The sequence below is a fragment of the Heptranchias perlo genome, chromosome 11 (assembly GCF_035084215.1).
Source record: "Heptranchias perlo isolate sHepPer1 chromosome 11, sHepPer1.hap1, whole genome shotgun sequence".
Taxonomy (NCBI): Eukaryota; Metazoa; Chordata; class Chondrichthyes; order Hexanchiformes; family Hexanchidae; genus Heptranchias; species Heptranchias perlo.
This window is the reverse complement of record NC_090335.1, coordinates 12,523,819-12,795,767: the sequence shown is the minus strand read 5'-3', so window position 1 is coordinate 12,795,767 and position 271,949 is coordinate 12,523,819. Positions and strand designations below refer to the sequence as shown.

Genomic DNA, 271,949 nt, shown 5'->3' with positions numbered 1-271,949 from the left:
TTCTTGTGCTTTATTATAATTAAAAAATGAAGTCAATTTTGATTGCAGAAAATGGATGTAGAATTTAACCAGCAAAGTAGGAATCATGTCTAACTGACAGCTTAAACTTTCTTCTAAACTATTGGGGCTGATACCTATTTGATTTTGGTGATGTGATATTTCCTAATCAGCAGTAGGGCAGAGGTTTTTATTTTCCATTTTAAATTAATGAAAAGAAGTATTTTACTCAAGATATATGATACAGAGTGTTGAGGAAGTGGTTAGAATCTAAGAGGGTACGTATAGCATGAAGCCTTTTTGGAGAGTGGAAATGAGTGAAGACTGAAAACTGGCGGTAAGTTGGTTCATGCAATAACAGTATCTACGGTTGAATTGCCATATAAAGACAAATTTTGCACTCTTGGGGATCACATGTCACTTACTGACACTCAAGTCACTTCCTTCCTCTTAATGCAAGAAGTTGACAGACTGCTTATGTTCTCTTCTTTGAGAAGAAAGTCTGGACTCCTTTAAGACAATCACAGAGTTAGAAAAATTCACTCTGCTTCACTAAGGTAATAGTGGGAGATGGGCTGTTTGCATTTTGCTGTAAGAAATTCTTCTTTCTATGCAAAAAAACCAAAGTAGGGCTTTGCTGCACTAGATTTAATCTGTCGACACGAGTTGAACACGATCAGTGCTGTAAGTATGTGATTATTGCTTTAATCAAAAGCGCAGGAAGCCTGTGGTTAGACTGTGTACCAGGCAGACATATTGATAGGCAGGCTGTGCGTATATAATTGCCCCACCTTCAACTGTCACTTTGAAATTTTTGAAAGGGAATCATTAAGCATTTGTTGAATAGATTGCTCTTTCTGTAGTATGCGTTTGGCATGGTTATGGTAAATGGAGCACCTCTGTTAATATTCGTCAAGGTTACTCGGCATGACATTGGGTCACAGAATACAACGTGTTATTAGTACAGAGCCGGTTTCTGTTAATGCACCTTCTTCTTTCTATCTCGGGACGTAATAGATTTAAAAATGTTACTTTCTGATTTAAAATAGTATTGCTATTTTAAAGGCACTGTCTTGTGTTTGTTTTAGGCCCAGGGTGCCTAATGCATCAGGAGTCTGATTGAAGGTTCCTTAACATATTGCTGTATTTCAATGGAAATCAAAAATGTTATACAAAACCTTCAAATGATTCAGTTGCAGAATGTGATGGTCTGTTTATTTTTGTGATTTAAAAAAATATATAATTTTAATTCATATTTGAAAGGTTGCATATAAGAAAGTGTACATACAATTTTTTTTTATTTGTCCTCAAATCTGTTAAATACTGCATCAAAATTATGCTATGAAGTCACTATTATAAAGCAATAAACACTTGTAATTTATTCTTGGACTTGTGTCAGTGGATGAACCAAGGATGGAGTATTTGAACTTAATGGGTCAACCTTCCTTCACATTTCTAAAATTTGCTTAGAAGTCTCAGTTTGATGCAGCTTGTTTTTTCAAAAAGTTACCTATTTTAATCCAATTAATAACTCATGGTGCAAGCAGTGAAATCACAGAAACACTGGAATCTGCGCATTGCACAGGCAAGTCAAATTAGGTACTTTATTAACCACCCACATATAACATGTTAGAGTTACATAGTGCAGCATTACCGAGAACTGATCGAACAAGCAGAAGTGATGCTCTCCTAGGGGAAATTGTAAAACCGAATATTAAGGAACTAAAAGTTACATTTTGCAAAAGCACGGTACACTACTCATTTACAGTTCGTTACTGGGGAACGAGAATTTTATCTTCCAGTTTCGTTGAACCCCATTATAGTTGACAAATATGGGGGTGGTGCCAGAGGACTGGAGAACTGCAAATGTAACACCCTTGTTCAAAAAAGGATGTAAGGATAAACCCAGCAACTACAGGCCAGTCAGTTTAATCTTGGTGGCGGGGAAGCTTTTAGAAATGATAATCCAGGACAAAATTAATAGTAACTTGGACAAGTGTGGATTAATAAAGACAAATCATGTTTAACTAACTTGGTTGAGTTTTTTGAGGTAACAGAGAGGATTGATGAGGGCAGTGTGGTTGATGTTGTGTATATGGACTTTCAAAAGGCATTTGATAAAGTGCCACATAATAGACTTGTCAGCAAAATTGAAGCCCATGGAATAAAAGGGGCAGTGGCAGCATGGATATGAAATTAACTAAGTGACAGGAAACAGAGTAGTGGTGAATGGTTGTTTTTCGGACTGAAGGAAGGTATACAGTGATGTTCCCCAGGGGGTGGTATTAGGACAGCTGCTTTTTTAACATATATTAATGACTTGGTCTTGAGTGTACAGGGCACAATTTCAAAATTTGCAGATGACACAAAACTTGGAAGTGTAGTAAACAGTGAGGAGGATAGTGATAGACTTCAAGAGGACATAGACAGGCTGGTGGAATGGGTGGACATGTGGCAGATGAAATTTAATGCAAAGAAGTGCGAAGTGATACATTTTGGCAGGATGAATGAGAAGAGGCAATGTAAACTAAATGGTACAATTCTAAAGGGGGTGCAGGAACAGAGAGACCTGGGGGTATATGTGCACAAATCTTTGAAGGTGGCAGGGCAGGTTGAGAAAGCAGTTAAAAAAGCTTATTGGATCCTGGGCTTTATAAATAGAGGCATAGAGTACAAAAGCAAGGAAGTTATGTTGAATCTTTATAAAACACTGGTTTGGCCACAACTGGAGTATTGTGTCCAATTCTGGGCACCGCACTTTAAGAAGGACATGAAGGCCTTAAAGAGGGTGCAGAAAAGATTTACTAGAATGGTTCCAGGGTTGAGGGACTTCAGTTACGTGGATAGACTGGAGAAGCTGGGGTTGTTCTCCTTAGAGCAGGGAAGATTGAGAGGAGATTTGATAGAAATGTTCAAAATCATGATGGTTTTAGATAAAGTAAATAAAGAGAAACTGTTCCCATTGGCAGAAGGGTCAAGAATCATAGGACACAGATTTAAGGGATTGGCAAAAGAACCAAAGGCAATGTGAGGAAAAACTTTTTTATGCAGCGAATAGTTATGATCTTGAATGCGCTGCCTGAAAGGGTGATGGAGGCAGATTCAATCATGGCTTTCAAAAAGGAAATGGATAAATATTTGAAGAGAAAAAATTTGCAGGGCTATGGGGAAAGAGGGAGGGAATGTGACTTAATGGATTGCTCTTACAAAGAGCCAGCACAGGCTCGATGGGCCAAATGGCCTCCTTGTGTGCTGTAACGATTATATGATTCTATGAAATGTATAGAATGTGACTCAAGTGTGTAGCTGCTGATTCACTTAATCATAGATAGTGCTGCTAACAATAAGCTGCTTAGATAGGAAATAGTGAAATAAAAAGTATATATAAAATACAGAGAACCTGTTTAAAATATAAGTTGGTTTAAGTAGCTATATAGATCAGATAATAGAGAGCATTTTGTGAACTATTTTCTTGCTTTCTCTCCAAAATCTTCTGAAGTGAATTGTTTTTTATTAATGTTTCTGAAGATCTGTTCCTAGGCCTCTGCTTATAATGCCCTATAAACAGCCAGTGGGTGATGCCCTATAACTGGTCACAGACTGTTCCTCGGATAGTCCTCAACACCCTCAGCTTCTGCTTGGCATCTCCCCTCAGTGGCATCACTGAGATCAGAAAGTTACCATATGGGTACAAACCCACATCCTAGCTCTGAGTGCTCAAACAGGTTGTGCCACTGCGCTGTTTTTATAACTACTACTTGCATTTGTATAGTGCTGCTGGCATTGGACGACATCTCAAAGTGCTTTAAATGGAGGAAGACAAAACAATGGATTGCTGAGCAAGATCAGAAAGGGGACAATTGGATAGGGCAGTGAATCAAAGGCATAGTCAAAGATTAGGGTTTTGGGAAGGTTTTTGAAAGAGGGAGGTAGAAAAAGCTCATGTTAGGAGCATGGTGGCTAAGTGGGTACAACCAGAAGCCTGGGATTACGGGACGGGAAGGTACATATGGGGATGTAAGGCAGGAGAATCGCTGAGATAGGGTGTGGAGATAGGGTGTGGCCATGGAGGAAATTGAAAGTGAGGACAATAACTTTGAAGTCAACTTGCTGGGTCATGGGGAGCTAGTGGAGCTTGGAAACAACAGGCATGATGGGAGTGCTTTACTTAGTGTGGTCTCAGTGTTGTGGGTGGGGTGGAAGCCAGATTGAAAGGTCCTGAGCGAAAAGTAGTGAGACAGATGGGAGCTTAGTTGTGAAGCCAAAATGCATTCCAGTGCTTTAGAAAGAAAGGGAAGGCTTAGATGGACGGTAGTTGGGGAAATTGGAGAGTTGAAGGTGGGTTTCTTGAGAAGGGGACTGATAAAGATGGTCTTGCAGGAGGTAGAGACAGTGCTGGAGGATAGAGACAGATTAATAATGTCAGCGCACATGAGGTTGAGGAAATGAAATTAGTTGGCTTGGAGCTGCGATGGGAGAGGATCAGGTGAGAGGCTTCATTCATGAAATGAATGTGCAAAGGGTTGAGGGGAAGAAATAGGTTAGATGTGGGAAAAATGGCAAAGAGTGGGATGCGCGTAGGCTCAGTTGGGTGGATAGCTAGGAGTTGAAAGGAAAGTTGAGGAATAGTCAAATATGGATGCTCGATTTTGGATATGAGCTCCATGAGTCCCTTGCATTTAGAGTCTGAGATGAGGATAAGGGTGGGGATATGATGGATGGAGGGCTGAGTCAGGGGGTTGTGGTGAAGATGAGTTTGGAGATGTTCCTGCTCTCCAGGATGGCCTTGGGAGTAGTCAGCAGTTTTAACCAAGGTGAAAGAGCGACAGTACCATCAAGGTGGTCCAGCCAACCCGATGATTAGCAGCCAGGCTGGTTGAAAACCAAGGGATTCAAGCATACGGCCTACGAACCTGAGGCTGCAGAAATGGCTTTTAGACTATTTTGCACACAAAACTAACTATTGATGACTATCATTTATTTTCCAGGATAAAAACTTAGTTCTATCTCGATAAATGTATCATTTTATTCTTGTAAATGCTCACACAAAAATAATTCATTTTTAAGCACAGACTGGCAGCTGTAGCAAAATTCCAGTCTCCTTATTTAATCTTTTAATTTGGCCCAGCAAATGGGAGTGAAATCTACTAAAAATGTAATTCTCGTTTGGCAATATTAACAGCCTCAAATTATTTCCAAATTAGTTCCAAGTCAGTGAAACCCACCGAGAAGAGATGACCTGGAGGCCTGGTCAGTGTAAACGGGTAGACGGTCTCCACTGGCTAACTCTCAGTGCCCCAAATAGCAGGGCCACAATTGCCCTCTCAGTATGACTTCTCTCCTGCAACTGGCTCGTTTTCCCCTAATTCCCATTGGTTGAATTTAAATTTAAAAAGTGGGGAAAATATTTTTTCCAGACCTTTGTATGTGCCTACACACGAAGTGCATGTTCAGATCTCTTTTAAAAAGCATTTTAGTTTAAATTTGGCACTTGCAGAGCAGAAGCAGTGATTTGGGTAAGTTGTGGAGAGAACTACTATGAAAGAAATGAGGACAGTTCTGAGATTAGGAGCAGTGGATCGCCAGGTTTTTATGCCTATCCTAGTTTGTGAACCACTCTATAGCACACATGACCCAGCTGGGAGGTGGGAGAGGATCTGAGTCCACAATCCATTTCAGGGCATAATGTTGCAAAATATGTCAGATTTTATCATTAAGAATGTCTTATTGCTATTGTTTATTATTCATGCTATGGTTAACTATTGGAAGATTGGCAAAAGTTACGTAGCAAAATTCAAATGTAAAATGTTGAAACACAAAAGCCTTGCCAGTGTTTAATAATGCATCTGTACAATTCTGCTGTATTTGCTGTACACAGGGGTTGAATCAGTATGATACTAGGGATGGGGGTACCTATAGCTACACTGAGCAACTTGAGATACTGGGACTCTTGTCACTGGAGCAGCACATGCTAAAACAGTACTTAATGGAGGGTTTTAAAATTATGAAGGGTTTTGATAGAGTGAATAGGGAAAGACTATTTCCACTAGTTGGGGAGTCAATGAAAGACGAATCCTCAATTTAAAATCGCCACTAATAGTGAGAAGAGAGGTTAAGATAAATCTCTTTACACAGAAGGTTGGTTTGTGAAGCATAGCTTGCTTTGTCACACGGAGTAATTGAGGCAGGGATCTTTTAAGGAAGAAAGAGGTAAACATTTTGAAGCGGAGGAAGATGCAGGGTTACAAAGAGAGAGCAAGGCAGTGGGATTAATTTTGGATTGCTGTAGCAAAGACGCAACGGGCCAAGTGGCCGCCTTCTCTGCTCTAAACTTCAATGGCTGTATAGATCAGTAGCTATAGTTTGTATCCTATCGACAAAGGAAATTGTATGGTTCTTATTAGACAAAATACTTTGTGTTAAATATTGAACTTTTATTACCTTTTTATTATTTCTGAGTTTGGCACAGATTCAGTTAATACAATCTTCCCCATGTTGTTAAAGCCACTTTATATTCTTTAGCCCAGCTTGTTTATACCTGGTTTGCTTTCAGCTACAGTGTAGGTTTGGAAACTCCGTCTTGCCCAAGGCCTGCATGATTTCACTTCACAAAAAGTGAGACTCGTATTGCAGTATGTGCTTTATTCCAGGATGCTAGGCTCTAAATTAGTGCGATAAGGACCGTGCCATGTTATCTTGTTCTCTAAGATTCATTCCGCGATATTCAGTATATGACAGGATACTACACAAAATGGAACCTGCTGTATTCGTGGTTTCCTGTTTCTGGTTTGCCTTGGGCGCTGTATTGAGGGCACACATTTGTTACTCGTCAATCGAGATTTCAACCAATAAATTATGTACAGTTCGAGTTAAGTCAAATTTTAGAACTGTTTATTGTAATGTATCTTCATAAATACATTTCAGCAACAAAAACACACCTGAAAGGAAATGCCCCACGTTGGAGACAACAAAACGACTTTACATTTAATATGGAACAGTGGGGCTGATTTCCATCTTGGTACTGCCTGGATTTTAGGCATAAATGGGGCAGTAGCAGGACAAACATTTTTTTTAAAGTAATTGCCACCGCTGCTTCCTTAACCCACCCACAAACCATGGACTGTACAGGTCTGGCACTGATTTCTTTTTTTCTGAATTTCTTTTTGGGAATTTTGAGCCTTTAAAGGCTTCCTTAAGGCCATTTCCTTGCTGCTGTGAGTGCATAGAAAGTTTCCCTGCCACTTAAATCTGCTGTTCCATTGACCCCACCTCCCCTGCCTTAATCTCTTCAGCCCTCCCCTTTAAGGTGTTGCTGCAAGTCCATCATCAGCGACTGCCCTGTTGCGGATTTTCCAATCAGCCAAACAACGAGCTGCCTCGAAGCAGCTTGCCCGTTTTATTTAAATGAGACCCAACCACGTCAACCGATCGGGCGTCCTGCCGCCATAAACCGAACAGGCGTCCCACCGACGTCAACCAATCAGGCGTCCCGCCAGCGTCATCAGGCGGACCATACGTCCAATATGCACCCAACAGAAAAATTGACCCCATTAGGTTGTTCATTGGCCCAGTTGGAGTTTAACAATTTGAACCATGTATGGTAGTTTCATTAGAGTGCATTTGTACATTCATCTTTATTGATAAGTTTGAGAAATTTGCAACCATGTTGTTTGTACATTTTGGTAAAGCCTTATTTTGGTCAGCCATGGCTCAGTTGGTAGCACTCTCGCCTGTGAGTTCAAGTCCCACTCCAGAGACTTGAGCACAAAATCTAGACTGACACTGCAGTGCAGTACTGACAGAGCATTGCACTGTTGGAGGTGCTGTCTTTCAGGTGAGACCTTAGGGCAAACAAGGTCTTGGTTTATCAGGTGGAGGTAAAAGATCTCATGCCACTATTTCGAATATTTATCCCTCAACCAAGATCATTAAAAAAACCAAATTATCTGGTCACTACCTCCTTGCTGTTTGTGGGAGCTTGCTGTGTGCAAATTGGCTGCCGCATTTCCTACATTACAACAGTGACGACACTTCAAAAGTACTTAAGTGGTTGTAAATTATCTGGTCATTGCCTCATTGCTGTTTGTGGGACGCTTTGGGATGTTCTGAGGTTGTGAAACATGCTGTATAACGCAAGTCTTTATTGGTTCGTTGTCTTTACTCCAAAGTCATTTTTTTTGCTTTTAAAAAAATTAATTATTCAGTGGTTTGAATTGAGCAATTTTAATAAAACAGCATGAGGGGGTTGTGGTTGTTATAAAATTTCAACATGATTTAAGAGGTCATTTAAATTAAACTACTTTGAATTGACAGGAGTGGACTGTATTACCTACATCGTACCAGGATCCATGCAACCAAACAACGTTTATTCTGCAAGTGTTGCGGAGTTTTAATCATTTCTGTTCTTTGCCAACCTAGTCATTGTGTACCCTTTAAAAAGCATTTTTTGTTCATGAGATTGTTTTTTTACAGACGAATAGATAGATATATTTGAATTTATAGATGTGTGCTGCAAATTCAATCATATCCATTTGGATCCATATTTTGTGCCGTGCAGTCTGTAAGATGATCTGTTTCATTTTTATTAATTCACTTTAGAATTTGACAGTGAACAGCTAGAATAAATAACTGTTGACATCAATCTCACAAAATCTCTGTGCCGTGGAGTTGTCCACTTAATCTTGCGAAAGGACTTGTATTGGCTCAGAATTGCAACAAAATGTGAAGGAGATATTGCTTATGAATTGGCTCAGGGTAAAACTTGGCCGAATCTCCTTTGTACGTTTGGATATGAGATTGAACGGTGTGCTTTATAATCCATTATGTGCTCAAATTTGTCATTGAAAATAAAGATAGATTTTCTCAAACCCACAAATATTTTAGGTTTAAGAAATAATTTGTTTGCCATCTAACCAGTTCTCTGACCACAGGGGGCGATTTTAAACCTCAAGAATGGGTGGGTTGGGGGTGGGTGGGAGTTGAAAATAGTTGTTTTTTCCGGTCGCGACCGCAAAATTTTCGGACTTTGCATTCCCAGTGGGAAGCCTGTACTTTTCCATGCCAACGTTAAACCTGGAAATAAAGCCGGGTTGTGGTCGCGACCCAAAAAACAACTATTTTCAACTCCCATCCGCTCTCAACCCACCCATTCTTGGGGTTTAAAATCATCCCTGTGTGTTTGATGGTGGGGGGGATTGCAAAAGGATAAATAAAAGTGGATTAAAAAAGGAGACGGAGAGAATTTCTTGAATCTGTTAAATCGGCCAGTTGGGAAACCAAAAGTCAAATACAAACATCACAGGGACCAAAATATAGAGTGAAAGTAAAACTCCTAAAATTAGATAACATAAAGTATCATGCAATGGTTACACTGGTGCAACATTGTTATTGCAGGCAATTAGCAAATTATACTGCTGCATAGCTTTCAACCCAGGTTCATTAGTTATAAAAAACAAAGAAAGACTTGCATTTATATAGTGCCTTTCACAACCTCAAAATTTCCCAAAGCACTTCATAGCCAATTTTTGAAGTGTACTTTTGAAGTATAGCCATTGTTGTAATGTGGGAAATGCGGCAGCCAATTTGCACATAACAAGGTCCCACAAACGGCAATGTGATAATGACCAGATAATCTGTTTCAGTGATGTTGGTTAAGGGATAAATATTGGCCAGGACACCAGGGAGAACTCCCCTGCACTTTTTTGAAATAGTGTTGTGGGATCTTTTACATTCAACTGAGAGGGCAGGCGTGGCCTCGGGTTTAACGTCTCATCCTAAAGGCGGCACCTCCCGACAGTGCAGCACTCCCTCAGTACTGCGTTGGTGTGCCAGCTTGGATTATGTGCTCCAGTCTTGTCAAGAAAAACCTGCCTTGCTGTGATCTACGCACAGGCTTTACAGTATGAGCCAAATGTTTCTGAGCAATATTAATTTTGGGCTATTTAAAAAGTACAGATTTAGTTTTTAAAAAAACAAAAAGGGGCTTTTGTAACAAGTTATGATCAAATCTGTAGTTCACACCCCAAATAAATTTGTCACCAGATATCTGGCAAGCAACCAACTGATTGGTCTGGAAACTAAACCACCTCAACTGTGAGTCACTGACCACTGTTTGGGAATGAAGCTTGTCCTGCGCAGGACAAGGCAATGATGGGCTGAGTCCCAACAATATTTTCAGTGAGAGGTTTTGAAATGTTTTCAAAAGTGTGATTTTTCACACAAGAGACATCTGTTTAAACAATGCGGAAACTGTTCTTGAAAAGACTGGCTCAGATTCATATTGAACATTGACTTTGCTATTGGTAAATGTTATTGTCTCACCACCCTCTTCCCTGGAAGCAAGACAGACTCTCCTCTTTCTTTTATCAACCAAAGGAACTGTTTTTTTTAATCATTTGTCGGTCTACTATCGCTGCTAATATTACATCAGAAACATAAGCGGAAGCTTATTGAAAGTAAACAATTTAGCCGATAGTTTTTTTTTCTCTCCATCCACTCCACTTGGGCCAAGTTTGGAAATATAGGTCTAGCCCAAAGAAGAGAAACTATAGTGAAGTCTGCAGAAAGCACTGGTGAAACTGTAATCTTTTTTAGGTATCTATCACCACTAGATCACACAGCATTATAGTTCAATTTGCAGCTTCTTTTGCAGGTCATGATAAATGCATTTTTTTTTTAGGCACAAAGAGGAAGTCAAACTACTTTTAGAATTATTCCCAAACTATGTGAACTCTCCAACACAAATTAAAATTGCATCCTAACGCACAGCCAAGCTTACAAAGCTATTCTCTTTCTATGGAATAACTGTAATGCAGACAGCTTCCTTTGTGGCTTTTTCTGAAATACACTAGTCAATCTCTCGTGGCATGTCCACACAGCGAGTCAAGATCAAGTGTAGTCTTTAGGTGAAGTGGGGTTAGATAATTGTACCAGAGTATACAGATTTAATTCAATTTCCATTTTAAAGCCATGCATCCTGTGATTTTTATATATTTCCATTCTAAATTCCTATGTCCAGATTTATAATGGAAACTACCTATGTAAACATGTCACGCTGTAATTACACCTTGCCAGTAGTGGCACTACAGTGCTTCTATTGGAAGGGGAGGATGTAAATACAGCGTGAGAAGTTTACAAAGGCAGCTCCCATTATAAATCGGGACATAATTTATATGGATACAATTGGCAGGAAGTGCGTGCAGATGCAGGCACTTGTAATAGATTATAGATTGTGATTCCCAGTTTGGAGAAAGTGTTCTCTTGTATTTAGATTGTGGGTGCTAAGGATCCTAAGTATATTAAGGTATTTTATTCTGAGCCTTTATTCCTTGATGCAAAATGTGGATAATTCTTTCATTGAACACCTCTTTTTAATATTGAAGTTGCCGCACTCCAGCATTGCGTGCCGAGGGTGACTGGTTTCTCTACATAGAATACACGTGTTTCAAGTATATGATGCCTATTTCTGCAGACTTTGAATTCTGAACATGTTTCAAGGGGCCTCGCAATGTTCTGTCCGTTGCCATGCTCGATTAGAAATGTAGATGTTTAGGAAGTTAAAACAGCTGCAAGCTATTTTCTCACACACCTGCAGCTCGTGGATTGAGAAGATTCTTAAAATAGGAGGCGAGATAGGAAACGTAGTTTTTGTGACACACCTCTGCATTTGTGATAGAGTACGTATGACTTAATTTTCCCCGAGTCCACAAGTGTTTGCACCTAACCAAAAATGAGATGTCACAAGTCTGTGCAAGAAGAACTTGTTTCCAAATTGGAGATCACAATCACACTCGCAGAAGCTTTGAAACTGCACCTCCAAATGTTTCCTGATTGGTGATGCTGTTTCCATTGACCTGAAAGGTACATTCCACTACTATTCATCCACTAAGCACCAGAATGTAAACACTTGACAACTGGATAATAATTTCACTGAAATTGTGCCAATCCATTAAATTACATAACAGCTGATATGGGACATGCAGTTTCAGTTACATCTGAGTTCACTAAATGTTGGTTCCACTCTAATACATGCAATGCATCTAAAGTGGCATGGGAGCCTTTAATCCCTTAAGTATTTTGCTTGAGCACCTATAGACCAATAAAAAAGGATTATTACACCTCAATTATTGATAGTATTTGGATGCTTATTTATCACCTGAATGTTTCACAAATCCTCAAAAATGAAGTGTTAGTACTTTATTTTACTGCAATTTATTCATTTTTTAAATTCATTCTCGGGATGTGGGCATCACAGACAAGACCGAACTTATTGCCCACCTCTAGTTGCCCTTGAGAAGGTGGTGGTGAGCTGTCTTCTTGAACCGCTGCAGTCCTTGTGGTGAAGGTTCTCCCACAGTGCTGTTAGGTAGGGAGTTCCAGGACTTTGACACAGCAACGATGAAGGAACGGCGATATATTTCCAAGTCAGGATGGTGTGTGACTTGAAGGTGGTGGTGTTCTTGTGCAACTGATGCCTTTGTCCTTCTCGGTGGTAGAAGTTGCGGGTTTGGGAAATGTTGTCAAAGAAGCCTTGGCGAGTTGCTACAGTGCATCCTGTAGATAGTACACACAGTAGCGACGGTAAGCCAATGGTGGAGGGATTGGATGTTTAAGCCAGTGGATAAGATGCCAATCAAGCGGGATGCTTTGTCCTGGATGGTGTCAGGCTTCTTGAGTGTTGTAGGAGCTGCACCCATCCAGGCAAGTGGAGAGTATTCCATCACACTCCTGACTTGTGCCTTGTAGGTGGTAGAGAGGCTTTGGGGAGTCAGGAGGTGAGCCACTCGTGGAAGAATACTCGGCCTCTAGAAGCCACGGCATTTATGTGGCTGGTTCAGTTAAGTTTCTGGTCAGTGTTGACCCCCAGGATGTTATTGGTGGAGGATTTGGTGATGGTAATGCTATTGAATGTCAAGGGGAGGTGGTTAGACTCTCTCTTGTTGGAAATGGTCAATGCCTGGCACTTGTATGGCACGAATGTTACTTGCCACTTATCAGCCCAAGCCTGGATGTTGTCCAGGTCTTGCTATATGCGGGCACGGACTGCTTCATTCTCTGAGGAATTCAACTGAACACTGTGCAATCATCAGCAAACATCTCCACTTCTGACCATGGTCAATGATGAAGCTATTTGGGCCTCGGACGCTGCCCTGAGGAACTCCTGTAGCGATGTTCTAGGGCTAAATGATGTCCTACAACCACAACCATCTTTCTTTATGCCAGGTATGACTCCAGCCACTGGAGAGTTTCCCCCCTGATCCCCATTGATTTCAGTTTTACTAGGGCTCCTTGGTGTCACATTTAATCAAAAGCTGCCTTGATGTCAAAGGCTATCATTCTCCCCTCACCTCTGGAATTCAGCTCTTGTGTCCATATTTTATTTAGGATATAATATTATTTTATACAATTTATGTACAACCTACAAACAGAAATAAAACTGATTCAGGAGTTAAAGGTACTTTTTCAGCCAACTTCTCAAATGTGGAAGTGATGAAACCTTGTGGACAGATGGATTGATCGTATTATTTACTGATTACAGACCCTTTTGAGGGAGAGAGAAAGAGAGAGACTCTATTCCAGTGGGTGAGAAAGAGGGAGAGAAACCCTGTAGCAGTCAGCTGTAAGGCTGAAAGAGGGGCTCTGTTACCTGTGTGCACTTGATAGTGTCTGTGTCTATTATTTAAGCCGAAGAAAAGAACAGTCAGATGGACATTAAACCAGCATGTTCAGATACCAATCAGAGTAATTTGGATAAATCACTCATTTAGTAAAGGGCATTAATGTGGAGACTAGCAAAAATCTAAAATGTACTGAAAATAACACCGAGCACATCTGCTTCTATCTACTTCAATGTTGATCTGTGCAGGACAGCAGACAGTGATTGTATTACACAAGGAGCTCGGATGACAGCTTTCCTTTTTCAAGTATTTCCATTGTATAGCCACTGGAATTTGAATCGCATATATATATTAGCTCATTTGGTAGCATGCTCGCCTCTGGGTCAGAAGGTCATGGGTTTAAGCCCCACTCTGCGACTTTGAGCACACATTCTAGGCTGACACTTCAATACAGTACTGAGTGAGTGCTGCACTGTTGGAGGTGCCTTCTTTGGATAAGATGTAAAACTGAGGCCTCATCTGCCTATTCAGGTGGATGTAAAAGATCCCTTTTCAAAATAGAACAGCGGAGTTATCCGGATGTCCTGGTCAATATTTATACCTTAACCAACACCAGCAAAAACTTATTAACTAATCATTTATCTCATAGCTGTTTGTGGGATCTTGCTGTGTGCAAATTGGCTGTGAAGTGCCTTGGGATGAAGAGGATATGAAAAGTGCTGTACAAATGCAAGGTCTTTGTTTCTGTTACCAGTGCTGATTTTTTTGCTGCTGCTGTTATGTGCACCAGGTTTTGTTTTGTGGCTTCAAATCAGAGGACAGAAAGAGAGGATTATAAGGTTGTGACCCAAGATCAGGCTTATAGTAGCATCAGCTGATTGAAAGAAAAATAATGCATTTGCTTTCTTGAGTTAACATATTTCTGGATATATTTAAATATATCAAATAGTAGAAATGTGGGCTGTTGAGAGAAATTAGTTTTTTTGACTATGTATATGAAGGTAATAAGCCAAGTGTTATAATTTTGTTCTCAGATTCGTTTGCGAATATCAGAGATATTAGAGGAATATGGCAGAAACACCACAGATCTCCACTGAAGAGCTGGAAGAGCTCCAAGATGCATTTTCAAAAATTGGTGAGTATCCTAATTATATACCTAGCAATAGTAACCTGGGGCAGGACAACTGAGATTAACTGAACTGAAGGTGCATTGATTGCATCTCAAGTTAAGTCACATTGTGAGAACATGTCATTGGTTTTCCATTACTCTCAGTTTGAAGATGTGCCCATTGATCTCTGTAACTACCACTCTCTTTGCTGACCTTGCCAACCTCCCTACAGCTTGTGGAAGATCTAGCTGCTCCATGCTTTATGAATGCTTCTGCGCTGGTGACTCACCAGGTCGTGTACATTCAGCTGGCTTTGTGTGGTGCCTGCCTGTCCTGTAACCCCCCCCAAAACAGACTGAAAATAAAGTTGAGGGAGACTGCAGGAGAGTGGGTCAAGGATTTGGCTGCACATACAATGCCAGACCAGCAGGGAAATTGCTTATGCCTTAAGAGACGCTATGGGAAAAAAAAAATTGGAAGTCACCCCTACTTGGACAGATGCCAGGTCATGGGCATAGGGGTAGATTTTTTTCCAATTGGGAACGCCCAATTCATGGGACAAAATGACCATTTTGCATCTGTTACAATTATTCAGTCAGGAATTGAATTTGTGCAGGAAACACTTGAAAGTTTATGGATGGGCGCATGTATATTAGTGAATAATGATGTAATTACATGATTTTTGCATGATTTTCAATAATTTCCACTCATTTAATGCTGTTTCTTTTACCTACCCATTTAAACTAAGTGCTGAGTTCCTTACAGAAATCGTGTAAAGAAACCAGAAGAGATTGTTGAAGTTCTTGTCTTTTTTCCCCTGTAAGAATACAAGAAATAGCAGCAGGAGTAGGCCATACGGCCCCTCAAGTCTGCTCCGCCATTCAATAAGATCATGGCTGATCTTCTACCTCAACTACACTTTCTGCCCGATCCCCGTATCCCTCGATTCCCTTAGAGTCGAAAAGGACGTTAAGGTCTATAATTGGACTTCCTTTTCCTTTTCAGATACCGATCGTTCTGGATACATTGACAGCAATGAACTCCAGAACCTCTTTAAAGAAGCCAACCTACCATTACCAGGCTACAAAGTGCGAGAAATAAAAGAAAACCTAATGGCCTCTGGAAATCAGAATAACCAGATCAGTTTTGAAGACTTTATTGCAGTAAGTTGCTTTCTGCGTCCTTTTGGGTTTATTTTTGACTGAAAAGACTGCGTTACTTGAACATTACTGTTTAAACGCCATAACTATTAAGGAATCTAAAGAAAAAAAGAAAGAAAGAAAGAATCTGCATTTTCATGACCTCAGGACATCCCAACTCACTCTACAGCCAATGAAGTACTTTTGAAGTGCAGTCACTGCTGTAATGTAGAAAACGCGGCAGCCAATTTGCGCACAGCAAGGTCCCCAAACAGCAATGAGATAATGACCAGACAACCTGTTTTTTAATGTTGTTGGTTGAGGGCTAAACATTAGTCAGGATACTGGGGAGAACTCCCCTGCTCTTCTTCGAATAGTGCCATGGGATTTTTAACGTCCAACTGAGAGGGCAGACGGGGCCTCGGTTTAAAGTCTCATCTGAAAAACGGATGTAGTTTTGATATAAGCAAGAAAGTAATTTTTAATTTAACCTTTGCCACAATATAAATGATGTCTGGATTTAGCATGAGATTTATGTTTGCCATACATCACTTAAGAACGGGCAATACTGAATTTCCTAAATGTTAAAATTAACTTCGTATTGAATCGAAAACAGATGAAATATTAAATGTGATACAATTCATGAACTCTTAAGTGATATTCTCCAAAACCTGTTTTCCACTTTGCTTGTATTTATATTGAATTACTGACAATGAAAGAGGTGTGGATGTTGTGCAGAGTGGGAGAGTAATATGTGACAGGGAATATGGAAAGTACAGTAATAAGGCAGGAAAAAAGGGTTGTAGAACCTGAAATGAGTTTGATGTCCAGAGAAATGGGCTTACATAGAAATACACAGAAGTTACAAAATGGAAACAGGCCATTCGGCTTAACCAGTCCATGTGGTGTTTACCCTAATTGCATTTATCAACCCTGTTCCCATATTTCTTATCCACCTACCCAATTTAATCTTGAATGTTGACATAGTTTCTGAATCAACCACTAATCCTGGAAGTGAATTCCACAGTCTTACACCCTTGTAAAGAAGTTTCGTCCTCTGTTCTAACTCTCTTACATTTAATCATGTACCTATGGCCCCTCGTTCGTGACCCCCTCAACTACTGAAAACATTCTGCTTCTATCTACGCTGTCCTATTCTTTCATCATTTTGAATGTTTGATTCAAACTGGAGCTGAGGATGAAATGAAGATAGAATCTTACAGCACAGAAGGAGGCCATTCGGCCCCTCGTGCCTGTGCTGGCTCTTTGAATGAGCTGTCCAATTTAGTCCCACACCCCAACTTTTTCCCCAAAACCCTGCAAATTATTCCTTTTCAAGTGCATGTCCAGTTGCCTTTTGAAAGTTCCTGTGGAATCTGCTTCCTCCACCCTTTCAGGCAGTGCATTCCAGATCTTAACAACTCTCTGTGTGAAAATATTTCTCCTCATTTCCCCTCTGTTCTTTTGCCAATTATTTTAAATCTATGATCTCCGGTTACCGACCCATTTGCCAGAGGAAACAGTTTCTCCCTACTTGCTCCAGCAAAACCCCTCATTATTTTGAATACCTCTTTTCAATCTCTCCTTAACCTTCTCTGCTTTAAGGAGAACAATCCCAGCTTCTCCAATCCCTCCACATAACTGAAGCCCATCACTCTGGTAAACCTCCTCTGCACCCTCTCCCAGGCCTTGACATCCTTCCCAAAATGTTGTGCCCAGAATTGTACACAATACTCCATCGGAGGCCTAACCATTGATTTGTAAAGGTTTAACATGACTTCTTTGTTTTTGTATTCAATGCCCCGATTTACAAGGCATGTATCCCATGCACTTTCTTAACTGCCTTATCAACTTGCTGTGCCACCACAGATAGTATTGTAAATCAGGAACATTTATTTTAAAGATCAATGGGGTGAAATCGCACTGTGAGATATTAACATACAAAGGCGTTAATCAGTTTGTATGAAATTCCTTTGCTGTTTGATGGAAGTGTCGACCCATTTATTTTAATCTGCAATTGAACGGCACAATTTCACTCCAAAAGAGAAAAGATTCAAGAATGTAAATTAAGCACAAAGAGATCAAAAAATATAGTATTGTTGAGAATTGGAATAATCTCTTTGAATACCATGCGTGCTTCTGTGGACTGTGGTTGGAATGAGGTACCTGCATTATATGTTTACAGAGGACATAGGCTCACTGCATTGCTGCAGCTCCGCACTCCCTGGAAGGAAATATGACCCAAAGTGCCTAGTCCTGTTTGGGATTTATGGGGATTGATTGTTCTTCGACTTGGATCAGAAAGTCTAGAGGGTTTTACAGCTTTTGCACAGAAAATATCCAGCAATAGGAATCGAGCGGCAACGGTTTCATCGGACATGTCATTAGGATGACTTTACTAACATCTCTGTCCTATACTTCTCTTGTACTCCCACATCCAAGAGTGGTTAATATACATATGAGGGCCGTTAATGTGTGTATAACATGAAAGGATCTTCACTGGCAGAAGCTAGTAAGGAAAAAGATTTGAGAGCGATCCTTGATTATGTCTTGAAAACATATAGGCAGTTTGAAGCAGTTATCAAAGGCAGATTGAGTACTAGAATGCCCCTGGAAGCACTAAATTCCAAGCCAGAACCAGTCATACCAACACTGTACAGATCAATGGTGAGGCCAATGTGGAGTATGATCTGCAGTTTCGGCTAGAGATATATTAGAAAGGACTCAGAGAAGGAAGCAAAATAATTCTAGGCCTTGGGGCCTTTGAAGAATAGTTGAAGGGAATAGATTTGTTTTTGTTAAAACAAAGACTGAAGGAAGACATGACACGGATCTGTAAAAAATAACGAAAGGTTGAAGATTGAAGTGAACTAATTACTTTGGAGAAAGAGCATAGTATTAGAGGACACAAGTATAAAATTCACAATCCTCAAGCAAGATTAGAGATTAGAAGAAACGTGTTTTCCCACAGGACAGTCAACATGTGGAGTAGACTCCCACGGAGGGTAGTTGATTTTGGATTAATTTATACTTTTAGTGATATATGTTGAGAAGGGAGATTAAGAAGAGGCGTTAACAGCAGTGCTTGATTTCTTTTAAAGAAAAGGGAAGAAATTCCGTGGCAGAGTAACTATAAATGGACTCTGGATGGAACAAGCTTGACAGGCTGAATGGCCTTTTCGAACTCCTGACTTTCTTGTGCCTTGTATCTAATACTAGAAGATAGTGGAGTAAAAGATCTTTCTGCCTCTGTGGAGTTTAAATCAATCTTGCTGCACTTTATTTTCCAAATAGCTCCCACCTCTCCTCTGAATAAGTAAAACTAGATTTTCACAACCATCCCTCCGTGCCCCTTTTCTCTCTCTCTCTCAAATTCGTGCGCGCACACACACACACTCACACACACATACACACACACACACACACACACATACACACACACACATACTTTTCAGGCTGAAAGTGTTCTCAAGGAATCTATTCAAAAATTATGTTCCATGTTCCACGTTACCACCTACAAATTCCTTAAATAAATAAGAGATTTCTTCTAAAATACTGAATACGTATTGCTCAAAATGAATACATGTCTTCATTTTCGATAGATACATAAATCAATAACAAAATCAGCCAATAAATATCCACAAGCAAATACTTCCCCTCTTAGATAAACTGCAATTAACTGGACCTACTACAGCAGCAGGAAGCTTAGTAAAATCTTTCTTGCTTCTTTTTCTCACCATCTTTCTCTGCCTGTTTCTCCCTTTCTCCTGTACCTTGATGTTGACTCTTTACTGCCTCATGGATCCATGGACACCAGGCGCACTCCAGAATCTTGCCCAAATGGCCATTGTTCAAATTTGAGCCTTGACAGTAGACACAGATAGGCTATTCTACCGCAGGAGGATCACAGTTGAGTCTGTTCCTATTCTCATCCAATGCATGTGGAAGTCACTGGATAATAATCAGGAATGGCTGCCTGGCCAGTTTTTCCTTGCATAACCTAGAGGTGCTGAGACCAATTTGAGCACCTCTAGGCTGAGATCAACTAACTCAGAACAGTACTAGAGATCATACTTGTGGAAGGCTTGTTTACCCACTGAACAAAAGCACCGAGCCTCGGTGTTAATCTGGGGCCTGCTGCAACATGGCCGTCCCCGCTTAAATCTGGCCTTGCTGTGAATTTGAACAAGGGAGTACGTGTATTTGGGTGGATTAGACCTGTAACTCCATTCTGGAACCATGATTGGAACCCAGGTAAAATCTCCACTCCATTTAAGTGCAGGTTATTTCTGTTACAGGGGTCACTAACAGGTGCTTAAACGAGGTACTGCTGCTAAAATATTATTATACCTTTAAGGTAATAGATTGGACTTCTTCCATTTCCAGGGCTTGATTTACACAACTATTTAGGCAGTATTCCTTTCAAATGATCAAGATTAGGAATAAAATACTCATCTTAAAAACTTTAACCAAAATGTTCATCATAAGAACATAAGAAATAGGAGCAGGAGTAGGCCAATCGGCCCCTCGAGCCTGCTCCGCCATTCAATAAGATCATGGCTGATCTGATCCTAACCTCAAATCTAAATTCATGTCCAATTTCCTGCCCGCTCCCCGTAACCCCTAATTCCCTTTACTTCTAGGAAACTGTCTATTTCTGTTTTAAATTTATTTAATGATGTAGCTTCCACAGCTTCCTGGGGCAGCAAATTCCACAGACCTACTACCCTCTGAGTGAAGAAGTTTCTCCTCATCTCAGTTTTGAAAGAGCAGCCCCTTATTCTAAGATTATGCCCCCTAGTTCTAGTTTCACCCATCCTTGGGAACATCCTGACCGCATCCACCCGATCAAGCCCCTTCACAATCTTATATGTTTCAATAAGATCGCCTCTCAATCTTCTGAACTCCAATGAGTAGAGTCCCAATCTACTCAACCTCTCCTCATATGTCCGCCCCCTCATCCCCGGGATTAACCAAGTGAATCTTCTTTGTACTGCCTCAAGAGCAAGTATGTCTTTTCTTAAGTATAGAGACCAAAACTGTATGCAGTATTCCAGGTGCGGTCTCACCAATACCTTATATAACTGCAGCAATACCTCCCTGTTTTTATATTCTATCCCCCTAGCAATAAAAGCCAACATTCCGTTGGCCTTCTTGATAACCTGCTGCACCTGCATACTAACTTTTTGATTTTCTTGTACTAGGACCCCCAGATCCCTTTGTACTGCAGTACTTTCCAGTTTCTCGCCATTAAGATAATAACTTGCTCGAGTTCAGAAGAATGAGAGGCGATCTTATTGAAACATATAAGATTGTGAAGGGGCTTGATCGGGTGGATGCGATCATGTAAGAGAAATAAAGTTGTCTAGGTAGACTCTTGTGGATTAAGACGAGCAACATCATTATCTGGTCATTATCACGCTGTTTTGGGAGCTTGCTGTGTGCAAATTGGCTGCCGTGTTTCCCACATTACAACAGTGACTGCACTTCAAAAGTACTTCATTGGCTGTGAAGCGCTTTGGGATGTCCTGAGGTCATGAAAGGCGTGATATAAATATAAGTTCTTTCTTTAATGTATTTCTGTTTATGGAAGGGAGGAAAAAGGGCAGTGTTCTTAAAGTAAGAATCCTCAGGTAAATAAGTTGAATTTTAATCCAGAATTATCCAGGGAATTTTTTTTCTAAAATCAGACCTTTTGAACCTTGCGACGGCTGAAAGAGGAGAGAAGTTACAGTTATTAGGAGAGACTTGAGGACTTTTTTCAATAGAGTTGGGGAGGTTAAGGGGTGACCTGATAGAAATCTTCAAGGTTATGGAATGTTATGATAAGGTTATAGATTGTTCTCACTCAGTTGGTGATAATGGTAACAAGAGGGCACAAAATAAAGAGAGGAAGAATAAGGGGGCCACATACTGCTTGGATAATAATCTAAATGGGGTAGAGGAGCAGAGGGATCTGGGGGTACAGATTCACAACTCACTAAAAGTAATGGTGCAGGTTAATAAGGCTATAAAAAAGCAAACAAAGCACTGGGGTTCATTTCTAGAGGGATAGAATTGAAAAGCAGGGAAATTATATTAAACTAGTATAGAACTTTAGTTAGACATCACTTGGAGTACTGTGAACAGTTCTGGTCTCCACATGATAAAAGGATATAGAGGCACTGAAGAAGGTGCAAAAAAGATTTACTAGGATGATACCAGAACTGAGAGGTTATACCTATCAGGAAAGACTAAACAGGCTGGGGCTCTTTTCTCCAGAGAAGAGTAGACTGAGAGGTGACCTGATAGAGGTCTTTAAGGTTATGAAAGGGTTTGATAGGGGGCCATAAATATAAGATAATCACTAATAAATCCAATATGGAATTCAGAAGAAACATCTTTACCAGAGATTGGTGAGAATGTGGAACTTGCTACCACAAGGAGTAATTGAGGCGACTAATATAGATGTATTTAGGGGGAAGCTAAATAAACACATGAGGGAGAAAGGAATAGAAGGATATGCTGTTAGGGTTAGATGAAATAGGGAGGGAGGAGGCTCGTGTGGAGCATACACCGCATGGACTTGTTGGGCCAATTGGCCTGATTCTGTGCTATACTATGCTACGCTAAAAAAAAAATCACAAAAACAATTAAAGGGGCGGTTAGAAAAGAATTCTTTACATGGAGGCTTATTAGAATGTGTAATTCTTTGTCAGAAATAGTTGTTGAATTAGAGTTCATAAATGCTTTTAAAAGTGAACGACATGGTTGATGGAATAAGAGAAATAGTGATGGGTATGGGGAGCAAGCAGGAGAGTGGGATTAGACTCAGCAGTTTATGGAGAAAAACAGACTTGGTTGGCCAAATGGCTTGTTTCAGTGCTGGAACTTTGTATGATTCTGTCTTGACCTCCCTAATCCATTGTGACAACTGTAGCTGCAGTAAACCAACTTCTGCCTTCTCTCAAAGCACCCTCTTGGTTATTTTTTGCACTATATGCTAGTTTTTAGTGGACACTTGACCAATGACACTCATTGGGAAAAAGCACAAACACAGCTCTGTAGGAGTAATTTCACACTGGCAGTGGCACCTTATGATCTTAATCGCTCAGATGCATAAATAGATTTGTCATCTGTGTCCGTCTTGCTGATTTTTATAAACCTCACTTCCAAAATTCCCTTGATGTTGACAGTTCTTAGTCCTCCGTTGACATGTGAGAATGGCAGTGGATAAATACTCATCTCTTGCATTTTCACAGCTTTTCTATGGCTTAAAGAGCAGTGACGTTGCTAAAACCTTCAGAAAGCAACTCTTGAAGAAGGAGGGAATCTGCGCTGTTCATGGAACTGAAAAATCCAGTGAAGGAACTCAGCACTCGTACTCAGGTACTTCAGGGTGACTCGTTCATCACCTGTAGTTGGAGTTAAATCACACTCTAGTTTGATGCTACCAAGTGGATTTGAATGCTTTTGATGAACGCCTACTGTATTTTTAAAGTAAGGGTTCAGAGTGCAGGTGTACAGGTACTGCACTATTAGTAGTGGTAGAGTAGTCTAAATGCAGCCTCAGAAAAATACATCCCACTATAATGATCTTTGGTCCTGGGGCACAAGAACAACATTCTATTTAGTGCCATGAGTTAAATAACTAAAGTTTAATTACTTTCCATAACAGTGAACTAGGTTTTAGCCTGAAGAGAATGTAGAGAAATTGTACAAGCTGGGACCAGTTTGGCAAATTGCACAAATGTATCAAAGACCTCTGGTCCCTTCTGGTTGGGGGGGGGGCGTCTGTTCATGCCTGGAATGTATACATACGTGAGTGTTTCTTTTCAGACTAAGGTTTTTGAGCCTGGATACTAGAACAAGGCAACATAGGTTAAAATTGGCGAAAGAGTAATTGAGGACGGGTGTCAGGAAGAACTCCTCACATAAAGAGTGATTAACATTTGGAATGGTCTTCTGGACCAGGGCAGTGGAGGTGAAAACCTTGCATTCATTTAAGAGACAGCTAGGTGGTGGTGGTGGTGGGGTTGGGAGGGAGGGAGGGTTGTGGCTGTAGATTTTTAAAATTCTGGATGAATGAGGTAAGTTGAGCTGAAGGGCCTCCTTCACCTGTATTTATCTTCTGACATGCACAAATTTACTAGTTTGATATCTCTCATTAATGGGGCTTATATTAAGCATTTAAAAAAATAAATAATTTGATCCCACTTTAATTTAATAGATTCACTCCTCCATACTGAATATTTTACCTTTTGCAGTTACAACTTTTTAAACCTGACTCAATATCATTTTTATAAACACATGTATTTCTGGTAGGTGAATATAATTTAATAACCTACAGCGCACTTTATAGTCGCAGTTAAAATAAATTCAGTGTGAAGTGAATATTACAGCTGTCTACTGTAAGGTTTCAAATTCATCTCATTTTGTTTTAATTTAATTATATATTTATAATTACATATTCATATACGTATACTTGTAGGTAATTTTATTTACAGCTAACTCATTTACATAATTCATTTTTGCAGTTCATACTGCAAACAATTACAACATGCTATTAACTTTTATAGTCTTCTGTAATTCAAGGGGTGACACAATTGCCAGTTGGGAAACTGCTTCCATTTTTGTAATTTTGCAAGATATTGCACATCTTGATGTTGCTAGCAAGGATTAGCAAATTTCTGAGAATAGGTTAAGTGATTAAGCTATTTTTTTAATGCAATAGGAATTGATGATTCAAGTGGATTGCAGTGACCAGTATTCCACACACTGACCTGTCTTCCATGCATGCAGGGCCTCCTAGCTGAATCGGGATTTCCCAACTCATCATTGAGTCATTTAACAGGAGAATTATACACTCCACAAATAGGTTAATGAAAGTAGGGCTCATTACCTGCTCAAGTGTGAAGGACCCTGATTGCAAATACATTGTTATTGGCTGACATTTCTTTGTTACTGCTATTCTTTTTGCAGGAACTAGTGTGTTGTGATAAGCATCCAAAAGTCAATTTTGGGAATAGGAATTTTGTGTCCTCCATTATTAATACGGTGTTGCGATATACTGTAGATTGCATGTTGGACTCTATATAATGTACAGGGGGAGGGGAAAAGCAAAATAGGTATTATTGTGAAAATGCTGAACATATTGATTGGTCTGGAAGTCTCCAGCGCTCTGCACCACTCTGCTATTTTTTTCAAGCAACAAATTATCATTCAAGTCTCATCTTATTGCTTGTAGAGGAAGAAAGATATGCCTTTGTTAATTGGATCAACAAGGCTTTGGAGAAGGATCCAGACTGTCAGCAACTGGTTCCAATGGATGCCAACAGTGACACTGAACTTTTTGCTGCTGTTGGGAATGGCATTATCCTTTGGTAAGTATCTCAGCTTTTCCTCACATATACCCACCAGGGTCACTGTGGTCTAAACCAGTCTATCGGTCCTTGCCCCCTATTGCACCAAGTGGAGGGGGAATATAAGAACTTTGTCACATAACTGATGCAATCTTACTCTGATTTGGCTGTCTGCAGTAAAACCACCTTTACCCTGATTTTGGCAGCTGTGTTGCCCTTGGCACGGGGAACCACCAGAGGCAGCAGAGTCGGTGGCAGCAAATCGTCGGCAGTGTCACCACTGCATTGTATGGCTGCACTTGACAGAAGTCTAAACTGTTATAAAAGAAAAGTTCCAGTCCAGGGAACTATAGATCAATTAGCTTAACGCGGTGGTAGGAAAGATAATGGAACCCTTACTCAAAGATGTAATAGAAAAACATCTAGAAACCGGAAATATAATAAGGAATAGTCAGCACAGATTTCAAAAGGGAAGGTCATGCTTGACCAACCTTATTGAATTCTCTGAAAAAGTAACAGAAAGGGTAGACAAGGGTAATGTGGTAGATGTAATATATTGGGATTTTCAAAAGGCCTTCGATAATGTACCGCATAGTAGACTCGTGACTAAGGTCAGAGCATGTGGAGTCAGGAGACAAGGAACAGAATGGATAGCAAGCTGGTTACAAAACAGAAAACAGAGAGTAGAGGTTAAAGGTAATTACTCAGACTGGCAAAAGGTGGGAAGTGGTGTTCCACAAGAATCGGTGCTGGGACCAGTGTTGTTCACCATTTACATAAATGATTCGGACTCAGGAATCAGAAGTACAATTTCAAAATTTGTGGACGACACCAAATTGGGAGCTATAGTTAATACTGAGGAGGACTGCGACAAAATACAGGAAAACAATAATAAACTTGAAGAATGGGCGTGTAATTGGCAAATTAATTTTAATATAGATAAGTGTGAGGTGGTGCATTTTGGTAGGAGGAGTAAGGAGGCCACATACTCCTTGGAAAATAAATCTAAATGGAGTAGAGGAGCAAAGGGATCCAGGGGTACACATTCACAAATCATTAAAAGTAGCGATGCAAGTTAACAAGGCTGTATATGTATACTTTATGGCTCGGTCTTTAATCAAAAAGGCTGCGAGTGAGTCTTGTGCCAAGCATAAAGTTTTATTAAGAGTTTCAATACAAGTTAAGTAGTAAAGATGATGAAGTGCAATATAAAGTTATAGCACACTACGTAAGATGTTGCAATTATGAGTTACAATACAATATTAAGTTATAAGTACAATTATTAAGACCTTACAATACAACCTGGCAAAGGATTTACAGCGACAAGGCCCCCTAGGTGATCAAACCCAAATGACCCTGCGGTAAGATATATCGAGCTGTCCAGTCGCTCCAAGAATATTCTAACAAATACATGTTATGCTCTTACCTATGTACCCACAATCACACAGTAAAATCTGCTGATCCCAAACCTCCTTGATGTTCACAGGTCAATCAATTACTCTATAGGCCAAACACCATCTACTGATGCCTCACATTCCCTAACAAAATAGTATCTCATCCCATGCCACCATGTTTATAAATATCGAAAGTGAGACAATCTTGAATACATCCAACAAATCTCTAACAAAGACCTTCATGGAAAACTACTGGTACTAACAAAGGCCATAAAAGATGCAAACACAGCTCACTGGTTCATTTCTAGAGGAATAGAATTGAAAAGCAGGGAAGTTATGTTAAACTTGTATAGAACCTTGGTTAGACCTCACTTGGAGTACTGTGAACAGTTCTGGTCTCCATATTATAAAAAGGATATAGAGGCACTGAGAAGGTGCAAAAAAGATTCACAAGGATGATACCTGAACTGAGAGGTTATAACTATCAGGAAAGATTGAACAGGCTGGGGCTCTTTCCTCTAGAAAAGAGATGGCTGAGGAATGACCTGATAGAGGACTTTAAAATTAAGAAAGGGTTTGATAGGGTAGACATAAAGAACATTATTCCACTTGTGGGGAAGTCCAAAACTAGGGGCCATAAATATAAATCAAAAGCAAAATACTACGGATGCTGAAAATCTGAAATAAAAACAGAAAATGCTGGAAATACTCAGCAAGTCAGGCAGCATCTGAGAAAGAAACAGAGTTAATGTTTCAGGTCAATGACTTGCTGAGTATTTCCAGCATTTTCTGTTCTTAGGCCATAAATATTAGCTAGTCACTAATAAATCCAATAAAGAATTCAGGAGAAACTTCTTTACCTAGAGAGTGGTTAGAATGTGGAACTTTCTACCACTTGGAGTGGTTGAGGCTAATAGCATAAATGCCTTTAAGGGGAAGCTAGATAAGTACATGAGGGAGAAAGGAATAGAAGGATATGCTGAAAGCATTAGATGAAGTAAGGTGGGAGGGGGCTCGTGTGGAGCATAAACACTGGCATAGACCAGTTGGCTCAAATGGCCTGTTTCTGAGCTATACATTCTATATAATTCTATGTAATATTAGTGTTGTTTAACGATGTATTTTTGTGTGAGTTGTTGAGCTGCTGCCTGACCACCACCTCGGTTCTGGCAGTAAGGAGAAAGGGACACAACCTTTACCCCCCAACAACTTTGTACTAGGTACCTTGATGCCTGACCTTGGTGGTATCAACTCCTACTGACCTGAAAAGAATCCCTCTCCTCTCCACGATCCACTCTACAAGTTCAGACAGAGGTCCGTCCTTGAACAGAGTTTCCCTTGCCCATGGTGGAGACTCAAGAAGTCCGCTCTTTTTGGCTGGGTTATTGGGCTAGATTTTGCTGTCAAAATAATGGTGAGGCTAATGGCGCTCACTGTTATTTATGATAAATGGTACAGCAACTTCAGGTGATGAGCAGATACGCGATTTAATGCAGATGTCCAAAAGTTGCTGTCCAAGCTTCGAGTAAACGGCATTTCGCTCTTTGCCTCACCATCGACATGCATTGATTGGCGTGAAGTTGCTGTATTTACTTACGAACTAAACCCGCCGCAGATATTTAGAGTTAGTATTTACAAGCGTTAGTACCCTTTTAACGATGTGATAAGTGTTAATGACTGCCAGTCAACCTCTCTGACACTGATAATTAACCATTACAAGTGTGCAGTCTTATTCTTTCAGATTTTGAATTTTTCATGGAGATTTAAAAAATATCAAATTTTAAATCTAAATTTTTTTTTCCTTACGTTTTCTTTCTGTTTTTTCCCCCCTCTCTTAATCCAATCTTTCTTTCCCTCACTTTATTTCTCTTTCTGTACCTGATTTGACGTTGAATTCATCCCTTTAAATTCACTCGCGTTCTCAGTCCTCCCTGTGTTTATTTCCCAATCCATAAATCTCATTGGTTAAGGAGATACCCTGTTGCTCCCCCTGTTCACTCAGGTGCCAGATGCCCTGCTTCCCTCGACTGCACTGTTACCAGCTCGCACTCTCAGCAACTTCATGAGCAAAACTTTTTTGAGCTGAAGGGTGCAGGGGGAAGTCTAACTAATGGCAGATGTCTTTCGATGCCCTGCTACAGCAAAAGCTGGACCAATATCACCGGGTGCTACACCTACAAAGCAAGTGTGAAACCAGCATTGTTGGAGGTAAACTGGGACTGGCCAGATTTCTGATGACTAATGCTAAAGGTCCTAGTGGAAAATGAAAGAACCTTAATGATAAACATGACAGATAGAGATATCAATGCTTCTAGATCCAGAAACAGGGAAACATAGCCAACTGATTCTGATAGAGACATAAGAGCAAGTCACTCGTTTCCTGTCATAACTGGAGAATTCTTCACATTTCAGTGGGATCTAGGAGGCAAGAATGTGTAACATAATGCTAATGTGTATCCTGTTTAATACCTGCTTTTTATTTTTTTAAAAATCGTCCCTTGTTCTTAGCTGCCTCTAAAAGGTAACCTATTGAGGGGTATGTTCATTTCATATTTTTTGGATTGCAACTTACAGGGTCTTTGATATCGTGGAAATTAATCATTTTGTATAATCCTGTTTAACTTCTGTTTTGATATAGTAAAATGATTAATTTGTCAGTGCCTGACACCATCGATGAGAGGACAATCAACAAAAAGAAGCTCACCCCCTTCACTATACAGGTACCGAGAACAACTTGCATAGGTTGAATTAATGAAAACATATGCACCATTTTAACACTATGTCGGTATGCTTGTCATTGACACAATATAATTTGCTTTGTCCTAAATATTGTATGTTCTGATGTTTAGCATTGTTTCCAACCTTCTACATTTTTACAGGAAAACTTGAATCTGGCTTTGAATTCTGCCTCAGCAATTGGGTGCCATGTTGTTAATATCGGTGCTGAGGATCTAAAAGAGGGGAAAGCTTACCTTGTGTTGGGCCTTTTGTGGCAGATTATCAAAATTGGCCTGTTCGCGGACATCGAACTGAGCAGAAATGAAGGTAGGTGTCACTTAATGGGCAGCTGTCAGACCTCCAGCTATTTTAGGTTTTAGAATTGATTAAGGCTGAAGACATAAAGAGTAAGGATTGCTCAGCTCACAATTGTAAACACGTCTTTTAGAGAGTGTCTACGTAGGAACGTAGGAACAGGAGTGGGCCATTCAGCCCCTTGAGCCTCTTCCGCCAATTAAATCATGGCTGATCTGTATGTTAACTCCATTTACCTGCCCTGGTTCCGTAACCCTTAATACCCTTGCCTAACAAAATCTATCAATCTCAGTTTTGAAATTTTCAATTGACCCCCAGCCTCAAAAGCTTTTTCGGGATGAGAGTTCCAGATTTCCACTACCCTTTGTGTGAAGATGTGTTTCCTGACTTCACCCTTGAATGGCCTAGCTCTAATTGCAAGGTTATGCCCCCTTGTTCTGGACTCCCCCACCAGAGGAAATAGTTTCTCTCTACACTATCAAATCCTTTAAACATCTTAAATATCTCAATTAGGTTACTCTTTAATCTTCTAAACTCGAGGGAATATAAGCCTAGACTATGCAGCCTGTCCTCATAATTTAACCCTTTTAGCCCCAGTCTCATTCTGGTGAATCTGCGTTGCACCCCTCCATCTGTCTCGAATGGCAGATTCTAGTAACTGCCCCTCAACAGACGTTAGACTACTATGCCTGGATGAGTGCAGCTCCAACAACACTAAGAAGCACGACACCGTCCAGGACAAAGCAGCCCGCTTGATTGGCAACCCATCCACCACCCTAAACATTCACTCCCTTCACCACCAGCGCACCGTGGCTGCAGTGTGTACCATCCACAGGATGCACTGCAGCAACTCCCCAAGGCTTCTTCGACAGCACCTCCCAAACCCACGACCTCTACCACCTAGAAGGACAAGGGCAGCAGGCACATGGGAACAACACCACCTGCACGTTCCCCTCCAAGTCACACACCATCCCGACTTGGAAATATATCGCCGTTCCTTCATCTTCGCTGGGTCAAAATTCTGGAACTTCCTACCCAACAGCACTGTGGGAGAACCTTCACCACACAGACTGCAGCGGTTCAAGAAGGCGGCTCACCACCATCTTCTCAAGGCAATTAGGGATGGGCAATAAATGCTGGCCTTGCCAGCGACGCCCATATCCCATGAATGAATAAGAAAAAAAGGTATATTATTTCCTGGTCTACGATCCCATTGGAAATACCAAACACAGGCAATCATTGCAGACATCTTTATGAGATTGCTTGCCATATACGGATTCTCACCCGGTTAGTCGAGTGTTTAATTGGTTACAAAGAACAGCTGGAAGTTTTGAAAGCTGGACCTGATTAATATATGGCCTCCCTCATACACAGCTTAAAGGACACACTATGTAGTCAATTTGACTCTCTGTTCAATTGTTTGAGACTGTCACCATAATGGTTAATAGACATTTAACTTTATTTAACACAAGCAAGAATCAATGCATTACAGTATTTAAGTAGTGGTTTACAAAGCACAAATGAGAATTATATTACCCTGTTGTCCTTTGGTTGGAAGCCATGACCTCGTTCTCTGTTCCTTCATTCTCGTACTCTCGTTCTTGTTTACCCGCCTGGTACTTTCTTTTCTGTCCTCTACCCTAAGTCTGAGTTCGGGCTGGCTACTTATACAGAGTTAAACCCTAACCCCCCTTTTCACTGCAGCAAATTTAACCCACTTATAGATGGTTCCCTTATCAGCACTTTTAGGAGCCCACCAATCGTTCTTCCTTGATTCTGGAATGAAGTTGCTTAGCGACATGTTCGGGCATACAGGCCCATCCTTTGTTTCACTGTTTTTGCCTCAGGCAGCATGATTGTATGTTTTTAACCACGAGTATTACTGCACTAAAGCTGGTTCCTGGTGTTTCTCACCCATAACCCCGTTAAGTCTAACCCTTTGAATTCCTCATACAATTCTGTGAAAACTATATTCCTTTACAACTATCTAAGTAAGTACTGAAGTAAAACATAAAATGGAATTATTTACTCATTACAGCCCATTTTCATTTCTTCAATTTGGGTTTTACTGCTTATTTCTGCCTATGAGCAAAGCCCAATTGGGGAAATGAAAATGTTAGCAGGCTCCAGTAATGGTGTTCCTGAAAACGTTCAGAGTCACTTCTCAAAAGCTGTTCAGAATCATAATGAATGTGAACATGACAATGGATTTGCAAAAACTGTCAGCATTTCCAATAACCCAGAATTACCAGGAGTGCAGTCTACAGTGGAACCTTAAATGGCTCCGTGTGGACTCCCCACAATCCATCCTACTGTAGGTGCAGCATAAGTTTTTTCTGAAGGTACTTTCTGCACGATTACACCCAGGGGCCTGTAAGGTGGCAGACACTTATTGTGACTCCGAGTTTAATATTTGCTGTTCCCGAATTAACAGGTAAATCATTTGAGTGAAAGCGTTTAATCGTATTAGCTCCAATTTCTTTTTAACTAGCTGCATATCATCTAGTTTCACTCGCATCACCTATATTAACATAAAGAAAGATGCCTGTACAAACTGTGATCAAATGAAGATTTTTTTTTAAAGTAATGATGCAACTATACTTAAAAATAAGTAAGGAATGGGGTGAGAGTTGGCTGCAGAAATTATTGAGCTGGACTAGCCACACAAATGCCATGGCTACTACAACAGATCAGAGACCAGGTATTCTGCAGTGAGTGGCTCGCCCCCTGACTCCCCAAAGCCTCTCCATCACCTGCAAGGCGCAAGTCAGGAGTGTGATGGAATACTCTCCACTTGCCTGGATGAGTGCAGCTGCAACAACACTCAAGAAGCTCAACACCATCCAGGACAAAGCAGCCCGCTTGATCGGCACCCCATCTACCACCCTAAACATCCACTCCCTCCACCACCGGCGTACCGTGGCTGTAGTGTGTACTATCTACAGAACGCACTGCAGCAACTCGCCAAGGCTTCTTCAACAGGACGTCCCAAACCTGCAACCTCCACCACCTAGAAGGACAAGGACAGCAGGTGTATGGGAACGCCACCAAGTTCCCCTTCAAGTCACACACCATCCTGACTTGGACATATATCACCGTCTTTCATTAGCTTCTGCCCCCATCTTGGAGCTGGCAGTCAGTGCCATGCAATTATTATTCATTATGGAAATGTGCCATTTGTTACCCCCTTTTTCATTTTGTTTTCTGTATCAAGTCGCCACTACAGGATGCTGACCATCCTTAATCAGTTGTTACTAATAGGGAGGAGCCATTGTTATTTACACAAGGCCTTTGTTTGCAGCACTGATCGCCCTGCTCCGAGAGGGTGAAGATCTGGAGGACCTGATGAAACTGTCCCCCGAGGAGCTGCTGCTACGATGGGCTAATTACCATCTGGAAGGTGCCGGATGCGAAAAAGTTAACAACTTCAGCGCTGATATCAAGGTACAAATGACACGTTAAGAAGAAAATTGTTTAGTGTTTTGCAGCCTCACACACTGTGTCGCATTATTGAGAGAAGTTGATGGAATATGGAGTTTAGGCTCTGGGCGTTTATTGCCCATCTCTAGTTTCCCTGAGGAGATGATGATGGATCTTCATCTTGAACCTCTGCAGTCCTTGTGGTGATGGTGGTCCCACATTGCTATTCGGTAGGGAATTCAGTACATGGGCAGTCTTAACTTGTAGAAGCCCTCAGGATGGCTGGTGTAGGACAATTACCATAGGGGTACTTTGCTTATTCTTCCATTCGTTAGTATTAAGTCACGTCGTTGGGAAGAATAGGATAGCTTTGACTTTGCACTTAGCCCATGCTATACCAGACCTTTTGAACAATTGGTGCTGCCATTGGTTGCAAACGGCAGAGCTGTAGTGTTTTGACAATCCCCCTCATGAACATTTGTAATGGTAATTTAGCAGTTCTTAAAAAGAAACCATCCGATTGCTCCCTGCTTTTATAAATTATTTTCTCCTAAATCCTTTGGAAAAGATAGAACTTGCATTTATATAGCAGCTTTCACGTCCTCAAGTTGTCCCAAGCATTTACAGCCAATGAAGTACTTTATAATGTAGGTAAACATGATAGTCAATTTGCACATAGCAAGGTCCCACAAACATCAATGAGACAGATGACCAGTTAATTTGTTTTAGTGATGTTGGTTCACATATGGCATTTAGCATTCTCCATCCAAGATGACCTGTCACCACCTCCTGAGATGGTTCAGCTGAGGTCTGAATGCCTATGGGAGAGAGAATTGCCTCCCCACCCCCCCACCCCCACTCCATTCTGTGGTACACAACGGTGGTGCATCGGAACACTGCATCAGTACCAATTCATGAAGGGACTTTTCTGAAGTAGATAATGTTTGTAAAAGTAACAATTTTCCTATTTTTTTTAAAAAATAGTCTTCAATAGAAGAAACTCAAGTAAGTCCAATCACCGTAAATAATACTGCCTGCAGTTCCCTAATATCTTCTCCCTAAATGTTGTATGAAAGTGTTCAAGGTGTATATGTAACCATTCCTGGTTCAGGTACCAGGAGGACTGGTCAATCTGGCTAGTGCAATTGTGCCATTCCTGGTTCAGGTACCAGGACTGGGTAAGTTCCTCCCTCTCTGCCCAGTGCTGTTCCTAATATTCTGGCTTACACTGCAGTTCAACATGCAAAGGGGCACCAGAGACTGGTACTTGAGCCTGGGTGTCCTAGTCTTTGGCACGGTGGATCTAATGAGCCTCTCATTCCCCATGGTTAGACCTACCTCTAGATAGAAATATGCAAAAAAAAATTTACCATTATATACAGTCTTATTCACTCAATCAGTAATATTAAAGTTATTTTTTTTAATTGATAACACATATATGAAAGAAAAGAGGAACGGTCTTGCATTCATGCAGTGACTTTAATGTCCACGGGATGTCCCAAAGTGCTTCACAGAAAATGAATTACTTTTGTGGGCAAACGCAGCCATCTTGTGTACAGCATGCTCCCACAAACACTAACCCAATGAGGCGAATGGCCAGTTAATCTGTTTTTGGTGGTGATGGTTGAGGGAGAAGTGTTGGCCAGGATACCGGGAGAACTCCTTGCTGCTCTTCAAATAGTGCTATGGGATCTCTTACAACCAGCTGAACTCTGTTTAATGCGTTATCTGAAAGATGGCATTTCTGCCGGTGCAGCGTTCCCTCAGTACTGAAGTGTCCGTCTGGAATACCTGCTTAAGTCTCGCAGTGGAGCTTGAACCAACAGCCTTCTGACTCGATGCAAGAGTGCTACAACCAAGCCAAGTTGACCCTAGGCCAATCTGTTGATTCTTTTTTTTTTACACATCCAATTAAAACAGATGCAGGGAGAAAAACAAAAAATATAAAGGAGAGTTGTACAAAGAAGAGGAGGGCTGTTAACGTCTTTTATTGCCATAAATGAAACAAATTAAAGCTTTTTTTTCCTATTCATTCCCGGGATGCGAGCGTTGCTGGCAAGGCCGGCATTTATTGCCCATCCCTAGTTGTCCTGAGAAGGTGTGGTGGGCCGCCTTCTCGAACTACTGGTAGTGGTTTGATGCAACTGAGTGGCTTGCTAGACCACTTCACAGGGCAGTTAAGAGTCAACCATATTGGTGTGGGACTGGAGTCACATATAGGCCAGACCGGGTAAGGAGGGCAGGTTTCCTTCCCTGAAGGACATTAGTGAACTAATTAGGTTTTTACCACTATCCGACAGCTTCATGGTCACTTTAACTGATACCAGCTTTTTATTTCCAGATTTTTAAAACTGAATTAAAATTCTCAAACTGCCATGGTGGGATTTGAAATCAAGTTGTCTGGATTATTAATCCAGTAACATAATCACGACTCCACTGTACCCTGTGAAGCTTCATCAAAGTATAACTTTTGTGCATTGCCAAGTAATATCTATTAGAGGAGGCGATTGTAACATGACTGGAAGTATATTCACAGACTCTTTACTGTTGTGCTGCAGCTAGCAGTAGTGGTCCCTTGAATGTTTTACCCTAGCTGTGTCTCCCTTGAATGCTAAATCCTCTCCAGTTATTACTTTCCTCTACTCTTTGTTTGTTTGAACTCTTAATGCTGCCCCTTGGATGTCTCGTGTTTCTGGACTGTTGATTCATGTGGGTGAACTCAAAAGCTGACTGACTTCTGTAACCTGATGAAGGTATCTGTTCAAACCATTTTTAACGTATTGGATTACGGTGGGTTTAATGTGCCTAGAGATAATGTATTTGATCAACTGAATTAGCTTTTGGTTATTCCTATTTTTCCTGTATCTGGCATGCAGGATTTAGTCTTACTTTCAGAATCAATGCGAAGTATGTAGTAATAGCACCATTTTTTCAGTGTGCTGTACCTGTTTTTGTAATGAATGTGCCAGTTTCTAAGTCTTCTCATTAATCCCACAGGATTCAAAAGCTTACTTCCACCTTCTCAAACAAATTGCACCAAAAGGCGATGAAGAGGGACAAGCTCCAATTCCGGTTGATATGTCTGGTATTAATGTAGGTACTAAAACTTACAGCCTTCCTGTGACCTGTTTGTGCAATGCATCTTTTCATGTTACACTTCTCCAAAAAAAATTACCCTCAGTAAAAAATAACATTCAGTTTGATCAAAAATTGATTCTGACCTATAAAAAGAGGAACACTTAAAGGTTAACAGGAATTTAATTCCTCTGTGTAACACACTGGTTAACGGGTTTAAGTTCCCTTGTGTAATACACTGGTTAACGGGTTTAACTTCCCTTGTGTAATACACTGGTTAACGGGTTTAACTTCCCTTGTGTAATACACTGGTTAACGGGTTTAACTTCCCTTGTGTAATACACTGGTTAACGGGTTTAACTTCCCTTGTGTAATACACTGGCTAACGGGTTTAACTTCCCTTGTGTAATACACTTGTTAACGGGTTTAACTTCCCTTGTGTAATACACTGGTTAATGGATTTAACTTCTCTTGTGTAACGCACCAGTTCTCCTGGTTGTCAGCCGAACTTCAGTGGAAGATCTGTGGAAACCCCGGAGAATTCGCAAAGTGATGGTGAACAATCAGGAGAACCCCCCACAAAAATTCAAGTCCAATGTGTTTAAGAGTATCACCACCATGCTTTATAATTCAAGACAGTTGCTAACTGGGGAGGGGGGGGGATGGGGGGATGACAGGATTTGGGTGATATTGAGTATACAAGAGTGTTAAAGGATTTTGGCCTGGCTATTTTTCATTTAGCCAAGTTGGATGGTAAATCACAAAGGCTTCAATTACTTGTACAGGAAAAGGATGATCTGAAACGAGCAGAATCTATGCTTCAGCAGGCCGAGAGGCTTGGCTGCAGACAGTTTGTCACAGCAACAGATGTCGTCCGTGGAAACCCCAAGCTGAACTTGGCATTTGTTGCTAATCTGTTCAACAAATATCCAGCTCTTCACAAGCCCGAGAACCAGGACATAGACTGGAGCCTCCTGGAGGGTAAGCTTTTGAGAAAATTACAAAGCTTCTGACCGTATAAAATCCTCTGCCTGTGAACAGTGGGGTTATTTCGGTCTGAGATCCCAATGATAGCTGCCTGCTCCTCCTCTAGTATTAGTTAGCTAGTACTAGAGGAGGAGCAACTAGCCCCTTGTTGTCGGACAAACTTACCGATTCTGCGTTCCCAGCAGTGAGCTTCAGTCAAAGGGTGTATGGGTCAGAGAATCAGCGCTTCAAACTGTAGCCAGGTCGCTGACCTGTCCTCCCTTTGAGTGGGGGCTTCCCACTCTAAGTATGCGGATCGGTGAATTTACTCTCGTGTTAGCCTGGCTTTTTGGCCACTGAGTTTTCAGTGGAAATGTAGAAACGGTATTACTGTCACAGAGCCAGTTAGCATAAAGGAGTGCAATTTTTCAAAATGGTTTCTTAATTTGTTCTATTGAATTAACGTAAATATTGCCAACAAAAATGAAAGCTAATATCGTATCTGGGTTGCCATTGGAATATTGTGCAGTTTCGGGCACCCTATTATAGGAAGAATATAAAAGCCATGGGAAAGGTACAGGGTAGATTCAGTAGGATGTTACCAGGGATGGGGGTTACAGTTATGAAGACAGATTTGAGAAATTAGGGCTTTTTTCACTCGAGCTTAGAAGGTTAAGTGGTGACCTGACTCCATCTGCCATAGTTTTGCCCACTCACTTAGTTTGTCTGTGTCCTTTTATAAATTCCTACTCCCATCAACACAACTTATTGTGCCTCCTAACTTAGTGTCAACTGGAAATTTGAATATACAACTCTATTTCTTCATCCAAGTCGTTAATATTTATGGTAAAAAGCTGAGGCCGCAGTACAGATCCCTGGGGAGCACCACTTGTCACATCCCGCCAGTCAGAGTGGAATCCTTACTCTCTGTCTCCTACCTCCCAACCAATTACCAACCCATGTCACAAGGTTACCTCCAATTTTGTGCGTTTTAACTTTTGCTAATAATCTCTTGTGCGGAACCTTATCAAATGCCTGCTGGAAGTCCATATAGGCAGTATCCATAGACACTCCCTTATCTGCCGTTCTTCCTATCTGTTTCAATAACTTAGTGAATCTTCAGGCAAATTATCTTTTTTTAAACTTGCAGGTGAAACAAGAGAGGAAAGGACATTCAGGAACTGGATGAACTCACTTGGTGTGACTCCTCGTGTGAACCATTTGTACAGGTGAGGGAAACTGGTAATTCTGAAGAATAAACCCAGGGTTATGCGCTGGTTGTACTTTAAAGAAGCATCTTAAAGGAGGAGAGGTAGAGAGGCGGAGAGGTTTAGGGAGGGAATTCCAGAGCTTAGGGCCTAGGCAGCTGAAGGCACGGCCGCCAGTGGTGGCCCAATTAAAATCAGGGATGTGCAAGAGGCCAGAATTGGAGGAGCGCAGAGATCTTGGAGGGTTGTAGGGCTGGAGGAGGTTACAGAGATAGGGAGGGGTGAGGCCATGGAGGGATTTGAACACAAGGATGAGAATTTTAAAATCGAGGCGTTGCCGGTCTGGGAGTCAAGGGAGCACAGGGGGGATGGGTACAGCACATTAAGTAAATTACATTTAAAGTTAATACTGTTTGAAACTTCCTGAAGAATTAAAGCTTCCTGAAGCATTAATAAATCGAAATATTCACGTGACTACTGTTTGCAATTCAGCTGGAAGCATAAATTAATTAATAAGTGCTTTGTGTTATGGTACTTTAATCCTGCAGTGTTTCAATTCTACCATTAGATGGTGCCAGCGTGCTGTTTGAATCAAATTCGCCCCAACCCTCACAATTACAATTGTTTTATATTTGCAATCGGGATGAATCAGGCATCCTAAACCTTACAGAGCCAGTTGTAAAACATACTTCAGCAAATGCCTGCTTCCCGGAAGGTAGAGTCCAAACTATTAATCCAAAAACTATTAAATGAAAGCTAGATAAGTACATGAAGGAGAAAGGAATGGAAGGATATGCTGATAGGATGAGACGAAGTAGGGAGGAGGCTTGTGTGGAGCATAAACACCGATAGAGACCTGTTGGGCTGAATGGCCTGTTTCTATGGTGTAAATACTATAAACTAGAAATTAAATCCCACTTCTGACAGTGCTTACTTTTTTTTTTACCCGGGGATGAGGGGGCGGACATATGAGGAGAGGTTGAGTAGATTGGGACTCTACTCATTGGAGTTCAGAAGAATGAGAGGCGATCTTATTGAAACATATAAGATTGTGAAGGGTCTTGATCGGGTGGATGCAGTAAGGATGTTCCCAAAGATGGGTGAAACTAGAACTAGGGGGCATAATCTTAGAATAAGGGGCTGCTCTTTCAAAACTGAGATGAGGAGAAACTTCTTCACTCAGAGGGTGGTAGGTCTGTGGAATTTGCTGCCCCAGGAAGCTGTGGAAGCTACATCATTAGATAAATTTAAAACAGAAATAGACAGTTTCCTAGAAGTAAAGGGAATTAGGGGTTATGGGGAGCGGGCAGGAAATTGGACATGAAGCTGAGTTCGGATCGGTCAATGCCCTGTGGGTGGCGGAGAGGGCCCAGGGGCTATGTGGCCGGGTCCTGCTCCGACTTCTTGTGTTCTTTAGATTTGTGGTTGGGATCAGATCAGCCATGATCTTATTGAATGGCGGAGCAGGCTCGAGGGGCCGATTGGCCGACTCCTGCTCCAATTTCTTATGTTCTTATGTTCTAATACTGGTGCAGTTAATGAGCAAATGCCAAGAATGACATATGACATTCTCCTGTCTGCTAAATCCATTTAAAATGAAGCGGGTTTAGACCATTAAAATTTTGATTGAGGAATAGATTGTACAAAGACGTTCAGCGTCAATCCACCAATACAGTCAGTATGTTTGTAAATGCAAAAAGTCATCAGTGTGTTTTGAGAGCTGCATATTTGTTTTTGCTCTCAGATTCACTATTTAAAAAATAAATCATTTTAATCATTGGCAGTTCATTTACATGTGTTGAATTATGGGAACAACCTTGTGCTGTGGACTGGTGCCTTTATAGTCTCGACTATCAAAGTTCCTACGTCAGGTTAATGCGTCTTTTCCCCTTTCGGATGCCAGTCAACCTGCTGTGAATTTCAAAAGTTTTCTGCTTTAAAACACGCACCAGTCTCTGGGTCTGAATATACAGTTACAGACTCTGGGTCTGAATATACAGTTACAGTCTCTGGGTCTCAATATACAGTTACAGACTCTGGGTCTAATATACAGTTACAGACTCTGGGACTGAATATACAGTTACAGACTCTGGGTCTGAATATACAGTTACAGACTCTGGGTCTGAATATACAGTTACAGACTCTGGGTCTGAATATACAGTTACAGACTCTGGGTCTCAATATACAGTTACAGACTCTGGGTCTGAATATACGGACACCGACTCTGGGTCTGAATATACAGTTACAGACTCTGGGTCTGAATATACAGTTACAGACTCTGGGTCTCAATATACAGTTACAGACTCTGGGTCTGAATATACAGACACCGACTCTGGGTCTGAATATACAGTTACAGACTCTGGGTCTCAATATACAGTTACAGACTCTGGGTCTGAATATACAGTTACAGACTCTGGGTCTGAATATACAGTTACAGACTCTGGGTCTAATATACAGTTACAGACTCTGGGTCTCAATATACAGTTACAGACTCTGGGTCTCAATATACAGTTACAGACTCTGGGTCTGAATATACAGTTACAGACTCTGGGTCTCAATATACAGTTACAGACTCTGGGTCTGAATATACAGACACCGACTCTGGGTCTGAATATACAGTTACAGACTCTGGGTCTCAATATACAGTTACAGACTCTGGGTCTGAATATACAGTTACAGACTCTGGGTCTAATATACAGTTACAGACTCTGGGTCTCAATATACAGTTACAGACTCTGGGTCTCAATATACAGTTACAGACTCTGGGTCTGAATATACAGTTACAGACTCTGGGTCTGAATATACAGTTACAGACTCTGGGTCTGAATATACAGTTACAGACTCTGGGTCTAATATACAGTTACAGACTCTGGGTCTCAATATACAGTTACAGACTCTGGGTCTGAATATACAGTTACAGACTCTGGGTCTGAATATACAGTGACAGACTCTGGGTCTGAATATACAGTTACAGACTCTGGGTTTGAATATACAGTTACAGACTCTGGGTCTGAATATACAGTTACAGACTCTGGGTCTGAATATACAGTTACAGTCTCTGGGTCTGAATATACAGTTACAGACTCTGGGTCTGAATATACAGTTACAGTCTCTGGGTCTGAATATACAGTTACAGACTCTGGGTCTGAATATACAGTTACAGACTCTGGGTCTGAATATACAGACACCGACTCTGGGTCTGAATATACAGTTACAGACTCTGGGTCTGAATATACGGACACCGACTCTGGGTCTGAATATACAGTTACAGACTCTGGGTCTGAATATACAGTTACAGACTCTGGGTCTCAATATACAGTTACAGACTCTGGGTCTGAATATACAGACACCGACTCTGGGTCTGAATATACAGTTACAGACTCTGGGTCTCAATATACAGTTACAGACTCTGGGTCTGAATATACAGTTACAGACTCTGGGTCTGAATATACAGTTACAGACTCTGGGTCTAATATACAGTTACAGACTCTGGGTCTCAATATACAGTTACAGACTCTGGGTCTCAATATACAGTTACAGACTCTGGGTCTGAATATACAGTTACAGACTCTGGGTCTCAATATACAGTTACAGACTCTGGGTCTGAATATACAGACACCGACTCTGGGTCTGAATATACAGTTACAGACTCTGGGTCTCAATATACAGTTACAGACTCTGGGTCTGAATATACAGTTACAGACTCTGGGTCTGAATATACAGTTACAGACTCTGGGTCTAATATACAGTTACAGACTCTGGGTCTCAATATACAGTTACAGACTCTGGGTCTCAATATACAGTTACAGACTCTGGGTCTCAATATACAGTTACAGACTCTGGGTCTGAATATACAGTTACAGACTCTGGGTCTCAATATACAGTTACAGACTCTGGGTCTAATATACAGTTACAGACTCTGGGTCTCAATATACAGTTACAGACTCTGGGTCTGAATATACAGTTACAGACTCTGGGTCTGAATATACAGTTACAGACTCTGGGTCTGAATATACAGTTACAGACTCTGGGTTTGAATATACAGTTACAGACTCTGGGTCTGAATATACAGTTACAGTCTCTGGGTCTGAATATACAGTTACAGACTCTGGGTCTGAATATACAGTTACAGTCTCTGGGTCTGAATATACAGTTACAGACTCTGGGTCTGAATATACAGTTACAGACTCTGGGTCTAATATACAGATACCGACTCTGGGTCTGAATATACAGTTACAGACTCTGGGTCTGAATATACAGTTACAGACTCTGGGTCTGAATATACAGACACCGACTCTGGGTCTGAATATACAGTTACAGACTCTGGGTCTGAATATACAGTTACAGACTCTGGGTCTGAATATACAGTTACAGACTCTGGGTCTCAATATACAGTTACAGACTCTGGGTCTCAATATACAGTTACAGACTCTGGGTCTGAATATACAGTTACAGACTCTGGGTCTCAATATACAGTTACAGACTCTGGGTCTCAATATACAGTTACAGACTCTGGGTCTGAATATACAGTTACAGACTCTGGGTCTCAATATACAGTTACAGACTCTGGGTCTGAATACACAGTTACAGTCTCTGGGTCTGAATATACAGTTACAGACTCTGGGTCTGAATATACAGTTACAGACTCTGGGTCTCAATATACAGTTACAGACTCTGGGTCTCAATATACAGTTACAGTCTCTGGGTCTGAATATACAGTTACAGACTCTGGGTCTCAATATACAGTTACAGTCTCTGGGTCTGAATATACAGTTACAGACTCTGGGTCTGAATATACAGTTACAGACTCTGGGTCTGAATATACAGTTACAGACTCTGGGTCTGAATATACAGTTACAGACTCTGGGTCTCAATATACAGTTACAGACTCTGGGTCTGAATATACAGTTACAGACTCTGGGTCTCAATATACAGTTACAGACTCTGGGTCTGAATATACAGTTACAGACTCTGGGTCTGAATATACAGTTACAGACTCTGGGTCTAATATACAGTTACAGACTATGGGTCTGAATATACAGTTACAGACTCTGGGTCCAATATACAGTTACAGACTCTGGGTCTGAATATACAGTTACAGACTCTGGGTCTGAATATACAGTTACAGACTCTGGGTCTGAATATGCAGTTACAGACTCTGGGTCTGAATATACAGTTACAGACTCTGGGTCTCAATATACAGTTACAGACTCTGGGTCTCAATATACAGACACCGACTCTGGGTCTCAATATACAGTTACAGACTCTGGGTCTCAATATACAGTTACAGACTCTGGGTCTCAATATACAGTTACAGACTCTGGGTCTGAATATACAGTTACAGACTCTGGGTCTGAATATACAGTTACAGTCTCTGGGTCTGAATATACAGTTACAGACTCTGGGTCTGAATATACAGTTACAGTCTCTGGGTCTGAATATACAGTTACAGTCTCTGGGTCTGAATATACAGTTACAGACTCTGGGTCTCAATATACAGTTACAGACTCTGGGTCTCAATATACAGTTACAGACTCTGGGTCTGAATATACAGTTACAGAGTCTGGGTCTGAATATACAGTTACAGACTCTGGGTCTAATATACAGTTACAGACTCTGGGTCTGAATATACAGTTACAGACTCTGGGTCCAATATACTGTTACAGACTCTGGGTCTGAATATACAGTTACAGACTCTGGGTCTGAATATACAGTTACAGACTCTGGGTCTGAATATACAGTTACAGACTCTGGGTCTCAATATACAGTTACAGACTCTGGGTCTCAATATACAGTTACAGTCTCTGGGTCTGAATATACAGTTACAGACTCTGGGTCTCAATATACAGTTACAGTCTCTGGGTCTGAATATACAGTTACAGACTCTGGGTCTGAATATACAGTTACAGACTCTGGGTCTCAATATACAGTTGCAGTCTCTGGGTCTGAATATACAGTTACAGACTCTGGGTCTCAATATACAGTTACAGACTCTGGGTCTCAATATACAGTTACAGACTCTGGGTCTGAATATACAGTTACAGACTCTGGGTCTGAATATACAGTTACAGACTCTGGGTCTAATATACAGTTACAGTCTCTGGGTCTGAATATACAGTTACAGACTCTGGGTCTGAATATACAGTTACAGACTCTGGGTCTGAATATACAGTTACAGACTCTGGGTCTGAATATACAGTTACAGACTCTGGGTCTAATATACAGTTACAGACTCTGGGTCTGAATATACAGTTACAGACTCTGGGTCTAATATACAGTTACAGACTCTGGGTCTCAATATACAGTTACAGACTCTGGGTCTCAATATACAGTTGCAGACTCTGGGTCTAATATACAGTTACAGACTCTGGGTCTGAATATACAGTTACAGACTCTGGGTCTCAATATACAGTTACAGACTCTGGGTCTAATATACAGTTACAGACTCTGGGTCTAATATACAGATACCGACTCTGGGTCTGAATATACAGTTACAGACTCTGGGTCTGAATATACAGTTACAGACTCTGGGTCTCAATATACAGTTACAGATGCAGGGTCTGAATATACAGTTACAGACTCTGGGTCTGAATATACAGTTACAGACTCTGTGTCTAATATACAGTTACAGACTCTGGGTCTAATATACAGTTACAGACTCTGGGTCTAATATACAGTTACCGACTCTGGGTCTGAATGTACAGTTGCAGACTCTGGGTCTAATATACAGATACCGACTCTCGGTCTGAATATACAGTTACAGACTCTGGGTCTCAATGTACAGTTACAGACTCTGGGTCTCAATATACAGTTACAGACTCTGGGTCTGAATATACAGTTACAGACTCTGGGTCTGAATATACAGTTACAGATTCTGGGTCTGAATATACAGTTACAGACTCTGGGTCTCATATACAGTTACAGACTCTGGGTCTAATATACAGTTACAGACTCTGGGTCTGAATATACAGTTACAGACTCTGGGTCTGAATATGCAGTTACAGTCTCTGGGTCTGAATATACAGTTACAGTCTCTGGTTCTGAATATACAGTTACAGACTCTGGGTCTCAATATACAGTTACAGACTCTGGGTCTCAATATACAGTTACAGACTCTGGGTCTAATATACAGTTACAGACTCTGGGTCTCAATATACAGTTACAGACTCTGGGTCTCAATATACAGACACCGACTCTGGGTCTGAGTATACAGTTACAGACTCTGGGTCTCAATATACAGTTACAGACTCTGGGTCTGAATATACAGTTACAGACTCTGGGTCTGACTATACAGTTACAGACTCTGGGTCTAATATACAGTTACAGACTCTGGGTCTCAATATACAGTTACAGACTCTGGGTCTGAATATACAGTTACAGACTCTGGGTCTAACATACAGTTACAGACTCTGGGTCTGAATATACAGTTACAGACTCTGGGTCTGAATATACAGTTACAGACTCTGGGTCTCAATATACAGTTACAGACTCTGGGTCTCAATATACAGTTACAGACGCTGGGTCTCAATATACAGTTGCAGACTCTGGGTCTAATATACAGTTACAGACTCTGGGTCTGAATATACAGTTACAGACTCTGGGTCTAATATACAGTTACAGACTCTGGGTCTCAATATACAGTTACAGACTCTGGGTCTAATATACAGTTACAGACTCTGGGTCTCAATATACAGTTACAGACTCTAGGTCTCAATTTTCAGTTGCAGACTCTGGGTCTAATATACAGTTACAGACTCTGGGTCTCAATATACAGTTACAGACTCTAGGTCTCAATATACAGTTACAGACTCTAGGTCTCAATATACAGTTACAGACTCTGGGTCTAATATACAGTTACAGACTCTGGGTCTGAATATACAGACACCGACTCTGTGTCTGAATATACAGTTACAGACTCTGGGTCTAATATACAGTTACAGACTCTGGGTCTCAATATACAGTTACAGACTCTGGGTCTGAATATACAGTTACAGACTCTGGGTCTGAATATACAGTTACAGACTCTGGGTCTCAATATACAGTTACAGACTCTGGGTCTCAATATACAGTTACAGACTCTGGGTCTGAATATACAGTTACAGACTCTGGGTCTAATATACCGTTACAGACTCTGGGTCTGAATATACAGTTACAGACTCTGGGTCTGAATATACAGTTACAGACTCTGGGTCTGAATATACAGTTACAGTCTCTGGGTCTCAATATACAATATACTCTGACAGGATCCATATCCTTAATTCCACCCCCTGCTGTGAGCTGTTCTGATTACACATTTCAATGAGCAATTCATACTTTTCCCATAACACAAAAGACTCGCCCAAGAATAAGCCACTTACCATTATATGTTCTTTCACGGTTCAAAAGCGATAAATCATTTGTTACCATGGAAACGTTTTAATTCTCTGCAAACCACTTTGTTCCAGTGACCTGGAGGATGCCTTGGTGATTCTGCAGCTCTATGAAAAAATTAAGGTTCCAGTGGACTGGAGTCGGGTGAACAAACCGCCTTATCCTAAACTGGGTGCTAACATGAAGAAAGTAAGTTGTCAATGAAAGATCCTAATCTCTGGCTGGATACCATCAGAGCTTTGTGAAGACCTATTGCAATCATGTCAATGAAATACTGAGACTTTGGATATTTCACAATTTGCTCTGTAACTGTGGTCACCTGAGATCCCCATGCCTCTGTCCCTGCCCCCCTTTGTAGTGCTGAGATTCCACCACATTTATCAGAAAAGAAACAGGTTTTAGATATTTGGTTTTTTTTAAATATAAAAATGAGAGTATTTTAGATTATCAGAAATATCTTTAACAATTAGACAAGTATCATAAATGTCTGCCATTAAAATTAATTACCAGTTGTGGAGGAATTACCAACAGCTAAGATCAAGCTGGAAAAACTGCACTAATGAAGAATCGGTGAGGAAAAATCATGGCCTGAAATAGTAAACCACACACAGAATTTTTGTGAAAATATCAGTTTAAAACCACAGAACAGAACGGACAAAACAATTCTCCATGGAGGATAGCCCCTCCCTATCTCTGTAACCTCCTCCAACCCTATAACCCGCAGAGATCTCTGCGCTCCTCCATTTCTGGCCTCTTGCGCATTCCTGATTTTCTTTGCTCCACCATTGGCGGTTGTGCCTTCAGCTGCCTGGGCCCTGGGCCCTCGCTCTGGAATTCCCTCCCTAAACCTCTCCACCTCTCTACTCCTCCTTTAAGTCGCTCCTTAAAACCTATCTCTTTGACCAAGCTTTTGGTCACCTGTCTTAATATTTCCTTATGTGGCTCGGAGTCAATTTTTATCTGATTACGCTCCTGTGTAGTGCCTTGGGATGTTTTACTACGTTAAAAATGCGATATAAATGCAACTTGTTCTTGTTGAGAGAGACAGCAGAGCACTTCTGGGAACTGGAGAAAGATCTGCAGGGGGTAGCTCAGTATCTGGCTGTATATGTACCTTAAGGTTAGTTAGTTAGGTTAAAATTGCTCCTTGGTTTTGCCTGGTGAATGATGGCCAGACTTGCTGTCGCCCAGTCCCACTCCTTTAGCTGAATATTGAATTAAAATGCAGAATACTTGACTGCCAATCTAGGGATTGCACTGTCAGCTGGTCTCCATGACCCAGAATCTAAGGCAGCAGTCTCTTGGTTCATTGGTTCTAGGTGCATGAGTTCTGGATGAACTTCCTAGCCATCCACAAAAGTGTGCACTTGTGAGCTGACTGATATCTTAATTGGTGCCCCATGCCTTAGTTGAAGTGGAAAGTATTTTCACAGTACTCTAATTGATTTCTTGAACAAAGCACGGCAGTGGTAGGAAAGATATTGGAATCTTTGCTCAAAGATGTAATAGAAAAACATCTTGAAAACGAAAATATAATAAAGAATAGTCAGCACGGATTTCAGGAGGGAAAGTCGTGCTTGACCAACCTTATTGAATTCTTTGAAAAAGTAACGGAAAGAGTAGACAAGGGTAACGTAGTAGATGTAATATATTTGGATTTTCATAAGGCCTTCGATAAGGTATCGCATTGTAGACTCATGATGAAGGTCAGAGCATGTGGAGTCAGGAGACAAGTAACAGAATGGATAGCAAGCTGGCTAAAAACAGAAAACAGAGTAGGAGTTAAGGGTAGCTGCTCAGACTGGCAAAAGGTGGAAAGTGGTGTTCCACAGGGATTGGTGCTGGGACTGCTGTTGTTCACAATTTACATAAACGATTTGGACTCGGGATTCGGAAATACAATTTCAAAATTTGCCGACCACATCAAATTGGGTCGTGTAGTTAATACAAAGGAAGAATGTGTAAAAATGCAAGAGAACATTAATAAACTTGCAGAATGGGCGTCTAATTGGCAAATGAATTTTAATATAGATAAATGTGAGGTGGTGCATTTTGGTAGGAAAAATAGGGAGACTGCTTGGATAATAAGAGTCTAAATGGAGTAGAGGAGCAAAGGGATCTCAGGGTACAGATGGACAAATCAGGTTAATAAGGTCATAAAAAAGGCAAATCAAGCACTGGGGTTCATTTCTAGACGGATAGAATGGAAAAGCAGGGAATTATGTTAAACTAGTATAGAACCTTGGTTAGACCGCACTTGGAGTACTGTGAACAGTTCTGGTCTCCATATTATAAAAAAGATATAGAGGCATTGGAGAAGGTGCAAAAAAGATTCACAAGAATGATACCAGAACTGAAAGGATATAATTATCAGGAAAGGCTGAACAGACTGGGGCTCTTTTCTCTAGAAAAGAGAAGACTGAGGGTGATCTGATAGAGGTCTTTAAGATAATGAAAGGGTTTAATAGGGTAGACATAGGGAATATGTTTTCACTTGTGGGGGAGTCCAAAACAAGAGGTCATAAATATAAGATAGTCACTAATAAATTCAATAGGGAATTCAGGAGAAACTTCTTTACCCAAAGAGTGGTAAGAGTGTGGAACAGGCCACCACAAGGAGTAGTTGAGGGAAACAACATTGATGCATTAAAGGGGAAGCTAGATAAGCACATGGTGGAGAAAGGGATAGAAGAGAATGTTGATAGGGTTAGATGAAGTAAGGTGGGAGGAGGCCCGTGTGGAGTATAAAGGATGGCATTGACCAGTTGGGCCGAATAGCCTGTTTCTGTGCTGTCGACTCGATGTAAGATATTCACTGTTCCTATCACCTCCTCTCTCACCAAGAATTTTAGGAAAAACTCTCCCAAAATTCCCTCTGAAGCTTAACTTTCCCTCGAAATTTGGGGGGAGTTCTCTCCCTAAAAACCTAACAATCATGATAATCATTAGGGCATAAGAAGTAGGTGAGAAAGTGTTTTCTTCCCCCTACACAAAACCATGTTGACTAATTTTTGTCGAATGTCACAGCACAGAAACAGACCATTCGGCCCATCAAGTCTGCACTCGTTCCTTTTCCCCACTTGAATCACCTATTCTAATCCCACTCTCGTGCTTGCTGCCCATTTTTTATAATATTCCCTCGTTCTCAAGCAACTATCTAGTTCCCTTTTAAAAGGTCTGACGAACTCTGCTCTAACAAGTCTGTGGCAGAGAATTCCACATTCTAACCACCCTCTGTGTAAAGAAATTTTTTCTAACATCTCGTTTAATTCTTTAAAACAAAATTAATATGTTTATTAAATAATGTTGAAATAATAGACACCTCATGTCAGAAAGCAGGTGAATTTCTTTGATCCGAATTAAACCCAGATGACTATATATTTGAATGGGGCTCCAGCGCTGCCTGCTATATAGTTAAATGGAGCACCATTTGTGGAGCCTTCCAGTATGATGCATCTTCCCCAGCCAAGGAAACAGGCGGGAGACCTCTTTGTCTACCAGTGCTGTTATATATGGCCGACAGTAGATGTGTGTGACTGGTGGACGACTTCTCCCCCCCCATCCCCGGCCCTCCCCATACTAGGTTCTATCTGGCATATCCTCAGCACCTCCCCGCAGCCATAGTCAAATCAGGAAATCCCTCTGTGGTGAAACCTGCACCCCAGAACTGTACAGCACAGAATGCTGGCGCTCAGCCCAGAGTGTCTGGGGTGGGGGGAGGTGGTGAGGGAGAGATGTCGGGGATTAAGTTCAAGGCTGTAAATCAGTCTCTTGGTTCTTGATATTCATAGCTTTTGTTCTGGTAATTTATGACTTAAGCAGAAGTATTCCATATGGATGGTGTGCCAAACCAGGAGCTAGTGAGACATGCTCATTGAGTTGAAATGAGCACAAATGACAGGTAAGATTAAGATTGAAACCCAGGCCTTATGAAGCTCTATCAATACAGCCAACAGGCCTGTGCATTTGATTCATTTTTGGTTAAAACTAAACGACTGTTAAGGAAACGAGGACTGCATTTATTGATGATGAACCAAACCAGAGAGTTTTTAACATGTAGATTTTATTACCCACCAGCTGGAAAACTGTAACTACGCAGTTGATCTGGGAAAGAACAAAGCCAAGTTTTCACTCGTTGGAATTGCAGGTCAAGATCTGAATGAAGGCAAACACATGCCAACTTTAGCCTTGATGTGGCAGTTAATGAGGAGGTGGGTATATTCTAACGTGCAAGATTGACACAAGCTAGGTAATGACGGCACCAAAATGAGCTCTAACTGATGTATGTTGGGAATATGGATAGTTTGGTACAAACTTGCTGCTTGGTTCTGCCTTGTAGATTTGGACAAAGTAGTTTAGATTTTCCATGTTTTGTGTGGTTTAGACCCAAATTGCTATTGGTGGGTTTTAGATAGGCTAAGACGGGAGTGTGCTGCTTGCTTCCAATGACGTTGGTCCCGGCCTCCCAGGAACTATTTTGGGGCGCGAAGATCCAGCAGGACGGAACTCCCGCTCATTTTCCGCTACCGGATGCCCATTTTTACGCCACAACAAAAGATTATAAATAGTCCATAATCCTAGGAACACAGGAAGAGAGGAACAGGAGTCGGCCATTCACCCCTCGTGCCTGCTCCGCCATTTGATAAGATCATGGCTGATTTGTGATCTAACTCCATATACCTGCCTTTGGCCCATATCCCTTAATACCTTTGGTTGCCAAAAAGCTATCTATCTATCCTACATGATCTGTTCTGCTTTTGCCATCTTCATCACACTGAAATGCCAATATATGGTATGTAATTTAGGACTTTTTACAATCCGAGTTAGGTAAAGGCATGTGTCATTTGTCTCCCATTCACAAAGCTTTGTTGATCAGCTAAAATCTGTTGTTGCCATCACACTAGTGTTCCTGAAGATTTTCTTTTATTTACAAAAGAAGCTGAGCTTGTGGAAATCTTTGGAGAAATTGTAGGAAATTGTGATTGAGATGAGAAAATCTCTCTGAGTGAGACAGTTTTTGAAATATTTTCTCTACGCCCTGCCTTTGTACTTTGGTTGCATGATGCCTATGGGTAAGGAAGGCCTTTCAGCCCATCTTAACACATCCGTCCAGAAAGACCCCACATCACAGCATCCAATTGTTTCCTCAGTGATTCCAGGGTTTTCACCCCCACTACTCTATCTGGGAGTCCATTCCGTGTGGTGATCACTCTGTGTGTGCAAAAAAACTTCCTGTGCCAGGCCTAAATTTGCCGTTTATTATTGTGAACCTGTGTCTCCTTATCATACTATCATAGAATCATTGTGCACAGGAGGAGGCCATTCAGCCCATCGTGACTGTGCCGGCTCTTTGAAAGAGCTACCAATTAGCCTCATTCCCCTGCTCTTTCCCCATAGACCTGCAAATTTCTCCTTTTCAAGTATATATCCAATTCCCTTTTGAAAGTTACTATTGAATCTGCTTCCACCACCCGTTCAAGCAGTGCATTCCAGATCATAGCAACTCGCTGTTTTACATTGTTTAGTTTGAAGGAATTTTCATCGAATGGATTTATTATTAAAAGTATTTCCAACCATACTACAATCTAGGCACAATCCTTTAATTCCTATTACAACATAGATGGCAGTGATAACGTCTCTTTTCACGGACAATACAGATAAACTAATGCTATTTTCTTTGCTCCTAGGTATACATTGAACATGCTGGAGGAGATTGGTGATGGAGAAAAGGTCAATGATGACATCATTGTAAGCTGGGTGAATCAGAAATTATCTGAATCAGGAAAAAGCTCCTGTATTTCAAGCTTTAAGGTAATCTGTTCCTCTAATATTGTACTCGCGGATCCCCTGTGGCATTGATCAAGGATAGACTTATTTTTTAAACTGAGTACAGAAATAAATAGGGTTCCCCTCACCCACTGCAAGCAAATAGATTATAGTTCTAACTGAAATACATGAATGAGAAACATACTGGTTCACTAGATTGATTCCTGGGATGAGAGAGTTGTCCTATGAGGAGAGATTGAGTAGAATTGGCCTATATTCTCAGGAGTTTAGAAGAATGAGAGATGATCTTATAGAAACATATAAAATTCTGAGAGGGCTTGACAGGGTAGATGTTGAGAGGCTGTTTCCTCTGGCTGGAGAGTTTAGAATGAGTCATAGTCTCAAGATAAGGGGTCGGCCATTTAGGTCCGAGATGAGGAAAAATTTCTTTACTCAGAGGGTTGTGAATCTTTGGAATTCTCTCCCCCAGAGGACTGTGGATGCTCAGTCATTGAGTATATTCAAGACTGAGATCGATAGATTTTTGGATGTTAAGGGAATCAAGGGATACAGGGATCAGGCGGGAAAGTGGAGTTGAGGTAGATGATCAGCCATGATCTTATTGAATGGCGGAGCAGGCTCAAGGGGCCGTATGTCCTACTTCTGCTTCTAGATCTTATGTTGAATATACAAATGTGTTACATGTATAAAAATATATATTTACGTGTATACTGGAATGTACATCTCTGTCAGCCCCTATACCTACTTAAGTCTCCCAACTGCTCTTCACACACTCGTATAGTAACAGCACTGACTTACCCCACTCTTACACGGGTCAGCTTTACTTTCACAGCCAGCTCCCACCCCAATTTACTCAAAGGGTTTTCTTTTACGGAGTGAGTATTGACGCCTCTGTGTCGGCCAATGAGTTGGAGGCAGGACTTACAGCAAACAGTCTATTTTACAGCAAACAAAGTCTATTTACTCAGCAAACAGTGTCTGTTTGAACAGAGACTCTAAGCACTATAGCAAACAGAACTCATGACTGAAACTACAGCAGACTCTCCTGATAAAAGCAGGATTATTTCTCCAGCAAAATGCAGTGAGTGGAGGAGAATTACATAATACAAATTATGTGCAAAAATCAATCCCAGTCTCTTACAGCAGTGCAGTCTCCAGGTGTGCTTGACGGGGGAATTACCCAATCATCTCCAATCTGGCTTTGAACAGTAGTGTCACTATATGCAGCCTTTTTCTTATTTTGTTCCCTCACCCCTGAACACACGCTGGTCTGATTGAATAAAATCACTGTTTCCCTTTCAGAAGTGACTAAAAATCAAATTAAGTAGAACAAATGATTGTAGTGATTTCTTATAAATAAACAGTTTGATGACCATCTTGGTATTATTTGACGCTGACATTGTGGGAGCTGCACTTGCATGTGGTAGAGTGTGTGCTGCCCATGGTGTCCGCATCTGAAGCCCCTGAACCCCCTGTGTGCAGTGGCCCCTCTCCTCTCTCCTAGTTGCAGGTTCTGGTGCCAGCTGTGTCTGTTGGAGATGGTGGAAATTACAGTTCAAATGGCTGGGACTGTTGCTGATGACTTGTGCAAGGCCACCAGTCCTGTAAAAGCGTCCGGTCTGTATTGGGTTTTTCTGATGTATGTCATCCAATATGTTACTCGATATACAGGACAAAGAAATTAGCACAAGTATACCAGTACTGGATCTGATCGATGCTATCCAGCCTGCATCAGTCAGATATGACCTTGTGAAGACTGGCGACCTGACCGATGAAGAGAAACTTCAAAATGCCAAGTGAGTAGCATCTATGTGCTATCAGTATGGTTGGGTAATGCTGGAATAAGTTTCTGTTCCTTACACAATTTGGTTAATCAGATGGAACTCCAGGATATAATTGTAAAATAAATTGTAGCTCACTTTAGGCTGTTGTACTGCTTGAGGTTAGCTTCAAGCTTGTCTATATTGTATGTTTTTAGTCACCTGTAAGAGTGGCCCTCTGGCTTTGTGAAGCAGAGAACAAAGTTAGTCATCCCTCAATCTGCAGTCGTGTAGAATACTGCAGAGATCCACTGCACCTGCTACTCAAACTGACTGTAGACTGGGCCTGACTGGAGTACTCCCGATGCCACGTACTGGAGCAGACAGGGAGAGAAACATGAGGATTGTCAACATGTGGCAAGAAGGTGATGTAGAAGAGAGGGTTTCAGATTCCGGGAACACTGGGACCACTTTTGGGACCATTGGAGGCTATACAGATGGGATGGCCCCATCATCTAATTGGCAGGATGTGACAAGTGGTGTTCCCCAGGTATCTGTACTGGGGCCACAGCTTTTCACCATACACAACAATGAAGTAATAGAGAGTTGTATATCCAAATTTGCAGATAACACTCAGTTAGCAGGTACAGTAAGTTATGTGGATGGGAGCAGGAAGTTACAAAGGGACTTAAACAGACAAAGTGAGCACTAGAATTCAAAAGTGAGGAAGAGATGCTTTAGTTGTACTGAGCCTTGATCAGACCCCATCTGGAGTAATGCATATCAAGGTAAGGGTATCAAGAGATATGGAACTAGCGCAGGTAATGGAGTTGAGGTACAGATCAGCCATGATCTAATTGGATGGTGGAACAGGCTCAAGGGGCTGAATGGCCTACTCCTGTTCCTATGTTTTTAAATTAATGGGATTGACTGACTGACTGTAGGCTGGACCAAACCGAGTAAAATTAATGGGATAAGACAGGTAAATGCACGGCTGGAGAAATGGTGCAGGAGGGAGGCCTTCAGATTCCATGGGCATTGGGACCAGTTCTGGGGCAGGAGGGATCTGTTCAAGATGGACGGGTTGCACCTCAATAGAGCTGGGACCATTGTCCTCGCAGGGAGGTTAACTAGTGCTGTGGGGGAGGGTTTAAATTAATTTGGCTGGGGGATGGGCACCAGGATGAAACATTAGAGAGGAGAAACAAGGTTCACAGAGGACAGGGAGGGACAAATAGCACTAGAGTAACGATGAGTTCAGAAATAGGAGGAATCAGACAGGGCGCAAATGCGAGGCAGTCTAAGGTGAGTTTGGAGTGCATGTGTGTAAATGCATGTAGTGTGGTAAATAAGGTTGGTGAGCTGCAGGCTCAATTCACCAAATGGGACTATGATATGATGGCAATAACAGAGACCTGGCACAAAGAAGGGGAGGATTGGATATTGAATATTCCTGGCTACAAGGTATTCAGGAAGGATAGGGAAGGAAAGAAAGGAGGTGGTGGGGGGGCGGTGGCAGAATTGATCAAAGAAACTATTATAGCACTGGAAAGGGATGATGTGGTTGAGGGGTCAAAGAAGGAATCTATTTGGTTAGAATTAAGGAACAATAGAGGAGCTGTTATGCGACTGGGTGTACTATAGGCCACCAAATAGTGGGAAGGAGATAGAGGAGCAAATTTGCAGGCAATTTGCAGAAAGATGCAAGAACTATGTAGTGATAATGGGGGACTTCAATTATCCCAATATAGACTGTGGCAGTAACAGTGTACAGGGCAAAGAGGGGGAGGAATTCCTGAAATGTGCACAGGAGAACTTTCTGGAACAGTGTACTTCCAGCCCAACGAGGAAGGAAACAGTGCTGGATCTAGTTCTGGGGAATGAAGTGGGGCAGGTGGAGCATGTTTCAGTGGGGGAGCATTTGGGGAACAGTGATCATAATATCATCAGGTTTAGAATAGTTATGGAAAAGGACAAGGAAAAATCAAATTTGAAAATACTTAACTGGAGGAGGACAAATTTGAGTGAGTTAAAAAGGGATCGTGCCCAGGTGGATTGGAATCAAATATTGGTAGAAAAAATAGTAATTGAACAATGGGAGGCCTTTAAGTAGGAGTTGGTTCGGGTACAGAGTAGACACATTCCCACAAGGGGGAACAGAAGGGCATCCATAGCTAGAGCTCTCTGGATGACTAAAGATATAGAGATTAAAATGAAACTGAAAAAGGAGGCTTGTGACGAATGTAAGGTTAATAATACAGCAGAGAACCAAGCTGAATACAGAAAGTACAGAGGAGATCTAAAAAAGGATTAAGAGGGGCAGAGAAAGAGTATGAGAATAGATTAGCGACTAATATAAAAGGGAACCCATAGGTCTTTTATAAACATATAAATAGTAAAAATGCAGTCAAAGGAAAGGTGGGACTGATCAGGGACAAAAAAGAGGATCTTCTTGTGGAGGCAAAGGGCATAGCAAGGCACTAATTGAATACTTGACATCGGTCTTCACTAGAGAAGAGGATGCTGCCATTGTAGCAGTAATGGAGGAGGTAGTAGCGATATTGGATAGGATAAAAATAAAGAGGAGGTACTTAAAAGATTGGCAGTACTCAAAGTAGAAAAGTCAGCCAGTCCAGATGGGATGCATCCTAGGTTACTGAGGGAAGTAAGGGTGGAAATTGCGAAGGGTCTGGCCACAATCTTCCAATCCTCCTGAGATCTGGGGACGGTGCTAGAGGATTGCAAATGTCACATCCCTGTTCAAAAAAGGTGAAGGGGTGACAAACCCGGCAATTACAGGCCAATCAACCTAACCACGGTGGTGGGGAAACTTTTAGAGACAATAATCCAGGACAAAATTAATTGCCACTTGGAAAACTATGGGCTAATAAATGAAAGTCAGCACGGATTTGTTAAAGGAAAATCATGTTTGACTAACTTGATTGAGTTCTTTGATGAAGTAATGGAAAGGGTTGATGAGGGTAGTGCAGTTGATGTGTATATGGGCTTTCAAAAGGCATTTGATAATGTACCATGTAATAGACTTGTTAGCAAAACTAAAGCCCATGGAATTAAAGGGACAGTGGCAGCATGGATACAAAATTGGCTGAGAAACAAATAGTAATGGTGAACAGTTGTTTTTCAGGGAAGTATACAATGGCGTTCCCCAGGGACCAGTATTAGGACCACTACTCTTTTTGATATATATTAATGTCTTGGACTTTGGTATATAGTGATTAATTTCAAAGTTTGCAGATGATATGAAACTCAGAAATGTAGTCAACAAGGTGCAGGATAGTAACAGACCTCAGGGGGACATAGACAGATTGTGGGTAGACACATGACAGATGAAATTTAAAGCAGAGAAGTGTGAAGTGATACATTTTGATAGGAAGAATGAGGAGTGCAATATAAACTAAATGGTACAATTTTAAAGGGAGTGCAGGAACTGAGAGACCTGGGGGTGCACAGACACAAATCTTTGAAGGTGGCAGTACAAGTTGAGAAGGCTGTTTAAAAAAACATATGGGATCCTGGGCTTTATCAATAGAGGCTTAGAGTACAAAAGCAAGGAAGTTATGCTAAACCTTTATAAAACACTGGTTAGGCCTCAGCTGGAGTATTGTGTTCAATCCTGGGCACCACACTTTAGGAAGGATGTCAAGGCCTTAGAGAGGGTGCAGAAGAGATTTATTAGAATGGTACCAGGGATAAGGGACTTCAGTTATGTGGAGAGATGGGAGAAGCTGGGGTTGTTCTCCTTAGAATAGAAAATGTTATGGGGAGATTTGATAGAGGTGTTCAAAATCATGAACAGTTTTGTCAGAGTAAATAAGGAGAAACTGTTTCCAGTGGCAGAAGGATCAGTAGCCAGAGGACACAGATTTAAGGTGATCAGCAAAAGAACCACAGGCGACATGAGGAAATATTTTTTACACAGCGAGTTTTAATGATCTGGAATGCACTGCCTGAAAGAGTGGTGGAAGCAGATTCAATAGTAACTTTCAAAAGGGAATTGAATAAATAATTCAAGGGAAAAAATTTACAGGGCTACGGGGAAAGAGCAGGGGAATGGGACTAATTTGGATAGCTCTTTCAAAGAGCCAGCACAGGCACAATGGGGCAAATGGTCTCCTCTTGTGCTGTAACTACTATGATACTATGACTGACTGACTGTATACAGCACAAAACTCAACTGAAATTATTACATTTTAGCACTGGGAAAACTGTATATGTAAGAATACAATTTTGGGGATCATTGAGCCCAGCAAGCGTGTCCTTTCTTTTTTTGAAGGCTCTCAAGCCCCTAGCTGCCTTCTTGCCATAACTCTCAATCCCTTCTCTCTCCAGAAACACATACGACGAACCCATTTCCATTATTTGCTTTCCTTTTAACTTAGCGCAGAAGTCACAAGAAGTGGAATCAGCTGCACTTAAACCGCTTTAAAACATGTGGGTGTTCTCATCCTAAATATCCCAAAAGATCTGGCCTCTTGTGCATCCCCCAGTTCTTTCACCACACCATTGGCGGCCGTGCCTTCAGCTGTCTAGACCCTAAGCTCTGTAATTCCCTCCATAAACCTTTCCACCTCTCTCTCCTCCTTTAAGACCCTCCTTAAAACCTACGTCTTTGACAAAGCTTTTGGTCACCTGTCCTAATATCTCTTTATGTGGCTCGGTGTCAATTTTAGTCCGATTACACTCCTGTGAAGCGCCTTGGGATATTTTACTACGTTAATGGCGCTATATAAATGCAAGGTGTTGTTGTTTGATGCCTGAGGGCGTGATCATACCAAAGATAGGAAGTCAGAAAGCAAATAAACAAAATAGTCAGAAGTCTACGATTCCTTTATTTGCTTGCGCCTCTAATTTAATAGATGTATTTATTCTGATACCTCACAATGTACCATACCATTGGTAATGTGTTCCGACAATAACACAACTTGCCTTTTTAATTCAGTACTTAAGTTTCTGTAGCCTTCCCGAATTACCATACAGGCCATAAGAACTGTTGCAAATCTACCAGCGATATTGAAGTTTGCGTAGTTACGGAGCATGTGTGGGGTGGGGAGTGTATATATTGTGATACACAAGGTATTACAATTGTGGGACATGTGGATGGAGCAGAGGGTCTTTTCCTGTCCGTCATTGTTTGTATGTTCATATAACTGAACTATGAGGCTGGCCTTATAAAAACTTGTGGTTGACGCAAATACATTTTATTTTGTTGCTTTTATCCAGGTACGCCATTTCGATGGCAAGAAAAATTGGAACTCGAGTCTATGCCCTTCCAGAAGATCTAGTTGAAGTAAAACCGAAAATGGTCATGACTGTCTTTGCATGCCTGATGGGAAAGGGAATGAAGAAGGTCTGAAGGATCTGACCCAAGTTAAACTGATCTATTTTCTCCTCACCTGTTCCTAGCCTGGGTGCAACTTTCAAATGCAGGACATTTGCTCAGATATGCTCCTGTTTTATCACAACCATTTTGACTGGCTTTGCTACTGCTGAAAAAATAATGATGGATTGAAGTTCCATGTTCTCCAGCCATCGTAAAAAAAAGAAACCTTCTAGCAGGGTGCTTACTAGAATGCATGCTGAATGACAGAAGAACTGCTAAATAACACAATCAGAATATTTACCCAGTGCCCAAAGCATTTACCTATTTTGACAAATGCCACTTTAACAGCATCAAAAAGAAAGTATTTCGGGGGCAACTTTCCTCAGGGCTTGTCCCACTGCGCTTTGGGAAATATCTTTACACCCGCACAGTGGAAGAGGCTCTGAGGATGTTAGCCCCTCTGTGTACAATGGCCCAGATTTTCCTGTAGCTGGGCATCTCGCGGCTTGCCTTGTTAGTTAGACTTGTTCGTGCACGTTTAGGTTTTAAAATTTGTTGCCCACAGAATTGCTGGAGGTGCAAGCTGATAACGGGGCAGCGAGGGCAACCGGGCATCTGGGACCCTGGTGAACAATGGGACAAACAGTATATCTCCTTAATCAATGAGATTTAAGGATTGATAAGGAGGGTGAATTTGAGTGTATGAATTCTATGTCAAATCAGGTACAGAAAGAGAAATAAAGAGAGGGAAAGAAAGATTGGATTAAGAGAAAGAGAAAAAAGAGACAGAAAGGAAAAGTAAGAAAAAAAATGTAATTTTAAATTTGAGATTTTAAAAATCTCCTAAAACAATTCACAACCTGAAGGAATGAGACTCCAAACTTATAATTATTCACTTTTTGGGCAAGAGAGGTTGATTGGCAGTCATTAACAATTATCACATTGTTAAAAGGGTACTTATGCTGTTAAGTACGAGACTTAACTTTCTGTGGTGCGTTTAATGGGCAATTAATGTGCAACTTCATGAAAATCATGGGAAAGTTAAGTGCGAGATGCCTTTTTGCGAAGCTAACGGCGGAGTGGCGCAAATTGGCCAGCAAATTGTGATGATTCGCAATTCACGGGGTATCTCTTCCTCGCCACAAGTTCCTTGCCGATTTGTTCAGTAGTAACGGTGTGTGTCGTTCACATGCCGTTATTTTTTCTGCAAAATCTGGCCCATTATATTTTATCAGGTCAACAGCATTTCGAATCGCAGGTTGATGTAATAAACCAGCATTTTCTGGTACAGCTAGATTCAGGCCTAAGATTGCAGCTAACCTGTGGTGCAACATGCACATTGCCTCAGTAATAATCTTTACATTTAGCAGCTAGAATGTGCTTTACTGCTTCAAGGAGGTCAAAGCAGATATTTACTCATAGTTTGTGTAGTCACTGCACGTTAGCCCAGAAATCACTGATGGCGATAATAGAGAATAAACACTTAACCCATTCCCACAACGTTCCTTTGTCCATTGTAACATGGTGTTGCTCAGATTATTTTCAGTAGGTTAATACCTCTGCTACAACAGCAGACAGAAGTATCTCCTACAAACATGTTGAACATTTGTCCATTAACCCTGTTAATGGACAAATGGTGCGTCCTCGGTAACATCCTCTAAATAAATACTGGATATTGGCCCTACTTTATAAACGATTGAGCTTGCAATTGTGCATTCAGAATTGTTTCTCTGATCATTCCTTCTCATAATTCCTGAAATGATTGAACAATATTGAATGTAAACTAACCAAAAGAGCCCTTAATGTGATGTCTCATTTACTGCAAAGGTACAATGCTAGAGAATCTAAATAACTGCACTTAATTTTCTTAACTAACTTTTCTACCCAAAAAGAGTGTGTTTTTATATTTTGGATTTGTAAAATTCCTGTTGAAATACTAGCTTTAGGCATAAAATGCTGTTAATTTAAGGTACTTGCAAATCAGAAATTCCACCTTCATATAAATATGCTGATGAAATAAAAATAAAAATGATTTGACATCTTGCAAATAAAGGAAGAGAAAATTGTATATCTACATCTTTTGGCTTTTTTTTCTGTTTCTCTCCCTGGCTGATTTTTTTTTGTTCCTCTCCGGTATCAGCAAACTGAACACAGAGAATTACTGTGTCAGCCTTGACTTAGTGGTAAAGGTTGTAGGTGCAAGTCCCACTCCAGAGACTTGAGATAATCTAGCCTGATACTTCAGTGCTGTACTGTCAGAGGTGTGGCTTTTTGGATGAGACGTTAAACCCATTGAGGAGAACATAAAAGATCACATGGCACTCACTATTCAAAGAGCAGGGGGGTTGCTCTCCCTCAACTAATACCATCAAAAATAGATTCACTGGTTGTTTATCTGATTTGCTGTTTGTGGGACCTTGCTGTGTGAAAACTGGCTACCACATAACAGTGCCTAGATTCCAAAAGTAGTTCATTGCTTGTGAAGTGCTCTGGGATGTCCTTCTTACTGAAAGTTCTTTACAAACCTCACTAAACCTGTGAGCTTCCTCATCTCGAGGGCAATTAGGGATGGGCAATAAATGCCGGCCTTGCCAGCGACGCCCACATCCCGTGAACGAATAAAAATTTAAAAAATCTGTATGGCTCAGTAGCATACTGCGCAGATTGTCTTTGTCAAAGCTAATTTAGCTACATAGCTTTCAGGTTCTGTCTATAAAACATTTACCGTAGGTATTTATTCCAACTCCGTGCACAATACATATTGGTGATGAAAGGCCTGGATCTTTCAACATCCCTGTTAGGACCTTTATGAGATAAATATGTGGGTGTATCATTTTGCACAACATATAGTCTCGTTCTTTTGACTTGGCAGGAGTACTTTTACATAGAATTTTACAGCATAGAAACAGGCCATTCGGCCCAACAGGTCTGTGCCGGTGTTTATGCTTCACATGAGCCTCCTTGCACCCTATTTCATCTCACTTTTGTTTACATTTATTGCCTCACCATGTGTACCTGCAGTCAACCCAAAAAGACAAACTGAAAACAGCTTGATATGCCTTGGTGTGAACATTCTGTGGTTCAGGGACAGACTGACGTATTTCTGGACAGGTAAGGAACATTGTGCGGCCATGACATATCAGGCAGTCAGGGACCGATGATAGGGTGGAGATTCACTGTCATCAGATTGCCACCATTTCTGTGATCAACTGGCTGTCCTTTTAGTGAAGGAAATTCATTTAAATATTAGGACACATTGAAATGATGCATTGTATGATTGTTTGTCTGTTTCAGGCAGAATTATGTTGGGTACTTTTTGCCCACCTGGACTGAGCCTAAGGGAAGCTCCAAGTGTGATGTTGCTCTTAAGGGGCCCAGGGATTTTTAGATACTTTTAATGGCCAGATTTACAGTGAGTTTTTTTTGTGCCATTTTTATAATTTTTTTTTCAATCAATTTATTTATTTTTTGTTAGAACAGTAGGCAACATTTATGTGGAACCCAAAATAGCTGAATATTGTCTGTTAACTCACTGGAAAGCTGGCTGTAATTGACGCATTTCAAAGGCTGCAGCAGAACAGGAAGTGCTAAAAAAAAAAGGAGCTCTTACAATATAAGCTAACAGAGAGCAGCCTGTTCAAGGCAGAGTTCCGCGGCGGTCGACAAGTCAAGTCAACGATTGATGTTGGTTTTGAAGCAGTCCCAACATGATATTTCGTGGCTGAGTGGTACAAGATAACAGAAGGTGTGCCATTGAGATCAGCAGGCATCAGAGCTGGACTGCCCACAGTTGCATCTATGGGCACCAGCACACCGACCTGGCAAGGACTGTCTCTGCAGTCCCTAGATTAGCAGGGAACCAGTTGCAGAACTGTGCCATCTGCTTCAAAGTAACAGGCACTGCCAGGGACAATAACGGTCACCTTTCTGCTTCCGGCTTCTTCTAGCCAAGAACTGCATCATCAGCCCACATGCTACGCACATGTGTATCAAACATGGGACTGGTGCATTGGGTTAGAACGGCCAACCATTTCCCCTTCTTTCCCACCAAATAGTTACATAAATATGACACAGCTGCCCAATTTCATCGTATTGCTGCATTTCCCCAATTACAGTTAACCACACAGAGTACAGTGCATAGCTTTGATCTCCATATTCCAAAAAGGATATAGAGGCACTGCAGAAGTGCAAAAAAGGTTTACAAGGATGACACCAGAACTGAGAGGTTATAACTATCAGGAAACACTGAACAGGCTGGGGCTCTTTTCTCTAGAAAAGAGAAAGCTGAGGGGTGACCTGATGGAGGGGTTTGATAGGGTAGACACAGAGAAGATGTTTCCACTTGTGGGGGAGTCCAAAACTAGGGGCCATAAATATAAGATAGTCACTAATTAAGTAGTCACTATTAAGGAATTCAGGAGAAACATCTTTACCCGGAGAATGGTGAGAATGTGGAACTCGCTACCATAAGGAGTAGTTGAGGCAACTAGCATGGATGCATTTAAGGGGAAGCTAGATAAACACATGAAGGAGAAAGGAATCGAAGGATATGCTGATAGGGTTAGATGAAGTAGGGTGGGAGGAGGCTCATGTGCAGCATAAACACTGACATAGACCTGTTGGGCCAAATGGCCTGTTTCTGTGCTGCAAATTCTATGAAAGACAGGGGATCACTGATTGTAGCCATGTGGTCATCAAGGCAGAGGATTCCTGCTCCTCTTAATAAGAACATGAGAAATAGGAGCAGGAGTACGTTATGCGGCCCCTCGAGCCTGCTCTGCCATTCAATAAGATCATGGCTGATCTTCGACCTCAACTCCACATTCCCGCCCGATCCCCATATCCCTTGATTCCCTTAGAGTCCAAAAATCTATCGATCTTAATCTTGAATATATTCAATGACTGAGCATCCACAGTCCTCTGGGGTAGAGAATTCCAAAGATTCACAACCCTCTGAGTGAAGAAATGCCTCCTCATCTCAGTCCTAAAACACCGACCCTCATCTTGCAACTATCCCCCCTAGTTCTAAACTCTCTAGCCAAGGGAAACAGCCTCTCAGCATTTACCCTGTCAAGACCTCTAAAATTTTAAACGTTTCAATGAGATCACCTCTCATTTTTCTAAACTCCAGAGAATATAGGCCCGGTTTACTCAATCTCTCCTCATAGGACAACCCTCTCATCCCAGGAATCATTCTAGTGAACCTCTTCTTCCATCGCCACGTGCTCCTTCTCACCTGCGCACTGCGACTCGACCTGTGCTCCTTCCTCAGACTAACTGCATCCTCTGGGATGTGTGTAGCTGAACTGGTGCTTGCCAACGTTGCTGAGAGGCATGGAGAGTGCTGTGAGGTGCTGCCTTGTTCCGGGCCTACAACCAGAGAAAAGGAACAAATGGAACAAAAGGAACAAAAGCATGCTGGCTGCAAGACACACCTTTCAATAGAAGATGCAGTACACGGTACTGGAGCCTAGATTTCCTGATTGGGCATTAGCTGGACTGGACTTTTAGTGGTGTGTGAATGGATGTTGGAGGGTTCAGCAGTACTCCCTAATGACGAGGCTTAAGGGTGCATCAACTCTAGTTGGCTCAATGTCTCCTTGTGAGGAGTGTAGTAATATAAGACCTTGGGTACATTTTAATTTTCCTTGCTCCTGGTGCCCAAATTCTCAATATTCTTTCCTGCTGCAGAGGCTGGTAGTGTCCAAATTCTTGACATTTGCTCTCGGCACAGAGCCCGGCAATGCCCAAATTCCCAAAATGTACTCCCAGCCTTGTATGTGTTGGGAGTACTGAAGACAAAAATATGGCCTCACAATTATCAAGATCAATGTTGAAAAGGGGCTTACTGTCCCCACTTCCTGCTTGTTCGCAACTGCAGCATCCTGTTTGACCCCAAGCTGAGCTTCCAACCCCATATCTTCTCCAACATGAAGACTAGCCATTTCCACATCTGTAACATCGCCCACCTCCACCTCTGCCTCAGCCCTTCTGCTGCTGCAACCCTCATTTATGCCTTGGTCACCTCCAGGCTCGATCAATCCAATACACTCGTGGCCAACCTCCCATCCTCCACTCTTTGTAAACCAGCTCATCCAAAGCCCTGCTGCCCTTCCAATTTCACATCAAGTCATACTTGCCCATCATTCCTGTGCTTGCTCACATACATTGGCTCCTGGTCCCAAATGTGTCAAATTGAAAATTGTCATTCCCGTGTTTAAATCCTTCCATGGCCTGACCCCTTCTCATCTTTGTAACCTCCTCTAGCACCACAATCCCTCTCGAACTCTCCATTCCTCTGACTCTGACCTCTTGAACATCCATCCTTTCATTGATGGCTGTGCCTTCAGCCATCCAGCCCCACATTCAGGACTTCCTTCCCTAAACTCCTCCATCTCTCCAGCTCCCTGTCCTCCTTTACGACCCTCCTTAAAACTCACCACTTTGACATAGCTTTTGGTCAACCCTCCTAATCATCTTTGGCTCAGCATCCGTTTTTTCCTTATGCCTTGAGAACTTTTTTTATGTTAAAGATGCTGTATAAATGCAAGTTTGTTTGTTGTTGGATATTTAATTCTGACTGATGCAGTTTCGCATCTTTTGTTGTCCTTATATCATTCCTGCCGTAAGTTAAGAAGCACCAGATGAGGAAAAGCAGTGATACTGGCTGCACTTACCACCAGACTGCTATATAAGGGGTTGAAATCAGGCTATTAATGAATGCATTGAAGGCCTTTATTTTAAAATAGCCAGAGGAATTTCACACAAAAGTGTCAATGTATTCACTGTCTTATTGCTCAGCATGATCCACAGTTCAACAACGTAATAGTGCCCAAAATGTTTTATATCTAATTTAATGACAATCCTCGGTTAACAACCCTCGGTACTGCAAGCTAAAAATTAATTCTCTTTGAACTCTTGGTTCATTTTGACCTTAGATTCTGGCCCCTAGTTTGCTCTCCTTAGCACATTGTTTTTATCAAATCTGTCAAAGCCTGCAGTTAGTCATCTGCAGGTACATTTTCTGTGTGTCTAACTGCGTAATTTAATTTAATTTCCATCATGGTGTTGTATCTCTAGTCAATTAAAATGGCAGGTGAGATTTTCTTGAGGTGGGAGGCAGAAAGGCTGCATGGATGGATTTTTGACTGGACTGGGGAGAAAAGGAATTATCCCCTCTCCCATTCTCAACACAAAAAAATCCCACATGCAGCTGTAAAATAAGACGTTCAGTCAGAATTCACCTGTACAAAGCAAACTGAATGGGCTGAACTGCCTGAAATGAAGCACTGGATCAATAGAGCCAATTTGTTTTCCTCTCCTGCACAAGTGACAAACAGCATCTCTTGTAGACACGAGGGGACTCATTTCCTGACATGCGCTGCCAGTGGGCAAAGTTCTCTACTGGCATCTGGTGCGAATCAAAAGCCTTGTTGAAAATATTTGTCAGTGTGTTAAAATCATACGGAAAAGGACCAGGAAAAGATCCACTGGTCCATCAAGCCTATTCCATCCTAAATGGTACAACCTTCTCACACTCCCCCATTACCATTCCCTCCCTCAGCAAAATTTCTCTCCATAAGCAATTGAACAAGCTCCAGGAGATTACAGCGACCAATACCACGATCCCTGTCAACCCATCTACCATCTAGAACTAAAGATGTCTTCCACTTACAGGAACTTAACCTGCTCTCTTTTTGAACACCATAGGACCATAAAAGATAGGAGCAGGAGTAGGCCATTCGGCCCCTCAAGCCTGCTCCACCATTTAATGAGATCATGGCTGATTTTTACCTCAACTCCACTTTTCTGCCCTTTCCCCATATCCTTTGACTTCCTTGCTGATCAAAAATTTGTCTAACTCAGCCTTGAATGTATTCAATGACTCAGCCTCCACAGCTTTTTGGGGTAAAGAATTCCAAAGATTCATGACCCTCTGGGAGAAGAAATTCCTCCTCATATCCGTCTTAAACAGGCGACCCCTTATTCTGAGACTATGCCCCCTAGTTTTAGATTCCCCCATGAGGGGTAACATCCTCTCAGCATCTACCCTATTGAGTCTCTTCAGAATCTTGTATGTTTCAATAAGATCTCCTCTCATTCTTCTAAACTCCAATGAGTATAAACCTAACCTGTTCAATCTTTCCTCATAAGACAACCCTTCCATACCCAGAATCAACCTAGTAAACCTTCTCTGAACTACCTCCAATGCAAGTATGTCTTTCCTTAAATAAGGGCTCCAGAACTGTACGCAGTACTCCAGGTGTAGTCTCACCAGCACCCTATACAGTTGTAGCATGACTTCCCTGCTTTTATACTCCATCCCCCTAGAAATAAAGGCCAATATTCCGTTTGCCTTCCAGATTACCTGCTGCACCTGTATGTTGACTTTTTGTGTTTCCTGTACCGCAGCATTTTGTAGTATTTCTCCATTCAAATAATATTTTGCTTTTTTATTTTTCCTCCCAAAGTGGATGACTTCACATTTTCCCACATTATATTCCATCTGCTAATTTTTTGCCCATTCGCTTAACCTGTTAATATCCCTTTGCAGACACTGTGTCCTCCTCGCAACTTGCTTTTCCACCTATCTTTGTATCATCAGCAAATTTGGCCCCAAGACACTCTGTTCCTTCATCCAAGTCATTGATATATATTGTAAATAGTTGAGGCCCCAGCACTGAGCCCTGCGACACCCAACTAGTTACAGATTGCCATTTTGAAAATGACCCTTTTATCCCGACTCTTTGTTTTCTGTTAGTTAGCCAATCCTCTATCCATGCCAATATATTACCCCCAACACCATGAGCTCTTATCTTGTGCAGTAATCCTTTATGTGGCACCTTATCAAATGCCTTTTGAAAATCCAAATGTACTGCATCCATTGGTTCCCCTTTATCCACCCTGCCCGTTACTTCCTCAAAGAACTCTAATAAATTTGTAGACACTTGAAGTGAAGCCACACTCACTGCACGTAGTGGCAACTTATTCACAGGTCGATGATTCGCTGCGAAAAGAACTACTTCCGGCCATCTAACCTCCCTCTCTGTTTTCATAACAGAATCTGATGTAAAGCCCAATCATATCCTCTCAAAGTCTATGCTTTTCCGAGATAAAAAGTTCCTGCTCTCTAAGCCTGTCTTGATAACTATGGGCCCTTAAATTAGGTATCTATGGAGTGGCTCCTTTCTGAATCTACTCCAAGGGAATAATGCCAACGTTTGTTTCTGGCCACACAATCTCAACCAACAACAGCTGAAACCCACCAAAGGGGCTTGCAGGAATTTAGCAAAGTACCTAAAGTCAGCAGAAGCCCAGAAGACAACAGGCAGCCTATCAATGTCATCACGTAAGTAGGCACAAAAATGAGAAAAAACGAGTCGATTTCCCACGTCATTACACATGGGGAGTTAAGATTAAGTGTAGTCTTCAGGTGAAGGAGAGGGAGATGGCCTGGGTGAACAGACATAATTAAGTCACCATTTTAAAGTCATGCATTCTGCCCTAACTTTGATATTTCCACTGTAAAATTCTATGTCCACATTTATAATGGAAACTACCTATATAAACTTGTCACGCTGTAATTACACCCTCTTGCCAGTGGTGAGGCTGCGGGCATAAGATTTATAATATATTACTGATTGCTGTAGGCAAAGTTGAAGGAGGCCAAACTTCCCTCAAGAGGGATGCAAAGAGGCTTCAAGGCAATTTAGACAAGTTGAGTGAGTGGGCAAATACATGGCAGTTGCAGTATAATGTGGATAAATGTGAAGTTATCCACTTCAGAAGGAAAAACAGAAAGGCAGAGTATTATTTAAATGGTGATAGATTGGGAAATGTTGATGTACAAAGGGACCTGGGTGTCCTTGTACACCAGTCACTGAAAGCAAAAATGCAGGTGCAGCAAGCAGTTAGGAAGGCAAATGGTATGTTGGCCTTCATTGCAAGAGGATTTGAGTACAGGAGCAAGGATGTCTTACTGCAGTTATACAGGGCCTTGGTGAGACCACATCTGGAGTATTGTATGCAGTTTTGGTCTCCTTACCTAAGAAAGGATATACTTACCATAGAGGGAGTGCAGCAAAGGTTCACAGAATGATTCCTGGGATGGCAGGACTGTCGTATGAGGAGAGATTGGGTCGACTTGGCCTGTATTCACTCGAGTTTAGAAGAATGAGAGGGGATATCATTGAAACATATAAAATTCTGACAGGGCTAGACAGATTGGATGCAGGGAGGATGTTTCCCCTGGCTGGGGGGTCCAGAACGAGGGGTCACAGTCTCAGGATACGGGGTAGGACATTTAGGACTGAGATGAGGAGAAATTTCTTCACTCAGCGAGTGGTGAACCTGTGGAATTCTCTGCCACAGAAGGCTATGGAAGCCAAGTCACTGAATATATTTAATTGTAAACAATTTTACAACACCAAGTTATAGTCCAGCAATTTTATTTTAAATTCACAAGCTTTCGGAGATTTTCTCCTTCCTCAGGCAAATGTTTCAAGATCTCCTTGAAGCCTACGCATTTATACATATTGAACAATACATGGTGTTTACAGACTGCCCCTGCAACTGCCCGTTGCCAAGGCAATCACCGTGTTCAGACAGAGAGGTGTTACCTGCAGAACCCCCGAATACACATTCAACAAAAAAACAAACAGGGAAAAAAAACAGAGAAAAAAAAACACAGAGAGAGGCAGAAACATCCGGAAGGCAGAGAGAGCCAGCAAATGACCCATTATATTAAAAACAGATAACATTTGTTCGCTGGTGGGGTAACGTGTAGCGTGACATGAACCCAAGATCCCGGTTGAGGCCGTCCTCATGGGTGCGGAACTTGGCTATCAATTTCTGCTCGACGATTTTGCGTTGTCGTGTGTCTCCAAGGCCGCCTTGGAGTACGCTTACCCGAAGGTCGGTGGATGAATGTCCATGACTGCTGAAGTGTTCTCCGACTGGGAGGGAACCCTCCTGCCACGGTAACCTCTGCAAGACATGCCAGATCATCGACACAGATACCACCATCACACGAGATGACACCACCCACCAGGTGCATGGTTCATACTCCTGTGACTCAGCCAACGTTGTCTACCTCATACGTTGCAGGAAAGGATGCCCCAGAGCATGGTACATTGGCGAGACCATGCAGACAACGGATGAACGGACACCGCGCAACAATCGCCAAACAGGAGGGTTCCCTCCCAGTCGGGGAACACTTCAGCAGTCATGGACATTCATCCACCGACCTTCGGGTAAGCGTACTCCAAGGCGGCCTTGGAGACACACGACAACGCAAAATCGTCGAGCAGAAATTGATAGCCAAGTTCCGCACCCATGAGGACGGCCTCAACCGGGATCTTGGGTTCATGTCACGCTACACGTTACCCCACCAGCGAACAAATGTTATCTGTTTTTAATATAATGGGTCATTTGCTGGCTCTCTCTGCCTTCCGGATGTTTCTGCCTCTCTCTGTGTTTTTTTTTTCTCTGTTTTTTTTCCCTGTTTGTTTTTTTGTTGAATGTGTATTCGGGGGTTCTGCAGGTAACACCTCTCTGTCTGAACACGGTGATTGCCTTGGCAACGGGCAGTTGCAGGGGCAGTCTGTAAACACCATGTATTGTTCAATATGTATAAATGCGTAGGCTTCAAGGAGATCTTGAAACATTTGCCTGAGGAAGGAGAAAATCTCCGAAAGCTTGTGAATTTAAAATAAAATTGCTGGACTATAACTTGGTGTTGTAAAATTGTTTACAATTGTCAACCCCAGTCCATCACCGGCATCTCCACATCATGAATATATTTAAGAAGGAGCTAGATAGATTTCTAGACACAAAAGGCATCAAGGTGTATGGGGAGAGAGCGGGAATATGGTATTGAAATAGAGGATCAGCCGTGATCATATTGAATGGCGGAGCAGGCTTGAAGGGCCGAATGGCCTACTCCTGCTCCTATTTTCTATGTTTCTATGTTTCCATTTTGTGAAACATAGACACGGCCCATATCTTTTGAATACACTGATTCTCACAAATTTGACAATTTTTTTAACTCCACTTCTAATACTTCACATATCAGCTTCAGCTATTAACATCAGATACCATACATAGCAGTGATATATCAAGCGACTCCTTTCTGTAAACGTCCCTGCTCCTTACTCAGCTGCTCCCAACACTTTTTCTCGCTGTTAAATGACTCACTTCATTTGCATGGCTCAAGTTATGGACAACATTTTCTTCAAAGTTCTGAGGGTGTTGAGAGTTACTTTTCAATTGTTGTGAAAAGATAACAGATATTTCACAATATGTTCCTGTCTTTCTGGTCAGTGTGTGTTATGCAGATTGCATTTTAAAATCTACATTTCAGATGGACAACAAAGAGATAACTACTATTTTTGTGAGTGTGCTAAAGAACTTGCATTCATATAGCACTTTTCACCACCTCAGGATGTCCCGTAACATTTCATAACCAATGAAGTACTTTTGAAGTGTAGTCACTGTTGTAATGTGGGGAAAAATGGCAGCCAATTTGTGCACAGCAAGATCCCACAAACAGAAATGAAATGAATCTGTTTTGCTGCTTTTGGTTGAGAAGGGAATGCTGGCCATGACACCAGGACAACTGGTCTTCGTTGTAAAAGTGCCATTTGATCTTTTGCATCCACCTGAACAGGGCCTAGGTTTAATGTCTCTTCTGAAAGATGGCAGCTTTGACAAAGCAACAATCCCTCAGTACTGCACTGTTCTGTCAGCCTAGATTATGTGCTCAAGTGCTGGATTGGGGCTTGAGCCCATAGCCTTCTGAGTCAGAAGCTAGAGTGGTACCACTGAACCAACCTGACAATTAGATAAAAGCAATATGTGATGTAATACATGGCACTAACTTGTTTTAGCTACATCAAACGGATTAGAGCTCATTGCAACAGAAGTGCCGCAAATGTTCTGTTATCCCAAATCTGTGCCCATCTTTCCTGCAACTCCGTTTAACTCTCTCCAATTAGGTTTCCGTCCCTGCCACAGCACTGAAAGAGCCCTAACCAAAGTCACAAATGGTGCCTTCTGTGACTGTGATCTCGGTGCATTATGCTTCCTTGACCTCTCTATAGCCTTTGACACAGTCGCCCGCAACAACCGGTCCTCCAGCACCTCTCCTCCATTGTCCAGCTCAGTGAGACTGCCCTCACTTGGTTCCACTCTTATCTATCTGATCGGAGCCAGAGCATCTACAGCAATGGCTTCTCTTTCCGGCCCCGCATCATTACCTCCATAGTCCCCCAAGGATCTAGCCTTGGCCCCCTCCTCTTCCTCATCTATATGCTGCCCCTCGGCGACATCATCTGCAGACATGGGTCAGCTTCCAGATGTACTCTGACAACATCACCTCTCTCAACCCTTCCACTGTCTCTGCACAGTTAGACTGCTTGTTTGATATCTATTCTTAGATGACCAAATTTCCTCTACTCAAACATTGGGAAGATTGAAACCATCGTTTTCGATCCCCGGCTCAAACTCTGTACCCTCCCCACTGATTCCATTCCCCTCCACGACCATTGACTCAGGCTCAATTAGATTATTTGCAATCTCGCTGCCCTGAGCTGAGCTTCTGACCCCATATACTCTCCATCACAAAGGCCACCTACTTCCACCTCTGTAACATTTCTTGCTTCCACCCTTGCCTCAGTTCGTTTGTCGCTGAAACCAAAATTCATGCTTTTCTCACCTCCAGATTCAATTATCACAACGCTCTCCTGGCCAGCCTCACATTCTCCACCCTCCATAATCTTGACCTTATCCAAAACTCTGCTGCCCGTATCCTATCCGACACCAAGTCCCGCTCACCCTTGTGCTCACATACCTACATTGGCTCCTGGTCCCTCAATGCCTCAAATTTAAAACTCTCATCCTTGTGTTTAAATCCCTTCATGGCCTCACCCCTCCCTATCTCTGTAATCTTCCTCCAGCCTTACAAGGCCCCATCACCACCCTCCCCCCACCACCCCCCCACCCAACTACTCCACAGAACTCTCCATTCCACTAACTCTGGCCTCTTGTGCCTCACCCTCTCTTCGCCCCACCATTGGCGGATGTGTTTTCAGCTGTCGAGGCGCCACACTCTGAAATTCCCTCCTTAAACTCCTCTGCCTCTCTCCTCCTTTAAGAACCTCCTTAAAACCAACCTCTTTGACCAGGCTTTTTGTCACCCTTCCTAGTATCACCTTCTTTGGCTCGGTGTCTATTATTGTTTGATTACGCCTCGGTGAAGCGTCTTGGAATATTTTTCTACATTAAAAGTGCTGTAATAAATGCAAGTTTTATTCAACTATTTATTGTTAACTATCTATATATAAAAAAAGTCCTCCTATTTCAGGTCTCCCTGCACTTGCTGAGAGGACAGGCAGTCACCCTGCTCCAAGGCATCTGTCAATGTCTCTCTTGATCTGAGCACCATTGGTCAGGACTGACAAATGCCAACTGCACCTCAGTGGGGATGCCTAGTCTCCATTTGATGAACACCCACTCAACATTACTGACATTTAATCAAGATTGGGAATTGGCCTATTAGCAGTCTCTTTGGAAAACAAATTTAGACTCAAAATTTATATTGGTTTATTAATTATTGTAAAATTGGAGATTTACAATAAATGTAAGAATTCCAAAGCTGTATAAAACAGCAGTGAGACCTATAAACACACTCCTCCAGGCAGAGGAGAGCTGGAACCTTTTTGTAAATTAGTGGTTTCAAACCAAATGTCATAATATTATAAGAGAAACCAGTCTTACAAACTTGTGAAAAAATCCCCACCACAAAAATGTAAAATACAATTAGTTAATCCAAGAAGGCATCCCAGGAGATTGCCAGAAAATGCATGCGCCATCTATAAACACTGAGAGGCTTGGAGGACTTCAGAGATTTGACTAAGAGTGCACAGGTCAAGACTGCCTTCTCTCTTTTCAAATGCTGATGGTGATCTGTGCATTTGCAGCATTTTCTGCTTCATTGCAGATTTTGAGCAGTTATAGTTTTACTTCTTTTTAAATCTTTTTTATTTCCCTGATTTGTATCCAGCTTTCAAAGTAACTCTGCAAGCAGTATCCAGTCCTGTGTGTCCCAAAACATCCAGCGGTTAACAATTAAAATATTATTTATTGCATGTATTTGCCCAATCACTAAAGTACAACAATAACTTCTAGAATGTTTGTTGGGCCGCTAACTGGGAGTTAATTGCCTCAGAATGGAAGCGTTTGCACCATTATAATGGATTTGCATGTTAAATCTTATTGGTCTGTGCAAAATTTTGTGGAAAATTTCATAAAATTGGTGGATCACTGTGGTGTTGTTCAGGGTGGATCAAAGCAAATGAAAATTTCTAGCTTTGAACATTTATTGTGAGGTTTGGAGGCATAGGCTTTCAGAAATAAAATAGAAAAAAAAGATGAACTCACTGAATCTCCCCCTGACTGTTGTGCATCTGCTTTAACCCTCTGCAATGATTACACGAGTAAGTACCATGTTTTGTGAGCTTGCATCATGTCTTTGACAAATCTCTTCATCAGAGGGAGGGCTGCAAATCGAGGGCCCAGTTGGTGCTCCTTTAATCAGACATGCTGCAATGGGAAACTGTGAGTGTTTAACTAGAACGAGTAGAAGCAGATGGTGAGTGTTAGCCAGTGTGTATGTACTAGTGAAGGAGGTTGGGGAAGGAAGGCCTTTTGGGGTGAAATTAGTCGTTCTACACCACGCCCGATTTTCTTTTCCATCGATGTCACACTCTTCTAAGATCTTAATTGGACCTGTGTTGCCTGTATATTCATTGGACTTGTGTTGCCTGTATATTGGTTGCATCTGTGTTGCCTGTATATTCATTGGACCTGTGTTGCTGAATATCCATTGGACCTGTGATGCCTGTATATTTATTGGACCTACGTTGCCTTTATATTCATTGGAGTTATGTGGCCTGTATATTTATTGGTCTTGTGTTGCCTGTATATTCATTGGACCTGTGTTGCCGGTATGTCCATTGGACCTGTGATGCCTGTATATTCATTGGACCCACATTGCCTGTATATCCATTGGACCTGTTTTGCCTGTGTATCCATTGGACCTGTGTTGCCTATATATTTATTGGAGGGGTTAATAACTTTTCCTTGATAAATCCTGCCTCACTCTCCTTTTCTCCATAATAATGGCATACAAAGGTATGCCCATAGGGAATGCCATACCTGTTCCTGAGATGCCTTCATTGCGTGTGTGTGGGGGAGGGGGGGGGGCGGTGGTGACAATAAATCCCAGTAGTCTCACACTGTTATAGACAATCAGAAGCAAGTCCGAGACTGTCTAGGCTTAAAACAAAAAAAAATTGCTCCAGTATTCCAGTATTCCCAGGTGCAGTAATCACTACTCAAACTTTTAGCAGTCTTCACACTCCAAAACTCCTCACTTCTGCCAATCCTGGCAACGGCTGTGCCTTTCATTTCCCAATCTAACTTAAACCTAGGTGCATTGTAAGTGTAAAACCAGGAACTCTCAGGGCTGCAGCTCTACTGGGCCCTCATTTAAATATATTAAAATCAGTTCTATGGGGACATGGCAGGCAGATTCTAGGAAGGGTCAAATCGTATGAGAAAATTTGGCGGTGGGGGGGGGGGGGGGGGGAGGGGGATTGCTTTGGGCCGGAAATAGTTTCTGACCCAATTTCCTGGTCAGGATGCTTTGAATTCAGGCCCAGAAATGTCATAAACGACTTGGCATTCCAGGGCCTTGGATAGATGGATGGGTAGTGTTTTCATACCAAGCATCACGCTCTGAGCAGAAATAGCAGAACAATTTCTGAATTAGACCAGTATCTAAAGCAGGAGAAAACAGGGCTCAGTGTTGTAAACCTTGTGCCTGCTCCCCCCACAACCCTGATCCCCCCCACAACCCTGATCCATCTCCACCTGCTGCTGGCAACAACTTTGTTTGTAAGCTGGATTCCCAGTCTGTGTAAACTTTAACTACAGTACAAATACTATGAGTCCTGTGAATCAATAGTCCAGGCCAAGTGAGGAACACACAAAATCTTTCGACATTGTGTATTTCTGGCACCACCCAAGATGGCATTTTATATTTTAGCGTGTTTATTATGTACCTTTACTGACGCAGTAGTTGCATCTTCATCAACAAGGAATGTAAGGTAACTGTGGGGGTCTTACTCAAACTTCAAATCATATTAGAGTAATTTGCCTGTTATTGTTTGCGGAGATGATAGTAATCAAACATCCTATCAATCATACTGGAATGGCAGTCACAAAGCTGGGATTGATTCTTGCTCGTTGCTCTTACACAGGAGAAATTAAAACAACTTGCATCAATCTGCTTTGGTTTCAGTCATACTCCTGCACTTTCAACCCATAGACATTGTTTATGTGGATCAATTAAATCTTTATAGGATTTGATCAATATTCATCTTAGAATATGAAGTGAGTGTGTGAAATCATCCATTTATAAATGGTTCGTAAATTATCTTCAGAAGACATCATTAATGCACCTTATATTGTTTGTTTTTTAGAGACCAGGTTTTGTCTATTACGCCTCAATCAGATGAAGAGATTCAATTTATCAAAAAAATATCCAACCAATATAAGGTAAAGCTTTACTTTTTTTTGGCATTAGTCAATGTTGTCTTACAGTTCATTAATTTTAGCTTTTGCTGAACAATTTGCTTTATTTAAAACTACAGTACCCTTATGCAATTTGCTTTGTCAAGCTACAGTACCCTTATACAATTTGCTTTATTTAAAGCTACAGCACCCCGATACAATTGCTTTAGTTAAAGCTACTGTACCCTAAGACAATTTGCTTTAGCATTCCACGTAACGTGTTTGAGCAGCATTCAAACATAACAATTCAGACTAATTAATCATCTGCTTTCCTTTTGGCCAAGATCCAGTGCCCTTCCTACATCGTCCAGCTCAGTGGGACTGCCCTCACTTGGTTCCAGCCTTACCCATCTGATCGTAGCCAGAATACATAGAGCAAGATTGCATTCTTTCTTTGACCTAAAGTGTATTTCTTCTACTTCTTGGTCAGCAATAACATTCTGCTGTTCTATGTTCACCAACATATTACCCATTCCCTCATCTAAACCAGTTAAATTAGTGCCAATTTTTGTTTTCATGCTCCGAACCATCAGATTACTGGCCACCACCCAACCTGGTTATGTTGGAGACCATCTCTGTGGGCAAGTTCCAGTTACTTCCCGGAGATCCATAGACATCCACAGAAGGAATTTTCTGCTCTACACAACATTTTAATAGTTACTTATAGAAGCTAGATTTCCTTTAATTCATATTTGCTCCCAAAAGCTCTGGAAGCAACCCATATACCACATCTTTGGACCCTTCACTTTAAACTTACCCACCTTTTTATTACTTTTTCATCTCCTTCAACTTCTGTGATATAATTTTATCCCTTGGGTAATACATCTTCAATCCTTTCCCCTTTCAAGCTCTTATTTCTATATCCCTTGCTCATCACCTGTTAAAAATTAGAACAAAATGCCCTTTTAATATTATCCCTGTGTACAACAACGATCCACATAAGTGGTATATTACTTTTTTTTTATTCATTCATGGGATGTGGGCGTCGCTGGCAAGGCCAGCATTTATTGTCCATCCTTAATTGCCCTTAAGAAGATGGTGGTGAGCCGCCTTCTTGAACCGCTACAGTCCGTGTGGTGAAGGTTCTCCCACAGTGCTGTTAGATAGGGAGTTCCAGGATTTTGACCCAACAACGATGGAGGAACGGCGATATATTTCCAAGACGGGATGGTGTGTGACTTGGAGGGGAACGTGCAGGTGATGTTGTTCCCATGTGCCTGCTGCCCTGTCTTTCCAGGTGGTAGAGGTTGCAGGATTGGGAGGTGCTGTCAAAGAAGCCTTGGCAAGTTGCTGCAGTGTATCCTGTAGATGGTACACACTGCAGCCACAGGGTGCCGGTGGTGAAGGGAGTGAATGTTTAGGGTGGTGGATGGGGTGCCAATCAAGCCAGCTGGTTTGTCCTGGATGGTGTCGAGCTTCTTGAGTGTTGTTGGAGCTGCACTCATCCAGGCAAGTGGAGAGTATTCCATCACACTCCAGACTTGTGCCTTGTAGATGGTGAAAAGACTTTGGGGAGTCAGGAGGTGAGTCACTTGCCACAGAATACCCAGCTTCTGACCTGTCTTGTAGCCACAATATTTATGTGGCTGGTCCAGTTAAGTTTCTGGTCAATGGTGACCCCCAGGATGTTGATGGAGGGGGATTCGGCGATGGTAATGCCGTTGAATGTCAATGGGAGGTGGTTGTTGGAGATGGTCATTACCCTGGCACTTGTCTGGCACGAATGTTACTTGCCACTTATCAGCTCAAGCCTGGAAGTTGTCCAGGTCTTGCTGCATGCGGGCACGGACTGCTTCATTATTGGAGGGGTTGTGAATGGAACCGAACACTGTGCAATCATCAGCGAACAATCCATTTCTGACCTTATGATGGAGGGAAGGTCATCGATGAAGCAGCTGAAGATGGTTGGGCCTAGGACACTGCCCTGAGGAACTCCTGAAGCAATGTCCTGGGGCTGAGATGATTGGCCTCCAACAACCACAACCATCTTCCTTTGTGCTAGGTATTACTCCAGCCACTGGAGATTTTCCCAGATTCCCATTGACTTCAATTTTACTAGGGCTCCTTGGTGCCACACTCGTTCAAATGCTGCCTTGATGTCAAGGGCAGTCACTCTCACCTCACCTCTGGAATTCAGCTCTTTTGTCCATGTTTGGACCAAGGCTGTAATGATGTCTGGAGCCAAGTGTTCCTGACGGAACCCAAACTGAGCATTGGTGAGCAGGTTATTGATGAGTAAGTGCCGCTTGATAGCACTGATGATGACACCTTCCATCACTTTGCTGATGACTGAGAGTAGACTGATGGGGCGGTAATTGGCCGGATTGGGTTTGTCCTGCTTTTTGTGGACAGAACATGCCTGGGCAATTTTCCACATTAGAGTCATAGAGTTATACAGCACGGATAGAGGCCCTTCGGCCCATCGTGTCCACGCCAGCCATCAAGCCCTGTCTAATCTAATCCCATATTCCAGCATTTGGTCCGTAGCCTTGTATGCTATGGCATTTCAAGTGCTCATCCAAATGCTTCTTGAATGTTGTGAGGGTTCCTGCCTCCACAACCCTTTCAGGCAGTCAGTTCCAGACTCCAACCACCCTCTGGGTGAAAAAGTTCTTTCTCAAATCCCCTCTAAACCTCCCGCCTTTTACCTTGAATCTATGCCCCCTTGTTATAGAACCCTCAACGAAGGGAAAAAGCTCCTCAGTATCCATCCTATCTGTGCCCCTCATAATTTTGTACACCTCAATCATGTCCCCCCTCAGCCTCCTCTGCTCCAAGGAAAACAAACCCAATCTTCCCAGTCTCTCTTCATAGCTGAAGCGCTCCAGCCCTGGTAACATCCTGGTGAATCTCCTCTGCACCCTCTCCAAAGCGATCACATCCTTCCTGTAGTGTGGTGACCAGAACTGCACACAGTACTCCAGCTGTGGCCTAACCAGTGTTTTATACAGCTCCATCATAACCTCCTTGCTCTTATATTCTATGCCTCGGCTAATAAAGGCAAGTATCCCATATGCCTTCTTTACCACCTTATCTACCTGTTCCGCCGCCTTCAGGGATCTGTGAACTTGCACACCAAGATCCCTCTGACCCTCTGTCTTGCCTAGGGTCCTCCCATTCATTGTGTATTCCCTTGCCTTGTTAGTCCCTCCAAAGTGCATCACCTCGCACTTTTCCGGGTTAAATTCCATTTGCCACTGTTCCGCCCATCTGACCATCCCATCTATATCGTCCTGCAGACTGAGGCTATCCTCCTCGCTATTTACCACCCTACCAATTTTTGTATCATCAGCGAACTTACTGATCATACCTTTTACATTCATATCCAAGTCGTTAATGTGGACCACAAACAGCAAGGGACCCAGCACCGATCCCTGTGGTACCCCACTGGCCACAGGCTTCCAGTCACAAAAACAACCTTCGACCATCACCCTCTGCCTTCTGCCACTAAGCCAGTTTTGTATCCAAAGTGCCAAGGCACCCTGGATTCCATGGGCTCGTACCTTCTTGACCAGTCTCCTGTGCGGGACTTTATCGAAGGCCTTACTGAAATCCATGTATACCACATCCACTGCGTTACCCTCATCCACACGCCTAGTCACCCCCTCAAAAAATTCAATCAAATTAGTCAGACATGATCTTCCCTTGACAAAGCCATGTTGACTATCCCTGATTAATCCTTGCTTCTCCAAGTGGAGACTAATTTTGTCCTTCAGAATTTTTTCCAATAATTTTCCTACCACTGATGTTAGGCTCACTGGCCTATAGTTCCCCGGTTTTTCCCTACTCCCCTTCTTGAATAATGGTACTACATTAGCGGTTCTCCAGTCCTCTGGCACATCCCCTGTGGCCAGAGAGGTTCTGAATATATGTGTTAGAGCCCCCGCAATCTCCTCCTTTGCCTCACACAGTAGCCTGGGATACATTTTGTCCAGGCCTGGGGATTTATCCTTTTTAGGCCTGCTAAAACCGCCAATACCTCCTCCCGCTCGATGTTAATATGTTCGAGTATATCACAGTCCCCCTGCCGTATTTCTATGTCTACATCGTCCTTCTCCATAGTGAAAACAGATGCAAAAAATTCATTTAGAACCCCTCCTACATCTGCCGGCTCCGCACACACAGATTGCCATTTTTGTCCCTCATGGGCCCTATTTTTTCCCTAGTTATCCTCTTACCCTTAATATACTTATAAAACATCTTAGGATTTTCCTTTATTTTGCTCCCCCTGCACTTTTTGTACTCCTCTAGGGCTTCCTCCGTCTTTAGCCTTTTGTATCTGCCAAAAGACCTCCTTTTTTTCCTAATCCATTCTCGTATATCCCCTGACATCCAAGGTTCCCTGGAGTTCTTGGAACCACCCTTGACCTTTACGGGAACATGTTGCCATTGTATGGTCTCAATCTCCCTTCTGAAAGACTCCCATTGCTCCGATGCGGATTTTCCTACAAGCAGCTGATCCCAGTCCATTTTGGCCAGATCCTGCCTTATCCTATTAAAATCGGCCTTCCCCCAATTTAGAACCTTTATTTCCGGCCCCTCCCTGTCCTTTTCCATGACCACCTTAAATCTCACCGAATTATGGTGAGATTTAAGGTGGTCATGGAAAAGCTACAACACTGGCAACTACATTGTCGAGTAGTTGCCAGTGTTGTAGCTGTACTGAAACAGTACTCAGTACTACTCAGGCTACTATTACAATGTCTCTTTGGTTAAATTCAACCATTCTATTAGCTATATCAATTTACCCCATATGGCACTACTTCTTAGGCTTCACTTCTGTTATGAGCATCAGTCTCCAGATCATCTTCCCTACGCCCCTCTCCATCAACTTGGGAATCCGATGTTCGAGGTATTGAAGGTTTCCACTACAACTTTCTCTCAAGAGGATATACTTAACAGGCTGCAAGTCTCCAGTATTGAGGTCTCACAAATAGAATCATACAATAAGGAGGGCATTCAGCCCATCGTGCCTGTGTCAGCTCTTTGAAAGAGCTATCCAATTATTCCCATTCCTCTGCTCTTTCCACATAGCCCTGCAAATTTTTCCTTTTCAAGTATATGTACAACTCCCTTTTGAAAGTTACTATTGAATCCGCTTCCTCCACCCTTTCAGACAGTGCATTCCAGATTATAACAAGTCGGTACAGAAAAAAAATTCTCCTCATCTCCTCACTGGTTCTTTTGTCAATTATCTTAAATTTGTGTCCTCTGGTTACCAAACCTCCTGCCAATGGAAACCGTTTCTCCCTTTCTACTCTATCAAAACCCTTCATAAATTTTGAACACCTTAAATCTCCCCTTCACCTTCTATGTAAGGAGAATAATCCCAGCTTCTCCAGTCTCTCCACATAACTGAAGTCCCTCATCCCTGGTACCATTCTAGTAAATCTCCTCTGCATCCTCTCCAAGGCCTTGACATCCTTCCTAAAGTGTGATTGAGGCTAGAAAGATTCCAGAGCTCAAAACGCATGATGGAAAAAGATGGTTTAATGACATCATGCATAATACGAGGACCACTCACACATCTACAATGCACCTATGACCGCTCGGGATATGTATCTGTCCGAACAGATCTCTGGGAGACTGACCAGTGATAAAAACAGGGTAGAATTCCAATGATGTTCCCAATGAGCATGACTCCTTTTAAGGGAGTCAGCTGGGACTTGGTGTTATGAAATCCTACATAATCCTTGCTCAATACTAAGTTAAAGATGTCCCACTCTCCATAGTTGTAACCCTAGTGGAATGTCAACCAACATAAAAACATCTGATGTAGTGTCGTCCAGAACTGGACACAATACTCCAACTGAGGCCTAACCAGTGTTTTATAAATGTTTAGCATAACTTCCTTGCTTTTGTATTCTATGCCTCTATTTATAAAGCAAAGGATCCCAAATGCTTTTTTAACAGCCTTCTTAGCCTTCTCAACTTGTCCTGCCACTTTCAAAGATATGTGTATGGTACTTTGTGCAGAATAATGAATGTTATTCCTCATTTGAGTGAAGGATTATAGGATGTAAATTTCCCTTGTGTTTGGGTTCATTCTAATTCCAGTTCAGGACTAGGTAGTCTTTGCATCTCTCTTTCAGGCTGGCAATGTCACATTATTTGTCGAGCCATAAATAGTTTTTTCCCCAACAGCTGTAAACATGGCCTCGATTGCACTCTCTTGCCCCCAAGATTGTCCCGAGCAATCATAGGTGCATTGTAAATGTGTGAGTGGTCCTTGTATTATGCATGATGCCGTTACACCATCTTTCTCCATCATGCGCTCTGAGCTCACATTGCCTCTGGAATCTTTCTAGCCTCAATCAGCATGTTGACTGTAATTGCCATAAAACACACAATTAAATATCTGACGACACTACGTTAGGTGTGTTTTTATTTTTTTTTATTCGTTCATGGGATGTGGGCGTCACTGGCGAGGCCGGCATTTATTGCCCATCCCTAATAATTTTATGTTGGTTGACATTCCATTAGGGTAACAACTATGGAGAGTGGGACATCTTTAACTTAATATTGAGCGAGGATTATGTAGGATTCCATAACACCAAATCCCCAGGTGACTCCCCTAAAAGGAGTCATGCTCATTTGGGAACATCATTGGAATTCTACCCTGTTCTTATCAGTATCAGTGGTCAGTCTCCCAGAGATCTGTTCGGATAGATACATATTGCAGTTAATTTGAATATCATAGAATCATAGAATGGTTACAGCACAGAGGAGGCCATTCGGCCCTTTGAGTCTGTGCCGGCTCTCAAGAGCAATCCGGCTAGTCCCACTCCCCCGCCCTATCCCCATAGCCCTGCAAATTATTTCCCTTAAAATGTAGTTGTAAACAATGACTTAAAAGAAGGCTGGTTGAGATATGTTATATGAAAATATTAATAGCGACCTGATTTCATTGTCTGCAGGCTGTTCTGTGGCAACCAAGCTCAATCGATGATATCAGAATCAACAAAGAAATCCACCTTTATATCAATGCATCTAATATTGAAGAGGTGAAAACTCAGCTGGCTACAGCAACCACCACATATAGGTATGCCAAACACTTTTTAAAAGATGATGCAGATGTCACACATAGAATACAGTACTGGAACTGCCGCAAAGCCCTCTGGTATTGCGGCTATTCCTCATGTGTGAGCCTAGACAGTGAGTGCTGGCAGCCAAGCCTGATTTTTGTACACACCTAGCATCCACAAACACACACCTACCAGTGGGGATCATTGGATAGCGATAGGGAGTGGGAACCCAGGGGTGCTGAGTTCCAATTGTCGCACTCCCACTGCTGCACCAGCTGGTCTATTTGTTTAATTTACACGCTGCCTTTACCAACTAAACCACTAGGGGAACTCTAATAGCACTTTCTACATTACGGGCCCCTGCAGTTTGATACTTTCCTCCTGTGTGTCTTTGCTAATTTTGTTTGGCTCATCACTTACTTTCCAGCAAGTTTGCTTGTCCAGAATACTAGAACATGTATCATTTTTAGGGTAATGATTGAGGACGTTCAACGGCTAATAAAGAAACAAAAACACATAAATGAGACACTTCAACCCCGTGGCTTTTCTTCTTATTACGAAAAGTATCATTCACTGGAAGAGGTAAGAACTTTTAAAAAGTTTTCACTTCAAGTTTTTATAAATATATTAAGAGAAAGAGGGTAGTGAAGGGGAAATTGGGCCCATTAAAGACAGATGCAGGCAATACTGTAATGGACAATAAGGAAATGGCAGATTTGTTAATGAATACTTTGTATCCGTTTTCACAGAAAATAATGGGACTTAAGATAGACAAATCCCCAGCACCTGATAGTTCACACCCCAGAGTATTAAAAGAAATAGGTGTGGAAATTGCAGATATGTTAGTCATAATTTTCCAAAGCTCTTTAGAATCAGGAATTTTGCCTGTGGATTGGAAAATTGCAAATGTCACTCCATTATTTAAGATGGAAGGGAGGGAGCACCCAGGTAACTGTAAATCTGTCAGTTTAAGATCAGTTGTGGGGAAGTTACTGGAATCTATCATCAGAGACAGTGACTGAGCACTTGCACAAGTATGAGCTGCTCAAAGGTAGTCAGCATGGATTTGTGAAGGGTAGGTCATGTCTAATTAATTTAGTTGAATTTTTTGAAGAGGTTACTAACATGGTGGATAGGGGAATTGTCTATGTGGAATTCCAAAAGGTATTTGATATAGATCCAAATGAGAGATTATTAGGAAAAATGAAAGCGCATAGCATTGGAGGTAACCTTGTGAGATGGGTTGGTAATTGGTTGGGAGGTAGGAGACAGAGATTAGGGGTACAGAGAGTGTTCTTTGATTGGCGGGATGTAACAGGTGGTTCTCCCCAGGGATCTATACTGGGGCCTCAGCTTTTCACCATATATAATAATGACTTGGATGAAGGAATAGAGAGTTGTATTTTCAAATTTGAATATGACACGAAATTAAGAGGCATAGTAAGTTGTGTTGATTGGAGCAGGAAGTTACAAAGAGACACAGACAGATTAAGTGAGTGGGCAAAACTACAGCAGATGGAGTTCAATGAGTGAAGTGTGAGGTCATCCACTTTGGAGAAAGACAAATCAGAATATTTTCTTCATGGTGAAAGACTAGGAGCTGTAAAGAAGCAATAAGATTTAGGTATTCATGTACACAAATCACTAAAAGCTAGTGCACATGCTCAAAGAATAATCAAAAAGGCTAATGGAATGTTGGCTTTTATCTCAAGCGGGTTGGAATCTAAAAGTGAGGAAGTGATGCTTCAGTTGTGAGTTCAGAGCCTTGGTCAGACCTATCTGGAGTACTGCGTTCAGTTTTGAGCACTAAGTCTCAGGAAAGATATATTGGCCTTGGAGGGGGGTATAGCGCATATTCACCAGAATTATATCAGGACTTAAAGGGTTAAATTATGAGGCTAGGTTGCTTAAACTTAGTATATATTCCCTTGGGTTTAGAAGGTGGAGGGGTGATCTGATGAAGGTCTTTAAAATGATAAAGGTAACCAGACACAAGATACCTAAGTATTAACTTTTGTGTGGTAGCGTGTTGCTGAGTGTCCCCAGACACTCTCTGGCCTATCGATTTCTAATGGCTTCTGATGGTCTACTCAATCATACAAGACAGGCAGAAAAATACCTTTCAAAAAGTGACCAGGACAAAGCCAATTTAATTATGTGTCTCTGAAATTCAAAAAGAGCTGCCAATCAAAAGTGTATTTGAACAAAACTCGCAAGGTGCTTGCATTTTAATTGAATGGCTTGACCCCTCCTTACTGCATACTGTACCAAGACAATAACATGTAATGTAACAAAATAAGCTGCCTGCCTCTTTTTATGTGGTTTTTAACCACATAAGTACATGACAGAAAACAAGAAACCAATACTAGACAGATCATAGACAAGAATGCTTCAATTTTATCACAGACTAGAGATGTAATATATGCAATTGTGTATAAAATTATTTTAGCATCACTTTAGCTGTGGCAGGGAAATTAATTGGATGGATTTGGAGTTTCATTTGTTCACTGTCATTTTGTTTCTTTATGTTGATCCAGAGGACAGGAAGTAGCACAAATGGCAATGTCTACGAGGTTTGTGTCTGAGCTGGAGTCCCAAAGTCTCAAGGCTTGTCTTTGGGGAGGAGAGGGATCAATGGAATGGGTAGGGTGTATATGTAAAGTTCAAATTACTAAATACACCCCTGCCAATAGTACATAGTGGTGTATTCCTATCTTCTCATATCAGGCTTTCCCTTTCTCTGTGGGGTATGCTATTTTTCAACCTTTGGTGAAGGCTCAACATCACTGACTGAAGCAGTCATCCCAATGCCACTTAGTAAAGCATCTTTTTCTCCATTTTAGACTCGTACAAGGATGCACTTTATACCAAATTGGAGACCAGATGGGGTGAGGCAATGGGTGGGCAATGAGCCAATATGAGGAAATTATATCAGGCATTATCAACAATAAAGAATGAGGAAATTATATCAGGCATTATCAACAATAAAGAAGTAGAAGAACAAACAAAAAATGTTGATTAACAGGCATAACATGCTGTGAAGCTATTTTAACAAGGTAAATTCACCAATCCCACACTCCCAACAAGGATCAGTGCTTGAAGGGAACACAATCAGAGATAGGGCTACAAAACTGAGAGCACAACATCGGTGAATTTATCCTAAAATATTCAAATATAGTAAATCGTCAGAATATAAAGAGACAATTATTAGTGGCAAGTATCAGTTTGACTACCTCGTTAACCCAAACTCTTCCTTTATTATAAAATGTCTATTCTTCTTTAATAGTTGAAGGCCAAGCACTGCAGACATATTAGAGGCTGATACCTTTTCACCCCTTGTCAACAGCTAGCACACTCTGATTCTGAAAATGGTATCACTGTTTTACGAACAGAATCTCAGCATTACTCAGTGAAGTGTTTGACAGAATCAGGCATACCCACAATAACTAGTACAGCATGTGATGGAAAAAGCTAAAGGCTAGAGTGGCTCAGAGTCTGGCTCTGGCATTGCTGCACTGTCAGGTGCCAATGGATGATGACACTGACTGCGGAATTAGGCAGTCTTGGCACACAACCTATCCCAGAGGTGGGTTAGCCTTCTGCCAGGACTCATTTCTGTACAGCAGAATCTGCCATCAGAGGCTAGATCTTGATAGATGTCGGACTCAGACTCCAACTGATGCTGTAAATTAGTTTTAACTTTAAAACTTGGCTTGGTAATAAGGGGCTGATTCAAAGAAGGAAATAAATCTGCTCAGTTAGTCTGAAAGTCTCGAGTTCTCTAAAGAAGATTCTCAATTAGATTTTTTTTTAACCAGTGTACATTAAAATAGGGGTGTAGGGTGAACAGCAGTGGACGGGGGCAGACAGAAGGTGACCCCGAACCTAACATGGTTTAAGCAGCGCCTACGGAATCTGACAAATAGTTAGCACCATTTTCCCGCTATAGGCTGCTGCTATAAGCAGGGACGCTGTATGATAATGTGAATTATATTAATTACTTGGACACATGGTGTAAATGGTGGGGACTGTATTCACAAATCTTAATGGTGTCATTAACTTTAAAACTTTATAGCTTAATTAGCTTAAAAGCTTTTATGGCCTGTGTTTGACTAGCTGAGAACCTTGCTTTCCAGCCACTTCCCAGCATTCAGTTCAACAGCTGAATTCCATATTGAGTAGGCAACTTTCAAGCTAAAATTCCATTGTGAACACATTTCAGGCAGTTTACAGGACATTCCCCAACAAATCTCAAATTTGGCAAATTACAGGGTGCTTTTTCTACAAAAGCCATCTTAATTCATCCATCCAGAACAATCCTACAGTCCCCCAAATTGCTGCATCCAATTGTTTCTTAAATGATTCCAAGGTTTTCACCTTCATTACTTTATCTGGGAGTCTGATCCATGTGTTGATTCCTCTTTGTGTGAAGAATATCTTGACAATCATCTTAAATTTACCTTTTTACTAGTTTGAGCCTGTGCACTTTTGTTTGATCTGGATTCACCTTTTCCATACTCTTAACTATAAGAGGACCTCCTTTTCAGGCTGAAATGCCCAAGTCTCTCCAGTCTTTCCTCATAACTCAGTCGCTTTAACATTATGGATCAGCCTCATGGTTCTTCTCTGCACTGCCTCCAGTGCTTGATTGCCTTCCTTGCATTTTGGTGATCACATCGCTGTACAGAAGCTCCTCTAGCTTACATACAATGGCTACGATTATGTACTCAAGTCCTAGAGTGGAGCTTAAACCCGCAACCTTCTAACTCAGAAACAAGAGTGCTACCAACTGAGCCAAGCTGACATTATCAGTGCCAAGTTAGATGATGTAGTCTATTTGTACCGTGCATTTCAATTATAGTTATGTTCAAATATAATAATGGCTGTCATGCCATTGAAAATAATGAACATTCCTGACACATACAGAAGACAAAGATCATAAAGATAACAAATTGCTGAATCCCTTTCATTCCCGGGCTTAGCCTTTTAATGTATAACATCTTATGAAACCAATTACTTGTGGCTTGTATGATAATATGAATTATATTAATTACATATCTTTATGCCTGGATGTTATTTACAGATTTATTTATGGATGTCACAAATTACAAAAGCACATCCATCCTTTATTCAAAAAGTACTTATCGGGCCATCATCTGAGAAGCGTCTAATTTATGTCTTAAAGGTAAAGATGACTTCTATTTTATTTGCGGTTTTTTTCCCCCTCTTTACAGAATTACCATATCCACGTCCTGTGTCACTTCTTTTCCCAGGTTTTCAAAGGTACTGACTCACCAAAAGGTGCGTTGTGGATTGACTGCGGTATCCACGCCCGAGAGTGGATAGCCCCCGCCTTCTGCCAGTGGTTCATGCAATATGTGAGTATGTCCAAAAGACAGATTATATACAAACATGGAGCTGTGGTTCCCTCCCTCCCTTCCCCTCCCCTCCACAGTAAATAGAGAGCAATCTACTAAGGTCACCAACCTTCCAGGATTGCCCTGGAGTCTCCAGGAATTAAAGATTAATCTCCAGGACACTGCCACGAGCAAGCCAGGAGACAAATCATAGGGGCATTAAAAATTGTGGGTTTTTAAAAATTTTCTTTGAACACTTTTGTTTATTAGTTATAAAAATATCAGACATGGGGAAAAAGGCCGTTTGACTGACAGTCAAGAATCATCCAATCCGATAATGAAGAGTCTATTCACTTTCCGATTGGTGTGGGAAGATAGCGCGGCATTGGCAGGAGCATGGGGGCGTGGTGGCTGGAGGCAGGAGGTCATGTGATGAAACCCCCAGGAATATGTCCAACCAGAGTTGGCAACTCTGCAGAATACAGAATGGATCCGGTAATACGATGACTGCCACCAGTTGTGCTGAAGCTGCTGTATTATCGGTCAGATTCCTGAGGCCTACTGAGCAGCCAGTGTGTCCTCCGATGCAAGCCGAAGTGTTGCTGGCGCTCGAACCTGTGCATAAACTGCGCAAGGCTGCTAAAGGCCCTACAGTCTGTTTAAATTAGGGGCTTTCCCATAATGTGACTGGAGTGTATAAGCAGCTAAAGGGGCAGCCCGGTGGGGCGAGGAGGGGAATTTTTGCTGCCGGGTGGCCAGCTCTATAATATTATATCTCTATAACCATTTATTATTAACAGTTTTTTTTCGGCCTTCAATGGCCTGATCCAACAAGGGGACTTAAGTCCCCAGCAGCTTCAAGGTGAGAAACAAAATATTGGTAATGTTTGGGCAGCCAGCAGCCCTTCTCTAGATATTTAGTGCAGATATTCAGATTTAGTTATATCAGTTTTAAATTTCTCCTACCCCATTTTGTAAATTTATATTCTTTGAGTTCCAATTCTCCCTCTTTGCAAGGTACAGACTTCTTAGACCTTGACTGATAAGATGGGTAGGCGACTCATTGCCTCATTTAATGCGACTTTACACTGGTTGTGAGCAAATGTGTGAATGGCACAGGTTGAGAGGCCCACTGTTGTTCCCCTGCCTGCCTCGTGGAAAGTAGCTCCTCAGACTATTCAAACTGGTTAAAAGTAAATCCAAAAGCTATTTCTTCACACAAAGAGTTCTGAGAGTGTAGAATACACGATCTCTGAAGACCATAGTTGCGGCATCAATGGAGGTATTCAAAAAGTAGATATTTACTTGGAAAGTAAGGATATTAAGGATATGGAGAAAGGACAGGAAATTGGGATTAAAAAAAGCTTCTATGGTTAGTAAAATGGCAAAACAGGTTCAATGAGCTGAATGGCCTGCTCCTGTTCCTAAATGTTTATATTATATTGTATACAATTCTGTCCAACAAATGTCAGACTACATTTTTTGTACACTGACTATGAATATGCGGAAATTTTAGCCCTACATTCACCCATCTTTTGTTTTATATAGTTAATGGTTTTGTAGACCTGTATCAAAATTAAAGACTTGAATCTGTCTGAATGAGTCATTCATGTTTTAGCTTATAGATACACGGGACAAGGTGATCACTGACATTCTGAATTCTTTCGAAATATACATCCTCCCCGTGTGGAACGTTGATGGCTATGAGTACACATGGACAACTGTAAGTTTTTTAATTGGTTGGTTCACATGTTAACATTACACTTAACGTGGTAGCTACATTTAAAGGAATCCTGTGGAGAGAAAAACGTGATTAAAAAAACGAATTATTCTGTTAATTGTGTATTCTGAAGCCTTCAATGCCGATCCTTAATGAATAAAGGTCAGGATCTGTTTGAAGGTTGGAATAAGAAGAAATCGTAGTGGGTCCCACTGGCTGCCTTTGCCCACTGAGAGCATGGCTCCAGTCAATCACAGTGCAGCACTGGTGGAGCTGGATGTGAAAAAAAAGTCTGCCTTTAAGAGGAAAAAAATAGCCTTTAAGAGGAAGAAAACTAGCGGAAACATTAGGAACACAGGCACAGGAGTAGGTCATTCTGGCCTTCAAGCCTGCTCCATCATTCAATTAGATCATGACTGATAAAAAGAAAAAAAAGACTTGCATTTATACAGTGCTTTTCATGAACTCAGGACGTCCCAAAGCGTTTCACAGCCAATGAAGTGTAGTCACTGTTGTAATGTAGGAAATAATGTTGTAATGAGTTGATCTGTACCTCAACTCCATTTACCCACCATAGCTCCATATCCCATTATGAAAATGGAGCAGTTACAAAATTTTCCACTCCTTGTCCCTACTCCCCAAAATGGCCGGCCTCCATCAAGCAAAAAATCCAACTGAATTTCAGTACTAGTAACATCTATAGAAATATATTTTTACATTTTCTCTGACCTATCCACATTTCTTCCAGGGGACAATCAGCCCTGAGCAGTTTGCTGTTGGATTTGGTTTAGTGTAACAGCAGCAGAATTGTATTCCAGCACAATCTGTAACCTCATGGCCGGGCATATTCCTCACTCTACCATTACCAACAAGCCAGGGGATCAACCCTGGTTCAATGAAGAGTGTAGAAGAGCATGCCAGGAGCAGCACCAGGCGTACCTAAAAATGAGGTGCCAGCCTGGTGAAGCTACAACACAGGACTACATGAATGCTAAACAGCAGAAGCAACATGCTATGGACAGAGCTAAGCGATTCCACAACCAACGGATCAGATCAAAGCTCTGCAGTCCTGCCACATCCAGTCGTGAATGGTGGTGGACAACTAACGGGCTCTGTAAACATCCCCATCCTCAATGATGGCGGAGTCCAGCACGTGAGTGCAAAAGACAAGGCTGAAGCGTTTGCAACCATCTTCAGCCAGAAGTGTTGAGTGGATGATCCATCTCGGCCTCCTCCCGATATCCCCACCATCACAGAAGCCAGTCTTCAGCCAATTCGATTCACTCCACGTGATATCAAGAAATGGCTGAGTGCATTGGATACAGCCAAGGCTATGGGCCCCAACAACATCCCGGCTGTAGTGCTGAAGACTTGTGCTCCAGAACTAGCCGCGCCTCTAGCCAAGCTGTTACAGTACAGCTGCAACACTGGCATCTACCCGACAATGTGGAAAATTGCCCAGGTATGTCCTGTCCACAAAAAGCAGGACAATTCCAATCCGGCCAATTACCGCCCCATCAGTCTACTCTCAATCATCAGCAAAGTGATGGAAGGTGTCGTCGACAGTGCTATCAAGCGGCACTTACTCACCAATAACCTGCTCACCAATGCTCAGTTTGGGTTCCACCAGGACCGCTCGGCTCCAGACCTCATTACAGCCTTGGTCCAAATGTGGACAAAAGAGCTGAATTCCAGAGGTGAGGTGAGAGTGACTGCCCTTGACATCAAGGCAGCATTTGACCGAGTGTGGCACCAAGAAGCCCGAGTAAAATTGAAGTCAATGGGAATCAGGGGGAAAGCTCTCCAGTGGCTGGAGTCATACCTTGCACAAAGGATGATGGTAGTGGTTGTTGGAGGCCAATCATCTCAGCCCCAGGACATTGCTGCAGGAGTTCCTCAGGGCAGTGTCCAAGGCCCAACCATCTTCAGCTGCTTCATCAATGACCTTCCCTCCATCATAAGGTCAGAAATGGGGATGTTTGCTGATGATTGCACAGTGTTCAGTTCCATTCGCAGCCTCTCAAATAATGAAGCAGTCCGAGCCCACATGCAGCAAGACCTGGACAACATCCAGGCTTGGGCTGATAAGTGGCAAGTAACATTCGCGCCAGACAAGTGCCAAGCAATGACCATCTCCAATAAGAGAGTGTCTAACCATCTCCCCATGACATTCAACGGCATTACCATCGCTGCATCCCCCACCATCAACATCCTGGGGGTCACCATTGACCAGAAACTTAACTGGTCCAGCCATATAAATACTGTGGCTACAAGAGCAGGTCAGAGGCTGGGTATTCTGCGGCGAGTGACTCACCTCCCGACTCCCCAAAGCCTTTCCACCATCTATAAGGCACAAGTCAGGAGTGTGATGGAATATTCTCTACTTGCCTGGATTAGTGCAGCTCCAACAACACTCAAGAAGCTCGACACCATCCAGAACAAAGCAGCCCGCTTGATTGGCACCCCATCCACCACCCTAAACATTCACTCACTTCACCACCGGCGCACAGGATGCACTGCAGCAACTCACCAAGGCTTCTTCGACAGCACCTCCCAAACTCGCAACCTCTACCACCTAGAAGGACAAGAGCAGCAGGCACATGGGAACAACACCACCTGCACGATCCCCTCCAAGTCACACACCATCCCGACTTGGAAATATATCGCCGTTCCTTCATCGTCGCTGGGTCAAAATCCTGGAACTCCCTTCCTAACAGCACTGTGGGAGAACCGTCACCACACGGACTGCAGCGGTTCAAGAAGGCGGCTCACTACCACCTTCTCGAGGGCAATTAGGGATGGGCAATAAATGCCGGCCTCGCCAGCGACGCCCACATCCCATGAACGAATAAAAAAAAGTGTAACTAAAGACCCAAAGACATTGCAAGGTTCCTCTCTGACATAGACCACATCCTTCCCGGCAGCTATGAATACTAATGTAATGTGACCCCACCGAATCCACAAATTCATATGTTCTCCTAGCTTGCATCAATCTGCGTCAGACAGAATTCAACCAGAACTTTGGAGTGGCGTAACTCCTCTGTGTGTAAATAGATACTGAAATAAAATAGGCTGAAAAGCAGATAAGCAAGATTATAACACTGCGTAAAAGGTGCTAGGAATAGACACATCAATATTTCTAATCTTAATTCGAATAGGCAGTGTCCCATTTAAAAGGGAAGTTTAAAAAAAATCCCCCAGCTTGGAATTTCCCATTTTGTTACTGGATTATAACTTAATGACATTCAAAAACAAAAATGTTTTGATTTGAATATTTCAGAACCGCTTCTGGAGGAAGAACCGTTCCAACCATAATAAAGGCCGATGCATAGGAACCGACCTAAACCGTAACTGGGATGTAAGCTGGTGTGGTGAGCTGTTCAAACATTTCAAAACACAAAGCTTAAACGTTAGTGTTTGTTCTCACTTTCACTTAGGTGAATCGTCTCCACCTTGATAATAATTACGGTAACAATTCCATGACTAGTTTTCATAACTCCATGAAGTCTGTTTCTGGTGTGTAAGAATTCTGGCACTTTCAGTGGTGAGTGAGACCACATTCAGTAGCAAGTGAGACCACATTCATTGGTAAGTGAGATCACTATCCGCGGTACGTGAGACCACTATCCGCGGTACGTGAGACCACATTCAGTGGTAAGCGAGACCGCTATCTGCGATAAGTGAGACCACTCTCCGTAGTAGGCGAGACCACTATCTGTGGTAAGTGAGACCATTATCCATGGTAGGTGAGACCACCATCTGCGGTAAGTGAGACCATCATCTGTATTTACCCCCAAACCGTAAGGAGACAATTTGCCACATGGCTATTTATCACCAATGGTAAGTGAAGCCACTGACTGAGTCTAAACGTGCCACAGCAATCGGTTTAACTAATGAAATGCAATGAAGCAAAAGATGTCAACCTAGTCAAAAAGATCTCGGAAGTCCAAATTCACTGAGCTGGAGGTTGACTTTACCGTTGATGAGGATTTGAAGAGGCAGTTCTCCATCTCTGGAACAACTATTAATTCACCAGTTGGCAGAGCATCCCAAAAAGCACGAGAGAAAGCTGCAGACTGCTGAAAGCAATTTTTTGGGGGCAAATGGAGATTTGAAACTGGTTTCATGGTATAAAGAAGACGGCCAAAGAGAGGAGAGTGTTGAAACACCAGTCTTGAACTGGAAACAGAAAGTGATGCCTTCTAAAATGTAACGGACAATTGATGTTGGTGCTAACGCCAGGGATGACGACCATAGGGTGGGACTGCTTGGGTCAGGACCGAAGTCTAAATAAGGCATATTTTGGCTGATGAGAGACTCTCAGCTATGAGCCATAAGTCTCTTTGATACTGTCTTGGTTGGGCAGTTCCTTGGGCGGCTTTGTTTAGGTTTCTTGAACAGACACTGCCACTGAGTTGGTGCTGATGAATCAGTGGCCTGAAGCTCATGTCCAAGTCTATTGGTATAGCCACTGATGTGATGCAGCGAGAGCTAACTTGATCAACATGGATATGTTGATTGAAGTTTTGGTCACTGAAGTTAGTCTGAGCCAGTCCAGGGATTGACTCCAGAGTTGAGTGATCGAAGTCGGAGGAGATTGAGGAAGCCCTGAGTCACAAAGAGAAGAAATTGCAGCAACAGTAGAAATAAATAGCAACAGAGAAGAAAATATTGAAGATATAGAGAGAGAAAGTGAAATACAGAGAGGAAGAATAGTGAGGAAAAACATAATATAGGAAGTTATAATAGAATTAAATATTAGGAGGAAAGATCAAACCACATGCTGAAAGGAAGAAAGAATTATTGGGAAATAAATAGAGACAGAAATGTGTACTGAGATAAAAAAATTATCATAATATTGATAAACAGAACAGCAGAAGGAGAAAGCATGAAGTGAAGGAAGAGTAAGAAAAATTGAAACTGAAGTAAAGGAGGAAAGAGAGAGTTGGCAGACTTACCAGTACCCTTAAACATAATTGGATAGGCTTGAAAGGCTTTGAGAACCTTCTCGTGTGGCCTTGCCCAAAAAAGTTTGATATGGTGAATTTTGGCCTAAAAAAAGTTCGAGAACCACTAATATGAACAATGATGGCCTAATACACACGTGTGTAGGAATCTTTCTCCAAAAAACATAAGAACATAAGAAATAGGAGCAGGAGTAGGCCATACAGCCCCTCGAGCCTGCTCCGTCATTCAATAAGATCATGGCTGATCTTCTACCTCAACTCCACTTTCCTGCCCTATCCCCATATCCCTTGATTCCCTTAGTGTCCAAAAACCTATCGATCTCAGTCTTGAATATACTCAACGACTGAACATCCACAGCCCTCTGCGGTAGAGAATTCCAAAGATTCACAACCCTCTGAGTGAAGAAATTTTTCCTCATCTCAGTCCTAAATGGACAACCACTTATCTTGAGACTATGACCCTTAGTTCTAGATTCTCCTACCAGGGGAAACAGCCTCTCAGCATCTACCCTGTCAAGCCCTTTAAGAATTTTATACATTTCAATGAGATCATCTCTCATTCTTCTAAACTCCAGAGAATATAGGCCCATTCTACTCAATCTTTCCTCAGGACGACTCTCTCATCCCAGGAATCAATCTAGTGAACCTTCGTTGTACCCCCTCTAAGGCAAGAATATCCTTCCTTAGTTAAGGAGACCAAAACTGTACACCGTTCTCCAGGTGTGGTCTCACCAGAGCTCTATATAATTGCAGCAAGTCCATCTTACTCTTATACTCCAACCCCCTTGCAATAAAGGCTAATATACCATTTGCCTTCTAATTGCTTGCTGTACATGCATGTTAACTTTCTGTGATTCGTGCACAAGGACACCCAAATCCCTCCGACTACCAACATTTCTTAGTCTCTCACCTTTTAAAAAAATATTCTGCTTTTCCTAACAAACTGACTTCATTTATATCAGCAGCATAATGGCCCACGGAATAGAAACAAAATGCTGTTGGGGAGAGGGAAGAAAGGGAAAGGGAAAAGAGAGACAGAAAGACCCAACCTGATGAGCAGTAGTACAAAGAGAGGGAAAGAAAATCTTGTTACAGGGACCAAGAGACCCATTAGTAAATAAGAAAACATTGTCACCTGTCTGTCCTTGTCCATTGTTTTTATATATCTCATTGGTCTGTGGTAACCATGTGACCATACGTGCATGACCGAGAACCAATATCTCCCCGTTCTTGGCCTCCCTCCCATTCTGGCAGCCCCAGTGCGTAACCACTGATGTGAGGTGGAAATGGTGGCTCTCCTCGACTCCTCTCCCAGTTCCAGAATCTGCCCTTTTCTTGGTACACGTTGGCTGCTGGTGTCTTCTCACTGGTGCTCTTTGTTGTTGCTATGTGGGTCCTGTCATGCTCATCCATGCTCCTTCCCAGCTCTACTGACAGTCCTCACCCCAGCCGCCAGCCTCCCCACACTTTCCCTGGCCTATTGCTCCTTTTTGGCTTGAGATCCCAACTCTTTCTCACCTCAGGTCCCACCCATCTACTTGAACATCCCACTCTCCTCTGCCCGAGGCCTGAGCCCTGACTCCAGATTTCTCTCTTACCCATGCACTGAGGCCTAAACATTTTACACAAGAATTTCTTATTAAGACTATACCATATGATAAATAGTAGCAGATGTCTGCCGCTGATTTAAGGTAGTATTCTAAACTGCTAGAGGGTCCAGGAAAAGAACATAGACAATTCAAGCTTCACTTTTGATGGCATTGAGAAGTATCCACTGTGCTCCATTTAGTGAACATTTAACAGTTAGTCTGTATGCTCATTTTGGTTATTCTCCTTGTGTACAGGTAATGGGGCATCAAAAGACCCATGCAGTGAAACATACTGTGGACGTTACCCTGAGTCTGAACCAGAGGTTAACGCTGTAGCTACCTTCATCAGACAGAGATCTAATCACATCAAGTGCTATATCTCAATACATTCGTACTCTCAAATAATTATGTTCCCATATTCCTACAAAATGTCTAGGTCGAAGGATCATGATGAGTTGGTAAGATATTGCACAAATGTTCACATAAAATTGCATACATTTGTGCACATGAACCAGCAGCCATATTGTGTAAAAGTGTTCGGGTGAACTAACACCCTTATCTCTCAATTCTTTAGAACTACGTAGCGTGGACGGCAGCCACTGCTCTAAGGTCTGTGCATGGGACCAGCTACAGTTATGGAAACTCAGCCAAAACTATCTGTGAGTATGGATATTACATTTTAAAATTAGGTAGATCACTTATTGAGAAGAGCAGTTCACATAGCTATTATGGCAGTCAGATGATGAAGAACCCTTCTTTGAGGCGTTAAATTGATTTCCGTAACACACAGCTTTTAATCACAGCAACTTTAATCATTACAATTTACAACGAAACATCATGCATATTTTAAAGCACAGTCAGATACGAATGTAGTCCCAAGGTGGTTTGGTGGCAGAATGTGCACCACACTAGAGGGGAGTGGTACATCAAGTTTCAAAGCTGAAGTGCCTTACTCAGGTTAGAGCACTTGATACCTAACTTGGACTCTTTGGTATCCCTGTTAAAATTGATAGTGACCATGCACAAAGAAACATAGCAGGGAAGTTCTATAAATACGAATTAAGAGCAGGTGTAGGCCATTCGGCCCCTCAAGCCTGCTCTGCCTTTGATAAGATCATGGCTAATCTGATTGTGACCTCAACCCTACTTTCTCGTCTACCTACTAAAACCTTTGACTCCCTTGTTAATCAGGAATCTATCTAACTCAGCCTTAAAAATATTCAATGACCGCTCTCTGGGGAAGGGAGTTCCACAGACTCACGACCCTCTGAAAGAAAAAATTTCCCCTCAACTCCGTCTTAATTGGGAGACCACTTAGTTTTAAACTGTGGCCCCTAGTTCTAGTCTCTCCCACATGGAGAAGCCCATGGAATCGAGGGAAAAGTACGGACTTGGTTAGGAAGTTGGCTGAGCGAAAGGCGACAGAGAGTAGGGCTAATGGGTAGGTACTCACATTGGCAGGATGTGACTAGTGGAGTCCCGCAGGGATCTGTCTTGGGGCCTCAATTATTCACAATATTTATTAACGACTTAGATGAAGGCATAGAAAGTCTCAGATCTAAGTTTGCCAAGGACACAAAGATTGGTGGCATTGTAAGCAGTGGAGATGAAAACATAAAATTACAAAGCGATATTGATAGATTAGGTGAATGGGCAAAACTGTGGCAAATGGAATTCAATGTAGACAAATGTGAGGTCATCCACTTTGGATCAAAAAAGGATAGAACAGGGTTCTTTCTAAATGGTAAAAAGTTAAAAACAGTGGATGTCCAAAGGGACTTAGGGGTTCAGGTACATAGATCATTGACGTGTCATGAACAGGTGCAGAAAATAATCAATAAGGCTAATGGAATGCTGGCCTTTATATCGAGAGGACTGGAGTACAAGGGGGCAGAAGTTATGCTGCAGCTATACAAAACCCTGGTTAGACCGCACCTGGAGTACTGTGAGCAGTTCTGGGCACTGCACCTTCGGAAGGACATATTGGCCTTGGAGTGAGTGCAGCGTAGGTTTACTAGAATGATACCCCGGACTTCAAGGGTTAATTTACGAGGAGAGATTACACAAATTGGGGTTGTATTCTCTGGAGTTTCGAAGGTTAAGGGGTGATCTGATCGAAGTTTGTAAGATATTAAGGGGAACGGATAGAGTGGATAGAGAGAAACTATTTCCGCTGGTTGGGGATTCTAGGAGTAGGGGGCACAGTCTAAAAATTAGTGCCAGACTTTTCAGGAGTGAGATTAGAAAATATTTCTACACACAAAGGGTGGTAGAAGTTTGGAACTCTCTTCCGCAAACGGCAATTGATACTAGCTCAATTGCTAAATTTAAATCTGAGATAGATAGCTTTTTGGCAATCAAAGGTATTAAGGGATATGGGCCAAAGGCGGATATATGGAGTTAGATCACAGATCAGCCATGGCCATGATCTTATCAAATGGCGGAGCAGGCACGAGGGGCTGAATGGCCTACTCCTGTTCCTATGTTCCTATGAAACATCCTCTCAGCATCTACCCCTTCTAGTCCCCTCAGGATCTTATATGTTTCAATAAGATCACCTCTCATTCTTCTAAACTCCAGTGTATACAGGCCTAACTTGTCCAACCTTTCCTCATTAGATAACCCCCTCATCCCAGGAATCAGTCGAGTAAACCTTCTCTGAACCACCTCCAAAGCAATTATGCAATTATGTCCTTTCTTAAATAAGGAGACCAAAACTGCACACAGTATTCTAGATGTGGTCTCACCAATGCCCTGTACAACTGTAGCAAAACATTTCTACTTTTATATTCTATTCCCCTTGCAATAAATGTCAACATTCCATTTGCCTTCCTAATCACTTGCTGTACCTGCATACTAACTTTTTGTGATTCATGTACTAGGACACCCAGATCCCTCTGTACCTCAGAGTTCTGCAATCTCTCTCCATTTAAATAATATACTGCTTTTCTATTCCTCCTGCCAAAGTGGACAAGTTCACATTTTCCCACATTATATTCCATCTGCCAAATTTTTGCCCACTCATTTAACCTATCTATATCCCTGTGCAGACTCCTTATGTCCTCTTCACAACTTACTTTCCTACCTACATTTGTGTCATCAGCAAATTTAGCAACCATACATTCGGTCCCTTCATCCAAATCATTGATATAGATTGTAAATTGTTGAGGCCCAAGCACTGATCCCTGAGGCACTCCACCCGTTACATCTTGCCAACCTGAAAATGACCCATTTATGCCTACTCTCCATTTCCTGTTAGCTAACCAATCCTTTATCCTTATAAATATCCTTATAAATCTCCATCTGAATGAATCTCGTCACAGTAATTATTTCACTTTCTTGCTGAGAGTGGTAAAATGAGTTATTGGCACTGGACATTTCATTAATATCTGGTCTACATCTTTACTTTACCACAGAGGGAAGAGACAATCAGAGCAAAATTATTGACCGTCTAAGTGACAAACTACAGAAAAGCAGAACACTTTTGGTCATTAGTTCTATCAATAACCCTAGAAATACCAAAGTTCACAAGGCTCTCAATTGATCTGCAGTCATTGAATAAATCTGGAAGCTATTAATTGCATTGAAACTGCTGAAATGTACTATTATTACTGCATGACTTCAAAGTCATGTGCTATTTTGGCAGAAGCTTGCAAGCTTTCAATTGGAAGAATCAATCTGCCAGACTGTAGTCGTACCGTCAGTGGTGACGCCGTGTGGCTAACTGCACCGTCAGTGGTGACGCCGTGTGGCTAACTGCACCGTCAGTGGTGACGCCGTGTGGCTAACTGCACCGTCAGTGGTGACGCCGTGTGGCTAACTGCACCGTCAGTGGTGACGCCGTGTGGCTAACTGCACCGTCAGTGGTGACGCCGTGTGGCTAACTGCACCGTCAGTGGTGACGCCGTGTGGCTAACTGCACCGTCAGTGGTGACGCCGTGTGGCTAACTGCACCGTCAGTGGTGACGCCGTGTGGCTAACTGCACCGTCAGTGGTGACGCCGTGTGGCTAACTGCACCGTCAGTGGTGACGCCGTGTGGCTAACTGCACCGTCAGTGGTGACGCCGTGTGGCTAACTGCACCGTCAGTGGTGACGCCGTGTGGCTAACTGCACCGTCAGTGGTGACGCCGTGTGGCTAACTGCACCGTCAGTGGTGACGCCGTGTGGCTAACTGCACCGTCAGTGGTGATGTCATATGGTTAGAAAGAAAGAAAAAAATTGCATTTATGTAGCAGCTCAGGACGTCACAAAGCACTTCACAGCCAATGAAGTATTTCTTGAGGTGCTGTCACTTTTGTAATGTAGGAATCGCGGCAGCCAAATTTCACACAGCAAGGTCCCACAAACACCAATGAGATAAATGAACCGATAATCTGATTTTACTGATGTTGGATGAGGGATAAATATTGACCAGGACACCGGGAATACTCGCCTGCTCTTATTTGAATGATGTCATAGGATCTTTTACATTTACCTGAAAGGGTAATCCTCGCTAGTTGCACAGTCAGTGGTGATGTCACGTAGCTGGTTACAATCAGTGGTGATAGCTTGTAGCTAGTGCCACTGTCAGTGGTGATGTCATGTAATTAGCTGCATAGTCAGTGTTGATGGCATGTATTGCTAATTAGTCTGTGTGGTGTTACAATATAGTTTGGTTGTGGTAGAATTGGTTTGTAGTAGATTATGAAATATTGAGGGCAGAAGTTCCATAGATTTACTGACTAATGTTTAGACCACTGATCATTTTAGTGTTGGTGTTGCCTCCTATCTCTGCCTCTAATTTCTTTCCCCATCCAGCATTGCTGCCTTATTCCTACCTTTTTGTCATTCTTAGTCTTCTGGCTTGAAAATATCATAGCTTCCATGCTTTTCTTCTGACAGCAAATGCATCTGTAAACTTAAATGAGGGCGGGCTATCCCAGAATATTCTGCTTGGTGAAACTGGTCTACTCTCTGTATTTGGATACAAATGCGGTATAACTTTTACAGGAATTTCTACATTTGTATAATAGGTGAAATCACTACAATCACTTTTTCTCTGCCAATTTTTTCGCCCTCCTGAAGACATTATTTATTCACAATATTCAATGACCGAGGGAGTCACAGACAAGCCAAATACTCACCTGATGTCCACACACCTGCACTTCCAGCCAAGGTAACTGGATAGCAAGGAGGAGCAGGAATACAAGCCAATCTTTCCATCCCTAACTCCGCAGCAGACGTCAACTATAATGCCTCCACTGCTGCCGCAGCTGAGCTCAGTTGATTTGACACAGACCAGGAATTGAACCTGGGATCTATATGGCTCAGTTACTCATTGGATGAATTCACTGACCCATCAGATTATCCTCTATTGGGGGCAGCTAATAAGGAATGACGGATAGCAAACCAACCTTTGTATATCCAAAAATAGATCTCTCAATCTTTTTCTCACCATTGTTACAGATTTGTCTAGTGGATGTTCAGATGACTGGGCTTATGACTTGGGCATCAAATATTCATTTACCTTTGAACTTCGTGATACTGGGAAATATGGCTTTTTACTTCCACCTTACCTAATAAAACCAACTTGTGAAGAAGCTACGGCTGCTGTGAGCAAAATTCTATACCGTACCTTCCAAAACATTTAAACACAAGAGAATCAATGGAAATGTTTAGTGGCAACTACTTTCTGATGTTCTTATGCTCTCTGGTGTTATGTATAATAGTGTACTATTATTTTGGTAGTTTAGTTTACAGTCTACTCCTGATAATTCAACCAGATGCAACCATCTTCAGCCAGAAGTGCCGAGTGGATGATCCATCTCGGCCTCCTCCCGATATCCCCACCATCACAGAAGCCAGTCTTCAGCCAATTCGATTCACTCCACGTGATATCAAGAAACGGCTGAGTGCACTGCATACAGCAAAGGCTATGGGCCCCGACAACATCCCGGCTGTAGTACTGAAGTCTTGTGCTCCAGAACTAGCTGCGCCTCTAGCCAAGCTGTTCCAGTACAGCTATAACACTGGCATCTACCCGACAATGTGGAAAATTGCCCAGGTATGTCCTGTCCACAAAAAGCAGGACAAATCCAATCCGGCCAACTACCGCCCCATCAGTCTACTCTCAATCATCAGCAAAGTGATGGACGGTGTCGTCGACAGTGCTATCAAGCGACACTTACTCACCAATAACCTGCTCACCGATGCTCAGTTTGGGTTCCGCCAGGACCACTCGGCTCCAGACCTCATTACAGCGTTGATCCAAACATGGACAAAAGAGCTGAATTCCAGAGGTGAGGTGAGAGTGACTGCCCTTGACATCAAGGCAGCATTTGACCGAGTGTGGCACCAAGGAGCCCTAGTAAAATTGAAGTCAATGGGAATCAGGGGAAAAACTCACCAGTGGCTGGAGTCATACCTAGCACAAAGGAAGATGGTAGTGGTTGTTGGAGGCCAATCATCTCAGCCCCAGGACATTGCTGCAGGAGTTCCTCAGGGCAGTGTCCTAGGCCCAACCATCTTCAGCTGCTTCATCAATGACCTTCCCTCCATCATAAGGTCAGAAATGGGGATGTTCGCTGATGACTGCACAGTGTTCAGTTCCATTCGCAACCCCTCAAATAATGAAGCAGTCCGTGCCCGCATGCAGCAAGACCTGGACAACATCCAGGCTTGGGCTCACAAGTGGCAAGTAACATTCGCGCCAGATAAGTGCCAGGCAATGACCATCTCCAACAAGAGAGAGTCTAACCACCTCCCCTTGACATTCAGCGGCATTACCATCGCCGAATCCCCCACCATCAACATCCTGGGGGTCACCATTGACCAGAAACTTAACTGGACCAGCCATATAAATACTGTGGCTACTAGAGCAGGTCAGAGGCTGGGTATTCTGCGGCGAGTGACTCACCTCCTGACTCCCCAAAGCCTTTCCACCATCTACAAGGCGCAAGTCAGGAGTGTGATGGAATACTCCCCACTTGCCTGGATGAGTGCAGCTCCAACAACACTCAAGAAGCTCGACACCATCCAAGATAAAGCAGCCCGCTTGATTGGCACCCCATCCACCACCCTGAACATTCACTCCCTTCACCACCGGCGCACCGTGGCTGCAGTGTGCACTATCCACAGGATGCACTGCAGCAACTCGCCAAGGCTTCTCCGACAGCACCTCCCAAACCCGCGACCTCTACCACCTAGAAGGACAAGAGCAGCAGGCACATGGGAACAACATCACCTGCACGTTCCCCTCCAAGTCACACACCATCCCGACTTGGAAATATATCGCCGTTCCTTCATTGTCGCTGGGTCAAAATCCTGGAACTCCCTTCCTAACAGCACTGTGGGAGAACCGTCACCACACGGACTGCAGCGGTTCAAGAAGGCGGCTCACCACCACCTTCTCGAGGGCAATTAGGGATGGGCAATAAATGCTGGCCTCGCCAGCGACGCCCACATCCCGTGAACGAATAAAAAAAAAAAAATTCAAAGTAGTCTTTGCACCAAAAAAAAATTGAATTATCCAATTATTTGTACTTAACAACATACATAACACAATGTGGAAATGTAGTGCGTAAAAATTTGAATTAAGCAATTTTGAATTAAGAGTATACTGTGTCTAGTTTAGAACAATGTTTTAAGTATAGAACACAGGTTTACTGCATCAAAAACAATGTGAATTATGCCAAATTAAATGGGAAAAACCTAAAATTACTATCTGGAGGTTATTATACAATAGATTAATCATGGAGGCTTGCTTTTTTTTAAAAATTGGGATCTTGGCAGGAAGCAACTCCATGCATACACAGCAGGATATGGTATGACTAGGTCTCCACCTAGCAGGGTAATAGCCTGTTTAATTGACGGGCCTACTGGGCAAACCCCTGGACAGGGAAGAAGTTGGAGGTATAGGCCTCAACATCCTGTCCTTAGAAGCAACAAATTGAAAGGAAAGCACACGTTTATGGCCAGTTGGGTAAGGTTTAGGGTAGTCTCCCTTAAGTGAGCCGACCAGGCTGAGAGTAAGTCTTGGTCTGATTCAATGATAGGGCTGGCCAAAAGAAAGTATTATCTGGACAGCTAACTGGGACAATATGGTGTATTTTCTATTATTTTCTTCATTATCAAGGAGGAACTGAAGATAAGTTGAAATAAGGTGAGGTTTGCTGTAACTGTTACTCTATATGTTCACTGACTGACTGTGAAATAAAGCAGCTTAATGATTCATATCTGGCCTTGTTTCACTAAAGTGTTAATTATTGCATCTTTCAGAAGATTGGAAAAATGTGCTTGAGGGCATGTGCAAGGATCGAGACATTCAATTCATACAAGGGTGGGGGGGGGGGGTCTCACAGTTGTACCCCCAGGTTACACTAAATATTAGGCAGCGAAAGTAAACTCTTGACCATAAAGGACACGGGTCCACTTATGGGAGAGACTGGTGATACTGAATTGTACAGAGTATCTAAGGTGAACCCAAAATTTATAATAGTTTGGGAAAGTGTTGAGGGAGATTTTTTTTCAAGATGGAGCTTAAAAAAAGTTTACAACGTGGAAAAATGCTCCATTCCCCTGAATAATAATCATCTCCTGCATAAGCACATAATTAACTGAAAAGTTGGGTTGAATCCTTTGGCATGCAATGAGCCTTTTGGATGCAGATGGAAAATGAAGTTCTTTAATCAAATTTGGGGAGGGGGGTTCACATAAGCCCTTGAAGTCTAGGAAAATATCTGTGTAGCCAGATAGACATCCCTAGGGAGGAAATGGAAAAAGCATGATTGTGCAAAGAACGTTAGAGGCAAATGGTCCCTTATCGCCAGAGCCAATTTTTTTTGTGCGTGTGTTTTCCTGATAGAAGGATAGGGTTATTTAATGTTTTTATTATTTTTTTTCCTCTGTCAAACCAGTATCATGCTTAAAAATCTGATATGAAGGGCACACCCTCTTACCATTTATAAACACTCCACTTACCTAGATCCAGAGAAGTTAGGACCAAACCCACGACACCTAGAAGGACAAGGTCAGCAGATGCATGGGAACACCACCACCTGCACGTTCCCCTCCAAGTCACACACCATCCTGACTTGGAAATATATCGCCGTTCCTTCATCGTCATTGGGTCAAAATCCTGGAACTCTCTACCTAACAGCACTGTGGGAGATCCTTCACCATATGGACTGCAGCGATTCAAGAAGGTGGCTCATCACCACCTTCTCAAGGGCAATTAGGGATGGGTAATATATGCTGGCCTTGCCAGCGACGCCTACATCCCATGAACGAATAAAAAAGTTAGCAAAAGCCAAGGATTATGGACTCCCAAGTATGATATTGCTGGAGTTTAACCAGTTAAAACTGTGCAACTTGCTACCATAAATCACTGGTAAGCTTCCCGTTGCTTGTCCAGTTAGAACCACTCGAGCCATTAAGACATTGCTTACAGAGTTATCCAGAGCTGAGTGGAAAGATTTCCAGCTCCCAGTCTATCCTTCCAGATTCCATTGAGGAGACAGGCTAGTCACTCATCAACACTGCCTTTGAGTACCGCAGATTTGTCTAGGTCAGGTATCAGATTATTCAGTCTGCCACAGAGAGTTACAAATTTCCATCACTAGGTGTGTTATCTTAGACTCAACCTGACCACAAAATGACCTTGCATCTCCCCAAAATGAGGAGAGTCGCTAGTTGGTCATTAGATAATTGCCAACTATGAGTTTGAGACCTCATTAGGCAGACAGGAAATACCAGGTGCTCCTTATGAGATATGTATATACAGTGCCAACCATCCTCCTCACTACAGTATTGACACTCACCATTGAATGATGGTTTCAACTGGTGGAGGCCCAGAGCTATAGCAACTGCTTGCCTCTCTGCAACCCCATCAAGGTAGTCAATGGAACCCTGGATATATAAGCACATGTTTTGCTACCCAGCCTCCAGGTAATGCCTTTTAGCAGTTGTCCCAAGTCTGAGTTTCCTCAGAAGCTATATGACAGACAACTGTCTTCAAGTGCTGGAAGGACCTCTGCAGAACAGCCACCTTGATGTTCTCGGCACCCAAGTCCAATGCCAATGCACCAGGCTTTCTTGTCATCATCTGCTTAATTCAGGTTCTAATGTGAGGGGCTTATTCCTCCTCCAGGCTATTGAGCATCAAGTTGGTGTAGGCCAGAGCTTACTGCTCTCTCCCGATAACTGTTCCCCTTTTTTGCAACAAATCCACCTTATTGCTTTGTCCAGGATCTCGCATATGGGCTGAAGGAAACACTAGTGTTGACTAGTGTTAGGAGCTCTGAACTGTGAAGAACTGTTGGACACAAGCCTTATACAGCACCAGCTTAAGCTGCATTGCAACTTTGCCGTGATTAAAAAAAGATGAAAAAGACCAATGAGCTCTTCGCCCCTGCTCAGGGTGGCCCTAAAGATCTGTGTCCAGGCTAAAACTGGCACCCATCAGAACCACTCAGTTATCAATATGAATCAACTGTTGGGATAGGCACCTCTTGTACCTTCTAATCAATAACTTTAAGATCCCACCTGATGTGTGAACTTGTGGCACCTTACACCATTTCCCACTGGTTAGACTATTGTTCAAGATTATGCTTAAAGTACACTAGATTCTCAGGCAAATCCAGCAACAGCACAATATCACATGTGAAAAGGAGCACTGTAGTTCTTTCAGAAATACCTGGAACAGATATTCCATCCACTACATCTCTATCTAACACATCACTCATGACAACATTGATCAGGATGGCTGACAATGGCCAACTTTGTCTCACTTCTCTTTCAAAAGAAATGGGTTCAATGACTTTTCTATTTATCCTTGCATAGATCTTGGAGTGCCCATCTAAGACCACGGAACATACTCTTGTAGCTTCTTGCTTCTTCATGAGGGACATACATGGCATTAGGTTGACAGCCTTATGCCTTTTCTAAATAAACCAATAAGGAGACACTGGGTTGCCCCATGTCATCAAACAAAACCCAAGCAAAAGTGCCCCCTTTTGAGAGGGGGACAACTAATAAAGAACCAAACCATAAAAAAAAGGAAACTTATAAACTCCCTTGGGGGCAGGTGGGAGTTGAAAGTAGTTGTTTTTTGGGTCGCGACCGCAAGTCGGCTTTATTTCCGGGATAAATGTTGGTGCGTAAAAGTACAGGCTTCCCACTGGGAACGCAAAGTCCGAAAATTTTGTGGTTGCGACCCAAAAACACAACTATTTTCAACTCCCACCCATCTGTTCTTGGGGTTTAAAATCACCCCCCCCCGCCATGTTCATTATACATTCCAATCTCTGAGGTGTCCATCAGTTGCAGAAGGCCTCAAGCGTACAGGCGGACACTGTGTGCTCCTTCTCCAGGGCCGCCTGGCCTTATGTAAATAAGGCAAGTAGGTTTCCCTGAGCTTTACAATGTTATGTGTGTGCTCTACTCATAATCTTAAACAATGGTCTAACCAGTGGGATTTAGTGGGAGGTGCCCACAATTGCTGTATTCTGTTGTTGCATGCATCAGGTTGGGATCTCAGAGGTTCTGATTGAAAGATATAAGGGTCTTCTATCCCAAATGCCACAATCTTTCCTATACATTTCCCGCAAGGTGTAACATAGCCTGTTCCTCCAGTTGCCCAGTGCCAGGGTTCGGGACATCTGCACTGGGCTGGAGAGGAACTTGCAGTAGGAGGGGGAGGATCCAGATGTTGTGGTCCACGTAGGTACCAACTACATTGGTACGATGAGGGAAGAGGTTCTGCTTAGGGAGTATGAGCAGTTAGGGGCTAAATTAAAAAGCAGAACCTCAAAGGTAATAATTTCTGGATTATTACCTGAACCACAATCAAATTGGCGTAGGGTAAATAAGATTAGAGTGTTAAATTTGATGCTCAAAGATTGGTGTGGGAGAAATGGGTTTCAATTCATGAGGCACTGGCACCAGTACTGGGGAAAGTGGGAGGTGTATCGCTGGGACGGACTTCATCTGCACCGTGCTGGGGCCAGTGTTCTGGTGAATCATATAACTAGGGCGGTAGAGAAGGCTTTAAACTAAATAGTGGGGGACGAGGGATCAAGTAAGGGGAGATGTGATAAATTAAAGAAAGAAGACAAGGCAAGACAGCAAGGTAGCAATAAGGGAAATGATAATCAGAGAGTGGCAGGAAGGACAGAGCATAAAAACTTAAGAATGCGCCAGCAGATAAGGCTAGAGATTGCAAAAATAGTAAAAAGCCAGCACTAAAGACTTTGTATCTGAATGCGCGTAGCATTCGTAACAAAATAGATGAATTGACAGCTCAAATGGAAATAAATATGGACGATCTGATAGCCATTACAGAGACATGGCTGCAAGATGACAAAGACTGGAACCTGAATGTTCAAGGGTAGTTGACTTTTCAGAAGGACAGGAAACTAGTAAAAGGTAGAGGGGTAGCTCTGTTAATTAAGGATGACATGAGTATAATAGAGAGAAATTATCTTAGTTCTAAAGACCAAGATGTAGAATCAGTTTGGGTAGAGATAAGAAATAGTAAAGGCAAGAAGTCACTTATGGGAGTAGTTTATAGGCCCCCTAACAGTAACCACACTGTAGGACAGGGTATACAAGAAGAAATGATGGGGGCTTGTGAGAAAGGAACAACGATAACCATGGGTGATTTTAATCTACATATAGATAGGAAGAATCTGATTGGCAAAGGTAGCCTGGAAGATGAGTTCACAGAGTGCTTTCGGAACAGTTTCTTAGAGAAGCACGTTCTAGAGCCAACCAAAGAGCAGGCTATTCTAGATCTGGTAATGTGTAATGAGACAGGATTAATTAATGACCTCATTGTAAAGGAGCCTCTGGGTAGCAGTGATCACAATATGATTGCATTTCGCATTCAGTTTGAGGGAAAGAAAAGTAAGTCTTAGACTAGTGTTTTAAACTTAAATAAGGTCAATTATGAGGGCATGAAGACAGAGCTGGCTAAAGTGAACTGGGAACTTAGGTTAAGGGATTTCATAACACTCAGCAAAGATACATTCCAGTGAGAAAGAAAGACTCTAGGGAAAGGACGTACCATCCGTGGCTAACTAAGGAAGTTAAAGATAGTATCAAATTGAAAGAAAAAGCATACAATTCCGCAAAGATTAGTGGCAGGTCAGAAGATTGGTCAGAATATAAAAAACAGCAAAGAATGACTAAAAGAATAATGAGGAGGGAGAAATTAGAGTACGAGAGAAAGCTAGCTAGAAATATAAAAAGAGATAGTAAGAGTTTCTACAGGTATTTAAAAAGGAAAATAGTAAGTGAAGTGAGCGTTGGTCCTCTAGAGAGTGAGTCTGGGGAATTAATAATGGAGAATAAGGAAATGGCAGATGAACTGAACAAATATTTTCCAACTGTCTTCAGAGGATACAAATAACATGCCAGAAATAATTGTGAATCAAGAGGTGAAAGGGAGGGAGGATCTTAAAACATTTACAATCACCAGGGAAAGGGTTCTGAAAAAAATATTAGAACTAAAAGCTGACAAGTCTCCAGGTCCGGACTTCATCCTAGGGTCTTAAGAGAAGTGGCTACAGGGATAGTAGATGCATTGGTATTAATTTTCCAAAATTCCCTAGATTCTAGAAGGGTCCCATCAGATTGGAAAATAGCAAATGTAACTCCTCTATTCAAGAAAGGAGGGAGAGAGAAAGCAGGAAACTGCAGGCCAGTTAGCTTAACGTCTGTCATAGGGAAAATGCTGGAATCTATTATTAAGGAGGTTATAGCAGGGCACTTAGAAAATCTCAATGCAATCAGGCAGCGTCAACACGGCTTTGTGAAAGGGAAATCGTGTTTGACTAATTTATTAGAGTTCTTTGAGGAAGTAACAAGTAGTGTGGATAAAGTGGATACTGTGGATGTGGTGTACTTGGATTTCCAGAAGGCTTTTGACAAGGTGCCACATCAAAGGCTACTACAAAATAAGAGCTCATGGTGTAGGGGGTAACATATTAGCATGGATAAAGGATTGGTTAGCTAACAGGAAACAGAGAGTAGGCATAAATGGGTCATTTTCAGATGTAACGAGTGATGCCACAAGAATCAATGATGGGGCCTCAACTATTTACAATCTATATCAATGACTTGGATGGAGGGACCAAATGTATGGTTGCTAAATTTGCTGATGACACAAAGGTAGATAGGACAGTAAGTTGTGGAGAGGACATAAGGAGTCTGCAAAGGGATATAGATAGATTAAGTGAGTGGACAAAAAATTGGCAAATGGAGTATAATGTGGGAAAATGTGAACTTGTCCACTTTTGCAGAAGGAATAGAAAAGCAGTATATTATTTAATTGGAGGGGGATTGCAGAACTCTGAGGTACAGAGGGATCTGGGTGTCCTAGTACATGAATCACAAAAAGTTAGAATGCAGGTGCAGCAAGTAATTAGGAAGGCAAATGGAATGTTGTCATTTATTGCAAAGGGAATAGAATATAAAAGTAGAGATGTTTTGCTACAGTTGTACAGGGCATTGGTGAGACCACATCTAAAACACTGTGTGCAGTTTTAGTCTCCTTATTTAAGAAAGGACATAATTGTTTTGGAGGCAGTTCAGAGAAGGTTCCCTTGACTGATTCCTGGGATGAGGGGGTTATCTTATGAGGAAAGGTTGGATAAGTTGGGCCTGTATATGCTGAAGTTTAGAAGAATGAGAGGTGATCTTACTGAAACACATAAGATCCTGAGGGGACTTGAAGGGGTGGATGCTGAGAGGATGTTTCCCCTTGTGGGAGAGACTAGAACTCGGGGCCACAGTTTAAAAATAAGTGGTCTCCCATTTAAGACGGAGATGAGGAGAATTTTTTCTCTGAGGGTCGTGAGTCTGTGAAACTCTCTTCCCCAGAGAGCGGTGGAGGCAGGGTCATTGAATATTTTTAAGGCTGAGTTAGATAGATTCTTGATTAACAAGGGAGTCAAAGGTTAGTAGGTAGACGGGAAAGTAGGGTTGAGGTCACAATCAGATCAGCCACGATCTTATCAAAGGCAGAGCAGGCTCGAGGGACCGAATGGCCTATTCCTGCTCTTAATTCATATGTTCGTATTACCCCGTAGACCTCAAAAGCTTCAGACATACATGCTCGGACAACCCAAAGAATCAGTCTAAGAGCCATTGACAGCAAGATTCCTTGGTAGTTTTCTGACTCACTAGGATTCCCCTGCCTGTGGACTGACACAAATTGCATAATGAAATACTAAGGTTATAAGTGCCTCAAACATAATCCTATTCCCCAGCCTCAGAAATCAAGCTCCATCAAGACCATTACCATTTCCCCTCCCCGTCTGGAGAAACTTTTAGGAAATCTCCGCCCATACCTACCACAATTTATCAGCTGGTGATACAGTGTGAAGTCCACAACCTCTCTCTAAAATGAGGCCTTTCCATTGACCCTTTCAATCTCTATTCAGAAGGATCCTTACTACTTCCCATTAGGTCAGGCTATGTTAAAAGTAGGAAATTGTTCTTCTCACACAGTTATTTCTAACATTATATTAAAAAATCAATAAAACTGAATTAACACTTGCATTTAGATAGCGCATTATCACATCTCAGAAATGTTTCAAAGTGCTTCACACACAATTCATTTATTTGAGATGAAGTGACTGTGGGTAGTCCAACGCAAACGCTGACATGATACAGAATAAAACTGCCCAATATACTTATTAGGAAGGATGATAATGAATACATAAGACTGCACAAATTAATTAAACAGTGTATGTTGAGAGCCTGTCTATCCTTCATTACACTAATGCGTACACTTTCTGAATTAAAACACTATATTTTGTAGCCATCACTCTGTGACCGAGCACATTGGTATTGCAACAAGACTCCATTATTGTAACTTCACTTTAGTCTGCCTGGAACAGATATATTATCACTCCCATTTTTGCAAAAGCCTCAAAACTTCACTTATTTTCAATGAGATTCACCTTTTCTGTGAAAAACAACTTTTTTTCCTCCACGTGTCTTAGAGAGGAAAGACCTTTACTTATTTCAATGGGTTTTACTGGTGCTGAAAAGAGTTCATTTACTGAAACAAATGCCATTGTTTGCGATACTTTCTTAGAAAGCATGGAGCTCATTTAATTAATTTGGCAGGGGGATGGGCAACCATGATGTAGCAATGGAAAGGAGAAACAAGGGGCAAAAAGGATAGGGGAGAAAAATAACACTAAAGCAAGTAATAGTACAGTATTAGGTGGGGTCAGACTAAGAGAGAGTACAAGAAAGTCTAAGACTGGTTTACAGTGCATGTGTGTAAATGCACGAAGTGTGGTAAACAAGGTTTGTGAGCTGCAGGCGCAAATAGCCACATGGAAATACGATGTTGTGGCGATAACAGAGACCTGGCTCAAAAAAGGGCAGGATTGGGTACTAAATATTCCTGGATACAAGGTGTTCAGGAAAAATAGGGAAGGAAAGAAAGTTGGGGGGGGGGGGTGGTGTGGCAGTATTGATTAAGGAGAATATTGCAGTGCTGGAGATAGAGGATGTCCTTGAGGGGTCAAGGACAGAATCTATTTGGTTAGAGTTAAGAAATAAAATAGGTGCCATTACACTACTGGGTGCATTCTATAGGCCACCAACTAGTGGGAAGGAGCAAATTTGCAGGGAAATTACAGAGAGGTGCAAAAGCTATAGAGTAGTGATAACTGGGGACTTCAACTATCCTAATATAGACTGGGATGACAATAATAATAAGGGCACAGAGGGGGAGGAATTTTTGAAATGTGTTCAGGATAACTTTCTTAACCAGTATGTTTCCAGCCCAACAAGGAAGGAGGTACTACTGGACTTGGATCTAAGGAATGAGGTGGACCAAGTGTCCGTGGGAGAGCATTTAGGGAGAAGCGATCACAGCATCATAAGGTTTAGAATAGCTATGGAAAAGGACACGGACTACTCTAATGTAAAAATACTCAATTGGAGGAGGGCCAATTTCAATGGGATGAGAACAGATCTGACCCGGGTAAATTGGAATCAAAGATTGGCAGGCAAAACTGTAATTGAACAGTGGGTGGCCTTTAAGGAGGAGGTGGTTCCGGTACAGTCCAGGCACATTCCCACGAGGCAGAAAGGTAGGGCAACTAAAGCCAGAGCTCCCTGGATGACAAAACAGATAGTGAGTAAGATGAAATGGAAAAAAGGGGCGTATGACAGATGTCAGGTTGATAACACAAGTGAGAACCAGGCAGAATATAGAAAGTTCAGAGGGGAAGTGAAAAGGGAAATAAGAGGGGCAAAGAGAGAGTATGAGAATAGACTGGTGGCCAACAAAAAAGGAATCCAAAAATCTTCTACAGGCATGTAAACAGTAAACGGGTAGTAAGAGGAGGGATGGGGCCGAGTAGGGACCATAAAGGAGATCTACTCATGGAGGCAGAGGGGATAGCTGAGGTACTAAATGAGTACTTTGCATCTGTCTTTACCAAGGAAGAAGATGCTGCCACAGTCTTAGCAAAGGAAGATATAGTTGAGATACTGGATGGGCTAAAAATTGTTAAAGAGGTACTTGAAAAGCTAGCTGTACTTAAAGTAGATAAGTCACCCAGTCCGGATGGGATGCATCCGAGGTTGCTGAGGAAAGTAAGGGTGGAAATTACGGAGGTACTGGCCATAATCTTCCAAAGATCCGTAGATACAGGGGTGTTGCCAGAGGACTGGAGAATTGCAAATGTTACACCCTTGTTCAAAAAAGGGTGTAAGGATAAACCCAGCAACTATAGGCCAGTCAGGTTAACCTCAGTGGTGGGGAAACTTTTAGGAACGATAATCCAGGACAGAATTAACAGTCAATTGGATGAGGGTGGATTGAATAGGGAAAGCCAGCACGGATTTGTTGAAGGCAAATCGTGTTTAACTAACCTGATAGAGTTTTTTGATGAGGTAACAGAGAGGGTAGATGAAGGCGTTTGATAAAGTGCCGCACGGTAGGCTTATCATCAAGATTGCGGCCCATGGATTAAAGGGGGCAGTAGCAACATGGATACAGAATTGGCTAAGGGATAGGAAACAGAGAGTAGTGGTGAACAATTGTTTTTCAGACTGGAAAGGCGTGTACAGTGGTGTTCCCCAGGGGTCGGTGCTGGGACCACTGTTTTTCTTGATATATATTAATGACTTGGACTTGGGTATACAGGGCACGGTTTCAAAATTTGTAGATGAAACAAAACTTGGAACGGTAGTAAACAGTGAGGAGGATAGTGATAGACTTCAAGAGAATACAGACAGGCTGGTGGCATAAGCAGACACGTGGCAGATGAAATTTAATGCAGAAAAATGCAAAGTGATACATTTCGGTAGGAAGAACGAGGAGAGGCAATATACTAGAGGGCACAACTCTAAAAGGGGTACAGGAACAGAGAGATCTGGGTGTATATGTGCACAAATCATTGAAGGTGGCAGGGCAGGTTGATAAAGTGGTTAAAAAAACACATACGGGATCTTGGGCTTCATAAATAGAGGCATAGAGTACAAAAGTAAGGAAGTCATGATGAACCTTTATAAAACACTGGTTCAGCCACAACTGGAGTATTGTGTCCAGTTCTGGGCACCTCACTTCAGGAAAGATGTGAAGGCCTTACAAAGGGTGCAGAAGAGATTTACTGGAATGATTCCAGGGATGAGGGGCTTTAGTTACATGGACAGACTGGAGAAGCTGTGGTTGTTCTCCTTGGAACAGAGGCGGTTGCGAGAAGATTTGATAGAGGTGTTCAAAATCATGAAGGGTCTAGACAGAGTAGATAGAGAGAAACTGTTCCCATTAGCGGAAGGGTCAAGAACCAGTGGAGGCAGATTCAGTCATGGCCTTCGAAAGGGAACTGGATAAGTACTTGAAAGGAAAAAAATTGCAGGGCTACGGGGATAGGGCGGGGGATTGGGACTAGCTGGATTGCTCTTGCACAGAGCTGGCATGGACTCGATGGGCCGAACGGCCTCCTTCCGTGCTGTAACCATTCCATGATTCTAATCTCCTTTACCTGCTCCACTTCTTTAGCACAGGTTGTCACCTCAGTAGCTTCACACACAATCTCCATTGTGGATGAAAACAGTCGCGGAGTGATGACGTACAGGGCCGCTTCAGTGACCCGGTAGCAACGAGGGCTCGAGACGGCGGTGGCGCCGTGGATTGAGAGGGAGAGCGCGAGCCGGAGGAGAGGCAGCGGCTGTCCGGACCCGACACCGGCATCTTCAACCGCTCCAGGTACCCTCACTTACCGGGCTCGCTCCTGTACAGAACCCACCGGCTACCCTGTCGGAAGGGCGGTGCGATGCGCGGCAATATCCGATAGGCCTGACCGGTGAGCCTGGGCCTCGACTCGAGGCGCTCGCTGACCGCGCGGTTGCGGAGAGGGCGAGGAGGAAGATCTGTTGGTGGGTTCATGGGCGGCGGCGGAGGGACTGATGGTCGGCGTAGAGCCCAGGGAGTTCACCGGGGCAATACCCCGCGGCCCCTCCCCCCAAATCGGGGTGGCTGAAGACTCTTTCCCCCCCCCCCCGGGCAACAGGGAGTAGGAACAAAAGGGACGGGGACAGGTTGCCGGGTGGGGGAAGAGAGAGCAGCATTTCGGGCCAAATTCTACATTTGCTTTTAAAATCCAGGATGTTTTGTTAACATGGGCATTAAAGGGGAATTAAAGTCTGGTGGATGCTTCTTATTCCAAGTATTGCACCCCCCTCCAAAAAAAAGGACAAAGTTACAAGAATCTTATTACCTGTGTGGGTCACCCTTCTTGCTAGGCAGCTCCATCTGGAAGGTTATATTAAGATGGGCTGAATGGTCTTCCTCATCCATAAGTGTCTTGGGGTAGAAATCCGTCTTAGACAGTACCGCCTCTGCCTGTTATACATCCTGCTCAATATTCAACCCCATTGAAGCCAGGATGCATGCCTGGCCGAGGTTGTGATACTGCCGGTTTTGTGCTACTGCCGAAGACCAATTTCTACCTCCTTGTGTTCCTGTGTGCCCTGGAATCGGTCCATTGGAAACGTTGGGGGCCACGACGTTGAACTGGCCTGAAAGCCAATCCAGTGGCACCGGAACCCAGGAAATCAAACTGCCAGTTGGGGAAGCAGAGTACCGATATGCTTGAGGCCCCATGATACCAGGTTGGCTCGCAGGTCCGACCTGAAGTTGCAACCCTTGTTTTTAATAGAGGTTCCTTTCATTGACATCATGGAATGATTTAGCAGGGACAGATATCTCACTGAAGGGGTTCCATGCGGGTAATTGAACAAACCGTATTCCCCATAACTTTGGTTCCGGCAGACTTGCCATCACAGCCATCTGTTTGGAGTGCGGGGAAGGCATGCTGCTAAGATTTCTTGTACATCTGGTGTCCTGCTTATCCAGGTTTATGTAACTTATGCAGATTTAAAGAAGAAAACTATTTCTTTTCAGAAGCATAGTATCTTATAGCACAAAAGGCCCATCGTTCCTGTGAATCTAGAATGTTAAATTTACTATGGTCCTCTGATAGGTCTTTTGAATATAGTTCAACCGCCATGTAAAAATGATCAGGGTACTTTCCAAATAGTAGAGGGAAAAATGCTGGCACACTGCTTGTTTTAAGAGTTTGGTGCCACACAGCCATTTGAGGAGTGATCTTTGCTAAAACCACTGCTGCACATATAATGGCTTGTTGCAGTTTTGCACTTCAGTTCTTTGAAAAGATACGGCACATAAAAAAGATGCTCCCCAGTGGCTTAGCTGGTGATGGCAGTGAATAGCTTTGCCGCACAGGCCAGGTTCCAGCTGATTTCAGCCAGAGTGGTGATAGAGGTGCAACAATTAGCCTCAGCATCTTGCATTGAGGATGGGAAAACTGGCTAGGTTATCAGCACCTAATCGCTATCCAGCAACCTCTGCTTGAAGTGTATGTGTGTGTGGGCAGAATCAAGCTCAACTATTATGCTACATGTTCAAATAGCCTGCAGATACTGTCTAAGCTCACAAGTGGACAACTGATTTTATGGAACTGGACCTGAACAAGGAGTTGATCCATAATGGAGAAAACTGGTGGGAAAAGGAGGGTAAAAACACCAGATTGGAGAAATTAACTATTGTTACAGAGCAGGGTACCATGTGTGCAGAGATCACAAGATAAATATGGTTTAGGAAGGCCATTCGTAGCTCATTCATTCAGAAGGAACCTACAGTTTTTCTTTCTCCCCTGCCCCCGGATCAAAGCAGCCAGCTGTTTCTTAGTGACTCTAGAGCTTTTTCCTTGATACTTTACCTGAAAAGCTTTCTGTGAAGAACTTCCAGATATCAGTTTTAAGTTTGCCTTTCAATAGTTTAAACTTGTACACCTTTGCCTTACTGTTATGGTTTAGTTTGAAGTAGTGTTCCAGTTCTATTTTTTCTATGTCATTCACTCTCTTATCTGGTATCTTTGTATAATGCATGTATATACTGTGAAATTTATTTTAAACAGACAAATAATCTCACATCCGGAAGAGAAAGCTTCTCCAGTGGGTAAAAGCAACACCTAATATGAAACTGAGCTTTGCAGAATGATGGGTTCCCAGGTTCGGTTTGTGTTGGATTGGCTGGTTTTAGCTGAGGTGATGCTACAGTTTGCCTCAGTTTCCCTGGACCGTGAAGCGGAAGGATTGGCCAGGGCTCCTGTTCCTGATCAGTACCTAGTGATCCTGCAAGTTTGTGTTTGAGTTTGAATGTCGAGTGACGGAGGACCGGGCTCATTTGTGATGCGCCCATGTGTGACCTGCTGATACTCACTGTGCTGACATGTGATTGGTGAGATGCTAGAGGGCCGCTGATGCTTTTGGAGCCATGTTAAGGCAGGGGTCTGTGGCTTAGTGAGACAAAATTGGAATAAACATTTTTAAAAAAAAACTGTTGATGATTTGCCTGCCTAGTGTTTAAAACTCTTATTTATATTTTGTATGTTGCAAAAGCACTTTTCAAGCTCAGATCTAGGAAACTTTCTCAGGATTGCCTGTAACACATAGTCTCTGTCAGGCTGGCTATGTGAAAATACAGAGAATTCAACACCATCTTTGGATGAATGAATCTAGGAACCAATGACTTTTTATATAACAGAATTTGAAATAGCTGTCCTCCTTGTCTGTCTTCCAACTGCTAAATCAGCTACATTCTGAATCGCTGTTTGGGGTGAGTGGTAAATTAAATTTCACTTCCTTAAGAATTAAAATTTGAGGGATGTCCGAGCAGTTCTTGTGATAGGAAGCCTAATAATTCAAAATGCTGGGGTCAGAATCAGGTATTTGAATTCTTCCCTGGTTCTCAGTTGTGCCCCTAATACAACATGTTCTACTAAGTGGAGGAGGAATAGGAAAAAGATTACCAGATTTCTCCCCATCTCTGCAGAAATGCACCTCCTGGGAGATAGGTGAAGCTCCATTGTCCATCTTCCAAATTCCCTGCCTGAGGGGGGGTCACATTGGGGATCTAACTGGGAAGATGCTTAGGACTTTTCCCCTCTGCCCACGATTTGCTCTCTCTTCCTCCCCTCCTCTCCAGGAGCCACTGACTCATGCTGGGGTGCAGTTCCACAGGTGATCATCATTCTGATGTCTGGATCAAGTGGCCATTCTGCAGATGTAAGCCATGATAGTGAGTGTCAGCCAGCTAATTGACTGTGAAGGTCATCACAGCCAAGCTTGATCCTGTCCTCCCCTGGCAGCCGCACGTGCACTTTCCACAGGGGTCACTGGACAGTGATGGGATGTGAGAATGCATATTGTTTACAACCTTGACTTCCTGTTTGATCCTTGACCGGGCTTCCGACATTGCATCCTTCATCACAAAGATTGCCTGCTTCCACCTCCACGACAACACCTGCTGCCATCCTACTTCACCTCATCTGCTGCTGAAACACTCATTCATGCCTTTGTCACCTCCAGACTTGATTACTCCGGTGCTCTCCTGGGCTTCTCATCCTGAACCCTCCATAAACTCTACCACTCATATTCCATCCCATGCCAAGTTGTGCTTGCCTGTTGTGCTCGTTGCTACTGACTTACGTTGGCTCCCGGTTCCACAAAACCCTCAAATTTAAAATTCTCACCCTCGTGTTTAAATCCCTTTATAGCCTCGCCTGTCCCAATCTCTGTAACCTCATCCAGCCCTACAAAGCACTCTTTTCCCTCACCCCGTACTCTCTGTTCCTCTGACTCTGACCTCTTGTGCATCCCTCATTCCCATGCTCCACTATTGACAGCCCTACCTTCAGCCGCCTAAGCCCCACTCTTAGGAATTCCTCCCTAAACTCTTCTGCCTCTACACCTCCCTCTCCTCCTTTAAGACCTCACTCAAAACCCACCTCTTTGTCCAAGCTGATGATCACCCCCCTGCATCACTCCTTCTTTGACTCAGCTGTTTTCCTTATGCCTCTATGTTGCCTGGGGATGTTTTTCTACGTTAAAGATGCTGCATAAAAGCAAACTGTTGTTCAATTGACATCTCTTCTCCCACCTTCCCTCAATATATTGAGCCTAGTTGCAGTGCCCACACAGTTGCTGTGGTTGAGATCAACTACTTGGCAGAGACCGGGGATTAAACCTGGAGCCGCCTTGGTCGTTATGGCTCATTACCTTAGCCAGCTAAGCCATTGGGGAGAATTGTTCAGATTTAATGTAATATCACTTATACTGTTATTGCAGAAGAAAAAACATGATCGATCTGTGTTCATGTCAAAATAAAAAGGATATTAATGTGCCATCAAAAAAAATCAACTACAAGATCCCCTCTAGGCTAACACTCGGTATTTACAAAACCTAATGCTATTCTAGGCAGCTATCAACAGAGATACCAACTCGCAATGTTTAGTACAGAGACTGAGTTTTTCATTAAAATTTAGCTGTCTAAGTTTTCTATCTGTTTGAGTTTTAGTAGAACCTATTTAAATGCTCTCCCGTGATTTCAGCCCTTTAAACAGCATGAAATCAGCTCATGTGTAGGAGGAGGCTTCATTAATGAATGTAACTTGCTGGAGGGTCTCTCTTGCCTAAGACCCTGGCCTGAGACACTCTCCCACTGACTACTCCCACCCTCCTGCTGAGGACTTCCACTGAAAATTGCAGCCAACCAGCTAAACTCCCTCATAAGGCTGCTTCCACCCCCTCACTGGGTAGAGTCTCCGAAACACAGAAAATAGGAGCAAGAGTAGGCCGTTCGGCCCTTCGGGCCTGCTCTGCCATTCAAATGATCATGGCTGATCATCTAACTCAGTACCCTGATCCTGCTTTTTCTCCCTATCCCTTGATCCCTTTAGCATTAAGAAACATATCTATCTTCTTCTTGAATTCATGTAATGACTTGGCCTCCACTGCCTTCTGTGGTCGAGAATTCCACAGGTTCACCACCCTCTGAGTGAAGAAATTTCTCCTCATCTCGGTTCTAAATGGCATACCCCGTATCCTGAGTCTATGACCCCTGGTTCTGGACTCCCCAGCCATCGGGAACATCCTCCCTGCATCTAGTCTGTCTAGTCCTGCTGGAATTTTATATGTTTCAATGAGATCACCACTCATTCTTCTAAACTCTAGTGAATATAGGCCTAGTCGACCCAATCTCTCCTCATACGTCAGTTCTGCCATCCCAGGAATCAGTCTGGTAAACCTTCGTTGCACTCCCTCCATGGCAAGGAGTGCAACTATGTCCAGTTGTGGCCCAACCAGTATTCTACGAAAAAGCAACATTACTTCCTTGCTTTTGTATCCAATATTCCTGTGTATAAAACCCACAACCCCACCTTTAAAGATCTATGATATTTGCACCCCTAGATTTCTTTGTTCTTCCACGCTGTTAAGAATTCCACTGTTTACAATATACTCCCTTTTCACATTTCTCTATATTGGACAACACCTGCTGTCTATCTACTCAGTCCACTACCTTCTCCATGTCCTGCAATCTCCTGCATTTGTCTTCACAATTTGCAATGGCCCCTAATTTGATATCATCAGTGAACTTTGATATCAATCATCTTGTGCCTATGTCCAATCATTTATATAAGCGGGAAACAAAAGAAGTCACTATAGTTTCTTGGTACATGCCACTAATCACATACTGCCAACTTAAGAACATCCATTTATTCCTTTGCTCTGTTTCTCCTTCCACCCAGCCTTCTAATTATGCCACTATATTCTCTTTAACATAGTATGCCTCAGTCTTCATACTCTTTTATGTGGCATCTTATCAAACACCATCTGAAAATCCATCTACAACATATATCCCATTCCTTTTATAAACACTGTGATTTTCCTGAAAAATTCATTTAAATTAGTAACGCACAAACTACCAATTATATTTTCATGCTGACTGTCCCTGATTAGCTCATGCCTTTATAAGTGTTCATTAATTTCATCGTGTTCTGGATTCTATGAGTTTACCCACAACTGAGGGACGTTGGAACAGGATTAGGCCATTCAGCCTCTCGAGCCTATTCCACCATTGAATTAGATCATGCCTGATCTGTATCTTAACTCCATTTACCTGCCTTTGTTCCATATCCCTCAATACCTAGTAAGACTAATTGACCTGTAATTTTCTGGCTTATCTTCTGCTTCTTGAACAAAGGTGTCTAGTCCTTTGGCACAATTCCTGTTTTGAAGATTTTTAGAAAATTATGGTTATGCTATCTCCTCCCCTACCTCCTTTGTTATTCTGGGATGCATATCACCTGAGCTGAGGTTTGTTTTTATTTTTAGAAGAACTTTCATGTATATAGTTCCTTTCATTTCTGTAGGAATGTCCCAAAGCACTTCACAGCTAGTGATTTACTTTTGTCACGCTGCTTGTCCGACATCCAGTACTGGATGAGCAGAAATTGCCTCCATTTAAATATTGGGAAGACTGAAGCCGTTGTCTTCGGTCCCCATTCCTTAGCCACCAACTCCATCCCTCTCCCTGGCCACTGTCTGAGGATGAACTAGACTGTTGGCAAACTTGGCATCCCATTTGACCCTGAGCTGAGCTTCCGACCTCATATCCTCTCCGTCACCAAAACAGCCTACTTCCACCTCCGTAACAGCGCCCACCTCTGCCCCTAGCTCAGATCATGTACTGCTGAAACCTTAATCCATGCTTTTGTTTCCTGTAAACTTGTCTATTCCTGGCCGGCCTCCCGCCTTGCACCTTTGTAGACTTGAGCTCATCCAAAACTCTGCTGCCCATATCCTAACTCGCACTGAGTCCCATTCACCCATCACTCCTGTGCTCGCTGACCGACATTGGTTCCCGGTCCGGCAATGCCTCAATTTTAAAATTCTCATCCTTGTTTTCAAATCCCTCCCCTCGCCCCTCCCTAATTATGTAACCTCTTCCAGCCCTACAATCCTCCGAGATCTCTGTGCTCCTTCAATTCTTGCCGCTTGCACATTCCAGATTTTCTTCGCTGCACTATTGGCGGCCATGTCTTCAGCTGCCTAGGCCCTAAGCTCTGGAAATCCCTCCCTAAACCTCTCCACCTCACTACCTCTCTCTCCTTTAAGTCACTCCTTAAAACCTATCGTTTTTGGTCACATCCTAATATCTCTTTATGTGGCTCAGTGTCAAATTTTGTTTGATAATAACTCCTATAAAGCACCTTGGAATGCTTTACTATGTTAAAGGCGCTATATAAATGCAAGTTCTTGTTTTGAAGTGTAGTCACTCTTGTTTTGTAGGCAAACACGGTAGCCAATTTACAAACAGCATGGTACCACAAACAGCAAATGAGATAAATGGCCTGTTAATCTTTTCAAAGGTATTGGTTAAAGGATGAATGTCGGCCTGGACAACTCTGTAGTCTTTGAAAAAGTGTAGTGGGATCTTTTATATCCACCTGAACAGGCCTTGATTTAATGTCTCATCTAGAAGAAAGCATTTCTGACAATGCAGCACTCCCTGCAGAACTGAAGTATCAGCCTGAATCACCTGTTCAAGTTCTGTGTCCCATTAACTTTATTCATAGTGTTTCCTGTTCATTATCTATCTCCAGTACTGGCTCTTCCACGTCCTACTCAGATACTCCTTTTGAAACTGTCCTTTTTGCTTCTTGTCCATACTTTTACTATTTCTTGCTATATATATATATATATATATATATATATATAGAAGCCTCTTTTTAAACCTAATTTTTGCTCAAACTCCTCCATTTATCCTTGGAACCCTAGCCTTTGACACACCTGCTTTACTCCTAGTCAGAACAGATTAATCTGTGCTTACTGTGTATGTATTTAAATTGCTGGTCTACTATTTGATCTGCCATATTTTTCCAACAATTAATCTAGGCTAGGTCCCCTTTCATCCTACTGAAATTAGCTAATTTCTAGACCTTTTTATTTTCAGCATGAGCCTAATTGGATTATGGATACTATTTCCCAAGTGTTCTCCTACCTTCAGGTCACTTACCTGTCCTCCATTATTCAGAACCATGCATCTTATCCTTTTTAGACATGGAAGATGCAATGAATACAGGTGACTGTTATGATGGGTCAGGGTAGGGGGTGGCAGGGGACTGTATTTCTTTCTCAATGGATGGCTGCATGACCATTATGGTGTCATACAGTGTTTGAATTGCTAGAATAAAAGGGGATGGGGAGGCGGGAGAAGAGGCCATACAGAAATTTCCCATACCAGGAGTTTGAGGCATGATAGATAGTGAATTTGCTGGCTCTTAAATCAAAAATATTCTGAAAGATCATCATGCAACTTATTGAAAAATATTTCCATCCATCCTATATCATATATGGTGCATTGAAGTGTTCTGTTGAACCTTTTCTGTGATAAAGACATCTTCATGACACTCTGCCTTCCTGCAGATTGGAAAAAGCAAAAAATTATTCTAGTAGATCTGATATCTGATATCAAACCCTTATGTGCCTGCATAGGGGTGAGAATGAGTCCCTTCTTGCTTGTTCGTGAAAGCACCAACATGAAATAGCCTTTCCAATCTCATTGATTTGTCACAGATTCATTCTTTGAATGATAACGAGGCTGGACAATTGCTTCAGGCTGAATCCTGTTTTATTTACCAAGACGATTGTAGATGAATCAATGAATGCCTAACTGGGTGGTAGGTTATCCACTTAAGAAACCATGCCTGGCATTGCTTTGACGTTCTGACATTTCTCAAAGTTCTCTCTTTCACTTCTACTTGTTCCTTAAAGAAATGTTTCCCTGTAAATACAGTTTCCAAGAGATTTGCCCACAGATAAGATATCAAATTTGAAATTCTCACCTAGGCATACCCGTTAAACAGCAGTCTGTGGATTACAACTGCATCCCACATAAAAGACATTAGTTGCAGATTGCGGAAAAGTTTTGTGATCAATGTGTTTCTGTCTCAGAATGGGAGTTATCACTCATGCCGTCGGGTGCTTCACCCATCGTTGCAGTAGACACCAGTTGTCTGGAATGTTTTCCCCACTGTTGCAGCAATCTGCATCACTTGTCTGGATGAACTTAAGCCAGTAGATTTGGATGTATGGAATCCTCTGCATTCAGTACATAGTCTTGCCTTGAAGCAGGATTTGTTGGAGCATAAGGCCCAATTTGGAAATTGCAGACACTATTATCAAGTGACACTCTGCCTTCCTGCAGATTGGAAAAAGCAAAAAATTATTATAGTAGTGCTGATATCAAACCCTTATGTGCCTGCATAGGGGTGAGAATGAGTCCCTTCTTGCTTGTTCGTGCATAGTACCAAAATGAAATAGTCTTTCCAGTCTCGTTGATTTGTCACAGATGGCATTCCTCCTTTGAAGCAGATGACCCATGATTTTACTTGATAACTGATTCTCTTAAAATATTGAGCTACATTGACTGATTCTTTTTAACTATTAATGGTGCAAAGCCAGTGATCGTTCCGGAGATAGATAGATATCACTTCCTACTGATCCAGCGACTATAGCCCTATGTTTTGACTTGCAAGGTATCATTCAGCTATGGTTGAGTAGAATCTTTCCTTTAAATACCTTGGTGGAGATTGGAATTCTATGCTTCAGAATAATTACTAATGAAGCCTAGAGTTGGGAAAGAATATCTGGGGACCAGAGAAGGATGGAAATTGTTTCAGATGAGTTCTGTTTTTTGCTTTTATGCTTTTTTCTGGTTGTTAATGAGGCTTTGGTCTTTGCTGATAGAGATAGCCAATGGTGCTTCGGTCTTTGAGGCACTCTTAAATGAAAATTGACCTGAATACAGTGCAGTGGGCATTAATATTCAGAGCAAAATCAGGAAGGGATTGTGAAAGACCCAGATGATCCTGACATGTTCCCAATCTTATGTGTCAACAAGGAGCATAACTTGGCTAGTATTTTTGATGAAATAATCTTGAACATTCTAGGTGTTCTACACTAAGTTTACTGTCTGAGTTAGTGGACTGCTCTTCAGTTTGTTAAAGGAGCTAGATTCCAAAGCCTTGCTAGTATGTAAAGTATTGAATGATGTCATCCAGTACTCCATTTCAGGTGATCACAATGAGCTCTGTTGATGACCCTTGAGCAAACTGCACTTAAACTTGTGTAGTGTTATGGGGGGAAATGTAGATACCATTTCTTGGTATCTCCTTGAAAGGGTTTACTGAAATATATACAAGCTCTTAAGCTGAGTGGAGGTGTCAGCTGAAACCATCAAATTGGCCAAAGGAGCCTTTGACTGCAATACATATGTGGGTATTGAATAAAGAACTAAGCATGAGAAATAATAGATGTTCTTAAACCTTATGTCAATGCTGATGGCTGTGTGGAACAGCAACAACATAAGAAGTTTTGAGTGTTAAAGGGACCATAAGCTGCTCAAATTCAAGTTTGTTATGCATGGGCTTAATTTAGAGTATTAAAGAATTTTTGTGTGTGAAGCAATAGAATGACTGCTATTCAGTGAAAAGAGGTGAGACCTCACGTGAGGTTCCAAATTCTTGAAGATTGCAGTAGGTTCCACCTCCAATCCCCAAGTTTGAATGACAGCTGATTTAATTGTAAGTGGAGATTGAATCAACGTGGAAGAGCATATCAGTAATGATGGAAATAATGGCATGGTGAAAATAAAGGGTTGTATTTTCCACCCATTGGGTGAAAACTTAGCCCTAAGCGTGCTTAATACAGGTTAAGCTCTTTCAAACAACGCTCCAATTATTGAATACTACCGGTAGTTGACATGCAAGTATCTGTGACCTTTTTCAGGAGTGAATGTGAGTGCTCAGTGCTGCTAAAGTAGGAAGGGGGGGGAAAGTAGAATACTTCAATTTTTGGGCCATGATGCAAAAAACATCTTGCGTGCTGTCTCAAAACCTATACATTGGAGTACGTGCATGGAGCTTAGAATGGGAGGATACCCACTCGTTCATCCACTTCAGTTCCTCCCCACAGTCAGGGAGTCATGCCAACACCACCTTTTGCAATATCTAGTATTAGTTCAGAATGGCATACATAAGATGAGTGAAATTTCAGTTTATATAAGAAAGTTCCAGTTTACTGTTAAAGTCTATTCTGGATGCCCAACCATTATTCTTTTAAATGTAGTTATTTTTCCTCCTGGTGAGGTTTTCCCCATGAGTTTGTATTTTGAATTACTGGCACTGATTATATCTGTTCTGGCTGAGTTTTGCTCTACAATTTCACATATTTAATAGTTTTGCTACATGGTCTATGTAGCATATTGTTAGCATTAAGCTATAGGAAAATCCTACTTAAGCCAACGTGCTTTTTTCCCCTGAATTCCTCTTGTCAATTTTCTTCACTTCTGAAGGCATTAACTCCTGGGTTCTGTTTCCACAGGTGTACTTGCTATCCAGTGCCTTGCTTAAATGCTCATTCTTCAGGTGTAAGCTTAGACAGTGACTATAGGTAGGCAGTTGCGCTATGGGCAGCAATATGGCCAAGCCCAATCCTATCCTCCCTCAATGTCAGCACATGCACTTTCCTACAGAGATCACTGGGTACTGATCAAGTGAAAATCCTGTGACCCTCATCTCTTCTCCTTGGCTCAAGGGTGCTGAGGTTAATCACAGAAATCCAACTGCTGCCCAGGTTCAGATCAGCAAACTCAGCACAAGTCTGGAATCGAGCCTGGGTCCTTCTAGCCTGAATAGCTCAGTTACATTCTGCCTTTGCGGTAGCTGAACCAATGCACGTTAATGCAATTGTAGTATGCTTCATGTGTGAGGCTCTTAAGTCATTGGGCCAGAATTTACTGTCAAAATAACGGTGAGGCTAACAGCACTCACTGTTCTTTATGTGCAAATTGCACAGCAACTTCAGGCGAGGGCAGATGTGTGGTTAAATGTGAAAGTCCAGAAGCTGGAGTCCGAGATGCACTGCTCTGTTGTTAGCTTCCCGAAAACGGCATCTCACTGTCTGACTCACCATTGAAATGCATTGAACGGCGTGAAGATCCTGTATTTGCATGGTAGATATGAACTAAACTTGCTACAGAAAGTTAAGGTTTGTACTTTTCAGTTTAAGTACCCTTTTTAACGCAACCTCTGGCACTGAAAATTAACTTTTACAAATGTGGAGCCTCATTATTTCAGCTTCTAATTGTTGGGGATTTAAAAAAAAATTTAAATGCATTTTTTTTTACTTTTTCTTCTCCTAGCTCTCTCTCTCTCTCAATCCAATCTTTCTTTCCCTCTCTTTATTTTCTTTCTGTACCTGATTTGACATTGAATTCACCATTCTAACTTAAAAGTCCTCTGTGCTGTTCATTAACGATCCTTCAGTCTGATTGGTTAAGGAGATACACAGTTGCTTGCCCTGTTCACACAGCTCCAAGGCGCCCTAGAGGGCACCGTGCTATTTATATCTCTAACTTACAGCAACTTCCAGTGCAAAAGCTCATAGACTTGCCCTTGCCCATATCCTTTCTAACGAATGGCGGGTGGCGTTTGTTTGATGGCTATAGTAAATTCTGGCCCATTATCTCAAATTGTTCCTACGACTATTGCCAAATCTTTAACTACCAGTGCTTTGCCCTGGTCTGCTTTAGCTCAAAATGTCTAGTCTAGACACAACTTAAATTTTGCTGGCCAAAATCAGCAGTTGTACTGATGGGCATTTTTCACAGTTCGTGAATGTAGTATTACAATTTCATGCTCCCATTAGAACACCACTGAGTGAGAATGTTTAAGTGTGTTGTGATATTGTCAACTGTGGGCAGAATTGATTAGTGACAGCTGCAGTATTATCACCATGATTTCAGTAAAGCATCATGGAGGATGTTTGAAATTTACATACTATGTTCCCATGAACTTTGAAACCCCCTCCTCCCCCCAGCAGGATTGTATGTGGATTGGCCATCTTGAGCCAGGGTGAAGTATTAGTACTTGCAGGTCTGTCACTTGCATTGCAAGTAATTTTGGTGGTGAAATTAGAGTATCATGCAGGAGGCATGGCTTATATGTGATTTTGTTTCCTTTCTTCACACACCTCCCCCACACCAAATAAGCCTAGTGACAGCCCTACTCACACTGAACATCACTTCACAAATCTTATTTAATATATCTTTCCCACAAAACTTTAATGTTGAATGTTCATTTTCACCAGCACTTGTAAGACGTTTCTCATCCTCGTTCATCTCAGTACATGTTTCTACAACAGAACTCCATTTATCATAAACAGTACTATAGCTACAATGGTCACTATGCCATTATCTTGCATATATGCACACATCCCCTCACCCTGCTGTCACTAAGCATTCTTTTTGCATATAATGTGACCTTGAGAGACATGTAGATTGTATGATCTCATCATGTGACATGATGGGGCAAAATAATTTATTGATCTGAGGAAATTACTGGAATCTGTCATCAGGGACAGAGTGACTGAGCACTTGGACAAGATCAAGCTGATCAAATAGAGCCAGCATGGATTTATGAAGGGTAGGTCATGTCTGACTAATGTAGTTGAATTTTTTGAGGTCACTAGCATGTGGATAGGGGAGTGATTATGAATGTTGCCTGTATGGACTTCCAGAATATATTTGATAAGGTTCCATGCAAGAGATTATTAGCAGGAATAAAAACGCATGGCATTGGAGATAACCTTGAGCAATGGGTTGGTAATTTCTTGGGAGGTAGGTGACAGAGAGTATGGATGAAAGGTTTGTTCTCTGATTGGTGGGATGTGACAAGTACTGGACCTGTACTGGGGCCTCAGCTTTTCACCATATATATTAATGACTTCCATAAAGGAATGGAGAGTTATATATTCAAATTTGCAGTTAACACTAAGTTAGGACACATAGTAAATTGTGTTGATTGGAGCAGGAATTTACAAAGGGACACAAACAGACTAAGTGAGTGTGCAAAATGGTGGCAAATGGAGTTTTTTTTTATTCGTTCACGGGATATGGGCGTCGCTGGCAAGGCCGGCATTTATTGCCCATCCCTAATTGCCCTCGAGAAGGTGGTGGTGAGCCGCCTTCTTGAACCGCTGCAGTCCGTGTGGTGACGGTTCTCCCACAGTGCTGTTAGGAAGGGAGTTCCAGGATTTTGACCCAGCGACAATGAAGGAACGGCGATATATTTCCAAGTCCAACGTGAGGAAGTGTGAGGTCATCCACTTTGGATCTGAGAGATCAATCGGAATATTTTCTTAAGGGTGAGAGACTAGGAGCTGTGGAAGAGCTATGGGATTTAGGTGTCTGTATACACATCACTAAAAGCTAGTGCACAGGTACAAAAAGTAATCAAAAAGGCTAATGGAATGTTGGCTTTTATCTCAAGGGGGCTGGAATACAAAAGTGAGGAAGTGATGCAGTTGTACAGAGCCTTGGTCAGGCCTATCTGGAGTTCTATGTTCAGTTTTGGGCATCGCACCTCAGGAAAGATATATTGACCTTGGAGTGGATACAGCACAGGTTCACCAGAATGATACTGAGGCTTAAAGGGTTAAATCAGGAAGACAGATTGCATAAACTTGGTTGGTATTCCCTTGAGTTTAGAAGATGGAGGGGTGATCTAATTAAAACCTTTAAAATGACAAAGGGATTCGATAGGGTAGATACAGAGAAGCTATTTCCTCTAGTGAGGTAAGCCAGAATAAGGGGGCATAATCTTAAAATTAGAGCTAGGCCAGTTAGGAGTGGAAGCATTTTTTCCACACAAAGGGTAGTGAAAATCTGGAACACGCTCCCTAAAAGGCTGTGGTAAGGGTATTAAGGGATATGGCGAAACGGCAAATATGTAGAGTTGAGGTACAGATCATCCGTGGTCTAATAGAGTGGCTGAATAAGCTCGAGGGGTTGAATGGCCTACTCCTGTTCCTATATTGACTTTCCTATATATGCTGTATTCACATCTATGGGTCAGTTATTTGCTTCCCCCTCTCGTGTTAATTCTATATTGCACAGCTTACTGACGGGTATCTTCCACATAGACAAGACGAGCGATATTGCAAGATTTTGCTGCCAGCGCAGAGCCTTGCTAGACACGAGCATGGGTTGGAGATATAATTATGACACAATAGCCCCATTCTCTGACCTGCACTCGCCACTAATCAAGCTCTACTCTGGTAGCGGAGCGTTGCAAAACTATCCCTAAGATACTTTATAGTTGCGTTTTAAAATGTTCTTACAAATATAACCGAGGAAATCTTCCCCACAATGACCACGAAAGGCCTTGTAAGGTTGGGCAAATTTAGCACTGACATCAGGAAGTTCTTCACAAAGAGTGATTAACATATGGAATGAACTTCTTGGTAGCTGGTTACAGTGATGGGGGACTGTAGGCTTCCCTGAATGGATGAGCTAAGATGGACTGAACTTATCCATATTTATCTTGTGTTTTTGTGACCTTTTGAAAAGTATGGCTGTGAATTCATAAAGAAACAGACCACTGAATAAACATATCCAGCAATTTTATTTCCAGATAATCCCAACAAATGTAATGAACCAAACCCCAAGACTGCATCTGTTTTAAACATAGGAAGCCTATTTTTACAAACCTGGTGTTTTAATTTGCAAATTCATGTTCCCAAGGAAACAATCTTTTGTTGTGTAATCTACTTATTTCAGAGCTATATTTAGCGTTTTAGTTTTCCATTTATCACGGTTAAAGCTAAAAGTGCAAATGAAGAAGCTAGATGTTGTCCTGTACACTTTCATATGGTTGTCTTTTTATTTTTAGCTTCCAATGAATCAGAATGTCAAAAGTGAGGCGGAAGGTTACTGTTGAAAATTCAAAGACCATTTCTGAGAGCACGTCTCGTAGACCCAGTGTGTTTGAAAGGCTTGGGCCTAGCACAGGGTCAAGTGCTGAGGTCAGTATTTTATAATGGGGACAGCTTCTACTTTCCAGTATTTCTACTAAATATATTCTTAAAAGGATACTCTAGACAAACAGAAACAAATACCGTAATATAACAAATGGTATGATTGCATTTAATTACTGCAGTGCTGTTAATCTAATACCTATCAATTCCATTTATATTTTCAGACCCATATTCTGAAAATGACTTGATTTTTTTTTGGTCCATTTTGACATTTATTTCTCCACTTTCCCTGTATGCTATTCTCAAGCTGAGGGGTGGGCATGCTCTAACCCACTTTCTCATGCCCTGTAATACATGTCCCACTGTGTCAAGCACAACTATTTTTATTTAAATGCTAACCACTGTGACACTTCTATATATAACCTCCAATATTCCAGAACAATGGCTCCTTTACATCACATTCTTAATATCTTGTGTTTTTCCTTTTTGTCCTGAAACAATACAAAACAAATACCTGTAGCCAGAGGACTGCTGAACTATATATGCAAATGATCATTGATCAGAGAAATTTCTGATCAAAGAGAATGGAGTCTTTTTTAAGGTGGGGTGCTGAGAGGTAGGGTAGGAAGGGTTCAGTCCTTTGCTAAAATCAAATCAAGTTAAAAGTTTGTGGAGGAGGTTGGGTGAGTTTTAGTGTGTGATAAATACCTCCTAAACCTTCAGAGGTAACATATGGATAGCAGAGTAATTTACACGATGCCAAAATATTAATAGAGTCTGTAAATAGACCCGGTGGGATCTCCTCAAATATTTGGATATTTCATATGATGTGTTGTCAGATACTAAAGTTGATTGTAATTTAAACAGCAGCAAGTTTTAATTAGCATATTTTTAGAATATTTATTATTTTAATTGTGAAATACATCTGTCTTTTTTAGTTTTTTCCTATTTGCTGTGACAGGTATCTGCAGCTAGTTAGTTTGGTGTGTATTATCTTGATCATTTGCAGGTATAGTACAGGAATTTACAGGGTTTTTTTACTCCTGTACTTCAATGGACTAGAATCCTACAGCCTTCCATAAGAGAGTCATTGTTCTGAAAAGGTATTTATGACAGTATCCTGGGCAACTTAAAGAGTAGAAAAAAATTGCAACAACTTCACTGTTCAGGGGGCATGTTTGAAAATATAAATGTGCTTAGCAACAGTGACTTGAGTAGTGATCTGGGAACTGGGTGGTGCAATGTATGGGAACTCTATTCTTTTACCTTTGAGACATGACTGAATCCCACCTAACTCCGGTCTCTACTGACTATTTGGGTTTTAAGTGAAATGCACATGGATAGCCTCAATCCAGTTCATAGCACAAAGCTGTCCATAATTTGGCACTGAATTGGCAGCCTTGTTCAGAGAAAATACAAGAATGGTTGGTGAAGGAAATACACGTATTCCACTGATGTAGTAGAGGATGATTTTCTGAGGATAGGATTAAGGCACATTTTTCGGGCAGACCAGAGGTTCATGTGGGGATGTACCAGATCTGGAAGTACTTGATGACATTAAGTGCCAAAATTGGGAAACGGTTCCAGTTCCTGATAGAATTCACTAAAAAATATTAAATTAAACCTAATGTGTTTCTGGTTCCCTGGAGTACAACTTTTAAGGTACAATGGAGAGATGTATTCATGAACACTTTTTGTGTAAAATGGTTTTGAATACAGTGTGTATTTTCACATTGCACTTTGTTTAGACGTGTAGTTGTGGTATCCAGAAACGAAGCACAGAATTTGTACGGCGGCATCAGGTGTTAGACTGCTGGGGTGTGCTGTACACTTCTCATTTTTTGTCATCTGTTGACAATTTTCTTTTAAAAAAAAATCATAATATAGAAAATATTGAACAGCAATTCCCACTGCACGATATACTCAACAGGCCTTATTCGATGATCAATATAACATTTGTCGTTTCTCCCTTTTTACTTACGTTGTTTCAGAAAAATGTCTCCCTCCAAAAAATGAAACAAAAGAGAGTTAATTTGGTGAGAGGTGGGGATACTCCACTGACACTACAGTTGGGAGGGAGGAAGGTTTGGATGCTGAAGCAGCATGAAGTGTCTGAAAAATTTAAAATGTAAATATTGTAAAAATTCAGCATAAAGTCATACTTGCATTTCACGGTTACTCTTGTATGTTCCTATGCATTACATCGGTTTATAAAATACTGCTTCTGTTTAAGTTTGGAAAAGGCATGTAATGCAACTCCCACATCATATTTTAAAGCTCCTGAGGTTCACTTCTTTGTCAGTACAATATGACTTAAGTGAGGAATCACCTGTATCATCACCCATTTCATTTCAAAGATTATTTTTTGGTCCTGTGTTTGACACTCATCGTAAGATATTGTATTGCACGTTTTCCCCAGAAGGTATTTAGCCATAATTTTATAATATGAGGTTAAAAATGTTCTTGAAAAATTTATAATTTTTTTTAATAGCATTGCTGAATAAATGTATTGGTGTACATTAATTGTACAATAATGTCAGAATGATTTGAGACACAACAAGGCTAATTTAAAAACCTTGGACTGTCAGTCATGTGTTAATTCACTTCAGACACATTACTCATAAAACATCTCTCATCAGTCATTGTCATTGATCGTGAGAGTAACTTGAGTTTGAGTGTCGGCTGCCAGTCACATTTGGGATATTTTCAGCCAGGCTGCTAAGTGGAGTAATCTATTTGAGCAAGGTGAGGTCATAATCTTGTCATAAGGTGAGGTAGCAGCATCTGTTGATTCTACCACTTTGCCCTGTCTGCAGCCATCATTGTAGGTTTCTCTAACTGACTTCCACTATTGGTGAACATATTGGATTTTGTAATTAGATGACCGTTGACCTCTCAACTTGCTATGCACCAGTTAGGATAAACACTGTTGGCTGGAATGCTTGTTCACTGTACCAAATTTTTTCACTTAAAAAGAAAATTTTTCTAATTGTCCAGTTGATAACCACTTGTGTAACATTTCATTAAATAAAAGGAAATAGAAACATAGAAAATAGGAGCAAGAGTAGGCCATTCGGCCCTTAGGACCTGCTCCGCCATTCAAAATGATCATGGCTGATTGTCGAACTCAGTACCCTGTTCCCGCTTTTTCCCCATATCCCTTGATCCCTTCAGCATTAAGAAATATATCTATCTCCTTCTTGAATACATGTAATGACTTGGCCTCCACTGCCTTCTGTGGTAGAGAATTCCACAGGTTCACCACCCTCTGAGTGAAGAAATTTCTCCTCATCTCGGTTCTAAATGGCATACTCTGTATCCTAAGACTGTGACCCCTGGTTCTGGACTCCCCAGCCATCGGGAACATCCTCCCTGCATCTAGTCTGTCTAGTCCTGTTAGAATTTTATATGTTTCGATGAGATCACCTCTCATTCTTCTAAACTCTAGTGAATATAGGCCTAGTTGACCCAATCTCTCCTCATACAACAGTCCTGCCATCCCAGGAATCAGTCTGGTAAACCTTCGTTGCACTCCCTCCATGGCAAGGACATTCCTTCCTCAGATAAGGAGACCAAAACTGCACACAATACTCCCGATGTGGTCTCACCAAGACCCTGTATAACTGCAGTAAGACATCCCTGCTCCTGTACTCACATCCTCTTGCAATGAAGGCCAACATACCATTTGCCTTCCTAACTGCTTGCTGCACCTGAATGCTCGCTTTCAGCGACTGGTGTACAAGGACACCCAGGTCTCGTTGCACCTCCCCTTTTCCAATCATCATTCAGATAATAATCTGCCATATATCCGTGAATCATTTATTCACTATCATTGGGAACCGAAATAGACACAGTATCTACTTCATAGAAATATGGTGTGTCTCTCTCTCTCTCTCTCTCTCATATGTGCTAAGCAATAACCTCAGAAAAAAACTCTAGACAAATTCAGAACATCAGGCTACAATGTTTCATCAGTGTTATAAAGTGAGCACAAATCATACTTCTAAACATTTGTGGAGCGAACAGCCGAGTTTACCTTTTATGAGCAGACTCTTCTGAACAAATATATACTTATCTGCTCTCTCCACAGATGCTGACTGACCTGCTGAGTGTTCCCAGCATTTTCTGTTTTTTTTTCAGATTTCCAGTAACTGCAGTATTTTACTTTTTACTCACATTTTTAAAAAATCTGTGCATCACATGATGTTCAACAGCAGAAACATCCAAATTACGGTATTGTGATACGTGAAAGATGCACTTTCAGAAACTCTAATCCATCATGGTGTACATTTTTTTTATTGTAGTTACTAAGGATTTTTTAATCAGGTTTGAGACCCATAATGTACTTGGTTCATAGCTAGATTAAATAGTCAGGATTGAAATAATGTACCTTTTTAATTATATTAACAAAATGACTTGATTTCTGTGGCTTGCTTCAGTGGTTTGAAGTGTTGTAATTCTTACCTGCACAGATGAAAAAGAGGAGCTGAGTTTGGAAACGGACCTTACTTCTTAGTTTCCAAACGTGACAGAAGTCATGAAAATTAATTTTCCTGGATGATGCAGCACTCCGAATCAAATTCATTTTATGTTCAAAACAAAGAAAAGGTGCGGGTTGCTTTAATTAAATTAAGGAGATGTAAGGGTTGATGGACTATATACCTATAAAACAAAGTTTTTTAATCTTAAGTTGTTGAATTTAAAACATGCCCAAGAAGCCCTAAAAAACCTGCAGTACCAGGATATATATAAAATAGGGAAATTTGCCCTCTATGAGTTTAGCGACGTAACTTAGTGTCGAAATGCATAGTAATTCAAACGTAAGAAGCTGCTAATCAGAATATTATAACCCTTAGACTATCAGCAGGTCCTGAGAAATTCCAGTCTCCATGGGTTGGCTATTTTGTTAAAGTTTTAGGTTTTTAGCTTGCACAGGATGACACTGAAATAAACACTAATATTATGTTAATAATTTGCTCACATCAGGAGTAGCTTTTTTATTGCTCTATTAGCTCTACGCTACTTAAACAAATACTTAAACAATTTTTAAAATACAGCTTTCAGCAAGATTTGGCAGCTACCAGGAAAAATAAACCTTGACCCAGGAGCAAGAGGGAGGCACATGTTTGTCTAGTTTTCAAAATCCCAGGTGAACTGTATCTACTTTCTAACATTAGTAACTTTGCTCAACTGGACCAAAAGAAAAATTGGGTGCCTTATAACTTGTTTCAGTCCTTTTGTAGTAGCCAGTTTCACACCAGGCTTGTCCAGAACTGGTAATTAACAATAATCAAACCTCTGATACTCAGAAAGGACATAATTAATTGTGTTCCAAAGTGGCTGCAGACAACTTCTAAAAATGTGTTTAATTTACTTTAAAGTTTATAATTCATGAGATAGCAATTTCAACTTTATTTTCATTGTATGATAGAACTTTGCTTGGTTAGTGAAAATTGGCAGTTTTTGATTGCTTTGGATTAGAATGAGAATACTGTGAATTCTGTTAAAACTGGGAAACCATTTTGGAAAATTGAAAAATGGGATTGGGGAGATTGATAAAATTGATGTGTGCTGTACTGACTTTCTATAATCGATGCCTTTAGAATTTTGCTTCATAATTTTCTAAATCTCGTCACAACGTGCATTATCATTTAGCACCAGTGTTAGAAATGTATTTATAAAGTTATATGCAGTAGCTTGGTCCAGAAATGTTATTGCATATCTTGGATTTGGCTTTCTGCAAATGTTTTCATGTGAGTTATGTACTCCATTGAATGTATTCAGCTCTTTGTGAATGTTATGTTCTACCAAAAGGCCAAGTAACCCATTTTGTAAACATTTGACCAAAATATTAGCCTTGAGCACTGAAGGGGCTAAATGTTTGAATATCAGTTTTCTGTGAACAAAAATGTCTCACCATCTCCTTCCAGTGACAGGTTTTATGTAAAAATTATAAAAAGGACAATCCATGTTTATTATTGAGCAAATATATTTTTAAAAGCTGTTCTCAACAATTGTATAATTACAAATTCCCTGTATTTTTATCTAGACACAATGCCGTAATTGGATGAAAACAGGCCACTGTCCATATGGGAACACTTGTAGGTTTACGCATGGATCCTCCCCCAGAGGTAAAGGATATAGTGCCACATACAGAAGGTAAAACATAACTGATTTTAAAACTTAAAAGAAAATGATTTTAATAATCCTTTTGTAGAACAATGTTGCACGATTTCTTTAAGATCATCCACTATAAGTAAAATATATATGATACTTAAACCCTGTTATAAAACAACATATGCTCCAAATCACACTGAGCAACGCTACAGGGGTGATACGCTGTATTTAATTAAAAAAGATACTTATAGTGGTTGTTTTGTCTGTCATGCATCCATCTAATTTGGCTCAAATTTCATATTCACAGAGCAACAACAAATCAGGTAGACATCATACCAAGCAGCAATCAAAACCCATCAATCATGAAGTTTAAAAAAACAATTGAAAATGGGGTGATCAGCAGCAACCACCAAAAAAGGAAGGGGTGAACCAATTAGATGCTTAAAATATTTTTGACATTTTGTTTTGGACTCCATCCTCAGCCAGCCAACCCCCCACAGGTCAAAAATACAACTTGTAACATAACATGTAAAAATATAAATAATTTGTAAAAAAAAAATCAATTTGCTCGTAAAATTGCCCACTATTGTTAGAAATACATCTATTGAAGTTCTACCCTCAGAGCGTGGGACTTGAGAGTTCTGGTAATCTACAAATACTGATTAGATTGTGTGACCATGATCAATGCGTGGCAACATGACTGAAAGTACCAAAGTCACAGATTGTGAAGCTGCTACTTAAGCCAAATTGCTCTCGACAAACTGGACCTTATGAAATATTACATTTACTCACATCTAAGAAGACCTTCCTACTTGCCAGCCATCATTCAATGCAGCAAACTGGGTCAGGTGTTGCCATCTTTGCATGTTGGCAGGGAATAAATAGGAGACCTGGAATCTGAGAGAGGGAGCAGGAAACCAAGAGCCTGAGTGAGGTATGGGGCAGGAGAGTGGGACTGGGTCAGGTGGGTGTGCTCCTAGAGCTAGAGGGTATCATCTACCCCAGTGAGTTGAGTACAGACTGTCACCAAATTTTCAATCCCCAAACAGTGCCTTGAATTTCTAGTCTTCTACATGAATATATACAGTAACCATTTACAGACATATACAACAACGACAACAACTTGCATTTATATAACGTCTTTAACATAGTAAAACATCCCAAGGCACTTCACTTAATCAGACAAGAATCTACCCCGAGCCAAAGAAGGAGACATTAGGACAGGTGACCAAAAGCTTGGTCAAAGAGGTAGATTTTAAGGCGGGACTTAAAGGAGGAGAGAGAGGCGGGGAGGTTTAGGGACAGAATTTCAGAGCGTAGGGCCTCAACAGCTGATGGAACAGCTACCAATGGTGAGCAGAGGAAGTGGGGGATGGACAAGAGGCCAGAATTGGAGGAACGCTGTGTGTTTTACTCATGTTAAAAGCGATGACATCAGGTTTTAGTTCCTTTTGTTAAGAGCTCAGGTGTTTGTGTTACAGCAACGTTCAGGGATGTATCCTTCAAGGATTTTTATCTCCCACAGAGTACTAGACAAACTTCCAGCTACATCAATTACTGCTGCATCAACTAACACCTTTTAAAAGACTTGGGTGAATATGTTTAGGTACACAAAGATAAGTAGACATGGAGATAATGGATTGCTTTGTAAAATACAGTTGTTGCTGGGCTACGGAGGGTATGGAAATGTCATACTAAGAAAGGCAACTAGTCAAGGAGGGATAATGTAAGGTAGATATTCTGGAGCTAGTTACCCTTGGAGCCTGGGAGAAACATTCTCAAACCTTTCCTCAGGAAATTAGAAGGGTGGGTAGAATCTAAGATAAGAGTGGATTGTGCATAACATGGATGGAGCTGATGTGATGAGTCGAACAGGCTTTCTTTGTTCCGTGCTATCATAACTGATTCAGTTCCACCTGAACTATATAAGAAAGAAAGAGCTTGCATTTGATAGCGTGCCTTTCATGTCTTCAGGACGTCTCAAAGTGGTTTACAATCAATTAAGTACTTTTGAAATGTAGTCACTATTATAATGTAGGGAAACGTGGCAGGCAATTTGCGCACAAGGCCCCACATACAGCAATGAGATAAATGATGAGATAGTCAGTTTTAATGATGTTGGTTGAGGGATTAATATTGGTCAGGACATTTGGAGAACTCCCTTGCTTTTCTCTGAATAGTGCCATGGGAACTTTTACATCTACCTGAGGGGGGACCTCATCCAAAAATGGAACCTCCGACAGTTCAGCACTCCCTCTACTGTACTAAAGTGTCACCCTGGATTATGTGCTGAAGTCCTGGAGTGGGGGCTTGAAACCACAACATTCTGACTCAAGCAAGAGTGCTACTACTGAGCTAAGGCTAACACAGTAGTGTCTTTTAACTGAGCCAATAAATCATGTCATCTTTGATGATGAGCTGTTTGATCAGCAGCCAATGGAAGTAGATCATCAGCTGCTCCTAAAAAGACCTGACTAATGACTGATTAGAGATAACATCTCACTGGGTAACAAGCTAATTTAGTAAAGTTAACATTTTAAAATTTAGGCTAATAGCTCAGTTAGAGATCCTTGTCAGAACATTAAACTGCCTTGTGTTTTCAGATGGTATCAGAGGTGCTGTTTATTTAAGCACAATCTGTTGTTTTATATTTCCAGCACGTACAGTTTTTTTTTTCGTTTTGCCTTTTTACATTCCATAATGCTCTGCTCAAGTCTCTGATTTTGTTATAAGAGGAACTACAAAGCAATTTATTTAATGTATTTACTCTGTTCCTAGAATGCTTATTAGGTTTGAGATCAGTTGATTTTAAAACTCACTGGGGCTTTGAGATTAGGATTTTAAAGTCCTGGTTAATCCAAGGTTTTAGCTGTGTTCAATAAATTTTCCACAGTGAACAAACTTGTCCAAAGATCCCACATAATGTGGGAAGAAAGTTCATAGTGACATATATCCCTACATGGGCACTTGCAGCATTTTTTTCTATTGAGCCTTGTTTCTTGCCGCTATGCTTTTAGGCTTGGAAGGGGCAATAGCAATATGGCTGGACATCCACCATGGGGTAGTGATAACTGAGAACTATATAGAGTGGGTTGATGTTAGAATTAAGTGAAAAATCCCAGTTCCTTCTGTTGGACAGTTAATTATTAGGTTTGATACTGGAAAGTAGTTAAAAATGCCTGCCAGTGCTGCAATGGAAGTGCTTCTTGCTTTATTGTGAGTATTTTTAATATAATTAGGGATAGACAATTTATTCCTGCTTGTAACCATTGGACTAAATCCTCGTGTTGCTTTTATTGGGGGTGGGGGGGAGGGGAGGAAAGGGTAGACCCATCAACTGCCTCATAGCTGTCATTTTCCAAATCGAGTAACCCACCTTCCAACCCTTTTTGTTCTGTCTGCTTTTTCTCTTCTTGGATAAAGTTCAGAATATGAGATTATTTTCAGACCAGGTCTTGCTTATTATAAAATCAATCTCATTTGTCCTGGAAGTAGGTTCTGACTCATAAATTCTGCGCACCACAGACTTTGCAACGATGTTGAGAATGGAGGGAAGATGCAACTTGTTTCTGTTAACTCTTCTCTAAATTGAACAAATTTAGATGTACAGTCTCCACCGCTTATAGCGTGCGCCATCGTGTGAATGTGATTTGCCCACTAAACACAGTATAACATGGTAGCGTTAATAAAATTAAAAATCATTTTAATTCTAGTTAGTTGGCCTTGAGTGGCTGCTGAGCAGAATTTGTTTTACAGTTTTGAAAACTGCCAGAGAGGACAGTTAAAATATCAGTACTGTTTTCAACACTAGGTTAGCTTCCTCAGTCTTTACTATCTCTCTTGAGTTTCTTTGCTACTTGAGAAAGCTCGGTGAACACGACAAAGGTTGAATAGAATAGGAGACAACATGAGAAAAATCTGTTCCAGGATACTGCATTTTAAACTTAGAAGAAATAGAAGCCTAAGGGAAGTGAAGTCTGCATCAATAAGGCTCTTTTATTACATTCAGTGCACCTTACCACGGTGTTATTTACTTATGTTTGTTTTTGCATTCGGTGCACCTTAACGAAGTGCGAACTGGTGACTAACCACAGCTGTTCCTGCCCAAAATAAACGGAGCACTTAAAACGCCATAACCGGCAACTTTGAAATTGACACTGATGCAAATGGATAATGGTTATCACTTTTTGGCCGAAATGGCCTGTTTTAGATGTGGACATTTTAAGTGATGGGGACTGTAATAGGTTTAATAGCTCATTAAAACAAGCAGCTTTTATCACATGGTGCTGAATCTAACCAAGCTGAAATTCATGGCAAGTGTCCATATTCTTTTCTCCTTTGCCCAATGATGTACTGGTTTTAGGGTGCTGCTTTGAACAACATCCATGTGTTAGTAACTGGAATGGAATCTCCCTTTGCCCCTCTGCCCCATTAAAACAGTGAGAATGAAGAAAACTAGTACCAATGATTGGATTATATGGATGCACCAGATTTTGAGAAATGGAAGTACTGAAAGTGGATGGCAAGGGAAATGGGATGGCGAGTCACTCAGGACATTCTTATACATCTAGCCAAATTGGAAGAGGCATATTAAAATATCGCATGTTCATCCTCTTGAGTGGGAATAGGCTGTTCTGTTAGTGGCCTAAAAGGGGGATTTAAAAAAAAAATAAAGTACAGAGAATAACATGAAAAATGGAACTAAATGGGCAAGTAAGACAATGCAAATAGACAACGTTCTACTTGATGGATGTGATCCAACTTCTGAATCATAAAGTTGTGAGTGAATTGTATAGATCATCGTCACCAATCAAGTATGCTTGCCCTTTGTGATTTGTATTTATACCACATACATCTTTTCCACCCTATTTTGCCCATCCCCTCAGTATCTTCCACTGGAGAAGTCGCTAGCCTGTCCAACCCAGCAATTTCATTGAATGCACATCTAAGATCAGAACCCACCGTTTGGAAATTGTGGGCCTGAACCAATGAAATAGTCATTCGTCTCCTCGTTCTGGCTGCATGGTTGGTCTACAGAACATCAATAACTATGTTCCAAAACAATGCATTGTATGGGAAGCACTTTGGGACATTTCTGAGAGATGTGATGAGACATTATATAAATGCTGATTCTTCTCTTTGTAGCACCAACTCTCTGTTTCCATGCTCATTTTTTATAGAAAGAAATGTCAGGATTAACTTAATTTTTAAAAAAATACATTACGATGTACTTTATGATGTCACGATGAAGTTGCTGTGACTTCAGAATAGTTATTATGATCTCATAAAGTTATCTTTTCCTTGTGGAGAGTGAAATTTATGATTAAGCCCTTGAACGCAGAGCCTGTCCCACATGTGAAAGGAACTTAATTCTTTCCCATCCGTGAGGGCGACTGAATACCTCACCAGTGCCACAGATCCAAATGAGTTGTAGGCTTGCAATTTTGACTTCATTTTTCATAATTACTATTAATTCAATGTATATGTGATAGGTACGATATAAATATTTTAAAATTTGTAAATATATAGCTTTTAAAAAATATTAGGGCTATGACGTCTGTTGTGTGTGCAGCAGTTTAACTTTCATGCATTGAAATGTAAAATGGTCAGCTGTGAGAATAGTTCCAAATTACAGATCCACGGTCTCCCTGCCATTAAAGTCTGCTAGGCCACACTCAGGATATTATTTAGATGAAGACTATACAATCTGGATTAGCACAAATAGAAACCCACAGCTTGGAATATCTCACCTAGTTAATTGATTGTTGTAAACAATTTTACAACACCAAGTTATAGTCCAGCAATTTTATTTTAAATTCACAAGCTTTCGGAGGCTACCTCCTTCCTCAGGTGAACGATGTGATTGTTTTTCACATCGTTCACCTGAGGAAGGAGGTAGCCTCCGAAAGCTTGTGAATTTAAAATAAAATTGCTGGACTATAACTTGGTGTTGTAAAATTGTTTACAATTGTCAACCCCAGTCCATCACCGGCATCTCCACATCATGCCTAGTTAATTGACAGTGATAAGATGAGATTTCTTTTGGTAGGGAGTTGTTAAGTTTTTTGTACAGAATTTGCCTTTTTTTCCAACTGTGACTGAAGCAAAATTTTGAAGCTTCAAGTTAAAAGCATGGGTGCTATCAATAAATTGCTTAGTTAAATACTCAACATTAATGTCCAGTTTAAAGCAAATAAAATGCTACTAAAGTTGCAGTAGAACTGTTCGTAAAACACTTCATTTGATATCAAGCAACCGCACAAAACAAATGTTGCATACGTGCTGAGAGGCACTAATGGCTACTGTGGCTTTGAAGATCTGTTTATAGATGTATTCATTGTTTCTCAAAAAGCTTTTACACTTCTGCTTTCTATATATCCACACCTTGTCTAACATCAAGAAAAGGATTTTTCTGTATGTTGATAATGGTGGTTTATAATGAAAAGATTTGTATAGAACTGTAAATGTTTTCGAATTTATGGGATTCTTTATTTTTACCTTTAATTTTATGTTGTAATTAAGTTTTGAGGAATGCTGTAGTAATCAGTATTTAATGGTGGCCCAGCAGCTAATTGGGAAGAGTAATGGCTTCGGAACTGTATGCTTGATATTCCAATTGCTAAGTTAAAGTTAAGCCTAGTTTTATCAGTTGTTATCTACATTGTGCCTTGTAAAATGAAATTAAATGGGTGGTAATTGCACGGGCTGTGTTATCCATCTATAAATATATCTTCTGCATGTCACTAATGCAGTGATCGTGTACGCTCCCTCATCTATGTTTTTGACCTAAAGAATAGAAGCAAAAAGCCCTTGGGGGAATTTCTGCTTTGTGTCAACAGAGAAAAGTATGTTACTTTATTTTGTGGGTATACAGATCTCCAGAAAGGCCAACTGGTGATTTACGAGAGAGAATGAAGAACAAAAGGCAAGATGTAGAATCCGAGCCACAGAAGAGAGCCCAGGATGAGTCTTCATCTCCAACCAGGGTGAGAAAGGATCCCATTTCAGAATTTATGAAATTAACTGACAGATGTTCCAGTGAGGTTGACCCTTTTGCCTTGGGTTTAGGGACTAATTTTTATTTTTAAGTTTAAAAAAAAATTTTGAATCAAGTTGTTGAGAGTATTGTAGGTTATCATGAACCAAGGAGTGTCTGGTAGTGGAATGTTTTGGGCTGTTAATCGTAAATATTTTAGTCAATTTTCATTAATAACTACACTGAAAGCTGGTAGTACATAATGATGCTTACTCTCTTCAAAAAGATTTCATGTAGAGTAACTTGGTTTCCTATTTTCAATGCAAACTAGATTTTATTGCATTGGAATCTTGGACTTTGGAATCTATGAAAGCTTATAACAGCTAAAACAATGCCATTTGTTTCTCGGTGCTAATATATTTGAGATAGTTGAATAGTAATTATTGGCCCATAAAGTTATGATGATTGAAATAATACCTGCATACAAAGGGAGGAAATGGTGCACTAGAATGTTGTGCTTTATAAATTTATTACGACCTCTTTGTATCAATTTATATGCAAGAGCTTAAAGTGTGATGAAGTAAACCAAAGGAAATAACGTGCAATAAATGCATTATTTGTTTTTTGTGGTACAATGAAAAAAAATGCTCATTTTATTTAGAGGGATACTTCAAGGAGCAGACACAGAGATAAAGAAGACGCTAATCTGAAAATTACAAAGGAACGCACCCCAGAAAGTGAGGAAGAACCGGCTGAATGGGAAGCAGGCAGGGATGGTAAACTAGATTCTGGTTCTATAATCAAAAAAGACTTGTGCATGAACATAGCATTTCTAAATCTCCTTCAATGTGAGACTAAGATTATGAACCTACCTATATTGGTAGATTTAGCAAATGTAGTAAGACAGTCGAAACAAGGAGACAGTTCAAAATGAACAAAACAGAAAACTAAGTTCCTTTAAGTATTATAATCATTTCTTTCCAAATGTTTGGCACTTGTCTGTTCTCCACCGTAACACTGCATGTGTATGCAGGGTGACACCAAGGGGGGAAGAATAGTCTTTAATGATACAAATGTTTTTTTACTTGGAAATAATTCCTGTTGGGGAAGCCACCTTTTTTTTTATTGTGATTTTATTTCACTAACAGGTGGGTAAAAATTGTGCTGCTAGCCCACATGGCTCCTGTGATGGTTTGGTGCTGCCATCTGTTGGGAAACAAACCAATGGATTTAATTGTCTTAACCTATAACCTTGGACAAGTTTGATGAAGACCAACAGAGTCAGAAGTGAAATAAAGAAGAAAATACATTTCACAAATCATGCAGGAAGAAAGGTGGGGGGACCACTGGGATGAATATAAGAAATTTCAGAAACATATTTAAAAAGATGGTCAGAGGAGCAAAGAGGAATCTGGGAGTGAATCCAGTGCGGTTGCTAAACATAATAATATGAAAGATTTTTCAGATCTGTAACAGCGAGAATAGCTGATAATGCTAAAGGATGCCAACAAGTCCAAAATTGAGGATAAACAAGAATATTTAACAAAGTCAAATGAGTACGTCCTCAAAACACCAGGAAAGGTGCAAGCAACATGCCCTCCATAACTAGTGATAATTCTAGTAGGATTAACAACTTCAATGTAAACAAGGTGGAGGTTCTAGAAGAGCTCAATAGCACAGGCCCCAAAAATTCTTGGGAGGTGATCCTGGTGGTCATGCTGGGATTGCGCCTGCCGGTAACTCCCATCGCTGATCTTGCCAGAGTTTACAGGGTCAGTGGGAGGGAACCTAATTTGCATGGAGCAAGTCGATCTCCGGCACCAGCCCACTTTTGAGTGGGGTGGAGTTTGCCTGGTGAGGAGCGGGTGCAGCTTCCCCACCTCTGACTAGGCATGTTGCAAAATCCCTGAAATGGTGAAGACCCAGGGAAACCTGGACCTTGCCTTTTGTAAATTCTGCTGGTCTCCTGCTGGCGTTATGATGGGAGACCAGTGGAACCTCTATTTTTGGGGCCACGAATCCTAAGGAAAGGATGACATTTTTTCTGGGGCACTGAAAGATGAGGGATGAGACTTTTTGAGGTGTCAACAATTATGAGGGTGCCGATTGAATACTGGGGGCCCCTCTGTATTCCAAACGAGCTAACATGGTATCCATTTCAAAACCGTGACCGGACCAAACCAGGCAACTACAAACCGATCAGTCTTATCAATATCATATAAAATAATGGAATACATTGTCAAAGGTAAACTTGAGAAGCTCCCAAATGATAATTAAATAAAAATAAATAGCAGCCAACTTGCATTCAGAAAGAGAAAGTAGTTTCTGACCAACACCATTGACTTTTTTGATAATTGATATCCCAATTGAACTATAGAAAGGCCTACAGGATGGCGTACCTAAACTTCTGCGAGGTCGTTGCCAATGTTCCATCCAAAAAATCTGCTACTTCAGCTTAAAATAGTGGGGATTCAAAGTAAAACTTGGGAATGGATAAGAAATTGTTTGACTGGTAGTAGTGGTGGGAAGTGAAGTGCAGAGTCGAGGGATTGGTATATGGCACCCTAACTTTCTAATTTAGATTAATGACTTATGTTGCATAGAAAATAAGAGCAAGTGTAGGTTATTCGGCCCTTCGGGCCTGCTCCGCCATTCAAAATGATCATGGCTGATCGTCTAACTCAGTACCCTGTTCCTGCTTTTTCCCCATATCCCTTTATCCCTTTAGCATTAAGAAATCTATCTATCTCCTTCTTGAATACTTCTAATGACTTGGCCTCCACTGCCTTCTGTGGTAGAGAATTCCACAGGTTCACCACCCTCTGAGTGAAGAAATTTCTCCTCGTCTCTGTTCTAAATGGCATACCCCGTATCCTGAGATTGTGACCCCAGCCATCGGGAACATCCTCCCTGCATCTAGTCTGTCTAATCCTGTTAGAATTTTATATGCTTCGATGAGATCACCTCTCATTCTTCTAAACTCTAGTGAATATAGGCCTAGTCGACCCAATCTCTCCTCATACGTCAGTTCTGCCATCCCAGGAATCAGTCTGGTAAACCTTCGTTGCACTCCCTCCATGGCAAGGACATCCTTCCTCAGATAAGGAGACCAAAACTGCACACAATACTCCTGATGTGGTTTCACCAAGACCCTGTATAGCTGCAGTAAGACATCCCTGCTCCTGTACTCAAATCCTCATGCAATGAAGGCCAACATACCATTTGCCTTCCTAACTGCTTGCTGCACCTGAATGCTCGCTTTCAGCAACTGGTGTACAAGGACACCCAGGTCTCGTTGCACCTCCCCTTTTCCCAATCTATCACCATTCAGATAATAATCTGCCTTGCTTTTGTACTTTCTTGTGCTGGCCCCAGCCCCGGCCTGCAATATAAAAACGACAGATGCAGAAGCTTAGTGCAAACTAGTTGCATTTGTAGATGGTACCAAACTTTTTTTTTGGTGTGGGGGGGAGATGTTTGAAGAGACTGTCATTGATCTACAAAATGAGTTATGTAAAATATGTAAGTCGGACAAGGAAAGGCAAATTAATTTTAATACAAAGATGTATGTATAAAATGTGCACAAAAGAAAAGTGTTACAGACCTAGGAATATTCGTACACTTGCCACTTTGTTGTTCTGCAGGGACTTGACGTGCTATCAGTAGAGCAAGTAAAATTATAAGAGCAACCCAGTGGAATACAAGTTGGAAGAAGTCGCACTTAAACTGAGTAAAGGATTATTGTTTAAAAACAATGCAGTTCTCATTTTGAACTGTTAAACATTTATGACTGAGTCTGGGCATTTAACCAGCAGCCAAGGGCACTTTATTTTTTGCAAGTAATTGGAACACACTTATCCTATCACAAATGGGAAACTTTTAAAAACTCTCAGGCTGGGTGAAAATATTTATTTTATGGCTTCATAATTTCAGTACTCCTGGAGGGGGTGAAATTATATTTACCAAGTATGTTCATTTTTCGTGTGTGGATGTTTTTCTTTCATGATAAGGTTATGTGTTTACAGATTCTGATAATGGGGATGTTAACTACGATTATGATCATGAGTTGTCCCTTGAAATGAAACGGCAGAAAATACAACGGGAACTGATGAAACTTGAACAGGAGAATATGGAAAAAAGAGAGGAAATAGTCATCAAGAAGGAGGTTTGTGTGCAAGGAAACTTCTTGCTTGTAATCTTGCAGTGGCAAGATCTAGGCATCGTAGTAGGCCAAAGCATCACTAACAATTGATAGTGTGACATAATCTTTTTCAATATTCAAAACTGAATAACTCTTCTAGGCACAACCTGAATTGAACAAATGTGCTAAACATTAGAAAACTTTGTACAGCAAGTTTAAACTTTTTATTGTTTGTATTTTCATGAATAGTAATGTAATAATGAGGTAGACCATCCATCTTTGAGCAAGATGTGTTAAGGATTAATTGGGACAGAGTGTGCAATCGTGCAGTTAAACTAATGCAACTAGACAGTTTGATACTTATATCTTTTAGGAACTGTATTATTATGTTTTTGGGTCTTTTGTACCCCTTTTTACTCTAGATTTTTTAGGTTCTCGTATCTTAGATCACTTTCCTAGGTGAGTTCCAAATACCTATGTCTTTGAGTGTGTCTTCACTAGCCTTGCAATCTAGCTAAAGACCCACGACAACAAACAGGAAACTGATCTGTAATTATTTTCAACCTATTGGAATTATTCTTATGCCTCCACAGGTTCTCTCACCCTCAATAAGTAACAGAGCATCACATCACACCTCGCTTTAGTTTTAAAGTATTAAGCAAATTTATTAAAAAATGAACAAGCAAAATTGTAACAATCTAAAATGCACATGGATACAGTAGAAATTCTCTCATCTGTCTTCTCGAAAGGGAGAGCAGTGAAAGGTTGTGATCCGTTTGCTAAATTGTTGTTTTATAAATCATGTTTCTTATATATAATATTTTTGTTTAAAAAGGCTGTCATATCTATAACTGAAGTTCCCAACACAAAGTTTATTTATATTTGAAAGTGTGTGTTTGATTGCCTCTGAAGCCTGTTACCAGGGAGACAATAATGACAAACTAACTTTGCCACATTGGTAATGTTGTAGACTGGGGGAGTACAGGTATCTTAAATGCCTATGTGTTGTGCATGATTTAAAGGGACAGTTATCGGACCAGAATAAGACAGAACAGCTTCATTTTGTCATAAGTATTATGTCTCAGACCAGATTAAAAGATTTTGTATTTTATAGATTTCTCCAGAACCGGTGAGAAGTAAGCACTCCCCATCTCCAAGAAAGGCAAGCAAATCTCCTAAGCGTAAAACAAGTCCAAAGTTATCTTCATCTGGTAAGAAGGAGAAAAAGGGATCAAGATTGTCATCTCCTGTAGGAGACCAACAAAGGTTAGTGGAGCTTTTAAAACGTACTTAATTACCAGTACTCCCTAACTACTGCAACGTTATGGTGCCGAGTAACTGTCCATTAACCTGGATCACCATGGGTTCCAAATAGTTGGCCTTCCTCAGATTTTTTTTTGAAAACTGGGCCAACTGAGAACCCTTCCTATATCACATTCACTTAGTTCAAATGCCTGATACTAGACTACCCAGGAAGGTATTCTACGATGAGCTGAAGCTTGGTAAATGCTCTCGTGGTAATCAGTTCAAAAGATACAAGGATTGCTTAAAGGCCAATCTAAAATAACGTTGCATCTCAACTGACACATGGGAGCATGATACTTGTGACAGGAATAAGTGGCAGAATATGATTCAAGATAGCACGAGAAAACTCAAAGCAGGTCGTATCCAGCTAGCCAAAGAAAAGAGAGCCCAAAGGAAATCAAGGAAAGATCAGCCTTCGGGCCAATCTGACATCCAATGTCCTGTGTGTGGGAAAACATCCCACACGATCTGACATCCAGTGTCCTGTGTGGAATGCATTGGATGTCAGATCGTGAGGGATGTTTTCCCCCACGCACGGCATTGGATGTCAGATCGTGAGGGATGTTTTCCCACACACTGGACATTGGATGTCAGATCGTGAGGGATGTTTTCCCCCACGCACGACATTCGATGTCAGATCGTGAGGGATGTTTTCCCACACACTGGACATTGGATGTCAGATCGTGAGGGATGTTTTCCCCCACGCACGGCATTGGATGTCAGATCATGAGGGATGTTTTCCCCCACGCACGGCATTGGATGTCAGATCATGAGGGATGTTTTCCCCCACGCACGGCATTGGATGTCAGATCATGAGGGATGTTTTCCCCCACGCACGGCATTGGATGTCAGATCATGAGGGATGTTTTCCCCCACGCACGGCATTGGATGTCAGATCATGAGGGATGTTTTCCCCCACGCACGGCATTGGATGTCAGATCATGAGGGATGTTTTCCCCCACGCACGGCATTGGATGTCAGATCATGAGGGATGTTTTCCCCCACGCACGGCATTGGATGTCAGATCGTGTGGGATGTTTTCCCACACACTGGACATTGGATGTCAGATCGTGTGGGATGTTTTCTCACACACACGACATTGGATGTCAGATCATGAGGGATGTTTTCCCCCACGCACGGCATTGGATGTCAGATCGTGTGGGATGTTTTCCCACGCACGACATTGAATGTCAGATCGTGTGGGATGTTTTCCCACACACTGGACATTGGATGTCAGATCGTGTGGGATGTTTTCCCACACACACGACATTGGATGTCAGATTGACCCGAGGGCTGATCTTTCCTTGATTTCCTTTGGGTTCTCTTTCCTTTGGTTAGCTGAATACGACTTGCTTTGAGTGTTGTCGTGCCATCGTGAATCATCTTTTGCCACTTTTTGCTGTCACAAGCACCATGCTCCCACGTGTCAGTTGAGATGCCACATTATTTTAGATTGGCCTTTAAGCAATCCTTGTATCTTTTGAACTGATCACCACGAGAGCATTTACCAAGCTTCATCTCATCGTAGAATACCTTGGGTAGTCTGGTATCAGGCATTCGGACTAAGTGACCAGCCTATCTTAACTATGCCTTTACAATCATTGCCTCTGTGCCTGGCATATTTGCTCGTCTGAGAACCTTATTGTCTGGACTCTTGTGCCACCATCGAATTTTCACGATCTTTCTGAGGCAACCTAGGTGGAAATGATTGAATTTTCTAAGTGGTGACTGTAAGTGGTCCAGCTGTCACACACACACACACACACACACACACACACACAGAGTAAGGATGTTCTAGCTGTTACCCTTTTATCCCAAAACCTCTCACGGAGCCTTTTAAAAGCACTACTGGCTTTAAACAATCTGTGGTTCACTTTTATCATCTAGGAGTGCATCATGTGACATGGTACTTCCTAGATAGGTGAAGCTATTCACTTCAAACAGCATGCGCCCTTCAATGGTAATGGGTTTTCCAGGGCAGACTGGTATATAACTTTGGTCGTTCTGCCGTCTTCAGACTGATAGTGTAGCCAGATTTCTTACAAGCATCCGAGAAATGGTCCATGATGACTTGGAGGCGCTCTTCTGTGTAGGCAACAAGGACACGGTCATCAGCAAACAAAAAAAATAAACTTGCTTGGATATCTGGTATGGTGTAGTTGTTGAGGACAACTGCAAATTGTGCCATAGCTATGTTTACAAGCAATCGTGTGGAATCAGTAAATAATTAGTTGAGCATGGTTTGTGGCTATCCAGAAATTATAATGAAGAAACCCTTTCTAGCCGGTTAATCAAGTTACCAAACTGCAGTTAGTCCATATCAAAGGCTGAACTGTAATATGAAGTATTGAGTTTGACACACAAAGTAGAATGCACTTGAAGGAAATTCACTACAATTCAGCTCTCTGTTTTGACAATGGCTACAGTTTCCTGTAACCATACCATTGGGGTACGGTAGCGTAGTGGTTATGTTACTGGGCTAGTAATCCAGAGGCCTGGACTAAAATCCAGAGTCACGAGTTCAAATCCCGCCACAGCGGCTGGCGAATTTAAATTCAATTAATTAAATAAAAATCTGGAATTAAAATACTAGTATCAGTAATGATAGCCATGAAACTACCGGATTGTCATAAAAACCCATCTGGTTCACTAATGTCCTTTAGGGAAGGAAACCTGCCATCCTTACCCGGTCTGGCCTATATGTGACTCCAGACCCACAGCAATGTGGTTAATTCTTAATTGCCCTCTGAAATGGCCTAGCAAGCCACTCAGTTGTAAAAATCTCACTAGGGATGGGCAATAAATGCCAGCCTTGCCAGCGACGCCCACATCCCATGAACGAATAAAAAAAAATGCATACAATTCCCTAAATGGTTCCATGATGTTTGGGGCTTTGCTATGGATGCTGGTCTGAGACTCGTGCCTTTATGGAGTGATGCAGGCCAGCAGATTGAATTTACACTGCTGCCACCCACACTGCTTTTTGACTAGGGAAATTGGCATTCCACTCATCTGCATCTGAAAACTGGTAGATAGTCAACATGGACCTCATTGGAACATTTTAAAGTTTGACTGCAGCTAAGACTGCAGTAATACTGCAATGGGTGTGAATCCAAAGCACTGTGTGACTGCCTCCTGCATTTTGAGAGACTTCACAGCAAATTACAGTAAACAGTTTGTGTGAAGCCAAAACCACTTTGTATCAACGCAAGCTGTGCATATGGCACACAAACAATGAACAGCTGCTCCACCACCATTGAAATGTTAATTTGACTTTGAAACCATTGGTTTAATACTACCGAGGACTGGATTTATGATGTTTTGACATTGTAGGGCTCTCTTCCTTCACTAAATAAATAGGTATTACAAAGTGCATTAGGACAAGATTTTTTTTTAAAATGCATTTGTACTTACTGAAGTGCTGTTTTTGTCTTTGAAGCTGGCAGCTGGCTAATAAGCCAGGTGTACTTCTATTACTTTTCAACTAAGTAGAGGGCTTTGTTATAAACAATACATTATCTTCCTTTCCAGAAGATCTTCAAAAGTGCAGCAGGGTAAAAAGAAAGGGCCTCGTACTCCGAGCCCACCACCTCCTATTCTTGAAGAGATTCCAGTAACTAAAAAGCATAAAGAAAAGCCAAGGACAAAAGAGAAAACTGAAGAGAAAATCCGAGAGAGTAGAGAAAGAGGAAGGGATGTAGAAAGGCATAAAGAGAAAAAAGAAAAACACAGGTGAGTGGTACAATGTAGCACTGTCCCTTGATACAGTTTAATTTTACTTTGTATTATTTCCCTTCCTTACAAAATACCCAACAATTTGTCATAGCTATTGTGTATGACCATACTGAACAGGATAAATTAGGAATGGTATCTTAGTGGTAATTACTGCCACAGACCAGTTACAGCTTAGCTCCAGTGCATTTTTTAGTGCTATTTAGCTGGATACCATAAACCATGACAGGCCAACAAAAAGTAGGGTGTAAAGGATCATGAAGCCTTTGGCTCATAAACAGAAAGGTTCTTTTTCCAGAAGAAGTATGTTGTATTTAGCATATCTTAATCAATACTGCAGTATGTTTTTCAAAGGATTCATATACTATTCTGAAACAAACTGTGTTCTAATTATGTTTGGCCCTTAATTTGAATTAGGTGTGCTCTGTGCACCCGCATTTAAGTGGCAGCTGAGTACCTCTCACTGCACTTTTCAGATGATTAATGATGACTTAAATTGAGTAACTTCATCCATCCTGAGCTTTTCGTGTTAGAACACTACTGACATATTTGAGTTGAAAATACTTCAAAAAATTAAGCAGCAATTCATTGATCTAAAATTGTATTTTTGAAGCCCAATTGCATTTCCCATTAAATGTGCCCCAATGTGTTTTTTTCCCATATTTCACTTCAATTATCAAGTTAATATTTAGAGGAAGCAGTCTGCCCATTGATCATTAGGATTTTTTCTAGAAAAGTTTGTAATTCTGTTTAAGTGCTTGTTAATCTATTATAATAATAGTCAGACATTTGTTATAAGTTATGAATTTTGGGACCATGTTACACAGTAATCTTCTATTTAGCTGTTAGAGTGGATCTCACAGGAATTTATAACTCTAACCTTTCACCTTTGGTCTGCATTCAAGTCGGCCTGACAGATGAAATAGCAGCCTGGTTTTTCTAATGGTTGGATAGAGTACTAAGAGAAATGTGCAAGAAACTTACAACTCAGTGCAATATTGACATGTGTATGCCACAAAAAACTTAATCAAAATTAAGCATAAGTTTCAAAGTAAAATGTCACAGCATTGCACTTCAGGGTACTTTTTTCTCCCCTTAAATCAGTGTAGAACTTATTACGCCCTGCATTTTAGTGTGCCCCATGTTGTAACCTGCCAAAGAGTGCTTGGTATTCGCACTGAAAATGAAAACATTTTCTATTTCCCCAATAAGGTCATCCATTAACTGGATGAGGATAACACAAAAACGTTGAATATATTTCCATGTGTTCATCAAATCCAATTGTGATGTTATGCAACAATATTCTTCCTAGGGAAATCGGCGATGAAATTGTTTTTTAAAAATCCATTTGTGTTTTCGCTCTACCTCATATGGAACAAACTTGCAAATTCTGAATATTTTAGATTATGGACAGCTTCTGTCATACTTCGTAGATAGAGTGAAGAATTATACAATAGACCATTGCAGGTTAGGTCTCTGTCTTGTTCAACTTTCAGGGATCACTCTGATAGCCTACATAGACAGAAGAGGTCTATAAGCCCCGAGGAACAGTCTGGCAGCACCTCTTCTCGTTCCAGAGAATATTCCCCACCGGCAGCAAGGAGAAAGTCAGCCTCTCCAGCTCCACCTAAGTCAACTTCATCTTCCTCTTCTCGGAAGCAGTCTTTCTCCCCACGTCACAGGTATAGACTCCTCAAAATTGTGACAAGAACAAGTGGAGACGATGGCTACAGGGAAATAGAATATCTTTAAATATATAAAAAGGGTATACTCTCTTACTAGTAAATAGCAGAACAGTTTTTTAGCTGACTATAGTGTTTAAATGCATACATTGTGTATACAATAGTATAATGTGATTGAGCAGTTTAGGATTTAAAGCTGTGATGTAGTTTACTCTAATTAGTGGGAGATGTTTTCTGGTTTGGTGTACCTGGATCTAACAGCCAAAGCAGATCCTAATTAGAACTGGTTATACAAGGCAAGAGCTTTTTGCTGGAGGAGGAATGTTTTCTCAAGATGTAGCAAGTGATGGATAGATTTTTTTCATGTTGATGTGAAAAACCTCCCAAATATTTTATAATAAAAACCTAGGCATAATTTTACTCTTAAGTTGAGAGAAAACTAAGAGAATTTTAATTTTGAAGAAAATATACCAATAATTTTTTGAGGTTATATTAATTAACTTCAGATGAAGGAGATGAACCTTTTTTTTACTTGCATGCCTCCTTTAGAAGGCCCTTCCCTGGGTCACATGTCTTTGTGTCTAAGAGGCCAGGAGGTGAATGACAGCAATTCAGCAGGGACAGTTTTGAGTTTCCTTTCCCTATGTAGAGAGGTCCCTGGCCTCTGTCTAATACATTGCCATGTGGTTGAGTGCAGAATAGGAGGCTGTGTCCTCCTGCTCTGTGATACTTTGTGTTGGTCCTCTCCAATGCTGATAATAGTGAAATTTAATACATCTGGTATAAATAGAGTGAATTAGAGTGAGAGTGAATTAGCTGGGATATTGTTGCCCATTGTTACAGTTTCTCACTTGGTAGTATCTTGGTGGGATTTTTCGAGGCGAGCATTCTTGAAGAAAGCAGCGATTATACAGGTGGCACCTTTTACAGGGAGAGGAGGTCCTGTTGATCCAGTGATGAGCTGAAAGGGTTTATTGGAAGATCTAGAAACTAATGAGCCATTATGCATGACTGAATTCTTTAATGGACCAGTATTTTGTTATGGAAACTTATTTTGGTGGTTGATTAAGCAGGGAATTGTGATTAGTTTGGGAGAACATTCTTTGATTTGAAGTAATTCTTTAGGAGCTTTAAATTTAGGGATCTAACAATGAGAACCTTGTATATGGTTATAACAATGATAAGGCAGTTCAATGAAACAGAATAATAGATTAATGATTTTTTTGATCTACAATTTTGTTTTCTTCTTTCTTAAAATGATTAAGAAATGCCGATAATGAAACCGCTGATGAAATTGTTTTAACATTTTCTGAGATGAGAATACAGGTATCGAATGATTTCTCTAAGAGATTATTTTTTTCCTTTCTCTATCTAAGTAAGGAGCATTTAGGTCTGATTTCAGATGAAGAATATTTGGCAGTTGTGTGGATATTAGAAAACTAGTTACAGCTTGAAGGAGGTCAACATTTTGCAGTGATCACAGACCATAATTCATTGTCCAAGTTAACAATCAGTAAAACGTATGCAAGTCTTTGGTTGGGCTTTAGCCGAGTAGAATGTTGAAAAGGCACCCATATTAAATTGCTAGATCCATTGCCTCATGCACCTTCAGAGGTAGAACAGGGTCTCAGTAATAGCTAATTTTTCCCACGTTTATGGACAAGATTGTGGGTTACAAGAAGAATATTCCCAAACCTGCCAGGTTTAAGAGGCTTTAGAAGGCAAGGAATCTGTTTTGGAAGTTAATATTACATAATGAATGGTGCCTCAATGCACAGATAACTTCTGAGGGTGTTAGTCAATTATCAACTATTTTTGAAAAATAAAAGTTAATGCAGTTGGTACCATGGTAGCCCTTTGGTTAGTTATCTGGTTTTTCAGAGGTCAATCTGTTGCTGACTAACTGTCAGAAAATATCATTACAAATGGAGCATACCTTGGTTTTTGATTTATCAAAGAAGACAATTTCATTAGATCATGGTTGTTCAGAAATTTGCAACGGCCCATCATCCCCAGACTAATTTAAGAGGAAGACTAAATGGATTCCGTGACCTATGGTCACAAGGCTCCTCAGCAGTGACAGACCCTCATGGTTCCTGCCCTCATATCTGTGTATTGCATTGTTCTTTTATTTAAAAAAAAATGTCATCCACATACAAGAGTATATGCATTATATTGTTCTAATCTTAGCAAAGCAGCCCAAGAGACTACAAGGAGCAGTTTTACATGGCTCCACTCCCAGCATGGCGCATTGCTAGCAGTGAACGTGGGTCAGAAAGTTGTAGCCCCATCATCACTGCCTATCCCAACATTAGTGAGGCTTTGCACTGGGAGAGAAACCTCACAATATTACCTCTTATAAATCCAGTCGTAACTCAATGAGAAAACTAAACTTACAAACACTGGTTTCTTGTGTCTCCTTTTCATCAACACCTATGACACGGTCAGGCTTGAAAACGCTTTTAATGGGAGAGAGCCTAGTATATAGAGATGTCTGCTTGAATGGAACCTTCTATTTCAAAACCTTTTTTAAAAACTTAAATGCTGAATTTGAACAGGGATATAAATCATAGAGGAATATAAGTTGCACAGTCTATTGATATTTGCAGAATCACAGCGATATTTGAAGACTGTTTTTAAAAAAAAATGCTTCAAATATTTGAGTGACCTTTTAAAATGTTACCCTTCTAGCAGATCACCTTCTTCCCAGAGACCACATCAAACTCCCACAGTATCTAGACAGCACTCCCCATCATCCCGGTCAGGTTCACCCGGAACGAGACAATCGCCTTCCCCTCACCACAAGCGATCCACTTCGCCATCCTACCAGCGTGCTGCATCTCCTTCTCGAAGACGTTCTCCTTCACCATATGCTCCACGTTCCTCGTCTCCGCAGAGAAAGCAGAGTCCAGTAAGACACAGGTCCTCTGGCAGAGAAAAAGACAAACACGAACATGAAAAATCGCCATTACAAGAGCGACGTCATGAGAGAAGGGAAGGTAAAAACAAAGACTTTTGAGAAAGATTAAGCTGAGTTCAAGTACACTTTTTTTTACTATGTTCCAATTCATTGCATCAAATCCAATGTACTTGAATACTGATGATTGTTGCTGTACAATGTAGATAATGATTATGGCTATGAACGTTCATTTTTATATATTGATACAAGTCCAATGCTACTCTACAGAGTAAGACACTAATTCACATTTGCAATTCCCCAAATAGTGAGCTCTATTCTCACCAAGGTAGTTGGAGTGGTTAGAGAGGGGAAAAAATCCTCCAAAACGGATGGAAGTTACTGTCTCACAAATGGGATAGTAAATTGGCACATTATTCAATATTTTGCACCCTTGTGTACTTTTTAGAAACCAGTTACAGTGTAACAACAGTAGCCTTGAAGCATGACACCTGCATGCCCTCTCAGCATAGAAATAGCGACTGGTGTGGGAGTGCCCTAAGGCAGAATGCATTCCTTTTTTAAAAAAGAATCAGACATACTGTATCCAAAGAAGTTATCACTTTTTTGCTCTCCTTTTGTGCCTGTTTACGAGTGTTTTTTTTGGTCAGGGTGACAACTGGACTCTGATGTTACCCATCACTGAACAGGTTGTCAAAATATTCCCACTACGGGGAGCACCAAAAGCATAGTGCTTTCCAATCCTATGTTGATGTTGGGTATTTACTGAAAGCCACACTATTTTGTATCCCCTCATTCTATACTCCCTGCTGGTTGATCTACTTTTCTCAACCTTTCCTGCTGCTTTAAGTACTTGGGAGTGCATTTCCAGTTCTCGTACAAAGTCTTCCTGACAAATGGGGAGGGTCCAGCAAGGTGGACAACAACTTTTATGTGAAAGGACTATACAAGTACAAGAATGTCAAAGTACTTAATAAGGAAACAATGAGCACCAAGCAGGAAGTGAGACTCAAGAGACTGATGGTATGTTGTATTCTAGCATAAGCCACCAGTTTCAGGAGTTGGGGGCAAGGGAGGAAATTGGACAAAGGAAAAGCCTTCAAATTCAGTATGACAAGAGAAGTGAAGGATAATTTTTTAGTTATATTATATATCTGCATAATGCCCGGTGGTAGTGAGTAAAGCAAATCGGATGTTGGGATGTATTAAAAAGGCCCATATAGAGGTAATCCTACCATTTTATAAATCATTGGTACGACCGCACTTAGAATAATGTGTACAGTTCTGGTCGCCGCAGTACAAAACGGTATTGCAGGTATTGAAAGGATACAGAAGAGAGCAACCAGAATGATTGAGGGGATGGAGGGACTGGATTATGAGGTGTGATTGTGAATTGAGCATGTTCCCACTGTTAGTTAACGGCATAACTGTGCGTGAACATCTAACCAATAGTGATCATAACATGATCGCTGTCAGTGTAGTGTTTGAAAGGGAAAAAAGTGAATCAGCTGCTAAGATTCTAGATTTGGGCAAGGCCGACTTCAATGGGATGAGACAGAGACTGTCCACAGTAAACTGGGCAAAACTGTTAATGGGCAAAACAACTGATGATCAGTGGGAAATGTTTAAAGAAACATTTAACGTGATATAGAATCAGTTTATACCCCTGAGGGGCAAGAACTCTACTTGCCAAAAAAAACAGCCATGGACAACTAAAGAGGTAAGGGACAGTATAAGACATAAGGAAAGGGCATACAAAAAGGCAAAAAATGGCACAGATCCTGGCGAATGGGAAAGATACAAAGATCAACAAAAGGTCACAAAACAGATAGTAAGGGCTACAAAAAGAGAGTATGAAAAGAAACTCGCAAGGGTTATCAAAACCAATACGAAGACCTTTTATAGTTACATTAGGAAAAAAGAGGGTGGTCAGGAGCAGTGTTGGCCCCTTAAAAACTGAAAGTGGGGATATTGTCATTGACAATGGGGAAATGGCGGACATGTTGAACAATTATTTTGCGTCAGTATTTACAGTAGAAAAAGAGGATAGCATGCCGGAAATCCCATGAAAAATTATATTGAATCGGGGACAGGGACTGAATAAAATTAACATAAGTAACGCAACAGTAATGAAGAAAATAATAGCACTAAAGAGTGACAAATCCCCAGGATCAGATGGTTTCCATCCCAGGGTTTTAAAGGAAGTAGGTGAGCACATTGCGGATGCCCTAACTATAATCTTTCAAAGTTCTCGAGATTCAGAAACCGTCCCTCTAGATTGGAAAATTGCACATGTCACTCCGCTTTTTAAGAAAGGAGAGAGAGGGAAACCGGGGAATTATAGACCAGTTAGCCTAACATCTGTTGTGGGGAAATTGCTGGAGTCTATAATTAAGGATAGGGTGACTGAACACCTCGAGAATTTTCAGTTAATCAGAGAGAGCCAGCATGGATTTGTGAAAGATAGGTCGTGCCTGACAAACCTGATTTGAACTTTTTGAAGAGGTGACTAAAGTAGTGGACAGGGGAATGACAATGGATGTTATTTATATGGACTTCCAGAAGGCATTTGAAAAGGTCCCACATAAGAGACTGTTAGCTAAGATAGAAGCCCATGGAATCAAGGGAAAAGTACGGACTTGGTTAGGAAGTTGGCTGAGCGAAAGGCGACAGAGAGTAGGGATAATGGGAAGGTACTCACATTGGCAGGATGTGACTAGTTGAGTCCCGCAGGGATCTGTCTTGGGGTCTCAATTATTCACAATATTTATTATCGACTTAGATGAAGGCATAGAAAGTCTCATATCTAAGTTTGCCGATGACACAAAGATTGGTGGCATTGTAAGCAGTGTTGATGAAAACATAAAATTACAAAGCGATATTGATAGATTAGGTGAATGGGCAAAACTGTGGCAAATGGAATTCAATGTAGACAAATGTGAGGTCATCCACTTTGGATCAAAAAAGGATAGAACAGGGTACTTTCTAAATGGTAAAAAGTTAAAAACAGTGGATGTCCAAAGGGACTTAGGGGTTCAGGTACATAGATCATTGAAGTGTCATGAACAGGTGCAGAAAATAATCAAGAAGGCAAATGGAATGTTGGCCTTTATATCTGGAGGACCAGAGTACAAGGGGGCAGAAGTTATGCTGCAGCTATACAAAACCCTGGTTAGACCGCACCTGGAGTACTGTGAGCAATTCTGGGCACCGCACCTTCGGAAGGACATATTGGCCTTGGAGGGAGTGCAGCGTAGGTTTACTAGAATGATACCCGGACTTCAAGGGTTAAGTTACGAGGAGAGATTGCAGAAATTGGGGTTGTATTCTCTCGAGTTTTGAAGGTTAAGGGGTGATCTGATCGAAGTTTATAAGATATTAAGGGGAACAGATAGGGTGGATAGAGAGAAACTATTTCCGCTGGTTGGGGATTCTAGGAGTAGGGGGCACAGTCTAAAAATTAGAGCCAGACCTTTCAGGAGGGAGATTAGAAAACATTTCTACACACAAAGGGTGGTAGAAGTTTGGAACTCTCTTCCGCAAACGGCAATTGATATTAGCTCAATTGCTAAATTTAAATGTGAGATAGATAGCTTTTTGGCAACCGAAGGTATTAAGGGATATGGGCCAAAGGCAGGTATATGGAGTTAGATCACAGATCAGCCATGATCTTATCAAATGGCGGAGCAGGCACGAGGGGCTGAATGGCCGACTCCTGTTCCTGTGTTCCTATGTTCCACTGGTGAAGAATGGTTGAGAGGTGATATGATTGCTGTTTTTAGGATTTTAAAGGGACTAGATAATGTAATCCATGACGAGCTGTTTCATCTTGTCCAGACAGTAGACCCAGAGGACATAGCCTGCGCTTGAAGGGGGTAAATTTAGATCGAATCTGCCGAAACACTATTTCAGTGAACGAGTGGTAAATCTATGGCTCCCTTAGGAGATGGTTGAAGCAGATAGCATTGATTCATTCAAATGCAAATTAGATAGGTTTCTTTCAACAAAATAATATAAGATACTGTATATGAGTACAATATATGACATATGGTAAGTATAGCATGCTTGGGTGGAACAGGTGACTTTGGACCTATGGGGCATGATTTTAACATTGAAAAACGGGTGGGTTGGGGGGCGGGGGGGGGGGGGGCATTCAAAATCGCAACCATTTCAGACTGCCCCCAATCCGCCTCCAACCCACCCATTTTCGTTTTTCCCTGGGGCGGGATGAGGGGCGGGCGACCAACCCGCTCCCAGGAGGCGGGTTGTTGACTAAAACTTTTCAAGGAGGCTGCAGGCCTCCGTTTTTGTGGAATTTGCAATTTCAACCCCTGGGGGCCGGGATTCCCGGGCCTTCTCCTTCACGCCACTTGAAAGGAGGCAAGAAGGCCCGAAACTGCAGGTGCTTCCCCCGGGCCCAACAAGCCTACCTGCAACAATCCCCCAATGATCACAGTTCCCCCCCCCCCCCCCCCCCCCCGCCAACGATCGTGGACTCCCACGATGACCCCCGATCCTGACACCACACCCCCCCCTCTCCCCGATCCCGATCCCTCCTCCCCATGACTGCCCCATCCCCCCCCCCAATTCATACAGTCAAAGACTTACTTGAACACGTCTTCTCCCTGGCTGCTCTCCCGTCCGACTAAGGCCAGCCTGTCAATCAGGCTGGCCAGTGGGATGGCAAACCGACAAAAAAAAATAAAAGACGTCCTTATGTCAGAATCATACTTCCGGGTTTCCCGTCTGCAGTTTGTCCTCCGCGCCCCCTTCCCGGCTTGGGGTCAAAATCATGCCCATGGTTCCTAAAGATCTCCACCACTGGAGTTTTCCTCGTCTCATGTCTGGGTCTGTTGTAGACTAATTGATAGAAATTTATTGCCATGATTAGTCAACAACTCCATTATCATTGTATAATGTGACTACCAGAATGGTGATAGGCAAACTAGATATTTTTCATCTCGCAATTCCTATGTTCCTAACCCTTCTGCTGTAAAGGGTTATAATGTCAAGTTTTACAATGTTGAGATAGTCACTTTTACACCTTAAGCCATTACATTCTTTATTTGCAATTTGTTCTCGTTTTATCAGATATCATTCAGTGATTGTTTTGATCTACTGTCTCTCAGTGGACATGTAACTTCCTGGCAACCATTCTCTTGAGTCAGGATTCATCAGAGAAGCGCAGGAAATTATTCAATCCTTGATATCAGCATGAAATTTTAGGATTATTCGCCGTTGTCTTGTATTGCTCCTTTCATGTGACCCAAGTTTCTTTCATGTCAGAATGCTCTTGACTCTAATTTTTGCATGACAGCTCCCCAAGTTGCATCATGTCATTTCAAATGTGGATATAAGGCCACTCTCTGGGATGATGTGGAGATGCCAGTGATGGACTGGGGTGGACAAATGTAAGGTGTCGTACAACACCAGGTTATAGTCCAACAGCTTTATTTGAAATCACAAGCTTTCGGAGCTTTGCTCCTTCGTCAGGTGAGTGAAGGGTTCCATAAAGGCACAGCATATATAGTCAGAGAACATTGCCTGGTGATTACAGATAATCTTTCCAACTGCCCTTTATCACACCTCGGCAGAGAGATAATCACAGCAATCAAAGGAGTGGATGGTGTTCAGACAGGTTAGTCAGGGAAACATTACATCCAAGAATACTGAATACACAAGGGGTCAGATAACAAAGACAGAGAGAGAGAGAGAGAGAGAGAGAGACACCTGAAAGGCAGAGAGAGAGAGAGAGAGAGAGAATGACCAGTTGTATTAAAAACAGATAACTTTTTTTCGCTGGTGGGGTTACATATAGCGTGACATGAACCCAAGATCCCGGTTGAAGCCGTCCTCATGGGTGCAGAACTTGGCTATCAATTTCTGCTTGACGATTTTACGTTGTCGTGTGTCTCGAAGGCCGCCTTGGAGAACGCTTACCCAAAGATCGGAGGCTGAATGTCCTTGATTGCTGAAGTGTTCCCCGACTGGAGGGAACCCTCCTGTCTGGCGATTGTTGTGCGGTGTCCGTTCATCCGTTGTCGCAGTGTCTGCATGGTCTCGCCGATGTACCATGCTCCGGAGGGCATCCTTTCCTGCAACGTATGAGGTAGACAATGTTGGCCAAGTCACAGGAGTATGAACCATGTACCTGGTGGGTGGTGTCCTCTCGTGTGATGGTGGTATCTGTGTCGATGATCTGGCATGTCTTGCAGAGGTTGCCGTGGCAGGGTTGTGTGGTGTCGTGGACGCTGTTCTCCTGAAAGCTGGGTAATTTGCTGCGAACGATGGTCTGTTTGAGGTTGGGTGGCTGTTTGAAGGCGAGTAGTGGAGGTGTGGGGTTGGCCTTAGCGAGGTGTTTGTCGTCATCGATGACATGTTGAAGGCTGCGAAGAACATGGCGTAGTTTCTCCGCTCCGGGGAAGTACTGGATGATGAAGGGTACTCTGTTGGTTGTGTCCCGTGTTTGTCTTCTGAGGAGGTCTATGCGATTTTTCGCTGTGGCCCATCTGAACTATCGATCGACGAGTCAAGTGTCATATCCCGTTCTTATGAGGGCGTCTTTCAGCGTCTGTAGGTGTCCATCGCGTTCCTCCTCGTCTGAGCAGATCCTGTGTATTCGCAGGGCCTGTCCATAGGGGATGACCTCTTTGACATGGTTAGGGTGGGAGCTGGCAAAGTGGAGCATCGTGATGTTGTCCATGGGCTTGCGGTAGAGTGAGGTGCTGAGGTGCCCGTCTTTGATGGAGATTCGTGTGTCCAAGAATGAAACCGATTCTGAGGAGTAGTCCATGGTGAGTTTGATGGTGGGATGGAACTTGTTGATGTTATCGTGTAGTCTCTTCAGTGATTCTTTGCCGTGGGTCCATCGGAAGAAAATGTCGTCGATGTATCTGGTGTATAGCGTTGGTTGGAGGTCCTGTGCAGTGAAGAAGTCATTCTCGAACTTGTGCATGAAAATGTTGGCGTATTGGGGTGCAAGTTTGGTCCCCATGGCTGTTCCATGTGTTTGGGTAAAGAACTGGTTATCGAAGGTGAAGACATTGTGATCTAGGATGGAGCGGATGAGTTGTAGGATGGCGTCTGGAGATTGGCTGTTGTTGGTGTTGGGTACTGAGGCTGTCGCAGCGATGCCATCATCGTGGGGGATACTGGTGTAGAGTGCCGAGACGTCCATCGTGGTGAGAAGTGTTCCTGGTTCAACTGGTCCGTGGGTGCTGAGTTTTTGTAGGAAGTCTGTAGTGTCGCGACAGAAGCTGGGGGTTCCCTGTACGATGGGTTTCAGGATGCCCTCGACGTATCCAGAGAGGTTCTGACACAGGGTTCCATTGCCTGATATGGTAGGCCTGGGTGTGTTGGCTTTGTGTATCTTTGGGAGGCAGTAGAAGTCTCCCATGCGGGGAGTACGTGAGATGAGAGCGCGTAGGATGCTTTGAAGGTCTGGATCGAAGGTCTTGATCAGTTTGTTGAGCTGATGGGTGTGTTTTTTGGTCAGATCTACTGGTAACCGTCTGTAGTGTTCCTGGTTATCTAGTTGTCGGTATGCTTCTTTGCAATAGTCCGTTTTGTTCTGTATGACAATAGCTCCTCCTTTGTCCGCTGGTTTGATGACGATGTTGTGGTGGATGGCTCAGTTACTCCGCCCAATGTGACCCAATAACACTAACTGAATTCTTTGTGACCATTTAACTTGTAAGAGAGGTACTAATGATAAACTCCTTGAACTACTACACGGACCCATTCTTGCAGCAAGTGCCATCCTTTTCTAAATGCTCTGTAAACTAGCCACTATTTTCTACTTGTTCCATTGTTCTAATGAGTGTGTGCTGTATGTGAAGAATGAATTGTACCCTAATATATTCTAATATTTGGTGCTGTATCATTGTACGATTCTATTCTAATTAAGAAAACAGAATCAACAGATTTTAATATCTTTCTGAAATCGCAAAGTTAAATCTTTCTTTCATTAAATTCATAAATGAGTGTAATGAGGATTTGTTTGTCTGCACTGTCTCCAGTAATAAATGGTACTCGCACTTCATTAAGTACCTTGCCCTGCTATCTCTGAAATCTAACCAACATTGTAACCATTAATTGTATCAATTTACTGAGGAATGATTAATTATCAATTAAATAACCATTAAGAAATGTTGTACCCTATGGTTTTCCTATTATAGGCACAAACAACTCTCAGCCATCCAGAGTAGTTCAAGTTCTCAACACAACAGCGCTGGATATTTTATTTCCACAGGACATGCTTTGTCTCAACCAACCAATAAAGCTTATTTTGTTCCGACACTAATACAGATTTTCATTTTAGAAAGCAGAGGAAAACGGGAACGAGAAAAGGAGAGCAAAGATAGTCGTGACCAGCGGGATTATGAACTGGATCAGAGTACGCTTCAAGAAAAGGACGAGCGAACACACAGAGAAAGCCGTGATCCTAGAGACAGTCGAGATCGCAAAGAAGCGAAAGACAGCAGTGAACGCAGAGATCCCAGGGAATCTCGTGAAGCTCGTGATACGAGAGACACTCGAGATTACAGGGACAGCAAAGACTCTCGAGATCTGAGAGAGCCACGTTCTGGCCGAGATGCTCAGGACTATAGAGAAAGCAGAGATTCCCATCGGAAAGACGAGCAGTATCATGAGGACCGCAATTACAGCCGAAGTCATGGCAGAGATGAAAATTCTCGAACTGAGACCCGGAACGAAACCAGGAGTGAGACCCGGAACGAAACCAGGAGTGAGACCAGGAACGAGACCAGGAATGAAACCAGAAGTGACACCCGGAATGAAACCAGAAGTGACACCCGGAATGAAACCAGAAGTGACACCCGGAATGAAACCAGAAGTGACACCCGGAATGAAACCAGAAGTGACACCCGGAATGAAACCAGAAGTGACACCCGGAATGAAACCAGAAGTGACACCCGGAATGAAACCAGAAGTGACACCCGGAATGAAACCAGAAGTGACACCCGGAATGAAACCAGAAGTGACACCCGGAATGAAACCAGAAGTGACACCCGGAATGAAACCAGAAGTGACACCCGGAATGAAACCAGAAGTGACACCCGGAATGAAACCAGAAGTGACACCCGGAATGAAACCAGAAGTGACACCCGGAATGAAAGGACAGCCAGGGGGAGAGGGAGAGGACCAGAGTTAACCGAAAAGGGTGAGTTTTAAAACATTTTTATTTTAGTCTTAGGAATTCCAGGTCCATTACCCAAGGTTTACTACCACTAGTGCACCCAATTCCTGAGGGAAACTTCCAGAATCTTTTCTGGTGCAATTTTGTCAGCGGAATAAAACCCAAAATAAATACTAGATGAGATATTTTGGTGGAAGATTCCTGCTGTCACTGCAGTGAAATCATAAATATGTGTATAAAGAATATTTACAATTCTGCTGGAAATGGTGAACAATTAAAACCATCTCTCGTATGACTTAATCGAGGTGGGTGATGGATGGCATAATTTGAGTCAGTAGATCTGCAAGCGAGTTTTAATTTACAACACATCCACACGGATGTGTTGCATTTTGCCAATGCGCTTGTCATTTTGAATTTTTAACTCCCTGATTGGTTGCTTTTGAATAAAAAATTGTTGTCAAAAAGAATACCACAAATGTTCTAAAATGAAACTCACACTGATGGGTGGAACACAACTTTTCATTGTGTCAGTAATTTGGTATCGTCTCACGGTGTGGCTTAAGTCATCATCCCAATAACCTGTGTTTTAGTGTTTGGATTCTAACTAGTTGACTTATTAATCTTATCTGTATTACAAGAAGTCTGATATTGTAGATACTAATTGCGTGATACCTAAACCAGCCAGCTCCCCACAAGAGCACATAATAGACATTTTCTTTTCTACTTTCAACTCCTTTTTTGTTTAATATCTTCAAAAATGATTTGGAGCTAGGAGTCACAAGCACAATGGCTAAATTTGCAGATGATACAGAGCTAATGAAGATGGTAGATTCCAAAACTGAACAGGATAAGCTACAGGAGGATTTAAATATACTTGGGAATTGGGCAGACAGGTGGCAGGTGAAATTCAATATAAAGAAATGCAAAGTGCTTCACATACAGATAAAAAATCCAGGAAGGGATTATTACTTACATAAAATAATGTAAATGGAAGATGAGAGATATGGGTGTCCTGATTGACAATAAATTGAAACTATTGCATCAACGCTCGGTGGCAGTGAATAAAACAAATCAGATGTTGGGATGTATTAAAAGGTCAATATTGAGCCGAATGAGATAACCCTGCCATTTTATAAATCATTGGTGCAACTGTGTACATTTCTGGTTGATGCAGTACAAAAAAGGATATTGCAACTATTGAAAGGCCACTCAAACTGGCAAAAGGTGGTTAGTGGTGTTCCACAGGGATCGGTGCTGGGACTACTGTTGTTCGCAATTTACATTAACGATTTGGACTCGGGAATCAGAAGTACAATTTCAAAATTTGCAGACGATACCAAATTGTGGGGTGTCGTTAACACAAAGGAAGAATGCGTCAAAATACAAGATGACATTAATAAGCTTGCTGAATGGACTTGTAATTGGCAAATGAATTTCAATATAGTGTGAGGTATTACATTTTGGTGGGAAGAACAAGAAGGCCACATTCTGCTTGGATAATAAGACTCTAAATGGGGTAGAGGAGCAAAGGGACCTAAGGGTACAGATACACAAATCACTAAAAGTAGCGACACAGGTTAATAAGACCATTAAAAAGTAAACCAAGCACTTTGGTTCATTTCTAGAAGGATAGAATTGAAAAGCAGAGAAGTTATGTTAAACTTACATAGAACATTCGTTAGACCACACTTGGAATACTGTGCACAGTTCTGGTCTCCATATAAAAAGGATATACAGGCATTGGAGAAGGTGCAAAAAAGATTCACAAGGATGATACCAGAACTGAGAGGATATACTTATCGGGAAAGGCTGAAGAGCCTGGGGCTCTTTCTCCTAGAAAGGAGAAAGCTCTGGGGTGACCTGATAGAAGTTATATGCTACTTACAAAACCTAAGAATTGGCTCAATGGTGCCATTCACATCTGAGTCAGAATGACTTGGGTTCAATCCCCACTCCAGAATTTAGAGCACGTTATCTAGGCTGACACTTCAGTGCAATAATACAAGCACAACTTTTCTCCCTTAACCATCATCAAAACAGATTAACTGGTCGTTTATCTTAGTACTGTTTATGGGACATTGCTATGCGCAAATTATTTCAAAAGTAATTCATTGGCTGTGAATCATATGTGAAGTCCCGAGGATGTGAAAGGAGCTGTATACAAGCAAGATCTTTTTCCTAGTGACTCTTGTTGATAGAACTTAGGACCTTTGCTAAACTAGGAAGTTGTTTTTGGTATAATCTTTAAGTAAACAATTATTAAGCAATGTTTGGCCAACTAGGAAGAAGAATTTTACCCCCTGATATGATGCACCAAGAAAATTAAAGTTCATTTTATCTGTACTGCAACATGAAGAGGTCCTCTTGATGCTATCTTTCTATTTTTTTGGTCAAATTGACGAATTATATTCCTTTCAGATCTTCCCTTTACCTCTTCTAATTGGTATTGCTACCTGTGCTTCCTGTAGTCTGTCAGATGGGTATAGTGAGTTTGCCTACATAAAGGAAAATGAGTAAGAATTTCCATTATTCTGATTGCCATACCACACATCCTTTATAGTTGAAACTGCTCTTTAGAAGCTGGAGTTGTTTCACCTATAGCAAGGAATCTGAGTAAGAAAAAACGTGCAACTCTGATTTTCACAACTACAGGAGACTACATCCAATTGTTGTAACTGACCGTAAACTCCGGAAGTCTCTTTTTGTTCATAGAGATTCTGTATAAAACATCCTCAAATACTTTTGCAGCTATAGACTCAAAGATAGCGTTATGAAGAGGGTCTGCTATGTTTCTGGTGAAGTGGTCATTTGCACCACAAAATAAACAAATCTCTGATCTCATCAGGGAGCCGTGGAACAGCTAGAGGCACTCAATTTGACACGCACAGCACGAGCAGCAGTTACCATGAAAACTGGGATACAAGAAGTGGATACACAGAAAGAGATCGATACGACCGAGACCAAAGCAGAGATGCTTCCTTTGACAGGCGTGGCCATACAGAAAGAGATAGGCGTGAAAACAGAGATCGAGAAAGAGGTAAGGGCAGCAATTGATGGTGACAGTGGTATGTTGAAGGCAAATCAGTTTTCCCGTATCCTGGGTTCAGATCTGTAAATGTTTCATTTGACAGTTCTCAACATCCTACCATTTGAATAAGGAAGGGCAATTTTCAATGCTGAAAGTAAATTTGAAATTTTTGTTCCTATATTCTGGATTTATCGGCAGTACAGGAGGGCTGAGGCAGGTGTAGAGATGGGCGATATTAGAGGTGGAAGTAGGCAGTCTTAGTGATAGAGAAGGTATGTGGTCGGAAGCTCAGCTCAGGGTCATGTAGTATGCCAAGGTTGCGAACAATCTGGTTCGACCTGAGACAGTGGCCACGGAGGGGCATGGAATCGGTGTCTAGGGAACGGAGTTTGGGGGCCGAAACCACTGCCTTCGGACTTCCTAATGTTTAATTGGAGGAAATTTCTGCTCATCCAATACTGGATATCGAACAAGTAGCCCAATAACACCGAGGCAATGGAGGGGTCGAGAGAGGTGGTGGTGAGGTAGAGCTCGGTGTTAACGTATATGTGGAACCTGGCATTGTGTTTTCGGATGATTTCGCCCAGCATTTGGGGATCTGTTCAAAACTTAAGACCAATTGTATCCTCATCTCTCTGGAAGGCGACTTGTTTTAAAGTCTAATCCAAATGGCCCTGGTTCCCTCCGGATGAGTTGGAACAATTGATATTTATCACATCTTTCCCATGGACAGCTTCTGAAATAATGGTCAGGCATCTGGTGGGTGAAAAAATGAATTAAAAAACACTGTCTCTCTCATCCTCTCCTTAATCCACACAATACAAAATGACGGGCTGGAAAAACTGATTTCGAGAATACAGGCTAAAATAATCCTGCAACAAGATCATGATAGTGGAGATTGCCAACTATAACATCCAAAATTAGCGGAGGTCGAGCAACGCTCAAAAAGAACAATATTGAAATCGTAAAGCGCCTTCCTAATTCCATAATGCATTGTTTATGTGTGTGTAATCTAAAGATTAAAATGTTGGTATGTAGTTCTGGAAAAAGTACATAATTACATAGAAACACAGAAAATAGGAGCAGGAGTAGGCCATTCGGCCCTTCGAGCCTGCTCCGCCATTCAGTATGATCGTGGGTGATCCTTTATTTCAATACCATATTCCTGTTATCTCACCATACCTCTTGATGCCTTTTGTGTCTAGAAATCTATCCAGCTCCTTAAATATATTCAGTGACTTGGCCTCCACAGCCTTCTGTGGTAGAGAATTCCACAGGTTCACCATCCTCTGAGTGAAGAAATTTCTCCTCATCTCAGTCCTAAATGTCCTACCCCGTATCCTGAGACTGTGACCCCTCATTCTGGACCCTCCAGCCAGGGGAAACATCCTCCCTGCATCCTGTCTGTCCATCCCTGTCAGAATTTTATATGTTTCAATGAGATCCCCTCTCATTCTTCTAAATTCAAGTGAATACAATCTCTCCTCATACGACAGTCCTGCCATCCTAGGGATCAGTCTGGTGAATCTTCGTTGCACTCCCTCTATGGCAAGTATATCGTTCCTTAGGTAAGGAGACCAAAACTGCACACAATACTCCAGGTGTGGTCTCACCAAGGCCCTGTATAACTGCAGTAAGACATCCTTGCTCCTGTACTCAAATCCTCTTGCAATGAAGGCCAACGTATCATTTGCCTTCCTAGCTGCTTGCTGCACCTGCATGTTTGCTTTCAGTGACTGGTGTACAAGGGCACCCAGGTCCCTTTATACATCAACATTCCCCAATCTATCACCATTTAAATAATACTCTGCCTTTCTGTTTTTCCTTCCGAAGTGGATAACTTCACATTTGTCCACATTGTACTGCATCTGCCATGTATTTGCCCACTCATTCAACTTGTTTAAATCGCCTTGAAGCCTCTTTGCATCGTCCTCACAACTCACGATCCCACCTAGTTTTGTGTCATCAGCAAATTTGGAAATATTACATTTGGTTCCCTCATCCAAATCATTGATATATATTGTGAATAGCTGGGGCCCAAGCACCGATTCCTGGTACCCCACTAGTCACCGCCTGCCACCCCGAAAAAGACGCATTTATCCCTACTCTCTGTTTCCTGTCTGTTAACCAATTTTCAATTCATGCCAGTGTATTACCCCCAATCCCATGTGCTTTAATTATGCACACTAACCTCTTATGTGGGACTTTATCAAAGGCCTTCTGAAAATCCAAATAAACCACATCCACTGGTTCTCCCTTATCTATTCTACCAGTTACATCCTCAAAAAACTCCAGTAGGTTTGTCAAACATGATTTCCCTTTCATAAATCCATGTTGACTTTGTCTAATCCCGTTGATATTTTCTAAGTGTCCTTATGTCACATCCTTTATAATAGATTCGAGCATTTTCCCTACGACTGATGTTAGGCTAGCCGGTCTGTCGTTCCCTGTTTTCTCTCTCCCTCCTTTTTTACATTTGCCACCCTCCAATCTGCAGAAGCTGTTCCATAATCTATCGAATTTTGGAAAATGACAATCAATGCATCCACTATTTCCATGGCTACCTCTTTTAGTACTCTGGAATGCAGGTTATCAGGTTCTGGGGATTTATCGGCTTTCAGTCGCATTAATTTCTCCAGCACTTTTTTTTACTAATACATATTTCCTTTAATTCCTCCTTCTCACTAGTCCTTTGGTTCCCTAGCATTTCTGGGAAGTTATTAGTGTCCTCTTCCGTGAAGACAGAACCAAAGTATTTGTTTAATTGCTCTGCCATTTCCTTGTTCCCCATTATAAATTCTCTCATTTCTGACTGTAAGGGACCTACATTTGTCTTCACCAATCTTTTTCTTTTTACATACTTGTAGAAGCTTTTACAGTCCACTTTTATGTTCCTTGCAAGTTTACTCTCATACTCCTATTTTTCCCCTCTTAATCAATCACTTGGTCCTTTTTTGCTGAATTCTAAAATGCTCCCAATCCTCAGGCTTGCTACTTTTTCTGGCAACTTTATATGACTCTTCTTTGGATCTAATACTATCCTTAATTTCTTTTGTTAGCCATAATTGGGCCACTTTTCCTTTTGTGTTTTTGCGCCAGAAAGGAATGTATAATTGTTGTAATTCATGCATTCATTCCTTAAATGTTAGCCATTGCCTATCCACCATCATGCCTTTTAATGAAGCTTCCCAATCTATCATAACCAACTCACTCCTCATACCTTCGTAGTTTCCTTTGTTCAGATTTAGGACCCTAGACATTCACTTACATAGAATGTACAGCACAGAAACAGGCCATTTGGCCCAACAAGTCCATACTGGTGTTTATGCTCCACACGAGCCTCATCCCACCCTCTTCATCTAACCCCATCAACATAGAATCATAGAATCATAGAATCATAGAAGTTACAACATGGAAACAGGCCCTTCGGCCCAACATGTCCATGTCGCCCAGTTTATACCACTAAGCTAGTCCCAATTGCCTGCACTTGGCCCATATCCCTCGATACCCATCTTCCCCATGTAACTGTCCAAATGCTTTTTAAAAGACAAAATTGTACCCGCCTCTACTACTGCCTCTGGCAGCTCGTTCCAGACACTCACCACCCTTTGAGTGAAAAAATTGCCCCTCTGGATCCTTTTGTATCTCTCCCCTCTCACCTTAAATCTGTGCCCCCTCGTTATAGACTCCCCTACCTTTGGGAAAAGATTTTGACTATCGACCTTATCTATGCCCCTCATTATTTTATAGACTTCTATAAGATCACCCCTTAACCTCCTACTCTCCAGGGAATAAAGTCCCAGTCTGTCTAACCTCTCCCTGTAAGTCAAACCATCAAGTCCCGGTAGCATCCTAGTAAATCTTTTCTGCACTCTTTCTAGTTTAATAATATCCTTTCTATAATAGGGTGACCAGAACTGTACACAGTACTCCAAGTGTGGCCTCACCAATGCCCTGTACAACTTCAACAAGACATCCCAACTCCTGCATTCAATGTTCTGACCAATGAAACCAAGCATGCTGAATGCCTTCTTCACCACCCTATCCACCTGTGACTCCACTTTCAAGGAGCTATGAATCTGTACTCCTAGATCTCTTTGTTCTATAACTCTCCCCAACGCCCTACCATTAACGGAGTAGGTCCTGGCCCGATTCGATCTACCAAAATGCATCACCTCACATTTATCTAAATTAAACTCCATCTGCCATTCATCGGCCCACTGGCCCAATTTATCAAGATCCCGCTGCAATTCCAGATAACCCTCCTCACTGTCCACAATGCCACCAATCTTGGTGTCATCCGCAAACTTACTAACCATGCCTCCTAAATTCTCATCCAAATCATTAATATAAATAACAAATAACAGCGGACCCAGCACCGATCCCTGAGGCACACCGCTGGAAACAGGCATCCAGTTTGAAAAACAACCCTCGACAACCACCCTCTGTCTTCTGTCGTCAAGCCAATTTTGTATCCAATTGGCTACCTCACCTTGGATCCCATGAGATTTAACCTTATGTAACAACCTACCATGCGGTACCTTGTCAAATGCTTTGCTTAAGTCCATGTAGACCACGTCTACTGCACAGCCCTCATCTATCTTCTTGGTTACCCCTTCAAAAAACTCAATCAAATTCGTGAGACATGATTTTCCTCTCACAAAACCATGCTGACTGTTCCTAATTAGTCCCTGCCTCTCCAAATGCCTGTAGATTCTGTCCCTCAGAATACCCTCTAACAACTTACCCACTACAGATGTCAGGCTCACTGGTCTGTAGTTCCCAGGCTTTTCCCTGCCGCCCTTCTTAAACAAAGGCACAACATTTGCTACCCTCCAATCTTCAGGCACCTCACCTGTAGCGGTGGATGATTCAAATATCTCTGCTAGGGGACCCGCAATTTCCTCCCTAACCTCCCATAACGTCCTGGGATACATTTCATCAGGTCCCGGAGATTTATCTACCTTGATGCGCGTTAAGACTTCCAGCACCTCCCTCTCTGTAATATGTACACTCCTCAAGACATCACTATTTATTTCCCCAAGTTCCCTAACATCCATGCCTTTCTCAACCGTAAATACCGATGTGAAATATTCATTCAGGATCTCACCCATCTCTTGTGGTTCCGCACATAGATGACCTTGTTGATCCTTAAGAGGCCCTACTCTCTCCCTAGTTACCCTTTTGCCCTTTATGTATTTGTAGAAGCTCTTTGGATTCACCTTTGCCTGATCTGCCAAAGCAATCTCATATCCCCTTTTTGCCCTCCTGATTTCTCTCTTAACTCTACTCCGGCAATCTCTATACTCTTCAAGGGATCCACTTGATCCCAGCTGCCTATGCATGTCATATGCCTCCTTCTTATTTTTGACTAGTGCCTCAATCTCCCGAGTCATCCAAGGTTCCCTACTTCTACCAGCCTTGCCCTTCACTTTATAAGGAATGTGCTTACACTGAACCCTGGTTAACACACTTTTGAAAGCCTCCCACTTACCAGACGTCCCTTTGCCTGCCAACAGACTCTCCCAATCAACTTCTGAAAGTTCCTGTCTAATACCATCAAAATTGGCCTTTCCCCAATTTAGAATTTTAACTTTTGGGCCAGACCTATCCTTCTCCATAGCTATCTTAAAACTAATGGAATTATGATCACTGGTCCCAAAGTGATCCCTCACTAACACTTCTGTCACCTGCCCTTCCTTATTTCCCAAGAGGAGGTCAAGTTTTGCCCCCTCTCTAGTCGGGCCATCCACATACTGAATGAGAAATTCCTCCTGAATACACTCAACAAATTTCTCTCCATCCAAGCCCCTAATGCTATGGCTGTCCCAGTCAATGTTGGGAAAGTTAAAGTCCCCTACTATTACCACCCTATTTTTCTTGCAGCTGTCTGTAATCTCCTTACATATTTGCTCCTCAATTTCCCGTTGACTATTTGGGGGTCTGTAGTACAATCCTATCAAAGTGATCTCTCCCTTCTTATTTTTCAGTTCTACCCATATGGACTCAGTGGGCGAACCCTCGGATATATCCCCTCTCACTACTGCCGTGATGTTCTCCCTAATCAAGAACGCAACTCCCCCTCCTCTCTTACCTCCTGCTCTATCTTTCCTATAGCATCTGTACCCTGGAACATTGAGCTGCCAGTCCTGCCCCTCCCTTAGCCATGTTTCAGTAATAGCTATAACATCCCAGTCCCATGTACCCATCCATGCCCTGAGTTCATCTGCCTTGCCCATCAGACTTCTTGCATTGAAATAAATGCAGTTTAATCTAGTCTTCCCTTGGTCTTTGCCCTGCTTTCTCAGACCATCTGTCCGGTCATGTTCTGTACACTCTCCCTTACTGCCTTTTGTTTCTGTCACCACTTTATTTCCCACTGACTTCCTGCATCGGTTCCCATCCCCCTGCCACATTAGTTTAAACCCTCCCCAACAGCACTAGCAAACACTCCCCCTAGGACATTGGTTCCAGTCCTGCCCAGATGCAGACCGTCCAATTTGTACTGGTCCCACCTCCCCCAGAACCGGTTCCAATGGCCCAGGAATTTGAATCCCTCCCTCTTGCACCATCTCTCAAGCCACGTATTCATCTTAGCTATCCTGTCATTCCTACTCTGACTAGCCCGTGGCACTGGTAGCAATCCTGAGATTACTACCTTTGAGGTCCTACTCTTTAGTTTAACTCCTAACTCCCTAAATTCAGCTTGTAGGACCTCATCCTGTTTTTTACCTATATCGTTGGTGCCTATATGCACCACGACAACTGGCTGTTCACCCTTCCCCTCCAGAATGTCCTGCAGCCGCTCCGAGACATCCTTGACCCTTGCACCAGGGAGGCAACATACCATCCTGGAGTCTCGGTTGCGTCCGCAGAAACGCCTGTCTATTCCCCTTACAATCGAGTCCCCTATCACTATAGCTCTGCCACTCTTTTTCCTGCCCTCCTGTGCAGCAGAGCCAGCCACGGTGCCATGAACCTGGCCACTGCCACCTTCCCCTGGTGAGCCATCTCCGCCAACAGTATCCAAAACGGTATACCTGTTTTGGAGGGAGATGACCGCAGGGGACCCCTGCACTGCCTTCCTACTCTTCCTCTGTCTGTTGGTCACCCATTCACTATCTCCCTCAGTAATTTTTATCTGCGGTGTGACCAACTCACTGAACGTGCTATCCACGACTTTCTCAGCATCACGGATGCTCCAAAGTGAGTCCATCCGCAGCTCCAGAGCCGTCAAGCGGTCAAACAATAGCTGCAGCTGGACACACTTCCCGCAGGTGAAGGAATCAGGGATACAGGAAGGAGCCCTGAATTCCCACATCCCACAAGAGGAACATGACACGGCGCTGGGATCTCCTGCCATGACTTAACCCTTAAATTAGCTTAAGAACAACTACAATGTCAAGAGAAAAAAAAAGGAAAGAAAAACTACTTACCACTCCCTTTAAGGAGTTTACTCCTTTAAATTGTTCTCAATTTAGAGAATGTTAACTACACTAGGGACCTTGATTCACTAAAAAATAAATGCTACTTCCTTTCAGACCTGCAGACCTTCCCTTTCCTTTTACTTCAGTTACTGTAGATAAGGAGAAATACTCACCTGAACCTACTCACCAATCAGGTGCCTCCCCTGTGTCGCGTCCCGATCTGATTCCTGACGTCACTTCGAACTCGGTCGCAGCTCCGCTCGGCTCCTCTCAGCTGTTCTCAGCGCTCTGAAATCCCGCCTTTTATCGGACCCTCCCTCCGCTCGGCTCGGCTCCTCTCAGCTGTTCTCAGCGCTCTGAAATCCCGCCTTTTATCGGACCCTCCCTCCGCTCGGCTCGGCTCCTCTCAGCTGTTCTCAGCGCTCTGAAATCCCGCCTTTTATCGGACGCTCCCTCCGCTCGGCTCGGCTCCTCTCAACGCTCTGAAATCCCGCCTTTTATCGGACGCTCCCTCAGCTCCGCTCCTCTCAGCTGTTCTCAGCGCTCTGAAATCCCGCCTTTTATCGGACGCTCCCTCCGCTCGGCTCGGCTCCTCTCAGCGCTCTGAAATCCCGCCTTTTATCGGACGCTCCCTCCGCTCGGCTCGGCTCCTCTGAGCTGTTCTCAGCGCTCTGAAATCCCGCCTTTTATCGGACGCTCCCTCCGCTCGGCTCGGCTCCTCTCAGCTGTTCTCAGCGCTCTGAAATCCCGCCTTTTATCGGACGCTCCCTCCGCTCGGCTCGGCTCCTCTCAGCTGTTCTCAGCGCTCTGAAATCCCGCCTTTTATGGGACGCTCCCTCCGCTCGGCTCGGCTCCTCTCAGCTGTTCTCAGCGCTCTGAAATCCCGCCTTTTATCGGATGCTCCCTCCGCTCGGCTCGGCTCCTCTCAGCGCTCTGAAATCCCGCCTTTTATCGGACGCTCCCTCCGCTCGGCTCGGCTCCTCTCAGCTGTTCTCAGCGCTCTGAAATCCCGCCTTTTATCGGACGCTCCCTCCGCTCGGCTCGGCTCATATCCTTCTATTCCTTTCTCCCTCATGTACTATCTAGCTTCCCCTTAAATGCATCTATGCTATTTGCCTCACGTACTCCTTGTGATAAAGAAGTTTCTCCTGAATTCCCAATTGGATTTATTAGTGACGATCTTGTATTTATGGCCCCTCATTCTGGTCTCCCCCGTAAGTGGAAATATCTTCTCTACATCTCCCTATCAAACCCTTTCCTAATCTTGAAGATCTCTATCAGGTCACCCCACAGTCTTTTCTTTTCTAGAGAACAGAGCCCCAGCCTGTTCAATCTTTCCTGATGGGCATAACCTCTCAGTTCTGGTATCATCCTAGTAAATCTTTTTTGCACCTTCTCCAGTGCCTCTATATCCTTTTTATAATATGGGGACCAGAACTGTTCACAGTACTCCAAGTGTGGTCTAACCAAGGTTCTATACAAGTTTAACATAACTTCCCTGCTTTTCAATTCTATCCCTCTCGAAATGAAGCCATGTGCTTTGTTTGCTTTTTTATGGCCTTATTAACCTGCGTCGCTATTTTAGTAATTTGTGTATCTGTACCCCCAGATCCCTCTGCTCATCTACCCCATTTAGACTCGTATTTTCTAAGGAGTATGTGGCCTCCTTAAACTTCCTACAAAAATGTACCACCTCACTCTTATTTCTGTTGAAAATCATTTGCCAATTACACGCCCATTCTGCAAGTTTATTAATGTCTTCCTGTATTTAGTCGCAGTCTTCCTCAGTATTAATAGTACCCCCAATTTGGTGTCATCCGCAAATTTTTGAAATTGTACTTCCAATTCCCGAGTCCAAACTGTTTATGTAAATGTGAACAATTTTACAACACCAAGTTATAGTCCAGCAATTTTATTTTAAATTCACAAGCTTTCGGAGGCTTCCCCCTTCGTCAGGTGAACGATGTGAACATCGTTCACCTGACGAAGGGGGAAGCCTCCGAAAGCTTGTGAATTTAAAATAAAATTGCTGGACTATAACTTGGTGTTGTAAAATTGTTTACAATTGTCAACCCCAGTCCATCACCGGCATCTCCACATTATGTAAATGTGAACAGCAGTGGTCCCAGCACTGATCCTTGTGGAACACCACTTCCTACCTTTTGCCAGTCTGAGTAACTACATTTAATCCTATTCTCTGTTTTCTGTTTTGTAGCTAGCTTGATATCCATTCTGCTATTTGTCCCCTGACTCCACGTGCTCTGACCTTAGGGTACCGCATAGTAGACTCACGACTATCAAAGGCTTTTTGAAAATCCAAATATATTACATCTACTACATTACCCTTGTCTACCTTTTTGTTACTTCATCAAAAAATTCAATAAGGTTGGTCAAGCATGACCGTCCCTTTTGAAATCTGTGCTGACTATTCTTTATTATATTTTTGGTTTCTAGATGTTTTTTTATCACATCTTTGAGTAAGGTTTCCATTATCTTTCCTACCATCGATGTTAAGCTAATTGGTCTATAGTTCCCTGGACTTGTTCTATCTGCCATTTTAAATATAGGAATCATATTAGCTGTCCGCCAGTCCTCTGGCACTATTCCTTTTTCTAACGAATTTATATATATGTGTAATACTGTCTCTGCTATCTCTTCCTTAACTTGTTTTAATATGCGCAGATGCAATCTATCCGGACCAGGGGTTTTACCCTCTCTAAGTTTGATTAGTTTATCAATTATCTTCCCCTTTTCTATCTTGAATGTCTTTATACCTTTTTTGAGCTCTTCTAATGTCATGTTGGTCTCCCTGGTAAATACTGAGGCAAAGTAATTATTTAATATTTTCGCCATTTCACTGTTGTTACCTGTGAGTTCACCTTGTGTGTCCCTTAGAGGCCCAATCCCTATCCTGATTTTTCTTTTGTTATTTATGTAGAATCCGTGCTGACTATTCTTTATTATATTTTGGTTTCCAGATGTTTTCCTATCACATCTTTGAGTAAGGATTCTATTACCTTTCCTACCATCGACGTTAAGCTAATTCTGTAGAATACTTTACTATTTCGTTTTACATTCCTTGATAATTTAATTTTGTAGTTTCTCTTTGCCTTCCGAATTGTTTTTTTTACTTCTTTCCTAACCTTCTTATATTCCCTTTTGTCACCTTCTCCTTTATTATCTATGTACTTATGCCTTTTTCTTTAGTTTTAATTTTGCTCTTATTTCTGTATTGATCCATGGTGTGTCATTACTGGCTAGTTTGTTCTTTTTAGTGGGATATATTTCCTCTGACACTCTTGATCACTGTTTTAAATGTTTTCCACTGCTGTTCTATTTCTTTGTCAGTAAATTTTCCCAGTTTATTTTCCCTAGTTCCATTCTCATAAGTTTAAAATCAGCTTTTTTCCAATTTATAACTTTGGTCTTTGTCTTACTTATATCCTTCTCAATCTTTATCTTAAACCTTATTATGTTTGATCGCTATTGCCTAGGTGTTCCCCTACGTTTACTTCTCTTATCTGTTCTGGTTCATTTCCCATTACTAAATCCAGCAGTGCTTCCTTTCTTGAGCTTTTTACATACAGGATAAGAAAGTTGAGTCCTGCACACATTGTAAAAACACCATTCCTTATACCCCTTTACCTACCTTGCTATAGATCTATATAAACCAGAGTATGTATAAATTTAGTTTTCAGCCCTCAAAATTTCCACTTAATCCCCAAAACTCCACATCAAGTTCTGTCCTGAAGAGCATTAATGAATTACTTAGCACCTCTTCTATTTTTGTTTCCTTATGAAACATGTAAAAGACCTGAAAAAGTGCCAAAAAGAATTAGTGCTGATCTTCAAGATGACTTTGATGGAACACTTTTAGACTGTAAAGTAGGAAATAATAAATGTGAAATTTCACAATAGTAACTTTCAAAAGGGAACTGGATATATACTTCAAAAGGAAAAACTTGCAAGGCTATGGGGGAAAGAGCGAGGGAGTGAGACTAATTTGATAGCTCTTTCAAAGAGTGGGCACAGGCATAAGAACATAAGAAATAGGAGCAGGCATAGGCCATGTGGCAATCAGATCCTGGCTGATCTTTGACCTCAACTCCACTTTCCCACCCGATCCCCATATCCCTTGATTCCCCTGTCCATCTCAGCCTTGAATATATTCAACGACTGAGCATCCACAGCCCTTTGGGGCAGAGAATTCCAAAGATTCACAACCCTCTGCATGAAGAAATTCTTCCTCATCTCAGTCTTGAATGACCGACCCCGTATCCTGCGATTATGCCCCCTGGTTCTAGACTCTTTAGCCAGGGGAAACAATCTCTCAGCGTCTACCCTTTTAAGCCCCCTCAGATATGTTTCTGATATGTTTCAATGAGATCACCTCTCATTCTTCTGAACTCCAGAGAGTATAGGCCCATTCTACTCGATCTCTCTTCATGGGACAGCTCTCTCATCCCAGGAATTAATCTAGTGAACCTTTGTTGCACCCGCCTCTAAGACAAATATATCCTTCCTTAGATAAGGAGACCAAAACTGTACGCAGTACTCCAGGTGAAGTCTCACCAATGCCCTGTAAGACTTCCTTACTCTTGCACTCCAACCCCCTTGCAATAAAGGCCAACATGCCATTTGCCTTCCTAATTGCTTGCTGTACCTGCATGCTAACTTTGTGTTTCTTGTACGAGGACACCCAAGTCTGTCTGAACACCAACATTTAATAGTTTCTCACCATTTAAAAAATATTCTGTTTTGCTACTCTTGCTACCAAAGTGAATAACCTCATATTTCCCCACATTATACTCCATCTGCCACCTTTTTGCCTTAACCTGTCTATATCCCTTTGCAGACTCTGTGTCCTCACAGCTTACTTTCCCACCTAGCTTTGTATTGTCAGCAAACTTGGATACATTACACTCAGTCCCTTCATCTAAGTCATTAATATAGATTGTAATAGCTGAAGCCCAAGAACTGATCCTTGAGGCACCCAACTAGTTACAGCCTGCTAACCTGAGAACGACCCGTTTATCCCTACTTTCTTTTCTGTCCTTTAACCAATGCTCTATCCATGCTAATATATTACTCCCAACTCCATGAGCCCTTACCTTATGTAACAACCTTTTATGTGGCACCTTATCAAATGCCTTTTGAAAATCCAAATATACTACATCCACTGATTCGCCTTTATCTACCCTGCTGGTTACATCCTCAGAAAACTCTAATAAATTTGTCAAACACTATTTCCCTTTCATAAGAGCATGTTGACTCAGCCTAATCATATTATGATTTTCTAAGTGCAATATTGCCACTTCCTTAATAATGGATTCCATCATTTTCCCTACGACCGATGTCAGGCTAACTGGCCTGTCGTTCCCTGTTTTCTCTCTCCCTCCCTTCTTACTGCCTTCCAATTCACTGGGACCTTTCCAGAATGTAGAGAATTTTGGAAGATCATAACCAATGCATCCACTATCTCTGCAGCCACCTCTTTTAGAACCCTCGGACGTGGGCCATCAGGTCCATCGGATTTGTCAGCTTTTAGTCCCATTAGTTTGTCCAGTACTTTTTCTCTAGCGACATTAATTGTTTTAAGCTCCTCATTCTGGCTTGGGCTGATAAATCGCAAGTAACATTCGTGCCAGGCAATGACCATCTTCAACAAGAGAGAATCTAACCACTTCCCCTTGAAGTTCAACAGCATTGCCATCGCCGAATCCCCCACCATCAACATCCAAGGGGTTAATCCCCCACCATCAACATCCAGGGGGTCACCGTTGACCAGAAACTTAACTGGACCAGCCACATAAATACTGTGGCTACAAGAGCAGGTCAGAGGCTGGGTATTCTGTGGCGAGTGACTCACCTCCTAACTCCCCAAAGCCTTTCCACCATCTACAAGGCACAAGTCAGGAGTGTGATGGAATACTCTCCACTTGCCTGGATGAGTGCAGCTCCAACAACACTCAAGAAGCTCAACACCATCCAGGACAAAGCAGCCCGCTTGATTGGCATCCCATCCACCACCCTAAACATTCACTCCCTTCACCACCGGCGCACCGTGGCTGCAGTGTGTACCATCCACAGGATGCACTGCAGCAACTCGCCAAGGCTTCATCGACAGCACCTCCCAAACCCGCGACCTCTACCACCCAGAAGAACATGGGCAGCAGGCACATGGGAACAACTCCACCTGCACGTTTCCCTCCAAGTCACACACCATCGTGACTTGGAATTATATCGCCGTTCCTTCATCGTCGCTGGGTCAAAATCCTGGATCTCCCTTCCTAACAGCACTGTGAGAGAACCTTCACCTCACGGACTGCAGCAGTTCAAGAAGGCGGCTCACTACCACCTTCTCAAGGGCAATTAGGGATGGGCAATAAATGCTGACCTTGCCAGCGACGCCCACGCCCCTTGAACGAATAAAAAAAAAATTCTCATTTACCCCTTGGTTCCCCATTTTTGGTATGCTTTTTGTGTCTTCTACTGTGAAGACAGATACAAAATATTTGTTTAACACATCTGCCATTTGCTGATTTCCCCATTATAATTTCTCCTGTCTCAGCCTCTAAGGGACCAACGTTTACTTTGCTACTCTCTTCCTTTTTACATATTTGTAAAAGCTCTCACAATCTGTTTTTATATTTCTTGCTAGTTTACTTTCATATTCTATTTTCTCCCTTTTTATCAATTTTTTGGTCATCCTTTGGTTTCTAGAACTCTCCCAATCCCCAGGCTTATTACTCTCCTTGGCAACATTATAGGCCTCTTCTTTCAAACTAATACTCCCTAACTTCTTTAGTTAGCCACGTGTGGATCGTTCTTCCCATGGAGTTTTTATTTCTCAATGGAACGTATATTTGTTGAGAATATTGAAATATTTCTTTAAATGTTTGCCATTGCTTTTCAACTGTCAAACCCTTTAATTTAATTTCCCAATCTACCTTTGTACCTTTGACAACTCGCTCCCTCATACCTATGTAATTGGCTTTATTTAAGTTTAAGATTCTAGTTTCTGACTTAAGTACGTTACTTTCATGATGGGCCAAATAGCCTCGTTCTGTGCTGCTAAGATTCTATGATTCTATATAACTTGTTTTTTGCTGATCCAGGTACTGTTTATTTTACAGACCACACAACTGGTTCTGCTACACGACATCCAGGGCGGACTGATGATCATGACCACGAGGAAAGAAAAGATGAGCGGAGATCAGATCGAGAAGAGAGGCGGGATGATAGGCTCAGGGAAAGAGAACGCGAAAGGGATCGTGACAAAGATAGAGATAGGGACAGAGAGCGAGAAAAAGAAAGGGAGTTAGATCGGGAGCGAGAGCGAGAGCGAATTCGGGAGCGAGAGCGAGAAAAAGAACGAGAAAAAGAGCGAGAGCGGGACAGGGGCAAGGAAAGAGAGCGAGAGCGGGACAGGGAGAGAGACAGAGAGAGAGAAAGGGACAGAGAAAAGGAGAGAGAGAGGGAGAGGGTTAAAGATAGAGACCGGGAGAGGGAGAAGCAAAAAGACTGGGATGAGAAAGATAAAGGAAGAGATGAACGCAAGGATAAAAAGGATGACCAGCGAGACGAACGAGATTTACGAGAAAGTCATGGAGAAAGAAAGACAAGGTATATTCATTCTAAGTACATTTGTAAATGTAATCCATTGGCTGTAACAGAGCAAATATTCAATCTAATTGCTTGACCTATTTAAGGCCAAATTGACTAACTGGGATTAACGGAAAAATGTGTCCAAAAGTTTAATGCTGTTAATAAATGCAGGCTGAAAGATCACTAATCGATTACCCCCTCCCCAGACCTAATTCATGACTTAAATAATTTTGTGAACAGTGTCTTCGTAGCTACTAATCAATTATCAGCATCTATGTCAGTTAACTTTAGCAAGTGGGCACTATTTTGTTTTGCTAATGTGTAATTTAACGAACCTCTGGTTGTCCTGATCCTTTTCACATAGTAACTCAGTGGGGAAAAAACGTTGAAGTACTTAGATTTCTGTGGATTTTTTTCAGTATCCATTTAAACTAAACATTACTGTATCCATACTCCCAAGACACAATCAGAATTTTACTCTAGAGTAAGCATCATTCTATATTTCCAATATGGGAATGTACCAAGAAAAGTATTGAACATGAAATTCTTACGATCTGCTAAATAGTTAAGATGTGTATATTTGATTAAGGTTGGGCGTCCTTTTTTTTCACGAGACATCCTGTTTTTAGGTATGTTTTCCTATTTCCTTGCTCGGGTCTCCCTATGCCATAAACCACCCTTGGCTAAGAGGACAGGCAATTGATTGAGTGCTGCTGTCGAGCTAGGCACTGGGAGATGAGCAAGAGCTGCTTGGAGTTACTCTCCAATTTATTCCCTTTCTGAGGAGAAACTGACTTCCATTTGCCACTTCACAGTTGTACGGCAGACAATGGGAACTGAGCCTGTGAAGAATTCACACTCTTGCCTTCCATATTAATGCTTTAACACAGTGTGTGACCAATTTACCTTATTAATCTAGTGATGTTGCTGCACAATTAGGATGCAGAGTGGATTGCTACTTCAGTAATAGTTGTCTGTAGCTACTTTTGTTTTAATTATTAGAGCAAAACGCTATGGAGATCTATGAAGATCAATTTCCATTGAGGTTTGCCATTTTCTGTGGTCCTTATGGATCACTGGTACTGTATCAGGTCAAGAGCAAATTAGAAATTGGTTAAATACGTGCTTATTCTATCTGTGCATTATGAATTTGGTCTATGAAGCTTCGAGCATGATAGAAATAACACATATGGTATAAATTGGCCAACGTCATTTACCTTTAAAGTTGAGTGTTTTCATAAATGTGACTTACTAAATTTGTATGTGAACGGGCTAGTGTATAATGAAATCTGTCAGAAAGTGAGTGTCTTACAACTGGTTATGATAAATCTTTAACTGTGGATCATGCACAAGATTTTTCATTACAGAAATGGTTGTTTAATGTGAGTTATTAAAATTGTTTGAGTAATGTCTTAAATGAATAATGGATTGATATTCAAACATATATATCCAAAGTTTGTTTATGTATAAATTGAGAAAAACTTGGAGTTGAGGATTTAAAGGGCCCACTTTCACAAGAAATATTATATTGTGCAACCAAAGAAAAAAAAACTCCAACTACATTTGGTTAAAGTGGAAAAGGCTTTATTATGTAATGCTTTCTTCATATTTAAGTTTTTCCATAAAAATCTGTGCACACATGGTGCGGTGCTGCACTGTGAAGATCAAGTCACTGTTTTGTGCCAAGTTGGTTGATCTAAACCAATGTGCATTATAGTGAACCTCAACATCCTCAGGCTATGAATGGGAAAAATCAGCCCATTTTCCTGCTCTTGAATGCTTCTTGGTGACCTGTGCTGAGAATGTATGTCTGTGGGCCATTGGGCGAGGGCAGGAACAGTTAGCTGTGATGGTCCCTGCAGAACCCACTAACATTGTCTGTGTTCACTGCTGAATGGCAGCAATTTGATCAGAGTGCCAAAAGGCTGCTAGTGATCATACCCCAGCATGAGTTATATCTTAACAACTAGAAGAAGAAAATCAGAGGATCAGTAAATGCAACTTTGAGTGAGATGAATAGAAATTGCAACCTAGGCTTAGATTAAATGTTTTAAGCTCCCAAGTATTTATACCTTTTGTGCATAACATAACATCAGCAGCAATAATTTTCTGTAGCTCAAACGGGTGTGATGCAGCCTCCTGGAGGGATTTCCCACCTCCTGACTTTAGCCTGTTTGGGAGTTGGATCAGTACCTGACTCCTGAGTCATTTTTGTGTCAATGTGTACCTGAAACTGCTTCACCTTGACTCAAAAGTGGCTGTACAACTGGACTGTGTAACTTGCTGTGCATCCAGTATGCTATAATGCTGAATTTATTCTAATTTTCTTCCTACCAGGAAACGACCTCGGACTGAAAGCAGCCCCAGTCCGTTGGCAAAGCGTGCCCGTGAAGAATCTCCTGATAGCGATACCTACAACAGTAGTGATGAAAAAAGTAAGTCTAGCATGTATTCATTTAATATAACTAGCTTTTTCAAGTTACCAAGTGGTGACTAACCAATCAGCTCTATATATTCTGTACATTCTGTGTTCTACAGAAGCCTGCAACCTCTTCGATACTTGACATGAAATTGCAGGAGGTTTTGTAAAAACTAATTTGTGGGGGATTGTTATTTATAAGAAAATCTACTCTTCCTTATTCATTTATCTTCCATGAGAAATCATAGTATTGCAAGTGACATATCAGAATGTGTATGTGCTGGGGTTTTGTATTTAATGAATATTGAAATTTACTATTTTCAAAGTAAGATTGCACTGCTCTTAAACAAATCAACCTTTTGTAGGCATGCAAAGCAATGCAGAAAAGAATGGAAGCATTTTACAGAGTACCTCTCTAGACACAGAAAAGTAATTTTATTACTGCTACATACTAATCACATTTTATTATCCAAAATAAAACTGATTTTGTTACACTTAGATTTTGAAATATCATTGCTTCTGTCCTGATTGCAGAAAGTCCTCTTCAGTTTTCTTAATTTGTTCCACAGTTTTCATTATTCTGTTAATGCTTTTCGTCTTATCCATCCACAGGCTGGAGATCTGCTCTAAGAGCGCTCTATCTATCTCTCTCTCTCTCTCTCTCTCTCTCTCTCTCTCTTAACTTTAGCTGTCTGCTAGGAATGGCCATAGATAACTTAACCCTGCACTTTTCCTTCCCACCATGTGGGGAAGCACCTGTTATGTGTTTGGTGCCTCCCCGAGGTTGTATAATCCACATGTGGGGAATTCCAGGCGGAAATCTGGCTCCTGCCGATCTGTAACACCTCATCAGGACTGCTTTTTGTTTTGCAAGGTTATATGGAATATATAATACTGGAGTCACACCCTTGTCTCATTGCTCAGGTGACTTTTAATAATGGGCATTTTCCTGCCTGTAAATTTGTTCCAGAAACCTTGTCCTCAGATAGGTGAATGCAGCATAATCTTTCATGTTGGTCTGTATCAACAGAGTTGCTTACCTGCATGTTCACCCTGACCAACACATGGAGCTGTTCATTCCTGTGACTTAATGGGTATGGAAAGCTGTTGTCGTGGAGGGATGAGGGTGGAATAAACACTGCCAGGGGTAAAAATATTTCAACTGCCATTTGGCAGGTGACTGTGAAAATAATTGGCCATATGGCAGTGTTACTGAATTTGTCCAATGCATAGTATCTGGGTGACAGCTGGGGAGAATTGACTTAGAAATGGTTTGGATGATTTATTCACAGAGGAGGTTTTTCAGGGTGAGCGAATTCTTCTATTAAATATAATTTTTTTAAAGTTTAAAATTGCACTATTTAATTGTAAGCTAGTTGATCTCTCATGGTTTTGTTTATAGAGAAGAAAACCCTGTTTCTCACATCTCAAACTTAGTTGATGCTCGCAATCTCGATAGATTGAACAGTTTCTCCGTTGTCTAGATTCATATCCAAACTCCTAGTTGCATCATCTAGCATAGCTGCAAAAGAAGTGCGCATATAAAGCTGGGCCCCAGTACATATTCTTGCTTCACACCATTCGAAATAGGGAACAATTTGGACAGAGTAGAGTCAGTACACACTCTGCCATGCATTCTATCATGAAGCTGTTCCCAACTTCTCCAGACAACCAAATTTCCTCATAAGCCTCCAAAGTCCAGGCTGACTCACTGTGTCGAAAGTTTTGGTCAAGTCAACAAATGCCATATCTATATAGGTCTTGATTTTGCTCCCTGCATTACTGAATTTGGCAAGCAATAGAGATCATATCCACGGTCCCTCGGTTAGTCCTGAAGCCGCAGTGCAATTCCAGAAGCCTCCTTTCCACTATATTCAGGAGCAGGCGATCGAGAAGAATCTGACTCTGAATCTTGCCAGCTATAGGTAGAGGTGAGATGCCCTGATCGTTACCGCAGTCTGACTTCTCCCCTTTGTTCTTGTATATCTTGATGGTGGTTGCATGCTTTAGGTCCTGTGGGAACATCGTCTCTCTCCGGATTACTTAGAATTACATAGAATTTACAGTAGAAACAGGCCATTCAGCCCAACTGATCTATGCCGATGTTTATGCTCTACACGAACCTCCTCCCACCTTACTTCATCTAACCCTGTCACCATATAGTAGAAGTAACAGAAAGAGTAGACAAAGGTAATGCAGTAGATGTAATATATTTGGATTTTCAAAAGGCCTTTGATAAGGTACCGCATTGTAGGCTCATGACTAAGTTCAGAGCATGTGGAGTCAGGGGACCCGTAGCAGAATGGATAGCAAGTTGGCTACAAAACAAAACAGAGAGTATGGGTTAAGGGTACATACTCAGACTGGCAAAATGTGGGAAGTGGTGTTCCACAGGGATCGGTGCTGGGACCACTGTTGTTCACAATTTACATTAACGATTTGGATTCAGGAATTGGAAGTACAATCTCAAAATTTGCGGACGACACCAAATTGGGGGGTGTAGTTAATACAAAGGAAGAATGCGTCAAAATGCAAGAGGACATTAATAAACTTGCAGAATGGGTGTGTAATTGGCAAATGAATTTTAATATAGATAAATGTGAGGGAGTGCATTTTGGTAGGAAGAATAAGGAGGCCACACACTGCTTCGATAATGGGAGTCTAAATGGGGTAGAATGGGCAAAGGAATCTCAGGGTACAGATAGACAAATCACTAAAAATAGCGACACAGGTTAATAAGGCCATACAAAAGGCAAATCAAGCACTGGGGTCCATTTCTAGAGGGATAGAATTGAAAAGCAGAGAAGTTATGTTAAACTTGTATAGAACCTTGGTTAGACCACACTTGGAGTACTGTGCACGGTTCTGGTCTCCACATTATAGAAAGCATATGTAGATGCATTGGAGAGGGTGCAAAAAGATTCACAAGGATGATACCAGAACTGAGAGGATATCCTTATCAGGAAAGGCTGAAAAGGCTGGGACTCTTTTCTCTAGAAAAGAGGAGGCTGAAGGGTGACCTGATAGACACCATTACGATTATGAAAGGGTTTGATAGGTAGACGTAGAGAAATGTTTCCACTTGTAGGGGAGTCCAAAACTAGAGGTCATAAATATAAAATAGTTGCTAATAAATCCACCAGGGAATTCAGGAGAAACTTCTTTACCCAAAGGGTGATAAGAATATGGAACGCGCTACCACAAGGAATAGTTGAGGCGACTAGCATAGATGCATTTAAGGGGAAACTAAATAAGCGCATGAGGGAAAAAGGATTAGAACGGTATGCTGACAGGGTTTGATGAAGTAGAGGAAGGGTGGAGCATTAACGCCTGTTTCTGTGCTGTAGTCTTGATGTAACTCGATGTAACCATATGCTTCTATTCCTTTCTTCCTCGTGTTTATCTCGCTTCCCCTTAAATGCATCTATGCTAGTCGCCTCACCTGTTCCTTGTGGTAGTGAGTTCCACGTTCTAACCACTCTCTGATCAAAAAGGTTTCCCCTGAATTTTTTATTGGATTCATTAGTGATTGGGCAGAACAGCTTGTGCAGGCACACAGTAAGAGCTTGCAGGCAGTGCTGGTCAGAAAATTGTGGGCCGGCAGTGCCCGATTTTCAGCCTGCTTAAATTAACGGAAAGAAAATCCGGCTCTGTCCGGCCATGATTTCCCGAAGAAAGCTCCCTGTGAACTCTGCTCAATGCTGGCAGCGTCCAACTATTGACTCAATCCGTAAATCTTTATAAAAGCTCTCTGGATTCAACTGGCAGTGCTTTGGGGTACCCCGCACTCTGAGCATGTAAATGCACTAACATTATAAAATAAGTTAATTCAATGAATTGAATCTTGCTCTCTTGAAATCCTTCCACATGGCATCTTGGACCTGCAAGGCAACGAACATGGTGGTAAAAAGATAAATAAGTTGAACAAATGACATTGTTCTGTGCAAAAAGGATAGATAGGAGTTAAATATTTCCTAGGTTCTTTCGATAAAAATGTCTTTCTTTGTTTACTTTGTGTTGACCAAGAAGTCAGTAATGGCTTCATAAGCACCTAATTGGGGAAAAAAGATAATTCGTGACAGCGTTTAGTCATTTATGCAAGAAAAAAACCCCTGGTTTATACCCCAAGATTCTGTGGGAGCAATGTGGAAATGCAGCGGAAGTGGATGATACAGCTGTAGAATAAATTTTTTGATGTCCGTCAGATTCTGAACGAAATGTGTTTTAGTTTCAGGTGAAAAGCACCGGTTGTTAAGTCAGGTTGTACGCCCTCAAGATTCTCGTTCTCTCAGTCCTCCACGTGTCACTGAAGACAGAACAAGCAGCTGGAAAGAAGATGAGAGAAAGTCAGACAAAAAGGAAAGCACAAGGCGGCGTGAAGACCATACAATGAGAGAAAGGGTTGCTTCAGGGGACAAGCAAAGAGAACATGTTGCAGATACTGTGGAGAGCTCACGGGCCAGAGAGTTGGACAGCGCTTCTCACCATACTGCTGAGGATAGAGAAGTACCTATAGGACTGCACGAATATGGCAAGAAAAAGGCAAAAGGACTGCGAAAGTCCCAAAAGAAAAACAAAAAGGATGAAGACCATGGATCCGAAAGATACATTCCAGAGCCTGTTGTAGAGGAGCCTTTAGTTTTGTCACCCAGGAAAGCTGCAAAGAAGAAAAATGTTGATAAAAAACGGAAACGCTCTAAAGGTGATTCAGAGCCTTCTGACGAGGAAGTGGTCCCACAAGCCAAAAAGTGGAAGGGTCCCAGGACTCCGCCTGTGACACTGAAGGAAGAATCTGTCGAAGAGGTGTCTGAGAAGAGTGCTGAAGGAAATGCACAGGGAGGAGGTGATGTGGTTTTCAGTGACTGGTCAGATGAAGATGTGCCAGATCGTGGGGAAAGTATTATTTCTGACAAGAGCTTTGATGAATCGCGAAGGAAAGGTCATAAAAGCAAGGTGGAGAAAATAGAACCTCCTACCGTGACAGAAGATCGCCCACGTAAAACTGACGAGCACAAACGAAGCAGCAGCCTTGGCAGCAATCGAAGCCACACTTCAAGTCGTTTACGATCACCGTCCAACGAGTCTACACATCGCAGCGGAGATGACCAGAGCGGTGGAAGGAGACTGCAGCATGGAACTTCGAGAGATGGACAGAAGTATAGAAGTATCGATTCTGGTGAACGGAAATCCCGAATAGATCAGCTGAAACGAGGGGAACCCAGCCGCAGCACCTCCTCAGGTAGTATGATTTCAACGTTCCCTTTGTGTATTCGTATGCACGGTGGTGAAATGCACCAAAGTATAATAGTATCCTTTTATACCCAATAGTCGTGACAGAGAGGGAAAAAATTGCATATAAAGAAACCTGTACAAAACTAGGGATAGCTTTACAATTAATGAATTAGTGGTCTTTGATAGCCAGGATCATGAGTAAATCTATACAATGAATGATTATACGCGAGGATACCGGAAAGGATTGATTCCATTACTACAACACAAATGTTATAGTATTGAAAGTATTAGTAATTCTATTGTACAGTGGAATTTCTCTTATACACATTCCAATTATCCTTGATGCTTATCTGCTAGAACTTTTCGTGGTACTAAGCTTGGCATGAGATATCACCTTGTTGCACACTCCTACCAATCTCCTCTGATTGCTATCAATCAACCTTACAATCCAGTAAAGATTAAAATCATTTTATGGCATTTGTATTGTATTTATCTTCATTCCCATGCCATAGGGTATCACTGCATCACAGTGTAAGACCAAATATTTGGATATTCTTGATTATCTGTTATAATGGAGGTTCCACTGTACTACATAGAATACCGCAGGTAGAATTAAAAATTATTAGGTGATATTTTTAACCATCTGTTTGAACACTGTCACCTCAGTAGCTTAGTTAAACCAGCGAGCAGCTGAGCCATGCAGACCAGGAAGATCCCAGGTTTCGTCCCCACTGCTGTTAGCTGATCTCCATTCATATAGCGGTAAGGAAACTAGACTTGGCTTCAGCACCCCAGCTTAAGTAGGAGAAAATTAGCTACGATTCGCCTGATTCTGATCACTATCTAGTGACACCCTCCTGCAGGTGCATATGTGAATATCAGATGAAGATTTTTTTTCAGCTAGATGCCTGATGTGCATAGAAACCCATCACCATGCTTAAGAATTTCCAAACCCAGCTGCTCTGAGAAATCCACACAGGCAGAGCTTAGGCTTGCCTGACATGGAATGCCCACTCTCTCACCATGGGGACACATCTTACTAACATAAGTCCAGTGAGTTTGGGAGTACATTGATGAGAGCCAAGGCTTCAGGGCCCCAGGTGTGTTCAGATGGTAACTGGACTTTAACCAGCTAACACCACACAGCCTAGCAATACAGAGTGCGAATTGGGTTCTGCTGCTTGTCCATCCATCAGGGCTTTGGCTTCCAAAGTTATCTGAAGGTCAGTAGGAAGAATTGCAGCACCTAGTGACAAGGCTACTACTTAAGGTCCTGTTAGTAAGCCAGGCTGACTTGTCAATCATCAACATTCCCAGGATTACTCTGGACCTGTCTGTCTCAGATATTGGACTATAAGGTCTACCACAAAGGGTTGAGTCAATTCCAATATTCCATTATTAGATATGTCATCTTGGAGTCTTTTCAACCGCAAAGATTGATAACTTTCCTCGCTCCTCCCCTCCCCAAGAAAGATAATCATTAGTTCCTCATCAGGCAACTAAGAAGTGTAGGTTTGAGTCCTTGCTAGGCAAACAACTGGTAGTAGGATCTCCTCACAAGTGGCATGGAAAGCAGCACAACTTGCTGTGAAGTATGAGTGAACTACCACCCCTCCTAACATGGACACAAGCCATAATGTATTGAACGGTGATTCCACCAGTTTAAGCTTAAGCAGCAGCAGCAGCTTGCTTGCCTCTCTGGAGCCTATTCATATCATGTATTCTTGTATCCATCCTCCAGATAATACCTTGTAGCAGCTGTTGTCCCAGGTCTGAATTTCCTCATCAACTATATTGATGGTTATTTACTTTCAGCATGGTGGAAGGACCCTTGCAGAACAGATTGTGATATTGATGTTCTGGATGTCCAGGTCCAATACCACATACCGGGCTTATTCATTACTAACTGCAGGTTTTTATGTGCAGGGGTTTGGGAAAGAGACATGCCCGGTGAGACTGAGTCCCTCTTCAGGTCGGTGACAAATTGGTGTAGGTCAGAGCCCTCTGGCCCTTTTTGCAATCAGTCTGTCTCACTGCTTGTTCCTGGATCTGGCACTTGGGTCAATGGAAGCATTCCATTGCATGCCTAGAAAATTCTGATGTCTTCCCGTGATCGAATTGCCTGCCTTTGCTCACTGTGAATGCTGACACATGAATAAAGGCCACTTGCACGTGGTATCAAAGGCAGCCTGGAGCCTGTGGAACTGTATGTATCCCAGTAAGGAGTCAATGCCTTCAGAAAAAATTGGCATGGGAAAATTAATAAAAGTGGAAGTTGGGTTAAAACTTGACTTTTATCAAAGCCCCTCCCCCCCAACTTCTCATTGTATACTGGATTCTTCTTGAAAATGAGACTGCTTAGATCTATTGCACGCTTCCAAAAGGTGATTTTCCCTGATTTTTTTAAAATAAAGTTTATAATTCCACAGGTTTTTTTTTTTATTAATTGATTGAGATCCATTACTGCAGTCTGACAGACTGATTTGCTAGTAAAAATGAAGAAGGTTTTCACCAAACTTCATGAAGAATCTTCCTTCATCAATCTTTTGGTTCTCTTTGACATTGGCTCGTCTGGAAATTCTAAATGCTACCAGAACTATTTGTATCTTTAACAGGCGATGGTTTTAAAAGAATTTCTCCAATCAAGTATTGATTTTTCAATGACTTATCTGAGAGAAAAAATGTTCTCATCAAAATTAAGGATGTTTGTGCTGGGGAATAGAACACTTTCCAATTCACACATCAAACAGTCCCAGATCAGGACATGGTTAAAAACTCCCTTTACTTTGCCCTATGATATGTCTCAGCCCAAACCTCAGAAGAACATCACTTGCTGTGCCAGTATGACATTTTTCCATTTCCTACACCTGCCTTCTAAGAGTGAGATTGCCAATTTAGTGCCAGTTATGCTGAATTAGGGTTGCTCGCGTGGAAAATAGAAAAATTAATATGGTGCAGTAGGGCGTATAGTTCTGAAATTAAGGATGTAACCTAGTGCATAGCGAGTTTAACTCTTCATCCAGCCCATGCTTTTCCTGAAGTTGGAACACCTGTTGTAGACACTGCATTCCAAGACTAGAGGGATGATCCCAACATTGACATGTCCTACGAATGGAATGTTGTTTACTCCCTTTGTCACAGTCCATTTAGAAAGTTGACCTGTCCATTTGGTGTTCAGAGATGCCAAAGTATGACATACTATCAGTAAGACCCGTATCCCACCCCTCCTGAGCATGATCATGCAGAAACCTTTATAGTATCGGGTTGTGATGTACCAGTTGAATTGAAACAGGCTTTGTATCACAGCAAGAGCGTATTGTAGTTGAAAACATAGTATATTAAACTCTTGGTAGAAATGTCGTTTGTTTTCTAAATTTACTTATTGATTTTGCTATTCAGTTTTTATCTAAGGACACGTTTTGTCTCATGCATTCACTGCTAAAGATACTATTTGTGTAACTATGACTGCAGCTATTGATTGGGGAAAGACAACAGATGGTGTCATCATCCAACTGGTCAAAATAGCTAGTGCCGTCACTTTGATAGATAATACAAGTCTATTTCATGAAAAAATCTTCCAGAAGTTTAATTTTCATTTGAGTGAGTAATGTGAGCTTAATGTGTTTTATAGATCGTCAAGATTCAAGGAGTCACAGTTCTAGACGAAGCTCCCCTGAATCTGATCGACAAGGGCGTTCCAGGGCTGGATCCTTTGAGAGCAGAGAAAAGCTTCAGGAGAGTGAACATGACCGAGATCGAGAAAGACGAGAGAGAAGAGAATGGGAGCGGGATGGGGAACACCGGGACTGGATTAAGACCAGGGACAGAAATAGAGACCGACGAAGAGAGGTCATCAAGGAGAGGGAGAAACAACCAGCAGAAGTGCCTGATAAAGACAAAGAACGAACTCTGGAAGCTGCTTCCATATTGGAACAACCCCGAGTAGAACAAAGACCAGGAAGAGATCCTGAGAAACAATTTGAGCAAGTTGAAACTGCAGCTGTAATAGATGTAAAAGAGCTGGTGAAAGAGCCAGAGAATGAAGAGATCCAAGCTGATGAACCCATTGATAGCATTGAAGGTAGTGTTTGAAGTGTAAGAATTAATGACAGAGCAGAGAAAATTTGTGTAATACTCTGATTTGAACCAAGCATTAATCGACGATACATATTTATATACGTGAGAAAATCATTGCAGAGTCATCCAGCCTCTTGTTCTGTGCACCTTCGAGTGGCTGGTTATAGGAACAGGAGTAGGCCATTCAGCCCCTTGTGCCTGCTCCGCCATTTGATAAGATCGTGGCTGATCTGTGATCTAACTCTATATACCTGCCTTTGGCCCATATCCCTTAATACCTTTGGTTGCCAAAAAGCTATCTATCTCACATTTAAATTTAGCAATTGAGCTAGTATCAATTGCCGTTTGTGGAAGAGAGTTTCAAACTTCTACCACCCTTTGTGTGTAGAAATGTTTTCTAATCTCGCTCCTGAAAGGTCTGGCTCTAATTTTTAGACTGTGCCCCCTACTCCTAAAATCCCCAACCAGCGGAAATAGTTTCTCTCTATCCACCCTATCTGTTCCCCTTAATATCTTATAAACTTCGATCAGACCACCCCTGAACCTTCTAAACGCTAGAGAATACAACCCCAATTTGTGTAATCTCTCCTCGTAACTTAACCTTGAAGTCCGGGTATCATTCTATAAGAGTGCGTTGAAGGGTTTTGATGGAATAAATAAGGAGAAACTGTTTCTGCTGGCAGAAGGGTCGGTAACCAGAGAACACAGATTTAAGGTAATTGGCAAAAGAGCCAGAGGTGAGATGAGGAGAATTTTTTTTTACATAGCGAGTCATTATGATCTGAAATGCACTGCCTGAAAGAGTGGTGGAAGCAGATTCATTAGTAACTTTCAAAAGGGAATTGGATAGTTACTTGAAGGGGAGAAAATTGCAGGGCTATGGGCTACAGAAAGAGCAGGGGAGTTGGACTAATTGGTAGCTCTTTCAAAGAGCTGACGCAAGATCGATGGGCCAAATGGCACGAGGTCTTTAAGGGATTTAAACACAAACATAATGATTTAAAATGTGAGGCATTGAGGGACTGGGACCAAATGTAGGTCAGCCAGCACAGGGGTGAAGGGTGAGTGTGACTATGTGTGGGACAGAATAGGGGCAGTAGAGTTTTGGATGTGTTGAAGTTTATGGAAGTGGAGAATGGAGGCCAGGCAGGAAAGCAATGGCATAGTTGAGTCTGGAAGTGTGTTTCAGCAGCAAATGAGCTGAGGTGGGGCAGAGGCAGGCAATGTTATGGAGTTGGAAGCTTAGCTTGGGGTCAAATAGGACATTGAGGTTGTAAACAGTCCGGTTCCACCTGAGACTGGAGAAGGGGATGGTATCGGTGGTGAGGGTATCAAGTTTGTATCGGACCAAAGACGATGGCTTCAGTTTTCCCAATGGAGAAAACTGTGGCTCATCTAGGATTATACATCAGCCAGGAATCTGACAACATAGAGGTAGTGAAGAGGTCGAGTGAGGCAGGGGTGAGAGAGAGAGCTGGATGTCATCAGCATACATCTGGAACCTGACCCCTGTGTCTTCAGATGATGTCGCCCAGGGATAGCATGTAGATGAGGAAGAGAAGGAGAGCAAGGATAGGTCATTGGGGACTCCAAAGATAACTGTGTGGGGAAGGGAAGATTAGCCAATGCTGGAGCTGTTCTGGCTACGATTGGATAGGTAGGAATGGAACCAAGGGAGGGCAGTCCCACATAGCTGTGCAGTGTAGGAGAGGCGTTGGAGGAGGGTGGTGTGGTTATACATGTCAGGCTACAGAGAGATCCAGAAAGACAAGGAGGGTCACAGAGAATTTCATTTGTGACATTGATAATGGTCTACAGTTAAGTACTAGCCATTTTTTCACTCTTCTATTTTTCAACGCTTTTGCTTTGGTTTCTTTATCAATAATCAAATAGTACATTTGTTTACGTTGTGTTTCTGAGGAGACGCATATGAAGTGAATCTGACAGAGTATGTGTTGTTACATGCTTGAAGATCAGGGCGTCAGTGGGTAGTTGGGCCTGGGTTGTCTTAAGGTGGAATTGGGATGGGCTAGTGATCTTGTACTTGCAGCAGGTTTTTGGTGGAGGGGGAGGGGGATAACACTCCCACTTTTCCTGTGCTTTGTTTGTTGCAGGGATGGTGTTGGATTCTAGGAAGCGGGCCTAATACTTTTCCAGCTGTAGACAGACAGAGGCCAAACATTACTCATTTTGACTGGCTTAGATCCATAGGTGTTTTACCCTGCATGTTTGTGGTGCTGGACGTGTGGACCTCCACCGTAGCAAGGAATGCATCTTCGTGCTGTTCGTAGTGAAAGTTGCACTAGGAGATGGATGCAAGTTCAGTCTCCAAGGATAAGCCTAATTGGCAGGGAAGTGGATTTGACTTGATTAGGACTGTGGCGCCCTGAACTACCAGCTGGAATAATTGGATTTAGAGGTGGGACCAGAAGGTGTGCAAGTTTCTCCAGCACTTATTTGGATTGAAACTTATTTGAGCTGGCCCTCCTGTGTTATGCTACATGTAGTGATTATGATGCTGTATCTCCAAACCTCTTTCCATTTCTCCTGTTATCTAGTGGTCTTGGTCACATTCCCAGACTTCCTCCATGTTTCTTGTGGTGTTTGTTGATGCAGAGGTGAGTCCAGTGCACATGGTGGAGATATGTTTGTGGATATCTTTGGGAATGAGGAGGTGCCATTCTAAGGGAGTTGGCTTGTTTTGTTTTGGTCTTGGAAGTACTAGAACATGTCCTTTGGGCGGGTGGAATTTGTCAGCTAGCTGTTACAACGACACGATCTGACCATGATGAGGACTTGTTCAAGTCGCATGATACCCTTCTTACCCCAGTTTTTGAAACTACTTACAGTAAATGCTTCTTGGAGTTTGCTGAGATTTTGTGTGGAGTCTGTTTTAGTCTTTAATTTGAAGAGTTACAGAAAGCTAAAGCTCACTTGCCAGTCTGCAGGAATTTGGAAACTCACCCACAGATATTGTAGAATTGCTATACCAGGATGCTGACTAGTAGTGTTTGGGAAAGATAAAGAAGGTGGTTTAGTCAGGAGCAATCTAGGCTGGCAGGTGCATCTCAGAGAGTTTGGAGGGGATGGCAGGGAAGGAATTCCTTTTGTACACGTCAAGAGTGTGAATGTTACTATTGGACCTAAATATCCACGGCATGTTTCTGACATGCACGTGGATTCCACACGTGAAGATCGTACTTTCGTGGCCTGAGAGCAGGTTGAAGTCCTTGATAGTTCAAAAGATAATGGGTAGTATGGTCAATCATAATATGTCAACTGGATATGTACTTCTACCCATTGTCATTGCATCTATAGTCCAGGCAAGGAGGTGAGGGGGGAGAGAGGACAGTCCTATCCAGTTTCTTGTTGGCCGTTAGGTGTCAGCCTTGACTCAGTAGTAGGATGCACTGCAGCAACTCGCCAAGGCTTCTTCGACAGCACCTCCCAAACCCACGACCTCTACCACCTAGAAGGACAAGGGCAGCAGGCGCATGGGAACAACACCACCTGCACGTTCCCCTCCAAGTCACACACCATCCCGACTTGGAAATATATCGCCGTTCCTTCATTGTCGCTGGGTCAAAATCCTGGAACTCCCTTCCTAACAGCACTGTGGGAGAACCGTCACCACACGGACTGCAGCGGTTCAAGAAGGCGGCTCACCACCACCTTCTCAAGGGCAATTAGGGATGGGCAATAAATGCCGGCCTTGCCAGCGACGCCCACATCCCGTGAACGAATAAAAAAAAAAGCACTCTCACCTCTTGAGTCAAATGGTCATGGGTGTTTCAAGTCCCACTTCAGAAACTTGAGCACATAATCCAGGCTGAAAATTCAGTGTAGTAATGAGAGAATGCTGCACTGTCGGAGGTAGTGTCTTTCAGGTGAGATGTTAAACTGAGTCCCCATCTGTACTCTTAGGTGGACGTAAAGGATCCCATGACGCTATACTTGCCTTAGAGGTGGTGCAACGAAGGTTCACTAGATTGATTCCTGAGATGAGAGGAGAGATTGAATAGAATGGGCCTATACTCTCGAGTTTAGAAGAATGAGAGGTAATCTCATTGAAATGTATAAGATTCTGAGAGGGCTCGACAGATTGGATGCTGAGAGGCTGTTTCCCCTGGCTGGAGAGTCTAGAACGAGGGGGCATAGTCACAGGAGGAATTTCGTCACTCAGAGGGTTGTGAATCTTTGGAATTTTCTACCCTCTACCCCAGAAGACTGTAGATGCTCAGTTGTTGAGTATATTCAAGGCTGAGATCAATAGATTTTTGGACTCTAAGGGAATCAAGCGATATGGGAATCGGGTGGGAAAGTGGAGTTGAGGTCGAAGATCAGCCGTGATCTTATTGAATGATAGGAGCAGGAGGAGGCCTTGAGCCTGCTCTATTTCTTATGTTTTTATGAAGGGGAGTTCTCCTGGTGTCCTGGCCAATATTTATCCCTCAACATCACTAAAACAGATTATCTGGTCATGTTTCTGGGTCCTTGTGTGCAAATTGGTTATTGCGTTTCCCTATATTACAACAGTGACTGCACTTCAAAAGTACATCATTGGCTGTAAGGCATTTGGGATGTCCTTGAATACATCGCTGAAGGCCAATCTCTCAAGTACGGGGTGCAGGAAGTCCAACCCAACCAATCAAATGCCTCTCAGTGAGAATATTGAGATGAGAGCTTTTTTTGTGAGCACCCTATGTGAAGGGTTAAGGCCTATATTGCAGGATACCACCAAAGTTGCGAAAAGCAGAAGGGCAGACAAGGTAAATTGAGTAGTAATTAAAGAACAGCAATCGTGAGTTATAAAGGAAGGGAAGACTAAGGATGGTAAGGAATTCTTCACTTTAAGTTGTGGGAAAGAATAAGCATGAGTTAAGCAACAGTGTATCGAGTCTTGATTTCAAAACAACGGGGGCAACAAGGAAACAGAAGGTGTGTCACTATTATTTTGCAACATAGCAAAATTCAGAAGAGCACTGACTATTAGTATTGATCAAATTAAGAGGTTACATCTGAGAAAGGTTGGTGGCTAAAAGTGAAAGGACTGCCTGAAGAAAATGAGTTTTCTTTGAGAGAGAGTTTTTAGAAGAGCTGCTCTAATAGATTATTTTGGTAAATCAGTGAGCAGCTGAGCCGTACAGATCAGGAAGATCCGATGCTCAATCCCCATCTAGCCTAGTTGAGTGAGCATAGCAGCCCTACAATTGACCTTTTCAGCACTGTGTTAAGAGAGGAAAATTGGCCAAAATTCTTGCTCCTGATCGCTGACTCGCAACACCACTGCAGGTCAGTGAGAATAGGGTGATGGGCAAATGGATCTTAGTACAGAACAGGATGCAAGCCGCAAAGTTTATGGAGGCTAGAGGTTGAGACTGATAAGGAGAGCGTTGGAGAAATCAAGTCCAGAAGTGATACTAGCGTGGATAAGGGTCTCGGTAGCAGTGGGGCTGAGGTAATTGCAGAGGATAGCAGTGTTATGAAGGTGTGGAAGTAAGCTGTCTTAGTGCTGGGTGGGAAGTTCAGTTCCTATTCCATTAGAATGATGATGTTGCATTTGGCCTGAGTGAGCAGCCGAGGAGAGGAATGGAGCTGGGTTCAAATATTTTGGCGGCAACCAAAAATGATGGCTTCAGTCTTATCCATGTTCAATTGGAGGAAATTCTGGCTCATCCATGACCGTGTTAGACAGGCAGAAGGACAATACTGAGGCAGTCTTGGGGTCAAGGGAAACAGTGAAGAGATAGAACAGGGATTGTCAGCAAACATCTTGAATCTGATTGTGCTTGTGAGTGGTGTCACCAAGGGGCAGCTCATAGATCAGAAAGAGCAGGTGGGGACAAGAATGGATCCTTGGGGGTGGTGTGAGCGGGGACAAGAATGGATCCTTGGTAGGGTATGAGGGGGGACAAGAATAGATCCTTGGAGGGAGGTTGGGAGGGAAGAATGGATCCTTGGGAGGTGGAGGTGACCATGCAGAGGCTCTGCTGCCTTTCCTTTCTTGCAATGAATGTCCTTTTCCAAGATTGTGAAGGTTTATTGTGAACACTTGAAACATTGAGTAATTCTAGTGGAAAGGATTTTAATAATCTGTGTTGCACCACTGAGACTTCAGAAAGGCAAGAGGCAGACACTGTAGGACAAATGGAAATTTAAGGATGCGTCCCTCCCATCGTTTGGTTTTCTTATACTTCTCGTGTGAAACATCCACTAAAACGACTCGAGATACTTTTCAGTTCTCCTCGGTACTCGCCAGAGCAAATAAGTTGAATGGATTCCATTTATAAGAATTATAACGGATGGTCCCCAATCCACAGCGGGAGGGCAATCAGACCAGAGAAAGGAAACTGCAAAAGTAAAAGGGCACTGAGCTGCCCTGGGAAGAAGGAGAGGAAAAGGGGGCCTGACATCCATATAAAAATTGGAATGCTTTCCAGTGTCAGCTGTGGCTCAGTTGATATCACTCTCACCTCTGAGTCAGAAGGTTGTGGGTTCAAGTCCTACTCCAGAGACTTGAGCACATAATGCAGGCTGACACTCCGGTGCAGTACTGAGGGAGTCCTGCACTGTTAGAGGTGCCAACTTTCAGATGAGACTTTAAACCGAGGCGCCCCGTCTGCCCCCTCGGGTTGACGTAAAAGATCCCATGGCACTATTCGAAGAAGAACTGGGGAGTTTTCCCCAGTGTCCTGGCCAATTTTTATCCTCAACCAACATCACTTTTTTAAAAAAAAATTATCTGGTCATTTTCACATTGCTATTGTGGGACCTTGCTCTGTGCAAAATTGGCTGCCGTGTTTCCTGCATTACAACAGTGACTACACTTCAAAAGTACTTCATTGATTGTAAAGCACTTTGGGACATCCTGAGGTCATGAAAGGCACTATATAAATGCAAGTCTGTCTTTCTTTCTTTGACAAGGACATCTAGAAGCTGTTGTTAAACATTTTCTCAATGGACAGTGTGGCAAAATACTCACTGAACAAAAAAAAAATACAAATGAATCCAACAAACCGATTTGCAGTTATTTAATTTTGTGTAATTGTACCTTTTATTCTGATTCCTTAAACACTTATTGATAGCTGTTTTACATAACTTTCTATTTGCTAAGACAGAAACAGTATATGTAACAGGAAGATTATCACTGTTTTAAATATAGTGCTATTGACACCTAATTCCAGGAGTATGAGAGACGCAGATGTTTCATCAGTCTCTCACTTACCTGTAAACAGGTTTCAAACTGTTAGGCAGCTGCTCAGTACTAGGCAGGATTACTTTGAAGTTTAGATTTCCAAAGTCGTCATCATCAAAAAGAGAAAAAACAATGTGGAAGAGTCCTGGTTTTCATTTTGTTATATCAATATCAAACACAGTGCCATGTGACATGGATAAATTCTACCTTTGGGTTTTTATAATGCCTGTAATGTTATTGAAAAATTAATAGGATTATCATGCCTGGCATCAATCTGTGAAGCCATTTAAAACAGGATTACTATTCAGCAATTTTCAAAATGACACCCTGGTCCACTCTTCCACCATCCCTAACACCTGCTCTCCATGCAAGCACAAGAGATGCAACACCTGACCTTTTACCTCCCACAACCTTCCCGAGCCCCAAACACTCCTTCCGGGTGAGACAGCAATTTATTTGTACTGGTTGTAAGAAATACACTGCTCAATCCCCTCTACATCGGGGAAACCAAACGCAGCTTGGGTGATTGGGATGCTGAGCACCTCCATTCTATCCGCAAGTGTGACTAATAACCCAGTCATTTGCCACTTTAAGTCTCGGTCCCAGTCCCAGTCTGACCTCTGTCCTTGGCCTCCTACACTTTTCCAATGATTCTCAATGCAAGCTCGAGGAACAGTACCGTATCTTTCTACTAGGCACTTTACAGCCCTCTGGCCGTAACATTCACTTTAACAGCTTCAGACTTTAACCACAGCTCCCATTTTCTCTCGGACAGCAGGTGCTGGTTATGTAAGATGGGTGCACCAGAGCCACTGGGAATGAGGGAGGTGTGGGCTGGTGCTTGTGTTGAGATCCCCTATCAGTACACAGCTGGCAGGATGGTCCACACCCCTGTGGTCTACCTGCATTTTTCTTCCGCCACATTCCTGAGCCATGGGAGCCTTCTCTGCTATGCCACATTTTCCAGGCTTCCCTCGCTCTTTGAAACCATTCACACATCCTCTGGCCACGTCTTTTGTTTGTCTAATTTTCTTTCATTATCACCTCCTGTTGCCTTGCACCATCATCACTTCTGTCGTTTAGTCTTGTCCTCCACCTAATCACAGATCTTTTTTTTAAAAAAAAACCCTCCTGCCCTCATTTCTCTAGCCCTGTTCCTCTTTATAAGTTGTTCATCTGTTATAGTAGTCGATCTCCCATTGCGTTGCACATGGGGAGGTAAGAACAAGTGTAGTCTTCGGGTGAAACGGGGTTAGAGGGCAGGGGATAATTGCACCAGGGCACACGTCATTTTAAAGTCAATTTTAATTCTGTCTTTATTTTTAGATGATACTTCGATTTTATATTATTATTTATATCTAAATAGCAAAATTTGTGGAAATTTGGCAAACCAATTTGGTTGGAACATAGCAGTTTCTCTGCAGTATAGGTTGAGGAGATGGGATAAGCAAAACTAAGGAGCTGCTGCACCATCATTTGATGATACAAAGATGGGAGGGAAAGTAGAGAGAGTGAGGAGGACATAAAAAACCTACAGGGGGATTTAGACAGGCTGGGTGAGTGGGCGGAGATTTGGCAGATGCAATACAATATTGGAAAATATGAGGTTATGCACTTTGGCAGGAAAAATCGGAGAGCAAGTTATTATCTGAATGGCGAGAAACTGGAAAGTACTGCAGTACAAAGGGATCTGGGGGTCCTAGTGCAAGAAAATCAAAAGGTTAGTTTGCAGGTGCAGCAGGTGATCAAGAAGGCCAACGGAATGTTGGCTTTTATTGCTCGGGGGATAGAATATAAAAACAGGGAGGTATTGCTGCAGTTATATAAGGTATTGGTGAGACCGCACCTGGAATACTGCATACAGTTTTGGTCTCCATACTTAAGAAAAGACATACTTGCTCTCGAGGCAGTACAAAGAAGGTTCACTCGGTTAATCCCGGGGATGAGGGGGTGGACATATGAGGAGAGGTTGAGTAGATTGGGACTCTACTCATTGGAGTTCAGAAGAATGAGAGGCGATCTTATTGAAACATATAAGATTGTGAAGGGGCTTGATCGGGTGGATGCGGTGAGGATGTTCCCAAGGATGGGTGAAACTAGAACTAGGGGGCATAATCTTAGAATAAGGGGCTGCTCTTTCAAAACGGAGATGAGAAACTTCTTCACTCAGAGGGTAGTAGGTCTGTGGAATTTGCTGCCCCAGGAAGCTGTGGAAGCTACATCATTAAATAAATTTAAAACAGAAATAGACAGTTTCCTAGAAGTAAAGGGAATTAGGGGTTACGGGGAGCGGGCAGGAAATTGGACATGAATTTAGATTTGAGGTTAGGATCAGATCAGCCATGATCTTATTGAATGGCGGAGCAGGCTCGAGGGGCCGATTGGCCTACTCCTGCTCCTATTTCTTATGTTCTTACCATCACTGGCAGGAGGGTGTAATTACAGTAACAAGTTTACATAGGCAGTTATTATAAATGTGGACATAGGAATTTAGTTTGGAAAAACTGCAGATTGGTGCAAAATTTAATATAGATTGTTCAACGTATGCATTTTGGAGTGGCGCCATTCTCTGCCCATTAAACTGACTTTGGAGTAGCTGTTAAAAGAAAAAGAAAGGCTTGTATTTGACAGTGTCCTCAGGATGTCCCAAAGCACTTCACAGCCAATGAGTTACTTTTTGAAGTGTCGTCACTGTTGCCATATAAACCATTTTTTGGTGGGTGTGCGATTGGGGAGGAAGAATAAGGTGATGTTCCTTATAAATCAAATGGATTTGCATCTTGAGGTTTGGATGAGGCTTTTGTAGGCCCATGAGCAGGGTTGCTGTCCAACAAGAACCACTACACCATATTTGAGAGAGAGGTCTCACTTGAATCTAACAGTTGTCGTGGAGGTGCTACCAGCAGCAAATGGACATTGTAGCTATCTATTTGCGATAAGTAACTATAGTATAACTGCACCCGAAGAAATAATGGTCACTACCAAAATGGTATGTTTCATTTAAATTATTGGGGGCAGAGGTAAAGGAGAGTGATTATCTAAAGTTTCCTGTATTCATTTCATCAGTTCAGTCACCAGCATGTTATTTTATTTTTCTGCATTTGCAGGTGAGCAAGATGGGAAAGTAGATGATGCACAGTCCTCCGTGTCAGGGGCTTGTGAAGAATATGAGCCAATTAGTGATGATGAGCTGGATGAAATACTGGCAGATGATGCAGGAAAAAGAGAAGAGAACCAGGTTGAAGAGAAAATATCAGGTAGCCCTATAAAAACCTACATTATGTTTTTGTTCAGTGGGTTTTATTTTGTAATTTTTAAACAATAATTGCACATGGTTAAGAAATAAAAAGGAACGTTTAAAGAAATTTTAAAAATCCAGCTTGAATATTCCCTTTGTAGCGCACAACTTAAAGCATAAGTAATAGGAGCAGGAGTAGGCCATACATCCCCTCGAGCCTGCTCCGCCATTCAATAAGACCATGGCTGATCTTCTACCTCAACTCCACTTTCCCGCCCTATCCCCATATCCCTTGATTCCCTTAATGTCCAAAAATCTATCTATCTCAGCCTTGAATATACTCAATGACTGAGCATCCACAGCCCTGTGGGGTAGAGAATTCCAAAGATTCACAACCCTCTGAGTGAAGAAATGCCTCCTTATCTCAGTCCTAAATGGCCGACCTCTTATCCTAAGACTATTCCTCCTTCTAAACTACAGAGCGTATAGGTCCATTCTACTCAATCTTTCCTCAAAGGACAACCCTCATTCCAAGAATCAGTCTAGTGAACCTTCGTTGCACCACCTCAAAGGCAAGTATATCCTTCCTTAGATAAGGAGACCAAAACTGTACACAGTACTCCAGGTGTGATCTCACCAAAGCCCTATATAATTGCAGCAAGACTTCCTTACTCTTGTACTCCAACCCCCTTGCAATAAAAGCCAACTTACCATTTGCCTTTCTAATTGCTTGCTGTACCTGCATGCTAACTTTGTGTTTCTTATACAAGGACAGCCAAATCCCTCTGAACACCAACATTTAATAGTTTCTCACCATTTAAAAAATATTCTGTTTTTCTACCTATCCAAGTGAATAACCTCACTTTATGCTCTATCTGCCACCTTCTTGCCCAATCACTTAACCTGTTTGTATCCCTTTGCAGACTCTGTCCTCCTCACAGCTTACTTTCCCACCTAGCTTTGTATCATCAGCAAACTTGGATACATTACACTTGATCCCCTCATCTAAGTCATTGATATAGAATGTAAATAGCTGAGGCCCAAGCACTGATCCTTGCGGCACCCCACTAGTAACAGCCTGCCAACCTGAAAATGACTAGTTTATTCCTACTGTCTGTTTTCTGTCCATTAACCAATCCTCTATCCATGCTAATATATTATCCCCAACCCCATGAGCCCTAATCTTGTGTAACAACCTCTTGTGTGGCACCTTATTGAATGCCCTTTGAAAATCCAAAGATACTACATCCACTGGTTCCCCTTTATCTACCCTGTGTTAGAGCCCTGCCATCTCATGACCATCTTCATACAACAAACTAGTCCTTGACCAATTCATGCTTCATACCACGTTTCTTTTAATTCACGCCACACAAAGTCACACTACAGTACTTTGGCAACGCCTAGTACACCTTCCCAATACACCCGTACCTTTGGCGACACTTTCCCAGTCCCAGACTCTTCCAGCTGTTCGCAACTGCCCTCGACTCCCTTTCAGCTCATCAGCTTCTTCACAAATCTCAGAGCCCTTTCCAGCTTCCTCTTTGGGCTGTGTTCAGGGGCTTTGTCTCAACAACAGCCCTGTTTCTCTTGCACCTCACCCTTTTAACTTTCACCTGACTAGGACAGGTCTCCACCTACTCCAGCCTTAATTACTTCTTAAAGATGAGGTCGCTTAAAAGGGCCATACTCCTCTTAAAGGGGAGGTTTCTTAAAAGGGACCCTCAGTTACTCTGCTACACCTGCTAGTTACATCCTCAAAAAATTCTTAATAGATTTGTCAAACATGATTTTGCTTTCATAAAACCATATCATATCATGCCTAATCATATTATGATTTTCTGAGTGCCCTGTAACCTTGTCCTTAATAATGGATTCCAGCATTTTCCCGACAACTGATGTCAGGCTACCTGGCCTGTAGTTCCCTGCTTTCTCTCTCCCTCCTTTCTTGAATAGCAGAGTTACATTTGCTACCTTCCAATCTACTGGGACAATTCTGGAATCTAAGGAATTTTGGAAGATCACAACCAATGCATCCACTATCCCTGCAACCACCTTTTTTAAAACCCTAGGATGTAAGCCATCAGGTCCGGGGGATTTGTCGGCTTTTAGTCCCATTCATTTTTCCAGTACTTTTTCTTTTCTAATCTTAATTACTTTAAGTTCCTCACTCTCATTAGACTCTTGGTTCTCTACTATTTCTGGTATGATTTTTATGTCTTCTACTGTAAAGACAGATACAAAATATTTGTTTAATGTCTTTGTCATTTCCTTATTCCCCATTATAATTTCTCCTGTCTCTGCCTTTAAGGGACCCACGTTTACTTTCGCTACTCTTTTCCTTTTTACATACTTGTAGAAGCTCTTACAATCTGTTTTTGTATTTATTGCTAGTTTACTCTCATAATCTATTTTCTACCTCTTCATCAATTTTTTTGGTCATCCTTTGCTGGTTTCTAAAACTCTCCTAATCCTCAGGCTTACTACTCTTCTTCGCAACATTATAAGCTTCTTTTAAGCTAATACTATCCTTAACTTCTTTAGTTAGTCATGGATGGAGTACTTTTCTAGTGAAGTTTTTCTTTCTCAGTAGAATGTATATTCGTTGAGAATTATGAAGTATTTCTTTAAATGTTCACCGTTGCTTATTTACCGTCATATCATTTAATCTAATTTCCCAATCTACCTTCGCCAGCACGCCCCTCATACCTACATAATTGGCTTTGTTTAAGTTTAAGACTCTAGTTTCGGACTTAGGTACGTCACACTCGAATTCAATGTGAAATTCTATCGTATTATGATCACGCTTCCCCAGAGGATCCCTTATTGTGAGATTACTAATTAATCCTGTCTCATTACACGAGACAAGATCTAAAATAGCCTGTTCCCTGGATGATTCCATGACACATTGTTCTAGGAAACTGTCTCGAATGCATTCCATGAACTCGTCCTCCAAACTACTTTCGCCAATTTGATTTGCCCAGTCTATATGAAGATTAAAGTCCCCCATGATTATTGCATTACCTTTGTTACAATCTCCTCTTATTTCTTGATTAATACTCTGTCCAACAATATAACTACTGATAGGGGACATGTAAACTACTCCCACCAGTGTTTTCTGTCCCTTGTCATTTCTTATCTCCACCCCATATTGATTCTACTTCCTGATCTTCCGAGCCAAGTTGCTTTCTCACTGTTGTCCAGATGTGATCCTTTATTATCAGGGCTCTGGAGGGGGATTCCGTGCTTTCTCTCCGCTCTCCTTTATATCCCGGCCACCAGGGAGGATTTGTTGCTTTCTCTCCGCTCTCCTTTATATCCCGGCCACCGGGGGGGGGGTTCCGTGCTTTCTCTCCGCTCTCCTTTATATCCCGGCCACCGGGGGGGATTCCGTGCTTTCTCTCCGCTCTCCTTTATATACCGGCCACTGGGGGGGGATTCTGTGCTTTCTCTCCGCTCTCCTTTATATACCAGCCACTGGGGGGGGATTCCGTGCTTTCTCTCCGCTCTCCTTTATATCCCGGCCTCTGGGGGGGATTCCGTGCTTTCTCTCCGCTCTCCTTTATATCCCGGCAACTGGGGAGGGATTCCGTGCTTTCTCTCCGCTCTCCTTTATATTTGTCTCGAAATGAAAAATTGCTAATAATTCAAACCTGGCCAAGCTTAAAAATGTTCCATTATTTCCTTTTTGTAAAAGAGTATTACCATTTACTATACTAAAGATTGTATTGGGTGCTGTCTCCTCTCAGCAGCCTTACAAACCACAATATTTCCCTTGCCCGGATTCCCTCTGGGCTCCCTCCATTTTGTTTTTATCTTGTCCTGAGCCGTTATGGTTTACATTGGCAAGAAAAGAATCTTCAATTAGCAGTTACACTGTTGGTATTTAATTATCTCAGTTTAGTAATTTGTTTGGTCTTTGCAAGTTATCTTCACTTTGTTTCACAGTTCTTGACTGGTCATCTAACTTTGGTGTAATACATGGGGCCCAGCCCAGGCTTTCCTTGTCTGCCTGGCTCAGAATATCAGACTATCCCCTTAGACTTGCAGATCAAATTACTTGAATTTACTTTCAGACGAAATGATCTATTTGGGAAATGAGGAACAGAATACACTGGCAATATTCTGGTGTGAGATTTTAGATTTTTGGATTTTACCCGATGGCTAATGACCAGCCATAGACAAAGGGGATATTATTTTAAAATAATCTTTACTTAACAATTTAATTGACCATTTACCAGACAACCTTACCTGGGGAGTGGAGTTCAAGACCTCGGGGTGATCAATTCCTGGTCTTGGGAGCTGTTCTCCAGTAGTCGAAGCGTAGCTCAAGTTTTCTTTCTTTCTTGTCAGCACTGTTGTGCTTCTTCTGAGTGTTGTTTACATTCCTTATCCCATTGTTTGTGCAGTGCATATCTCCCGGCACATGCATTCTTCCTCTAATTGTTCAATTTAACCATTGCAAAATTGCTGAAAGTGGCTAAAACCACAGTCTGTGACACATCCTACTATTGTCTGATTTCCCATCATTCTGATTTTGCTTTTATTCAATGTCTTTTCAGTCCAAGGCCTTTCGTATTTTAAATCATTTCAATTCTTCAGGTGATACACTCACCTTCTTTAATGCAGTGATTGGACCAAATCTCAAATTTAATCATAAATGTTTGAGTTTCAATATCTCAAAATGTGTCTGCCATCACATAGCTTAAAGAAAGTATCACTATTATTGATCATTCTATGTCCAAGGGCATGCACCCATCTTGCCATTTCTTTTTTTCCTTTGGTAACAGAATACTGGAAAATGTGTCCTCCTACATAGCTTGCTGAATATCCTCAATTATGTTATTCCTTGCTTAGTCGGGAGCGACTAGATAAGTAAGACCATTCATGGGTCAGTATGCAGCAGTATTCTCAATGTTTTCTGCAAGAGAGCTATATGGACTAATAAACCTGTTTTTTATGAAGCACCTCTGTTCTTGATCAAACTGCTTGAAGTGACAGGTGCTTTGGTGATGCTGTGCTCCAATCTGGTCTCAGACCGGAGCCGTAAAGAATCTCATCGATATTTTTCTGTGCAATTTTGGCAATCATTTGTATGTAGAAGTTGAACACATTCTTGAATACCTAACACAGGACTCTCTGGTACCCCAGTGGATAAAGGTGCAACCTGGTATACCATAAGTCTATACAGGCCAAGAAATCCCAGGTTCAATTTCTAGACAGTACTGAATATTGGATTAATGGAGAAGGTCAATCCAATTATATAGGTTCGGACACCAGAGATAAATTAGCCTGCTGGTTTATTAAATATTGATAGCAAGTACAAGAAAGTCTATGTACTCGCAAGTAGGATAACCATCAGGGACTACAAACACCCCCTGTGCAGGCTAGTTCTCAATGTTGAATACCAATGAACTACTGAAAATGGTTCATATTTATACGCCTAGAAGGACGGTGCCTAAGCAAAGCCAGGTGACTTGCTCTGAACCTGTTAATTCTGAGATTACTTTAATGTGATCCTTATGTGTCATATGCTATTTCATCGGCAGGTGGTAATGTTGCACCACATATACTGAAGGAATGGGGTCATCCACATTCCTTTATCGATAGAAGATAATATAAACTTGCATGATTGTTATCATCCATCCTTTCTCAGGATATTAGTAATCTAGTCCAGACATGCTGTCTCTAAACTAGGCCATAATTCTTTACACAAATCCTTTGATGAATTCTAGCTTTCTTCTTAAATTGCCCTAAACTCTGCATGGCCACTTGCTTGCCTTGAAGGGTCCCAACAATCTAATCTAAAACTATGTTACCCTCTATCACACAGAATAAATTCTCTTAATACACAGATATTAGTACTAACTTCTGTATTAAGCTAATTTGCACTAAATGTTCTAGGCCTTTGCTGAATCATGCCCAATATATGTCTGCAGTTTCTACACTTCCTACTTTACTGTAGTCCTCTATGCTAACAATCCCATGATGCTCTTTACTTACGCCAAGCTGTTAACCTATTATGTCATAGACTGTCCTACACTGAGTTAGCTGATCTCAGCAGGGGCAGTAGTTTGGGTGCTACAAGTGGCATTAGTACACTGGGGGTGGTGGGGGGATTTCAGCCATTCCTGATCAATATGCAGTGACCTCTGCTGAAAAGTACATTTCTGTAAATACCTGTGCAAGCTTTGTTTTTGAGTTGATCTTCCCTATTGTATCAGTTCACTTTTTCTATGCTGCTTTCTTTCAAAGGAACTGTGTGGAGCATGGGTGATAGAAAGCCATAGGATTGTTAGGCCTTTACATAGTCCCAAACTCTTAAAAGAATATTGCTGCATTGTTAACCCCTTCCTCCATTTAGATGACAGCTTAATTTCCCTACTCTTAATATCTTCCTGGGGCAAAGCCTTGAGCTAGTTCATGTAATCTTGCTTTCCACATTAATGTTGTAGTGCAGTAGTTTGGGGAGGGGGTTTCTGGAGCATTGGTTATCAGCTGTTACCATTGTTGTTCATCTTTTCATACTGAGTCTTCTTTCAGTTAAGGCAAATGGGACTGTTTGGAATTGGATCTTCTCATGAGCCTGAGTTTTTTCCGATGGTGTTATGGTGGCAAGAATCACAGGGTTTGCTTTTTGAGCAGTTTGTTTCTTCTTGTGGAGCAGCGACTCTCTTCATTACTCCTGTTGTTTTCCCCTTCTTGCTTGCGTCTTTTGAAAAGGCTTGAATGGATGGACAGCTCCAATTCTGCACACTCTTCTGTTGACCAAAAAATGCATTGTTCCTTGAGGTGGTGCAACTGTGCTCCAATCTAGTCATGTTAGCTGACAGGTTGAGACAGGGAACCACTTCTAACAGCCAAATAGGGTACACAGAACCAGATCATAATGACCTTTCTACACAAAATGTCCACGTAAAAGGGAAGAAATTTGTTTTATTGTTGATATCAGACAACTGCATTCTGTATTTGTTTGACCAAGTGGTAGCAATAGCAGTTTTCCATCTTCCACTTTAGAGAGAGTCTTTGTCTCCAGCAGAAACCTGAAACATTAATCTCAGGTCATGTGGTGTGGCAGGAAAACCTGGTTTTACACAAACTTATATATGCATCATTTAAGCCCCTGCACACGATTAGCTGATGGCTCCTCTCTGGGAAAGCAGTGTTGGTGTCATCAAAGAATCCGTGACTTTCTGGCCTTTGTAATGAGCATGTCCTCCTTCATATGGCATGCAGACAGGGCAATTTTGTAGCTTCAGCCATATGCCCATTCATAGAAGTGGGGTAGTTATTCCGTCTTAGATCTCTCACTCTTCAGAGGTGGATTAGTATTACATTATGTAAGTGTTGAGTGGTCCTTGCCATTTCCTGTTCAAACAATATCCATAAAACCAAAACTTGTTTCATTTCTAATGGAATTTGGACGTTAATTTTTCTGTCACTAAATTATTAAACTTGCCCATCAGTTAGCAAGGAAGAACTGTTGTATGATGATTACGGATTATTTAATCCATTCCATTGCCATTTCTTGTGCTAACCTCAACAAACTAAAAAATATCTGTAAAGCTACCATGTGAAGTGGTCCTCATATATTTACTAAACATTGTTTAGACCTGATTAGAATTCCCCCAAAGTCCACTCTCCTCTGCAATTGTGGTTTCAGTGATATGTGGAAGATGCCAGTGAAAAGAGAAAGAGACTAAATTGCCAATTGTAAAATTGTTGTTCAAAGGAACATCCACGATACAGTGAATTAGGGTGGGGAGCAATTGTCTTGTTATAAATGTCATTGTTGCAGCTCTCCAGATGGAAAGGGAGCATTTTAAGTACTAACCAACAGTACTTAAGAAGACCCACTTAAGATGTAGATACAGGCTATATGTGTGTGAACTGAGATTCCGAAAGATGCCATAGGAGCTCTATATGTGATTGAACTGATGATTCCAAACCTTCCTGTAATCCTGTTTAAAAAGTTCAAATGCTGGATAAGGTGCTGCCTGAGACATGGCCATATCTGTTGAGTAAGAATCCCTTTAACAATGCTTTTTGGAATATATATGTGCTGATGTTGTTTTGTCATGCGATTCAGAAATATGTTTTGTGCAGTATACTGAAGAAAAAAACTTATCTTGTAGATCCTATGGATGTGATTGATGTCGATTGGTCAAGCCTGTTGCCCAAGCAGCCCAAAGAGCCCAGGGAGCCTGGAGCTGCTCTGTTAAAGTTCACTCCTGGTGCAATCCTGCTACGAGCTGGAATATCCAAGCGTTTGGCTGGTGCAGAATTGTTTGCAAAGGTCAATGAAACTTGTCGGGCAGCCATCAACAACACTAAAGGTATGGATAATGTCACACCGAAATTATCACTTTTGATGTGCTGTAATGTAGTCCTGGCTAATAACGTTATCTGGGTAGTGGAAGACCAAATATTACCTATAGTATTTTATTAACAATAACTTGACCTTCATGGTCTTGAGAAACTATAAATTTGTATATTTTTGATATTGCTGCAATTTTAAGGTATCTGATTTTTTTTCCCCCCCTAAAGGTAGCAAATTGTGATTGATGGGTTGTTGTAGTCATTAGTTCTGTTCGGCATATCAACAGAAATGTAGTCTATCCTTTGCATTTCTGCTGTACTGTTTAAAAAGAGGAGCATGAAAAGCATGAAACCCTGTGAAGATCTTCCACATGCAAGTGAGCAGATTCCTGCCAAATAAATTCTGCAACTGCGGCTCATTTATGTGTATTTTCTCCCCATCTACAAATACATAAAGGGCAAAAGGGTAACTGGGGAGAGAGTAGGGCCTCTTAAGGATCAACAAGGTCATCTATGTGCGGAACCACAAGAGATGGGTGAGATCCTGAATGAATATTTCACATCGGTATTTACGGTTGAGAAAGGCATGGATGTTAGGGAACTTGGGGAAATAAATAGTGATGTCTTGAGGAGTGTACATATTACAGAGAGGGAGGTGCTGGAAGTCTTAACGCGCATCAAGGTAGATAAATCTCCGGGACCTGATGAAATGTATCCCAGGACGTTATGGGAGGTTAGGGAGGAAATTGCAGGTCCCCTAGCAGAGATATTTGAATCATCCACCGCTACAGGTGAGGTGCCTGAAGATTGGAGGGTAGCAAATGTTGTGCCTTTGTTTAAGAAGGGCGGCAGGGAAAAGCCTGGGAACTACAGACCAGTGAGCCTGACATCTGTAGTGGGTAAGTTGTTAGAGGGTATTCTGAGGGACAGGATCTACAGGCATTTGGAGAGGCAGGGACTAATTAGGAACAGTCAGCATGGTTTTGTGAGAGGAAAATCATGTCTCACGAATTTGATTGAGTTTTTTGAAGGGGTAACCAAGAAGATAGATGAGGGCTGTGCAGTAGACGTGATCTACATGGACTTCAGCAAAGCATTTGACAAGGTACCGCATGGTAGGTTGTTACATAAGGTTAAATCTCATGGGATCCAAGGTGAGGTAGCCAATTGGATACAAAATTGGCTTGACGACAGAAGACAGAGGGTGGTTGTAGAGGGTTGTTTTTCAAACTGGATGCCTGTGTCCAGCGGTGTGCCTCAGGGATCGGTGCTGGGTCCGCTGTTATTTGTTATTTATATTAATGATTTGGATGAGAATTTAGGAGGCATGGTTACTAAGTTTGCAGATGACACCAAGATTGGTGGCATTGTGGACAGTGAAGAAGGTTATCTAGGATTGCAACGGGATCTTGATAAATTGAGCCAGTGGGCCGATGAATGGCAGATGGAGTTTAATTTAGATAAATGTGAGGTGATGCATTTTGGTAGATCGAATCGGGCCAGGACCTACTCCGTTAATGGTAGGGCGTTGGGGAGAGTTATAGAACAAAGAGATCTGGGAGTACAGATTCATAGCTCCTTGAAAGTGGAGTCACAGGTGGATAGGGTAGTGAAGAAGGCATTCAGCATGCTTGGTTTCATTGGTCAGAACATTGAATGCAGGAGTTGGGATGTCTTGTTGAAGTTGTACAGGGCATTGGTGAGGCCACACTTGGAGTACTGTGTACAGTTCTGGTCACCCTATTATAGAAAGGATATTATTAAACTAGAAAGAGTGCAGAAAAGATTTACTAGGATGCTACCGGGACATGATGGTTTGACTTACAGGGAGAGGTTAGACAGACTGGGACTTTTTTCCCTGGAGAGCAGGAGGTTAAGGGGTGATCTTATCGAAGTCTATAAAATAATGAGGGGCATAGATAAGGTCGATAGTCAAAATCTTTTCCCAAAGGTAGGGGAGTCTATAACGAGGGGGCATAGATTTAAGGTGAGAGGGGAGAGATACAAAAGGGTCCAGAGGGGCAATTTTTTCACTCAAAGGGTGGTGAGTGTCTGGAACGAGCTGCCAGAGGCAGTAGTAGAGGCGGGTACAATTTTGTCTTTTAAAAAGCATTTGGACAGTTACATGGGTAAGATGGGTATAGAGGGATATGGGCCAAGTGCAGGCAATTGGGACTAGCTTAGTGGTATAAACTGGGCGACATGGACATGTTGGGCCGAAGGGCCTGTTTCCATGTTGTAACTTCTATGATTCTATGATTCTATGATCTCCCTACAAGCTAAAAGAGCCATTTTTATATCTATGATGACAATTTGACTGACTGTCTTGGACCCTGGGAATACTTTACACAGTAGAGCTATAGCAGACAGACATTAAATGAAGGATATCAGGACCAACTTGATATTGAACCTGCAATTGGCTTTTATGCCAACTGCTGTTGATTTTTAAGTAAACTAATTAATCTCCCATGGCTTTGCTCATAGCTGGGGTAGGAGGAAATGATGTGTCTTTTCAGAGTAACTATTGACACCACTGTGTCAGTGACAGCCAAAGATTGGAGGGAGGTTGGAACGGCCTGCAGGACTTGCAGCCACGCTGTGAATTTTACAGTCGTTTAGCTGTGTTTGTTCTAACAGGCTGAGGGAGAAAGCAAGAATCACAGCATTGCCCATTGATTTCAATATTCTGAGGGCATGATGGCATTACCAATTCAAAGATTTTAATGTATTGTGTAGATACATTAAAGTATATAGTATATGTATATATAACCATAATTGACTAGCATTTGCTAATCTCACTATATCTATTTAGTTTATTTAACATTACAAACTTAACTGGCCTTACAGTCTTATTAAAGAAGCTTCAGGCCTCAGATGTAGTTTATTTTAGGATTTTCCAATAGAGTCTGTCAAAATAATTTCACCTTCACATTTTCATTCTTGTTGCTTGTTTTCAAGTAGTCTTATATTTGCTTCCATTATTAAAAAAAACAAACTGCAAAACACTTCTCAAATATTGCTGATTCATCCTCCGTCAGCAAGAAATAATTGAAAGCAGTGAACACTTAGACTATTTAAAGTCAAATTAAATTATGATCAATATGTTCATTCCATTTGTTTAAAGCAATGAGAATCAACTTCAAAACTCGACCAAAATGAACAGAGCAAAACAAAAGTTACTGCTCTTATTTCTTTATAACTGGTAATTAAATGGCATCCCAATCGGTAATACGCTCTCTCTGCACAAAGGAAAAAATAAATAGAAATGCAAGTCATACTGGCCTGATGGATTCCCCAGTTGTGTTCTTAGAGTGAGATATGACTTGTTTTTTTTAATAAGAAATGGATACATATATCAATCGGATAACTTCAATAAGGAATGAACACTGAAAGGAGGCAGAGGGTACACACTTCTGTCCAGTAGTGTATGGAATTTTTCGTATTGTATTAGTTGATCTTGACATTACTCAAGAAAAAAACAAAAAACAAATTTGTGTGTACCTCCCTTTCTTCCTGTAACTGCCTCTCCACTTGTCTCACACTCTATAATCATTTACATCTTCCTCTTTCTTTCCCAGGAGAGATCTGGATGGGTGGAGGAAGTTGGAAGAGGGGGAAGGATGGATGAACTGTGACTTGGTTTGGGTGGGGGGGGTGGCGGTGGGTGGCCTACAAGCACTTGGCACAGGTTAACTGGGAGCGCTAGCAGAGAGCATACGTCGGTCAGGGAGCAATTGAAAATGGAGCGCACAGGCAAGCAGTGTTACTGCCTCTTTGTAATTTGCACCAGACAGCTGAAGCTGAGCATTGTGCTGAATATAATTGAATTGCAATTTCTTTTATTGGACAATCTGTGATTTTAAAGAACTTATTTTAAAATTATCTGATGTCTGTATGCTGACCATGCATACCGTGATTTTCATAAGAATTTCCTCATCCTTGTTCTTTCCAGTCTGAAAAATAAGACGGTTAAGTCCTGCCGGAGATTCCTGCTCTCTTCCCTTTACCCCTTGTGAATCGTTGCCGATACTCCAGATTCACCAGACAGTCAAAGATTCAGTTTCTTGCCAACATTGTGATCACTATTAAGCCCATGTTAGTAGCTAACAGAGCACAGGCAGGCCTGCACCCTGGGACTTCGGTAGAGACACTAAGTCTGGGAGAGCAGGAAAGTTTTCAGCAAAGAGTGTTTTTTTGGAAGTCATTTTTGATTAATGCAAATGTTTTCTTAAAAAACAATCTTCTAAGTGCATTTGGTTGGGTCGTATTGCATTGACTGTTCCACCAGTGATATAATATTAGAATTAGACACTTTCACCAGACCTGGGCCTAATTTTCTAGTCACCACGGCTGGCAGTGCCAAAGTGAACCAAATAACTGAGAGTCAGGAAAATTGATCATTCTTCACTTTCACCAGATTTCCAACCACTATATGTCACCTTCCAGCTGACTTTTTAAGCTCTCCTTAAATGCTCATGCCCCAAACTGGTTAGTCTTATTTACTATCAAAACGAATGGAACTGCTTTGGAAATTAGAAGCGGATGCAATTCCCTAATGCGTTTTTTTTTTCATGGGGAATGTGCTGTGCACTCTGATCACTCACATAAAGTGGGCAATCATTCTCAGTTAATGAAGTGAGTGTTTAAAGTGGGAGCAACCTTTTTGGGGTATATATGGAAGTGGACCTTAACTTTGGGTTGGTAACAGCTGAATTATTCACTTTTTTTTTACCATTTTGTTTATTTTTGGAGATTTTTGCCAGCAAAATATGTCATTGCTACAGTCTGAATTTTGTATAAATTCTGGTTATGTGGATTTTTCCATCTTTGTTATTTGGAAGAAAACAAAGAGGATGAAATCAGGAATACGAGGCAGATTTAATTGCATCGGAGGAGGACTGCCCTTAACCCATGCAGCCGTGTCTGTAGACCCGGATACACCTACCTGGTTCCCAACTGCTTTCATAGGTTCAACTTCAACAGGGCAGCAATGACAGAGTTACACTGTCTGCTTAAATCTGACCCAAAGGCTACCTCCGCCACATAGACTGCATCGCTCACGAGGGCAAACAACTCATCATTTTCTCCCCGAAAACCCTGCAGTAGAATCTGTGTAGTGTTTTTCACGTTACAGGATTCCCCAGTGTCCAAGGAGTTATTGATGGCGCCCATCCAAGCCCCAGCGTAATCCGCTGCTCTTCAAGAACTGCGAGAGGTTTCAGTCCATCCTTGTCCAGGTGTTTTTCTTTTATTCGTTCGTGGGATGTGGGCGTCGCTGGCAAGGCCGGCATTTATTACCCATCCCTAATTGCCCTTGAGAAGGTGGTGGTGAGCTGCCTTCTTGAACCGCTGCAGTCCGTGTGGTGACGGTTCTCCCACAGTGCTGTGGAAGGGAGTTCCAGGATTTTGACCCAGTGACGATGAAGGAACGGCGATATATTTCCAAGTCGGGATGGTTGAATTTGATAATTAGGTTTGAGCGGGGGAAGGGAGAGTCACAAACCAAGATTTTAAATTTAAGTAAGGCAAACTTCAAAAGGTTAAGAAATAAATTGACCACAGTAAACTGGGCTGAACTGTTAAGGGATAAAGCTACAGATAAACAGCAAGAAGTATTCAAAGAAGTATTTGGAATGATACAAAACCAATACATACCCCTAAAAGGCAACGGTTTCACTTGTATACTGTAAGATTATATATAATCTATATGGTCAACAAATTAAATAAGAGACAGTATTAAGTTAAAAGAAAATGCTTACACAAATGCAAGGAACAGTGTAAATCCAGCAAACTGGGAGAGCTATAAAAACAGCAAAAGTGTACAAAGATAAAATGAAAACAAATTTGCAAGGGATATCAAAGCTAACAGGATAAGTTTTTATAAATATATTGAGAGAGTGGTAAAGGGGTATGTGGGTCCATTAAAGACAGATGCAAGCGAGATTATAATGGACAATAAGGAAATGGCAGACTTTTTAAATGAATATATTGTAACTGTCATCACAGTAGAGGAAGAGGACAAAATACCAGCAGTACAAAGGAACCTAAAACTAAGGCAAGGGAAGGAACTTACTGGATTTAATATAAGTTTTTTTTAAAATGGTAATGGGGATAATAATGGCGCTTAAAATGGACAAATCTCCAGGACCTGATCTATATAGATTATATATAATCTTACATTATATAAAACAAATATTCAAATACATCAAAGTTGTTAATATTTGTCAAGCTCAAAATGCTTACTACTTCATTGAATAGCAGGCAACCAAAGCCACTCAGCAACATTAGTCAATCAACAGATCCTCATCCTTTTCTTCAAGTAGGTTGGCTGGTGCATCCAAATGGCGAATCCTACGACCTGATGGTTTCCACCCCAGGGTATTAAAAGAAATAGGTGAGGAAATTACAGATGCATTAGTCATTCCATTATTTAAGAAGGAAGGGAGGGAAAAATCAGGTAACTACAGACTAATTCAGTTGAACATCAATGTTTGAAAGTTATTGGAATCCATCATCAGGGATAGAGTGACAGCACTTTGACAGGTATGAGCTGATCATGTCTGACTAATCGAGTTGAATTTTTTGAGGAGCTCACTAGCATGGTGGGTAGGGGAGTGTCTATGGATGTTGTCTATATGAATTTCCAGAAGGTATTTGATAAGGTTCCACACAAGAGATTATTTACAAAAATGAAAGCACATGGAATTGGAGGTAACCTTGTGACTTGTCAATAATTAGTTGGGAAATAGGAGACAGAGAGTAGCGACAAAGGGAACGTTCTCTGATTGGCAGGATGTGACAAGTGGTATTCCCTAAGGACCTGTACTGAGGCCTCAGCTTTTCACCATACATATTAATGACTTAGATTAAGAAATAGAGAGTTGTATATCCAAGTTTGCAGATGACACTAAGGAGGCACAGTAAGTTGTGTAGATGGAAGCAGGAAGTTGCACAGTAAGTTGTGTAGATGGAAACAGGAAGTTACACAGACATGGACAGACTAAGTGAGTGAGCAAAACTATAGCAGATGGAGTTCAATATGGGGAAGTATGAGGTCATCCACTTTGGATCGGAGACAGACAAGTGTATTCTTGATGATGAGAGATGAGTTATGAGATTTAGGTGTCCGTGTACACACCACTAATAGCTAGTGCACAGGTTTTATTTTAAAAAGTAACTACAAAGGCCTTTATCGCAAGGGGTTTGGAATACAAAAATGATGACGTTATGTTTCAATTGTACAGAGCCTTGGTCAGGCCCCATCTGGAGTACTGCGTTCAGTTTTTGGGTATCACACCTCAGGAAAGATATATTGGCCTTGGAGGAGGACCCATCCACAAAAAGCAGGATAAATCCAATCCGGCCAATTACCACCCCATCAGTCTACTCTCAATCATCAGCAAAGTGATGGAAGGTGTCGTCGACAGTGCTATCAAGCGGCACTTATTCACCAATAACCTGCTCACCGATGCTCAGTTTGGGTTCCGCCAGGACCACTCGACTCCAGACCTCATTACAGCCTTGGTCCAAACATGGACAAAAGAGCTGAATTCCAGAGGTGAGGTGAGAGTGACTGCCCTTGACATCAAGGCAGCATTTGACCGAGTGTGGCACCACAGAGCCCTAGTAAAATTGAAGTCAATGGAAATCGGGAAAAACTCTCCAGTGGCTGGAGTCATACCTAGCACAAAGGAAGATGGTAGTGGTTGTTGGAGGCCAATCATCTTAGCCCCAGGGCATCGCTGCAGGAGTTCCTCAAGGCAGTGTCCTAGGCCCAACCATCTTCAGCTGCTTCATCAATGACCTTCCCTCCATCATAAGGTCAGAAATGGGGATGTTCGCTGATGATTGCACAGTGTTCAGTTCCATTCGCAACCCCTCAAATAATGAAGCAGTCCGAGCCCGCATGCAGCAAGACCTGGATAACATCCAGGCTTGGGCTGATAAGTGGCAAGTAACATTCGCGCCAGACAAATGCCAGGCAATGACCATCTCCAACAAGAGAGAGTCCAACCACTTCCCCTTGACATTCAACGGCATTACCATCGCCGAATCCCCCTCCATCAACATCCTGGGGGTCACCATTGACCAGAAACTTAACTGGACCAGCCACATAAATACTGTGGCTATGAGAGCAGGTATGAGGCTGGGTATTCTGCGGCGAGTGACTCACCACCTGACTCCCCATAGCCTTTCCACCATCTACAAGGCACAAGTCAGGAGTGTGATGGAATACTCTCCATTTGCTTGGATGAGTGCAGCTCCAACAACACTCAAGAAGCTCGACACCATCCAGGACAAAGCAGCCCGCTTGATTGGCACCCCATCCACCACCCTAAACATTCACTCCCTTCGCCACCGGCGCACTGTGGCTGCAGTGTGTACCATCCACAGGATGCACTGCAGCAACTCGCCAAGGCTTCTTCGACAGCACCTCCCAAACCCGCGACCTCTACCACCTAGAAGGACAAGAGCAGCAGGCACATGGGAACACCACCACCTGCATGTTCCCCTTCAAGTCACACACCATCCCGACTTGGAAGTATATCGCCGTTCCTTCATCGTCGCTGGGTCAAAATCTTGGAACACCCTTCCTAACAGCACTGTGGGAGAACCGTCACAACATGGACTGCAGCAGTTCAAGAAGGTGGCTCACCACCACCTTCTCAAGGGCAATTAGGGATGGGCAATAAATGCCGGCCTCGCCAGCAACGCCCACATCCCATGAACGAATTTTAAAAAAAGAAAGACTGTGTATTTAGAATTGAAATTTTCAAAACTGAGATAAATAGATTTTTGTTAGGTAAGGGTATCGAGGGATATGGAGCAATGGTAGGTGAATGGAGTTACGGTGCAGATCAGCCATGATCTATTTGAATGGCAGAACAGGCTCGAAGGGCTGGATGGCCTACTCTATTCCTGTATTCCTATGATCAGTAACTAACAACACGGGCAGTGCCTGCTTCTCGGGGAGAGGTCATGACGGTTTCATCATAAGACGATCTCTGGGCTATTCGAAGGAAAGGCAGACATTAGATGACTTTGAGAAGCAACCTTTCCCTTTTTATTCGGTTTTTGATTTGAATGTGTCTCGGTTTTATGAAAATGATGGCTTGTGCCAAGCATGTTGATATTGGAGAATTCTGTTCCTATGTTAATGGAGTGCAGTGATGTTGGTTCAAATTCTGTTCTGGCACATCATTTTCCACTCGAAAAAATAATGAGCCAGAATTTGCTGTGACAGGGCATCTGACGGGGTCTGTTAGTTAGACTTGCCGTTTAGGTTTTTAAATTTTTTGTGTGGCAAGTTTCTGAAAGTGTGGGCTGATAATTTCGCAGTGAGGGAAACAGGGCATCTGGGACCCAAGTGAACAGGGCAACCAACTATGTATGCCCTTAACCAATCAGATTGAACAATTGTGAAATTAACAGCGCAAGGACTGAGAAGGAAATGTAAATTAGAGTAGGTGCATGTCAATGGTAAGGCAGACAGCGAGATGCTATTTTTGCGAAGCTAATGGTAGAGCGGCGCAACTTGGACAACAACTTTAGGATATTCGCATTTAACCGCACATCTGCTCCTCACCTGAAGCTGCTGTACCATTTGCGCATAAATAACGGTGAGCGCCATCAGCCTCTCCATTATTTTGACAGCAAAATTTAAGCCAATAGTTCTGTTCAGTCTGCCTGTAGGTATGGTAGGTACCAGTAAGTTTTTGGTATCAATTTTAGGTAGTCAGTGAGGATTATCCTTTTATTTTTGCTTTTCTTTTGGATATTTTTTGCTTTTTGTTCATGTACTCAACTATCATGAACATAAATCTTTTGTTCAGAAGCATGTTCCAGAATCTGTTACCCGCATTGAAAGTTGAGTGTTCTTTGTTAATTTTTAGTGGGTTTGTTGAAATGTACTCCTTGGGCATAGTGCTTTGTTGTGGAGATGCCGGTGATGGACTGGGGTGGACAAATGTAAGGAATCTTACAACACCAGGTTATAGTCCAACAATTTTATTTTAAAATCACAAGCTTTCGGAGATTATCTCCTTCGTCAGGTGAGTAGTGAAGTAGTGAGTAGTCACTACTCACCTGACGAAGGAGATAATCTCCGAAAGCTTGTGATTTTAAAATAAAATTGTTGGACTATAACCCGGTGTTGTAAGATTCCTTACAATAGTGCTTTGTAGTGAAGTTTGGTTGTTTTGCTCCGTGGCTGGATAATTGTATTCCATTTCTCTATTTCTAGTAGCACTGAATCCTGTTCTTCAGTGTATATTCACTGTCTATTAAGTTTTGATATGTTTATTTGAAAGTTCGGTGTGTAATCTATTTTGTCGTCATAAAATACTGGTTTAATGTTTGGGCAATTTTTAGGTGTTGGGAAGGGAGTTGAGCATTTTATTAATTTAAGCATTTTTGATTGGTTGAGACTTCTCTCAATGATATTTTCAGAGAAGCTCTCTCAAGTGCATGTGGTATCATTACATTAAGAGGTGTCATATACTGCATTTGTGTTTTATGTATTTCACAATTGTATATGTTGGCACATGATGTGAATAAGTCAAACAAAAAAGTTGCAGTGATTACTCGCGAGAAGCATAAACTACCGTATTTACTTCCGCACCTGTTGTGTCCCTAATTGCTATTGAAGTTTACATACAAGTTTGCCATACCTAGATGACTCTCTGATTTCCAGTAAACTTGACAGAGAAAAAAATTGCACTAAAACAAAAGCTGCTGTAGTGACCAAAATATCAGTTAAAAGGGGCCCTGATGTTGAGACTCTCTCTTTGAATGTAAATTCAAACAATGGGGAAAGAAACGCCACAGCATAGTACTACTGAAGATATTGCAGGTAGTTTAATAGACAAACTTTATGTAATGGGAGAACGCAGAGTCATAATCCACTAGCACGAGTTAATGTAATATGGCTATACAGCATGTTATATCTGAACTATCAAAAATACCAGGGTAAATTAGTGCTCCCGCACTCCCGGCAGGGAGCTGCCATTGACAGGAGTGGGCAGGGTTTGGAGAATTGGCACTACTCACAATTTCTTGACGTGTGTGATCACCAGGCACAGCTTCCCGCTGGTAGTGCCGATTAGTGAAATCATCCTTTAAATATTGACATTACAGGTTTAATACAGAATCATTGAGATTGAACAACATCAGTAAACAGTGGTGACAAATTATGGATAACTAACCAGAAGTCTTCAAGCACCTCATTCACAAATTGACCATGAAATCCCACAAAGCCACATTAATTGAATATACGAAATATACAAAGTATCACTTCATAAGGCATAATAAGGCTTAGTAAAATAAAATCTCACGTCATACAGCAAGCTGCACGGTGCTGTTTTCTCTAAGCCTCCGGTTTCCGATGTGTATCCTCTGTTGCTTCTGCATTTTATTCTCTTACTGAAGATTGCATATGTACATGTGTGTCTATTTCAAGGGAAGACTCACATCTCATTCTAAAACAACAGGGGGATTTATGATGCCAACATGATTTACAGTCATTATTTCTATTTTTTCAAAATATGTAAAAAAAGGAAATTGTCACTCTAACAAGAATTCAAATGCTTTTCATGTCTCATAGTAGGAGTAAATGTTAGCATAACTGTGAGGAGAGAGATTGGGGCTTTAAAATAATCAGTTTTGAACCAATTTGCATTCCATATATTTTGGATCAGCCTTTGTGTGCACTGCTCATATTGCTCTACTGTTTAATTCCTTATAAAAACTCATGATGGATTATACCTATACAGTTGGTCATCTATCCCATGGCTTGATTATTGTGCATTAGCTGAAATTCTTACTTGGCTTTAATTATTCTGGTTTTGTTGGTTTGTGCACTTCAGCATATTACCAATGGCATAATTAACACTACAGTTGGATTGAAATGGATAATCATGTTCCATCAAAAGCAATGCAATTTCTAGGAGTAAAAGGATTAAACAAATCATTCTTTTATTCATCCATCATCTAGTTTTTAGAAGGGCTAAATGACTATTTTTTCCCCTCACCAGTTTTCACTTTTTTTTTCCTGAAGGTGTTGCTGGCTCCTTACTGGGGAACGGTTGCAGGTGTACTGCCTCCTCCAGGTGGCTGTTATTTGTGAGAGAGCCTTGGCAGTGTGTGTTGGCAGACTATTCAACTGTGGGACATTACAACCAAACAACAATCCTTTCCTACATCGATATGTGCACAAATTCACTTCTAGCAGGGCTCTTGATAGAAGCCAGAAATAGGAACCCTACCCAATGTCCTCTTCCCTAACCTAGATGCACTGATGCCTGTTTTAGTAATGCTACTGCTATCTTGGCTGAGATCACCTGACAGCATAGACTGGGAATGAACCTAGGGCCTTTCCGGGCAATATGGCTCAGTGATTCACTGAGCCTTTGGAGGAATTCTGAACCACTTTAGTGTGTTTTTAAAAAGAAGCTACGGAATAAAATATTTGCCGTTTGTTGCAGATGGGTGCCAAGGCAGTTTCTTTTTTTTTACTTTCACCCAGCATTCCTGATGGTCACAATGCAATAACAGTAGAGGGAAGAAAATGCATGTGGGCCTTTTTCCTTTGTTCCTCATTCTTACTCTAAAGGAGTAGAGCTTGGTAATCTCTAAAGTTGAGTGCTGTGCACACACATTGAATTGTTACCATGATGTTGCAGGTAGAAAGTCCTACTCCGTGGTGTACAAAGCTCCAGGACCTGCGTCATTGCACCAGTTCATTTTCCGCATTTAGAGATTCTTTGCTCCTTGCATAATACCTCTCATCACCGAAGTTTGGGATGAAAGTCTCCAGTTTCCCTACAGGAGTGAATTAAATTTAACAGATTTAGATTGAGCAAGCCTTTGGCTTAGTGATAGCATTCCCACCTCTGAGTCAGAAGGTGCAGGGTTCGAACCCTGCTACAGACAGTCCCGGCGAATGGATGACATCCAACGGGGTACTTGTGTCCTGTGGGTCTGGTTGGGATTACTCTTTCAGCTCAGATGTAGCCGTAGTCCCTCTCAATTGTTTCACAGTTCACTTCAGGACTTGCAGGCAGATGGAGATGGATGTGTAGCCCCTTTGGATAACTGTCCCCCCCCCAATCTATCTTTTCTCCATGTTTCTGCTTGAAGATGTAGGTCACGCCAGCCTGGAAGTTTGTTTCCTTCATTTCCCCTGACCTTGCAAGAAATTCAGAAGACACAAGCAGAAGGAAGCAAAATTTATACTGAGTGGCTATGCAAAAATAATCTCCTCCTTTCAAAGTTGGTTGGAGGGGGGTGGGGTCAAATGTTGCACCCAGACCCGGGCACATTCCAGTTTAAAGCCTGGATTTTGAAACATCAAATCTGATAGATTTAGGTTTCCCATCCCTTGTGGCAGATCCTTGATTAATTCACACAGTGCACCTACCAATAGAGCTTATAACACAAATTAGAAAAAGCTTATGCAATGGTGTTCTATTAAGCCGAGTAGTCCCATCTTGTGATGTCCTTCATATTTTGGAATACCTCGAGAATTTGTTCAACATTGATTGGAACATACACTGGGGTGATTTTAATCTTTCATTACCCATTTTCATTTCCATTATTGGGGGACCACCTACTAGTGTCTCATTTTATGGACGTGCTTTGAAATCTGTTGTTAAGGATGTAGTAACAGGGCACTTAGAAAATCATCATATGATCAGACAGAGTCAACACGGTTTTATGGAAGGGAAATAGTGTTTGACAAATCTATTAAGAATATTTTGAGGGTGTAACTAGCAGGGTAGATAAGGGGGAGCCAGTGGATTTAGTATATTTGGATTTTCAAAAGGCATTCGATAAGGTGCCTCACAAGAGGTTGTTACACAAGATTAGGGCTCAAGGGATTGGGGGTAATATAATAGCATGGATTGAGGATTGGTTAATGGACAGAAAACAGAGAGTAGCAATAAACGGGTCATTTTCGGGTTGGCAGATTGTACCGAATGGGGTGCCGGATGGATCAGTGCTGGGGCCTCTGCTGTTTACAATATCTATCAATGACTTAGATATGGGCACCGAGTGTAATGTATCCAAGTTTTCTGAGGATAGAAAGGTAGGTGGGAAAGTAAGCTGTAAGGAGGATGCAAGGAGATATAGACAGGTTAAGTGAAGATGACAGATGGAGTATAATGTGGGAAAATGTGAAGTTATCCACTTTGGTAGGAAGAATAGAAAAGCAGAATATTTTTTAAAAGATGAGAGACTAAGAAATGTTGGTAGAGGGATTTGGGTGTCCTCGTACATGAATCACAGAAAGTTAACATGCACGTACAGCAAGCAATTAGGAAGGCAAATGATATGTTAGCCTTTATTGAAGGGTTGGAGTAAAAGAATAAGGAGGTCTTGCTACAATTATATAGGGCTCTGGTGAGACTACACCTGCAATACTGAATACAGTTTTGGTCTCCTTACCTAAGGAAGGATATACATTCCTTAGAGGCGGTGCAACGAAGGTTCACTAGATTGATTCCTGGGATGAGAGGGTTGTCCTATGAGGAAAGCTTGCGTAGAATGTGCCTATATTCTCTGGAGTTTAGAAGAATGAGAGGTGATCTCATTGAAACGTATAAAATTCTAAGAGGGCTTGACAGGGTAGATGCTAAGAGGCTGTTTGCCCTGGCTGGAGAGTCTAGAACTAGAGGTCATCGTCTCAAGATAAGGGGTCGGCTATTTAGGACCGAAAGGAGGAAAAATGTCTTCACTCAGAGGGATGTGAATCTTTGGAATTCTCTATCCCAGAGGGCTCTGGATGCTCAGTTGTTGAGTATATTCAAGACTGAGATCGATGGATAATTGGACACTAAGGGAATCAAGGGATAGGGCGGGAAAGTGGAGTTGAGGTAGAAGATCAGCCATGATCTTATTGAATGGCGGAGCAGGCTCGAGGGGATGTATGGCCTACTCCTGCTCCTATTTCTTATGTTCTTATCCTGCCCAATTGGTTCCTTCATTGGGACCTTAATTTAGTTCTCCACTAGTTACTGTATCCACCATTCAAACCTCTTTGAATGTGTGAGTTTGGTTTCTTACATCGGAAATTGCACTGCTGTTATTATTGGTTTTGGCTTGTAGAGCTAGTGAACTAAGCCCTTATTGTAGATCAGCCATATTTGATTTGAGGCTCTTAGTCGGCATTCCTTAAGATTCACCTGAGTTTTTAAACTAAGGTTGCCTCTCAGTTTCACTTGGGTCAAGAATTTATTGTCATGTAATTTTATCCACCCTGTTTCTAATATGTAGATGTTTGCAGAGCCCTACAATATTAACAACTACTACTACTACTTGCCTTTATATAGCATCTTTAACATAGAAAAACTTCCCAAGGTGCCTCACAGGGATGTAATCAGAAGAAAATGGACACCAAGCCAAAGAAGATGATATTAGGAGGTGTGAACAAAACCTTGGATAAAGAGATGTATTTTAAGGAGCATCTTAAAGAGGAGAGGGAGGTGGAGAGGTGGCCAGGGTGGGGGGGGTTTAGGCAGGGGATTCCAGAGCAATTTGCCTGGGCGGCTGAAGGCATGGCCACCAAAAGTGGTGTGAACGGAGGGTAGTATGCACAAGAGCTCAGAGTTGGAGGAACGGAGTGGGATGAGGCCAAGCCATGAAGCAATTTAAACACAAGGATGAGAATGTTAAATTTGAGGCTTTAGTGGACTAGGAGCCAATGTAGGTCAGCGAGGACCAGGGTATGGGCGAGTGGGACTTGGTGTGAGCAGCAGAGTTTTGCATGAGCTGAAAGTTGGGATGCTGATCAGAAAATCATTGGGACGGTCAAGTCTGGAGGTTCCAGGCATGGATGAGGGTTTCAGTAGCAGAAAGGCTGAGGTGGAGGCAGGTGATGTTACGGAGGTGGAAGTAGGTAGTTTTTGTGATGGAAAAGATATGGGGCTCAATTTTCAAATGAAAGTCTGGGGGAGGGGGAGAAAGAAAATCGCAAAAATCCAGAGCGGGGACGAATCCCGGTTCCAACTTGCCAACTTCCAAGTTTCACTCAGACGCACTTCGGTTTGCGCGCCATTCCCGAACCCAGAAGCCCCGCCAGCAATTAAAGCCAGCGGGACAATATTTAAACAAGCAAATGTACCTCCATTGAGGTACTTAAGGTACTTTATTTTTGGCATATTGGCCACTCAACGAATTTCAACTTACCTGGGTGGCTCTCCCACGGCTTCCAATTCACGCCGACGTCTCTCCGAGGTCTCCCACCCCCTCGAAGATGTCTAATGATCCCTGCACCCCCCCCCCCCCCCCCGGATCTTTGTCCCCCACCCTCTCTTGCAGCAGTTGATGAGATCTCCATCTCTCTCTTTCTCCCCCCCCCCCCAACCCCCCCTGAATTGCAGCCTGTCAATCAGGCTGGCTGACGGGCGCCAAACCCGGAAGAGGCTTAAATTGGTCTCACAACCTACCTACTTGCCTTCCGGGTTTGGCGCCTGCAAATCACCCACCCCCACCCCCCCCCAACTTCCCGCTGCCATCCCGCCACCCTTTGAAAACTTTGAAAATTGACCTGTGGGGTCAGAATTTCTACTTGGGTTTAAACGGAATGGCAAGGTTGTGAAGAATCTGGTTCAGCCTGAGACAGTGGCCAGGGCAGGAGATGGAATTAATGGCGAGGAAATGGAGTTTGTGGTGAGAGCCGAACACATTGCTTCAGACTTCCCAATGTTTAACTGGAGGAAATTGCTGCTCACCTGGGCTGAATGTCAGACAGAGGCAGTGGTGGATAGATGGAGCTGGGTGTCAACAGTGTATATGTTGAAGCTGACCTCCTGTCTACAGATAACGTCAACAAGGAGCAGCAAGTAGATGAGGAGGGAGCCAAGAACAGATCCTTGAGGGATTCTGAAGGTAACGGTGCGGGAGTGTCAAGAGCAGCCATTGCTTGAGATGATCTGGTTACAATTGGATAGTTACAAGTGGAACCAAGCGAGGGCAGCTGGATAACAGTGGAGAGGTGTTGTAGGAGGGTGGTGTTGTCGATCATGTCAAAGGCTATAGAGAGGTTGAGCAGGGATAGTGCACCACAGTTACGGAGGATATCATTTGTGAATTATTAGGGCTGTTTCAGTGCTGAGGCATGAGCAGAAACCTGATTGGAGAGTTTCAAACAGGGAGTTGCAGGAAAGATGGGTACAAATTTGGGAGGCGACAACACATTCAAGGACTTTGGAGAGGAAAGGGAGATTGAAGGTGGGTGGAAATTTTCAAGGGCAGAGTGGTTGGGGGTGTATTTTTGAGATGGGGGGGATAATGGCGGTTGTTGTGTTCCTTGCAACAGAAAAATTTAGGCAGTCTAAACATTTACTTCTTTTCCATGGTGTAAGAGCTGAAGGCAAACAGTGACTAGTTAAATGGTGCCATAGTTGAATGCTATTGACACTGCTACCATTTTATAGGGAAGAAACTCAAGGGTCTTTCCACTGTTGCATGGCTGCTCTTTAGGCATTTCTGAATCAAGTTCCAATCAAAGGCATATGCAAGGCTCCCACATGGAGCAATCCTCACATGTTTAGAAACATAGAAACATTTACGGCCATTCGGCCCATTGTGTCTTTGCCAGTCGATAAAGAGCTACCAAGCCTAATCTCACTTTCCAGCACTTGGTCCGTTGTCTTGTAGGTTAAGGCACTTCAAGTGCACATCCAAGTACTTTTTAAATGTGATGAGGGTTTCTGCCTCTACCCCTCTACCAGGCAGTGAGTTCCAGACCTCTACCACCCTCTGGGTGAAAACATTTTTCCTCCGCTCCCCTGTAACCCTTCTACCAGTTACTTTAAATCTATGCCCCCTGGTTATTGATCTATCTGCTAAGGGAAATAGGTCCTTCCTGTCCACTCTATCCAGGCCCCTCATAATTTTATACACCTCAATTAAATCACCCCTCAGCCTCCTCTGTTCCAAAGAAAACAACCCCCACCTATCCAATCTTTCCTCATAGCTAAAATTCTCCAGTGCCTCTGTCTGACATTCAGCCCAGTCCTGACAACATCCTCGTAAGTATTTACTGAACATTACTGTCTAGGCTTAATTGCAGCCACATAATTATCTCTGGTGGATTGATCCTGACAACTGGTGTTACGGCTCCTATACAGAAGCCTTGCCTCCATAAATTTGAGCCACTTTGCTATGTGGGATGGATGAAGAAAGATGGATTACCTACCCATTAGGTTTGTTTTCATTCTTTGAATCATAAACTTCCTCCTCAAGCCAAGATTTCACCCGTCAGACCTCTGGTCCTGCAGGGATATATTTTTGTTGATTAGGGGTTAAGTAGTTTCAGTTTAGCTTCAGGTCAAAATGAGCTGACAGAATGGCTCAGGCCTTGGGTCTTCATATGATATGGGACCACATGCAGCACTGCCTATCTTCAATGTCATGATGATTTCATGTGCAGTCTCAGTAGGTGGTTTTCCCAGAACCCCTCAAACTAGGCTATACTCCTATGGTGAGTGGAGGATGCACATCATTCAAAATATAACAAAGACCCTACCAGGCTGGTATTCCATCTTTCTGGAATAAATCTCAGACAGGCAAAAATTAATCCCTGACCAAAACTTGTAAGTGGAATGAAAAAAAGATGGAACATAATACAGTTAGGGTTTTGTTTGCCTGCAGGATGTAGTATACAAGGAATGCAGAATCATAGGGGGTATTTTAACCCCCAAGAACGGGTGGGTTGGGGGTGGGTGGGAGGTGAAAAGGTTAAAATGACAGCTTTTTGGAGCGGGACCACATCCCGGCTCCACACCCCCACTTCCGGGTTTAACCCAGGCAGGTTAGTATGCGTGTGCACAACAGACATCTGGAAGTCCCATCCCCACTTAAACCTGGCGGGCCGATACTTAAAGGGGCACTGTACCTCATTGAAATACTTGAGGTATTTAATTCTTTGTGTATTGGAAAACTTAAATGAATTTAACCGTACCTGTTCGGGTTTTCCATCGCTTCCGATTCATGTCCGGTGAAAGCAGGCATGAAGGGCCAGATCCATGAGTTGAGTGCCTTTATTGAATGCTTCTAGGCCCAGAGGAGCAGGAGTGTTTCATCCAGGTCCAATAGCTCACCTGGCTAACACGACCCCTGCGATCAGCCGACCCCCCCACCCCCCCATGGTGCACCTCCCTCCCAGATGGTGGCCCCCCCCCCATCTGCTTCTGATTCTTCACCCGACCTTCAATCTGTCCCACCTGCCCGGCCCTCTGATCCCCACCTGCCCGGCCCTCTGATCCCCACCTGCCCGGCCCTCTGATCCCCACCTGCCCGGCCCTCCGATCCCCACCTGCCCGGCCCTCCGATCCCCACCTCCCCAGCCTATCCGATGATTCCTCCCTCCTGTCAATCAGGCTGGCTGCCAGGCACGAAGTCCATTGGTAAAATTTGTTGACCTCATTAAAATGGCGATTGCAGATCGCGACCTGCCAACTGACCTTTCGGGTTTCGCACCGGAAAATTCCCCCCCCACCCCGCTCCCTTCCGGCTTGATAGAAAAGATGCAGATAAATGATTGCTGTATCAAAAAAATCAATGTGTCTTGATAAATGGACTTGAGTCTGCAGTATTGATTATAATACTTCTATAGGTAAGAGTGTATGGATCGATTTCTACGCAGGTCTGCAATCTTCTTTCAAATCGAATAACCTTTGTTTTGCTCCAATAGACTGGACGAGGAGGTCTGACTGAGCTGACTGTGCTCTAAACAGAAGCAGTGATACACTTAGTTTATATATTTCATTACTGTCTAACTGCAGTGTGTGTGTGATGACTTCTGAAACTATGGGATTTAATAATGGGATTAAGTAGGAAACCACTGGCAAAATAGCTGCTTACTTGTTTCCAGCATTGGTAGTATTTTATACCATATGATAGCTTCAGAAACTAGTTAAGTCTTTTGTGCGTCGGGTATAATTTTGAAACCTATGGGGTGTGTGTAAGGTCGACCCTGTGGAGGACTATCAGAGCATCCTTTCCATGTTTTATTCATTCAAAAGCAATTTATTGGCTGTGAAGCACTTTGAGATATTTTGAGGACATGAAAGATGGTATATAAATCAAGTTCTTTCTTTACCAAAAAACATCCTATATGGCACCAATTCTTAAAAGGACAGTGTTCAAAAACACTTTTTGTACTAGTGCGTGCAAATGAGTAGAATATTCAAATTAGAAGGAACCACTTGACCCAATATAACTCTGCACCTCTGACAACATCCCGAGAACAAGAGATGGAAGTACTGAAAATGTAGGCCTCTTTCTATCAGGACTACAAACAGAGAGAGTTGTGCTAAGGTGTCATAAGTCTCCACTTAAGAGCCATTCTCCTGTAATCTGAGCACCAGTACAAAAAGTGTTTTTGAACACTGTCCTTTTAAGAATTGGTGCCATATAGGATATTTTTTCATAAAGAAAGAACTTGATTTATATAAAATAAAAACAGAAAATGCTGGAAATACTCAGCAAGTCAGGCAGCATCTGTGGAGAAAGAAACAGAGTTAATGTTTCAGGTTGATGACCCTTCGGCAGAACAGTTCTGACGAAGGGTCGTCAACCTGAAACATTAACTCTTTCTTTGTACTGATGCTGCCTGACTTGCTGAGTATTTCCAGCATTTCTGTGTTTTTCAGATTTCCAGCATCTGCAGTATTTTGCTTTTTATTTATATACCACCTTTCACGTTCTCAGGACATCTTAAGTGCTTCACAGCCAATAAATTGCTTTCGAAGTGTAGTCACTGTAGTAATATAGAGCAACGTGGCAACAATGTGCACACAGCAAGCTCCCACAAACAGCAATGAGATAATTGCCCAGATATTCTGATTGTGAAGTGAGCCTTTAGCTCAGTGGTAGCATTCCCATCAAAAGATGCAGGGTTCAAACCCAACTCCAGACAATTCCGGTGAACAGAAACTGAATTCTGGGTTGACATCCAGCGGGATACTCCCGTCCATTGGGTGTGGGTGCCGCCCCCTTCTTCATATGGATTGTGAAAGCCCACAAAACCCTCTCGTCATATAGAACTAACCACTCTCTCGGCTGGTATAAAGATGGTTACATCCATGAAAGGAGCGTCATGTCACGGCCTGTCAGATTGTTAATCAGCCTGCAAAACCTTCCACTACTTCACACTATTCTAGAAGGGAACATTGTGAAGATACGAAAACAACAACATCTGTTTGTGATGTTGGTTGTGGGATAAATTTTGGCAAGGGCACCAGCAGAACTCCGCTGCACTTTTTTGAAATAGTGCCACGAGATCTTTTATGTCCACCTGAGAGGACAGATTCAATCTTTTAAATGTAATTATTTTACACCTATCAAGTGTTGCCTCCTTTACCCTCTTCCCTTCCCAGTTTTGGAATGTTCAGAATTATCTGTGTATATAAAACAAATATTTTGGTAAATATAGTTCCAGTTCCATTATTCTTGCACTGCATTGGCCAGAATGAAAAACTAGAGATTGGTGCACTATATTTACATAACCCAGAATTGGGGAGTTTGTTTTAGTCATATAACACTACTACTGTGCAGCTTCCTAAAGGGACCATAGGACAAATTATTCACCCAGCACGGAGCCATGTTCGACAGGAGCACATATTGGAGAATTGGTGTTACAGTTTAATGCCCTGTCACTGATCTCTGGTCTCTGCTCGAGTGCAGCTCGCCACTCAAGCACGGGATCTAGTGAATTTGGGTGTACATCCCTTATGATTTTTGGTTAGAAGCTGAGTCAATTTATTGATTTCTGGAGGGTAAACTACATTCAAAGAATATAGAACATAAGATAGGCAATCTAATGTTGAAGTACAGGATCACAGTTAATAGTTAGTCTATAGTTTTAGCTCATTCATCTTTTTCTTGCCTATGTATGAATATATTTCTGTTTCTTGCATTCTTAATGTAAATGCTATCTTTATTCACTCTACGTGTATTTTTTTTTTGAAGATGCAGAAAACCTTTTTGAACATGAGCTTGGAGCCCTCAACATGGCTGCTATGCAGAGAAAGGAAGAGAGAGCGAGTCTGCTGAGTAACTTGGGACCTTGCTGTAAAGCACTTTGTTCTCGTAGGGATCTTGCCATTCGCAAACAGTTAGTAAGAAATGAAAAAGTAAGTATCTGCCTTCCTATTATTTTTCAATAACTGCGTCAGTATTCTAAGCGATAATTTTGTGTATATGGAATAAATTCAAATCTGACTGTGATTAGGTCTGTAACTTAGCAAGAGATGGCTTTCAAATAGCTGCAGGGTCCAAATGATTCTGAATCTGGTAAACTCTTCATATTCAGTTCGCCATCATAAAACAGAATCTGGGAACGAACCACTAACTTGTAATCCTAATGACAACGTGTGCAATGGTGGATATTGAAAAGTATGACGTTAAATGTAGCTAAAACAAGTCAGAGAAGAGTAATTTAACTGAATGCCTTATAGTGGTATAAGGCATCCAGTTAAATGGTTCCTGGGATGAGGAAGTTCAGTTATGTGGATAGACTGGAGAAGCTGGGATTGTTCTCCTTAGAGCAGAGAAGGTTAAGAGGAGATTTGATAGAAGTGTTCAAAATCGGAAGGGTCGAGAACCATAGGGCACAGATTTAAGATGATTGGCAAAAGAATCAAAGGCGACATGAGGGAAAATCTTTTTAATGCAGCAAGTAGTTATGATCTGGAATGCGCGGCCTGAAAAGGTGGTGGAAGCAGATTCAATCATGGCTTTCAAAAAGGAATTGGATAAATACTTGGAAGGAAAACATTTGCAGGGCTACAAGGAAAGAATGGGGGAATGTGACTAACTGGATTGCACTTACAAAGAGCCACATGGGCTCGATTGGCCTCCTCCTGTGCTGTAACCTGTCTATGATAGTGAAGATAAGGTGTGCAGTCATCTAGAGATCCCCTGGTGGCTCAGTGTTGTACTGAGTCATAAAGACCAGGTAAGTCCCAGGTTTGATCCCCATGCTCAGTTAGCTGTCTTGGCTTGGGTAGCAGCCCGGAGCTGCAGCCAGACATAGCACCCAGTCTAAAAGGGGAAAAGCCGTCCAAGGTTCTCTGATCTCTGCGCTGAGTTAGCTGGCTCAGCCTGGATAGCAGCATGCAGTTGCAATTGGGTGCAGTGCCCATTGACCTAAAAGGGGAAAAATCACCCCCAGAATTTTTTTTTATTCGTTCATGGGATGTGGGCGTTGCTGGCGAGGCCAGCATTTATTGCCCATCCCTAATTGCCCTTGAGAAGGTGGTGGTGAGCCACCTCCTTGAACTGCTGCAGTCCGTGAGGTGGAGGTTCTCTCACAGTGCTGTTAGGAAGGGAGTTCCAGGATTTTGACCCAGTGACGATGAAGGAACGGCGAAATATTTCCAAGTCGGGATGGTGTGTGACTTGGAGGGGAACGTGCAGGTGGTGTTGTTCCCATGTGCCTGCTGCCCTTGTCCTTCTAGGTGGTAGAGGTCGCGGGTTTGGGAGGTGCTGTCGAAGAAGCCTTGGCGAGTTGCTGCAGTGCATCCTGTGGATGGTACACACTGCAGCCACTGTGCGCCGGTGGTGGAGGGGGTGAATGTTTAAGGTGGTGAATGGGGTACCAATCAAGTGGGCTGCTTTGTCCTGGATGGTGTCGAGCTTCTTGAGTGTTGTTGGAGCTGTACTCATCCAGGCAAGTAGAGAGTATTCCATCACACTCCTGACTTGTGCCTTGTAGATGGTGGAAAGGCTTTGGGGAGTCAGGAGGTGAGTCACTCACCGCAGAATACCCAGCCTCTGACCTGCTCTTGTAGCCACAGTATTTATTTATTTACCTCCAGAATCCGACTCCTGATTACCATCCAGTGACCCTGTTCCAGTTGGAAAGTGTATTTATGTAAATGTCTGGTGAGAAGATAAGAAAAGCTAAGCATGAGAAAAGGTTGTTCATCAATCGAAGCTCATCATCATAACTCCCATTACAGCATCCAACTATATCTTAAACACCACCAATGTTTTTGCTGCCAGTACTTTGCCTGATAGACTATTCCAAACATTTATCATTCTGTGAGTAAAGATGGTCTTCCTGGTGGTCATTTCAAATTTACTTTCCACTAATTTCCATTTATAGACTTAAAAAATCATAGAAATTTTAGTACAGCGGTGAACCATTCGGCCCATCCTTGTGTTGCTGCAAGCTCCCTGACCGGAGCTGTCTTCTGAAATCCCATTTCCCTGATCTTTCCCTTCTTTAATATTTTCCTCTTTCCTTTTTAATTTTCTCTTAAATGCGTGCTTGATTCTGCTTCAATAGCCACTTGCGGTAAAGCACTCTGTCCTAATAACCCGTTGCTTGCAAAAATTCCTTCTAACCTCCCTCTTTATGCATCTAATACCAATCTTGAGTTTAAGCTCCTTCGTTACCCATTCATGGACCAGTCAAAAGAATGTTTCGCCATTTACTTTCTCAAACCGTTTGATAATTCTGAACAATTCTATCATTAACCTTCTCTGCTCCAGAGTTGCCCATGAACATATTCTTGCCCCCTCCTTTTCCACATCGATATGTCACATCTTAGTGGCTTCACCCCCATGAGGTATGTTGATGACACCCAACTCTACCTCTCCGCCACTTCTCGACCCCATGGCCGCCACCATACAGTCAGACTGCCTGTCTGATATTGTTATGGTTGAGCCACAACTTCCTTCAGCTCAAGTTTGGAAAGACCAAAGCAATCATTCTCAGTGCCCACCACAAATTTTTCTCCTTTGATGCTGACTGCATCCCTCTCCCTGGCCATTCGCTCAGGCTGAATAAGACTATGCAAAACCTTGCTGTCCTGTTCAACTCTGAGCTTCAAATCCCATATCCTCTCCATTACCAACATCACTTATCTCCAACTTCATAATATTGCTTGCCTCCATCCCTTCCTCAAACCCTCCGCTTGTCGATGTTTTTGTCCCCTCCAGATTCAATTTACTCCCAACGCTTTTCTTGCCGGCCTTCGTTCATCCACCCTCCCTGGACTCCAACTTGTTCAAAATACAACTGTCTGTGTCCTGTTCCACCATAAGTCCTGCTCACCCATCACCCCTTTTCTTGCAGACCTGGCTCCCTGCCCCTGGTGCACTAAATCTAAAATTCTTGTCCTTGTCTTCAAATCCTTGTATGGCCTTGCTCCAACCTACCTCTGCAATCTCCTCCAAGTTTCCATCCTGCCTCACACCATTCAGTCTTCCAACTCTGGCCTCCTGTGCATCTCCCTTCAGCCCACAACCGGTGGCAGAGCTTTCAAACACTTGAGTTCTGCTTTCTGGAGCTCCCTCCCTAAACTCTTCTACCTCTTCGTTTCTGCTTTCCTTGTTCTCTCTACAATTTTCTCCTCGTTCTCTTTACCTCTCTTTCTCCTTTTTCAAAAAAAAATTCTCAATATCTATCTTTTCACCCAAGCCTTCACTCACACTTCCTAAGCTCTCTCTTCAGCTTAATGTTCTATTCCTCACTGTAAAGTGCTTTGGTATGTTTTGTATGTTAAAGGCACGATATAAATGCAAGTTTTTGTTGACTGTATTGTTCCACAAATTTCCTCCCTGGTCTGCTTCATCGCAGTATCGCCTGATCCAGGGAATTTGTTTGTCTTTGGACCCTACAAATACTAACATGTTCCTGAGAGCTCCCTGTCCTAAATTCCAAAAGGAACAGTGCTATCATTTGCAGAAGCCTCCAGCTGCCTAGGTCCCATTGTCTGGAATTCATTCTTTTTAAACACCTCTGCCTCTCCACTTCCCTCTTCCCTTTGATCTCATCTCATCTCATCTCCTTTGGCTTTGCATCCACATTTTGTCTCCTAACTCTGTGAAGCACTTGGTATATATTTAGTTTTTCATTACATAGTGTCTCTATACGCCCCTTCTTCTCACTGTACCTTCCAAGAGATTCTATGCAGCATTGTCCAACTTAGAAACCAGGCAGATAATTTGTCCTAAGTCTGTGACATTGAATTGACCACTTGAGAGGTTTATGAGAGACCTTTTTTGATATCTGTACTTAGTAAGAAAATCTGAAGTATTAATGTTGAGACATTCATTTTATTTGTTTTATATTTGTCAGGGTACAACCAAGCAGACGTATACAAATCAACCAGTAGTGGACAACGATCTTCTAAGATCAAGTCTTCGGTTGTTCAAACGCAAGGCTCTGTGTCATGGTCCTGTACAGGAAATAAGTGATGACACCAAGATTTCTCGACCAAAAGTTAAACAGGAAGTTTGTGTTACATAAATTTTTGGCAAGATCACGGATTGATTTTGACTTTGATATTGGTGAATCTGTATATAAAGAATTGGACCCTACACCTGAACAATTAGAAGGATACCACTTGCTTATTTACAAATCCGACTCTGGGCCTGTGATGGTCAAACTTAATGTTCCAGCTTTCAAGAGTATTTGTTTTAGGAGTTCAGATTACCTTGTCAAATACTGTTCTATGTACTGGGCAAGTGAATGTTTCATTTTTGCAGTACAGATTTGAAGTCTTTAATAAAACCTTGTCAGCTTTGTGCTTTTTTTTGTTTAAAAGTGTTTTTTCTTGTTTAGAGGTGTATGCAAATGGAGAAGATCCAATGGAATTGTAGACAATCGCAATTTAATATCTTTCCATCCTGTGTAATAACTATTGATTTTCAGCATCACAGCATTTGATAACATTTAGAAAGGTGAGTGCTTTAATGTATTAAATCTTTATACTAAATATTCTGGGCCAACTGAATGCTTCTTTTCATCCAGAATCACTTGCAAACCTGAAAGAAGGAAACTTCATCAACTAATAACATACAATAAACATCACAAATTTTAAATCATTCCAATTCATTTTGCACTATAGAACCAGAGTGTGTTTTTGATCATAGAGCAGGTTGGTCCACCGATTTAAATTTCTAATAGACTCATTAACCTAAATGAACCAATTGTGTTACCAATGTAAATGTCTGGTTGCACTGCAGCTAAAAGACCTCTTTGAATGGAAAGTTGTGAACTAGTGAATTTTCACAGACAAAACTCAATGTTCCTGTTGTCATGGTGTGAATTCTATTGAGATCTGCATTTGCATAAATGTATTTATTTGAATATTTTCATACAGAGTATTATTAGTATTGAAAACCTGACTTCATATTAATTAAGGGGCCTGTGAAAGAATACAGCACCCTTGCATTTTCTGGTAACTGATCGTACAGAAAACTCACTCGTTGGAGGGAAATGATTCATTACATCAATACAAAAGTAGCACCAGAAGAGGAAACCTATTGAATTCACCTCTCCAGTAACAAAGATTTTATCTTATCAAACTTATAAGACTATTACATTTCTTCAGAAATAGGTACAAAAGGAACATAAGAACATAAGAAATAGGAGCAGGAGTAGGCCAATCAGCCCCTCGAGCCTGCTCCGCCATTCAATAAGATCATGGCTGATCTGATCCTAACCTCAATCTAAATTCATGTCCAATTTCCTGCCCGCTCCCCGTAACCCCTAATTCCCTTTACTTCTAGGAAACTGTCTATTTCTGTTTTAAATTTATTTAATGATGTAGCTTCCACAGCTTCCTGGGGCAGCAAATTCCACAGACCTACTACCCTCTGAGTGAAGAAGTTTCTCCTCATCTCAGTTTTGAAAGAGCAGCCCCTTATTCTAAGATTATGCCCCCTAGTTCTAGTTTCACCCATCCTTGGGAACATCCTTACCGCATCCACCTGATCAAGCCCCTTCACAATCTTATATGTTTCAATAAGATCGCCTCTCAATCTTCTGAACTCCAATGAGTAGAGTCCCAATCTACTCATATGTCCGCCCCCTCATCCCTGGGATTAACCGAGTGAACCTTCTTTGTACTGCCTCGAGAGCAAGTATGTCTTTTCTTAAGTATGTACACCAAAACTGTATGCAGTATTCCAGGTGCGGTCTCACCAATACCTTATATAACTGCAGCAATATCTCCCTGTTTTTATATTCTATCCCCCTAGCAATAAAAGCCGATATTCCGTTGGCCTTCTTGATCACCTGCTGCACCTGCATACTAACTTTTTGATTTTCTTGCACTAGGACCCCCAGATCCCTCTGTACTGCAGTACTTTCCAGTTTCTTGCCATTAAGATAATAACTTGCTCTCTGATTTTTCCTGCCAAAGTGCATAACCTCACATTTTCCAATATTGTATTGCATCTACCAAATCTCCGCCCACTCACCCAGTCTGTCTGTATCCCCTTGTAGGTGTTTTATGTCCTTCTCACTCTCTACTTTCCCTCCCATCTTTGTATCATCTGCAAACTTTGATATGTTACACTCGGTCCCCTCCTCCAAATCGTTTAATATAGATTGTAAAGAGTTGGGGACCCAGCACCGACCCCTGCGGAACACCACTGGCTACTGGTTGCCAGTCCGAGAATGAACCATTTATCCCAACTCTCTGCTTCCTGTTAGATAACCAATCCTCCACCCATGCCAGAATATTACCCCCAATCCAGTGATTCTTTATCTTGAGCAATAATCTTTTATGTGGCACCTTGTCGAATGCCTTCTGGAAGTCTAAATACACTACGTCCACTGGTTCCCCTTTATCCAGCCTGTACGTTATGGAAATTGACCCATGGCTGACATTTTTCATATCTTATGTTTATATATTAGACTGTTCGTATTTTTAATTAATTTTTATGCTTTACATTTCTATTTAATTTTAAATAAATATATTAGTTGTTCTGGCCTGTAAAACTGGTCTAAGTTTGATATTCCCCATTCTGAAGTAGATGTGGTAGATGACCTACATTTAACTTTAGTAAACAGATTTCTACATGTAGGGTCATCAGGTGATGCAATTAAATAAGGACAAATTACTGAAAGCTCACAACTTCTAGTTGTAGAGGTGAAGATCCATTTATGGGCACTGCTATTGAAAGAAAAATAGTTCTGTAAAGCATCTGATTGGGGCAATTGGTGACAGTGCTCGGATGTGTTACTTGCCAATCAGGGTTTGTTTAAAGGTGAAATTAGATAAACCTAAGGAAAAGGTAATATTAAGAACACAATAGTAACATTAGGAGTAGGCCATTCAGTCCCTCAAGCCCGCTCTGCCATTCAGTTAGACATGGCTGACTTGCACCTCAACTCCCATTTTCTCACCTTTGCTCCATTTCCCTTGATACCTTTACCCAACAAAAATCTATCGATGTCTCGAACGCTCTAATTGTCCCAGTATCCACAGCTTTTTGAGGGAGAGTGTTCCAGATTTATACTACCCTTGGTGTGAAAAAGCGCTTTGTGATTTCGCTCTTCAATGGCTTAGCTCTAATGTTAAGATTATGTCCCTTTGTTCTTAATTCCCCCACCAGAGGAAATAGTTTCTTCATATCTACCCTATCGAATGCCAAGAAACAAGCTGGTACATCTGAAGGAGCACTCCAGTTTGAATTGTCCACACTAGACTGACAGTGGAAGAGAACGAGTACCAAAATAAGAAGGAAATGTGTAAACACATGCTGGGAATGCAAGCAGCAGTTTGAAGAAAAAGGGAATGATAGCTGATCGTGAGTCAGAGCTGCACAAACCAGAGATGGAAAGAAAGGAGCGTGAATGTAGAATGGGGGTACAGTGGATTTGGACCATAACTCGATAGATAGTAAATTTATTTAATCCAGTCTTTCACCAAAATTTAAGGAAACAGATGACTTGGACGGTTTCTTAATGACAATCAAATTAGCAGCAAGCCAAGTTACATTTCTGTTTAATTTTAAATAAAGATATTACTTGTTCCAGCCTGTAAAACTGGTCTCCGTTTGATATTTGCCAAGTGCTTATTGGATTTTCTTCTGTAAATTTAGGGTCAAGTGCAATTTATGGCATAGTGAAACTATAAGTTTAACTTATTCTATCATCCAAGAAGTGTATTGGTGTACATTTATAATACTACGTAAAGCTTGTGGCTGTAATTTTAAAGAACTCGTGACAAAGTCAAGCTGTGGTTAGGCAGAGAAAGTGTAACAACTTTAGATCAGAACAGCAGAAGATGCTTTTTTTAGAAGCTGTTTCAGAGGACTTTTGGGTGTGCTTGCTGCATGAGGAAAACAAAACCCAAAGTTGGATCATAGAATCATAGAATGGTTACAGCATGGAAGGAGGCCATTTGGCCTGTTGAGTCCGTGCCGGCTCTCTGCAAGAACAATCCAGCTAGTCCCACTCCCCTGCCCTTTCCCTGTAGCCCTGCAAATTTTTTCCCTTCAAGTACTTATCCAATTCCCTTTTGAAAGCCATGATTGAATCTGCCTCCACCACCCCCTCATGTAGTGCATTCCAGATCTTAACCACTCGCTGTATAAAAAAGTTTTTCCTCATGTCACCTTTAGTTCTTTTGCCAATCACCTTAAATCTATGTCCTCTGGTTCTTGACCCTTCCACCAATGGGAACAGTTTCTCTCTATCTACTCTGTCTAGACCCTTCATGATTTTGAATACGTCTATCAAATCTCCTCGCAACCAAATTGTACCCTTTAGTTTATATTGCCTCGCCTTGTTCTTCCTACAAAAATGTATCACATCACACTTTTCTGCATTAAATTTCATCTGCCACGTGTCTGCCCATTCCACCAGCCTGTCTATATCCTCTTGAAGTCTATCACTATCCTCCTCACTGTTCACTACACTTCCAGGTTTTGTGTCATCTGCAAATTTTGAAATTGTTTCCTGTACACCCAAGTCCAAATCATTAATATATATCAAAAAAGCAGTTGTCCTAGTACTAACCATTGGGGAACACAACTGTATACCTCCCTCCGGTCTGAAAAACAACCAGTACTCTCTGCTTCCTGTCACTTAGCCAATTTCGTATCCATGCTGCCACTGCCCCTTTTATTCCATGGGCTTCAACTTTGATGACAAGCCTATTATGTGGCACTTTATCAAACGCCTTTTGGAAGTCCATATACACATCAACCTCATTGACCCTCTCTGTTACCTCCTCAAAAAACTCTATCAAGTTAGTTAAACACGATTTGCCTTTAACAAATCCGTGCTGGCTTTTCTTAATCCACACTCGTCCAAGTGACTATTAACTTTGTCCCGGATTATCGTTTCTAAAAGTTTCCCCATCACCGAGGTTAAACTGATTGCCCTGTAGTTGCTGGGTTTATCCTTACACCCTTTTTTGAATAAGGGTGTAACATTTGCAATTCTCCAGTCCCCTGGCACCACCCCCGTATCTAAGGGTGATTGGAAGATTATGGCCAGTACCTCTGCAATTTTCACCTTTACTTCCCTCAGCAACCTAGGCCACATCCCATCTGGACTGGGTAACTTATCTACTTTTAAGTACTGCTAGCCTTTCTAGTACCTCCCCTTGATCAATTTTTAGCCCATCCAGTATCTCAACTACCTCCTCTTTTACTGAGATTCTGGCAGCATCTTCTTCCTTGGTAAAGACAGATGCAAAGTACGCATTTAATACCTTAGCCATCCCCTCTGCCTCCATGCGTAGATCTCCTTTTTGGTCCCTAATTGGTCCCACCCCTCCTCTTACAACCCATTTACTGTTTATATACCTATAGAAGACTTTTGGATTCCCTTTTATTTTAGCAGCCTGTCTATTATCATACCCTCTCTTTGCCCCTCTTATTTCCTTTTTCACTTCCCCTCTGAACTTTCTATATTCTGCCTGGTTCTCACTTGTATTATCAATCTGACATCTGTTAAATGCCCCTTTTTCTGCTTCATCTTTCTCTCTCTTTTGTCATCCAGAGAGCTCTGGCTTTAGTTGCCCTACCTTTCCCCCTTGTGGGAATGTACCTAGATTGTACCTGAACCATCACTTCTTTAAAGGCCGCCCATTGTTTGATTACAGTTTTGCCTGACAATCTTTTATTCCAATTTACCCGGGCAAGATCCGTTCTCATCCCACTGAAATTGGCCCTCCTCCAATTGAGTATTTTTACTCTAGATTGCTCCTTGTCCTTTTCCATAACTAATCTAAATCTTATGATACTATGATCGCTGTTCCCCCACTGACACTTGCTCCACTTGGCCCACCTCATTCCCCAGAACCAGATCCAGCAATGGGCTTCCATCGTTGGGCCAGAAACGTACTGGTCAGGAAAGTTCTCCTGAACACACTTCAAAAATTCATCTCCCTCTTTGCCCTTTACACTATTACTATCCTAGTCTATATTAGGATATTTGAAGTCCCCCATTATCACTACTCTATGGCTCTTGCACCTCTCTGTAATTTCCCTGTAAATTTGTTCCTCTATTTCCTTCCCACTAGTTGGTAGCCAATAGAATACACCCAGTAGTGTAATGGCACCTCTATTGTTTCTTAACTCTAACCAAATAGATTCTGTCCTTGACCCCTCCAGGACAAACGCTCTCTCCAGCACTGCAATATTCTCCTTAATCAATACTGCCACCACCCCACCTCCTTTCTTTCCTTCCCTAACATTCCTGAACACCTTGTATCCAGGAATATGTAGTACCCAATCCTGCCCATCCTTCCCTTCCTGCCCGTTATCACCACAACATCATATTCCCATGTGGCTAATTGCTCCTGCAACTCACCAACCTTGTTTACCACGCTTCGTGCGTTTACACACATGCACTGTAAACCAATCTTAGACCTTGTATTCTCTCTTATTCTGATCCCACCTAATACTGTACTATTTCTTACTCTAGTGCTATCTGTCTCTCCCAATCCTTTGTGCACCTTGTTTCTCCTTTCCAATGCTACATCCTGGTGCCCATCCCCCTGCCAAATTAGTTTAAATCCTCCTCCACAGCACTAGCGAACCTCCCCGCAAGGACATTGGTCCCAGCTCCTTTTGAGGTGTAACCTGCCCGGCCTGTACAGGTCCCACCTCCCCCAGAACTGATCCCAATGCCCCATGAATCTAAAGCCCCCCCCCCCCCCCCGCCTCCTGCACCATCTCTTCAGCTACGCATTCATCTACTCTATCCTCCTGTTTTTATATTCACTAGCACATGGCACCAGGAGTAATCCGGAGATTACTACCTTTGAGGTATCCTAACCCTAACCCAGCTGATGACACTTCCTGCACATGTGGTTGTCTAGGACATGAGAAGCATCCTGGAGTTCCCACATGGCACAGGATGTGCTCTCGATGGGACTGAGGTGCCCTGCCATGCCCCGATTTATTATATTATTAACTAAACTTAACAGAAATAAACTAAAGATTGAAAAAGATACTCAGCAGCTGCTCACCAGTCAGCTCCTTCCCTTGTGCTCACGTCAACCTGGTTTTATTTAATTCATTTTTAAAAGTTTTTATTCAATTGGTTATTTATAGTTTTATTAATGTAATTAATAAGCTAGTTGAAGTTATTAAATTTAATAAACTAACAGCAGTTTTATGCTCCCAGCTCATAATTTAATTTTACCCACTTCCCTAACTCAGGAAAAAGAAGCTGTAATACTAACCAGCTGTCCTGTGACACCAATTCTTGATTTTTTTTTTCTTTTTCGATCCCACCGACTGCCTCCCGCTCAGGTCCGCCTCCCTCGTGTTCCCGCCGCTGTCCTCATTGCCGCTTCTATAGGGAGTGATTCCTGGGCCTCCCGCTCAGGTCCACTCTCATGTTACTGCCACTGTCCTCACCGCTGCTTCTATAGGGAGTGGGTCCGCTCTCCTGAGTTACTGCCACTGTCCTCACCGCTGCTTCTATAGGGAGTGGGTCCGCTCTCCTGAGTTACTGCCGCTGTCCTCACCGCTGCTTCTATAGGGAGTGGGTCCGCTCTCCTGAGTTACTGCCACTGTCCTCACCGCTGCTTCTATAGGGAGTGGGTCCGCTCTCCTGAGTTACTGCCACTGTCCTCACCGCTGCTTCTATAGGGAGTGGGTCCGCTCTCCTGAGTTACTGCTGCTGTCCTCACCGTTGCTTCTATAGGGAGTGGGTCCGCTCTCCTGAGTTACTGCTGCTGTCCTCACCGTTGCTTCTATAGGGAGTGGGTCCGCTCTCCTGAGTTACTGCCACTGTCCTCACTGCTGCTTCTATAGGGAGTGGGTCGCTCTCCTGAGTTACTGCCGCTGTCCTCACTGCTGCTTCTATAGGGAGTGGGTCCGCTCTCCTGAGTTACTGCCACTGTCCTCACTGCTGCTTCTATAGGGAGTGGTTCGCTCTCCTGAGTTACTGCTGCTGTCCTCACTGCTGCTTCTATAGGGAGTGGGTCCGCTCTCCTGAGTTACTGCCGCTGTCCTCACCGCTGCTTCTATAGGGAGTGGGTCCGCTCTCCTGAGTTACTGCTGCTGTCCTCACTGCTGCTTCTATAGGGAGTGGGTCCGCTCTCCTGAGTTACTGCCGCTGTCCTCACCGCTGCTTCTATAGGGAGTGGGTCCGCTCTCCTGAGTTACTGCCGCTGTCCTCACCGCTGCTTCTATAGGGAGTGGGTCCGCTCTCCTGAGTTACTGCCACTGTCCTCACTGCTGCTTCTATAGGGAGTGGGTCCGCTCTCCTGAGTTACTGCCGCTGTCCTCACCGCTGCTTCTATAGGGAGTGGGTCCGCTCTCCTGAGTTACTGCCACTGTCCTCACCGCTGCTTCTATAGGGAGTGGGTCCGCTCTCCTGAGTTACTGCCGCTGTCCTCACCGCTGCTTCTATAGGGAGTGGGTCCGCTCTCCTGAGTTACTGCCGCTGTCCTCACCGCTGCTTCTATAGGGAGTGGGTCCGCTCTCCTGAGTTACTGCCGCTGTCCTCACCGCTGCTTCTATAGGGAGTGGGTCCGCTCTCCTGAGTTACTGCCGCTGTCCTCACCGCTGCTTCTATAGGGAGTGGGTCCGCTCTCCTGAGTTACTGCCACTGTCCTCACCGTTGCTTCTATAGGGAGTGGGTCCGCTCTCCTGAGTTACTGCCACTGTCCTCACTGCTGCTTCTATAGGGAGTGGGTCCGCTCTCCTGAGTTACTGCCACTGTCCTCACTGCTGCTTCTATAGGGAGTGGGTCCGCTCTCCTGAGTTACTGCCACTGTCCTCACTGCTGCTTCTATAGGGAGTGGGTCCGCTCTCCTGAGTTACTGCCACTGTCCTCACTGCTGCTTCTATAGGGAGTGGGTCCGCTCTCCTGAGTTACTGCCGCTGTCCTCACCGCTGCTTCTATAGGGAGTGGGTCCGCTCTCCTGAGTTACTGCTGCTGTCCTCACTGCTGCTTCTATAGGGAGTGGGTCCGCTCTCCTGAGTTACTGCCGCTGTCCTCACCGCTGCTTCTATAGGGAGTGGGTCCGCTCTCCTGAGTTACTGCCACTGTCCTCACCGCTGCTTCTATAGGGAGTGGGTCCGCTCTCCTGAGTTACTGCCACTGTCCTCACCGTTGCTTCTATAGGGAGTGGTTCGCTCTCCTGAGTTACTGCCACTGTCCTCACTGCTGCTTCTATAGGGAGTGGGTCCGCTCTCCTGAGTTACTGCCGCTGTCCTCACCGCTGCTTCTATAGGGAGTGGGTCCGCTCTCCTGAGTTACTGCCACTGTCCTCACTGCTGCTTCTATAGGGAGTGGGTCCGCTCTCCTGAGTTACTGCCACTGTCCTCACTGCTGCTTCTATAGGGAGTGGGTCCGCTCTCCTGAGTTACTGCCGCTGTCCTCACCGCTGCTTCTATAGGGAGTGGGTCCGCTCTCCTGAGTTACTGCTGCTGTCCTCACTGCTGCTTCTATAGGGAGTGGGTTCGCTCTCCTGAGTTACTGCCACTGTCCTCACCGCTGCTTCTATAGGGAGTGGGTTCGCTCTCCTGAGTTACTGCCACTGTCCTCACCGCTGCTTCTATAGGGAGTGGGTCCGCTCTCCTGAGTTACTGCCACTGTCCTCACTGCTGCTTCTATAGGGAGTGGGTCCGCTCTCCTGAGTTACTGCCGCTGTCCTCACCGTTGCTTCTATAGGGAGTGGGTCCGCTCTCCTGAGTTACTGCCACTGTCCTCACTGCTGCTTCTATAGGGAGTGGGTCCGCTCTCCTGAGTTACTGCCACTGTCCTCACCGTTGCTTCTATAGGGAGTGGGTCCGCTCTCCTGAGTTACTGCCGCTGTCCTCACTGCTGCTTCTATAGGGAGTGGGTCCGCTCTCCTGAGTTACTGCCACTGTCCTCACCGCTGCTTCTATAGGGAGTGGGTCCGCTCTCCTGAGTTACTGCCACTGTCCTCACCGTTGCTTCTATAGGGAGTGGGTCCGCTCTCCTGAGTTACTGCCACTGTCCTCACCGTTGCTTCTATAGGGAGTGGGTCCGCTCTCCTGAGTTACTGCCACTGTCCTCACCGCTGCTTCTATAGGGAGTGGGTCCGCTCTCCTGAGTTACTGCCGCTGTCCTCACCGCTGCTTCTATAGGGAGTGGGTCCGCTCTCCTGAGTTACTGCCACTGTCCTCACTGCTGCTTCTATAGGGAGTGGGTCCGCTCTCCTGAGTTACTGCCGCTGTCCTCACCGCTGCTTCTATAGGGAGTGGGTCCGCTCTCCTGAGTTACTGCCGCTGTCCTCACTGCTGCTTCTATAGGGAGTGGGTCCGCTCTCCTGAGTTACTGCCGCTGTCCTCACTGCTGCTTCTATAGGGAGTGGGTCCGCTCTCCTGAGTTACTGCCACTGTCCTCACAGCTGCTTCTATAGGGAGTGGGTCCGCTCTCCTGAGTTACTGCCGCTGTCCTCACCGCTGCTTCTATAGGGAGTGGGTCCGCTCTCCTGAGTTACTGCCGCTGTCCTCACTGCTGCTTCTATAGGGAGTGGGTCCGCTCTCCTGAGTTACTGCCACTGTCCTCACTGCTGCTTCTATAGGGAGTGGGTCCGCTCTCCTGAGTTACTGCCACTGTCCTCACCGCTGCTTCTATAGGGAGTGGGTCCGCTCTCCTGAGTTACTGCCACTGTCCTCACTGCTGCTTCTATAGGGAGTGGGTCCGCTCTCCTGAGTTACTGCCGCTGTCCTCACTGCTGCTTCTATAGGGAGTGGGTCCGCTCTCCTGAGTTACTGCTGCTGTCCTCACCGTTGCTTCTATAGGGAGTGGGTCCGCTCTCCTGAGTTACTGCCGCTGTCCTCACTGCTGCTTCTATAGGGAGTGGGTCCGCTCTCCTGAGTTACTGCCACTGTCCTCACCGCTGCTTCTATAGGGAGTGGGTCCGCTCTCCTGAGTTACTGCCACTGTCCTCACCGCTGCTTCTATAGGGAGTGGGTCCACTCTCCTGAGTTACTGCCGCTGTCCTCACTGCTGCTTCTATAGGGAGTGGGTCCGCTCTCCTGAGTTACTGCCACTGTCCTCACCGCTGCTTCTATAGGGAGTGGGTCCGCTCTCCTGAGTTACTGCCACTGTCCTCACTGCTGCTTCTATAGGGAGTGGGTCCGCTCTCCTGAGTTACTGCCACTGTCCTCACTGCTGCTTCTATAGGGAGTGGGTCCGCTCTCCTGAGTTACTGCCACTGTCCTCACTGCTGCTTCTATAGGGAGTGGGTTCGCTCTCCTGAGTTACTGCCACTGTCCTCACTGCTGCTTCTATAGGGAGTGGGTTCGCTCTCCTGAGTTACTGCCGCTGTCCTCACTGCTGCTTCTATAGGGAGTGGGTCCGCTCTCCTGAGTTACTGCCACTGTCCTCACCGCTGCTTCTATAGGGAGTGGGTCCGCTCTCCTGAGTTACTGCCGCTGTCCTCACCGTTGCTTCTATAGGGAGTGGGTCCGCTCTCCTGAGTTACTGCCACTGTCCTCACCGTTGCTTCTATAGGGAGTGGGTCCGCTCTCCTGAGTTACTGCCACTGTCCTCACTGCTGCTTCTATAGGGAGTGGGTCCGCTCTCCTGAGTTACTGCCGCTGTCCTCACTGCTGCTTCTATAGGGAGTGGGTCCGCTCTCCTGAGTTACTGCCGCTGTCCTCACTGCTGCTTCTATAGGGAGTGGGTCCGCTCTCCTGAGTTACTGCCACTGTCCTCACCGTTGCTTCTATAGGGAGTGGTTCGCTCTCCTGAGTTACTGCCGCTGTCCTCACCGCTGCTTCTATAGGGAGTGGGTTCGCTCTCCTGAGTTACTGCCGCTGTCCTCACTGCTGCTTCTATAGGGAGTGGGTCCGCTCTCCTGAGTTACTGCCGCTGTCCTCACCGCTGCTTCTATAGGGAGTGGTTCGCTCTCCTGAGTTACTGCCACTGTCCTCACCGTTGCTTCTATAGGGAGTGGGTCCGCTCTCCTGAGTTACTGCCACTGTCCTCACCGTTGCTTCTATAGGGAGTGGGTTCGCTCTCCTGAGTTACTGCTGCTGTCCTCACTGCTGCTTCTATAGGGAGTGGTTCGCTCTCCTGAGTTACTGCTGCTGTCCTCACTGCTGCTTCTATAGGGAGTGGGTCCGCTCTCCTGAGTTACTGCCGCTGTCCTCACCGCTGCTTCTATAGGGAGTGGGTCCACTCTCCTGAGTTACTGCCGCTGTCCTCACTGCTGCTTCTATAGGGAGTGGGTCCGCTCTCCTGAGTTACTGCCGCTGTCCTCACCGCTGCTTCTATAGGGAGTGGGTCCGCTCTCCTGAGTTACTGCCACTGTCCTCACCGCTGCTTCTATAGGGAGTGGGTCCGCTCTCCTGAGTTACTGCCGCTGTCCTCACCGCTGCTTCTATAGGGAGTGGGTCCGCTCTCCTGAGTTACTGCCGCTGTCCTCACCGCTGCTTCTATAGGGAGTGGGTCCGCTCTCCTGAGTTACTGCCGCTGTCCTCACCGCTGCTTCTATAGGGAGTGGGTCCGCTCTCCTGAGTTACTGCCACTGTCCTCACCGCTGCTCCTATAGGGAGTGGGTCCGCTCTCCTGAGTTACTGCCACTGTCCTCACCGTTGCTTCTATAGGGAGTGGGTCCGCTCTCCTGAGTTACTGCCACTGTCCTCACTGCTGCTTCTATAGGGAGTGGGTCCGCTCTCCTGAGTTACTGCCACTGTCCTCACTGCTGCTTCTATAGGGAGTGGGTCCGCTCTCCTGAGTTACTGCCACTGTCCTCACTGCTGCTTCTATAGGGAGTGGGTCCGCTCTCCTGAGTTACTGCCACTGTCCTCACTGCTGCTTCTATAGGGAGTGGGTCCGCTCTCCTGAGTTACTGCCGCTGTCCTCACCGCTGCTTCTATAGGGAGTGGGTCCGCTCTCCTGAGTTACTGCTGCTGTCCTCACTTCTGCTTCTATAGGGAGTGGGTCCGCTCTCCTGAGTTACTGCCGCTGTCCTCACCGCTGCTTCTATAGGGAGTGGGTCCGCTCTCCTGGGTTACTGCCACTGTCCTCACCGCTGCTTCTATAGGGAGTGGGTCCGCTCTCCTGAGTTACTGCCACTGTCCTCACCGTTGCTTCTATAGGGAGTGGTTCGCTCTCCTGAGTTACTGCCACTGTCCTCACTGCTGCTTCTATAGGGAGTGGGTCCGCTCTCCTGAGTTACTGCCGCTGTCCTCACCGCTGCTTCTATAGGGAGTGGGTCCGCTCTCCTGAGTTACTGCCACTGTCCTCACTGCTGCTTCTATAGGGAGTGGGTCCGCTCTCCTGAGTTACTGCCACTGTCCTCACTGCTGCTTCTATAGGGAGTGGGTCCGCTCTCCTGAGTTACTGCCGCTGTCCTCACCGCTGCTTCTATAGGGAGTGGGTCCGCTCTCCTGAGTTACTGCTGCTGTCCTCACTGCTGCTTCTATAGGGAGTGGGTTCGCTCTCCTGAGTTACTGCCACTGTCCTCACCGCTGCTTCTATAGGGAGTGGGTTCGCTCTCCTGAGTTACTGCCACTGTCCTCACCGCTGCTTCTATAGGGAGTGGGTCCGCTCTCCTGAGTTACTGCCACTGTCCTCACTGCTGCTTCTATAGGGAGTGGGTCCGCTCTCCTGAGTTACTGCCACTGTCCTCACTGCTGCTTCTATAGGGAGTGGGTCCGCTCTCCTGAGTTACTGCCGCTGTCCTCACCGTTGCTTCTATAGGGAGTGGGTCCGCTCTCCTGAGTTACTGCCACTGTCCTCACTGCTGCTTCTATAGGGAGTGGGTCCGCTCTCCTGAGTTACTGCCGCTGTCCTCACTGCTGCTTCCATAGGGAGTGGGTCCGCTCTCCTGAGTTACTGCCACTGTCCTCACCGTTGCTTCTATAGGGAGTGGGTCCGCTCTCCTGAGTTACTGCCACTGTCCTCACCGCTGCTTCTATAGGGAGTGGGTCCGCTCTCCTGAGTTACTGCCACTGTCCTCACTGCTGCTTCTATAGGGAGTGGGTCCGCTCTCCTGAGTTACTGCCGCTGTCCTCACTGCTGCTTCTATAGGGAGTGGGTCCGCTCTCCTGAGTTACTGCCGCTGTCCTCACTGCTGCTTCTATAGGGAGTGGGTCCGCTCTCCTGAGTTACTGCCACTGTCCTCACCGTTGCTTCTATAGGGAGTGGGTCCGCTCTCCTGAGTTACTACCACTGTCCTCACCGCTGCTTCTATAGGGAGTGGGTCCGCTCTCCTGAGTTACTGCCACTGTCCTCACTGCTGCTTCTATAGGGAGTGGGTCCGCTCTCCTGAGTTACTGCCACTGTCCTCACCGTTGCTTCTATAGGGAGTGGGTCCGCTCTCCTGAGTTACTGCCACTGTCCTCACCGTTGCTTCTATAGGGAGTGGGTCCGCTCTCCTGAGTTACTGCCACTGTCCTCACCGCTGCTTCTATAGGGAGTGGGTCCGCTCTCCTGAGTTACTGCCGCTGTCCTCACCGCTGCTTCTATAGGGAGTGGGTCCGCTCTCCTGAGTTACTGCCACTGTCCTCACTGCTGCTTCTATAGGGAGTGGGTCCGCTCTCCTGAGTTACTGCCGCTGTCCTCACCGCTGCTTCTATAGGGAGTGGGTCCCCTCTCCTGAGTTACTGCCGCTGTCCTCACTGCTGCTTCTATAGGGAGTGGGTCCGCTCTCCTGAGTTACTGCCGCTGTCCTCACTGCTGCTTCTATAGGGAGTGGGTCCGCTCTCCTGAGTTACTGCCACTGTCCTCACTGCTGCTTCTATAGGGAGTGGGTCCGCTCTCCTGAGTTACTGCCGCTGTCCTCACCGCTGCTTCTATAGGGAGTGGGTCCGCTCTCCTGAGTTACTGCCACTGTCCTCACCGCTGCTTCTATAGGGAGTGGGTCCGCTCTCCTGAGTTACTGCCACTGTCCTCACTGCTGCTTCTATAGGGAGTGGGTCCGCTCTCCTGAGTTACTGCCGCTGTCCTCACTGCTGCTTCTATAGGGAGTGGGTCCGCTCTCCTGAGTTACTGCTGCTGTCCTCACCGTTGCTTCTATAGGGAGTGGGTCCGCTCTCCTGAGTTACTGCCGCTGTCCTCACTGCTGCTTCTATAGGGAGTGGGTCCGCTCTCCTGAGTTACTGCCACTGTCCTCACCGCTGCTTCTATAGGGAGTGGGTCCGCTCTCCTGAGTTACTGCCACTGTCCTCACCGCTGCTTCTATAGGGAGTGGGTCCACTCTCCTGAGTTACTGCCGCTGTCCTCACTGCTGCTTCTATAGGGAGTGGGTCCGCTCTCCTGAGTTACTGCCACTGTCCTCACCGCTGCTTCTATAGGGAGTGGGTCCGCTCTCCTGAGTTACTGCCACTGTCCTCACTGCTGCTTCTATAGGGAGTGGGTTCGCTCTCCTGAGTTACTGCCACTGTCCTCACTGCTGCTTCTATAGGGAGTGGGTCCGCTCTCCTGAGTTACTGCCACTGTCCTCACTGCTGCTTCTATAGGGAGTGGGTTCGCTCTCCTGAGTTACTGCCACTGTCCTCACTGCTGCTTCTATAGGGAGTGGGTCCGCTCTCCTGAGTTACTGCCGCTGTCCTCACTGCTGCTTCTATAGGGAGTGGGTCCGCTCTCCTGAGTTACTGCCACTGTCCTCACCGCTGCTTCTATAGGGAGTGGGTCCGCTCTCCTGAGTTACTGCCGCTGTCCTCACCGTTGCTTCTATAGGGAGTGGGTCCGCTCTCCTGAGTTACTGCCACTGTCCTCACCGTTGCTTCTATAGGGAGTGGGTCCGCTCTCCTGAGTTACTGCCACTGTCCTCACTGCTGCTTCTATAGGGAGTGGGTCCGCTCTCCTGAGTTACTGCCGCTGTCCTCACTGCTGCTTCTATAGGGAGTGGGTCCGCTCTCCTGAGTTACTGCCGCTGTCCTCACTGCTGCTTCTATAGGGAGTGGGTCCGCTCTCCTGAGTTACTGCCACTGTCCTCACCGTTGCTTCTATAGGGAGTGGTTCGCTCTCCTGAGTTACTGCCGCTGTCCTCACCGCTGCTTCTATAGGGAGTGGGTTCGCTCTCCTGAGTTACTGCCGCTGTCCTCACTGCTGCTTCTATAGGGAGTGGGTCCGCTCTCCTGAGTTACTGCCGCTGTCCTCACCGCTGCTTCTATAGGGAGTGGTTCGCTCTCCTGAGTTACTGCCACTGTCCTCACCGTTGCTTCTATAGGGAGTGGGTCCGCTCTCCTGAGTTACTGCCACTGTCCTCACCGTTGCTTCTATAGGGAGTGGGTTCGCTCTCCTGAGTTACTGCTGCTGTCCTCACTGCTGCTTCTATAGGGAGTGGTTCGCTCTCCTGAGTTACTGCTGCTGTCCTCACTGCTGCTTCTATAGGGAGTGGGTCCGCTCTCCTGAGTTACTGCCGCTGTCCTCACCGCTGCTTCTATAGGGAGTGGGTCCACTCTCCTGAGTTACTGCCGCTGTCCTCACTGCTGCTTCTATAGGGAGTGGGTCCGCTCTCCTGAGTTACTGCCACTGTCCTCACCGCTGCTTCTATAGGGAGTGGGTCCGCTCTCCTGAGTTACTGCCACTGTCCTCACCGCTGCTTCTATAGGGAGTGGGTCCGCTCTCCTGAGTTACTGCCACTGTCCTCACCGCTGCTTCTATAGGGAGTGGGTCCGCTCTCCTGAGTTACTGCCGCTGTCCTCACCGCTGCTTCTATAGGGAGTGGGTCCGCTCTCCTGAGTTACTGCCACTGTCCTCACCGCTGCTTCTATAGGGAGTGGGTCCGCTCTCCTGAGTTACTGCCACTGTCCTCACTGCTGCTTCTATAGGGAGTGGGTCCGCTCTCCTGAGTTACTGCCACTGTCCTCACTGCTGCTTCTATAGGGAGTGGGTCCGCTCTCCTGAGTTACTGCCGCTGTCCTCACCGCTGCTTCTATAGGGAGTGGGTCCGCTCTCCTGAGTTACTGCCGCTGTCCTCACTGCTGCTTCTATAGGGAGTGGTTCCGCTCTCCTGAGTTACTGCCGCTGTCCTCACTGCTGCTTCTATAGGGAGTGGGTCCGCTCTCCTGAGTTACTGCCGCTGTCCTCACTGCTGCTTCTATAGGGAGTGGGTCCGCTCTCCTGAGTTACTGCCGCTGTCCTCACCGCTGCTTCTATAGGGAGTGGGTCCGCTCTCCTGAGTTACTGCCACTGTCCTCACTGCTGCTTCTATAGGGAGTGGGTCCGCTCTCCTGAGTTACTGCCACTGTCCTCACCGTTGCTTCTATAGGGAGTGGGTCCGCTCTCCTGAGTTACTGCCGCTGTCCTCACTGCTGCTTCTATAGGGAGTGGGTCCGCTCTCCTGAGTTACTGCCACTGTCCTCACCGTTGCTTCTATAGGGAGTGGGTCCGCTCTCCTGAGTTACTGCCACTGTCCTCACTGCTGCTTCTATAGGGAGTGGGTTCGCTCTCCTGAGTTACTGCCACTGTCCTCACTGCTGCTTCTATAGGGAGTGGGTCCGCTCTCCTGAGTTACTGCCGCTGTCCTCACTGCTGCTTCTATAGGGAGTGGGTCCGCTCTCCTGAGTTACTGCCACTGTCCTCACCGCTGCTTCTATAGGGAGTGGGTCCGCTCTCCTGAGTTACTGCCACTGTCCTCACTGCTGCTTCTATAGGGAGTGGGTCCGCTCTCCTGAGTTACTGCCACTGTCCTCACTGCTGCTTCTATAGGGAGTGGGTCCGCTCTCCTGAGTTACTGCCACTGTCCTCACAGCTGCTTCTATAGGGAGTGGGTCCGCTCTCCTGAGTTACTGCCGCTGTCCTCACCGCTGCTTCTATAGGGAGTGGGTCCGCTCTCCTGAGTTACTGCCGCTGTCCTCACTGCTGCTTCTATAGGGAGTGGGTCCGCTCTCCTGAGTTACTGCCGCTGTCCTCACCGCTGCTTCTTTCGGGAGTGGGTCCGCTCTCCTGAGTTACTGCCGCTGTCCTCACTGCTGCTTCTATAGGGAGTGGTTCGCTCTCGAATTACCATCACCGCCCTCCCCAATGGCCAAGATAGCCAAGAGTTAGATGGGTTTCACAGCTCTAGGGAACTGGCATCGGTCAGGAAAACAGACGCCAGCAGGTAGTTTACCAAAGAAAGTGAGCAACTGCAATACCGGTAGCTATGGCTGCACCGTCCTATAGGTCTCAAAAGGCTGACTTCAGGGACATTGTGGAGATTAAATTGGTGAACCCCCGAATCCGGGCATGGGCGCGATTAGCCTGTGCCCGGTGGTACCTATGCAGCCAGCACATTAGATTGGTGCTGCAACTTAATCTACCTGATGGATGCGTATCGTGGAGCCCTAGCTATGTTCGTCTCCATTTTCTCCGTTCTCTCCACTTCTCACCAGCAGAGGGGCCCAAATCTTGGGTGAGTTGCTCGCATCTCTTAAAGGCAGGCTGCACCTCTTATTTGCAAAAAATATGATATGGGTCCGCACAGAGTCTGAATGGAGATCAGACATCATGGACACAAAACACAGATGCAGGTTCCGTCCCTAGGTTCACAAACTGTTTTAAAACATTGAATAAAGATTGCGCACTACTAAATTCCACATTCTCCAATCTGCAGGCCATAACCCTAACCTCACCAATCTACCGATCTGAGTTTGCACTAGGACTGTGAGAGTGCGTGCACCTCGGTTCTCTGCTGATGCAGTACAGGCCTTGGTGCAAGAGCTGGACAGAAGGAGGGGCATCCTAAATCTGCAGGGGGTGGGGGCAAGAGGCCCTCCAGACATATGTTCAAGAGGCGTTAGGGGACACAATCAATGCCAGGCACATAGCACCACGCGCATGGATGCAGTGCAGGAAGAAGTTCAGTGCATTGACACGAGTGGTCAAGGTGAATGAGGTCAACTGTCAAGTGGCATCTCCTACCAACTCCACCACTAGCTGCATCCACTGCTGCACACGCTACACCCCCCATCACCCACATATCAACAACTCTTTCCATCAGTACGCAACTCTTCCAATCCGATGCTTTCTCTCACCCTCGCACATTACCACTATTGCAAGCCGCACACCCACAACTCACAGCTCACACACACTGGCAGCTATTCAACCATGACAGGCACATCACCAGACATCCTGCAGGACATTCACTGACAGTTGCAGGAGAAGATGGCACATAACAGGAGGCAGCAAGCAGCAGTGGCATTTAGCCTATTGCCTATTAGCCTCAAGGCTATTCCACCATTCAATGAGATCATGGTTGATCTGTGACCTAACTCCATATACCTGCCTTAGCCCCATATCCCTTAATACCCTTGGTTCACAGAAATCTATCAATCTTAGATTTAAAATTCACAAGTGAGCTAGCATCAACTGCTGTTTGCAGAAGAGCGTTCCAAACTTCTCCCACCCTTTGCATGTAGAAGCGTTTCCTAACTTCACTCCTGCAAGTCCTGGCTCTAATGTTTCGGCTATGACCCCCATTCTAGTATTCTGTTATTCGTTCATGGGATGCTGTCAAGGCCAGCATTTATTGCCCATCCCTAATTGCCCTTGAGAAGGTGGTGGTGAGCCACCGCCTTGAACTGTGTGGTGAAGGTTCTCCCACAGTGCTGTTAGGTAGGGAGTTCCAGGATTTTGACCCAGCGACAATGAAGGAACGGCGATATATTTCCAAGTTGGGATGGTGTGTGACTTGGAGGGGAACGTGCAGGTGGTGTTCCCATGTGCCTGCTGCCCTTGTCCTAGGTGGTAGAGGTCGTGGGTTTGGGAGGTGCTGTCGAAGAAGCCTTGGCGAGTTGCTGCAGTGCATTCTGTGGATGGTACACAGTGCAGCCACAGTGCGCCGGTGGTGAAGGGAGTGAATGTTTAGGGTGGTGGATGGGGTACCAATCAAGCGGGCTGCTTTGTCCTGGATGGTGTCGAGCTTCTTGAGTGTTGTTGGAGCTGCACTCGTCCAGGCAAGTGGAGAGTATTCCATCACACTCCTGACTTGTGCCTTATAGATGGTGGAAAGGCTTTGGGGAGTCAGGAGGTGAGTCACTCGCCGCAGAATACCCAGCCTCTGACCTGCTCTAGTAGCCACAGTATTTATGTGGCTGGTCCAGTTAAGTTTCTGGTGAATGGTGACCCCTAGGATGTTGATGGTGGGGAATTTGGCAATGGTAATGCTGTTGAATGTCATGGGGAGGTGGTTAGATTCTCTCGATGGAGATGGTCATTGCCTGGCACTTGTCTGGCGCGATGTTGTCCAGGTCTTGCTGCATGCGGGCACGGGCTGCTTCATTATCTGAGGGGTTGCGAATGGAACTGAACACTGTGCAAGCATCAGCGAACATCCCATTTCTGACCTTATGATGGAGGGAAGGTCATTGATGAAGCAGCTGAAGGTGGTTGGGCCTAGGACACTGCCCTGAGGAACTCCTGCAGCAATGTCCTAAGGCTGAGATGATTGGCCTCCAACAACCACTACCATCTTCCTTTGTGCTCGGTATGACTCCAGCCACTGGAGAGTTTTCCCCCTGATTCCCACTGACTTCAATTTTACGAGGGCTCCTTGGTGCCACACTCGGTCAAATGCTGCCTTGATGTCAAGGGCAGTTACTCTCACCTCACCTCTGGAATTCAGCTCTTTTGTCCATGTTTGGACCAAGGCTGTAATGAGGTCTGGTGCCGAGTGGTCCTGGCGGAACCCAAACAGAGCATCAGTGAGAAGGTTATTGGTGAGTAAGTGCCGCTTGATAGCACTGTCCATCCATCACTTTCCATCACTTTGCTGATGATTGAGAGTAGACTGATGGGGCAGTAATTGGCCGGATTGGATTTGTCCTGCTTTTTGTGAACAGGACATACCTGGGCAATTTTCCACATTGTTGGGTAGATGCCAGTATTGTAGCTGTACTGGAACAGTTTGGCTCGAGGCACGGCTAGTTCTGGAGCACAAGACTTCAGCACTACAGCCAGGATGTTGTCGGGGCCCATAGACTTTGCTGTATCCAGTGCACTCAGCCGTTTCTTGATATCATGTGGAGTGAATCGAATTGGCAAGTATAGGAAACCTCCAAAAACAGGTACAAATGCTTCAGCAGCCAAAAGCAATAATCCATTAACTAACCTGTAAATCTTGCATGGCCCCTTTAAATAGCGCTGGTGGGGGGGTCCTCCAAGCTGTCTAAGACGTGTTCAGATGTTCGTGGTTAAAACAATGCATTGAGTGGAGCGTTAAGTGCCAAAATGGTGTCTATCACTTTAAATCAGCGTTGCACACTGATCTAACGCATATTCTTCCTACTTTACATGCTGCCATGCGCGAAACCCTTTACTAAGATGGCATCCGGCGCATGTAACACTAGAAGCGTGCCCACGCATTCCAAACGCCATTTTAGAACTGCGGTAGGCCGCATAGTGCCAAAACAACTGGCGCTACACAGCCCAATTTCTAGACCCGTGTGTTCCAATTGTAATGAAGTAGGAGGGATAGTGTGTGTTCATTTGTAGTAAAGTAGGACACTAAACCGAGATTGTTCAAACCACCAACAAAACGCAATCCCAGCCAGTGGAACTTTTCAGTAATAGGGAAAGACTATTGGTTTGATAGTGGAGCTTGAAACAAATCATTGGCAAGGAATTCAAGTATTTCAGCAGATGGTGATCGCTCTGGCATATTGGTTGCCAAGGGGTAGAATATATGAAGTATTGTTTGTTAATACATTTTTATTGTCCAACTGTTTTTAAGGATCTGATGTGTAACTGGTGCTAGTAAATGGGGTGGGCGGGGCGGGAGAAAGGAAGTCCCAAATTGAACTATTTTAAAAACTTTTAAAAGTACAGGCTTGTATAATGTGGGTCCACTAACTGTCAGGAGTCACTTAGGGAATAACTGCATCTTGACAGTAGTGGACTATACTCAGATATCTGGACAGGGTAGCAATTGTGACAATTGCTGCAGAAGTAGTTGCCCATGCCCTACTAGAAATGTTTCACTAGGTGGCTTTGAAAAATAAATTCTATCCAACCAAGATACTAACTTTATGCCAGAATTAACCCAGCAACTGTGGAAACATTGCTCCATCAATCCGCTCCACAGACCATCCTCTGATGAAGAGGTTGGTGGAGAGGTTTAACAGCACACTGAAGCATATGCTGAGTAGAATCTCCATGGCCTGGATTAAAAGTTGCCGGTAGGGAGGTAAAGTGGTTAACAGGTTTCCCATCCTTTGAGTGCAGACAATGACTAGGCAGGCCATTGCCATTGATCAGAGAGGATTTGTCAGTGTAATAGCCTGATAGGGATTAAAATGGTGTGAAAGTATTGTGCTTAGGTGAAGGGACAACTTGATCACATACTCGGGAAAATTCTGGTGCTACTGTAATAAAAAGTGCTTGTGGTACCAAAAAGATTAACGTCTAGCTCTACAAAATGTGAAGTGACCCAAATTGCAGGCACACAGGGAAGGTCCTTGTGGACAAACATAATGATGTGAATTGTGTGATTGAGATACCGTTGTGGCGATGTAAACATCAGATGTTGAATCCTTACCTCAGCTAGTGACTTTGTGTCTATTGTACTCGTAGGGGAAATGAGTTGTAATTGATTTAGTAGATGACTAAAGAAAGTCTCTAGAGCCAATAGAAACAGCAGATTGCAGGGTTGTTAAATATGTTTTAGTCACTGTTTTCAGGCAAACCCAGTCGCACACCGCTGTTCTTGCACTCGTAGAGACTAGAACTACCACTATGGTACACGAGCACCACTAACCAGCCCCTTACAGCACATGTTACTTCATACCTGAAATGCTGCTCTGCTTTGTGGTACATACACTCAAGGGCACCAAGAAACGATGCTGGACAAAATGTGCTCTCAAGGGGAACTGTATGATGAATTATCCTCAGTAAAGAAAAATGTAGAACGAATGAATGAATAAACAAACCGACCCATCATACGTGTTGTAAACAGATTATTGATCTGTAATAATTATAGCCTTGGTGGTTTTGTTGGACAGCCTCGCTGGTGCTCGGTTTTCTATGTAGTGAAGCCATAGCTATAAATCCCTACACAGATCAATGGCCAACATTATAGCATATTATTTAAATTATGACGTGCTCTGTCATTTAATCAATATACTATTTACTGGCTCTATCCCGTACAATGCCCAAGAGCATATTAACCCATGGCACACAGAACTCTACGCTGTGATTGAAGGAGCATTCTATTATAAATTTGTTAACTGATTGTTAACTGATTAAAACATTTCAACAATAGAGCTTATTTTCATTAACAATGTGCTTTATTTAAAATTTGATAAACATAGCAAATTTCCCAAGACGTTTTATACATGGAATGCAGAGTAGAAAAAAGAACTTAGGAATTACGTACAGGATGATTGATGTCCAGGAATGTATTATAAGTGTATATAGTGTAATGATGGTTCAAATTATATAAATTGCATCGTTTGTAACCACGAGCCCTGAAATTAGATGACTCATTATATTGCTGTTTGTTTAAAATACATGCAGGTGTGTGTTCTTTTGGAAATTCAGCTTTTAGTTACGTATGTGTGTGGTTTGTTTTTGGCTTAGCAATGGTACAGCCATCAGCACTCAAGTTAATGCCCTTCATACTTGATGTCCAGAGAATCTGTTAACCCTTTCACCAGCTGGTCTGGCTGTTACCTCAAAAATGTGCTTTACTATTAATTATTTGGATTTGTTTCTTTAATTCTAAAATTGATATTAAATTGCATCCATTTCGTTTGCAAAATGCTAAAAGGTTGTCCCCGATAATGCACATTATCCCCAAACTTAAAGGAGTACAATTTCACATCAGATCATTCTTAAAGAAGAAGGAGGACCACTTCTTATTCAAAGTACTCCCTCTTCTTAAAAGGCAAAATAATAGCCTCACCTTTAATTCATTTAATGTAATTTCCAAAACATAAATTTTCCTGCTGGCATGGAGATCCTTCAAGAAGTTCTCCTTCCCCTGCCAGGTAAAGGCCACAACCAGCATCCCAAAACATGGACACCATCTCCCCCAGCCCCCCCACCAGGATGGGAGATCCTACCCGAGGGTTTCCATGCCGGCAGGAAAATGGACATTTTCAAAATAAGATAAAGTAAATTTAAGATAAATTTATCATTTTCCTCTATTTAAAAAGTATAACGTTAAATTCCATCAGACTTTTGCCGCCTTTTAAGGTGCCTCCAAGTGCAATTTCCAATTTGCTCTAAAATTAGAAGAAGTTTTGTGCAAGCAAATGGGTTGAAACTGCTAAAACCCATTTCATGTTAGACCCCTACAGTCTGCTTTGAAAGAAGACTTTCATCCAATCAGTTAAAACTGAATTAAAAGCTGGTCCCTTGATTGAAAGGACAGTTGGCTAACCGGTTACCTGTGAAATCTTTTTTTTATTGTCCCGTCCTCTCTTGAAGTTGGTGGGTTTTGCTGGGGTAGGATTCCACAGTCCATGTTGGCTCCCTTGTTACCTTGCTAAAGTGGGCATTCTTCCAGTGCAACCCTAGACAGTAAGTTTCAGCAAGCTATATTGGCCTTTTTTCTCAAGGGATTGGAATTCAAAAGTGAGGAAGTGATGCTTCTGTTGTACAGAACCTTGGTGAGACCCCATCTTTGGGTATCCCATTACCATCATGCTGGATGCGGTGACTCGGCATAACAATGAGCAAACCTGGGACCTTTCTGGTCAACATGACTTTCACATGGTGCAGCTACCTACTGAGCCACAGTGGGAGCTACGAAGTGGTTAATACCATCCTTAGTGTAGTTTGTTCAAACTTAAATACAAAGTTTTACAAACACAAAGAGTCAGTGCCTTGTTATCAACAAAGCTGATTAGTTTTATTGAACACACATTCACTAGGATTTAGAGCATTCAGTACAACGTGTGTTCAGGAATTGATGCTATAAATTGTGAGAGTGAAACTTGACTAACTTTTGAATAGCAGCAAAATCCCAAGATTGAATGAATCCCTTAAACTCAAACCGACTAATTATCCTTTATCATATGTAGCATGTAGTTTATTTTTTTTAAATGTTTGTTTTGCTTTTGCTAATAGGTGTTGTAGAGGCAACATGAAGCAAGTGAAAGGATAATGAAGATGATGCTGATGTTGGCTCCTGATGGTATCCAGCATCGTGTGAGCGGACTGCAGCAGGAGCGTCCAAGCTTTTTGTCTTTGTGGGTCTCTTGAGTACTTATCATGGAGCTTTGAGAACCACATATAAAGATGTTCTCATTAATTCCCATATATCTCAGGTTGCCGTTAGTAACAGATCTTGGTGTTCTGATTGAGGATTTATCCACCACCATGGCAATAGCACTAAGAACTGAGCTTTCAAAACCTCCAGGTTCATAAAATTCAAACAGAACAAACCTGTGTGTGTGAAATAGAAGCACAAATAGGACTGGGCTTCGTGGGCCAGATTGTCAGGGCTTGAGGGCTCAAAAATGTGCATGGGCCATAGTTGAGACACCCCTTATTAAAGGATTAAAGAATAAGGGGGGGGGTACAGAAATAGACTCCCAAGAAATAAACCATACTCTCCCTGTGCTTCAATCAGCCGACTTACCCAGATGCTGGCAAATATTTCAAAATTCAGAATAATTATAATAACCTGCTTGCCTAGGCTGGAGAACACATGCAGAATTCTGCATTTGTTTACTTGAGTTAGCAGGAAAATAGTGAAAGTGACTTTGGATCCAATTTATTCCCCTTCACACCTTCATCACTGTCAGCTTGTGGTTGAAATGAAAGGTCAGTTCTTTTTGACATTTAGTGAGATCGAATTCAAACAGTACACAGAAATCAAAATATAATTTCTTCAGGTATGATGTCTAGTTACACGCTTACTGACAGCACTACTCCAGAATTACTCCGGGCTATTCTGTTTTGCTGACTGTTACGGTTCAGCTTTCCTGTAGTACATTACTTAAAGATTCTGAATCGGTCAGCTTGAAGGAGATGCTTTGTTGGTGATGTAATTTTCACAAAGGAATGTGAAATCTTATGGCTAGACTTTTCAAATCCAATTAGCTCAGTTAGTAAAAAGTAATTTTTAAAGTTATTTTCTTTTCTGATTTGGCCTTTAAATACTGAGAGTTCATTGCAGTTTTGAAATTAGAAGCATTTTCTATTCTACCATCTGCTAAAATATTTTCCTGCAGTTATTTATGCTGAATAGAAGGAAAGACTTACATTTACATAGCATCTTCCCAAAGTATTTCACAGCCAATGAATTACTTTCAAAGTGTAAATCACTTTTAGTAGTTTTGTAGGCTCCTCAATATGTAGATGGGGCCCTGGTTTAGTGTCTCATCTGGAAAATGACACCTCCATCAATGCAACGCTCCTTCAGTATTGCATAGGAGTGTCAGCCTCGATTTATGGGCATGATTTTAAATAGGAAAAACGGGTGGGTTGGGGGTGGGGGGACAGTAAAAATTTTAAAAATCTAAAACCTGCCTCCATCCCACTCACTTCGGGTTTTTACGGAGACTGGATGAGGGGCAGGGGACCAACCTGGTCTTAGAGGCGGGTCAGTCGTTAAAAGCTTTTAAGGAGGCTGCGGGCCTCCATTTTGACATGTTTTTTGTTTTAAACCTCTGGGGGCTGGGATTCTCGGGCCTTCTACTTCACGTCATGTGAGAGGAGGCGAGAAGGCCCGAAACTGCAGGTAAGTGCCTTTATAGCACTGCTTGTGGGCCCGGAGGAGCAGGAGTGCTCCCCCAGGCCACAATCTCTGACCATGCTCCCACGATCTCCGCTCCCCGCTCCCACGATCTCCGCTCCCCGCCCCCCACGATCTCCGCTCCCCGCCCCCCACGATCTCCGCTCCCCGCCCCCACGATCTCCGCTCCCCGCCCCCCACGATCTCCGCTCCCCGCCCCCCCACGATCTCCGCTCCCCGCGCCCATGATCTCCGCTCCCCGCCCCCACGATCTCCGCTCCCCGCCCCCACGATCTCCGCTCCCCGCCCCCACGATCTCCGCTCCCCGCCCCCCACGATCTCCGCTCCCCGCCCCCCACGATCTCCGCTCCCCGCCCCCACGATCTCCGCTCCCCGCCCCCCACGATCTCCGCTCCCCGCCCCCCCACGATCTCCGCTCCCCGCGCCCATGATCTCCGCTCCCCGCCCCCACGATCTCCGCTCCCCGCCCCCACGATCTCCGCTCCCCGCCCCCCACGATCTACGCTCCCCGCCCCCCACGATCTCCGCTCCCCTCCACCACGATCTCCGCTCCCCCCCTCCACCACGATCTCCGCTCCCCGCCCCCCACGATCTCCGCTCCCCGCCCCCCACGATCTCCGCTCCCCGCCCCCACGATCTCCGCTCCCCGCCCCCCACGATCTCCGCTCCCCGCCCCCACGATCTCCGCTCCCCGCACCCCCACGATCTCCGCTCCCCGCCCCCACGATCTCCGCTCCCCGCCCCCACGATCTCCGCTCCCCGCCCCCACGATCTCCGCTCCCCGCCCCCACGATCTCCGCTCCCCGCCCCCCACGATCTCCGCTCCCCGCCCCCCACGATCTCCGCTCCCCGCCCCCACGATCTCTGACCCCCCACCGCTGACAAGTCAGGATGCTGCACATTTATGCTCCTGTCACCCGACCTCTACACTCCCAGTGCACGATACAAGTCACACTAGCATGATGTCAGTGAGGGAACAGCGGTAAATCCGGGGAAGTCCCCTCAGTGCGCAACCGTAGCAGAATTTCAGCACCATAATAAGTCCCAAAAGTACTTAGGCATTAATATTATAATTATCGTCTTATAATCTCCTTTATTTAGTGTACATCATTTATTCCTAGGAAATTGATAAACCTCTACAGTGACTAACTAGAGTCACATGTTTTTAAAAAAAAGTTCAACCATTCTCTGGTATTTGGGCAGTCAATATTTGGTTACTATCCTTCATTTGTCATGGTGTCACAGATACTGAAGTGATACTGGCTTCACGCATTGACAGAGTCTTTCAGCTAGAGCCACAGTTCTGTTGGGTTTAAATCTGAATTCTGTATCGTGTGAGTCCTTTAAGACAGCTGACCTGTTGTTTCTTAAGCAAGTTCTTCTCTTGCAGTTGGCATGTTTCTGGAAATGTTGCGCTATGGTATGTACCATAATACCAGCAAGATCTCCAACACCTAAAATTGACATTCAGTGGTAGAAATTGAGGAATATAACAGACG

The 271,949-nt window shown here is 42.7% G+C and overlaps 3 protein-coding genes across 11 annotated transcripts; all 3 read left to right on the top strand.

The window, feature by feature from the left end:
• Positions 1 to 450: 450 nt before the first annotated feature.
• On the top strand, positions 451 to 61,624 carry LOC137327103 (plastin-2-like). The gene is made up of 16 exons (XM_067992554.1): positions 451 to 554; positions 14,648 to 14,748; positions 15,728 to 15,885; positions 23,103 to 23,229; positions 25,088 to 25,223; positions 29,235 to 29,316; positions 29,476 to 29,641; positions 32,931 to 33,073; positions 36,047 to 36,142; positions 36,910 to 37,105; positions 38,241 to 38,319; positions 46,743 to 46,857; positions 50,746 to 50,879; positions 52,356 to 52,479; positions 54,127 to 54,251; positions 59,457 to 61,624. The coding sequence occupies exons 2-16, from the start codon at positions 14,682 to 14,684 to the stop codon at positions 59,587 to 59,589; spliced, it is 1,881 nt and encodes a 626-aa protein (XP_067848655.1). The 5' UTR covers positions 451 to 554; positions 14,648 to 14,681; the 3' UTR covers positions 59,590 to 61,624.
• Positions 61,625 to 77,005: 15,381 nt separating this feature from the next.
• Positions 77,006 to 104,359, top strand: cpb2 (carboxypeptidase B2 (plasma)). The gene is made up of 11 exons (XM_067993441.1): positions 77,006 to 77,010; positions 77,100 to 77,175; positions 84,108 to 84,232; positions 84,686 to 84,797; positions 89,299 to 89,400; positions 89,489 to 89,593; positions 91,191 to 91,295; positions 94,573 to 94,663; positions 98,104 to 98,306; positions 98,423 to 98,507; positions 103,295 to 104,359. Exons 1-11 carry the CDS (start codon positions 77,006 to 77,008, stop codon positions 103,477 to 103,479), a joined length of 1,194 nt encoding a protein of 397 aa, XP_067849542.1. The 3' UTR covers positions 103,480 to 104,359.
• A 12,546-nt stretch (positions 104,360 to 116,905) lies between these two features.
• Positions 116,906 to 244,162, top strand: zc3h13 (zinc finger CCCH-type containing 13). 9 transcript variants are annotated; one of them, XM_067992546.1, is made up of 20 exons: positions 116,906 to 117,068; positions 132,961 to 133,093; positions 139,095 to 139,204; positions 146,037 to 146,148; positions 146,800 to 146,914; positions 150,164 to 150,303; positions 151,394 to 151,545; positions 155,119 to 155,316; positions 156,813 to 156,998; positions 159,690 to 159,997; positions 168,236 to 169,096; positions 171,918 to 172,109; positions 186,664 to 187,153; positions 189,473 to 189,570; positions 193,783 to 194,793; positions 198,418 to 198,867; positions 209,166 to 209,315; positions 217,429 to 217,629; positions 239,588 to 239,751; positions 243,708 to 244,162. In XM_067992546.1, the coding sequence occupies exons 2-20, from the start codon at positions 132,977 to 132,979 to the stop codon at positions 243,876 to 243,878; spliced, it is 5,226 nt and encodes a 1,741-aa protein (XP_067848647.1). In that variant the 5' UTR covers positions 116,906 to 117,068; positions 132,961 to 132,976; the 3' UTR covers positions 243,879 to 244,162. The 9 variants fall into 9 exon arrangements, with proteins under 9 accessions (XP_067848647.1, XP_067848646.1, XP_067848645.1 ...); XM_067992545.1 differs by having other exon boundaries at positions 155,116 to 155,316; positions 159,693 to 159,997; XM_067992544.1 differs by having other exon boundaries at positions 155,116 to 155,316.
• The last annotated feature ends 27,787 nt before the right edge of the window (positions 244,163 to 271,949 follow it).

Excerpts from the sequence above, each read along its gene's own strand:
- LOC137327103 (XM_067992554.1), top strand. The coding sequence starts at position 14,682 with ATGGCAGAAACACCACAGATCTCCACTGAAGAGCTGGAAGAGCTCCAA. Across the intron at positions 36,143-36,909 it reads TTGATATGTCTGGTATTAAT|GAAAAGGATGATCTGAAACG; the intron begins GTAGGTACTAAA and ends TTACTTGTACAG. Across the intron at positions 38,320-46,742 it reads CGTGTGAACCATTTGTACAG|TGACCTGGAGGATGCCTTGG; the intron begins GTGAGGGAAACT and ends ACTTTGTTCCAG.
- cpb2 (XM_067993441.1), top strand. Across the intron at positions 84,233-84,685 it reads ACAGCAACCACCACATATAG|GGTAATGATTGAGGACGTTC; the intron begins GTATGCCAAACA and ends TATCATTTTTAG. Across the intron at positions 94,664-98,103 it reads CTGGGATGTAAGCTGGTGTG|GTAATGGGGCATCAAAAGAC; the intron begins GTGAGCTGTTCA and ends CCTTGTGTACAG.
- zc3h13 (XM_067992544.1), top strand. The coding sequence starts at position 132,977 with ATGTCAAAAGTGAGGCGGAAGGTTACTGTTGAAAATTCAAAGACCATT. Across the intron at positions 133,094-139,094 it reads GCACAGGGTCAAGTGCTGAG|ACACAATGCCGTAATTGGAT; the intron begins GTCAGTATTTTA and ends ATTTTTATCTAG. Across the intron at positions 151,546-155,115 it reads CCTGTAGGAGACCAACAAAG|AAGATCTTCAAAAGTGCAGC; the intron begins GTTAGTGGAGCT and ends CTTCCTTTCCAG.